The following is a 244,959-nucleotide window of genomic DNA, read 5'->3' as shown; positions in this document are numbered from 1 at the left end:
AAAGACTGAATTTGAGCCACTAAAATAGCACAATTATTTACTAATTCTGCACCATAATTATGCATATGGTGTGATATGGTGTGCGAAGCACACCCAGCATGCGAAGCATGCTAAAACTAGGGGGGTCTGGGGACATGCCCCCCCCCCCCCCCCCCAGGAAATTTTTTAAGGAATACATGCTAAAAGACTGAATTTGGTGACATTTCAGCCACTAAAATAGCACGATTTTTACTGATGTGTCAATTCTGTACCATATGCATTGCAACAAGGGACTATGTAGTTATACACATAATATTATCATGATAAAGAATTTGTACACTATAAAAGTGTTAATTGTTATCGCTATTAAACTGTAAGTGGTTTAAAAAAATGTTACAAGTGCCAAATCATAATAATAATTATGTGAATTTCAGGGCAGTGAATCCAGCTCGAGTCTACGTGGATGTTGTGTGGCAAAAGTATCTACTACACTGTTAAGATCTATTGGAGTGTCATAGTGTATATGCATTAATGCCAAATGGGAGAGCCGATCTTTTCCCATTGATGCCCTTAGAAAATTATTTAAACGCCTCAATCCACTTGCACTCCTCTCACATTTGCAGGATGTTACTGGAATGGTACAAGCAATCTGTAAAAGTACAAATATGTTGGGAAACATATCCTTGTCACACTCCTTTAGTGCTTCTCCAGCTGATGATGGTCTTTCTCTGGTTTTCTTACCAGTATAGCGATTTTTCCAACGCTTAAGTTCCATTTGGAATAGTTCTGGGGATGGAAAATCTGCACTGTATTTGGAAACAGCTGTTTCAAGGTTAATATTCTTTCTGCAAAGAATAGACGGCACAAGCCCTAACAGCATAATAGCAGTAACAGATGAATCACAGAACTGCTGGTCCAAGAAAGAAATTATGTGGTCCAGCAGTGGTATTGCTACATTCCTTTGAAAGTATTCACAAGGATTATCTGCTGCAGCATTGCTACGATGCTTCTGCCTAGAGGCAATGCGTGGCATTTGAATGGTGCAATCTACTTTTTCTGCAACTCTTTTGCTGTGTTCAAATATCTTAGCAAACCCAGAGTCAACATTTTTCCGCTCAAGGCTGTAAGTTTTGGTAATCTCTGTAATTTCTTCATGAGCTTCAATAATATCAAGTGTACGTTTCTGTAGCTTTACTGTGATACCAGCTAAGTGTGAGAGATATTGGTAAGTTGTAAGAAAGACTACAATAAATTCAAAGCTGATGATTCCTGCTAGCAGTTGTTGTGCATCACTATGGCTTGTTGTACCCCAATCTGAATAGGTGGTGCCATACTTTTCCATGTGCCGTTTGTAGCCGATCAGCTCCAAAGCCTCAGTAATGAACACATATGCCTGATAGAAGTGTTGATAAGCACTCTGCCGTTCTGCCCATCTGGTCCTGCAAACATCCAACAAGGGTTTTCTTCTTGTCTCATCAACCACATTTTGCCTTATAATGAGTTCTAAAACACCCATTCGCTTTGGACTGTACAGAAAAAACTTACTGCAGCTTTGCATCCGATCAAGAACATTGTGTACTTGTGGTAATTTACAACTTTTGCTGATAACTAAATTAAGACAATGGCCATTACAATGTACATACGTAGCTAATGGGGCTGCCTGCTTAATACGTGCTTGGACACCTACCGAATCTGAAGCCATGTTGCTAGCACCATCATACCCCTGACCACGCATGTTTGATGCTGGAATTTGGTTCTTACTTAAGAAGCCTAATATGACTGCAGAAATTGCCTCACCTGTTATTCTTACTAAGGGCAGAAATGCCAAAAATTCTTCCCTGATTGTATTCTGCTTATGATCAAAAAATCTGACACATAAAGCTAGGTACTCCACATTGTCAGTTCAGCTGCAAAGAAATCACCTGTAGAGAGTTCAGCTACAAACAAATCTCCCTGTAGAGAGATCAGCTAGAAGAAGTTACCTTGTGGAGAGTTCAGCTACAAAGAAACCATCATGTAGAGAGTTCAGCTACAAACAAATCACCTGTAGAGAGTTCAGCTACAAACAAATCTCCCTGTAGAGAGATCAGCTAGAAGAAATTACCTTGTAGAGAGTTCAGTTACAAAGAAACCATCATGTAGAGAGTTCAGCTACAAACAAATCTCCCTGTAGAAAGATCAGCTAGAAGAAGTCACCTTGTAGAGAGTTCAGCTACAAAGAAAGCATCATGTAGAGAGTTCAGCTGCAAAGAAATCACCTGTAGAGAGTTCAGCTACAAACAAATCTCCCTGTAGAGAGATCAGCTAGAAGAAGTTTCCTTGTAGAGAGTTCAGCTACAAACAAATCACCCTCTTGAAAGATCAGCTAGAAGAAGTCACCTTGTAGAGTGTTCAGTTACAAAGAAACCACCATGGAGAGTTCTATGATAAATATATGTATTATATATATAATTTGTACATTTACTGATAAAATCAGAAATATTTAAAGTACATCTGCTTCACATTTTCTTCTTCCTGTAGTAAAGAAAAAAAGACAGGTTAAAAAAGTCCCAAAGCTGGCCATAGGCCGGCTTTGGGGTATACAAATACAAAAAGAAATGAAATCTAATCCAAAACAACCAAGCTGTAAAAAAAACAGTGCGGCCCTCAAAAAGGCTATGGTGAAAAAAGATGTGAAATCCAAGGTGGCGGCCAAGGAATGGCTGTAATGGTAGGTTAATGGTAAAAATTTTAATAACGGCAATTTAGGTGAATTTTTTTGCCAAGACCAAGTGGCACAAAAATTCACTTGAATTGTCGTTATTAAAATTTTTACCATTAACCTACCATCACAGCCATTTCTTGGCCGCCACCTTGGATTTCACATCTTTTTTCACCATAGCCTTTTTGAGGGCCGCACTGTTTTTTTACAGCTTGGCTGTTTTGGATTAGATATTAACGTACAGTTAGATCTACACACTTTCGCGAAGTAGGTCACAATCAACTATAGACTATTTCCGTATTTGGTCATACCACTTGTGTTAGTAGGGGAGGTACCCTGGAAAGTCCCTTTCACACGTCCACTAGCGCACGTGGACACTTGTAAATGTACGTCGGTACTCTTATGGATTGTGAGTTTCGTGACCGTGTGTCCTTATGTCCGAAGACGCCGGAGTACACAATTAATGTACCATACCCTTGAGGAATCCACTGCACCGTGGTGGTCTGTCTGATGATATTGTCTCCTCCTCTAGTTTTCCATCTTAGGCATAATAATGTGAATTGTTCTTAGTAGCTTTTGTATGAAAGAACGGCTATGCCGAAATATTTGAGTCATCCATGCAGTTAACGAAATCGGTGCTTATTAAAAATCTTATTTAAGGCCACTGCAATGAGATAACTTGTTTCTCATCAACCGCCCGCATCAATTTTTTAGTTATGCACATGCGCACCCATTATCGCACGTGATAAGGTTGGTATTAACAGCATGGCTCTCTTGTGTGTGACGGTAGTGGATTTATCTCGTAGAAAATCGCTGCTTCCTTGGGAAATCGTTCAATCCCATTCGGATACAGCTACCTTTCGTGAATTTTTCAATTCTGTGTTGGTTCCGAAGCTGTCTAGCTCATCAACCACCACTGAAGCACCACAGGTGAGTTCTAGCTAGCTAGCTATATTGTTTTAAAAATATGAGCGTATTTTGGAATTGAAATGATCATATGCATGGTCGCCACTGTTGAAGTTTAATAATTGACTGCATGCAATCATTATAAAGAGCCTATAAAAACTTCAGTAGCCGTATTGTCTATAGGTGGCCCTTTTATACAGTGTCGATCTATGGTTGCTTCTAGCTTCTTCTTACTTCTTATCTACTTTACCAGTTAGGCACTGGAGGGTGGACACAGAAGGCAGAGCCTGTTCGAGGTGTTTACCCATAGCCAAGGAGCCTAAAAGCTATATTGTATGATATTAAAGGACACTGGAGCTAAGATGGAGAATATGGTAGGGAAAGTATACAGTGTATATTGTATTAGGTTACAAATATGGTCTTTGTAGCTATTCTCAAAGCCACAAAATCCAGGTGGGGTTTAGTTTATGGGATATTGAAATCACTTGAATACATGGCATTTTATTGATCCACCCAGCCATGTCTAGCCAACCAGTGGCCTCAAAAGAACCCAAAACATGCCAGGGGCGCTTATACTGAAAAGTGCATACATTATGGCTGCCATGATGCATAAGCAGTCTTGATTATTTGATGCTTTTTATACTATAATGGCCATATAAAAATCTTTTACTGCATGGCATTAATAAAACTTTTTGCTCTGGTTAGGTGGATTTTGTTGAATATGGGCATAAATATATATTGCAAATTAGCTACTTTTTTATTAAGATTTTCAATTCACAGATTGCAGAAGCCTATTTGTTGGCAACAGCAAGGAATCCTTATCTTTAAAGGCTAACCCCGATTTAGCAGTAAATTCAGTAGCAAAAGAGTTTGAAAAGTTTATCAAGTTTTTTGTTGATACTTCAGAAGATGTATGTGTGGTGGAAGTTCAACGTCCAAATGCATTTGACATTTTGAAACAATCTCAGTTAGAAATATCAAGGAAAAAGGTTCCATCATGTATTCAAGAGAGAAACAAAAAGGATAAGTTATATAATGAAATTATATATTACCTAGAATTGAAAAAACTTCATTGGAATTCTAATGAGGTAAATTCATCAGGAACCAATTTTGTAAAATCACTGTGTGAGGTTTTATGGTACATAGACGGGCATCAAAGTACCATTTCTGCTTGTGGATATCAAATTCCTGCTTGTTTTAAAGATTTTCAGGGATTCAATGCTCCTGAATTATCAAAACATCGCAAACGCTCAGCAGGTAATATGTCTGCTGATATCATTCAAAGCTTGAGTACAAAATTATTTAGATTATTGCAAGCTAATTATTTTTCAAGAGAAAATTGGGCGTCTATGAGGCAAAGTTGTGAACTGCTGGCAAACACCTTGCATCTTTATGCATGTGAAATTCAAGATAAAAGCAAAGTCATGAAAACTATTCATTCATCTGGTACATCCTGGAGATCCATTGACAAAAGTATGGATATTTTGTATTTAAAGCCAATTGGGAGTGTTTGCACTGAGCTTCAAGATATCTGTGAACAGCTCTCAAAGGCAGGCCCTTATTCCTAATTGATTTGCATTCTTATCTACCCTCTGATAACCAGAAAAAGTATTACATGGTTAAGAAGCTTAAAGCTGGCTTATCTGTTTCTGCATTATTACTCATCTACTCAAGTGGTAATAATTGTGGAAATGCATATTTTGTTTGGCATGTACCAGACAATTGTCTTGATCAAGCACTCAAAAACAGCCAAGTGGTCATTGAAGAAATTAAAAAGCATATTCCAGTTTATCACACAAGGATGATGATTCAAGAATTTATTCAAAAGTTTGGGCGGGTAACACATACAGTTAAGCCTGCAGTTTTAAGATATTTTTATAAAGATCTTACAGGTGACTGCTCCAGTAGTGACACAACTGATCAGGCCGAAATTGACGAACGAGTGAAGCAAGCAATTGAAATGGAAGATCCATCTATAGTAATGGACCTCCGGCATAATAATTCTGGCATGAAGTCTCAATATGACGTGTTTTGGGATGAATGTAGTAAATTACTTGAAGAATCAGTTGGTACAGCTGTGGATGATCGTCATCATACAAAAAATATTACATACATTGCAAGTGCAATATCAATCCGTGACTTTAGAGATCAAGTAGCAGCAAGATGTCCAGCAGACACTAAAATTCCAAGTGTAGAATGGATTAGATTACAGTTTTGGCCCAAAGCACCCAATTCTCTAAGGGCCCTCCACCACACAGGCCGTTTTAAAGTACGCTTCAAAGTTCAACAGCGTCAGTTCAGAAAAGATCACCCAGATTGTCATTACGCAGCTGGTGTTTTTCGATATTTAAGAGAATATGCAGTTCTTTTTAGGGAACACTGCTTATTTTATTGCCTCGATGACAAACATAGGATAAAAATTGGTGAGCCCAATGTCCCAGTAGCAGCAGCTGAGCGAGGGCGTCATTTATTCACAGCACCTGGCTCAAAGTTTTTGGTGGCTGATCATGACTTTACAAAGCTCAGCTTTATACCATCAGTCTTTTTTAAAGTTGCTATCCCAGATGATATTTCTGGCTCTTGGTATTCAGGTAAAGTCCATATTAGTTTAAAAGAAGGTACTTTTGAGCCATCCAGCCCAATAAGGCATGCTTCTGAACTTATTTCTTTGATCGAAACAGATGTTCAGTCAAAGCCTATTTTGTTTTTATATACTGATGGGGGTCCTGACCACCGGCTTACTTTTATTGCAGTTCAGTTATCTCTGATTTCATTATTTCTACAATTAGATCTAGATTATCTTTGTGCAGCCAGGACAGCCCCTTACCATTCATGGAGAAATCCAGTGGAGCGCATTATGTCAGTCATCAACCTGGGACTGCAATGTGTTGGACTCGCACGGAATGGAATGGATGATGACAGCGAACAGTTATTGGGAAAAGCTGGAAATATGAAGGAAATTAGAGCTGCAGCTGCTAAGCATCCCACACTGAGAGAGGCCATAATTTATTCAGTTGCTGGTCCAAAAATCTGTCTTGCACAAGTCCTATCAAGACTTCAACTAAAACAAGAAAGTTTTAATGTTTTTAATGCTGCTACTGCAGAAGCTATGGACCAGTCTTTGACTGTGCTAAAGCAAATTGTTGACACAATAATAAATACATCTATTAACAAAAAATCCCTGCCTGATCACCCAAACTTGAAAGAGTTCATGCAACATTGCTGCAGGAAGCGGAATTACTTTTTTGAGATCCGTAAATGTGGCTCTTTAGATTGTAATATATGTAAGCCACCTCGATTATCTGAAGAAATATTTAAACAACTTAATTCATTGCCAGATCCTACACCTGGAAGTGACAACCATTATTCAAGTTTCAGCCAGATATTTGGTCAAGTTACCACTGAAGAACATCGACCATCTCTCCATGTCAAGACACCTAAAAAAACACTACCATTTTCTGCAAGTGTGCAACATGTAAAGAATGTTGACATGATGATGTTGTGTGAGGAATGTGATATGTGGCGTCTGTTGTACTGTAAAACAAAGTTAAAGAAAACACAACGCACATCACTGGAGTCATTGCTTGACAACTATTCTTATACATGTGGCTCTTCATTACAGGATATGGAACTTCCAGAGCCCTTTTCAGAAGTATATGTGTGCAATATCAATTGCTATGACCCTATTGAGAAGCTGTACTATTCAGCAGGCTATACTCCAATATGTATTTACTGTGCTGAAGAAGTTGAAGTTGATGTGGACTCAGCGTTTTACCCTCAATGTGCACACTGCCAAAAACCTAAAATAAAAAAATAGATCATACTGCTTTTGTAATAGTGTATTATACAATTTTTCAGCTACTGTATGAAGTTTTTATGTGACTTACAAATAATGAGATAGTGAGATAACCCTCCCGCCCGCATCTGTTATTCTATGAGAAGCTGATGAGAAACAAGTTATCTCATTGCAGTGGCCTAATTTCCGAAAGGGAAAATTAAAACTTAGTATCCCGCGTGCCGCGAGGCATATGCATACCCCAGCAATTCTGAAAAGCACACTAATGTGTACGTCCTCATATCCTCAGGTCCCCGCTATCACAAAACGTCTGGGCTACATGCATCCATTATCCCTTCTAAAAGTTGTTTCTGCTTCTGTAAACACACCAGCGCAGTCCGGCTACCAACATATCAAAAGAGGTAATCATATCGTGGGATAAATCATGCACATTAACATAACAATGGTGATACAGTACATAAGCAACTAATATTGATTTCACATTACAACAATTATTGTGATTGAATATGATGTCAGTGATAATCCTTCACTCTCCAGTACCTCTGTTTCAAGCACTGCAAGAACTTTTTAACACCAAGTAAAAGCACTACCAACTCACCTACGAGAGCATTGTGATAATTATAACTTGTTTACGTCAAGTACAACCAATATGTGGTGTATATGTGTGGACATGGGTAGTATGTATACTGTTTGCACATTTTGTGTGTGTCTTGTGCTTGTATAATGATGCGTGTGTGTGTCTATGTATTGAAATGATAATAGTATAATCTGGTGTTCCACATTTGTAATCTCTGTAATAGACCCTCAGCAAAGCATCTTGTGCTGTGAGTGACAAACCAAGTTTTTGAGTTGTCCTTAGGACACTATGGCCCATAACAGATTTTATTTATGGAAAAGTATCCATATATTCTAATAGAACAGTCGAGCAAAATAAAATACTCTAATAGAACAGTCACAAACAATATAGCATAAAGTGTTAAGTTTTCAGAAAACACTCCCAGATGTGATTTCAAAGTTGCTGTCATTTTTTTTCAGATTTGGTATCTCCCAGACAACCTAGAAAGACATGCTTTGCAAATAAGTGTATTGCACGCACCTTTAGTAGTAATCCTGACTGTAGCCATTACTTGGCCTGACCAATAAATTGCAGTTTTCACCAGCCCTGGTTCTAATAACAATTCACAGCTACTAGGAATGTATGATATATGTTCATCACTTTTTGTTTTGTCTCAACACTGCTACAATGCAGAATTCATCATACACCCCCTTGGATTGAGTCTTTCAAGTATATAACTGATAAAAATTAGTGATATCCCCCCAAAAACACCTTTGCTGTAAAAAAAGGCGCATCCAAGAAACTACAAGTACTTGAAAAACAGCTCAGCTATAGAAAAGACTAACAGGCAACTGAAAGAGCTGATAACTGGTCCAGGAGCAGCCAAGAATAAAATTTATGTTGATACAACCAACTACAATTATTAATGAAGTTGTAACATTGAATGTTAATCATTCAACGGTGTTCTTTTTTTCTCTATACTGACTATTGAAAAAGGCGGCCAAATTACCAGCCAATTAGAGTAACAAAGAATTAATTTATGATGTAGCAGGGATGAATGTATAGAACACAGTTGAATGATTAACATTCAATGTTACAACTTCATTAATAATTGTAATTGGTTGTATCAACATAAATTTTACCCTTGGCCGCTTCAGATAACAGCTGTTTTGGTGCCAGTTGCTTTTATTTTACCTGTTTTGCAGCCAAGCACTTTAGTAACATCGATTCTTGGCCGCTCCAGATATCAGCTCTTCAGTTGCCTGTTAGTCTTTTTCTATAGCTGAGCTGTTTTTTCAAGTACTTGTAGTTTCTTGGACGCGCCTTTTTTACAGCAAAGGTATTTTTAGGGGGTAAAGTTTCTTATAAGTAACCTTATCCAAAATATTACCACTAGTAATTATAGTTAATTGTAAAGAAATGATGTATGCATGTGTGCGATAGAAATTTCATTTAGTGAGTAGCTAGCTACATAATTTTTTGGCTTGCACCTCACATTGTATGTCCGAATAATTTATCATCTACATTGTAGAACACAGTGCAGCTTGATTGCAACATAAAATTATTATGGTTGATAACAGTTTGGAACCACAATATAGTTTTATAAATGTGATGAACACTAAGTTATATCATAAAACATAACCCACTTGCTCTTTAGTACTTTTTGATAACACCTGTGTGTACAGGCAATTAAAGGGCTTTGCAGCACTACTAAGTGTTCTGGCAGCTCATTGCAGTGTAACAAGGGTTGAGGGACTTTTATACTTTTATGAGAATGATGTACTTTAATAAAATCATCTTAACTGTTTTATTAAATGTTTGCGTTAAGCATATTACAACCAGCTGCATGGTCATGGTTCTTGTGTGCATACACTCTCTTGTGTGGATATCATGGAAACAGTACATTAAACAACAGTGATAAAGTTAGTGCTAGACATCAGAGAAATGTCAAGCATATCACAACCGTCTGATTTTAGTTCTTGCGTGTATGCACTCTCTTGTGTGGATATCGTGCAATAAACAACAGTGATAGAACTATATAGTGCTAGATATTGGGTTATATAAAAATTAATCTTGGCCAGTTTAGTCATTGCTGTTAGCGGTTAAGCAGAAGCCATAGATGTACATATGTTGCTATGGTCTAAGCAGCTAATTCATTCTGCTAAGTGCAGAAAAAATTTCCAGGAGATGAATGATCTGCATGCAGACAACTTGCAATCCAGATGGAGATAGACACACAGATTGGGATCAGGAATTCCCTCTGCATGATGCATGTGTCTGGCATGTGATACACACATACAAATCAATTCACCTGATTCATAATTTCATACATGATTATTTTGGGGTCAATAGTTTGATTTTGTTAACAATATAGTGACATGCAAGTAAAAGAGTAAATTGAAATCAAGTAGCACACCCCCAACATCTGTAGGACCAAAACTAGTGGACATACTTTGTATTGTAATGTATTGTATTAGTGCTTTACAGTGACCAGCACTGAAGGTCTGACAGCAACATGTGCTGCAGCCTTAGGATTACCTAACTTAATTTCAATACTATACTATCAGATAGATCATAAACTATGTTATAACACTTCATACGTGGTTCACATGTAGGATAAATGAACTATGTATTCTTGTCCTATCAGCCATCAAACAATCAGTACAGATAGTATTGTTTCGGTGATTTAAAATGTTACGCACATGATCAATATGCAACCGTGCTGTATTCTCCATATGTAGTGCTGTATTTTCCTTTCAGTGCTGTATGGAAATACTCCTATTCTTTGATCTTCACCCACAAAAGTGCTTTAATGACATATACAGCACAATAGAGTTGACGTGCATGCTAAAATTTTAGGTATGGGGTCAAAACCCCCTTGACACCCTAACTGATCATTGTGCATTTATTGTATACTGGCTGAAAAAACATGAAATGGCACTGAAGATCCCTTCACTTGATCCGTGAGGTCAGCGTGAGCCTGTTACATGAACACCACAATACCATATATGGCTATGTTTATAATTCTATGCAAAAAAATATTTCTTATAGGTAACCTTATCAGCTTTATCCTGAAATATTATCACCTTATAGTAATTAGAGCTAATTATAAAGTAAATTATTTCCATAAAGCATAAAAGTCCCTCAACCCTTGTTACACTGCAATGAGCTGCCAGAACACTTAGCAGTGCTGCAAAGCCCTTTAATTGCCTGTACATACAGGTGCTATCAAAAAGTACTCAAGAGCAAGTGAGTTATGTTTTTTGACATAACTTCAGTATTCATCACCACCTTTATCAATCTATATTGTGGTTCCAAATTGTTATCAACCATACTAATTTTATGTTGCAATCAAGCTGCACTGTGTTCTACAATGCACTAAATTATTCAGACATACAATGTGAGGTGCAAGCCAAAAATTATGTAGTTAGCTACTCACTAAATGAAATTTTCTATCGCACACATGCATGCATCATTATTAATAAAATCATATCTTACTTGTTTTATTAAACTTTTACATAGAATGTTTGTGTTAAGCATATCACAGCCAGCTGCTAGTCTGGCGGCGCCCGCCCCTTTGCATAGAGTAAGGGTCTGGTATGCTTAGCATAGTAGAGTTGTACCGGATTACCAAAAACTGGTACAACCAATCAGAACGCTCCACGCTTAATCAACGCATTTTTCTTATGTTACGTCAAAAGAATGAATCAAATGAATGAATCAAATGCCCTAACACTACTGAAAGAAACAAAAGGAGTTAAGCAATAAAGAACAAAGACTGAAGAAAGTGTTATTTCGGGAAGGGCTTTTCGCCTTGTTTGATACGTGAAAAACCCGGGTTACGCTCTGATTTTCTAGGTAGGGAGACATACGTATTCTATAAAAGTAGATCAATCCACTATCGCCTGTGTAAAGGCGAAGAAAGTTCAATATCTCTGCCATAGTTGTGGGCGAGGCACTTCCGTTAAGACCATTTTCGTTACGTCATTACGTTCAAATAGAACAACTCGGTGATACTAAGCGTACCAGACCCTTACTCTATGCGAAGGGGCGGGCGCCGCCAGACTAACCAGCTGCATGGTCATGGTTCTGGTGTGCATACACTCTCTTGTGTGGATATCACATGGGAATTGTGTATTAAACAACAGTGATAGAGCTATACTATAGTGCTAGAAATTGGGTTATAAAAAATAATCTTGGCCAGTTTAGTCATTGCTGTTAGCTGGTAAGCAAAAGCAACTAGTTCACTCTGATAAACGCAGAAAAAATTCCCATGGATCTGCATGCGGACAACTTGCAATCCAGATGGAGACACACAGACTGGGATCAGGAATTCCCTCTACATGATGCATGTGTCTGGCTGGCATGTGATACACGCATATAGATCAATTCACCTGATTCATACATGATTATTTAGGGTCATACTAGGGTTGAGTGATACTGCCTGGCATTCCTGATTCATACATGATTATTTAGGGTCATACTAGGGTTGAGTGATACTGCCTGGCATTTTGGTATCATGATCAATACTAATGCCACCATTCACGATACTGATTAGTTCATGACACTTACAAATAAGTCAATCTTAGCTGGTGCTACATCAGTGGGCACGTGCCTCCCCCCCTCAAAAAATTGCATACAAGATCGAGATACTCTAATAGAACAGTCAATTACTCTAATAAAGTAGTCACAGTATTCATGAGGCAGTGTAGCTTACCTATGAAGCTATAAATAAGGATTTTATTTTACATACATGATGTAATATATATTCAGTAAAGGATAACTATTATTGCTGTGCCTTTTTTTTTTAGCAAGGTGCCCCCGTCTTTCCAAACTCTAGATCTGCCCTGCTACATAGTGTATTGCTCAGCATTCCTACAAGAAGTCTTTAAAGGTAGTACCAAACTAGCCAATATCATCCTTGTTTACAGTAAGTCATTGTAACACATGCTTTGAGGTTGTTATGGCAGGGGCGTAGCCAGCAAATATTTGATGGTTGGGCATAACATCAACTTAACTACACACACAAGAAACACGCTCACTTTCATGCGAGACATTATCAAAGAAAAATTTGAAAAGTGTATGCACACAAGGCCTACAGCTACCTATGCAAATGCTGCTTGCATGCATGCAAACATTTACTAGCTAGCTATATGCTATTCTATTAAACTTGTAGGGCAGGCATCCACCGACGATCATCGTAGCCGAGCATCACGTGACATCAAACTGCTGAATCTACAAGAACCAACAATATAAACATATTTACTACAATCAACTGGCAGTATAGCTTACAGACCAACCACCACAACGATATGTAATACAACCACCACAACGATATGTAATACATTTTAAAGTAAACGCCACATGGCCCCAAATTAAGGCCGGGGGCGCTAATTTATGAATTATAATGAGTCTTATCACAAATATCAGCATGCCAAGAATGCTTCGTCCCAGACTTATAGCAGCCAATGTACATTTTGCATGAATCTGGTGCCAACCACAACTCGGTTAAGCAGTACAAATTGTGCACGTGACACTTTATAATGACTTGACCTTTTCTCCATTTCCAGTCATCTGCCATTATTGTTATCTAGAAGAGTAGGTTTTCCCGTTTTCTTTCATCAGCAGTAAGTTAGGTTATACGGTACTTTCCTTATCAAAAAAAATACGCTTGACAAGCCAGTCCACTGAAACGAAATCTTTTGCTGCCAGCACCATCCACACTGAATCCTACTGACGATTATCACTCACTGTGGCTTAGAGATACGGTACCACGACTATAGTGTACCACACTTCAACTCCATTTTAAATTTCGAATTTAAATCGCGCCAAGGAGCGTAATTATAGGGACTTCCCAAGGGATTTTCCCGCGTAATGGATCACGTGATACACCATCTATCATGATCCCTTCTTCGAAGTCATGGTTCAACAAATGAGGTACACGTTTACGCTTTACAGTATTAAAGTAGGATTGTTTTGTGTGCTGCTGTGAATCCTGGCGTGAATCTTAAGCTACTTGTGATGGTTGGGCAAAAGTTTGTGATGGTTGGGCAAGAAACTGTGATGGTTGGGCAAATGCCCGCCCATGCCCACCCTTGGCTACACCACTGTGTTATGGTGTTCACACCTCTCTGCAAGGGTAACCAGGTTATCACTAACAAGGATTCTTAGTCAAGTTACAAGTGCTGCATAACAAATGGCTTTTTAATGACGGTATAGTACAGGCGTGGATGGTGTCATGATAGTTAATGCAATATCGATACTTTTAAAATATCGCAATATATCGCTAAAACAATAATATCGCTCAGCCCTAGTTGAGTTAGTTTGATTTTGTTAACAATTATAGTGACATGCAAGTAAGAGTAAATTGAGCACACCCCACAACATCGGTACTTAACCAGGAGGACCAAAACTAGTGGACATATATACTATCAGAAAGATCATAAACAAACATGTTTGTGCTGTAACACGTCATGAGTAGTTCACATGTAGGATGAATGAACTATGTATTCTTGTCCTATCAGCCATCAAACAATCAGTACAGATAGTATTGTTTTGGTGATTTAAAATGTTACGCACATGATCAATATGCAACCGTGCTGTATTCTCCATATGTAGTGCTGTATTTTCCTTTCAGTGCTTCATGAAAATACTCTTATTCTTTGATCTTCACCCACGCAAGTGCTTTAATGACATACACAGCACAATTGAGTCAATGTGCATGCTAAAATTTTAAGTATGGGGTCAAAAGCCCCTCGACATCCTAAATTCACCCCTGCATTATTGAATACTGGCTGAAAAAAACATGACATGGCAAATGTGATCCCTTCACTTGATCCGTGAGGCCAGCGTGAGCTTGTTGCATGAACACCACAATACCATATATGGCTATGTTAATACTTCTATGCAAAAAATATTTCTTATAGGTAACCTTATCAGCTTTATCCTGAAATATTATCACATTATAGTAATTATAGTTAATTATTTTTATAAAAGTATAAAAATCCCTCAACCCTTGTTACACTGCAATGAGCTACCAGAACACTTAGCAGTGCTGCAAAGCCCTTTAATTGCATGTACATGCAGGTGTTATCAAAAAGTACTCAAGAACAAGTGGGTTATGTTTTATGATATAACTTTAGTGTTCATCACCATTATAAAACTAGCTATATTGTGGTTCCAAACTGTTATCAACCATAATAATTTTATCCTGCAATCAAGCTGCACTGTGTTCCACAATGTAAAAATAATAATTCAGACATACAATATGAGGTGCAAGCCAAAAAATTGTGTAGTTAGCTACTCACTAAATGAAATTTTCTATCACACACATGCATGCATCATTATTAATAAAATCATATCTTACCTGTTTTATTAAACTTTAAGAATGTTTGTGTTAAGCATATCACAACCAGCTGCATGGTCATGGTTCTTGTGTGCATATCATGGAAATCGTGTATTAAACAATAGTGATAGTACTAAAAATTGGGTTATAGCTATAAATATTAATCTTGGCCAGTTTAGTCACTGTTGTTAGCTGTTAAACAGAAGCCATGGATGTACATATATTGCTAGTTCACTCTGCTAAATGTAGAAAAAATCCCCAGGAGGTGAATGATCTGCATACAGACAACTTGCAATCCAGATGGAGACTAGAGCTGAGCGATACTGCCATTTTAGTATCACGATCGATACTAAAGCCACTATTCACGATACTGAATAGTTCACGATACTTACAAATATGTCAATCATAGCTGGTGCTACATAGTATATTCCTCAGTATTCATGCAGGAAGTCTTTAAAAGTAGCATCAAACTAGCCACTGTCATCCTTGTTTACAGTAACAGTTATTATAACACATGCTTTGAAGTTATGTTATGGTGTTCACACCTCTCTGCAGGGGTAACCAGGTTATGACTTAAAGGATTCTTGAGCCTAATACAGCATAGCAAATGGATTTTAATGACAATAATGCACAGGCATGGTATCACGATAGTTAATAACAAAATATCGCGATATCGATACTTTCAAAATATCGCGATATATCGCTAAAACGGTAGTATCGCTCAGCCCTAATGGAGACACACAGACTGGGATCAGGAATTCCCTCTGCATGCATATATGAAGCATGTGTCTGGCATGTGACTGATACATCTATACAAATCAATTCACCTGATTCATACATTATTTGGGGTCGATAGTTAGTTTGATTTTGCAATATAGTGACATGCAAGTAAAAGTGTAAATCGAAATCAAGTAGCACCATCAGATAGATCATAACCAAACATTTTTTTACTGTAGCACTTCAAGTGTAGTTCACATGTAGGATGAATGAACTATGTATTCTTGTCCTATGAAAGAGTTTAATGTGTCCTATTGGAGCTGGATACTTATTAGATTTAATGTAACTGCACAACATCAACATATTGGTCAACTGCAATGTTTACTTCATTCAAAGCATATGTGATCTCATGCTAGCTGGTACGATGTTGTGTGAGCAGAAGCCATCCACTAAGAGTTCACTGATAATATTGTTTTGTGCAGGAATTCTCCATCATAGCTAATAATTATTGCTTTTGAACTCTTAAGAGCCACACAGCATCCTAACACAGCGTAATGTACATAAGTATAATATAGCATACAGTGAAATGCTATCCCATGTGAAGGCTAAGCCTGTGAATAGAGGGAGTCAGAAACATGTAACTAAAACTCTGTGGAATGCAGAAAAATCTCAGATGCAGTGGTGATTGGTATAGTAACACATAGACTTATTTGGCCTCAGTTATAATTGCATCATATCATGATAGAGATTGCCAGTGTATGATTTTGCACCTGTACAATCCACCAGTGTACAATTTGAAACATTACAGAGACCATGGACAAGGAAATATCAATGCTTAATTATATACCACACATAACACAGTATACCAATTCTACTTCAGCCTAGGCCAACATTCATCCAACCCTGAAATAGCACAAAGCACACAACGATTTCATGCTTGCTAAGCTAAAGCTGCATGGCCAAGGCAATGCAATCATTTCCAGTCACTCCACTACACCTTCCCAAGGCCTCAATCTGGCAGTAGGAATTTTACATATCTGCATGGCTTCAGAAATCACAACCCACAAGTTTAAGGTATAAAGCAACTCTGATGTGAAATTGCTATAGTCAAATAGTAGAGCTATATTTTCCATAAGTGCTACACTTTTTACTCTAAAGTATGGTTTTCCAGAACATTACCAGGATTATTCCAAACATAGTATTAAGTTACAACATTATTACTTGCTAAATCAACACGGTAATAATGTGGTTTACCTGATACATCCATTAAGGCTGAAGCTGCATAAATATATAATTTTAATTTACTCTGAACCTATGTGGATTCTGACAAATTATTGCACCCCTATATGTTGTGGCTATGTTTACAAGCTACATAAAATTTAATGTACAGTAAAAATTACAAAATAATATACTGACAGAAGAATCTATGGAACCCCAAGAATGTGATATCTTAATTAACACCAGCTGTCATCATATGGTTACTTCCTTATGGAGCACGCTCTGGCCAGCCACACGGTCTCTGGCGTTCTCTAAATAACTTCATTTCTGGACTTTCAAGATGCAGCAGGGAGGCACTAGTATTAAAACTGTGATGCTTTTTGCATCCCACAAGTAAAAATAACACTGGTAAACAAGGTTATAAATACATTTTGCATTTTCATAACTGTCAGTCACAGTATTCATAGCTCCAAAGACCCATCACATATTTACACATTAATTTTATTTAATACTGGCTGAAAAACATGACATGGCAAATGTACACCTGAAGATCCATGAGGCCAGCGTGAGCCTGTTATATGAACACTACAATACCATATATGGCAATGTTAATAATTCTACGCAAGAAAAAAATCCTTATAATAACCTTATCAGCTTTATCCTGAAATATTATCATGTTATAGTAATTATAGTTAATTATACAGTACATCATTTTTATAAAAGTCCCTCAACCCTTGTTACACTGCAATGAGCTACCAGAACACTTAGCAGTGCTGCAAAGCCCTTTAATTGCCTGTACACACAGGTGTTATCAAAAAGTACTCCAGAGCAAGTGGGTTATGCTTTATGATATAACTTTAGTGTTCATCACCTTTATAAAACTATATTGTGGTTCCAAACTGTTATCAACCATAATAATTTTATCCTGCAATCAAGCTGCACTGTGTTCTACAATGTAGATAATAAATTATTCATACATACAATATGAGGTGCAAGCCAAAAAATTATGTAGTTAGCTACTCACTAAATGAAATTTTCTACTGCACACATGCAACTTTTTATTAAACTTTTTTTAAATGTTTGTGTTAAGCATATCACAACCAGCTGTATGGTCATGGTTCTTGCGCGCACATACTCTCTTGTGTGGATATCATGGGAATAGTACATTAAACAATAGGGATAGAGTTAGTTGTTTAGTGCTAGAAATCTAATGACATCAGAGAAATGTCAAGCATATCACAACCAGCTGATCTTGGCTCTTGCATGCATACACTCATTTGTTTGGATATCATGGGAACAGTGATAGAGTTATTTAGTGCTAGAAACTTAATAAAGAAAGGTATCATTTTATTAATCTTAGCCAGTTTAGTCATTGCTGTTAACTGCTAAGCAGAAGCCATAGATATACGTATATAGCTATGGCCAAAGCAGCTAGTTATTAGGATGATAGGTTTCACTGGTTAGTACTATACATGACAGTTGATTCACCAACAATGTCTACATATATACATCCAATCATTAATTATAAACAATCATAGAAGCAGGACTTAATAGGCTTTGCCTCATTCATCTTCCTGTAATTGTGATTTGAGCACTGTAGCCTTTCACCACCATACAGCTATGTGTAGCTATACTATCGGTTGCAGATATTTTATATAAGTAACATATATGTATAACGTACATGCATTTATTATGTTTAATCCCACTGAAAGAAAGTGGAAGTTTGTACAGCAGGGAGCTTTACTGAAGCTCACTCTGCTGAATGCAGAAAAAAATCCCAGACCAGACCAGGAGGGCTACATGCACAGGGGCGTAGCCAGGGGGGGTTCAAAGGGTTCGGACGAACCCCCTTTTCAGAGTTAAGTTTTTTAAATCGTGATACTGGTTAACTAGAACTGAATTAACTTACACAAATCCACTGAAATGGGTAGCTACAGGTCTTCAGGCAGAGGAATTCAAGTACCTCTACTCGCTATTGCGAATGAATTTATAAGAATACACATGTTTACACGTGTACACGTGTTTACATGTGCACACCTACGAAATTCTATACTTAGGGCAGAACCCCCCTTTTGGAAATCCTGCCTACGCCCCTGATGCAGACAACTTGCAATGCAGATAATTGCAGAGGAGACACACAGACTGGGATTAGGAATTCCCTCAGCATGATGCATGTTTCTGGAATGTGATACACGCATACAAATCAATTCATCTGATTCATACATGATTATTTGGGGTCGATAGCTAGTTTCACTCTGTTACATGCAAGTAAAAGAGTAAAATTGAAATCAAGTAGTTCACAGCCCTGACATCTGTATTTTTCTAACCAAAAATAGTGTACATACTATCAGTATCAGATACTAGGTCCAGTCATGGATTTTTTCTCCTTTCTCCAACTTTTCAAACACACCTTCTGTAGCTAAAGTCTTTGAGCAGGCTGTAGGACCAGGTGTCCTACAGACCTTCAGCACTTGTGCTGTAAAGCATTAATAAAAAAATAAAATAAAAAAATAGATAGACCATAAACAAACATGTTTATGCTGTAACACTTCATATGTAGTTCACATGTACGTAGGATGAGTAAACTTTGTATTCTTGTCGGTTTAACGTGTCCTATTGAAGCAGGATACTTATTAGATTTAATGTAACTACACAACATCAACATATTGGTCAACTGCAATGTTTACTTCATGTTATCTCATGCTAGCTGGTATGATGTTGTGTGAGCAGAAGCCATCCACTAAGAGTTCACTGATATTATTTTGTGTACAAGGGAACTCTTCATCATAGCTAATAATTATTATTTTTGAACTCTTAAGAGCCACACAGCAACCTAACGTAACGTAATGTACATTCACATACATAATATAGCATACAGTGAAATGCTATCCCATGAGAAGGCTAAGCCTGTGAATAGAGGGAGTCAGAAACATGTAAATAAAACTTTGCATGTGGAATGTAGAAAAATCTCAGATGCAGTGGTGATTGCTATAGTAACACATACACTTATTTGGCCTCAGTTATAATTGCATCATATCATGATAGAGATTGCCAGTGTATGATTTTGCGCCTGTACAATCCACCAGTGTACAATTGAAACATTATCGAGACCACGGACAAGGAAATATCAAAGTTTATTATACCACACATAACACAGTATACCAATTCTACTTCAGCTCAGGCCAACATTCATCCAACCCTGAAATAGCACAAAACACACAACAATTTCATGCTTGCTAAGCTAAAGCTGCATGGCCAAGGCAATGCAATGATTTCCAGTCACTCTACTACCTTCCAAATGCCACAATCTGGCAGTAGGAGCCTTACACATCTGCATGGTTTCAGAAATCACACTAGCACAAGTTTAAGGTATAAAGCAACTCTGATTTGAAATTGCTAAAGTCAAAGAGTACAGCTATATTTTCCATAAGTACTATACCCCTTTTACTCTAAAGTGTGATTTTCCAGAACTAGGTCAAAAATTTAACATGTACGTAATATACATATCAGTAATGAGACACAAGCTTCAATGATGAAAGTAACAAGAGCATTAAGTTTCTCATCATGCAGTATAAGTACATCGTGAACACTCAACACAGTTGTTGTGCCAGTTTGGCAGTTGGACAGTCACCAAAAGTCAAGAAGCCTTACAAGTGCTGCTCAGAAGTCAACATTACTTCTACATGTGATATCCACAAAACCTGTTTATCCTGTTTTAGTTGAAAATGTGCAACTATAAAAGACACTCATCACCTTGTTCTAGTACACTTTAAGACTACAGTAGTTGGAAGATGACGATCAGTATTGTAACATGCACTGTATTGTGCTTGTTTGCAGTATGTGTCACTGCAGCAAAAAAAGGTGTGGAGTACAAGAGAAATGGAGCATGTGATGTGAGTAATAATTGTCATCTCATGAAACTGTGTGTGTGTGCAGCTTAGCTACTAGCTAATCTGAGGTGTACGCATGCCATGAGCAATAGTATAAATTATTCTCTTGCAACTGCATCACTATGAACATTTCTTTCCAATGCAGTTCACTCAAGAGTGTGTATACAAGTACACAGCGACACAATACAACTATGGTGAAGAGGATCGAGAAGTGACTGACTTTTCTGCAGATGTCAACTGGCACTGTGACAGCAGTAAGATTGCTTGCATATGATAAATCCTTGCCCAGTTGTAAATGTGGTATGAAAACTGGTATAGCGCAGTTTACATTACAATTTACTGTCTAAAGTACCAGTAAATAGCATACCATAGCCGTATAGCCTAGAGGGAGAAAATTGTCGCTGATTTCAAGTTTTGGGGAAGGTGCAGCTAGCTAGCTAGAGGTTTGTTATTTGTGCTAGGGTCAAAATCTCACATTGTGCATGGACAATAATAATGCAGGGTTTCACCATATCAGTGCTTACTTTTATTTTATTACCACTTTACAGCTAGCACAAGCACTGAAGGTCAGTAGGACACCTGTTGTTGTGTATGTGTGCTGTATGCATGTACAATTGATTTATGTGGTTCACTTTTAACGTTAAGGTGGCACTTATGGCACACAGTCAGCCAGTGAATTTTGCTTCACCATCTCCAATGCAGTGATAAAAGCTTCAACTGACTTCAAAACTAAGTGAGTCTACATATTATAGTATCTTACATAGCTGTCACCAATTGTATTTCTAACACACTTAGTGACTCAATGAACTACACATCTGATGATCAAGAGCAATTCATCACAGATAAACTTCAAGGAGAGTTCTGTTATGTACAGACATCTGATGGAAAGATTGTGTCTGTACACTATGGGACTACAGAAAACGAGGAGGCCATTAATATCAAGAAGAGCATTGCTAGCACATTTCAGGCTAACTTTGATGGCCACAATGTAGACATTGAGGAGGCAGATGCTGGCTCTCTTCATATTTCACACTACACGTGCGTAAAATGTAAATTGGCGTGTAGCTAAGCTAACCCTATATGTATGTAGCTGTAGTGTATAGTAGGGATGGCTGCATGGTAATGTGCATATGGTCTAATGTTCTGTGCAGTATGCTATGGTGTCAAAAAAAGTACACTTATATCTAGTACATGCCATAGGCAATTCTAAGGGGGGGGGGGGGGGGGGGGTAGGGAAGGCCATGTCCCCCCCCTCCTGAAAAACAACCTTTTAAAAATAATGGGGAGAAATTGCAGGATATGTAGATTGGTATTGTTATTTTAAGCATTTTTCATGTTTTAGCATAAATTTTAAACAGTTTTCAAGCCTTCAAATTGCAAAAATCGTGCAGCTTCTGACCCCCCTGAAATTCTACTTTATATTACAATTACAGCCATACAACAATAGTCATGTTGTTCCCTACTTGACCCCCCTGTAAGTTAGGTCTAGAATCACCACTAGGACAAGCTATTGAGATCAGTTTCTGTTTGCAATGTATGTGTCTATATTTGTCTATCTATAATACAACATACCTATTATAGCTTATTTTATGATTCCATCCTATTATAGTTTTAACAGAACATCCGATGGTATGGTTATATTCACTCGGACAGTTGCAACAGAAGATCTCATCAAAATGGCTAATCCTATACCAGACAATTCCATAATACTCAGCAAGCGTGAAGAATCCGTTTTTGTTAACAAACTCCTTGAGTCTTCTCATGGAGTAATGAGAGTGAAGGTTGACTTTGCAGAAGGCAATACATCAATGCCAAAAGATGACAATGACACATTTTACAACAGGATGATTGACTTTGCCAAACAGTTCCAATCTAATGGAACATATTCCATTGAAAAGGTATACTGCAAACAGAGACACAGAAGGAATGCTATTTTTGCTGATCTGGCAGCACCCAACCTTGAGAAGGGAGATCTTTTGGTCGTCATTGATTTCAGTTAGTTCATTTCTATGTTATTAGTTTTTTGCATTTTATCATTATCAACTTCTAAAAGTTTTTAAAACTTTATCAATAGAAAATGGATGTGCACTCATATACACCAATCTTCTATCTCTTTGTCTCTTCTAATACAAAGATAAAACAATAAAAATTCAAAAAATTATGTTTTCTAATTTTTTTTGTACAGCTAAGTATGATCTTCACAGAATCAAAAAGATCAGGGATGCTATTGAGTCAGTCACTGATGTGCTTAAGACACTCCACGAGGACCAAGCCAACAGCAGTCAAGAATTAGGTACGCACTTAGAATTACTTTGGTTGATGGGATAAAGTTGGTTCTTTTCTAGTTGAGCATCTTAAAGAATTGATCAAACTAGAGGCACAATATGGCCCCCCAGCTGATGACACTCCAGCACTTGATCAGTTGATCGACTATTACAATACAGTAATTTACATACCTGTATAGACTATCAATTGATGTTTTTTACCTTGTATAGGTGAAATCATCCACAAAACCAGAAGATGTAGAAATCAGAAAATTGATCTACATCTTATTATCTATTGATAGTAGTCCTCAAGCACAACAGGTAAAAGTTTAGCCATTTTCAGGCCACATGCTATCAAAGAGTGTTGCTGTAAGCAATTATCTTCGTGCACTAGGATTGAAACAGATAGCAATTTCACTATCTGGATATCCTGAACAAAATCTTTCCAGATATTGTACGGATATATATTTTGTCATCAACATGCTCGTTTTACTCACAGCTTAGCAAACATTACATTACTCATATGAAAATTAGGTTTGTTGTAATGATTAGCATAAAAGCCTTGTAATCAAGAAAATTTAAACATAAAATTGTTATTAGTAACTATCGTAATGGCTTCAAATCACTATCCAGATAGAAAATAAATATCCTGACATTTGGATAATACAGTTATCTGTTTCAGCATCAACACATGCAGTTTTCTTATAAGAGGCATTGGAAAACATTTACATGTGCATGTTTTAATTGTGCCATTACTCAGTGAAGCAAGTTTATATCAATTAAACCTATATACTATCTTGTTTGCCAGTTTATGGATAGCTCAAATGTCTAAAGAGCATGCCATACAAAAATTGTATGAAAATTTCTTACATGAAAATTTTGCACAAGATTGAAATACTCTAATAGAGCAGTCATTCACGCAAATCATACAAAAATATTTTACACAAAAAAAATTTTTTTGCATGAAAATAAAGCAAATTACGGTATATAGTGTTTGTCCTAAATATATATATACTTTAGTCTTTGACGTTCACTATGTAGATTCATAATTCCAATTATGTTTTATGCACAACAACAATAAACTTGAATAACACTTTTTTCTGCCTATTACACATGTATTTTATTTACTAATAAATTATCACTTAATCTGATAGTGCCTTGACAAAGAGCATACCTTCATTTAGTACCATAGTGGGTACAATTTGGAGGCATTTGTCCTTAAGAAATAGCAACGCTACATATACATAGCAACCTAGAAAATTATTTAGTGTTGTTATTCAATCATCTTTATATATAATTTGTTTAAATGGCACATGAAGAAATCCACTAAACAATGGTTGTCAAGTACTAAGCAAAGGGGGTGACAACCTTGCAGATCTGTTATGTATATTACCCATAACCATACCCTTTTGCTATTTATTTAATTCAAATATTAACATACATATCAACTTGCCATTTATGTCCTCACACACAATGCTGCTATTTTCTACTCATAGTTTATTTGGCACAAATTGTTAACTGAGCAGCTCTTTCTATGACCTTGTTTGACCATTATGTATTTAAACATTGCATGCGATAAGCTGTAAGTACATATATTCCAACTTCAAAATAGATTGTCTTCATCTACAGATACTGGGGTCACTGCTGACTGAAAATATGGGAGAAGATGAACGAGACATCTTGTTACATCAGTTGGCTCAGATTAGTAATGCTGGACCTGAACTAGTAGATACTGTGATTAATATCAACCCATCCAATGGTGATGATCTACTGCTGGTATTAGGAGCACTAGCTAGGAATAATGACCATGCTATTCAGAGTGTTGTAGTCCGTGAACTTCTTAGGAGACTTGACACTGTTAAATCATCTACCAATAACACAGAATTGATCATTCTCTTGAACTATGCCCTCGGTAACACTGGCTCTAAATTAGCCATTGATGCTTTACTGTCCAGTCTTGATTATGATGACATTGACACACAGATTTCCGTTATTAGGGGACTTGGTGTACACCTTGATCAACCAGCTGTACAAAAGGCTTTGATGATCTTACTGAATGGAACTGAGGAAGATACAGTTTTAGATGAGGTTCTGATGATACTGAAAGAGGCATATAATGACAAAATACTACTCAGTCCTAGTGAAGACCTACTGAACACCATAGTGAAGACTGCTGTTAAACTAGAGAACCCCAACCTGTATGAATTACTAATCCAATATCTTACACTGGTTGGTACTGATGGAGCACAGCAACACATCAACACACTACAAAGACAGCATAACTATGGACAAGTTGTGCATGACCAAGTGAGCAATGATGGTAGGGTTAAACGTGCCTGGGATGACTACAACACTAATTGGGATATTGTAGAATCATACTCCCAGCGTAGAAGTGATGTCAGAAGTTATCCTAACCACAAGTATTCAATCACATGGGGTAGAGCACATGGCATCAACAACCTGTATCTTCAAACTGCAGGTGGTGCATTTTCTGGGTCGTATTGCAGTTACTACACTAGACGAATGAAGTTGTATGGGAAAACTTCCATCAGAGCTTACGTTTTTGGTGTCACGTACAATGTAGCATTTTTACAATACACTGACTTCACATCTGACAGTAATCTTGATCGTTACGTGTATGTGCGACTGGGGAACACTGTATATATAAACAGGAGATGGCGACTTAGTAGTTCATGCTACAGTGGCACATCAAGTTTATGGAGTATGTCACGAAGTCTTTTCACTCTCAGAGTTAGTGCCTTCATTTATGTCTCGACTATGTATTTCAACGTGGCAGGATCTGTCTACACAACTGGAAGTGTCAAGTCTTGCATTTGTCCATATCAAATGACAGCTTGTACTAGGTTTAAACCCTCTTTGTATTTTTATGTCAGGGGAGGAGGAACTGCTACTTTAGCGGTAAGGAGTCAGAACATTAGAACCACAAATTATAAAAATGTACTGTATTTCACACAGAATACTGTTCGGGGAGGGATTAATGTGGATGCTAGGTTTACATACTACATTGAGCCTCACATGTGTGTCAATTGTGGATCTACTTGTCTTCAATTGTACCATGGAACCTATGCAAATCATGTGAGGATTTCCCCATGGTATCAGACCAGGACGCTTATATACAATGGATGGGTAATTATAAAATTGCAATATTATTTATTGTCAATAAGTTTTTATTTTTTCAGAGCTATCAATATCAATGGGGACGAACGCAATCCTGGAATCCTGTCAATTGGTCATCAAATTCCTTCAGAAGCTTGCTGTGGAGTTACTGCTCTACTAGACCTTGCACTGTCTAAGCTATATCAACATGATCATGTACATTTGAAACTCAGCTCAGTAGCTAGCTTTTAAAATTAGTAGCATTCATGTTTGTTAGAATTTAGAAGACTGACACATTTAAACTGTTTCATAGTAGTAGTAGTGGTAGTGTTGAACCCTCCATACTATTGTAACTAGTGTATGTAAGCATTTGCGTGAAACACAATATGATCATGTCATTTTAATGGAGTTATATACATGCAATGTGTGATGCATATATACTGGTCCAGGATGTCTTTGAGCTTTAAGTTGCAAATACCAGTAGGCAAGATTTGTTGTGTGTAAGATGTTGCAAGTGACTAAATGTTTTGGCGGCTCATAAACACTTTATGATGGCACAGTTTGATCATTTTCAGTATTTGCTTCAAGTGCTCCATGGTACAATATTATTATTTTGTAACTTTCATTATAAGTGATTGCTGGAACTCCACTTTCATGTTTGACTATACTATTGGAAGTGTGTTTATATCAAAGTTGTTGCACCAACCTATGGAGAATGTTTGTCACTTAAGAGTGAGTTCTGAATTTTTTGTGACTAGGCATTGGTAGGAGTGCCCAATTATGTAAAAGATACTTGCCACCTTATTAAAAAAGTGACTGTGTAAGTCACTAGATTATGCTCTAAACAATTTCACATGACTGTGCCTTAAGTAGAACTGATAGCTATAATAATTCAACCACTCATGCTCGACTAGTACTACTCATAAATCTATTAATATAGTTCAGAGATTTGTCATAAGGAATAGCACTATAGTGTGCACTTTGCTAATTTGCTTATAAGGGACATTTAATTAATATAAGTATTAACACTATAATGCACATCGCCTACTGCTACTTCATAAACTACAGTATAAATATATTAAAAGCATGTATGGCTACAAGCAAGAGTGATTAGTAAAAGAGAGAGTATCTAACTTCAGTATGGTCTATCAAAAATGAGGGCTTCAAGTTTTTCTGGTTATTATAGTAAATCCACACTTTGTTGATCGAGCAAGTTAACACTCAGCATGCAGTGAAACTCAAAGTAGCTACTTTGACAGATCAAGCAAAGGATATTAACATTTCACTTCTCCTATAAATTTGAGGAAAGCCTATGGACTTGAAGCCCTCATTTTTGATAGGCCATATATACTGAAGTTAGACACTCTCCTCTTTTATGATTCATCCTTGCTACAAGTATAGCTAATACTCGTGAGACTTAAACATCGACACTATATATATATATAGAGAACTAAAAACTCATGGTCATTTCATTGCTAGTCTCAAGGCCATACCAAAGTAATCATATGTTTTCACAGATTTTTTGCCCTCTAGTAGTGGCTCGGCAGGTTGAAAAATAAATATAAATCATTTCAGCTGCAACTGACTGTTTTGTTACACACTATATTTTTTACAGTCTATGGCTGCTCTATAGACTATCTCAATCTTGACAGGTGCAAAAGCTAAAGTCCTTCCAAAGTAAAATGATGGAGCTCCATTTCCTTCCCCTTTGCTACTACACCTGTTACTGCTTGCACAATAAAGAGTTTACAGCCATATTAGCACTCTTTTTAAGAGATCACATGATTTAAATTTATTTTTGGGTTTGCAAAACGTTGACCCATCGCATCCATGAAACATAAGATTAATAATCATGGCCTAAACATCAAATATAGTACTATTTATATGAATTGCAATATTTAAATGTTACCTGAATTAGCTGAGGCATACAAAAGTTACCTACATAATCCACACTCTTATTCAAGGTCCCAAAATATTCTTTAGCATATATATTTGACCACTCTATTAGAGTATCTTGATCTTCTAAAACTTGACAGGTGAATATAAGGATTATGTTAGCAATTAATTGTCGTACTGTTAGTGACTGTACTGCATACTGTCTGCCTTTTTAGTGTGTTAGCAGAGACTTTAAGAATCTTAATTTCAAATTGGAGTTTCCTGAAACCCTTCCCTATGTCCCTGCCTCCTAGTCCCATGCAGAGATCTGCTTCTTGTATGCACTACACTGCTACTGGTGCTTGGTATGTACAACCCATCTTAATTTGAGAATGAATTTGACAAAACCAGGCTTCCACACACATCCAATTCTTCGACTTTAACTGTTTGTAACTTGACCATGCAGTATGCTATTGGCCTATACAATTTTCACACAATTCTCTCATTGTAATTGTAATTGTAATTTTTTACACAGGAAATCCACTCAGTAAAACTGATTTTCAGTGAAGCCCTACACATATGCATACAAATATTAACTACTGTACTTATACACTGTAGTACAAAATTACACAAAATTCAACTAGCTATAATTATATACAACACAAAGGCAAACAAAGTAAAACTACAACACAACCAAATATTTTCCAATAACGAATCAAAATTTGAAAGTGATAGCTTATTCCTACATTGAGTTACACTGTATGGTTCTTGAAAGTCACAAATCTGAATGTGTGTAGAAGACTGGTTTTGTCAAATCTGGTCACAGATGCACAATAGAGCTGGGCGATATACCGGCATTGTTAGTAATCTGTGATATTTAAGTCATACCGGTTTTGATACCGCCTGTTTTTTTTAATGCCGCCATGCCGTCTGGGCACTATGGCCTCCCTGTGGGCTTGTTTCATCCCATATTTAGAAGGTAACCAGACATGTGACAATGTTTGTAGGCAGGTGCTGATGTAGTCAGCTAACCAAACTATGTAAACAAGTTTGTTTGTGGTAATTTGTACCTGAGGTTTGCTGAACTACCATGGGTATTTGGTACTTTTGTTGAGGTAAATGACAGTTATTGTAATACAGATGGCTTTTACATTAATACCGTGATATTTAGTGATACTTTTTATGGAAGGTATACCGTTTGCTATTTTCCAATACCGCCCAGCACTAATGCACAACCATCACTGCAAAGCTTTTATCATTATGAGCAGGTAAGACACAAAAACTACTATATTTAAAATTGTTAATTTACAAATGAAATGGGATCTAGACAAAATCATCACTTGCTCATTAGATCCCTACTTCTTTTTAAATTAACAATTTTAAAGTTTGTTTTGCTTTTTTATTATAGCATGTGACACATGTATGTGACAGTTCTATAATATAAAACATGACTGCTGTATTAGAGTATCTTGAGTCAAAGAGGTGTGGTATATATTTTTTCACTGTGCTATCATTAGACCTATAAAGGGGATAGGTGATCGTGTCCGAGTAAATAGATTGTTAAAAAGTGCCGGCACTTGATCGCGTTAGCTATAAGTCAACCTACATCATTAATTAATGGGTGTGGTCTTGAACCTATTGTGAAGTTACAGATATCCACTCCTACGTTAGTTGTAAACATGTTTACAGGCTCTGCCTTCTGTGTTCACCTAACTTGACTGGACATCTTACGGCAGCGTAAGTACTTTCTGAAATATTCAAACAGTATGAAAGTCAGCCAAATACTTGGCCTGGGCCAAACCACATCTTATAATTTATCATGGTCTAATCATATCACCACAATTATTGGTAAATTTAACTCAGTGTTAGCATTTCTTCAAAGGAACCTTTATCATTGTTCGCAAGATTTAAAAGTCAAAGCATATCTAACATATGTCCGCCCAATTGTTGAATATACTATTGTCATTTGGTCCCCATGTATACATAGTCACATCCATTAATTTAAAAATCCTTGTTTTAAGTACTTTATCTACATATTCTAGTGTGTCATCACTTTTAAGTCAACTTTACCGGCAATCTCTCCAACTACATAGAAATTGGTCTTATATACCTTACTTATGTTTTTTTAATTGTTCATGACATCCCTCACACTTTTCACACTCTGCTCCATATGTGATCAGAGTAAAATTATTCACTTTAATACAATCAAGAATTGAATCTTTCAAGAATATTCCCTTTTCTCCTGGAAATGGAATCGTCTACCTGATATTGTGATTGAATCAGACAATTTAATAATTATGCAACCAAATACTAAAGATAATCAGAAATGTGGTTAGAATTACATCATAAATAAATAATGGAGTGGCTATTTATACGGCATTCATGTATCAATAGCTTGTAATCTATTTGCACAGCGGTCACGTGATTTTAATAAATGGAGCAGTTCATGTACATCGCTGTCCGGAAACTACACATGGCTTTTGGCATGCAAGTTGGGCTGTATAGTGTAAAACGGTACCCTCTGTGTGAATGTTTTGTATAGAATAGATTCTCGATGCTTCGATGAATTTAAAAGTTACAAGGATCTCCATGACACAGTATTGGCATTTCAGCATGTGTAGCTGTACTACAGGCATTCAAGGAAAAATGAATCAGCATCAAGTCATGCACTAAAGAAGAACTTTCAAAATATACTACGCGTGTCAACATGGTGGAAAAAACTATAAAACGACAAAAGACCGAACCAGAGGTAAGTACAACTTGATTTGAACTGGTAGCATATAGCTAGGTCAACTGTACATATAGTAGCTGATCAGATTAGTTTGGTAATGTTAGTATTCCTACTGAGCTCAGAGGCGGATCCAGAGTTTGGAAAGAGGGGGGGGACCTTGCTGAAAAACAGTTTAAGACCAAAAAAAAAAAAAAAAAAAAAGGTCACAACAATAATAGCTAGTGATCCTTTACCAAATATATCACGTCTGTTATGTAAATTAAAATCCTATTTATAGCTTCATAGGTAAGCTACACTGCCTCATGAACATTGTGACTGCTTTATTAGAGTAACTGACTGCTCTATTAGAGTATCTCGATCTTGTATGCAATTTCTTGAAGGGGGGGGGGGGGGCATTTGCCCCAAATGCCCCATCCTGAATCCGCCATTGGAGCTAACTCATACCAACAGTGACCACCCAGCCGATGTAAATGTAGACTTTGTTGACTTGACATCAATAGTGTTTCCACCTAAGATTAGAAAAAGAGGTCGATCAAAGGGGGCTAATTTAACTGTCATTGGATTGCCTAACAAGAAGAAACATGTTGAATACCCTGTAAGATTTTTGCTAAAATCTGCTGAAGAGAGACATAGACAAATGCTCATTTGGATGATACCAAACCATTTGGTTGAAAAGACTCTGCATGGTGAAAGGATTGAATGTAACAATCTAGACTAAGATTTAGATGAAAATGTCAACTGGGTCTTGGTTCAAGGATTTTTTAGTATTGGTACATGGACTATAGATTCAGCTGCTATGGAGTACTTGGAAAATGACCCAAAATGCCACTGCTACACATGCAGCTGAGACCTATCACTTTTTGCATCTGTTGTTAGTGAGTCTTGTCTGAATTGGTACCATCTGAGTTGCATATGACTGACTGCTGCTCCCAAGAAAGCAATGTGGTTTTGCTGCTTTTGTTTTGGAAGTCAAGCAGAGCCAATGAAGGTTAATGATATAAAAAGGTAATGATAATAACTAAATTAGATATGCAATAGAAAGTTTATTCACAGTTGTAAAGCAGTGAGTGCAAACATATTGCATTCTAGCTATATTGTTAATTAGCTTCGTACAGTTCACCTTACATAACTCTGTCATCTAGAACTTGGGGTAGTTGAAATGACCAATAACTCTAGATGCCATTTTTCATGGTTAATATTACATGTGATCCTGAGCTTGTATAGATATGTACGTAATTAACATTAGATATGTAAATGATCATGAAAGGCTCACTAACAAAACTTCAAGTCAAAATCAAGTATTGGCATGCAGTACTGCATGTGTAATTATAGTATAGCTGTGTAGCCCCAAATTGTGCGAATTTTCATTAAAGCATGAAACTTTCCACATAAATAGTATTCCTCATGATATGTACTTTGTAATATAGTGCCATCACAGATTTGACCCCTTGGTGACCTTTATAAATGAACATCCCGCATCCCTCCCCCAGTTTCCATGGCCAGGTAAACCACTCTGTTTCAGCATGATATTTATATTTTGCTTATTAGCTCAATGTGTGACGTATGTTTTAATATAGATTACAAAGTCACAACTTCAGCCACCTATAGTACGGTCTTCAGTTAAAGATAAGCAGCCATCTATTGTACAGCAAACAACCACCTATTGTACAGTGGTCAGTTAAAGATAAACAGCTACCTATGGAACAGTTGTCAGTTAAAGATAAACAGCCACCTGTGGTCAGTTAAATATAAACAGCCACCTATGGTACAGTCGTCAGTTAAAGGTAAGCAACCACCTATTGTACAGTCATCAGTTAAGGATAAACAGCCACCTATTGTACAGCCATCAGTTAAAGATAAGCAGCCACCTATTGTACAGTGGTCAGTTAAAGATAAACAGCCATCTATTGTACACCCATCAGTTAAAGATAAACAGCCACCTATTGTACACCCATCAGTTAAAGATAAACAGCCATCTATTGTACAATCATCAGTTAAAGATAAACAGCCACCTATTGCACAGTCATCAGTTAAAGATAAACAGCCACCTATTGTACAGTCATCAGTTAAAGATAAACAGCTGACCAGGAACGGCTCTAATGATCGTCGCAAAAGACTAAGGAAAGTAAATAATCACAATCATTATCAACATGATGTTGTGTAAAGATTTTCCAGGCTTACTGACAGCAACAAGCAAGGAAAAAAGCTTGATGATGATCACATGAATACTGCTAGTCAGCTATTATGAGATCAGTTTCCTGATTTACAGGGCCTTTCATCTCCTGCTGTTGGAGAATGTTTTAGTTTGATAAGTTTGACTGGTTATTGGAATTTGCAGGGCTAGCATACTACCAAATGTTGCACACAGCCGGTTGTAATCACTGGGTAGCAATTAAGGTTGTGTCTGATAGTGAAGTATATTATGTGTATGACAGCATCTTCATTGAACCAACATATCATACTTTGAAACAAAATGCTGCCATAACTAATTCATGGTCAGTTCAAATTCAGATTTATCTTGAGAAAGTCCAAATGCAAGCTAACTCCAATGAATGTTGAGTGTATGCCACAGCATTTTTGACTGATTTTGTTTTGACAGTGACCCAGCAACATGTCATTATGACAACAGAGTAATCCACAGCAATCTAATTAAGTGTTTTGAGGCTGGCCAGATGACTCGCTTCCCATCCACTACAACAAGGAAGATAAATGCAGTGCCTTAAAAAATGAATGTTTATTGCCATTGTAGGTTACCAAGAGCACATTTCCAGGAAACTGTTGGCAGACGAACCACTCTATATGGTGAAGTGTTATATTTGTGAGAATCTGTACCATCGCTCATGTGTGAATGTGACAATAAATTCAAAGGAAATGTGTTTTTGTAAGCACAAGGGCTGCAAAAAATCCTTTGGATATTTATTTGACTCTCAGATTTGGATTAATGTGGTTATAATAATTATTCAGTTAATGTTTGTAATGTTGAATGTGTATTAGTTAAATGTGCTTTCTTTGGTCAGTTTTCAGTGGTTTACATGCATTTCATTGTGTATGTTCTACTAACATAATGTAATTGGTTCAGGGAATATAGCTAATATCCATGCCAGAATTTGAAGGAGGATGTGATTACAGTACATGTTTTAGCTTCCATTTGTGCATGCTGATTGATGTATGTTTTATCCATTTCTACGAGCTTACATTATAGCTGTGCCATAGATTGTAGTTTATAATGCGATTAATTACTAGCATAAATATTCCGCTTGGGTGGAGCCATAGGTATATCTAGCTATATTGGCAAGACACTATGTCCACATCAATGAAACTTGAATCGATGTGTTTCTACAGCCACACCCCACAAATCAGTCTACACATACATACGTAGCTACACTGCTGACAGTGACTACTGTACAGATAGACAAAGCGGTTACCATTAGTACGTGACCATTTTTTTTGTACTGCCATACGAATAGAGTTTTATCTATTGATACATTACCGTACGAATAGCACAAGCCTTACTTTTATCTCCCAAGTAACTTAGCTATTTAAGAAGTTATGTTACTAGTGCTTGTTTTTTAACCCACTTTCATGATTATTTTCAGGGGCAGATTTAGGGGGGAGGGGGGGGGGGCTCAGACGGCTGTAGCCCCCCCTTTCCTCTATACTTGGCCAATAAAACCCTAAGTTTTCTATGTGTATCAACTAAAAGCAGACTTATTTCAGGAACTATGCATCACTACCAATACAAATAATGTCTATGTAACTATACCTATTGTTCAACTCTGTTCCAGGAGACTTCCTTTTCCTCAAGAGTTCTTCCAAAAACAGGTTTCGATTGTGGGTTGCATCTCCAGTTGCAAAAGTTTTAATTGTGGGTTTTGTTTTATTCAGATAGCGGTGTTCTTCACTAATTACATAAGAGGTGATTAGTGTGGTTTATATAATTATATGATTCAAAAAGTGTTAGTTGGTTTAGAGTTATCAACTTCAGTATAATATGTAGCTACCAACTCAGCCATTTAGCAAACTGTGGTCTTTTGGTAGTCTCATAAGGCAGCTATAGCTATAGTTAAATCTGTATCAGTTACCTGACAGATCCTGTAAAGGATCTATGCTTCTGATATGACCCATGCTGTGGGTTATGGTGCTGGCAATTGTATCTAGCTATAGATCAGTCTTCATAGCCCGGCAGATCTAGAGGTAAGTTGACACTACTGGAAGAGTTCCCAATTTTGAAAACCCTCTGAAACTTTTGAAAACCCTCTGAAAAGTCAAAATTTTGATGGGTGGCCAAGAATTTTCATTTAATTTTCACATACTAAACCTATGAAAATCCATTGAAACTTTACTAAGGCCACTCCAAATAAATTCTCTGTTTCCCGTCCTGGGCTCAAGCATATTTGCATGCAGGCGAGCGGTCCATTTCATTATAAGATTGGCAGCTTTTCAAGTCATTTGCCTGGCATAACCATTAAAAACTGCATAAAAGTCTCCCAATGACCAGAGAAACCAGGCAATATCGTCAGTACCATTTCATACTCCCTACAACATCTACTACAGCTTACCAAAAATATTATTTTTCCAGAACAGCTCAAGACTGGAACTCGTTGCCACAATTCCTAATTGATTTCAATGACTCTGACTCTTTCTCAGTTAACGTTTCTAATTATTGTAGTAATGTACATGTGTGACTTTTTTTCCCTGAGCGCATCAGCAGTGCTGGCTGCTCAGTAATAATAAATAAATAAATAAAAACCTGTCTAAGTTTGTTCCTTCCTTTTTAAGTTGCAAAAATAGCACAGATGTGAAGTTTGTGCCGACTTGATAGCACTGCTGACACGTGAGCTGACATGGGCCTGTCGGTATGCAACAATAACCAGGAAATAATGGAAGAATACGGAATAATGGAATATTTAGAGCTGGCAGTAACTAGATTTGGGCGGTGGATGGTAAACAGAGGATTTATTTGGAGTAGCCTAACGAATACTCCATGAAATTATTTTTCATAGAATTTTCATTAGATATTCATTGATTTGTCCAATGAAAATACTAAATTTCATTGGAGTCACCAATGAAATTTTGACTTTTCATAGGTTTCTTTGAAAACTTCATTGGATTTTTAAGGCCAAATTGTCCAGTAGTGTGACTATCACAACAGCAATTTCAGAAACTCATAAATGCAAATATAGTTGCACTTTGCTCAGGACCGCTGAGAAGATTTAGGGGGCCTGTCAAGAAGATTTAGGGGGCCCAGGGAAAATTTAGAATGTGGGGCTCCTATAACCCATAATTTTCAATAAAGAAAAATAGGCACAAGGACATTACAAGAACAAGCTTAATCAACTAAGTAGCTACTAGACTACAACTAAAGGAAACTACCTACTATATAACTGCTGATAAGCTTATATTAGCATGCAAGCCAAGCTAGGGGGCCGGGCATACCCCCAAGGAAATTTTTGAAAATTAGACTCTAAGACTGAATAGGAGAGCAATTTACTAGATCAAGCTTAGCTAACTAGCTACTGGACTACAAGCTACTAATTGATACTGAATTTTAATTATTGACAGTTGCTAGGGGGTCTGGGGGCATGCTCCCCCAGGAAAATTGTGAAACTTAGACTCACTGTGATCAAATGTGATAGCAGTTTTACAAGAACAAACTTAACTAACTAGCTACTGGACTACAAACTATTAACTGATCTTATTGACAGTTTTAGAGCAAGCTGACTACAACCGTAAAGGCAAACTGCTAGCTACTAAGTGATAAGTGTATTGACAGATGCAAAGCATGGGGTCTGGGGGAATGCTCCCAGGAAATTTTGAAATTAGACTCTCTAAGATTAAATATGAGAGTGATGTTAATAATTTATCACATGGAATGTTGTATTAGGGGAATTGCTAGCTGTATTTGGGTACCTTAAGTTTGAACTTTACAGCAAACTTTCTGCCAAAAACATAGCTACCACCTAGGAAATTTTTGTACTCTAGCCAGACTGATTTTTTAACAGTTATGACTGAATATTTGCCTGACTGCTGTAACAGGGTGACTGTTCTATTACAGTATCTCGATCTTATCTAGAAGTCACACTGTCTATATAGGCGCCTTATAAGATATATTACGAGTGATGCTTTGCCTCGTGGTTTGCTGCCACTGCTGCACTGCGAGGGGTCCGCAACAAGCTTGAAACCTTGTCGGCCGTCTCTAAAATCTTTCTTATATTTTGGTGAAATCTTGAAATCCGAAATCTCGCCGAGCAAAAATGTCGGATATTTTAGGATATTTCCGGATACTAAATGCAATATAGCAACGCGCTTTCACGTGGTACTGCAAGCGCGAGCCGAGGTGTGACCACGCGGTACGAAGATAAACGTCTACTTGAGGCTCGATTTGAGGGTTTTTCAAGTTAGCTTACTCCGTAAGGCCCCTATTCAGTGATTATTAGTTTCTCATCCAGCCTTTCTAATTATTATGATGCGGGCGGGAGGGTATTACCATTATGCCATTATTTTATAATATTAACACACTGATGTACAGACCTTGTCCATATTGTCTTTCTTTCTTACTACAAACATTTCCATCACCAGCTAATCCTACTGCGACTTTTCGTGATCGCCAACTTTTTTCAACAGTCAACTGAAAGCCTGCTTTGATGAAGTCGATAGAGCACGATTGCAACTGGCACTGTAGCAATTTGCTAATGAAAACAACAGTTCTCCTGGCGATATATAGCGCATTGTAGCATTCATCAACAAAAACTTATAACAATTTGGTATCACGTGTTCTTCTGAGCATGCACAGAGTAAATAATGGCTTACCATGCGGTAGCTTAAGAAGGATGCGGGCGGTGGATGAGAAACTAATAATCACCAAATAGGGGCCTAACGAGCTGTTTTGCTATTAGGCCACTCCAAATAAATTCTCTGTTTCCCGTCCACCGCCCGTATCTGGTTACTGCTAGCTCTAAATATTCCATTATTCCGAATTCTTCCATTATTTTCCGGTTATTCTTGCATACTGATAGGCTCAGTAAAAGCTATCTTGAAACAGTGTCAGCTCACGTGTCAGCAGTGCTATCAAGTCAGCACAAACTTCACGTTTGTGTTATTATTGCAACTTGCAAAGGAAGGAACGAACTTAAGCATGCTTTTATGCAGCCTTTTTGGCTGTGCCAGGAAAATAATGACTTAAAAAGCTAGCCAATCTTATAATGAAATAATGGAAATAGACCGCCCGCCCGCATGCAAATATGCATGAGTCCAGGACGGGAAACAGAGAATTTATTTGGAGTGGCCTTAAATAGCTCTAGTTTCGCCGGATTCGTGCTGTATACGGAGGTGTTACTGCTGGAGCTAGCTGCTGCCAAGTTTCGGTTTCTCGTGCCGTTTTGATTTCTTTTCTAGCCTCATCAACAGCAACATCAAATACTGCATTGAAATCTCTACTGTTTGCAACTCTGTGCATCTCAGCATCAACTGGCATCAACAACATTATACTGTAAGCGGTGCACTGCATGACACTATCTGGTAGATTGGGCTGGGGTTCTAGCTACAGCACATATATTTTCTCGAGATATTGGGATACGTAGCTATATTGAATATTATGTTTTTGTAGAGGTTTTTGTGTATAGTCTTGCATGCTGCCTAATTTGATGGTAACCCACCTTGTAACATACTATGTATGGGTATAACAAGGGGTATAAGATTTTTACATGTTTTACGTACATAGCGGCTTTACTCTGAGCTAAAAAGGCCAAAGGTTGACACTGAGAAATATGGCAGAAGACACCTTGGAAGATACCCAAGTCAGCAATTCTGCTAAAGAAGTGTAAGTTGTATGTGTAATACAGTGCAGAGTTATTTGCTGTATTTACTTACGTACTTGAAGTGCAATTACCCCTGCTTACTTTCTGTACAATTGCTATTGACATTTGAAATGCCTTGCTAGGTGTTACACTCTACACCTAAAGTAAAGTGTTGAAATTTGATGGGATTAAATATCTGAGAGATAATCCAATAGCTTCACATATTGTATTTTATAAACTTCTTGCTGTAATTTACATGATACATACAGTTCACAATTTGTAGCTCTTTAAATTGCTGACAGCGGAGTATTTGCAGCAGAGTATTGCACTGCATTAGTGAACGGCCAATACCCTTCAACTATTGTGTATAACCAAAGTGCCATGAGAAATCATTTAGAGTTATGTTTGAGTAGACGAAAAATGGGCCCATTTCCAAGCATAAGATGCCGCAGAAGCGGAAAGAGCAAGATTGACTCAATTGATGTTTTTTGCATTTGCAGATTACCAGATGATGGCGGCCTAATGGTACGTTGTGATACTTGCAAGGATTGGTTCCATCGGAGTTGTTGTCCAACCGATGTTATAAAAAACAAAATTGGTACTGTACCAAATGTCTTGTTAAGCCATCATAACTGTATTGTTTGCTGTTCTATTGTTATAGTTGCATTTAGCTACATTGTTGTAATGATCTATTATTATCAGTGTATGACATTTTACCAATACAGTACTGGAACATGATTACTTACTAAGCAAATTTTTCAAAGCAAATTACTTACTAAGCAATTTTTGGTTGAAATTTTGAGCTTGAAATCTTTTAGACCTATGTATTAAAATTCTCCATGTGAAAATTTTGGCTAGTCCCAGACCCCTTGTTTATGGCAAGGCAATGCATGTGCATCAAGAAAAGTAGCTGTTGTTTGAAATCCTTTATCTGGAATATGTTTTGTAAATCTTCTTAAACATTTTTTGTAGCAATCAACATTGATATAGTGAAAAAAATAATGACAAGACCTCGAGGTACATGTGATTGCATAAAGTCAAATTAGACATGGCAAGGAGAAATACAATAAATTGAATTTCCTAATTTAGATTATTACAAGCAAAAAAATATTCTCTGAGAAGACTGAACTGCATGATGGTTTTGACTGCTGCCTAATCAAGTGCTCTTTTGCAGTATGAAAACAGTTTGTTCATAATTAATTTCACACCACTGACACATAATACTCTCATCAAGATAGCCAATATCCACCATGTGGTACTCACATGAAAAACCCAAGATGGTCCAGTTCAGCAATTGGCTGTAGGTAGCTACTCTGGCTTTCACGCCTTACAGTTGCAATTGCGTAGTCAGCACTGGAATCGAAAGGACAGATAAGCTCTAGTAAGGAATAGGTTTTTAAATTTCTCATTGCATAACTATCTGGTTGATATGGGCACACTAGTATAGCAGATAGAATAGTGGCAAGCGGAGTCTGATGCACGCTTGCCATGCGAACAATTTAACATCGTGGATCCCAGTTTGCAGCTCAGACATGACGAAACAGCATCATGGCGATTGAGATGGTGACATGTGTGTTTATCTTGCAGTTAAGCTACAGGGCACATCTAGCTATCTTGAAATCTCAATGAAATCTTGAAATCTGTAGCAAAAACGGAAGATTTCGAAATTTTGTCTGCGATCGATTTGCTTGGTTGCGGACCCTCGCTGCACTGGATTGCTATGGATCTCATTGAGCAGAGCTTGGATGGTATCTCTTATACTGAGAGGCTTCTTATGTATCTTCGAGTCTACAGGGAAGATTTACACTGTTGTAAGTTCGTTTTATCATAGCTAGATATACCGAACCCTGGGGTTATGGTTTTGTTGTAGCAATGTGTGGATAAGTAGCTATGGGGCAGCTACTACTGTATGAGGCCCCTTACAAAGTGGGACCCAGGGCAAAATGCCCCAGTTACCCCTGTCGGCGGCCCTGACTTGCTAAGGAATAGCTAGCTACTAGTACCCTGCTTTGTGCTTCACTACCGACGTTCTTCTGCTTTTGAGTACACTTTATTTGGTGTTAAGGCTGACGTAGTGTCACTAGGCTAAGGAGCATGCATACTAATATCTCATTTAGGTTAAACACCACCACTACTTAGTTAGGGTCCGCAATCCGAAAAATCAACTTTCACAAATCAATCCCCCTACCATTGTGGGATGTTCATTGTAGTATCCCATTGCTAGATCCACCATGAAACCGGAGGCACGATTGTTGTCTTCACAGAACTATCAATTTTAGTATTTCGTGAGATGCAAAAATTATTTTTAAAATTTCGTGCTCTACACAAAGAACATGATAGAACTTGCTGCTTAGCTAGGTATTATCTAGAGTTAATGTAGTTAAAAAATACGCACAGTAATAAGCAAATGATTCACTGGGTTCCCAGCACAGGGTTGCTTTCTCTCAAAAAGCAGAAAACTAAACACGAATTTTCAAATTCAAACTGCCCTACTAGCCAAGATAAGAAAAGCCAACTCTTCCTCATAGTGATGTGATAAGGTTGGATGCATAGTCTGTCTATACTGTTAGTCTGGAAAGGATCTGAGACTTCTCACCATCTGGGTGAAGAACGTCAAAATTTTCGTGCGTCATTTCAAGGGATTCTCTCAATGGTACCAAAGTACTTTCCAGTACTTCTGATGCCACACTAGTCTCTTAATTTTGTTTAGAATGATGATAAATGATGGATCGAAACGTTTGGTAGTAGTAGTAGTTGGTGTTTCTGTGATTTCATATGATGCAGTATACCAGCAGCTCCATCCAGCTCGAATCAAAAATGGAAGATTTTGTGCATTTTTCGGTTTGTTTTGGGATGTTTTGAAGCTTAATGGTGATGTAGGGTGATCTAGTGAAGATTTGAAGCTGCTGTGGAGCGTGAGAGGTGAAGTCAAATTTGGACGATTTTGCTGCCTCCCTTGATGCATAGCTTAGAGCGAGGCGTGGAAGCTGTGGATGAAACAATAATTGACAACCGCTATTACCAAACGTTCAGGGACATCTTTTTCCATAGTTTTAGTCTATAATTGATGATTGTTGTGGCTGCAGAAGCGCTGGAAATGATTAGAAAGCGCGACACAATTCTTTGATAGTGCAGAAAATTTTGACACTTGTCACCCAGATGGTGAGAAGTCTCAGATCTTTTCCAAACTAACAGCATAGACAGACTATGCACCCAACCGTATCGAAACACTATGAGGAATAGTTGGCTTCTCTTGCCCTGGGTGGTAGGGCAGTTTGAATTCGAAACTTCATATTTCTTTGTCTGTTTTTTCAAAAAAAGCAACCCTGTGCCGGACACCCAGCAAATCATTTACTTATTTCTGTGCGTAGTTTTCAACTACAACAACTCTGGATACGATTTGGCTAAGTAGCAAGTTTCATCCAGTCCTTTGTGTGGAGCACGAAATTTTAAAAATAAATCTTGCATCTTGTGAGATACTGAAAATGATATTTCTGTGAAGACAACAATCGTACCTCCGGTTTCATGGTGAATCAAGCAATGGGATACTACAATGAACATCCCACAATGGTAGGGGGATTGATTTGTAGAAGTTGATTTTTCGGATTGCGGACCCTAACTTAGTTATACATGTTTCTGCCTCACAGATTCAGCTGATTTGAACATGGCTAAGAGGAGCTGATGCATTATGGTATATAGCTAACTATATGTAAATACTTGGTAGCTACAAATGAAAAGATTATCATGCATGCATGATAGCTAGCTGCTCAATGTATATTGCAATCAGTCGTGATTTAATGGAAAAGTAAAATTTATTTACATAAATTGAAATTCCATTATTTTCCACTGAAAAACTGCTAAAAACACTCTCAAATTCACCTTTAGAGGACCTAATTTTCAAACATTTCCTGGGGGGGGGGGGGCATTCCCCAGACCCCCTAGATTGGCATGCAGCACACTAATGTAGTCATTGTTCCAAATACTGTAGCTAATTTGTTAGTAAAACTCTGTAAACTCTCCACTCCTTTCTAAAGACAGCTGAAGATTGAGGGAACATTTGACTAGAGAAACGATGCAGAGCTACAAAAGATGGTGTGTAGTGCGAAGTCAATGTGATCTAACAAATGGGTGTGATCATACAAGTCGAAACTGGGTAACGCACAACTAGGATTGAAAACATTCGTATATATACATTGTTGTGATTTTGAAACCATGCACATGCTTATATACAGGAAATCAATGTGTATAGCAAGTTCTCTATGAATTTAACATGATTCAGTTAGCAAATTTGGTTACATGTTTATCCAATGTTGGCTGTTCAACATTGGTAGGTTATTTAGTATATTTGAAAAGAAAACATCAGTCATTAAGAATTGGAAATGTTGTTGGAGTGTGTTTATGTTTTTCCCTCTAACTATGGGAGTAGCAGAATTTACACAAATGACTTCACTTGCTACCAGTGATAGTATTGTTCAATGTAATTTAGTACCTTGTCTGATCCAGTTTTTCAGATCTTATAGCTTACAACAAACAGGCTGAGTAGGTGTGCATGCGTGTATGTGTGTGTGTGTGTGTACCTGTGGCGTGCATATAGCTACAGTATCGCCCAAAGGTAACGTTAAACCCACGAGCAGTTGACACTCGTGTAGCCTATTGTCGACCTGCGAGTTTCTTTGGCATGTGTGCGCTAGCTAACTCACTACCTGTAGCCACAACATGTGAGCTCCTTCGAGTGGTTGCTCCAGTAACTGTGTGCCATCGCATGTGATGTCTTCCAGCTATGTGTTCGTGTAAAGTCGTGGCCTGGATTTGAGCACTCGCGAGAAATTGTGATGCTATCTCTGGGCGTTACTGTACCTACATAATTGTGTGTGTGTGCGTACATGTTGTGTTGTGTGTGTGCGTACACACATTGAGTGTGTGTGTGTGCGTGTGCGTGTGCGTACGCACATTGTGTGTGTGTGCGTGCGCGTTGTGTTGTGTGTGTGCGTGCATTTGTGGGTGGGTGGGTGTGAGTGTGTACATGCGTGTTGTGTATGTGTGCATGTGGTGTGCATGTATATAGCTATAATTATTATGTGTAATTGCGTGTGTGACTGAGAGAGAAAGAGGACAGGAGAAAATTTTTTTCAAGTAGTGACGTTCACTACTTTTGTAGTAACCTTCACTACATAGTAGTGAAGCAGTGAATGTCACTATCACTACATAAAAATAGTGAGTATTGTGGCAGAATTAGTAGTGGTGACCTTTATTGCATAGTTTATTTTTACTGAGTGCGGTAATTCTATAGTGAAATCTCAAGCATCTAAAGTAGCTAGGGCCATAACTCAGTGTGCGAAATAACTTTTCAGACATGTCCTGTCGTACTGTCAGGGCATTGCAAAACTTGAGTGGACATTAAGCAATTTGACTGGACATTTTAACTTCTATTGTTTCTCCTTTCCTATGTTTCTACCACTTGTATGTTTGTATCAAACACTGGGGCCACCAATGTACTGTACAGCTGATTACTTGTCAACCACTCACTGATACTGATAGTACAGCATTTTAAAGGTAGCTACTGGCCACATGAAAGGGCTTCTATGCAATAAATTGGGCCTTTGTAGGAAAGGAACCATAAGGACTTCAGTCAGGGCTTGCCTTGGAATGATAAAGCTATGTGGTCAAACTTTGCTTATGCTGGCAGCTGCCATGGCTTAGAATATATAATGGCTCTATCCCTAATATAAATAGATGCACTGATGTCTTGTTCATTCTAGCTTAAAAACTGGTTGTACAGGTGATCATGGATACCACAAGTAAAAGCTACTAACTGTAATCAGGTTAAAAATACATTTTACTACTGCAGTACAGGTGACTGAGACAAGTAGGCTGGCACAACATAGTAAACTGTTAACCTCAGAGTACATCTTGGGCATACCCTTGTGGTCAGTACAAACCAAAAGCAAATAACTTAATTACATGTCAATACCATCATGTCTGGCCTCCCTCCTAGCCCAATGCTAACATTATAAACTTTGAAAGGACATTATTTCCGGACAAATTCAATGATGACCTGACACCTAGTGTAATTGACCGGAAATTGTCCGGTGTCCGGACGTTATTTCGCACACTGTAACTATGTATATTTAAAACAATAATATTATTAATAAACCATTGTACAACAATAAAAATAAGCATAAAACTCTTCATGCAACATATTGCAGGATTACAAAAGATACCGGTGAGTGGAAGGAAAAAGAGTAGATGCGTATTATGTGAGCTACAATATGATATATGATCTATAGCTGTATAGTTTGCAGTTCGTGCATGTACCCCCAGGTTTCTAGCCATAAGTATTTTTTGTGAAGTTCAACCCTCTGGTGGTTCTTTGCAAGGAGTGGCGTAGCGAGGGGGTTTTCCTGGTTTTCTGGAAAACCCCTTTGAAAATGAGTTTGAAAAATTTATTAAAAATTATTTATGTAGCAATATAAGTATTCCCTATGCAAGTTTTATACTAACTGTAGCTAACTACCTTGCCACCTAGAATACTGAGATGCCTTAAATAGCGCTTGCTTGAGCTTTAATATAAATCAAATACCACACTCGAATAGTTTATGGTGTGCTTTATATAGAACACCGTTTTATAGTGCTTGTGATATGAAGCGTCGTGGACAGGAACTTTTAGCGATTTTTTTCCAGAAGAAAAGGTAAGAAACGTTATAGAAATAGATAGCTGGGCTGAGGTATGGTTTTGACAGCGATTTTTGTGACAGTTTTGAGTGGCATGCAGAAGTTAAATTTTTAATTATTTGGCTCTTGTTTTTAGCCACATTGAGGATTCTGATGAGGTGCCATCTAAACAGGGGCCTGCCACAGCTGAATGTACTGAGCCTGATTCTGACTCTGTGCATTCAGACAATGAGAGTTTGGATTTAGACAGGCCGGGCACCCCTAGACCTCTTGATGATGCCTTAGTTGTGTCTCCGAGTGCCTCTACAGTAACCGACATGCACAATGAGCAACTGCCCAGGAATTGTGAAACCCTTTTGAGAAAGGGTCTGTCAGATACCAACAAATTAGATATTTTGCTTAATTTTTCATCATTTAATCCTCCTTCATCATACCAATTTCCTACCAAGGTTGAATTTGGAAAGAATCGTTCTTTTCAGCGCAAATATTTGCGATTATACAGTTGGCTTGGGTACACATCCAAACTTGATGGTTGCCTTTGCCTTCCATGTTGCTTGTTTGGTTCAGATGGTGGTAATGGCAAAATTTTTGTTGAAAAGCCTTATTCAAACTGGACTGCTTTGAATCAGAAGCTAAAATTACACTCTACTTGTCCAACACACGTTAAATGCTCACTAGCTATGAAAAGTTTCAAAGATGCACATGCTGGTGTTCAGCCTACCATCGACACCACCATAAATAAACATAGGCAAGAGCAATATGATCTCAATTGTAACAGGCTTGACGCAATTATAGATTGCATTGTTTTATGTGGGAAACAAAATATTGCACTACGGGGACATAGAGATGCAAACAGTCAATTACAAGCTCAGTCCAGCAATCAAGGAAATTTTAAAGCCATCTTGCAATTTAGAGCTCTTGGTGACAAAACCCTTCAAAAGCATCTCACTGATGCCCCTAAAAATGCACAGTATACATGCCCAGATACACAAAACGAAATAATTTCAATTTGCAAGCATTTGATTTGGGACAGATTGTCAAAGCAAGTGGCAGAAAGTGGGGTGTATTCTGTCATTTGTGATGAATGTACTGACAGCTCCAATAAAGAACAGTTATCTTTGTCAGTTCGATATGTTGCAAACGATCAGGTGTGTGAGTCTTTTGTGGGATTCTTTGAACTTAGTGAGGGAGTAACCGGTAGAGCAATTGCAACTACGATTGAGAAGGCTTTAGCTGATTGTCATTTGGATCCATCCAAACTGAGAAGGCAGGCATATGATGGGGCAAGCAACATGTCAGGGAAATACAAGGGTTGCGCTGCTATAATTCAACAAAAGTATCCACTTGCTATATATTCCCACTGCTGTTTCCACATACTTAATTTGGCTATAGTGCAGGCATGCCGCTTGATTCAGGTCCAGAATATGCTTGGCATTATTGATAAAGTTTATAAATTCTTTGACAATCATCCAAAGCGCCAATATTTGCTGAACACTTTCTGTGCTGCTGCTGCTGATGGTTTGTCAACAAGCAAGTTGAAATCTTTATGTAAAACCAGATGGGTCCAAAGAATTGATGCCCTCCAAATATTTGTTGAAATGTTTGAAAGCATCATTTGGGCATTTGACCAAGTGACCACCAATTCATCGGATTGGTCTGGAGATTCCACCACAGATGCAATGTCACTTTCTAAAGCCATGCTCAATTTCGAGTTTATTATCACATTGCTTACGGTTGAAAGGTATATGTCATTCACCCACAATTTAACCACATCTTTACAAGCCAAAGCAATGGATATTATGAAGGCTACTGAGCATGTTGCTACTCTGCGGAAAGTCTTGACCGATGTTCGCTCAAATATCAATGATCAATTTCATGTCCTCTTCAATAGTGCATCACATCTTGCAGAGAAGTATGAGGTTTCAGTAAACACTCCTCGAAGGTGTTCTAGACAGACAGCTCCTGAGAATCATCCTGCAGAGAATGCAGAAGAATATTATCGTTGGTCGTTGGCTATTGCATTCTTAGATCACCTGGTGACTGAAATTGACCGCAGATTTACATCTCATTCAATCAAGGCAATAAGATGTCTAGGAATCATTCCTTCTTGCTTTTCATTAGAAGAGAAAGCAACTGATGATGAATTATTGGAGTTTTTTAGGTCTGATATTGATAGCACTAGTGTGGCTAAGGCTGAGCCTGACATTTGGCGCTCGTATTTTGAAGGCAAGACGCTTCCCACTACTCCTAAAGCCTGCCTGGAGCATGCCAGTCCACTTCTGTTCCCACACATTAGGAAGTTCTTGATCCGTATGATGGTAATTCCTGTAACATCGTGTGAAGCTGAACGATCTTTCAGTGCACTTCGAAGGATAAAAACCTACTTGCGTTCCACTATGAGTCAAGAAAGATTAACTGGACTGGCATTGCTAACTATTCACCAGCATTCATCACTAATACCGTCAACAGCAGAGATTAGGTCACAGTTCCTGCAGAAAAATCGTAGACTAATGGAACAAAAATTAATATAACCTAGCTGTAACTTTAAGCATACATGTATAGAGTCAATAACTTACTATTTGTACACACTATTTTTGCATGCATTTTGGGTGTAAAACTCAAAAATTTTCCGGGGGGCTATGCCCCCCTAACCCCCCATTTTTTCTGGGGGGCTGTGCCCCCCAGACCCCCTGCTCTGTCATTTGGAAAACCCCTTTCAAAATTCCTGGCTACGCCACTACTATGTATATTTATAACAATAATATTATTAATAAACCATTGTACAACAATAAAAATAAGCATGAAACTCTTCATGCAACATATTACAAGATTACAAGAGATACCGGTGAGTGGAAGGAAAAAGTAGATGCGTATTATGTGAGCTACAATATGATATATGATCTATAGCTGTATAGTTTGCAGTTCGTGCATGTACCCCCAGGTTTCTAGCCATAAGTATTTTTTGTGAAGTTCAACCCTCTGGTGGTTCTTTGCATGCAAGGAGTATAAATCCACTATAGTGAGTATCAAGTAAAAATGGAACAGTAAGTTTATTTTAGACAAACCTAAAATTTGCCATCATTTTGTTTGTGCAGTTTTGTTCAGTAGTTATACCAAAGATTAACTGTATACTATGTACAGTGCAAAATTGTTTTCAATAAAAATAACATAATGGATTTAGCTGAAGTGCTCAAACTAGATGAATTAGAAGTTGGAGATTTCAAAAGGGGAATATATATAGGGGTCGTTGAAAAAACCATGAAACAGGAAGAGATCACTGGGGTGGTAATGTGAACCACCACCATCTTGCTGATAATTGAATGTTCACAACAGATAAATGCTTCCAGTTGCAAGCCAACTTAAACATCCTAAGACAATGGGCTAATAAAGAAGCTTAAGTAGAACATGATATTTACCTTTCCAAATGCAAGTTTCTTAGAGTCACTATACCACATCCACATATCTTACTACATCAAAAAGTACAGTACCTCTTGCTAAATACCAAGGGGTTAGCATAGACCAACGACTAACATGGAATGAACAAATTTCCTTAGGCGAAACCTAATCCACCTGTTACCAAAGTACGGTAAGATCTATCCTTGACTATGCATCAATCATTGTCACCGTACACCCAGAAAAAAATATATTCAAGCCCTATAGAGCCTGTGCAAAGGAGGTCTGCTGGATTTGTATTCAATAAAAAGAACTACTTATTCAACATGCTCACTAATCTTGGTTGGAGTACACAGGTGAACATATATTGTTATTGTGTTATAAATACCCCTCTATTCAAGTTATCTCAATTACTGCTACGAATAACAATTTTACTATTTGAACAGTTGTGAACAAATATTACTGATTACTCTTTAAGCATGAATAGCTAAGCACCGAAATCTTTGTTGGGCAGTAAGGTAAAGTACCAGAGCTATTTCTAGGCACCAGCCTATTATGCTGGCATAATTTTGAGCATAATAGGTGCTTGAAAGCATCAAGCATAATGCTAGCATAATAGGCAGAATAATTATTATACTGTAAGCAAAAATGCATGCCACAGAAAAAGGTTGACTTACAATAACAGAACAGTCGATGCCACTCATATCGCATTAAGTAGTTGTTGACATGACTGTTATTATAGTTTACAATGTAGCCAAATTCTTAATGCACAACGAGTACATTTCAGTTGTTCATAAGCCAAAGTTGATCATTATCTATTAGAAAGTAACAAAAAAAGTAACAAACATGGGAACTGTAGCAAAAAGTTTGAGCATAATAGGCAAAAATTTTGACCACTGCAGCATAGCATAATAGACAAAATTAAAAGCATAATAGGCTGGTGCCTAGCTATTTCTATCTCTTCTGAAATAGACTTTTTTCAGTATGAATATGCCACTCTCAAGCTTCTAGATTGGCTTTATCCATCTGATCACAGCTTACATGTACAGTTCTAATGGATATTCAAATAGTATGCTAATGAATACAATGATGTCATGCCAACTGAATATACTTCTAAGTCTTCTCTTGACTAATTTACTTCCAAATACTATATAGTTGAACTCTTATTTAGATATACATATGCAAAATAAAACAAGCATGCGGAGTAGCATTTGTTCACACTATTTTACTAGCACTATCCTTCAGTACAGCAAGGTCTACACCAGAAGGTAACACTTGTTTACCAACCCACTGCTCAGCCTTCATAATAACCAACTCTAACTCCTCCAACATTGAAGGATACTTCTTCTTCAACAACTCAATCACAACTAGTGTGGCCCAGATGTTTGCTATCATGGTGACATCACAGGAAACTGGACAACAACTCTTCAGCTCCTCAACTGACTTGGACACAACACTAGCTAACTTATCATTCAGTAGCCATGAACCATCAAATTGTTGTAGGCTAACAATAAAGCTGGGATCAGACTGTTTGGGAGGGGGTGGGGCTGATGAAGCTGAAGACTTTGACAGTGGAGGTAAGGAAAGTTCCTCTGCGTCGGAGTCATCATCTTCTTCAAATTCATAATCTTTAGCCTTACCAGCTTTCTTTTTGGGTGCTGCTTTTCTAGACCTAAACAACATGACTCCTCCAGGGTTCGGTGCAGAACATGCTCTTGCATTCTTATTTCTCAGTCCTCCCCGTCCACCTCCACCAAAGCCACGAGCCATACGACTTCTCCCACTAGCAGTCAGTTCATAGCTCTGCATACTTCCTGATATTGGTTTGTTCTGGGCCTCATCCACTGCTATATAAGCAGTATACCTGGACACCACACTTGCATCACAGCTCAATTCTATGATCTCCTTCTTGTGTCTCTCCTCGTATGGCTCCCCATCATCCTGCCACTCCTGGATCATCACCTTTGCTACTAACTGGTGAATTATTGATGCATGTTCCTTTGCCTGTTGTTCTGGCAAATTAAATGGAATTTCAAATTTAAACTTCTTTCCAAGTATATCACCACTCAACATTGCTTTGCACATCAACCCATCTCTTCCTTTGCCACCTGATTTGTCCATCAGAAGACCATAAATAACAGTCTTCTCGCCATTGTAGATACTGGGAATCTTATCTGGTACCACCTTCACCTCATAGCTACCAGGAAGATCAAATGTGACAGTGATGCTATTAGCTGAAGGTTGTAGTGCTTTTTTGAGACTGCGAATTACCTATAAGTGAAGAAAAATACACTCATAAAATTAAACAGATAACCTAGATACTTCAGATCAAGTTTCATATTTGTATGTTTTCTCATTGTTATTATATCAAAACAAGCTACACACCTTTGACTGCATTCTTTCGTTATCAGCAATAAATTCTGCTGATCCATTACCAGCTCGAGCAATACCCCTCACTAGAGCACTTGATGCTCCTGATCCAATACCAAATGTGAAACACCTACAACAACTTATCATCACATTACTACTATAACACATTCACCACACACCTTGTACTGTGACAGTTCTTCCTCACTTCACTGATCACACTACTTGTGTTGCTAACAGAACCATCTGTCAAAATGAACACTTGTCGGGGGAGACCTGATGACTTTGATTGTTGTTTGAATATGTACTGTAGTGGAGTAAGGAGTTCTGTACCACCCATATCGGCCCTCAGCTCCTGAGCAAACTGAGTAGCTTTCTCCATTGTCTCCTGGTTATAGGATGTACTTGATGGAAAGAATGATTCATACCGAGATCCAAAACTGATAATGTTGAAGAAACAACCTTGTGGAATACTCTTTAGAAACAATACTAGTGTTTCTGAAGCACTCTTAATGTAAGAACCTCTCATGCTACCACTGCGATCAACTACAAAGATGAACTCACAAGCTGCCTCCTCTAAGCCAGAAAACTTTGGAAAAAATGTTAGCATCACTGCTTTACTCTTCATCTCTTTTGTCTTGCTCCCCTCTATTGCTGCTTCTACCATTGCCATCGGCTCATGAGGATCTTTGTATCCAATCAATATTGTAACATCTCCTCTTACAGGACCCTCCCCAGCTATGCATACGTTCACAAAGTCCAATGCTTCTTCTGTTTTTAGCTGATGAGTGGGTGAAGACACTTCACCAACTCTCTTGGCTCCGTCTATGCACAATTGAAAATTGAACAGCCCAGCAACAGATGCCTGCTTTACACTAGGGTTCTGTGTAGCAGCTAGTGGATCACTTGATACTTCTGGAGTGTAGCGTGGTTTTAACACTGATGGTAAAGTAAACCTCACTCGTCCATCTGCCTCGATTGGTAGTTCTCCAACCATTCTAAGCTTGATCTCCGCCTCACTTCCCGATGGAAGGTTACCCAGACTTAAGCTAAAGATATCTCCAGTCTTCTCTTCAGCATATGCTGCAGTTAATCCACTAGTGATCGCATCGTCATACATATCCCTCGCCTTCTCTTTCTCTTGCACTGTGGCCTTCACTTTCCTACCATCAATGATCGCTTCCAACCCCACCACAGCAAATGATTCCTCCAGAGGAAATCGGAACGTCACTTCCAGAGGATTACTCGTGTCATTGGAGTAGTTTAGAGTGGACGAGACTCCAACCAGATAACCTTTCACCTTTACCTGTACTGAAATATCCTTGAGTGGAAGAACCGTTTTCTTGTCAGAGACTAAACCCTCCATTTCTAACCTGACCCTCTTCTTGTCAGCAGAGACTAAACCGTCGATTTCTAAACAAAGTAACCAAACCCGAGAATACTTCAACCAATAACAATATCGTGACCTCGGGCTTTGAGTGCATTTCCGGTGACCGCTTTGTGGTAGGCGCGCGCGCCCTCACTTAGAATTATGTGCACCTACTGCAAGTGCACAAGTGGGATTGACAATGATACAGTTCCAGACAACATGTCACTGTTTAGATGTGACTGATATACGCATGAACAGTGAATCTAGTGATCTGAAGGCTGAATCACGCTACTATCCGGTTATCCATGCTGCTGTAGTTATTTATGCATTGCATGTAGCACATTTAATGAAATTTTTTCACTGAATGATTTTGATAACATTACACTGACATATTCAATGAATTAATGGCAATCTAAAGACATTGTTTTTATACTCAAATTTGTGAGTTTTACAACCATCATATAAATATATGTGACCGGGCCGGCATGTGGGCCAATGATTTTTGCCTACTTTTTCACAATTTCATCACTAATAACTTTTTGTATCATTATGCTATGGCATTGCAATTTTCAGCTCTTCGTGAGCATTGGATTGGCATCATGATGCAAGTTACAGAATGGAAATATACTTTTCCAGCACTGAGATATGACCTGTAGAGTGATGGAGTGTAGTTTGTGCCCACATGCCCTGTTTTTGCAGGCCCGGTCACATATGTTTAAGACACACATAGACAGATTTTATTATGATTACCAATTTGTGACTTTATAGCCTTGTCCAGTTGTCCTGTGGCTTCTGTAGCAATGGCATGTACAATGTTAACTGTAATTGAAAGATACTTTTTATCAAGGAAAAAGTTTCAGTACTGTTTGCTTTCTTTTCTGTGCTGTGATTTGTATGTGTGCGTGCGCGCGCGTGTGTGTGTGTGTGTTGTGTGTGTGTGTGTGTGTGTGTGTGTGTGTGTGTGTGTGCGTGTGTGTGTGTGTGTGTGTGTGTGTGTGTGTGTGTGTGTGTGTGCATGCTGCATTTGTGTGTGTGTATTGATGTAGATGTTAATAAGAGGATAGCTAGTGCTTCAAAGGCCTTTGGCACGCTACGTTGAACTGATTTTACTGACCATCAGTTGTCCATCAAAACTAAACGTCATGTGTATCAGGCTTGTGTAATCCACCCTTTTGTATGGCAGTGAATGTTGGACACCACTTCGTCGTCATTTGAAACAATTGGATGGCTTTCACCACAGGTGCATCAAAACAATGTTGGGTATTTCTAACAGACAACAATGGGAGGAGCACATATCATCAGCCACAATAAGAAGACGATGGGGTGATGTAGAGACTATAGCCACCAAGTTGAGAAGACAACGATTGGAGTGGCTAGGACATGTGGCAAAAATGGATGATCATCGTTTGCCACGAGTTTGTTTGTTAGGGTGGCTACCTCAAGTGCAGCCATTTCATGGACCCAAGAGAAGATGAAGAGATGTGTTGAAGTCAGATTTGCAATCTCTTGGAATTAGTGATGGCTGTTGGTATGATAAAGCAAGAGATAGGAAGCAGTGGTGACAACTGTATCTTCAATCTGTAGATGATGATGAGCAGGAATACCTACGTGCAGCTCAGATGTGGACTGTGCAGTGTGCAATATGTCAGAGGTATTTTAGGACTGAGGGTGGTAAGGCTCGTCACAAATGTACTGCAGAACTACAGCTACCTATAGAGGAACAGTCAGATGCAATTCAATGTGGGAGATGTGAATGCTGGTTCAGGAGTAGAAGAGGATTAGCTGTACATAAATGTGAGACAAGTGAACATTCTACACTCAGTTTTCCCCATGAACAATCTATTCTTTGTAATGATTATGGCAGAAGTTTTAGGAGGCCTGGAGATCTGAAAAGACACAAGTGTTTAACAGAAAGAGCTAAGCCCGTCTTTGAACAGTGTGGAGTTGTTCAGTGCCAATATTGTCATCGATGGATGAAGAGTGCTGGGGGCCTGAAAGTCCACCTAAAGAAGTGTGTTCCACCAGTGTGACAACAAGTTCTTGCTTCCTCCGCTGTGGTGGAGGAACACGTGACCGGAACTGGCAGTGTCAAGACAAGACAAGTGTGCATGTGTGTGTGTGTGTGTGTGTGTGTGTGTGTGTGTGTGTGTGTGTGTGTGTGTGTGTGTGTGTGTGTGTGTGTGTGTGTGTGTGTGTGTGTGTGTGTGTGTGTGTGTGTGTGTGTGTGTGTGTGTGTGTGTGTGTGTGTGTGTGTGTGTGTGTGTGTGTGTGTGTGTGAGAGAGAGAGACAGAGACAGAGACAGAGAGGCAAGAGTATCGGCCTGGTAATTAAAGGGTTCTAGGTTGAATGCCCAGTTACACCAAATTAGTGTTGTTACTGGTGTTTTGAAGTTGCTGATATCTGAAGCGACCAAGAATGAATGTTAATAATTATACAACTAATCGAAATTAACAGAAAATTTAACATTGAACCTTTACCTTTCAGCTGTGCTCTACATTCACTCTTGCTGCGATTTCTTTTACCAGCCAATTAGAGTTATGTAATTGTACATTAGTGTTAAAACCCAGTCAGGTGATAGCTAATTAACAAATAAATAAATAAAATACCCCAATCACAATCTGCAGGTACAGCTTACAGGTGTAAAAATCTTTGCAGTTTTCATATCTAAGATACAGTAAGTAGAGGCTATCAGAATGTGACCGTTGATGGTTTAAATTGGGAGCCACTTTAACTGTAACACAGGAAAAGGCACAATGAAATATTACATAGAATTCTACAACAAGTTAATTGCTCTGTAGAATTAATGCTGAATCGAACAGACTATGGTAACAAGAATTATGCCAGATTATTCTTCTTATAATAGTCTGTTCAATTTGGCATTAATTTTATAGAGCACTAAACCTATTGTAGAATCGTGTGTTATTCTACTGTAACTTTTCCTGTGTAAAGTGAAATCATTATTACTTTTTCTAGCAGTGGTAACTAGCTTTCATATAAATGGCACAACATAAATGCTGCAGTATGATTTGAGTTCAAAGTTGAAGGGGTCTAGCTAAGAGTTGGTCTTCTTTCTTTATATTTTAAAAAATTATAATGATGGATTAGAGTAGTTGACTAACTTGACTGTTCTATTAGTTTTTAAGCAGTTTTGCCAATTTTGAGCCCCTCTTGTTGATTTGATTTCTATAGTAGAGACTAGCTCTTCTTTTCTCACTCTTTCCATGTTTTTTCATGCCCATGTATACTTTCTGCACCTGTTCTGTGATTTCCACCATCTTTCTGGATAGCAAATTTTGGAGCACGGTGCTTCAGCTGCCCATGCACCCTCCTAAATCCACCCTTGAACAGGACTTGAAAACTATGATACTATAATACTTAACATCGAAACTGAAAAAACATTCTTCCACTTCTAAGTTTTTCAGTTTCAGCAGATACTGAATCACAGAAATTATGCACGCACAAGTTAAGTTAATAGATATATTTACAAATTTCATGTCATTAACACGGGTTGCAAAATGCTTCAAAACTTTGAAGAACGACTAGTTGACTTGATAACAGCCAAGGCCACCACATTAAGTTCCTTGTTTCCCATTTCCTTAAGAGCAATCAGGCTGTGATGGCAGGTCACAATAGTTAGCTATTTTCTCTCCTACATTAGTAATTAAGGTAACATCCTGATCTAGCCTTACTATACCTTTTTGCTTAAAGCTTCTAGATCTTGAAGTTTTGTAGCTATATCATTCACACTTTTTCATTCTATTATTTGGTTGAAAATTACGGCCTTCAGGGTTTAATTTCCAAAACTGGGGGAGGTCCCTTATAGCTGGTAATGTGTTAAGTCTGTTTCTATTTATTAATTGCTGAAGTGTTGGCTACATTGCATGATATTACTAAACTATCCAAACAGATTGAGATTGAACCACGCATACAGAACTATTTTGATGACATAAAATATTAAATCAACAGTTTCCTTTAAATAATGAGGGCACATCCTAGAACTTGCATGCAGTTGAGGTGATATTTGAATCAACATTTTGTAATATTAAAACTATGATCATCACTGGTCACCAGCATATGATATTACACAGCAATTTATAGATTTATAACTAATCAGGTCACAATACATTAGACTATATATAGGACAAAAATGCAAACCAACTTATAGCAAAAATAGAATCAACAATGTTAAAAATGTTAGCAATGTTAATTAATATCTGGAGCACTCTGAATAATGTCATCTTGCAACTGTTCACCTGCTCTTACCATCTGCAGTTCCATCATGGCCCTATACATATTTTTCCAAGTTGGACTCTTGTTAGGATCACTCTCATCCCTTTGGAGCCACTGACGTAACATTTCTTTGCATCTGGCACCAACTGGATTTGTGCATGCTCTAATAGTGCTTAAATCACTGTCCTTAATTTTCAGATACAGGCCCACATCATCCCAGTCGACAGCTATCCTCCTTGTCACCTTGTTAGTAAGATATGTGTCATCTAAGATGTCTACTTTTCTGGCCACCTCTGTATGATATGATAGATACAAAGTTGGTTACAAACACACTTTGACAAAATCATTGTTATATCATGTAAATGTAGGGATTTTCCCACCTAGCTGTGCTGTAATAACATCATTCACCTCATTTTATTACTTGGATCCCTATATAAATAGATTGGAAGTAATTAGTTGACATAATCATGGGCAAAAAACACCTTTTCTTTTTCAAAATTTTATCGTTTGTCCATTGGGGAAACACCATGATATAAGGCCACTCCAAATAAATTCTCTTTTTCCTGTCTACCGCTCGCATCTGGTTACTGTCAGCTCTTAATATTCCATTATTCCATATTCTTATTTTCCAGTTGTTCTTGCATGCTGCTACCCATCTTGTAACAGTGTCAGCTCATGTGTCAGCAGCGCTACCTAAGTCGGCACAAATTCACGTTTGTAGGAAGGTACAAGCTTAAGTATGCTTTTATGCAGTTTTTTATGGTTGTGCCATTAAGCAAATAATGGCTTTAAAAGTTGCCAAACTTATAATGAAATATTGGAAATGGACCACCCGCCCACATGCAAATATGCCTGAGTCCAGGATGGGAAACAGAGAATATATTTGGAGTGGCCTAATTTTGATATAGCCAGTAAAGTTTATTTAACAGTTTAATATATACCATGGTTGCAACTGATATATACATGAGGGCCATACGCCTGAGGGTTAAGGATGTATATACAGACCTTTTAGCTTCTGTTTGATCACCTGCTTATTATGTGATTACAGTGACTATGCCTTAATTATTATGTTTAACGTGAGTGTTCAAATGGAAGCAAAAGCGTCTGTATCGGCAAAATCCAACATAAGCGTGGTATAGGTGATATATTAAATGTATATATCCATCATGGATCAATTGCCCATCAGTACTCTACAACGTACTGAGCATGTCGTTATGACATTCACAACGTTGTAATAAAATTTCACGATGTCATAATGAAAATTCATCGCGACATCATGAATTTCATGGCATCGTATAACAACATTTTATGATGTCATACAAATGAAAATTTCAACACAATTTTGTAGGTGTGCAAAATCATGATGCCAGAATAGTTGTTGAATATTAAAATTCTCTAATAGAACAACAAGGAAGAAAAGTAAAAATATCATCCAAAAAGGAACAGCTATATGGCTTTTATTATATCATTTCGCTTACAATCTCTAGCCATGCTACTGTTACTGGTATGTCTCGAAGGTTAGCCATGAGACAATTGCTACAAAAAAATTGTCAGGAGCACACTGGGATTCGAAATATATTGCCAGAGTGGCACTAAGTTTCAACTAGTTTGTTTGGGCAATGCATGGATGTGTATTTCTACCCACCATGTGTCAGCCATTGAGCAGACCATGGAACAACAGTAAGAAGACAACTAGATTTAAATAACAGGTGAGTAACTTACAATTCTAACTACTTAACTTTAATATAGTAATTTACTTACTGTCCCAATAGCAAAGTTAGTAGGTTAATGTAGTATAAAGTCCGAAAACTAAAAAAACAGATCCCACCACAATCACAATTTTTCAGGCGTGTGTAAAGCATAATGACATATGAACAACGCTCTAATGGCTATTAGCCCATGCTATTAAAATCACTATCAGTCATGATATACTGATGTATAAAAGAAACAGGGTGAGTGCTCTGTAGTTCTTTTACCTATCAGGTTACTGTGCCTAGAGTGATATAGTTTGTTTGGGACAAAGTCAATACTTTTATTGAACATAATTCTTTCCAGCTAAGACCTTTCCTATGTTGCTGAGGATGGAGATGGGCCAATAGTTCTGGTGTTTTATCTCCTGATCAGTTTGTAGACAGGTACATACCACAACATCAGAGGCTTGCACAGTAAAGCAGTACATGGCTTTAACATTAATGGACCAATACTGTCTATTCTGGTGGCTTTGTGATGTTGCTTCTGTACTGTTATGTCAAAGGTAATTGGATAATAGTTTGTTGATGACTGTGATAGCTGAGGGTTTATGTGAAAAAATCTTCTTGGTTAGAGGTAACCAAGTTTAAGATGTTACCACAATGAGTATATAGGTTAATTGACCAAATGAGATAAGTTATGGTCAAAGAAAAATTTGTGCACTGTTGGACAAGCCTGTGAGTGTAGACCAGTCAATGTCTGATGAGTTACAATCATCTAGAACACTGTGAACACAAAACACATCCAAAGACCATGCTATCTTCTGGAGGTGCATATAGTAAAGCCTAACCTGTAAACCCAAACCCACACTTAAACGCTCTGTGTCGTTCAATATAATGAGTCAAAGTGTATCGTATGGTTGGGCATCAAAGCCATGAGCAAACCACATTCCCATGATATTACGTACCCGGGTTATTTCCCAGACAATTATGCAAGTTAAGCCCTGAGCGGCGCCTTTGCCCACGTTAAAGTACAAGTGGTACATTTTCTAACATAGAAGTTACACAAAACAATGGGTGTAGCTGTGTACCGTGACACATACAGCGAAACCTCAGTTATTGAACCCTTTGAAACCAGAGGTGATCCACAAGTCTGAAAAGTGTATCTCTGAAACTGTGTATAAATTAGCATAAAGAATTTTTTTTATAAATATTGGCATTTTCTACTACCCTAATAGAACAATCATTACTCTAATAAAGCAGTCATTTCCATAGTTTGGTTAACTGAGAATCTGGATAATTGGGGTCCAGATAACTGAGGTTCCACTGTATTCAAATATCAGAAAGAACCACTTAATCATTACACCAGTCAAATAAAACTCTAGCCATGACTGAAGTAGGGATTACCACATAATGTACAAAATTACGATGTACATATTTTTCGTGGATCAACAAATTTTAGCCTTTGCATGGTTTTATGTCAGTGATCACTCATTTTTCACTGAGGTTCTCTATTAGAAAGCAAACCAATCAACCGCAAAATCCGTGAAAAACTACATCCCTTGAAAATTTGTATGTATATGGTAAATGTCCACTAGCATATAGCTTCAGGTGTAGATTGTTTCATTGTCAATGATCCCTACTCAAATGTTTAAACTTCTAATTTTTCCTTATATTTGTTTGTTTACTTTTACTATGGTGAACCAGCGCATGCCACATCAAAGGCAACGGTGGAGGTAATAGTTGATGTGAGGGAGGGCTGACCAAAGTTTAGAATCTTTGGAAGCAGCTGCAGGGGCTATGCTATAGCTATTTTAGCTTTCATTGTGTCTCAAAGTTTACCAGAATTAATTTATAGGTACAATTTGAGGCACTTCAACTAAAACACCAACAAATGGGCCAATAATAACCTCTTTTGGCAGAGTTTTAGCAGTTTGACTACAGGGTTAATAAACTTACAGCATTTATAAGCAATACAAAACAGCCTTTAGACACCCAGAAACACTTAGTACAGTGGTAAGATACCAACTCTCAAAGTAAGAGGTTAGTGGTTTGATTCCCAGGAATGTGTTTTTATGAAGCACTTTGACTGCTCTATTAGAGTATTTGAGCATTCCATTAGAGTATAATATTATTGGTGGTCTTTTTCCTGGTTCTCCAAGAATGATAACTTTGGTACAATACCATTCTGAGGGGGTTTCAGCCCCAAATCTTCCACTGCCTATGATTTAAGGAAAGAATGACTACAGACTTAAATTTGATCTTGCATAGCTAAATATGTGCCCTGTGTGTGAGAGAGAAAACCATCATTGGATATTTAAAACACACACAATTATAAATACCTCGAACATATGTGACTAAAATGTGATAATACACTGTACACACATGGCAAGGAAACCACAACAGGGGCAGAGAATGGGTGTATGAGGGGCATTACCCCTCACATTTAGCTCAGAAGCAAAAGTACAGCAACTGTTGTAATCCTTTTTATTCATTAGCCAACTTGCTTTTCCTTGATTTATTAGGATTAGTTCTGCTGAAGTAAAGGTTACCCAACTAGATATTGGAATCAGTACTGAGAGTCTATGAGATCCATCATCTCTTTTGGATCGCTGAGCCAACTAAGGAATAAACACATCCCTGCAATGAACAAGTTTTTTTTTAAATTTATTAAGGCTTTACAGCATAAGTGCTGCAGGGGCATAGAAAGGGGGTTCAAAGGGGTTCAGGAACCCCCTTGTAAAATTAGACTGCAAGCAAGACCATAACAAACCATTTAGTGTGGCAAGACAAAATGAGTGAGTAATACAGTGTAATGGTACAGCATAGCAATTGACAAAGCTTGCATTCATCTCTCAGGGAAGGATTTACAGAGGTAACATGAACCCTCTTCAAAACTTACAAAACTTATTTATAAAAAGATTGATATACTCTAATAGAGCAGTCGGGTATATACTCTAATAGAGCAGTCAGGTTTACTACATCCATATCCATATGAAGTTTTTCAGACATTCTAACAGCAAATGCAAAATTGAGCATGACCTTATACTGCTGTAGCTTTGGTGTACAGTGCTTAAAGATATAGAACTCCAGTAATTTATCTCTTTTGTTATACAAAATGAATTCATACTATGCATATTTGTAGTTATAATGTTTTGATTGTAAGTCATGACATTTTGTATCAGTAGATTTATGGTCCCTATACCAGTGAGATAGCTATCACTTACAGATTACTATATGTGTCTCTATGTGTTATGCTGTCTGTTTCCACTAGGTAGCTGTATCTAGTACTTACTAGCTTCATCCCAGGGGCACTTATATGCATTATAATTAATGTACTTTTTGCATAAAACATAGCAATTTGCTGAGTTTGATTCATTAAAATATTGAAAGTCTCTTAGCGGAAAGGGGCAGAGCCCTGCTCCTGGTAACTCAATACTGCTGTTAGAACCCCCTTTTAAAAACATCCTGGCTACGCCCCTGTGCTGAAAGTCTGTAGGACACCTGGTCCTACAGCCTGTTTAAAGTTGTTACATAAGTCAATGTGGCGACCTTATTGAAGTCTTTAAAATTCTGAATGGTCTTTATAATGTCAACCCTACTGAATTTTTTACACCAGCTGTTAGTACCAACACTAGAGGCCACCACATGAAGTTGTTTAAACCACACTCTAGATTGAGTGTCCGGTCTAATTTCTTTACTCAACGAGTTGTCAATCATTGGAACAATCTACCTAAGGAAATAGTTTCCACAAACACTGTTGTATCCTTCAAGGCAAAGCTTGACAAGTACTGGGACAGCACAGGCCATGGATATGAACAAAGGCTTACAGTCTAATAACATTTTATTGTACTCTTGTACATGTATCCATTATGCTAATAATAATAAGTGTGTTTGAAAAGGAGAAAAAATCCATGACTGCAGGACCTAGGTAGCCACAAAGCTGCAGCCATCCGATTGATTAACACTCAAATTGTCACATGCTAAGCTGTTTTGAATGGCATTAAGGTTGCCATATCATTTCACTCACCAGCATGAAGAGGCGTAATTATTATATACTTGTGTCTTTAGATCATCATATCCAGCTATATGCCTTGTAGTTTTCTCAAACATTAATTTATTTCATTATTAATTTTTATTACATAATCTTGTCCGCATTTCTTACTATTCTTAGTACAATAAGGCTTTGCAACACAAGTGCTGACACCTGGTCCTACAGCTTGTTATCTGCAAAATCACAGTGAAAATACTTTAAAACATCAACTCTCAGTGCCTGTATAATTATTTCCTGGGGACATCCTTTAGACTCAATAGGATGTAGGATTCAGTCGTTAGCTTAAAATTCCACTGTTTTTATTTATGAAAAGCTGGCCCCTTCACTTAGAGTATTAGTATTAATAATTAGCAGTAAAGGCAATGTCTGTATACCGTTTTGACTTGCTCCATCGCCCCCTGTCATGTATGGATACAGTACATGGTGAAAAGTGTTTGTACAGAATCCTGTCCACATTTAGGCTATTGGCAGTGGCCAAAATGGTTGGCACACATATCATCCAAGCATGTACATATGGACTTAAATAAAAGCTCAGTACAGTATTTGGAGGACCATGCACACTTATTTGAAGTGAGTTGGATGACACACTTTCAATATAGAATAAAAAGATAATGGTACATATCACAACATGCAAACCTTTTTTAAGATCTTCAGCATAGGCAGCATTCCCTGCCTCTTTTATAGCATAAATAAGAATGTCAGCACTAGCTTTGGTTTGGTCCTTCCACAGTAGTAACATTTCTTTGCAGCAGTCTTCTACATTCTGTGGGTGAATACCTCTATCAATAGTTTCTAACTCTTCCCTAGTAAAATGTAGTTGAATGCCAATCTCCTTCCAGCAATGTGAGATCTTAGGGACAGCAATCATTAGCAGTTGCAGTCGACCTTCTGGAACTTTGTTCATGATTTTCTCTGTTGGAAGAATAAACTGCAGTGTACTAATGATGCCCGTACTAATGATGCCCATGACTTAGTCTATAGTAATGTATGAGATAAAATAGAAAGTGAAGGTTCTTGTATCTTATATAAACTTCTGGCATGAATGACAAAGACTTAAAGACTTATTATCATTTACAAGTAGCACATTTACACAAGAATTTTGTTCATTGAAAACTTATACAATAATATCTTGCATGCAGCCACCAGGAGCAAATCCAAGGTTTGGAAAGAGAAGAGGCATCAATACCCCCTCCCCCCCCCCCCCCCCCCCCCTTGGAAACCCCCCTTGGCACACCCCTGCTTGTGGCAGGGTCCTGGACTGGACCAGACAAGCACTAATTTAGGTTGAACAATAATACCATTGCTGTTGATGAGTGAGGTCATTTGTGATAAATTCTGCTAGCTATACTCCCCTGATTAAAGAAAAGAAAAATATAAACACGCAGAAATGTTGTTGTCCAATGATATTACCTTTTCACCTGGCCAAGGGACACTAAGTAACCAATAGGAACTCCAAACTCAGTCAGTCCAAGTACACAACAACTGCCAATGGAGTGGACCCAGAGCAGGGACAGATCTATGATTTTTAGAAGGAGGTTTCCAGTGGTAGGAGGATTCAGATGTGGGAGTCTGGGGACTGAACCCCCAGACGCTAACAAGGTTTTAATTTACAATGCCTGAAATTAATGAAACTTACTGTTTAAAACCTACACTATTTTACAGAGTTTCTGATCTACTGATGCTCACTAGCACTTAATATGTCATGTTTTCACTAATAGCTATGTGATTAGCTATGATAGATTGGTCTACTGGATCTTTATGATTATATAGCTTCAAGTATTTAGCTAACTTTATAGCTAGTCATGATCAACGTTTTGCTTCTTCACAGTTACTTGACATTATTACTATTATCCATTTCTTGCTATGTAGTCTTGGAAGGTTTACTGCTATGTCAATAACAGAGGTGGAGAACAGTACTCTAACATAACAGAACAGTACTCTAGCTAAGTTGGGGGGGGGGGGGGCATATGAGGTGGTTAACATTCAGGAAGTATCTAAGAATCATCAACTGCACCTTAGTGTGCAAATCACAATGTTAGGACATATAGGTATATGTCCCACAGGAAAATTTTGAAGGTTGAAACTGAATTTGAGATGGTGCATGAGTACATGAATACAGTATTCCTCAATGACTGTCATTAAGTACTGTAAAAGTAGATGTCAATAAATGAAAGGCCTTTATTTATTTATTGATTTATTAATATTTATTTATTATCAATTTTGTCAAAAGACTGGGTTGCACAAAAGAGCAAGCCTGCAAACATACTCCCCACAAACACATACATACAGTAACACAAGACATTAAAAAAAACAATGAAATTACTTGGAATACAAGGACAAAACAACAGGATTGTACAAAAACAAAATAAACACCTTAATATGAGTACACAACAATAGAGCAGAAAAGAAAATGATAGAGGGCTGAACAGAATAAGGGAGACTTTTAATCTGCAGAATGACATGAGGTATGGTGTTCCACAAAAATGGGCTGTTGACAAAGAAAGAAAATGGAATGAACTAGATAAAGGATGTGATCTTGTAGGAACTTGAGACAACTGAAAATGTTCACAAAAAGGTAACGAGTTCCTGTGGTGAAGACTATCATGAACATTGAAATACACACCTAAATTTGTAAAGATACATCTCTAATAGCAGATAGGTTTGGATAAATTGCATCCTAAAAACAAATAAAATGCAGAACTAGCATATTGTTTAATGTTTCAACATGAATGTTCTGACTGTTTTATTAGAGTATCTATCTTGTGCTCTCAAAAATACTTGTGATCCTTGAATTGTACTACAAGAGTAATGAAAGCATCAGTTAGCAGATGAGCATTGGTGAGTATGATTCATGTGCTATGTCCTATGGTTTATAGTTGTAGTTAAGGAAGAATCAGTAGTTTCCTAAGGGCTGGACAGCTGTTCTGAAGTAAGCCCAGCCCCAAAGGGGTTTCTGGGGTTTCCAGAAACCCCCCTAAAACTGCCCCTGGCCAGCTGCAACATGAATGGGGTATAAGCACATTTGCAAACTGAGTTAACTGAATCACATCAAATACACGGAGAACTAATACACATTGAATTTCTGAATATTCATGTGGCTAGTCAGTGGCGGATCCAGGATGGGGCATTTGGGGCAAATGCCCCCCCCCCTTCAAGAAATTGCATACAAGATCGAGATACTCTAATAGAGCAGTCAATTACTCTAATAAAGCAGTCACAATGTTCATAAGGCAGTGTAGCTTACCTATGAAGCTACAAATAGGATTTTATTTTACATAACAGACGTGATATAGTTGGTAAGGATAACTAGCTATTATTGTTCTGACCTTTTTTTTTTTTGGTCTTCAACTGGTTTTCAGCAAGTTTTTTTGGTCTTCAACTGTTTTTCAGAAAGGTGCCCCCCCTCTTTCGAAACTCTGGATCCGCCCCTGCTAGTAGCACTATACACCAACAAAAGCATGGAATCACACGTGCATGGTTTAAATGTTTGATAAAGCCATGCTACTGGAATTACAAATACCCATCGAAGTATTTAAGCTATTCTGGAATCTCTAGTAATGACTCATGAGCCTAGAATAAATTGCTTCAAGTATCCTACATTCCACTGTTAACATTCAAACTCTATCGATTTAAATCTACAGGTTATTGTTTCTTAACAGTTGCAGCATAAGGTGACAAAACCAAATGCTGCTTCCTTGCATGGCTCATGAGAGTCAATAACCAAGCTGTTGTATGGCATATAGTTTAAGTCGTGCACTATCCATTTCCTCGGCTTGTATAACCATGCCTACTTCTTTACCTTTGCACTTAAATATATGGGGAGCCCTGGAGAAAAGAGAGATAAACATAATAAGAATTTGACAATTACATGTACGATATAATTACAATGGGTGAGGAGTCTAGTCTCAGGGTTATCAAGTTACTAATAACTGGAGCCCTGCATGGCAAGACAAAAATAAATGTGACCGAATTTGACAAAACCAGGCTTCCACACACATCCAATTCTTTAATTTTACCAACTGTATGTAACATGACCTTCCAGCATGCTATTGACCTGAAATCACACAATGCTTCCAAAGTATAGGTCAAACTTTGAAGCTGATGGCATCCTTCTGCGCTGAGTGATCATCTCTCAAAAGTGTAAAACTGTATGTGTGTGGAAGCCTGGTTTTGTCAAATTCGGTCACAAATAAGCAAAAATAAATCATAGCTACTTATAAAACTAAATAATTATATACAAACAGGAGATAGCAACACGAGTTACCTGCTGCATATTGTATACTCTTCAGTAGATGGCATACATTACTAAGCTTTGTGACGGTCACTGGCATGAAATATCCTAGACAGCCAACTTATCAACAAAAATCCAGCATGTTGAAGGTCAAGCAGCAATAAACCATAGCAATTTTCCCCACGATTCCTTGCAGCCAAAAGTGATGGTGAGTATTAGTAACCACAGAGAGTTCTAATAACATGATGGATGGAATCTAGATGATAGAATCTAGTACCTTGCTTCACTGTGCATGCCAAATAATTCCAACCCAACGAACTAGCTATATAGGTAAATTCTGAGATCAGCAACCAATACTCTATTGAACATTTTCCAAAAATTTAAAAAGGAGCTGCATGCATGGAATGCTTACTTTAAGGGCCACTCTAAATAAATTCTCTGTTTCCTGTCCACCACCAGCATCTGATTACTGTCAGTTCCATTATTCTGTATTCTTCCATAACTTTCCGGCTATTCTTGGCATTTCTTGCATACTGTACAGGCTCAGTAATAAGGCCATACCTATTTGAAAAGTTGTTGCTGGGTCGGTCGGTAGGCAAAAAAAACAACAAAAAAAAAACAGCTAGTTGAGACGATACGCGTACCATAAACTTCCTAATTCTCGCATGACTTCTATGATGCAATAATACTATTTGACAGTGAATGCTATCAATGGCGGAAGCAGGGGCGGATCCAGGGGGGGTTCCAAGGGTTCCATGGAATCCCCCTTTTGAAAGAGCCTCTCTTACTTGAGATACTCTAATAGAGCAATCAAATTGATATAAAATCGATATACTCTAATAGAGCAGTCACAGTAGTCTTTTGAGGAGCAGTGTAGCAAGTTATATATCTAGATATAAATAAGGAAATATAGTTGGTAAGGGTATCTAATCCAAAACAGCCAAGCTGTAAAAAAAGTGTGCGGCCCTCAGAAAGGCTATGGTGAAAAAAGATGTGAAATCCAAGGTGGCGGCCAAGAAATGGCTGTGATGGTAGGTTAATGGTAAAAATTTTAATAACGACAATTCAGGTGAATTTTTGTGCCGCTTCACAAAATTTACCTGAATTGTCATTATTAAAATTTTTACCATTAACCTACCATCACAGCCATTTCTTGGCCGCCACCTTGGATTTCACATCTTTTTTCACCATAGCCTTTCTGAGGGCCGCACACTTTTTTTACAGCTTGGCTGTTTTGGATTAGATTTCATTTCTTTTTGTATTTGTATACCCCAAAGCCGGCCTATGGCCAGCTTTGGGACTTTTTTAACCTATGTTTTTTTTCTTTACTACAGGAAGAAGAAAAGATGAAGTAGATGTACTTTAAATATTTTATCAGTAAATGTACAAATTATATATATAATACATATGGGACCGGATTTGCGAAAAGGGGCCTTCCATACACATCCAATTTGCCAACTTTGACAATTGATAACTTCAGAATGGAAAGAGCTATTGCCTTGAAATTTGGGCAGTGGTGATTTCTTTGCAGCTGAACTCTCCACATGATGATTTCTTTGTAGCTGAACTCTCTACAAGATAATTTCTTCTAGCTGATCTCTCTACAGGGAGATTTGTTTGTAGCTGAACTATCTACAAGGTAACTTCTTCTAGCTGATCTCTCTACAGGGTGATTTGTTCGTAGCTGAATTCTGTACAGGTGATTTGTTTGCAGCTGAGCTCTTTACAAAATGGTTTCTTTGTAGCTGAACTCTCTACAAAGTAATTTCTTCTAACTGATCTTTCTACAGGGTGATTTGTTTGTAGCTGAACTATCTACAATGTAATTTCTTCTAGCTGATCTCTCTACAGGGTGATTTGTTTGTAGCTGAATTCTGTACAGGTGATTTGTTTGCAGCTGAGCTCTTTACAGAATGGTTTCTTTGTAGCTGAACTCTCTACAAAGTAACTTCTTCTAACTGATCTTTCTACAGGGTGATTTGTTTGTAGCTGAACTATCTACAAGGTAATTTCTTCTAGCTGATCTCTCTACAGGGTGATTTGTTTGTAGCTGAATTCTGTACAGGTGATTTGTTTGCAGCTGAGCTCTTTACAGAATGGTTTCTTTGTAGCTGAACTCTCTAAAAGGTAACTTCTTCTAACTGATCTCTCTATACAGGGCAATTTGTTTGTGGCAGAATTTTCTACAGGGTGATTTCTTTGCAGCTGAACTCTCTACATGGTGGTTTCTTTGTAGCTGAACTCTCTACAAGGTAACTTCTTCTAGCTGATCTCTCTACAGGGTGATTTGTTTGTAGCTGAACGATCTACAAGGTAACTTCTTCTAGCTGATCTCTCTACAGGGTGGTTTCTTTGTAGCTGAACTCTCTAAAAGGTAACTTTTCTAGCTGATGTCTCTACAAGGTGGCTAGTTAGTAGCTGAACTCTCTACATGGTGGTTTCTTTGTAACTGAACTTTCTACAAGGTGACTTCTTCTAGCTGATTTTTCAATAGGGTGATTTGTTTGTAGCTTCACTCTCTACAAGGTAACTTCTTCTAGCTGATCTCTCTACAGGGAGATTTGTTTGTAGCTGAACTCTCTACAGGTGATTTGTTTGAAGCTGAACTTTCTAAATGATGGTTTCTTTGTAGCTGAACTCTCTACAAGTTAACTTCTTCTAGCTGATCTCTCTACAGGGTGGTTTGTTTGTAGCTGAATTCTGTACAGGTGATTTGTTTGCAGCTGAGCTCTTTACAGAATGGTTTCTTTGTAGCTGAACTCTCTAAAAGGTAACTTTTCTAGCTGATGTCTCTACAAGGTGGCTAGTTTGTAGCTGAACTCTCTACATGGTGGTTTCTTTGTAACTGAACTTTCTACAAGGTGACTTCTTCTAGCTGATTTTTCAATAGGGTGATTTGTTTGTAGCTTCACTCTCTACAAGGTAACTTCTTCTAGCTGATCTCTCTACAGGGAGATTTGTTTGTAGCTGAACTCTCTACAGGTGATTTGTTTGAAGCTGAACTTTCTAAATGATGGTTTCTTTGTAGCTGAACTCTCTACAAGTTAACTTCTTCTAGCTGATCTCTCATACAGGGTGATTTGTTTGCAGCTGAGCTCTTTACAGAATGGTTTCTTTGTAACTGAACTTTCTACAAGGTGACTTCTACAAGCTGATTTTTCAATAGGGTGATTTGTTTGTAGCTTCACTCTCTACAAGGTAATTTCTTCTAGCTGATCTCTCTACAGGGTGATTTGTTTGTAGCTGAATTCTGTACAGGTGATTTGTTTGCAGCTGAGCTCTTTACAGAATGGTTTCTTTGTAGCTGAACTCTCTAAAAGGTAACTTCTTCTAACTGATCTCTCTATACAGGGCAATTTGTTTGTGGCAGAATTTTCTACAGGGTGATTTCTTTGCAGCTGAACTCTCTACATGGTGGTTTCTTTGTAGCTGAACTCTCTACAAGGTAACTTCTTATAGCTGATCTCTCTACAGGGTGATTTGTTTGTAGCTGAACGATCTACAAGGTAACTTCTTCTAGCTGATCTCTCTACAGGGTGGTTTCTTTGTAGCTGAACTCTCTAAAAGGTAACTTCATCTAACTGATCTTTCTACAGGGCAATTTGTTTGTGGCTGTATTTTCTACAGGGTGATTTGTTTGCAGCTGAACTCTCTACATGGTGGTTTCTTTGTAGCTGAACTCTCTACAAAGTAATTTCTTCTAGTTGATCTCTCTACAGGGTGATTTGTTTGTAGCTGAATTCTGTACAGGTGATTTGTTTGCAGCTGAGCTCTTTACAGAATGGTTTCTTTGTAGCTGAACTCTCTACAAGGTAACTTCTTCTAACTGATCTTTCTACAGGGCAATTTGTTCGTGGCAGAATTTTATACAGGGTGATTTCTTTGCAGCTGAACTCTCTACATGGTGGTTTCTTTGTAGCTGAACTCTCTACAAGGTAACTTCTTCTAGCTGATCTCTATACAGGGTGATTTGTTTGTAGCTGAACTCTCTACAAGTTAACTTCTTCTAGCTGATCTCTCTACATGGTGATTTGTTTGTAGCTGAATTCTATATAGGTGATTTGTTTGCAGCTGAGCTCTTTAAATAATGGTTTCTTTGTAGCTGAACTCTCTCAAGGTAACTTCTTCTAGCTGATGTCTTTACAGGGTCACTAGTTTGTAGCTGAATTCTCTACATGGTGGTTTCTTTGTAACTGAACTCTCTACAAGGTAACTTTTTCTAGCTCATCTTTCTACAGGGTGATTTATTTGTAGCTGAATTCTTTACAGGTGATTTGTTTGCAGCTGAGCTCTTTAAAGAATGGTTTCTTTGTAGCTGAACTATCTACAAGGTAACTTCTTCTAGCTGAAGTCTCTACAAGGTCACTGGTTTGTAGCTGAGCTCTCTACATGGTGGTTTTTTTGTAACTGAACTCTCTACAAGGTGACCTCTTCTAGCTGATCTTTCTACAGGGTGATTTGTTTGAAGCTGAACTCTCTACAAGGTAACTTCTTCTAGCTGATCTCTCTACAGGGAGATTTGTTTGTAGCTGAACTCTCTACATGATGGTTTCTTTGTAGCTGAACTCTCTACAAGATAACTTCTAGCTAATCTCTCTACAGGGAGATTTGTTTGTAGCTGATCTTTCTACAGGGTGATTTGTTTGAAGCTGAACTCTCTACAAGGTAACTTCTTCTAGCTGATCTCTCTACAGGGAGATTTGTTTGTAGCTGAACTCTCTACATGATGGTTTCTTTGTAGCTGAACTATCAACAAGGTAACTTCTTCTAGCTGATCTCTCTACAGGGTGATTTGTTTGTAGCTGAATTCTGTACAGGTGATTTGTTTGCAGCTGAGCTCTTTACAGAATGGTTTCTATGTAGCTGAACTCTTTACAAGGTAACTTCTTCTAGCTGATGTCTCTACAGGGTCACTAGTTTGTAAATGAATTCTCTACATGGTGGTTTCTTTGTAACTGAACTCTCTACGAGGTAACTTCTTCTAGCTGATCTTTCTATAGGGTGACTTGTTTGTAAACGAATTCTCTACATGGTGGTTTCTTTGTATCTGAACTCTCTACATTGTGGTTTCTTTGTAGCTGAACTCTACAAGGTGATTTCTTCTAGCTGAATTATCTCTTTCTATAGTTGCATGAATTCCCTACAAGGTAACTTCTTCTAGCTGATCTCTCTACAGGGTGAATTGTTTGTGGCTGATCTCTCTACAGGGTGGCTTGTTTGTAGCTGATCTCTATACAGGTTACTTGTTTCTAGCTGATCTCTTGAATTCTCTTCGGGTTACTGCTCTATTAGGATGACTGCTCTATTAGGATGACTGCTCTATTAGAGTATCTCGATCTCGCACTTGCTACACTAAGTTGGATTTCGTGTTATAACTCCGTGGTTTTAAGTCTGATTCTTCTACACCATTGAAGAGCCTTTCTAAGATGATAACTCCATCTGTACAGCGATTTTCAAAGCATTACCCCAAGCGGTTTACCTGGTAGGCGTGGCAAGCAGTCGTTTTTTATTAGCTAATCTCGATTGCGTAATTGTTACACACTGTTGGTTTTTTCGTTGTATCTTCCTGGTTTTTAGCTCGATTTCTTTCAAACCACAAAAGGTTTGAGGTTCAATAGTTAACCTATTCACCCACCGATTTTCAGCTTCTTCCCATACGCGGTTTACCCTGTAGGCGTGACAACATATTGGTGTTAATTTTCGTGAATAATCGCTCATAACTCTTTGCCTGTTTATCGTATTCCAGCCAAAGTTGGTACCGAGATGCGCCTTTATATCCCCCTTCTGTGTGCCAAATTTCAAGGCAATCGGATATGGCGTGCGAGTTTTATAGCAGTTTTTGTAAGTGTGCGACAAGAAAAAGAAAAATAAGAAGAAAAAAAAAAACGAAGAAACTGAGCCAATTTTTGAAGTCGCATATCTCGGGAACGCGCGAAGCGATTTCGCTCAAATTTGGAATGTGGAGTGCTGCAGTTGGGGGGCATGTCCACAGCAAAAATCGTTTTGTTTCATTAAGGAAGCACAGAGCTACGGAGGTGCGAAAATTGCGTTTTCTTTCTTCCTGTCAATATACTCACGGGTGTTACGCGCCAGCTTCTTGGGCCGCACGACACACTACCGTGTGTCTTGATACCTTGCTGTAAGAATGCAAACTCCAGATGTGGTGGAGACTGAGGGTTTCCGATGGATATCTAAGGATTAGTGTTGTTTTAGTTAACTATGACTAAACCTGAAGTACTTTTAGTAAGACATATATATGTGTGTTTTAGTTAATCAAAACTAAAAGCAACTTCATAATATATTAATTAAACTAAAACTCTAAATCTATAGCTAAAACGCAACAGAATAATTTACCAGTACTAAATCTAAAACTAAAAAGAATTAAGATAACTAAAACCAAAAGATTTTCTTATGTACAGCTAAAACTATAATTGGGTTTTTATAATTTTACTAAAACTATAATTAAAAGATTTTCACATCTTTTAACTAAAACTAAAATGACACAGAAATATAGCTAACCTTAACTAAATCAATAACTAAAAGGAATTAGGAAAGATTGCTAAAACTATACCTAAAATAAATTGACGAAACTGGCCATGACTATAACTAAAACTAAAATTCCTTACTAAAACAACACTGCTATGGATGATGTTATGTTTTCAGCAAGCCTCACTATGCAGTTTTGATTGTAAGGTGGAGCTGCCAGTGAGCAGCCCATAGATTTATATACTGTTTAGTCCTACGTACTGCATTCACTTAATGATTATAAATGATTTAGTAGTAGAATGTTGAACAGCATCCTGAATATCATATTATTTGAATATCCAATGTTGTATAAATAATAATGCACTTGAAAGCTGAGCCCTACTTATAACTGCATTGCATGTTCTCTATATTAGTGAGTGTAGTTACGTATATTGAAAATAATAAATATTATTGTGCTTAATGTTTGTTGAAGTTTGATAATTGGTATAAAGGTGATATAATCATATAATGAACAATGCTACATTATCGGTACAATGTATAGTTTATGTAGGTGTGTATCAAGTTTTTTGTGTATGTTGTATGTTGTGGAAGCACCCTTGTACAGGCTTAGCCTTTGGTGCAGCCATGATGTATATAGCTTGGCAGCATCCAGTTTGGTAGCTATGCATGGATATCACATCTTTTCTGTGTTTTTTTCTACAAGAACAAATAGAAACACCATCAAATAAATGAATTCCAATATTTATGCATATAGATATCACATCTTTTTCTTTGCTTTTTTTCTACAAGAACAAAGAGAAGCACTATCAAATAAATCAATTCCATTATTATTACACAATGAACTAATAACTTGTAAGTAATATGAACTGTATGCGTGCATGCATGTGTAGCTATACACTGAATGTTCTAATAGGGTGACTGTTCTATTAGAATATCTCGATCTCGCATTTGCAACACGTAGTTGGATTTCGAATCATAACTCAGTGGTTTGTAATCCAATTCTTCTGTACTACTGGAAGGACTTTCCATGATGATTATTCCAGCTACATACTGATTTTCAGCTCATTGCTCTAAGCGGTTTGCCTGGTAGATACGAAAACTAATAGTTTTTTATTCATAAAAATCGATTGCGTAATTTTGACACAGGTCGGGTTTTGTGTCATATCTCCGTGGTCTTTATTCCGATTCCTTTCAAACCACAAAAAGGCACTCCTACGATGGTTGCTCCATCTACATATCAATTTTCAACTGATTCCTCAAAGGAGTTTACCCTGTAGGCGTGACAGACCTTCGACCTTATTTTACGCAAATAATCGGTCATAACTCCGTGAATGTTCATCGAATTCCTACCAAAGTTGGTACACAGATCCGCCTTAATGAGCCCTTTAAGTGTGCCAAATTTCAGCCCGATCCGAGCACGCATTCGTGTTTTATGGCGGATTTTGCGAATGTGAGAAATGAAGAAGAAGTAGAAGAAGAAAAAAACGAAGAAATTAAAACGAAATTTTGTTCGCTCGTATCTCGGAAATGGCTGGAGCGATTTTCTTCAAATTTGGTGTGTAGACTCCCCTTACCGGCCGGCACCTCTCTAGCAAATTTGGTTCCAATCGGATAAGGGATCACAGAGCTACATAGGTGTGAAAATTGCGTTTTCTTTCTTCCTGTTAATATACTCACGGGTGGCACGCCGGCTTCTTGGGCCGCACGACACACTACCGTGTGTCTTGATACCGGCCGGCACCTCTCTAGCAAATTTGGTTCCAATCGGATAAGGGATCACAGAGCTACATAGGTGTGAAAATTGCGTTTTCTTTCTTCCTGTTAATATACTCACGGGTGGCACGCCGGCTTCTTGGGCCGCACGACACACTACCGTGTGTCTTGATCTATGGTGAGGGGCAGCTGTTGTCAGCAGGTGGTGACCTTTTTTTTTTCTTTCTTTGGTCTTCAACTTACAGCTAGGCTGAAGTTGTAATTCCAAAATGGAACCCCCCTTTTTAATAGTCTGGATCCGCCCCTGGGAAGGTGTTGAACTGTATCGTTCATGGACTGTAGATCAACTGAAGGCTTCTCTACGAGAGAAACAGGTTCCTCTATCTGAACAGTTAGTTAAGAAAGTCGCTGATATCATTGTAACAGATGATTTAGAAGGGCAAATCCAGGCTGTGCCATTTCAATGTGCAGAGTAGAGAATTTTCGAACAGGTATTTGTTTATGTCAGTGTGGACATTTGTTTAGCTTAGAAATGGGTGGCCCACCATGCGACAGAATCCTTCTTCTTACTGCCTGTTTATAATTAAGTCAAATGCTACTGGAACACCTATGCTATTGCTGGTAACTGCAAATGTCCTGCTGGAAGGTGCACATTAATACAATACATGCCTGTAGCCATTGTATAAGCCTTTTAAATTTAGCACGCAGAAAAGGTATCTAATGGTTCAGAATGCATGAAATAGAACTTTGCTCAACATTGAAGTGACATGCCAAGTCACTTAGAGCATGATTGTGCCGGAGTCGCATCAACACCAGTAAAAGCTTTTGAGTTGGTGAAAGCACTGAAAGCGGATCTTTACTTACTTGCAATGTTGGGACAGTTACTTTTTAAATGTAACTCGTTACATATTACATATTACTTACAACTGAACTATTTAGTTACAGTTACATATTACCCATATAATAAAGAACTATAATACTATGAAAAGGGCAATGGAACTGATAGGGCACTGGAACTGATTGGTTGGGCCTGTTCCCTACCAGTACCCACCTTAGCCATGCCACTGTGCAGGGGTGGGGACAAGAAGTAATGTCAAATCCCCACTTGGGGGTGTGGGGACGCCCGGGGGTGAAATTGACAAGTGCATAAGTCGAAGACCAAAAAAAAAGGTAACTGCCTGCTGTTGAACGACACAATGATTTCAAATACAAAAGTATGAATTTGGCTAGTAGAAAAAGCCATATTAATGCACGATCACGAATCGTCACCCACATGAATCGTAAACAAATTTGGAGCGCGCGCTATTTTCAAAGAGTTGCGGGCCCCCCCTGTATCCACCACTGAATAGGTACGGCCTAACCAACTTGTAAAACACGTGTCAGCAGTGCTATCAAGTCGGCACAAATTCACGGTACAGTAGGTAAAAACAAACAACCAACAAGTTTGCATTATTTTTGCGGAAAATACAAACTTGCTAGACTCGAACCCACACATTCAGGTTTAGAGTACCAACACTCTACCACTGTAAGGTAGGTAGGTGGGGGTAACTTCGTGAAGGGGGTAACTTCGTGAATTTTAACTTTGATCGGCTGTTACTCCTCAATGGCTTAACCGAATGCTTTGAAATTTACTGTGAAGATACGCTAGTATATAGCGATTAATTTGCATCCAAGCACCAGTGTCTAGCTTTTCTGAGTTTTGCAAAATCATTAGTTTTTCAAGAACATGTAACACGATTTTTACTTAAAAACTTTAATAGGCATACCAAAACCTACTACTAATCACTTCTATAAGGAAAATTCCTCCCCAAATCAACTGTCTGTTAGCTAAGTATTGCCTATTCTAATCAACCGAGATTTGATTATCCGATCCATACAAATTGTTCTCTAACTTGTCTTCAATTCTATCGGCGTATAGAAAAGCACGGGGAACAAGCTAAGCATTGTGTGCAACTTCCTTCTGACAACAATCGCGGACTTTATAGGGAGAAACACGAGGGACTTCGGTCCCTTAGACAGCGGGGAGGGGGATCGATTATTTCAGCTGAATATCTGGACCCCCCTTTGAATGTATGCAAATAGTGGTAGCTAACAAAAATATTTCAGAGGGATCCAAATATTTCAAGAAAAAGTGGACCTATCATTACAGTCCATTCCGTGTTTTAGCCATGTCTGTGTAGCCTACCAGTATAGGTGCATAGCTGACAGGTGTGTCTATTGAATCAAAACACCACTTCGAATTCACGAAGTTACCCCCAAACGCGTTTTTTGACACCACCGGATGTTTAGTGCTATAGCAGTATCTCTTCAGCAATAAGCTCAAATCTCTTGTACGTTGGTATGCTGAGAGTACATATGTACGCGCTAAACATAACGAACTTTGGTTAAAATCGATTCAGTAGATCGAAAGTTATAAACGAAAAAGCAAAGTATTCACGAAGTTACCCCCGCCTACCTTACCACCGGTGTTAACTTATATATATGCATGCTTTTATCGTAGATATTATAATATCTATGCTTTTTTGCTGGTTATGCCAGACAAATAATGGCTTGAAAAGCTGCTAATCTTAATGGAATAATCTCGGGAATAATCGAAATGGATCACCCGCCCACCCGCATGCAAATTTGCCTGATTCCCGGCAGGACGGGAAGGGTAGAATTTATTTGGAGTGGCCTGTCACGCTGCAGGTGGTCCCCCGCCGCAAGTGGTCCGGCCGGACCAACTACCGCACCTCAAGTAGTCCGGCCGGACCATGTAAAGTTGCTGCAGATGGTCCGCCCTGCTGCAGCTGGTCCCCCCAATGAAATCTCCAGTATCAGTTTCCCAGTCAGTACTAGCTCAACATCTTGATCAAAACGCACTGCCCTCCATGAAATACGTAAATATGGCTTGATACGTGGAGAGGGTGATGTTGAGTTTTGGGAAGGGTTACATAGTAACAAAGGTAACAAAGTAACAAAATGTTATAAAGCGCAGTAGCTAGCTACACTGTGCCCCTGGGCTCCAACAGCAAATTGCTGACTAGCCAGTACTCCAAATTGTAATTCTAAACATGAGTCTGGGAACGACAAGCAAAATCATGAATGAAAAACCTAGTGAAGATTGTATTTAGATAACTAACAAAGAAGCTAACATTTGAGCACAATGGATTTAAAAAGTGGAATGACAAATGGAAACCATCAAACTGGATAACTAACAGCCATTTCAGTATATATCTAGTAACCAGCCTAAATCAAGATGTAAGTTGTAAAGTGATGAGAGTAGAATGGATTTGACAAGTAGCATCATATGTGGTAACCATGTAACTGGGTAACCTCCAGCCAAATTTCACCATTTACAGAGTAACAGAAAAGTAACCAGCTGAAATAAAGATACAAGTTGTATACCATGCACATGAGGGTAGAATGGATTTAACAAGTAGCATCATATGTGGTAACAATGTAACTGGGTAACCTCTAGCCAAATTTCACCATTTACAGAGTAACAGAAAAGTAACCAGCTTAAAAGATGCAAGTTGTATACTATGCACGAGATAGTAGAATGGATTTGACAAGTAGCATCATATGTGGTAACCATATAACTGGGTAACCTCCAGCCAAATTTCACCATTTACAGAGTAACAGAAAAGTAACCAGCTGAAAAGATACAAGTTGTATACCATGCACGTGAAGATAGAATGGATTTGACAAGTAGCATCATATGTGGTAACCATGTAACTGGGTAACTTCCAGCCAAATTTCACCATTTACAGAGTAACAGAAAAGTAACCAGCTGAAATAAAGATACATGTTGTATACCATGCACGTGAGGGTAGAATGGATTTGAAAAGTAGCTTCATATGTGGTAACCATGTAACTGGGTAACCTCCAGCCAAATTTCACCATTTACAGAGTAACAGAAAAGTAACCAGCTGAAATAAAGATACAAGTTGTATACCATGCACATGAGGGTAGAATGGATTTAACAAGTAGCATCATATGTGGTAACAATGTAACTGGGTAACCTCTAGCCAAATTTCACCATTTACAGAGTAACAGAAAAGTAACCAGCTTAAAAGATGCAAGTTGTATACTATGCACGAGATAGTAGAATGGATTTGACAAGTAGCATCATATGTGGTAACCATATAACTGGGTAACCTCCAGCCAAATTTCACCATTTACAGAGTAACAGAAAAGTAACCAGCTGAAAAGATACAAGTTGTATACCATGCACGTGAAGATAGAATGGATTTGACAAGTAGCATCATATGTGGTAACCATGTAACTGGGTAACTTCCAGCCAAATTTCACCATTTACAGAGTAACAGAAAAGTAACCAGCTGAAATAAAGATACATGTTGTATACCATGCACGTGAGGGTAGAATGGATTTGAAAAGTAGCTTCATATGTGGTAACCATGTAACTGGGTAACCTCCAGCCAAATTTCACCATTTACAGAGTAACAGAAAAGTAACCAGCTGAAATAAAGATACAAGTTGTATACCATGCACGTGAGGGTAGAATGGATTTGACAAGTAGCATCATATGTGGTAACCATGTAACTGGGTAACTCTCAGCCAAATTTCATTATTTCTAGAGTAACAGAAAAGTAACCAGCTGAAATAAAGATGTAAGTTGTATACCATGCATGTGAGGGTAGAATAGATTTGACAAGTAGCTTCATATGTGGTAACCATGTAACTGGGTAACCTCCAGCCAAATTTCACCATTTACAGAGTAACAGAAAAGTAACCAGCTGAAAAGATACAAGTTGTATACCATGCACGTGAGGGTAGAATGGATTTGACAAGTAGCATCATATGTGGTAACCATGTAACTGGGTAACCTCCAGCCAAATTTCACCATTTACAGAGTAACAGAAAAGTAACCAGCTGAAATAAAGATACAAGTTGTATACCATGCACGTGAGGGTAGAATGGATTTGAAAAGTAGCTTCATATGTGGTAACCATGTAACTGGGTAACCTCCAGCCAAATTTCACCATTTACAGAGTAACAGAAAAGTAACCAGCTGAAAAGATACAAGTTGTATACCATGCACGTGAGGGTAGAATGGATTTGACAAGTAGCATCATATGTGGTAACCATGTAACTGGGTAACCTCCAGCCAAATTTCACCATTTACAGAGTAACAGAAAAGTAACCAGCTGAAATAAAGATACAAGTTGTATACCATGCACGTGAGGGTAGAATGGATTTGAAAAGTAGCTTCATATGTGGTAACCATGTAACTGGGTAACCTCCAGCCAAATTTCGCCATTTACAGAGTAACAGAAAAGTAACCAGCTGAAAAGATACAAGTTGTATACCATGCACGTGAGGGTAGAATGGATTTGACAAGTAGCATCATATGTGGTAACCATGTAACTGGGTAACCTCCAGCCAAATTTCACCATTTACAGAGTAACAGAAAAGTAACCAGCTGAAATAAAGATACATGTTGTATACCATGCATGTGAGTGTACAATGGATTTGACAAGTAGCTTCATATGTGGTAACCATGTAACTGGGTAACTCCCAGCCAAATTTCATCATTTACAGAGTAACAGAAAAGTAGCCAGCTTAAAATATGCAAGTTGTATACAATGCACGTGAGGGTAGAATGGATTTGACAAGTAGCATCATATGTGGTAACCATGTAACTGGGTAATTCCCAGCCAAATTTCACCATTTACAGAGTAACAGAAAAGTAACCAGCTGAAATAAAGATACAAGTTGTATACCATGCACGTGACGGTAGAATGGATTTGACAAGTAGCATCATATGTGGTAACCATGTAACTGGGTAACCCCCAGCCAAATTTCACCATTTACAGAGTAACAGAAAAGTAACCGGCTGAAATGAAGATGTAAGTTGCATAACATGCATGTGAGCGTACAATGGATTTGACAAGTAGCTTCATATGTGGTAACCATGTAACTGGGTAACTCTCAGCCAAATTTCATTATTTCTAGAGTAACAGAAAAGTAACCAGCTGAAATAAAGATGTAAGTTGTATACCATGCATGTGAGGGTAGAATAGATTTGACAAGTAGCTTCATATGTGGTAACCATGTAACTGGGTAACCTCCAGCCAAATTTCACCATTTACAGAGTAACAGAAAAGTAACCAGCTGAAAAGATACAAGTTGTATACCATGCACGTGAGGGTAGAATGGATTTGACAAGTAGCATCATATGTGGTAACCATGTAACTGGGTAACCTCCAGCCAAATTTCACCATTTACAGAGTAACAGAAAAGTAACCAGCTGAAATAAAGATACAAGTTGTATACCATGCACGTGAGGGTAGAATGGATTTGAAAAGTAGCTTCATATGTGGTAACCATGTAACTGGGTAACCTCCAGCCAAATTTCACCATTTACAGAGTAACAGAAAAGTAACCAGCTGAAATAAAGATACAAGTTGTATACCATGCACGTGAGGGTAGAATGGATTTGAAAAGTAGCTTCATATGTGGTAACCATGTAACTGGGTAACCTCCAGCCAAATTTCACCATTTACAGAGTAACAGAAAAGTAACCGGCTGAAATGAAGATGTAAGTTGCATAACATGCATGTGAGTGTACAATGGATTTGACAAGTAGCTTCATATGTGGTAACCATGTAACTGGGTAACTCTCAGCCAAATTTCATTATTTCTAGAGTAACAGAAAAGTAACCAGCTGAAATAAAGATGTAAGTTGTATACCATGCATGTGAGTGTAGAAAGGATTTGACAAGTAGCATCATATGTGGTAACCATGTAACTGGGTAACTCCCAGCCAAATTTCATCATTTACAGAGTAACAGAAAAGTAACCAACTTAAAATATGCAAGTTGTATACAATGCACGTGAGGGTAGAATGGATTTGACAAGTAGCTTCATATGTGGTAACCATGTAACTGGGTAACCTCCAGCCAAATTTCACCATTTACAGAGTAACAGAAAAGTAACCAGCTTAAAAGATGCAAGTTGTATACAATGTACGTGAGGGTAGAATGGATTTGACAAGTAGCATCATATGTGGTAACCATGTAACTGGGTAACCTCCAGCCAAATTTCACCATTTACAGAGTAACAGAAAAGTAACCAGCTTAAAAGATGCAAGTTGTATACCATGCACGTGAGGGTAGAATGGATTTGACAAGTAGCATCATATGTGGTAACCATGTAACTGGGTAACCTCCAGCCAAATTTCACCATTTACAGAGTAACAGAAAAGTAACCAGCTTAAAAGATGTAAGTTGTATACCATGCACATGAGAGTAGAATAGATTTGACAAGTTGTATCATATGTGGTAACCATGCAGGGGCGGATGGGGGGGCTGAAGCCTCCCCCTTCCAGTATTGACTAGTACTTAGTTATATTATAGCCAAAACCCTCTATGTTAGTCAAAAGCAAACTTAATTTAAGAAACAAAAAATACTAACAACATTATTAATGTCTATATACTATACCTATTGGTTAATATCATTGTAGAAGAAGTTTATCCTTTGTTCCCCAGGCCCTCCAGAAAATAATTTCAATTGTGGGTTGCAATTCCGTAGCTACAAAACTTTGTATTGTGGGTTTTGCTTTAATGCCTTTAGATGGTCAATTGGCAGGTATTTTCCGCTATGAATAAGAGGTAAGTCTTAACTAAAATATTTAGCTCTTGTTTATTTATGTGACTTATAATGATGTTTTCAAAGTGTGATTTTGTTAACAGTATTCAGTAACTCAGCCATCTTGCCAAGCTGGCTGTACCACATGTATGGCCAACAATCTGATAAGTAGACTAGCCATGGCCTATTCACCCAACCATTCTATACCCTCTATTCTAGGTGTGATTACATCATGAAGTGGATTATATCTGCACGGAATATCAGTTTAGTTGCACCCAACTTCACAAAGCTTGTAGCTAACTGCTTTAAGCAAAACAAGACGCAGCACAGAAGAATGCAGTGTTGCACATAACGTTAGCAGTCATGATATAGTTCTAGTCTTTTTCCTGGGCAAGGTTGGATTCAGGCCTGTATCAGATTCAGGATTCAGGCATGAGGCATTGGATTCAGGCATGAGGCATTGGATTCAGGCATGCAGGGGTGTTCAAGGGGGTTCCTATTTTATAACAGTACTTATATTTTTTTATTTAAAGGTACATTTGACATATGCTTTCTAGTGCTGATTACAAGTAGCTACTTGGCTACAAAGTACTAACTAATGGAAATTTGCTTGAAATAACCCATAAAGGCCATCATCTTGTAGAATGTGGCTACTTTCATGACAATGAATATTAGACATTTCTCAGTGTCTGACCTGGATTGCCTACCAATTCAATTTATAACCCCCCTTTTGAGAATCCTGTGTACGGGCCTGGGATTAACATTAGAGGGTATTGATGACTGATGATATTACAACAGACCTTGATGAAAAAAACCAACTGACATCAAACCCATAATTGTAATCATTCTACTTTTCAGCTAGCATATAGAGTGAAGTTTTTGTAAGATATTAGTTGGTCAGTGTAGATGTAGGTCCCATCCTCCTAGTAGCTATAAAAACCAATAGGAGAAAACAAGCTCAGAGCCTCCGCTTCCTGAATCTGTTCACATAGCTGTGTACAGTCTATTGGCAATCTACTGTATGGGTAACTTTGATGGATCACTCTTTATCACCAGGTTGCTGTTTACCCTTGCACCTTACACATTTTATTATAATTACCAAGGCAGCTGATCCATTAAATAGTGGTAACTATCAGCGTGTGTTTATTATGTAACTAGCTAGAATATTGTGATGCTAATGGTTGGATCAGCCTTGAAAATCACATGCTAAAAAGTCCTGAAAACACTCCCAGATCCAATATAAATATCCTAAATTTCAAAATTTTCCTAGTTGGGGGCATGCCCCAGACCCCCCTAGTTTGGCATGCTTCGCATGCTAGTGGGCTTCACACACTAATGTTCTTATGACACCAATACTTCTTGAGCTACCTAGCTACCATATGTATATCCTCTTCCAGCTTAGCCCCTCCCTTTGGAAAATTCTGGATCCACCCCTGCCATGTAACTGGGTAACTCCCAGCCAAATTTCACTATTTACCAAGTAACAGAAAAGTAACCAGCCTAAAAAGTTGTAAGTTGTATACCATGCACATGAGAGTAGAATGGATTTGACAAGTTGCATCAAATTTGGTAACCATGTAAATGGGTAACTCCTAGCCAAATTTCAGCATTTACAGAGTAACACAAATGTAACCAGCCGATATAAAATACAAGTTGTATATCATGCACGTTAGATTAGAATAGATTTGAGAAGTGGATAATATGTAACTGGGTAACTCTCAACCAAATTTCACCATTAATTTTATAGAGAAACGGAAAAGTAACAAGCCAAACTATAGATATAAGTTGTATACCATGTACGTCAGAACAGAATAGGTTTAATAAGTAGTATCATATGTGGTAACCATGTAACTGGGTAACTCCCAATCAAATTTCTACTTTTTATATCTTTAAAGTTTAATTTGATCATAAGAACCCCATAATTTGTACCACTTGTGTATACTCAGACTTATTATAGCATATACAGAGCAGGAGATGTAATACATTAAGCCTATGTGAGTATTTTCAGGCTATAAGGCTGACGTTGTTAGGCTGTGTAATATATATATGCAGCAGCAGTTAAGTTAAAACTCACACTAAACTTATCTACATACGTTATAAACAGTTCAACTATTCATTTATTATTATTAATTTCACAAGATTGGATTGTGCAGGGATAAAAGAGCATTAAATCACACAAAATATTGCATCAGTTTAATTCAGATTAATTATTATTCATTGCAGTTATTGCAAAAAAAAACTTTGGGTAAATTCTTGACCGTAAGATTGATACAAAACAAATGTATCCATTTCTTGCACTTTTGGCATTTCACCCAGTCGATTTTTTTGGCTGTTGAATTGGAAATAATACAAGTTGTTGCACCACATGTATCTGGAACCAGGGTAGGCTTTATCAAACTTTTGCTTGATTGTTTGGCTGACACAAGAGGAACACATTCTACAAGGAAAGTGTGCACATTATGCAATCTAGTGATAGTTATTATATTAAATGTACCAACATGATTATTACAAATAAAGCTACTAATATTGGCGATGCAAACTTACCTTTTCTTATAATAGTTCTATTTCTTGGGGAGTTAATGACCCTCTTTCTCAATGTACCTGTTAATATAAATATAGCTATGAATTAGTGATTAGAATAATCAGTGTGTCTGTTACAACCTGGGTGAACTGTATGCTAACTGATATTTGCAAGAATGTACACTTTAATTTCATTGCAGCAATCCCAAATCTGGTGTATCAACCACCTACAAACTATGCATACAAACCTTTGTAGTGAGGCTTCACAAACGTCTTAAGTTTGTAAGACCTCTGACACTTCTTTACGAATTTTTCATATAAAATTTTGTCATAATCATCGTTGTCACTAAAGATGCTTGATTCCGAAGGTGGTGCAGTACCGTGAGTCTCCTGAAAAAGGCTATTGTCATCATTTCTTACTGAATATTTCATATAAACCTTGTCACAATCATCGCTGTCACTGAAGATGCATTTTTCTGAAGGTGATGCAGTACTCTGACCCTCCTGAAAAAGGCTATTGTCATCATTCTAAAAAAATACTTATTTTGTAGGTCCTATTGTATAAAATTAACACATACTGGTTGCTCCTGAGTATCTTCGATGCTAGCAGATAAAGAAACATTATCAAAATTGGTGCTGCTGCTAAACTCTGATTCATCTTCAGTATCTGCATTACTCAAAGTCCTAGTTGGCTGACAATTGCTTTCAGAGCCATTCTCATTTGTAGACCCAAGTGCATCGTTTTCTAATTCAGGTAGCTGTTGATCGTCATCTGTTGTAGTTCCCAAATCTATATATAAAGTGAAAATATTACATAATATAAAGAAGCCCATACTGGGAATATTATGTGATCAAAATGTAAACAACTTAAGTGTTAGCTTTATGCATACAGACTTTTGGTACTTTATGCCTTGGTGCACTACATATGTCAGTGTGCTCTATTAATATGCAAAACAAATGTATAGCTACATCTGGAGGAAGCAGCACTTGACACTACAGCTGTAGATGTTGGGTTCTCAGTGTGGTCCAACTGAAGTGGAACGGTGCATAACAAAATGCTACACATCAATTCCGCCATTGATATAACTTTGTGAAATACTCTGTTGGCAAAACGCATACTGTTGATACAGATAACAATGCATATGTGTAATAGAGATGGGCTCTATGGTATAATCTGTAAGTACAGGTAACTGAATAATGCGGTAGTGACAAAATATTAGTAAGCAATACCAATGGAAGAATACAAGTTAGCAGCCACTTGAACATGTGCAGTGGATTAAATGTGACACAGCACTTGTGGTTGCAGTATAAAATGAACTTCCAGGGGGGTATAGAGGTGCAACCCCCAAAAGCTGTAAAAATCTTGCAATTGAATGGCTTGAAAATGGCTTAAAATGATGCTGATACCATTAAAAGTTAAACCAAACAATGCCAATCTATGCTACAATTTGCCCAACATTTCTACAAGTTGCAAAAATCAACAGGGGGCCTTACCCCCATATGTCCCCATAGAGCCGCCTATGAACCTGACCTTACCACTAACTGAGATTGCCTAATATGCATAACAATATCTTTCACCATCTGTATGAAGATAAGTTTATATTGAGTTCATTCAAAGTTGGCTTGGGTTGGTCCTGTTTCTCCAGGGTGGCCTGCTTTGCAGCCTCCAACCAATGACCTTAAATCACCATAAAACTACCTTCATAAAACTATTGTGCTTGATAATCAATCACAGTAATAAGTAATTTGGGACCACTGAATGGTGCGGGATAAATATACACACATAACATAGGGGGATCAAACTGGATAGTAACTGGATTTCTGACCAGAAACGTGTTCCAACAAAGCTTCATTAATATTGTGGAGTCTGTGGACAGAACACTATTTTACCCCATACACGATTGTGCAGTTTTTCATGCCAGATAATTTAAATCAATTGAACGGGTGTATCTGCAGTGTAAATATGTATCTATGCACATGTGCAGATACTAGCTGTATCAGTGCTTTTCCGTCACTGAGCTGTGTCAGCTGTCACAGTATGGGTTTTTAATACGTTAAATAAATTCTACTTACACAGTTGACTCCAACGACTCAAGATGTCAGTTCTGATACTAGTATGTGGAATCAGGAAGGACTTGCTTGCTTTTCCTAGATATTTCACCTGAAAGTTTATCAACCCTCCAGCTTGTATTATGGCATCATTTATCTGTCTATCTGTAAGGCCAACAATCATCTTCCGTGCTGAAGCCATGTGTACAGCTGCACAATTTCCTGTAACCTTTGTTGTTATCACATCAGTTCTTAAAATCTGCTGAATCTACAGTTGAAAATTTAACCTTCAAGTCAAAGTAACAGCATTAGATATATATTCTATCAAACTGATGTATGAGCCACATAACAGTTATTACTGGTTTAGCATTTTATTGTACTGAATCAGACTACATACGGGAATATCAGAAACATAATAAAATTACAAAAAGAAGGAATTTATATTGAACCATTGATCTAAAAGTATAGGTTAGATATGCCTGTAGCTCTAAATTGAAAGCCAATAGCCATGGCTATACATGAAGTGAGAATTAAATATCCACCACATAATATATATTGCATGAATGGATGGTATTCCTTAGGATTTTTCTATGATTCTTAGCAAGCATAATTTTTCATACGGTTGGTCTGTCTTATACAACCCGATATTATAACTGGCATAGGTACAGTTCATTTTTGGTTAAGTTTGTGTACAAACAAAGAGTATGAGAAATAATATAATCAAAGTTGTATCTGTGAAAATAACATGTTTCTTTTGATAGTTGCTATAAGGAAACTATTACGTACTATCTTGGTCTGACTGTGTGAGAAAACTATGATCAAAAAGGAAAAAGAGTTATGATACTTGGACTGTACAAATAGCATGCAACATGTCAAATGGCAACTGTTATGTTAATGTGTGCATTAAAGTGGAAACTGTAGTAGTTTGTAGATCCGTAAAAAGGTTAGCTTTTGATTTTCAAGGCAACAGAGAAACTAAGGGAATCCAAATTGAGTTGAAAAAAGTGTCATGTGCTGTTTTATTAATTGGAATATAGGATATATTATAATTTGATATCATTCAAAATACTAGCATAAATTTTATACTTAATTGAATGTTTTAACTTGCACTTTTCTTAAAAATTCTGTCAACTATTAGCTATAAACTTAGCTGTAATGCAAGCCGTTGATCATACCTTCTCTGTAGTCATACTCTCCATACCACTGGTTACTTCTGAAAGAATTGAGTAAAAGTTCTCTCCACCAGGCTGATGTAGTTTAACAATGATCGGGGCCCATTTTTCTTTAAAGAAACTCTCCACCTCCTTATATTCCGCTACTTTTCCAGACATCTTGCACAACTATGTGTGTAACATAGACATAATTTTAAATACCCAACAAGCATTTCTTTGTCTTACCAGTTTCATCATCATTACAATCATTGCATAACCCTTGACTACTCGGTAGGATAGACCATGCAATTGACTGCTAACAAAAGGAATGATCTGCTCTTCAAGCTCCTTGGTTGCATTTTCAGACATGAATTTCTGACCCAAAGCAATGAATTCTCCTATGCAAGAAGATGCATTGTTAAGCACATCTCTATGCTTCACTTCCAATTCATGCTTTTCAGATTTAGTCAAATCATTGTCCGGTGGAAAAAATGGGACATGGATAATTCTCTGAGTATTCCTGAAATACAGTAACACGGCACATTGAACATTAGCATAAATAAAATGTTACTCTTCACCTTTCAGAGTTGCAAAATGCTTCATTGGAGGTAACAATAATAGATGTTTTAGGTTTGACTGATCCACTTCCTAAAGTTCTCTTTGAAAACCCGTTAAATAATTTAACAGATATTTCTTCGATTTTCAATTTGCTTTGAACATCATCAAGCCCTGTATAGTAGTTGTAAATAAATCAAAATTACAACTTGGAAGCCTTATGATATTTGAATAACACCATTTAGAGTATTTACAGGTTTTATTTATTTATTCATTACGGGATAACAGCACAAAATGCTGAAGGTTCGTAGAACCCTACAGCCTGTGTGAAGACAATACATTTATTTTTTGAGATCGTAGTTGGAGCATCCAGGTTAATCCGACTCTTAGTTTTCAGTAATTTTTGCTTTATTTCAATATTTGCAGTAAAGTGAAAGTGATAGGTGTCAATGGGACAATGCATCAATGAATTGGATTGTTTCTCTGAGTCATGCCCTTGATGTTGTAAATCAAAGCATTACATTGAATGATCACAACTTGTTGCATTGTCCGTGCAGTAGTACACTTATTTTCTACAAGTACAATATGAACTGGTGATAACCCTGATACTCAAAGATGTGACAAGTGAAGTGATATGCCTTATTGTGACATACCAATTGGCGTTGTTCCTAAGGCAGTCTGAATAAGCAAGGACGATGAAGAAGTTTTATGGCTGTTGATGTTTCTATTCAATCCTCCATAGATACTCAAGGCAATTCGCAATGCCGTTGTTTTACCTAACAGAGAATTTCAAAACATTAGTGGCTTAGCAAATATTAAATCTGTACCAGTTCCACAGGAAGTACTATAGCACAGTATTAGTGGACACGTGTCTTGCTGCTCGCAGATCAATTCATAATGAAATAATGTAACACTACCAGCAATGGTAGCAAAACAACTTAAAAAGTTGTTTTGTAAACACTCCTTTGATGCTCGCAATAAATATTTAAATGGTCTGAGTGACAGAGGAAGTTCTATTTCAGCTGGAATTAGATATTGGTCAATATCAGGTAGTGGTTTGTATCCAGGCACCCTGCAGAATGAAATATAATTAGCATTTATGTCAGTACATAATTAGTGAAAGGGTCTCTCCCTTTAGCATGAGACCATGAAAATTCAAAAACAAAATTCCAGAAAACCCCATATAGTGATGTTAGCATCAATCAATGTGCAACAATTTAAATTGTGTATTGGTCATGACCAATGTCAAAAAATCTGTTCCTGTTTTTTGAAAGGTTTTTGACCACCCAATCTGTTGTTTTTTTTTGCAGAGAAACGATGCCACTATTTTGATATAAACAAATGTCAAATGTCAATACAACAATCATATTCAGTGTTGGTCACTGTAAAGCCAAAGCAATAACAATAACAAATAGTAAAAGTTTATTTAAATTGAAGGAATCAACAGAAAAGGTGACAAGTGCCACTCAATAACTATTCACTGAGGTAATTGTGTAGAAGGCATTAAAATAACTACCCTTAATTTCAAAAACTTGCTGTGTAACTTCATTCTCATGCCTAAAAGAATCGATCTTTTTCATTTTTACAGATGAGGTGCATTTAAATTTCACATGCCTCCTTTTCTGCGAACCTCTTCAATAATTATTGCTTCCTACAAACAGTACTATCCAAGTGAACAGTGAAAATCATATAACAAATATACTACTTTGAAACAGATACATCCACTCCAGTGAGGTAACTACAAATTTAACCATTTCATTGTATGCATTATGATATCCTCTAGCTATATGAAATGGCTGAGTTTCCCATGAGAGTAACATAATAGGAGGAGTTGACGCCATCTACCTCAAGAACTTGTAAATTATACATTAGATTACAGTACTGATTTGTGGTAGCTTTTGATCTAAAAATCTTTTTTTTTGTATGAAACCCTATAAAGAGCAGTATAGGATTGTGATGAAGTGTTGAGAGGTACAGGGTGCACATGCCTTTATCACACAATTTAATCCTATACCTGTTTATCTTAGTAAGTAATTACAATAATATAAATTTCTCAGGAAAGTATATAGTAAGATTTTTATGAAGCTATATAGTAAGCTTTTGTTTAAGTCTATAAACTGGTTAAAGATAGATTATATTATAAGTGCATGTCTATTTTTTACTTCAAAGTGCCAGAGCAAGTAATTGTATATGTCCTTACCAAATATAACATTGCCGATCCTTTTCAATCAGAGTTCCATTTGTGTCAATTTGTGTGTCTGGATTAAAAACCCATGTTGTAGAACCTGGTTGTCGCCCTATACAAGTAACAATTTTTTTCTTTCTGAAACCTTCCTGGAGACTGCAAAATTCCTCAGCCATGTCAAAAATAAATTGAGACCATAGCTGGTCTGAAATTTTTGACCTCCGTATGTCTGGATGGACTGCACTTGCAGCTTTACAAAAACTGCTTAGAGATAAGGCATCCTCATTCGAAATGACACAATTCCTATGAAATATGTAACATTATGACTATACATTAATTGACTCTATTTTTGAAAAAAAATATATACAGCCTCATAAGATGCATAATAATATGTGTATAGATTAAAATAAAATGTACTACAGCTATAGCTGGCCAATAGATGCTTAGACTTTTGGGCCAGGACAAGCCGAGGGCGTAAACAGGCTTTGGTTCCATGATGCCAGGGCCTTACTGTAACTTGGAAGACAAAATGGTAGCTATAACCAGATATCTTATACCGAGTTACCTATACTAAATGCATGGCTTTGTACGCTTATTTCTAACACACTCTCTTCTCTGAGTCCTTTTTGATTGCTCTATTAGAGTATCTTGTTCTGCCTGTCCTATTAAGCATCTGAAATTGTCGATGCCCGTATGTCTAGTGTTTAGGACTAGTTATACTAGCATAAGTCTGCAGGTGTGCTTTAGCCGTATAGCTAATTCAGTAAAACAATTAGTTTCTGAATCATGGCAGTGGCTTCATGTACATTAAACATGAGATGTAGCTAGCTACAGGGCCGGTGTAAAGCTATAGCAGGTACAATCTATCCTGTATACCATTCCATACAGTACAGCTAGCTATAGACCATATCAAATTACGCTAACCTCTTTATTCCATTGTCTGTCCTTATTAAAAACTCGAATCCTCTAAACGGCGCTACGGCGGGATCCTCGTCTGTTTGCACACTCGAAACAATCTTTACAGAAAAATTGGTTCTTTTTTGCCATCGCTGATCTGTTCCGACGACACCTATATATTGGCATGCAAATGAAGTGAATAGTGACTACAGTGTAGCTACATTTACATCTAGACTATTAAATAGTCTATAGATAGCGCTCGATAGTTAGCTAATTATAATGTAGATGACCGGAAGTCACTTTCTCTAGAATCAAGATTTCATTATATCCGGCTCTCACGTGATAACCTACTAGTCTAGACAAGCAGAGCTTTTGAAATGGCGACGCGCGCAAAGAAATCTGGACCTGGGCCCAGTAAGAAGCGAAAGATGTTAGACCGACTAAATAAATTAGTGGAAGAAGATGGTAAGAATCGTAGAAGTGTCGATTCTTGTTTCATGTCACTACTGACCGTTTAGGTGGAGAAAAGCCTGAGCCAACTAAGCATGTTCCTAAGGGAGGCAGCAAATCTAAAGTACAGGGCAGTGGCGTGGATATATACAGCGTGGATAATAATGAGGGTAAACTGTGTGTATTAGCTAGTATAGAAAGTGATGGTTTGCAGTAATAACTGTAGAGAGAAGGGTACTGGCGATTCTAGACCTAATATCATAAGTAGCTAGCTAATAGGTATAGTCTACTAACCCCAGGTAGCTACATTTGGGGTTGGTATATCTATGCTGACATACAGGGGGCACAGCATGAGTATTGATGCATAACTGTTCTATAAAATGTAATTTCAAAATGGTCTGGTTGTGCAACACCCACAAACTTCAGAAGTTTGGCCGGAATTGCTTGAAAATTGGGCTTAAAATTGATACTAAAATCATTTAAAATGAACAATGCCAATCTATGCTGTTTATTATTATAGGTAGTTAGTGATCATTTCATTACTGTATTTACTTTGCACCTTGAATAGCATCATTGCACCTGAGTGCTCTCACAATATAATTATCAGCGTTGTTAGTGGGTCGGGTCATCCGGAGTATCTGGGTCACTTGGGTCGCATTTTGTCCGGGTCAAGTGGGTCACATCCACTTTATTGGATATCTGGGTCTGACCCGGATGAGATAACGTGCGATTAAAAATTTTATATTTACACTGCGTTTTGTTATTCCCGGACGTACGTAAAGCCACGCCCACTTTATGGAATAACATGCTACTCACTGCATGGAACCACACCCACTTGTTGTGTTTCTGCTGTAGGTATTAAAATGGGTAACTGTACCTGCATATTAGCTGACATGGAGCCACACCCACTAATCAGAGCACTTATCCATCTTTTGTCTTCTGGTATCTATATTACATATATACTACGCACTAGTATAATAATATCCAAGCTATCAGCTGCAGATGGTACTACACTGGAGAACTGTACATGGACCTTCAAAATTTGGCTTCTGACACCCGCATCTGCATTAATTAATCTGGGTCACATCCAGATTGCTATTTGGGTCAGTGGGTCATGTGGGTAAGCAGTAGTGACCCACTTACAACACTGATAATTATCATGTTTTCAACTATAGCTAAGGGTTGGAATCATTTTTTGAGTGTCAAGTGGTGGTGGATTTTCAATAGTCGCTGCATCAATTTTGACTACTATAAGATAGTAGTAGCTGCACCAAGTAAATACGGTATGTCTAAAATTTTCTCTGTAATGCCTTGAGTCTGTTCTTTGATTTCTGGTTGCAAATTACAAAAAATGGCAGCTCTGGTACACCATACACTACACCCTTGGTGTCATATATTCACTTATTGTGACATTCATACAACTTGACATAAGGCCACTACAAGTAGAAATCCTGTTTCTAGTCCCCCTCACATCAGTTACTAGTTTAGATTGAATTTGGCCATTATTTGTATTGCACAAGCATAATTTCAGTTATTGCACAACATACAATGTGTAGAGTTCTTTCAGGTTAGTTTAACTTTTGTTGGTAGAGTATAATATGCTTGCAGGGGTAGTTCCAGGAGGATTTCTGGGGAAACTGATGAAGCAAAACTGTAATAGAACAATCATTGCACTAAACAACATTCATGCACTATATTAGTAGTTGATAAGTAAGTATTGAAAGCAATAAGAAATAGAAGCTGAAAGAGGACAGTGCAGCACCCTGAAAATTTTTGAAAACATTTCTTAGGTTTCAACTTCACAAAAGGTTGGAATAAAAACTGGTCACATCATCAAAATTTTAGGGAGCCAAGTATGCTTTGTGTCACTGCATAGCTATGTGCTAAGTTCTTTTTTTATGTGAATAGTTGCAATATTTTAATTTCTGAGCAAAGGAGTCTCAATGTGGTAGGGCATAGCATATGAAGAAGCATTGAGCGTATCCATCTCCCACTAATATTGACAAGTATCGTAAACTCAGCAATGTTGTACGTTCCAAAACCAGGCGTGACACTAAAGAAAAGGCTGTGATGTTGTCACAGTTAAACTCATCACACCGTAAGCAGTTTAGGGCATGGGTGAATTCTGTTAAACATCACCGATCTCCTTTGCCTCCAATCTTGGATAGCTCAGGAGAGGTGATCTCCGACAATTCTATTAGAGCTGAGATATTTAATCATCACTTCTACTCTGTTTTTACTAAGGAAGATTGTTCCAACTTATATAGATGATCTAAAATGTTCTCTAAATGTTTCACCATCTGTTATTGACTGTATTCATTTACCCCTAAAGATGTGCATCAAGTTTTTGTAATCTGGGAAGCGCCCTCGTGCAGATCTTGAGCCTTTTGGTGAAACCCTGTCTTTGACAAATCAGATTAAAAATGAAGCAATTAAAATATCCATTTTTGAAAAAAATAATGACATCAAAGGAAAAAGTGACATTTTTGTGGTTAGACCTTTTCCTTTGAGCAATTATAATAAAGTATATATATATCACCTAAAAGAGAATTTAATGAGCATTCCAAAAAATCAAAACAGAAAGGTGCTGTGACAATAGCTGACAACGTTATGGCCATTTTATTGAATATGTGTAGGCCAAAGTGATATTTTAAGAATAAACTTTAAGCAGTTATATCTTAAAGGGAGATCCATATAATGGGCCAAAGTTTGGTGTGAGAAGGGTCCATATCTGTGTCAAATTTCATGAAAATCCAAGAGGGGCTACCCAGCTGTGTTATGGGGACCTACAGGGGAGTGCTGGGAAGCAAATGTTCAACTGCCTTTGTCTTATTTATCAGTATGGGGCTGTTGTGGAACTTTGGGTTCCGCAGTTTCTCTCCTGATTCCATGAGACCTGGATAGTCCTCCTGAGGGTTACTAGTCCTGCCCTAGAAGGTTTGCCTGTACAGACTCAAGTGCTTGAGTGCTTGGTGCACAGGTATCCCAGCACTGGTTCACAGGACAGCAATAGCTGTATTTTGCACAGCTGCTGTAGGCTTTGCTTTTGTTTAAAGGTATATTTTGTTATCTTATCACCATTATATATCTAAAAACTGTTTGCTTAAATCTGTCTAGTGGCTAACTTGCTTGATAAATAATGGTATATGATCATGACAAAATAATGACATAATGGCTAAGCCCTTCCACCTGAATCCAATTTTTGATTCAGCCAGGACCAGAAACAGGAAAACCACTTGGAATGGCCTAATAGTTGTTCACATGCACTGTATATAACAACAACAGCCACATAACAACAACAACATTATGTTAAATATAACAACAACATTATGTTAAAGCTGGGTTTTGTCAAATTTGGTCACATAATTATCGATAAAATACACCTAGATGAAACAGATACAACTAGCCCATAACATTCATGGACTGTCCAGCGCACTAGTGAAATCATATGGTGCTTATACAATGTTACTTTATTACAGAAACATCACATTGGTGACTTGCTTTCAGATATCGGTATACAGTACATCTAGGGAATGTCTAAGCAATCCTTTCAACCTTGAGAGTGGTTCGCATTGTCAGTAGTGGAACTTCAAGCCTGTTCAAATATTTACATACATTGTCTTGATGATTGCTGTGAACCAACTATCAAAATTAATTTGATTCACTTATTAATGTATGTAATCTTAGTCACTTTGCTTGCACACTGAAGGACTTAGATGGTCCATAATTATGCATTTTGTACTTTTTAGATTCAATGGAAACATATACACTAGAATATTTTATGTCTCGACTTGGGAACCCAAACTATTTGCTTTTCTTTAAACTGCTATCTCATATCCCAAAAAACTTCAAAAATCACCGAATATACATTATAAGGTTAGTGTTATTTAAAATTAAGTGTAATTATTATCATGCTATAATATTAATGAATGTACACATGAAATAATTATAGTTTTAGTGCAATGTGATAAATCTGAATACATGTATACATGTCTGTATATCACAATCAATATACTTTGTCAAGTAATAGTCTCTTATATAGCAAATTGCATAAAGAGCATGGGTTGTTTCTAAACCAATTATTCAATTGTTTGATGCCATTCATATGACGGTACCAGTATAGTGGTGTGTGTATGGATTGTTGGTTTATAGTTTGGTTATTAAGTGTACATTAATTATATTAGAAATATATCGTGTATTTTTAGAAACATTCTGTCATCCAATGCAGACAAGACGGTTGTACCAAGTGTAGAAGAGTTGACAAGTTTATCTGTCATTGCTGAAGAATACATGTGCAGAAATAAAAAATTTGTGGAAGTTCTTGGTCCCATTGAGCAATCGGTTTTATGGAAAACAACATTCTTAGAAGGCTCTGCCCATAATATTTACTTATCACCACCAGTTGATAATTGTCTAACGTGTGGTTCATCATTACAAGCCCATCATTTGCCTACCAGTGTTATTTGTTATACCTGGTCAGGACCACTACCAGCCTCTAAGCTTACATTACGATGTGATCATTGTAGCATAAATTACCGATATGAGCAATACGGAAATTCTACAAATGGGTATAGATACTACAGTGAATCACGTCCTTTTGTCCACTGCTCACAAGTAGCCTATATGGATCGATTCTGTTGTGCACATATGGGTGCTGCTGCGTAAGTTATAGTTGAAGTAGTATTTACAAATGTTGTGAAGTAAACATGCACATACAGTAGTCTATACATTGTGAACATTGACATGTTTGTAGTTTACTGACTACAGTAGGCTTCACTAAAACAGGCACTGAACAATAGTTCAAGCTTTGTGTGCATAGCCATTGTGATGTTAGTTTAAACTTGTCTAATTTTAATTATTGGTAATTAGTACAACACTATAGTCATGCAATTGACTTTAGACCTAACATTTACTTGTAACTGCAGCACTGTTTCTGCATGTATGTGAACCTTTCACGTTTGCTCCTCTAACATTTATATATCCTTGTGCTACTATAGCATTCAAAAGCTGTCATTAAATTCCCCTATGAATTTAAGCTTCCCTAGGGAAAAGCAGTATTTAGTATATGGTAAATTGCAAATTAAATCGTGTATTTGTGGCTATTGCTACTGTATTTGCAATCAAACATACATAATAGAGATAAGATTGATCACTTGTGTCAATAAAGTAATTTAAATTTCTACAGTTGCTGTATATATTTAGATTTGATATATATGTAGCACCATATACCATTTAATGTTATTGTCACACAGCCATCATGGATGGAATAGTTTTGAATCTATTGCGGAGATTTATAATGAATCTATGAGAGACTCTCAGAATCATAATTACATCAACATGGTAGATTTTAGTCGATCTTATCCAATTACTTTGGAGGAAGGTAACTATGTCCTGCATACACTGTATTATGCTTTTTCCACTCTGCATACAGTACGTATGTGCTTAATTATACACTATAGTATATATGTACTGTATACTATATACATACCATGGGCTCGAGTGCTTTGCCTCATATATAAGCACAAGCCTGAGGGCAAGTGCGTATATATCAGGCAAAGCACAAGTGCCCGTATACCGTATATACTTGGTTAAATGCCACGACTACTATTAGCCTTATGTTAAAAATCAGTGCGGCTACTTTTCAATGGCAGCGTTTATTGTACTTACAGCACTTTTACGTGCGGCTACCAATCAGTCTATACAACACGTAAGTAGGTTTGCTTAGCACACTACACTACCTGTAGTTTAAAAGCAACACTGTAACTTCATTTTCTATTAGAAACTGCGATTATACATGGAACCTGAATAAAAGACGCGGTGTTTATTCAAGGGCGGCGTTTATTATCAAACTGGTGACCTATGTTGCGGTGACTATTCAAATGCGGTGACTATTTGAAGTGCGGCGTTTAACCAAGTAAATACGGTAACTAATATGTACCACTTTGGTAACTCACATGCAAGTGTGCGTAGGAACTAATAAAAAGTTTCACGAGTATCAAACAGTACAACAATGTTATCAAACAGTACGATAGTACTGTTTAAGTAGGGATCGCAGTGGATTTGGCACGTGCCCTAGATTTCATCCCCTTAAAAATTATCCTAGAAACATTTCATGCACCAAATAAACATTTCACTAAAGACTCTTCATGTTTCTAACTTTATTTTAAACGTTATATATCAGAAAATACCCATAAAAGTGCTGAAATTCTATTTCTAAAAAAAAGCTAAAATAGAATTTTTGTCTGCCTGCCTGACCACAGTCGCAAGCCTACAGGCCAAATGAAGCAGCGCATGATCAAGATTGTTTGCCACAATATTTAACTCGCTGTCGGGATGTGCCTTTTCAGGTTCCAACAAGTGTCTGCCTTTTGTGCTTTGCCTTTCCTTTTACGAATCGTCTTCTTCTTCTCCACTCACGGAGACAGTATTATTTCATATCGACACTTTCTTTAGAGCAGCCGTATTCGGGTGTCACAATACTAATAGCTGATTCCATACTGTAGGAGCAAGTACGTAGATGCTTGTAGCTACACTTACAAAATGATCAAACAGCCTAATGGCTATAGCTAAACAAAGTAGGCGCAATAATAACACACTGTCATGCCCTTATCAATCAGAGCAAATGTTCGTACTTAACTAGTTGTGGACCACGCCCATGGTATATGCTCACAAGATTGTATAAGGCAAGCAATATGACCATGTATGCTGTAGGGTATGAGTGGTGCTGACATTTGATCTTTTACTTAATAATGTATTATAGGTACATGGTCCTGCACGTAGGGCAGGTACCAATGCTAGTATGTAATAAATGAACTTGAGATCCTGTTCCCTATCACAAAATGCTCTATATTTCATAAGAATGGAACAATATGTGACGTGGTCTGGGGAAAAGGCTCTCATCATCTATTTTTTTAGTTTTGTGTTTGTGGCAAAAAATAAAGTGTCTTGTGATAGGCAATAAGACCCATTTCCCAGACTGGATCACATATTATGAACTTGCATTACATAGACACAAAACTATGCCACAATAATATCCAGACGCTATTTGTCTTTGCATGTTTTGCTGATTTTTTCAAGTTGTCAAATGTAGGGCAGCACATGCATGGGTTTGCTTGGAAAGTATGGTAATTTGTATATCACTTTCTTGTTCTTATTATTTTATTGTTTTGGAGTCTGTTTATTATTTGATTTTTAATAAGTGATATTGAAGTTGCATGTACAGCATACCATATTGTTCCAAGGTACTTTTGTATTTGGTAGGAGATGATGAAAATGATTTTGGTTTCTCTATTGCTGCTGAGATCCATCGTAAAACTGTGGCAAATGGATTTTGGAATTATGAACTTGAGCTGGAATTGCGAGATAGAGACATGGAGAATTTTTTGTTTGCCAGGACAAATGACAGAGAGAAGGCTATGAGTCTAATAGATGAACAGCGAGCAGACAGCATTTATGATCATGACACCTGTTCTGATGAATGCAAACATAGAGGTATGTACAAAGCAACAGCTTTGGACAATGTAATCTTACACCACTCTTGTACATATATTAAAATTTGTCAGAGAACTACTGTTCATCTTAAATGTTTTCATTGTTGACGTATGAAAGAGCAAGTGTTGACATACTCCTCAATAGAACAGAACATCAATTATATAAATTTGTTGAAAGACTTTAGTAACCAATTTCTACCTAATGGTCACATATGAAAAATAGCCTGGTTAAATATTCATAATTTTATTAGCGTGTTTGTGTTGGATTTCATATTAGATGCAATAAGATTCATTTTTGTACTGTATGGTAATACATGTACGTATAGTTCTACTTACATTAAGCTCTACTAATCAATATTATCAGTATCATTTTAACCCAATAATTAGCAGGGATAGCACAAGCTTATATCTTTTGTTCTACGATAAAAGAGTGTAAGTATATCGCTGGAATCACCGGTCTGTATTATACAGTTGTACACACAGTACATTTGGTGATTTGGAGTATATCCCCAAATTAAAATGGCACCAAACCACATGAATTTATAGGGCCTTTATAAAAGTGTAAAGTCTCTCACTTGAGTTTTTGATAAAATTTTGGTCTCAACTTCACAAAAAGCTGGTTTGGAAACTGGTCAACAAAATTTCTGAAGCTGCCTATGCTTGTGACTGCATACAAACCCTAACCAAATTGTTCACTTGGTATGCCTAGACAATATTATTGCTGTTTACCATTCACATTGAATTATTACAGCATTACATATACCAGAATAGGAATTGTATTTTATTATGCTGATGAATGCAGCAGAGTACTAATAATAAAATACTTTATCTATTTATAGGTTGTGGAAAACTATTTGCAGTAGACGGGAACTGGAAACTCTGTTATCCAATATGCATGTATCGTGTTCCCAAGGAAATATCTGGCTTTGATGGAGCATTGCAGTATGTGGACTCCTGTCCAAATGAGCCAGCTACTGGTATGGCCTTTTGCGGGGAACATTGTCAAGATGCAGGGAAAAAAGGCATACCTTGCACTTTACGAGAATTTCTAAAAATTTCACTTGAAGGTTTGTGCACTTTCTTACTTAGTCATGCAAAATAATACTGGTGTAAAAATACATAAACGGAGGGTCGGCGAAAAATAAATTAAAACATGAGAAAAAACCGCTATAAAGTTATTCAGTAACTTTAATTGAAACTATATTCAAAATAAGGTATTGTGAATGACACTAATGTATAAACCAATCAAGGCGCAACCAATAATTTCAAATAGGTGAGGCAGACTGCTCTATTTGGGTGATTGCGGTATGTGGATCTTCAAAAAAGATTTCAGAAATCTAGCTGCAATTACCACTGAAGTCTTCACTTGGTATTTAACAACAGCTGCATAAGCATATGTAGATCATAAAGCAAGCTGCAAGCAAATACAAATTATTGGTTAATTATTAGTTTTTCAGCTCTATAATTGTAGCTATGTCCCATATGTAGGGCTGGTAGAAATAAAGGCCACTAAGGGGAGCATTAACTTCTGGTGCATCCCCAGGATCTGCAAATTAAAGCATGAGAAATAGAGATTGCTATGACAATAGTTAAATGTCAGCACGATGGAGTATGTAAAGCCCTTTAGAGTACTCTATTCAGACTCAATTGATTATTAAAGACTACACAGAAATACACAGTTTTTGGATTAATAAACACTTCAATCACACAGTACAGGTTTATCATCTATATATTGTAAAGCAAGCTGCTACTATAGTTCCTCATCAAGGCTAAACAACTTACTGTGCCGTGGCTTATTATTTATGTATCCGTCTTGATCTCTTTGTATAATCCAACAAACACAATACAGTGAAACCTATCTAATTGGGTCACTGTTCGATAAGGTCACTTGTCTAAGCCAACCAACTTGTATATCTCTAAATGTGCCATTTGTGTATAATGTGACCAACAACCTGCCTATAGTAATAAGTTCAAGAACTTTGATCCAACAATAAGCAGGTTTCACAGTTACCATCACACTGGATATGTATCATACCTATTGAACCTGGATAGAGAACTGTTACACTTTAAAGGGCTTCATACACTCCATTGTAGTTCTTGGATTATTTAATGTCTTGACTTTTTTGATCCTTGATTCTATTAATAAATTGACATACCTTATAATATAATCAGATCATTGTTAATTAATCCAATGAGTATAGTGACACCTAGCACAACTTGGTAAAACTTTTAATGCTGTATTGTGCACAAACCATAGCCTCCCTACCACGAGCTATAGCTACTCAATGGCAAAGGGAACCTAAAGGAAGCAAAACAGCTTCAAAGTGGATGTTATCATACCGAATCACACTTTTAGATAAGTCAAGGACACAAGAATGACAAATTTATGCAGTTTTTATTCCCACATTTATTCCTGTACTCCTGTATATAGAAAAATTATTATATATGAGATGAATATGAAGAAATTGGTGTATTTCAAGAATTAAATTTTTTTCCTCTTCAGTTCCTTTAGACTTCATAGTTACTAATTAGACTTATTTCAATTAACTTTTTGTTACTGGAAAACCAATTAAAGAGGTTGTTTAGGCATATGCTCTATTAGGCGATCTCTGTTATAAACCACTACTGCATGCGGTTCAAGAGTAAATGGCTGTGTGTGAGAGATCATCACCAGTTTCCAATAATTATATGATCTGTGAAAGATCCATATACAAATTTTAAATTTTTAGTACTACATGTGCTTAGTGCTATCTGACATTGTCATTAACAACTTTCAGTTTTTAAAGAATGCATCTATAGTAAGATCTAGCTTCATACAGAAGACTAGTTATGCATATACTATATGCCACAGCTAAAGAGTGTGGACTGGTGTGATCTGAAGTCTAACGTGCTGTATTATGAACATAATTTAAGTAATATGTAGTAGTGCCTGACAAGAATAAAATACAGAAAATAATACTATATTTTTGTTAATGTAGCTTCTAAAGAGCGCCCGACAGCTGATTCCAATGCAGATCTTACTGCTGCAGATTGTCAAGGTAGGTGCATGATTGTACATGCTTACACAATCAGCATCGTGTAGCTATAGTGAAGACTTTATAAATACTAGATATAATACATATATTTAAAAGTAAATATTGAAGAAAATGTTAACACATATATGGCTTTATGTGTAACACTGTATAACTGTAACAATACTGTTATTTACAGGCATTTCATCAGCTCTGGAACAGTATCCAGGTTTATCACAATTAGACAGCTGTGAAGAAGTGGCTGCAACAAAAACACAGTGCAATAAAGACACGGGGCAACCAAAGAAACTCCAAAAATGGACAAGAGGGATTTGGATGTGTGCCAGTGGTGGTGGACATATACAAATGTGGCAGCCCCTGTACCAGTAAGTTCTAAGGCCTTGGTTTAATTTCACAGCATTGTAACATGTTTACAAATTGTTTACAGTAACAAACTAACTAAATATGAAGCCAGGATTTTTTTTTGTTTATCATAAGGCCACTTCTACTTAATCTTTTGTATCTCGGACCAAAACCAGCTAAGTAGAGGGTCGTCAGGTCGACATAATAAAATTAACCATTTATGACTTCAGAAAATCAATCTACATTTCAAATGGTAGCTAAGCTACACTGTGATTGCTGTGCCACTTGTCAGTAGCTCACTATATAGTGAAGATAACTACTCTGCCTTACTTCTGGCAATCCCTTTGTGACATTAACACAAAGTGTACTGTGATCATGTGATTAACAAATATTTTGTATAGAAAAATGTTGGGTCAGTTGGGCACAAGAAACAAATAATTAAATGTAAATTGAAGTGGCCTAAGTACCCACATTTTTTTTTCTGTGAATTCCTTATCATTACAGAGATTGCCTGCATTATGCACTGACTAGTTTTTAAGGTTCAAATGCATTGTGAATATACCCACAGCCAACAAACACTGAATATATCATACAGTAGTATGAAGTGAACTCTCCCAAACTAGGATTGCTTACAATTTGATATAGATGTGTTAAACAGGTGTCTTGAGCACACTATGTTTGTTTGTGGGGATTGTAGCTACCATACATCTATTACATTTATACTGGACATGCATGGACCACATAGAATTATTTTGTGAAAGTGGACGTAGTCCTAACTAGCATATGTAGTGGTAATAAGCTACTTATGAGCACTACATCTATGCTTGTTTACAGTATTCTGGTTTAAAAAATAAAGGGAGATCATTAAATTGAATTGTCATAACAATACTTGTTGACTAAAGCACACTAAAGTAAAACACTATATAACATTATCGCACAACAAAAAGTGCCTATTTGGTTGACATCAAGGTAACATGGTCGAGTAGAACCTTATCACTAAAGATTTTAAATGTAATAACTACAAAAAAAACTTGGAAGTTTTTCCGAACATTTGTTGCAATTTGAACTCTTAAAGTTTCAGTGGCAGATCTACATGGGTTTTGGTAGTTTCAACCAAAATTCTTTTTCAGAAGCCTACTCAGTTGCAATTGACACCACCCATTGCATTAAAATGGATTAAACTACTCTAATAGAGAAGTCAACAAACTATTCATATAGAGAAGTCAACTAGCTGCTCTAATAGAGTAATCAGAAGGGAAACTTAGCTACAAATTTAGCCTTGCAGTTAGCTAGCTAGTTTGTTTATTTCGCAATTTAAGTAAGTAAACGAAAACTGTTCACTTTAAAAGTATATAATTTTCTTAAGCCATGTCCTTGGATGCTTAATTAGTAAGTTTCATACACCCCTTTTAGAAATCCTAGATCCACCAGTAAATTTCACTGATATATAAATATTCATTAATAAGTGTTGTTGCATTCTTTTCTCAATAATACTATTGTTTATGTAGATCTGAAGGGCCAGCCCAGGTGTTTTTATTAATGCTATCATGGCTTATTGCGGCATTTGGTAACAAAACAAGAAGAACTTGGAAAGAAGTAATTCTGGCATATGACAACATGTGTCATGTGAATAACCTGAAAGTTGCTAGGAATGATTTGCCCTTACCAGGTATGTACAGGCATTTTAAATGGATCTAAAGACATGTGGTTGTTTTGTATTCTACACAGGAGATCTCAAGTATATCTGGAAAGATATAAATAAGATAATAGACAGCCTTCACATCAACAACCACTGTGATCCAAGGTGCAAAACCCTATATGATCCACAACCAATCAAAGAAAAGAACCCAAGTTTTAACACCATGGCATGTGAGCAAACTTTTGCATGGATGTCCAGGTTTAAAAAAATTGTTTGCTCTATGCCAAAAACCCACCATCATTTTTACATACATCGCATGGTGAAAAGGCGAAATGCATATATTTCTTATTGTTACTTGCATGGGCGTAGACCAATACATGCAAAGAAACTCAATACTAAAGAATGAAGTATAGCGGAGCATTTTGTAATGTATGAACAAGCTACTTCACACATGAATTACACAGTGTGTTATTTGCTGTAATTTATAATTTAACTACAATACATGTATATATGCTGAATGTATATTGTTGATTTAACATCTTTGATACCTTCAATTTGAATACTTATATATGTGTAATTACTATCTGCTTAAAAGATTGAGACATTTAAGCTCTGAAATAAATGGTCTATCATCTATAAACATGTAATTTACAACAATAATTATAAGTTCCCAGAATCATGATTGGTTCATTGTTACAGTAAACAAAATAGTTTATATACTTTCCAATTGCTAATCACAATATATGTAAACACATTAATTTACTTGCTTTACGGTGCAATACTAATACAGGACAATAGTTCAAATCGAGAGAAGGTGCTTATGGCCTTATTAACTAAATGCTAACTTTATTATTAGCTGCTTAGCTTCTTCATGGTAGTGTTGAACCTGTATCCAACTTGCAACCAGGTTGCTTCAACAAAGACTGTACAATTTATTTTAGTGACTGAAATGTTATCAAATTCACTCTCCTGGCATCTAATTCTCAAAACATTTCCTGGGAGCGTGGGCATACTCCAGACTCCCTACAACAAGCATACTAGAGGTGCTTTAACACACTGACGACATGTTATACTGATTCAGATAAACATCTCCAAATTCTGTAGCAATTGTCAGTACGTGATCAAACAGCAGTACATTCATACTGACGGAAACCCCATTTTAAAGATTCAGGATATGCCCCTGAAATAGAGAGGATCATGGGTTTGAAAAGAAGCCAGTATATTGAAGTATAAGGTAGACCCTATACTTATACAACAATGTTGTATAAGTATAGGGTCTACCTTATACGTACATTTAGGCCCATTGTATTGTACTACTGTATTCTAAGACTACTAAGAAGTCTTTTTCAACCTGGCAGTAATTTTTGTGCACAAAAGTAATAGATAAACAAAGACAGAACTTGTTCATCAGTATTTGCAGCATTATGCAAAGGGTCGGCTCCTAGAATTTTCTCTCATTAGAAACACCAAACCTTTGTTCAGTTTTTCCTTTTTGTCTTATGATGATTGTCCTATTAGAGTATTAGACTGCTCTATTAGAATATCTCGATAATGGAAATCTCAGCCAGACCACAATCTCAATGGAAAGCTTTTGATCTTGCAAATGGAACTGTGGAAACACAGCTCCAGTTTATCATTTCTACTCTTAATAAGGATGTGCTACTTATATATTCAAAATAGATCAGCTCTGTGACTGTAAACAGTGACAGTATTGTGGCAGCATTACTTTATGAAAAATTTCTCATTATGGTCCAAGTATGCTGGCATTATGCTTTACACTTTTAATTACCCAGAAATTATGCTGGCATAATCAATGCCAGTCTATTACATAATATAGCATTCAATTTCGGCCATATGTTTCACTTTTTTTAAAACCATCATTGAAACAATCATGAGAAAAAATTATTATGATTACAACCAAACAGACAAAGAGAATGAAATCCTCGATCACATTCGACCACGCAGTTGTGTTAAAACACACATGTGGGCACGGCAAGATGTTTATGTACAAAAATGTGTATGTGTGTGTGAGTGTGTGTGTGTGCATGAAAACATTTAGCTCATGCAGATTGGTTATGAAACTTTTATAACCAGTTATCGGTACACACACAATTAACACTGTAGTTGCATATTCTGTATTTTAATGTAATAACATAATTATTTGGAATGTAATTTGTCACTGGATTTGACAAAACCCGGTTTCCATGCACAAAACTACATTAGTAGATATGGCGATTAATGTGTAAAGCTTAACAAATGAAATTGACTTTCACCTATGTATAGCTATCAGTGTGTGGGTGTATAAGTTTCTTGTGCCCAAAATATAGTCTGTTTTGAACTGTTTTTTTCGTAAAGGTATTAATATCACAGGTGGTAGTAATAGGGAAAGTGGGCATGGATGCATGGTGGGTGGGCTTAATATAGGAGTACCTATTGAAGTGAAAAGACGATTGTAATCCAGAGGTCCAACTTGGGCCGTGTATGGACTCTTGTTGTACTCAAATCACTCACAAATGATGAAAGACGAGACTGGAGAGCCCTACAAGCCTTGTCCACCACACATCAGACTGTTCAAACAGAGCCATGGCCATTGAATGGCACCTTGCTACCACTCGTGGCTTTTACAGGGTCTTACAAAAACTGCTGGCAAAAGCAGACTCAGCACAACTCAGACAAACACATAGTGAGAATTGATAGTGTAACGTGCTAGCAATCCATTTCTTGTAAAAACGTCAGTTTTATTTTGTGTGTGTGGAAGCATGCTTATCTCAAATCTGGCCACATTTAAATATTTGCCTTGCCAGGGCTCCTGTCCGAGCCCTTAGTGGCGATATACTTAAGATAACTCTGTGTAATATAGGCTATTGTTGTTAGTAATAAGACACAGCATTCATTGTTACTTCACAATTAACTGGAAGTAGGCCAGTTGTGTGGTTACCAAAAATGATAATGGCAAGCCATCTCTGTGGTAGCTACTTTAGCTTTATACAACGTATGATTGTGGTTACTTTTCTGTTAAGTCATACGTAAATGGTGAAATTTTGCTGGGATTTACCCAGTTAAATAGTTAAAACATATCATGTCACTTGTCAGATCCATTCCACTCTCACGGTATCTTATATCTTTGTTTTGGATGGTTACTTTTCTGTTACTCTACATTTGTCTGAGAGTTTCCCAGTTACATGGTTACCAAATAAAGTATCATTCCACTTGTCAGATCCATTCTACTCTCACCATATACAAACAAGAGTACAATATTACAACTTATATCTTTATTTTGAGCAGTTACTTTTCTGTTACTTTATAAATGGTGAAATTTGGCTGGGAGTTACCCAGTTACATGGTTACCACATATGATGCTACTTGTCAAATCCATTCTACCCTCACGTGCATGGTATACAACTTGTATCTTTATTTCAGCTGGTTACTTTTCTGTTACTCTGTAAATGGTGAAATTTGGCTGGAGGTTACCCAGTTACATGGTTACCACATATGATGCTACTTGTCAAATCCATTCTACACTCACATGCATGTTATGCAACTTACATCTTTATTTTAGCTGGTTACTTTTCTGTTACTCTGTAAATGGTGAAATTTGGCTGGAGGTTACCCAGTTACATGGTTACCTCATATGATGCTACTTGTCAAATCCATTCTACCCTCTCGTGCATAGTATACAACTTGCATCTTTTAAGCTGGTTACTTTTCTGTTACTCTGTAAATGGTGAAATTTGGCTTGAGGTTACCCAGTTACATGGTTACCACATATGATGCTACTTGTCAAATCCATTCTACCCTCTCGTGCATAGTATACAACTTGCATCTTTTAAGCTGGTTACTTTTCTGTTACTCTGTAAATGGTGAAATTTGGCTGGAGGTTACCCAGTTACATGGTTACCACATATGATGCTACTTGTCAAATCCATTCTACCCTCTTGTGCATAGTATACAACTTGCATCTTTTAAGCTGGTTACTTTTCTGTTACTCTGTAAATGGTGAAATTTGGCTGGAGGTTACCCAGTTACATGGTTACCACATATGATGCTACTTGTCAAATCCATTCTACCCTCTCGTGCATAGTATACAACTTGCATCTTTTAAGCTGGTTACTTTTCTGTTACTCTGTAAATGGTGAAATTTGGCTGGAGGTTACCCAGTTACATGGTTACCACATATGATGCTACTTGTCAAATCCATTCTACACTCACATCCATGGTATACAACTTGCATCTTTTAAGCTGGTTACTTTTCTGTTACTCTGTAAATGGTGAAATTTGGCTGGAGGTTACCCAGTTACATGGTTACCACATATGATGCTACTTGTCAAATCCATTCTACCCTCTCGTGCATAGTGTACAACTTGCATCTTTTAAGCTGGTTACTTTTCTGTTACTCTGTAAATGGTGAAATTTGGCTGGAGGTTACCCAGTTACATGGTTACCACATATGATGCTACTTGTCAAATCCATTCTACACTCACATGCATGTTATGCAACTTACATCTTTATTTCAGCTGGTTACTTTTCTGTTACTCTGTAAATGGTGAAATTTGGCTGGAGGTTACCCAGTTACATGGTTACCACATATGATGCTACTTGTCAAATCCATTCTACACTCACATGCATGTTATGCAACTTACATCTTTATTTCAGCTGGTTACTTTTCTGTTACTCTGTAAATGGTGAAATTTGGCTGGAGGTTACCCAGTTACATGGTTACCTCATATGATGCTACTTGTCAAATCCATTCTACCCTCTCGTGCATAGTATACAACTTGCATCTTTTAAGCTGGTTACTTTTCTGTTACTCTGTAAATGGTGAAATTTGGCTGGAGGTTACCCAGTTACATGGTTACCACATATGATGCTACTTGTCAAATCCATTCTACCCTCTCGTGCATAGTATACAACTTGCATCTTTTAAGCTGGTTACTTTTCTGTTACTCTGTAAATGGTGAAATTTGGCTGGAGGTTACCCAGTTACATGGTTACCACATATGATGCTACTTGTCAAATCCATTCTACACTCACATGCATGTTATGCAACTTACATCTTTATTTCAGCTGGTTACTTTTCTGTTACTCTGTAAATGGTGAAATTTGGCTGGAGGTTACCCAGTTACATGGTTACCTCATATGATGCTACTTGTCAAATCCATTCTACCCTCTCGTGCATAGTATACAACTTGCATCTTTTAAGCTGGTTACTTTTCTGTTACTCTGTAAATGGTGAAATTTGGCTGGAGGTTACCCAGTTACATGGTTACCACATATGATGCTACTTGTCAAATCCATTCTACCCTCTCGTGCATAGTATACAACTTGCATCTTTTAAGCTGGTTACTTTTCTGTTACTCTGTAAATGGTGAAATTTGGCTGGAGGTTACCCAGTTACATGGTTACCACATATGATGCTACTTGTCAAATCCATTCTACCCTCTTGTGCATAGTATACAACTTGCATCTTTTAAGCTGGTTACTTTTCTGTTACTCTGTAAATGGTGAAATTTGGCTGGAGGTTACCCAGTTACATGGTTACCACATATGATGCTACTTGTCAAATCCATTCTACCCTCTCGTGCATAGTATACAACTTGCATCATTTAAGCTGGTTACTTTTCTGTTACTCTGTAAATGGTGAAATTTGGCTGGAGGTTACCCAGTTACATGGTTACCACATATGATGCTACTTGTCAAATCCATTCTACCCTCTCGTGCATAGTATACAACTTGCATCTTTTAAGCTGGTTACTTTTCTGTTACTCTGTAAATGGTGAAATTTGGCTGGAGGTTACCCAGTTACATGGTTACCACATATGATGCTACTTGTCAAATCCATTCTACCCTCTCGTGCATAGTATACAACTTGCATCTTTTAAGCTGGTTACTTTTCTGTTATTCTGTAAATGGTAAAATTTGGCTGGAGGTTACCCAGTTACATGGTTACCACATATGATGCTACTTGTCAAATCCATTCTGTACTCACATCCATGGTATACAACTTGCATCTTTTAAGCTGGTTACTTTTCTGTTACTCTGTAAATGGTGAAATTTGGCTGGAGGTTACCCAGTTACATGGTTACCACATATGATGCTACTTGTCAAATCCATTCTACACTCACATCCATGGTATACAACTTGCATCTTTTAAGTTGGTTACTTTTCTGTTACTCTGTAAATGGTGAAATTTGGCTGGAGGTTACCCAGTTACATGGTTACCACATATGATGCTACTTGTCAAATCCATTCTACACTCACATGCATGGTATACAACTTGCATCTTTTAAGTTGGTTACTTTTCTGTTACTCTGTAAATGGTGAAATTTGGCTGGAGGTACCCAGTTACATGGTTACCACATATGAAGCTACTTTTCAAATCCATTCTACCCTCACGTGCATGGTATTCAACTTACATCTTTATTTCAGATGGTTACTTTTCTGTTACTCTAGAAATAATGAAATTTGGCTGAGAGTTACCCAGTTACATGGTTACCACATATGATGCTACTTGTCAAATCCATTCTACTCTCACATTCATGGCATACAACTTGTATCTTTATTTTGGCTAGTTAAATTTCTGTTACTCTGTAAATGCTGAAATTTGTTTGGTAGTTATCCAGTTACCACATATCATACTACACGTACTTGTCAAATCCATTTTACTCTCATCACTATACAACTTACATCTTGATTTAGGCTGGTTACTAGTTACATACTGAAATGGCTGTTAGTTACCCAGTTTGATGGTTTCCATTTGTCATTCCACTTTTTAAATCCATTCTGCTCAAATGTTAGCTTCTTTGTTAGTTATCTAAATACAATCTCCACTAGGTTTTTCATTCATGATTTTGCTTGTCATTCCCAGACTCATGTTTAGAATTACAATTTGGAGCACTGGCTAGTCAGCAATTTGCTGTTGGAGCCCAGGGGCACAGTGTAGCTAGCTACTGCGCTTTATAACATTTTGTTACTTTGTTACCTTTGTTACTATGTAACCCTTCCCAAAACTCAACATCACCCTCTCCACATATCAAGCCACTACTGGAAATACGAGTCCTGAATCATTGTAACGCGTTGTGGGCACCGGTGTCCCTTTCTATCCCCCTTTCAAAAATACTAACAAAACATACTAATAGAGCAGTCAGTCAAATCCTTAAATAGAACTGCAGTCACCACTATAACATGGCTTAGTCATGCAGTAGTCAGGCATCCACATACAGTTGCCAGCAGTATGTGACAGTAAGATAAGAGGCTACAAATATTAAAACCTTCTGGGAACCTCTATCACTTAATTTGGTGTATCTTGTAATGCTCAACTTACCATCTCCACTTAGCTACCAGAGGTCATGACACACCGACTGAACAGTTGGCTATAGTTTTCTCAGCTCTATAATAAAACATGATTTAATCTCTATACTCTGATTTAGGCTGGAGTAGCTATGGGTTAGACAGCTGTTCCGCTACCAATAGTGAAAACCATTAATTCACTTGGATATAGGCTTGGTCAGTGATCAGAAACTACTATAGCTGCATGTTTCACGCCTCATACACAGCTTCAATAGTTATAGACAATAATTTTTTGAAATTGCCGGCATGCACTAAAATGTCAGTTTCATCAAAAATGGTATATACAGGCAGGCTATAGTTGAAGGGTTCTATTCTAGTCTTAGCGTGTAAACTTTAAACTCTCCATTAATGATACTAGAAATAATGCAGTATGGTGACCTCTAGTGGTTCTTACAAGCCAATAAGTTAGTAAACTTAAAGTGTGACACTTAATAGTTTATTTTAATCACCACACACAATAGTTTTATTGTTCTATACTAGCCATATCTTATACCTTATTTACTTGCTTAAACACTGCAGCATTTATTACCTCAATTTCAAAAATCTATGTGGTGGCTATTAAAACTTGACCACCTCTCGATGTTCAAAAACAATGTTTAAATTTTGAGCATAACAGGCTGGATTTTGAGCACTGCTCAAATGCATAATAGGCTATTTTCAAAGCATAGTTAGCTCAATCCTAGCAGAGAATAATGAAAGCTAATGCAAATAAAAGGCTGTCTTTCTGGCAATGAGCGTAAGCAGTAAACACAACTTGGCTAGTTGATAATAAGAAATCATCTGTTCAGTTATGTATTTAGATTCTCCGTTTTAAAACCTGTTAATCACTTTAATTTAACTTGATGTGCTTTTCAGTCACTTGGAGCAGCTGATTTAGACAACCCGGCAGCAAGCTAGGATTAACATTTTAGGACATACTTATGTAGGAAATCAGGTGCATTTACAGCAGATACTGTATACTCAGTAATGTTACTTAGCAGTTGTCAACAGACTTGTGTGTGTGTGGAGTCAGTAGAGGTCACTGATACAGACAAGCTGATTCAAAGTTGCATGACTCTAAAAGAGTATACATGCAATATAAGATAATATTATTAAGTGTGAGTAAGTTAGTTATTGATCACATGATCATTGCAAACAATTATCCTTGAAAATGATATCTGGTATCTTTATTGCTTGATATTATGATATTCCCTTCTTGTGCATTATACTCCTTGACTGTGCAGGATATGGTCAATAGCTGTAAAGAGCTCAGCTCAAGTACTTTAACTATAGATAGTGAAATTGCAGTTCCAGTTTACAACTGCATGCTATAACTATTGATTCAGATGGCACTGACCTTCCTGTTGACTTAATGACTACAATATCAGCTCATTGTGGACTGCATTATAGTGTTGTGCATGAGATCATGCAGTAAATGTGATACTGTACTTGTATGAAAATCTGGCTCCTAATTTAGTCATGCTTCATGTCAATGACATAAGACTACCTTTCCAAGAACCTCTTATAATTGCGTTTACGTGATGTGTATTAAACCATTATACTTTCATCATCATTTAGATAGCACTGTAGCTGTAATGTGTGGATGTGGGTACATTACATGCTCAGGCATCACATGCAGCTGATAAACCTCCTGTTCTGCCAGTGGATTGTGCCAGTCAACTTCAATACTGTGAACACTAATACTTAGCTGCTAATAATAGCATCAGCTAAAGTTTTGTTATGTCATTTATATGTAATTTATCTTGTCACAATTAAGCTGCAAGTTTATATGTATATAGCTAGCTACAGTGTTTTTACCCTAATGTTTACAGCAGCTGATCCAGGGTTTATCAAAGGGGGTGTACCAGTATATGGAGTGGGGATCTGTGCCCCCCAGAAGCTAAAGCTTTTTGCAGGACAAAATATTTTGAATGGTTTAGATCATACTGCTTTTTATGTGGACTACAGTACATTGATCAAGAGTTGTACAGAGTGACAATCATGCCAGCAGATTATTATTATTATTATAGACATAAAGAATGACATATGGAAGATCGCATGCATTTCATTTGCAAGATATCCTTAGCAGGCTAAATGTGCCAATACAACTGTAGATGTTAGGTGACTGTTCTATTAGAGTATTTACTGACTGTTCTATTAGAGTATCTCGTACGCATACTAGTACAATTATAGGGCCACCCGCTCGAAGGCCACAGTGGAACGGGGAAGCTAAGTCGGCACAGTGGGGCACTTTGTGCCTAGCCCTATACTCCTTCTCAAAGATCTATGATCGAGTCTATGATAAAGCCAGTGGGGGACCACTTATGGCAGAGGGGGACCAACTGTGGCGGCGTAAGTTGTCCGGGGGGGGGGCAAGTTGCAGTGCTGCAAGTAGTCCGGGGGGACCAAATATGGTTGCTGCAACTGGTCCGGGGGGACCGATTTTGGGGGGACCGGTTGTAGCATGACAGGCCTAACCACCCAGCCGGTATAATCATAGATCTTTAATCCCTACCTAGGGAATATATAATCTGTGATATAATGTACTGTCCCCAAACTGCCCCAGTTAATTTTACTCACCAATATATTTGTCATCATATTTCTTCTGAGTTTGCTTCTTAGAAGCAGCCATCATGCGATCATGTGAATGCGCACGACCTCGATTAGAAAGGACCAGCCCTTATTCTGACCGTTCTAAATTCTGACCTTATGGCTTAAACGTAACAGGGTGTGGTCTCTGGATCACGTGCACTCTGATTAACGGATAATAGTTTTGGTGGGTGGCTAGGTTTAAATAGTAGATACACCTACGTATATTTATCAGTGCGTCCCCTAAATAGAATAGCTATGCCTTCACGTGCACAATATGGGCTCCTCATCGTACTACCCAAAAAATTGGAATGCTTCAGAGAAGAGCTGCTAGGTTTGTGACTTTGTGTCAGGTGCTTTGTGTATATCCGGCAAGTATCAGAACAGCATCATGTTACTAGCTCGCTGAACTCTCTTGGATGATGAACTAGAAGTAAAAACTTAGAAGATTATTATTATTATTATTAGCACTTTACAGTGACCAGCACTGAAGGTCTGACAGATCATACTAACTACCTATAGCTATAGTATAGGTCATAATTTTAAAGAATTTGATTTGTATACCCCCTAGATCTGTTACTCGTATAACACCTGTGGGCACCAATAACACCTACAACACTCACAACGTAATTGTGATTCTTACTGACAATCATTTTCCCCTCAGCAATTAGATTTTGGAACTCCTTACCTTTATCTGTAATTAAGCATTATCCTCTGTTACTGAGGTTTGCTTATTAAATTCAAAAAATTAATATATAGCTAGATGCGCATATGCAATTAAATGTATCACCAAGAGCAGAACATATCAATATAAGTGCCATGCACATGCACTATATATCCTACAGTGGCTTGCACAGATATAAGCTGCAAGTATAGTGCTATAAAATTAAAGATATGGCAGTTATCCCATATCAGCTTTTCTCAGCTGTGTGATCTCACTGCATTACATGCAACCTCAGTGCACAGTATTCATTGATGCATTGTAAAAGCAACCTCACTACTTTTTATGGTAAATTCCTGAACCAGCGAACATCACTGACATGCAGTGGTCACTATTGATCAGTCATTGATGTTCACTGCATGGAATTTGCCCAATGAAAAGTAGTGATATATATATATAGGTCATTCATTTTACATGTATATACAGTGCAGTGGTGTAGGGATACCCAAAAAGGCATTTTAAGAATTACAACTTTGTGACACTAGACCATAGTGAATATTCATTACCATATATATTCTGATCTGGCATACATGTAACAGTGGCTTTGCTTGCCTCATGAACCAATCAATATGTATACATAACATAAATTAATTATATATCAATAAACCAAAACTTGTCTTCAGCAATTTCAGAATACTTATAGTTATAAAAGTGCATAGCAGAGCATGCAGATAGTGGTTTGAATAACAGCAATGACAAAATCTGACTGTTTATATTGCACTGACTAATCGTGACCTTGCTGGCACCGATATCTATTGCACACACCATCATGTCCATTATTAGTTCCTTAACTGGAGACTGTGTGGAAGCCGCTATAATGATAAAAGCATTTAAAGTGCCAGCAGAAGTTGCAAATAGAGCACTAACAAAATCAGCTATGCTATTTGACTTATTCTCTACCACGTAAGTGTTCACAAAACTATGTGATGCTGCTGAACGTAAAAAGCAGTGATTGAAATCTTCAGTTGTAAAAATTCTACCTATCTCAAACTGTGACAAATACTTGTTGACAAGAGCTAATGCATTAGGAGCATCTCCTGGTGTCAGTTTCCTCCAACCAGGTGTTCTGGGAGAGTTGGGGAGCTGATGAATGGTGGAATGGGTGAATTGATACTCCCAAGGTGTAATAGTAACCACAGGTTTGATTATAGAACTGTTCCCAGATAAAATCATTTGGTTAATGTTGCAAATATTGATTCTTCTTGCAAGTTTCTTGAGAAGAATATACTGCAGTCACTTAGTACTGTACTTGTGGTGAAAGCGGAATACTGGATGAACAAACTGCATTGATACTCCTCGAACGTTCAAGCAAACAGGGGCAGCCAACACTATACAGCAATCAGTTTACCATTAATAGTTTTGATACCAAAACGCCAGTCACTTTTTGCAGTGGGATGAGAAAAGGCCACATAAACTTGTCCAGGAGTAAAACTAGAACCTTGTTGAATACCAAATTTTATTACTTTTTCAATGTCATTATTTCTTAATGTAATCCACTGAAATCCTTGTGGTAAAGAGTATGGTTCTTGTCTAACATGTTCTGGTAATGGCTCAATAGGACCAACTTCATCTATTTGCTGTCCAAGCCACAAAATAGGAAGACCTGCACATTCATCTGCTTCTCTACAAACTAGAGATGTGACCGATAACGATGACAACAGATCATGTTTCTTCTTCACTGAATTATATGCTCGGTAAAGCAATTCTTGTGGTACATGCCATGTCAGTTCAACACAACCTGTTTTAATACAACTTAGTATTAATTTCCTTTCGCCTATATCTAACACCTCGTACTCTAGTATATGTTTGTGTTTTATTATATCCAGTAAAGTCAATTCATGTGGCTCTTTATGAAACTTTCAATGAAAATCACAGAACCTTTAAGTGGTACAACACTCACATAAGGAAGGATTTCATTAACTCTACGTGCATAGTGAATCTGTTTAAATTGTTTCAACAGTGCTTCAGCTTCAGATGATCCTGATGCACTTACAAGAGCCTGTAGAAGTCTTGTGTCAAACCAGTTCCAATATGGAGACATTGCTAATGTGTCTAACATGTCATCTACTGATTTAGTACATTTTAGTTCTTGTATTAAACTTACAGGAAGTGTACTGTCCACTGCACGTATTTCTGCATAACAAGCTCTTCGCATTTTCTTGAAGTTCTTAGTCTCTATGATGTCTGTGATTTCTGACACTAACTTGTGATATGCTGAGTGAATGTCACTTGTTGAGTACTTCATTAAAGCAATTGGGTAACCCAATTGCTTTAATGAAGTACTCACCGGTAATTAGTACTCTCTTTTTGATTATCACGTGACTCATGATGTGATGGAGACATCAGTCAAAGCCGTTGTGATCTTGTCAGCTAAATGTTTTACTTTACTATCGTCGCTGTTCTCCATCAATTTAAGTAAGTCTTTAAACTGTTTATCGTATCCAATTTCAAGGCCTGGGCGTATCACGTTGTCTAAGAACGAGTCTAAGAAGTACTCCGCTTTTTCTGGTTGTGTGGTCAATGACTTTATCTTGTTCTTGTGATTACCAGGAAGGAGTCCTTGAGAATTAAACAGAGATAAGTTATCCATTGGTAGCACAAGAATCAACTGAGAAAAGAACGTCTGTATTATGCACCTATCAATGTATTGCCCCACCACCCCCCCCCCCCCCCTCAGGCGTAAGTGGGACTTTACAGGGGGGATTGACACGAAACTGCTGCCCCACTATGGGGCATTTAACGATCGTTCAGTAAGCACCCAAATATTTTTTGTTGTAACTTCCTTCGCTATGTCAAATCCCTAGTAAATCCCGCGTTGCAATTGGGGCCAACGGCGGGGATTTGACACGATAGGTTTGCCCTACTATGGGGAATTTGACATTCGGCTGTGTCAAATCCCCACTATAGCCCCATATATGCCCGAGGGGGGAGGGGTAGTGGGGCAAAACATTGATAGGTGCATTACTTCCATTTCCTTTGTAATGTCGGCTAATTGCTCACGTGCATACTATTTAACCGTATCAACTACACATGCATACGTAGATATACTAACCCCAAGTACCTGGGGTTAGTATATCTAATCCAAAACAGCCAAGCTATAAAAAAAAAGTGTGGCCCCCAAAAAGACTGGTGAAAAAAGATGTGAAACTTCAAGATGGCGGCCAAGAAATGGCTGTGATGCTGGTAGGTTATAATTAATGGTAAAAATTTTAATAACGAAAATTCAGGTGAATTTGGTGCCGCTTGGTCTTGGCACAAAATTCGCCTGAATTGTCGTTATTAAAATTTTTACTGTTAACCTACCATCACAGCCATTTCTTGGCTGCCACCTTGGATTTCACATCTTTTTTCACCATAGCCTTTTTGGGGGCCGCGCTTTTTTTTTACAGCTTGATCATTTTGGATTAAATATCACTGCTTTTTGTAATTGTATATGGCCGGCTTTGGGACTTGTTTAACCTATCTGTTTTTCTTTACCACAGGAAGAAGAAAAAGATTTAACCATAATCATAATCAAGATTTAAAGCAGATTTTTAATACTTTAACTATTTCTGATTTATCAGTAATTATACAAATTATAATATATATATTACATGCCAATTATTTCCTACAGGATAACTTATAATTTGCAGCTGATCTCTCTGCTGGGTAACTTGAAATGTAGCTGAACTCTCTACAGGGTGATTTGCGTGTAGCTGAACTCTCTACAGGATTCTCTCTACAGGGTAACTTGTTTCTAGCTGAACTCTCTACAAGATGATTTGTTTCTAGCTGACCTCTCTATAGGGTAACTTGTTTGTAGCTGAACTCTCTACAGGATGGTTTCTTTGTAGCTGATCTCTCTACAGGGTGACTTGTTTCTCTCTACAGGGTGACTTGTTTCTCTCTACAGGGTGAATCGTTTCTAGCTGAACTCTCCAGGGTGATCTGTTTGTAGCTGAATTCTCTACAATTTCATTTGTTTGCAGCTGAACTCTCTACATGGTGGTTTCTTTGTAGTTGAACTCTCTACAAGGTGACTTCTTCTAGCTGATCTCTCTACAGGGTGAATTGTTTGTAGCTGAACTCTCTACAGGGTGATCTGTTCGTAGCTGAACTCTCTACAGGGTGATATGTTTGCAGCTGAACTATTTATATGATGGTTTCTTTGTAGCTGAACTCTCTATACAAGGTAACTTCTTCTAGCTGATCTCTCTACAGGGTGACTTGTTTGTAGCTGAACTCTCTACAGGGTGATTTGTTTACAGCTGAACTATTTATATGATGGTTTCTTTGTAGCTGAACTCTCTATACAAGGTAACTTCTTCTAGCTGATCTCTCTACAGGGTGACTTGTTTGTAGCTGAACTCTCTACAGGGTGATTTGTTTACAGCTGAACTATTTATATGATGGTTTCTTTGTAGCTGAACTCTCTATACAAGGTAACTTCTTCTAGCTGATCTCTCTACAGGGTGACTTGTTTCTAGCTGAACTCTCTAAGGTGTCTTGTTTCTAGCCGATCTCTCTACAGGGTAACTTGTTTACATAGTAGCTGAACTCTCTACAGCTAGGGTGGTTTCTTTGTAGCTGAACTCTCCACACTGTGATGTGTTTCTATCTGATCTCTCTACAGGGTTACTTTGTCTGGCTGATCTCTCTAAAGGGTGATTTTTGTTATTGTAGTTAAACTCTCTACAGGTCACTGGTTTCTAGCTGATCTCTCTATAGGGTAACTTTTTTGTAGCTGAACTCTCTACAGTGTGATTTGTTTGTAGCTGAATTCTCTACAGGGTGGTTTCTTTGTAGTTGAACTATATACAAAGTGACTTCTTCTAGCTGAACTCTCTACAGGGTGATCGTTTTGTAGCTGAACTCCCTATAAGGTAACTTCTTCTAGCTGATCTTTCTACAGGGCGATTCGTTTGTAGCTGAGTTCTCTACAGGGTGATTTGTTTGCAGCTGAACTCTCTTCATGGTAGTTTCTTTGTAGCTGAACTCTCTACAATGTGACTTCTTCTAGCTGAACTCTCTACAAGGTGACTTGTTTCTAGCTGATCTCTCTACAGGGTGACTTGTTTCTAGCTGAACTCTCTACAGGTGATTTGTTTGCAGCTGAACTCTCTACATGGTGGTTTCTTTGTAACTGAACTCCCTGCAAGGTGACTTATTCTAGCTGATCTCTCTACAGGGAGATTTATTTGTAGGCTAACTCTCTACAGGTGATTTGTTTGCAGCTGAACTCTCTACATGGTGGTTTCTTTGTAGCTGAACTCTCTACAGAGTGACTTACTTGTAGCTGAGCATTGCATAAAGTAACTTGTTTGTAGCTGATCTCTATAGGGTATACATAGCTAACTTGTTTATATAGATGAACTCTCTACTGGGTAGTTACTTTGTAGCTGAACTCTCTACACAGTGACTTGTTTGTAGCTGAATTCTCTACAGAGTGACTTGTTGTAGCTGAACTCTCTACAGGGTGACTTGTTTATAGCTGAACTCTCTTCAGTGTGACTTGTAATGCTCTGAATCTCTACAGCGATATATTTATAGCTGAACTCTCTACAGGATGACTTGCTTGTAGCTGAATTGTCAATAAGATTAACTGTTTGTAGCTGAACTCCCTACAAAGTAACTTGCAATGTAATATAATTCTATAATGGAGTAAGTTATAAACGTAGCTGAATGCTCTATTAGGGTGACTGTTCTATTAGAGTATCTCGATCTCGCATTTGCTACACGTAGTTGGCTTTCGAATCATAACTCAGTGGTTTGTACTCCGATTCTTCTGTACTACTGCAAGGACTTTCTATGATAATCATTGCAGCTACACACCGATTTCAGCTCATTGCTCTAAGCGGTTTGCCTGAAAACTAATAGTTTTTTATTCATAAAAATCGATCGCGTAATTGTGACACTGGTTGGGTTTTGTGTCATATCTCGATGGCCTTTATCTGGATTCGATTCCTTTCAAACCACAAAAAAAAACACTCCTAAGATAGTTTCTCCATCTACATAACAATTTTCAGCTCATTCCTTCAAGGGGTTTACCCTGTGGGCGTGACAGACCTTCGACCTTATTTTACGCAAATAGTCGGGTATAACTTCGTGAATGTTCATCGGATTCCTACCAAACTTGGTACTGAGATTCGCACTAATGAGCCCTGTAAGTATACCAAATTTCAGCTTGATCGGAGTTCGCTTATGCGTAATTTTGCAAACTATGCGAAAAGAAATAGAAGAAAAAAACCAAGAAAATAAACCCTAACTTTGGTCGCTCGTATCTCGGAAATGGCTGGAGCGAGTTTCTTCAAATTATTATTTGGAATATGGACTCCCCTACCTAGCCGGCAGTACTGTAACAAATTTGGTTTCAATCGGATAAGGGATCACGGAAGGTGTGAAAATCGCGTATACTCACGGTGTGGCGCGCCGGCTTCTTGGGCCGCACGACACACTACCCTGTGTCTTGATCTATGAACTACATACCACTTTCTTTAGCCCCACCTCCATTACAAATGTCCCTGTTAGTGCTTCCTTGTGAAATCCTAAATCCCGCCCCTAGGGGTTGCAACCTCTCATAAGATGATAGCTTTCAAGGGCGTAGCCAGGATTTTTTGAAGGGGGGTTCCAGCACCAGCATTGAGTTACTAGAAGCAGGGGTCTGGGGGCGCAGCCCCCAGCCGCTGAGAGCCTTTCAATATTTTAATAAAGCAAAACTCAGCAAATTGCTATATTTTATGCAAAAAGTACATTAATTATGATGCATTAAGTACCCCTGGGATGAAGGTAGTACTAGATAAAGTCACCTAGTGGAAACAGATAGCATAACACATAGAGACACATATAGTAATCTGTAAGTGATGGTTATATCTCACTGTGGTATAGGAGCCATGAATCCACTGATACAAATGACAATCAAAACAAGAGATAATAAACATCTTAATGATTAAGACAAAATATACATTACAAGCATACAGGGGCCTAGACACAGGGGTACCATGTGCTGATGGATCAGTACAGGAGCCCTGGAAAGACTTACATTAACTAAAATTAAATTAAATTACAATACACCAAAAAAAAAAATCTACATATATCTATATGTAATACTTAAAGTTTACCTAAGGTGGTCTAAAGGATCCCAGTCCAGGGAGGCTCTAGAATTAAAAATTCTGTAAGAACAGGACACAGCAATGCGAGCTGCCTGCTCAAACAAGGATCTTACGATTTTCTTTGGCACTTCACAAGCAGTAGCCATTTGAGCAATTGTTTCTGACAAAAAGTGGCCTAAACAACCAATTTCAATGGGAACAAGATTGACAGTTAACCCAGAAAGCTGAAGGTCATATTGCAAGGAGCTATATCGATCTTCCTATCTAGCTCTAGCAGCAAGAAGATGTTGCTGGGTATTAGTTGGTATTGTCAATTCGAACAAATCATTAGAAACCAATACCAAGTCAGGCCTGCTGAGGGTGGAGGAAAGATTGGTTGGGATGGTACTAGGGGGGCTGGAACTAGCTAGATAACCTGGAAGGTCTGTAACTATACAAATATGCATAGCATGAATTCATTTTGCATAACACAAGTGATAAATTACTGGAGCTCTATATCTTTAAACACTGCACACCAAAGCTATAGCAGTATATATAAGGTCATGCTAAGTTTTGCATTTAATGTTGGAATGTCTGAAAAACTTCATATGGACATGGATATTTACATGCATGTTCTATTAGAGTATACCCGACTGCTCTATTAGAGTATATACCTGACTGCTCTATTAGAGTATATCGATCTTTTTAACAAGTTTTGAAGAGGGCTCATGTTACCTCTGTAAATCCTTCCCTGAGAGATGAATGTAAGTTTTATCAATTGTTGTGCTGTGCCATTACACTATATTGCTCACTCATTTTGTCCTGCCACACTAAATGGTGTGTTAGAATCCTGCTTGCAGAAGTCTAAATTTTACAGGGGGGGTTCCTGAACCCCCCCTCCCTACGCCCCTGGGCCGCCGCCTTTTCAGGGGCTAAGAAAGGGGCTAGTTGTGGCCAAAAAGCTAGTTTTAAATGACTTTTGGCTAGTTGTAAATGGTGATTGGGCTAATTGTAAAAGTCAGGCTAAGCAAGCTGCACCACATATAAGTATAACCTCAAAGTTATGTATAATATTATTATATGTGATATTATTATGTGCACATGTGTGTGCAGCTTAAATCTCTATTGCAGGGATTTGGCTAAAAGTACCTCAAGATCCTATTTTGAGATAGCTATTTTGCAAAAAAAAATTCCACTCCACTATCTGATTAGAGATGGTTACTTTTATTACAGTCCACGATTAAAATTGCCCTAGAATCTAGCTAATAAAACAATAGTTTATTCTAAAAAACTACTTTCAAACCCTGTAACTATGCTGCCTCTATACGTAGTTCTTTTCATCCTTTCAATTCACCATTTCCTTAAAACATTCAGATTTCAGTCATTTCTCTCAAATTGCTTCCAGATTCAATCTCGTCACAGCTACATTTCAAAAATTTCCTGGGGCAGTATATATGCCCCAGCCCCCCTTCATCCACTGACACTTCACTACACAAGTTCTCTCTTCACTACTTTAGCTATTTAGACAATCAAAACAATAATTATAGAGTACAATATGTAATTTATGTATATGCATCAAGCATAAATGCAAATTTTGTTTACATGTGTAAGATCCCCCCACTCTCAGGTTTGGCTATAGCTGTAAAAAAATAGTTTTTAGCCACTGATTTAGCTGTTTTGTGCAGCATACAGAATTACAAGGATACATGGTTATAACGGATTGGTAGCTATACAGGTATGCTGAAGGTCCACTGGCAACCTGTGCCAGTGGCCTAAAATAATTGCAATTAATTAGTTATAGTTATATAGTGATTATAGTTGGAAAAAAATGTATATTACAAAAGTGATTGTTATTACAAGGGTTACAATGCTTCAAAATTAGTTGGTTTGGGGGACTTGTTACAATGGCTAGAGGGACATAAAATGAATAATTATTATGTACATGCATTATTTGAATCAAAATTAGTTTCAAAATGATTCCGTAGGTAGTTAGTAAGTTTTTTTCTTGATTGTTGCTATACTAAGATCGCAATTAGTGATGAGTAATGTATTCCAGATCCGTGGCAATCGATTGAAGTAAAAGTTGCATGCTAGTTAATACACTGCATGGGGTTTCTATTATGTTGTAATTTGTTACTTGTATACCTAGTAGTGTATTTCCTGATGCAAAACTAATAAAGTTATCAATATTAAAGGAATTGTTTGGCAATTTTAAACACTTAATCCAGGGGCGGATCCAGGGTCTGGAAAGAGGGGGGGCACCTTGCTGAAAAAAAGTTGAAGAGCAAAAAAAAAAAAAAAAAAAAAAGGTCACAACAATAATAGCTAGTTATCCTTTACCAAATATATTATATCACGTATGTTATGTAAAATAAAATCCTATTTATAGCTTCCTAAGTAAGCTACACTTCCCCATGAACACTGTGACTGCTTTATTAGAGTGATTGGTGATTGACTGCTCTATTAGAGTATCTCGATCTTATATACATTTTTTTAAGGGAGGGGGGGGGGGGCACGTGCCCCCTGTGCCCCCCCCTGGATCCGCCCCTGTAATCAGAAACATAATATCTGAGATGTCTAGAAAATACATAAGTGGCAAAAAATCTTAAGAGTCATTAATCGATGTTTATAATCACTAGTGTAGTCATTAAGAATACAAGTACATGAAAAATTTAGAATTTTCAACTAGAATAGGGACCATAGCATATCAATAAAAAGTACTGAAACAAGTTGGAGTAGTCCATGATATTAAATCACAGTAAAACAATAAGAAGTGTTATATCCCTACTGTGCTCAAGATACCATAACGGAAATGCACAGTAGGGATAGCTATACACTTCTTATTGTTTAATATCATACTCCAACTTGTTTCAGTACTTTTTATCGATGTGCTATGGTCCTTGTACTCTAGTTGAAAATTCTAAATTTTTTCGTGTACTTGTTTGTTAACTTTTTGTAAATAATTACGCATACTGCATCTGAAATGGCGCCGCACGTCCCAGCTATATCAATTATCATCTGAAAAGTGAAGTATCCATCACGCTTGGTTATCAGCTATGTTCAACCCGTTACACAGCATTAACTTTTCCGGAAGCACCTCTACAATCTACGCATACCAAAAGAAATAGTGCCTCACCCCAATTTAAAAGTGAAGTATCCATTACACTTCGCTGTCGGCTATGTTCAACCCGTTACACAGCAATACGAATCAAGAACTGTTTGTAAAGCATCTCTGCAATCAAAATAGCCACTATGAAAAGTACGGACGATTTCCGTTTCGAAGGGAAGCCATCACGTGCTTGTGCCAAATCGATACCTTTCCCTGTCAGCAAAGATGAATGGAACACAAAGGAGGACACTGGCAAGTCCATGAACAATGCATTGTACGTACTGTGGTATGCCAAAAGGCACCTGTCAGGCTGAAGCGACGTTGAACAATGAAAAAATCAAGCCCATAACCTTAGCCCGGCGTTATCGAGTTACGCTTGTCTGAAGGCATCAGTCAGTTACTTACTTACTCAGTCAGTCAGTAGAAAATTCCGTCGAATAAAAATCCCTAGCAACTTGTTGAGAGTGTTTAGGGTTGATCTGAAAGCTTGTTTGGGCTTAGTTTTACCTCACTAATAGTCGTCAGAGAAAATTGAGGCTGTGTTTTGGGTGATATTGTTTCGTGGGCCACGCCTACTCCTTTGTGGTTCCTACTATACAGTTACTGTCATACTGTATGATATTTAGTTGCTCTATGTTGAAGTCACTCCAGTGTTTTAATGTCTTTCAATAAGTTGGGTTTCCACAGTACAGAGCAAAACAAAAACTGAGATCTGACAAGTGACAAGTAAAGCTGCTTCTTGGACTGGAAGGTGATATTTACTGAGAGGAACGTCGTAGTAGTTCTAACATTTTATATGCTTTGGAAAAATGAAGTTATAATGAGGCTCCCAGTTTAGGTCTGATGAAATTACAATTGCCAGGTCTTTGTGAGTACAAACTTTGGAGGTGAGATGTTAGATCCTATAGAATAGGATGTGGTTTAATACTCATAAACAATGTCTTTGAGAGACTAAACAATAAATTAGTGTCTCTACTCCATTCAGCCTAAAGGCTGTTTTATTTAAGATATAAATTGTGTTTTCCTAGTGCTTAAACTGGCTATAAATTCAGGAGTTTACAAGGGGAGGGACTAAGCTACTGGTGGTCAGTGGATGCATGAGTTCTCTAGCTATATAGTGTTAATGTATACCCAACTATCATTTTTCGCATCTGATTGCCAACTTTTAGTGCACTTTTACTTGTGTATTTTCTTCACTGCAGAATAAAGGAGGAAGAGATCAAGACCTGATTTTTTGTTTGTGAATATTTTATTATTATTATTATTTTCATCTAAAACCACAGTATTCAATTACTGGTACATTACAGTTGTTACTGAATCAATAAAGTTCTGTTGCTGGAGATCTACCTGATCTCTGGGAGCGCCAGAACCCTCCTTAACAGGTGAGCTGAACCAAGTATGGCAGATTTAAGAAGTGGTGTGCTTTTAGCTTTGGTGTGCAGTGTTTAAAGATATAGAGCTCCAGTAATTTATCACTTGTGTTATGCAAAATGAATTCATGCTATGCATATTTGTATAGTTATATTGTTTTGATTGTCATTTGTATCAGTGGATTCATGGCTCCTATACCACAGTGAGATATAACCATCACTTACAGATTACTATATGTGTCTCTATGTGTTATGCTGTCTGTTTCCACTAGGTGACTTTATCTAGTACTACCTTCATCCCAGGGGCACTTAATGCATCATAATTAATGTACTTTTTGCATAAAATATAGCAATTTGCTGAGTTTTGATTTATTAAAATATTGAAAGTCTCTCAGCAGCTGGGGGCTGAGCCCCCAGACCCCTGCTTCTAGTAACTCAATGCTAGTGCTGGAACCCCCCTTCAAAAAATCCTGGCTACGCCCCTGATATAGTCCAGAGATTTGTCATAAGGAATAGCACTATAGTGTGCACTTTGCTAATTTGCTTATAAGGGACATTTAAGTATTAACACTATAATGCACATCGCCTACTGCTACTTCATAAACTACAGTATAAATATATTATAAGCATGTATGGCTACAAGCAAGAGTGAATAATAAAAGAGAGAGTATCTAACTTCAGTATGGTCCATCAAAAATGAGGGCTTCAAGTCTTCTGGTTATTATAGTAAATCCACACTTTGTTGATGGAGCAAGTTAACACTCAGCAGTGAAACTCAAAGTAGCTACTTTGACAGATCAAACAAAGGATATTAACATTTCACTTCTCCTATAAATTTGAGGAAAGCCTATGGACTTGAAGCCCTCATTTTTGATAGGCCATGTATACTGAAGTTAGACACTCTCCTCTTTTATTATTCATCCTTGGTACAAGTATAGCTAATACTCGTGAGACTTAAACATCGACACTATATATATATACAGAGAACTAAAAACTCATGGTCATTTCATTTCTAGTCCAAAGCCATACCAAAGTAATCATATGTTATCACAGATTGTTTGCCCTCTAGTAGTGGCTTGGCAGGTTGAAAAATAAATATAAATCATTTCAGCTGCAACTGACTGTTTTGTTACGCACTATATTTTTTACAGTCTATGGCTGCTCTATAGACTATCTCGATCTTGACAGGTGCAAAAGCTAAAGTCCTTCCAAAGTAAAGTGATGGAGCTCCATTTCCTTCCCCTTTGCTACTTCACCTCTGTTACTGCTTGCACAATATTAAAGAGTTTACAGCCATATTAGCACTCTTTTTAGAGATCACATGATTTAAATTTATTTTTGGGTTTGCAAAACGTTGACCCATCACATCTGTGAAACATAAGATTTGTTATGGCCTAAACATCAAATATAGTACTATTTATATGAATTGCAATATTTAAATATTACCTGAATTAGCTAAGGCATACAAATGTTACCTACATAATCCACACTCTTATTCAAGGTCCAAAAATATTCTTTAGCACATATATTTGACCACTCTATTAGAGTATCTTGATCTTCTAAGACCGGACAGGTGAATATAAGGATTATGTTAGCAATTAATTATCGTACTGTTAGTGACTGTACTGCATACTGTCTGCCTTTTTAGTGTGTTAGCAGAAACCTTAAGAATATTAATTTCAAATAGGAGTTTCCTGAAACCCTTCCCTATGCCCCTGCCTCCTAGTCCCATGTAGAGATCTGCTTCTTGTATGCACTACACTGCTACTGGTGCTTGGCATGTACAACCCATCTTAATATGTGAATGGATTTGACAAAACCAGGCTTCCACACACATCCAATTCTTCGACTTTAACTGTTTGTAACTTGACCATGCAGTATGCTATTGGCCTATACAATTTTCACACAATTCTCTCATTGTAATTGTAATTGTAATTTTTTACACAGGAAATCCACTCAGTAAAACTGATTTTCAATGGAGCACTACACATATGCATACAAATATTAACTACTGTACTTATACACTGTAGTACAAAATTCAACTAGCTATAATTATATACAACACAAAGGTAAACAAAGTAAAACTACAACACAACCAAATATTTTCCAATAACGAATCAAAATTTGAAAGTGATAGCTTATTCCTACATTGAGTTATGGTCCTTTAAAGTCACAAATCTGAATGTAGAAGACTGGTTTTGTCAAATCCGGTCACAGATGCACAATAGAGCTGGGTGATATACCGGCATTGTTAGTAATCTGTGATATTTAAGTCATACCGGTTTTGATACCGCCTGTTTTTTTTTAATACCGCCATACCATCTGGGCACTATGGCCTTCCTGTGGGCTTGTTTCATCCCATATTTAGAAGGTAACCAGACATGTGACAATGTTTGTAGGCAGGTGCTGATGTAGTCAGCTAACCAAACTATGTAAACATGTTTGTTTATGGTAATTTGTACCTGAGGTTTGCTGAGCTACCATGGGTATTTGGTGCTTTTGTTGAGGTAAATGACAGTTACTGTAATACCAATGGCTTTTACATTAATACCATGATATTTAGTAATACCGTGATACTTTTTATGGAAGGTATACCGTTTCCTATTTTCCAATACCGCCCAGCACTAATGCACAACCATCACTACAAAGCTTTTATCATTATGAGCAGGTAAGACACAAAAACTACTATATTTAAAATTGTTAATTTACAAATGAAATGGGATCTAGACAAAATCATCACTTGCTCATTAGATCCCTACTTCTTTTTAAATTAACAATTTTAAACTTTTTTATTATAGCATGTGACACATGTATGTGACAGTTCTATAATATAAAACATGACTGCTGTATTAGAGTATCTTGAGTCAAAGAGGTGTGGTATATATTTTTTCACTGTGCTATCATTAGACCAATAAAGGGGATAGGTGATCGTGTCCGAGTAAATAGATTGTTAAGAAGTGCTGGCACTTGATCACGTTAGCTATAAGTCAACCTAGATCATTAATTAATGGGTGTGGTCTTGAACCTATTGTGAAGTTACAGATATCCACTCCTACGTTAGTTGTAAACATGTTTACAGGCTCTGCCTTCTGTGTTCACCTAACTTGACTGGACATCTTATGGCAGCGTAAGTACTTTCTGAAATATTCAAACAGTATGAAAGTCAGCCAAATACTTGGGCCAAACCATATCTTATAATTTATCATGGTCTAATCATATCACCACAATTATTGGTAAAGCTAACTCAGTGTTAGCATTTCTTCAAAGGAACCTTTATCATTGTTCACAAGATTTAAAATTCAAAGCATATCTAACATATGTCCGCCCATTTGTTGAATATACTATTGTCATTCACACATAGTCACATCCATCAATTTAAAAATCCTTGTTTTAAGTAATTTTTCTAGATATTCTAGTGTGTCATCACTTTTAAGTCAACTTGACCGGCAATCTCTCCAACTACATAGAAATTGGTCTTATATACCTTACTTATGTTTTTTTTAATTGTTCATGACATCCCTCACACTTTTCACACTCTGCTCCATATGTGATCAGAATAAAATTATTCACTTTAATACAATCAAGAATTGAATCTTTCAAGAATATTCCCTTTTCTCCTGGAACGACAAGGCTATGGAATCGTCTACCTGATAATGTGATTGAATCAGACAATTTAATAATTATGCAACCAAGTACTAAAGATAATAAGAAATGCGGTTAGAATTACATCATAAATAAATAACGGAGTGGCTATTTGTACGGCATTCATGTATCAATAGCTTGTAATCTATTTGCACATCGGTCACGTGATTTTAATAATGATATAAAAAGGTAATGATAATGACTAAATTAGATATGCAATAGAAAGTTTATTCACAGTTGTAAAGCAGTGAGTGCAAATATATTGCATTTTAGCTATATTGTTAATAAGCTTCGTACAGTTCACCTTACATAGCTCTGTCATCTAGAACTTGGGATTGTTGAAATGACCAATAGCTCTAGATGCCATTTTTCATGGTTAATATTGCATGTGATCCTGAGCTTGTATAAAAATGTACATAATTAACATTAGATATGTAAATGATCATGAGAGGCTCACTAACAAAACTTCAAGTCAAAATCAAGTATTGGCATGCAGTACTGCATGTGTAATTATAGTATAACGGTGTAGCCTCCAAAACTATAGCCAAATCGTGCACATTTTCATAAAAGTATGAAACTTTCCACATAAATAGTATTCCTCATGGCATGTACTTTTTAATATAGTGCCATCACAGATTTGACCTTTGGTGACCTTTATAAATGAGCATCCCTTCCCCAGTTTCCATGGCCAGGTAAACCACTCTGTTTCAGCATGATATTTATATTTTGCCTATTAGCTCAATGTGTGACGTATGTATCTTTTTAATATAGATTACAAAGTCACAACTTCAGCCTACAGTCTTCAGTTAAAGATAAGCAGCCACCTATTGTACAGTAAACAACCACCTATTGTACAGTGGTCAGTTAAAGATAAACAGCCACCTATGGAACAGTTGTCAGTTAAAGATAAACAGCCACCTATTGTATAGTGGTCAGTTAAAGATAAACAGCCACCTATGGTACAGTCGTCAGTTAAAGATAAGCAGCTACAGTCGTCAGTTAAAGATAAACAGCCACCTATTGTACAGCCATCAGTTAAAGATAAGCAGCCACCTATTGTACAGTGGTCAGTTAAAGATAAACAGCCATCTATTGTACGGTCATCAGTTAAAGATAAACAGCCATCTATTGTACAGTCATCAGTTAAAGATAAACAGCTGACCAGGAATGGCTCTAAAGATCGTCACAAAGACTAAGGAAAGTAAATAATCACAATCGTTGTCAACATGATGTGGTGCAAAGATTTTCCAGGCTTACTGACAGCATCAATCAAGGAAAAAAGCTTGATAATGATCACATGAATGCTGCTAGTCAGCTATTATGAGATCAGTTTCCTGATTTACAGGGCCTTTCATCTCCTGCTGTTGGAGAATGTTTTAGTTTGATAAGTTTGACTGGTTATTGGGATTTGCAGGGTTAGCATACTACCAAATGTTGCAAACAGCCAGTTGTAATCACTAGGTAGCAGTTAAGGCTGTGTCTGATAGTGAAGTATATGTGTATGACAGCATCTTCATTGAACCAACATATCATACTTTGAAACAAAATGCTGCCATAACTAATTCATGGTCAGTTCAAATTCAGATTTATCTTGAGAAAGTCCAAATGCAAGCTAACTCCAATGAATGTGGAGTGTATGCCACAGCATTTTTGACTAATTTTGTTTTGACAGAGACCCAGCAACATGTCATTATGACAACAGAGTAATCTGCAGCTATCTTATTAAGTGTTTTGAGGCTGGCCAGATGACTTGCTTCCCGTCCACTACAACAAGGAAGATAAATGCAGTGTCTAAAAAATTGAATGTTTATTGCCATTGCAGGTTACCGAATGCTTCAGAGCACATTTCCAGGAAACTGTTGGCAGAAGAACCACTCTATATGGTGAAGTGTTATATTTGTGAGAACCTGTACCATCGCTCATGTGTGAATGTGACTGTAAAACAATAAATTCATCAAAGGAAATGTGTTTATGCGAGCACAAGGGCTGCGAAAAATCCTTTGGATATTTATTTAACTCACAGATTTGGATTAATGTGGTTATAATAATTATTCAGTTAATGTTTGTAATGTTGAATGTGTATTAGTTAAATGTGCTTTCTTTGGTCAGTTTTCAGTTGTTTACATGCATTTCATTGTGTACGCTCTACTAACATAATGTAATTGGTTCAGGGAATATAGCTAATATCCATGCCAGAATTTGAAGGAGGATATGCAATTACAGTACCTGTTTTAGCTTCCATTTGTGCTTGCTGATTGATGTATGTTTTATCCATTACTACGAGCTTACATTATAACTGTGCTATATAGATTGTAGTTTATAATGCGATTAATTACTAGCATAAATATTCCACTTGGGTGGAGCCATAGGTATAACTAGCTATATAGGCAAGACACTATGTCCACATCAATGAAACTTGGATTGATGTGTTTCTACAGCCACACCCCAAAATCAGTCTACACATACATACGTAGCTGGCAGTGACTACTGTACAGATAGACGAAGCAATTACCATTAGTACTTGATCGTTTTTTGTGTTGCCGTACGATTACGAATAGAGTTTTATCTATTCATACATGACCGTACGAATAGCACAAGCCTTACTTTTATCTCCCAAGTAACTTAGCTATTTAAGAAGTTATGTTACTAATGCTTGTTTTTTAACACACTCTCATGATTATTTTCAAGGGCAGATTTAGGGGGGGGGGGGGGGGGGGGGGCTCAGAGGGCTGTAGCCCCCCTTTTCCTTTATACTTGGCCAATAAAACCCTAAGTCTTCTATGTGTATCAAAAGCAGACTTATTTCGGGAACTATGCATCACTACCAACACAAATAATATCTATGTAACTATACCTGTTGTTCAACAGGAGACTTCCTTTTCCTCAAGAGTTCTTCCAAAAACAGGTTTCGATTGTGGGTTGCATCTCCAGTTGCAAAAGTTTTAATTGTGGGTTTTGTTTTATTCAGATAGTTAGCGGTGTTCTTCACTAATTACATAAGAGGTGATTAGTGTGGTTTATATAATTATATGATTCAAAAAGTGTTAGTTGGTTTAATTGGTTAGAGTTATCAGCTTCAGCATAATATGTAGCTACCAACTCAGCCATTTAGCAAACTGTGGTCTTTTGGTAATCTACAGTCTCATAAGGCAGCTGTAGCTATAGTTAAATCTGTATCAGTTACCTGACATAGATCCTGTAAAGAATCTATGCTTCTGATATGACCCATGCTGTGGGTTATGGTGCTGGCATTTGTATCTAGCTATAGATCAGTGTTCATAGCCCGGCAGATCTAGAGGTAAGTTGACACTACTGAAAGAGTTCCCAATTTTAAAAACCCTCTGAAAAGTCAAAAATTTGATGGGTGGCCAAGAAGTTTCATTTAATTTTCACATACTAAGCCTATGAAAATCCATTGAAACTTTACTAAGGCCACTCCAAATAAATTCTCTGTTTCCCGTCCTGGACTCAAGCATAATTTGCATGCAGGCGAGCGGTCCATTTCCATTTTTTCATTATAAGATTGGCAGCTTTTCAAGTCATTATTTGCCTGGCACAACCATTACAAACTGCATAAAAGCAAGCCTAAGCTTGTTCATTCCTTTTTAAGTTGCAAAAATAGCACAATCGTGAAGTCTGTGCCGACGTGATAGCACTGCTGACACGTGAGCTGACATAAGCCTGTCAGTATGCAACAATAACTGGAAAATAATGGAAGAATACGGAATAATGGAATATTTAGAGCTGGCAGTAACTAGATTTGGGTGGTGGACGGTAAACAGAGAATTTATTTGTAGTGGCCTAATGAATACTTCGTGAAATTATTTTTCATAGAATTTTCATTAGATATTCATTGATTTGTCCAATGAAAATGCTAAATTTCATTGGAGTCACCAATGAAATTTTGACTTTTCATAGGTTTCTTTGAAAATTTCATTGGATTTTCAAGGCCAAATTGTCCAATAGTGTGACTATCACAACAGCAAATTCAGAAAACTCATAAATGCAAATATAGTTGCACTTTGCTCAGGACTGCTGAGAAAATTTATGGGGCCTGTCAAGAAGATTTAGGGGGCCCAGGGCAAATTTAGAATGTGGGGCCCCTATAACCCATAATTTTCAATAAAGAAAAATGGACACAAGGACATTACAAGAACAACTAATTAGTTAAGTAGCTATTAGACTACAATTAAAAAGAAACTACCTACTAACTGATAAGCGTATATTAATAGTTTTAGCATGCAAACCAAGCTAGGGAGGCATGCCCCCCTGGAAATTTTTGAAAATAATATTAGACTCTGAGATTGAATTTACTATAACAAGCTTAGCTAACTAGCTACTGGACTACAAGCTACTAACTGATACATTATTATAAGCTTATTGACAGTTGCTAGGGCATGCCCCCAGGAAAATTTTGAAACTTAGACTCTCTGCGATTGAATGTGAGAGCAATTTTACAAGAACAAACTTAGCAAACTAGCTACTAGACTACAAACTACTACTGATAGCTTATTAACAGTTTTAGAACAAGCTGACTACAACTACAGGCAAACCGCTAGCTACCTCCCAGCATGCGAAGCAAGCTGGAACTAGGGGAGTCTGGGGGCATGCCCCCCCCAGGAAATTTTTGAAATATAGATGCTAAAATACTGCAATTCGGAGACATTTCCACATATTTCTGCCTGTAGATATTTTATATACTGCCTTTAGATTTATATGGCTCTCTGCAGCATTTACTAATAATGGAAAGGTTTGGGTAGGTTTAGACAACCAAGCACATGATACACTCTATCACAATTGCATGCATGCATGATAATGTTGAAACTAGAAAATTTTGAAATTTGAATGATATGAGATTGAATCTGAGAGCATTTCAATGGAAATTGTGTACCTGAATTAAGTACACCGGTACCAGTAATAACTACACGAGTAGATGAACAACCCTTTTAAACTGACCAATGCACTTCATTGTATGTATAGGCGCAGGCAGATTTGGAAAAAATCCATAACAGAATCAACTATTATGCTTACACTGAATGTTCTATTAGAATAGTTAGGTGACTGTTCTATTAGAGTATCTCGATCTTGTACACCTCCGATGCTATTCGGGTCCTTGTTGCATAACCTTTAACATAAATCCACTAATAATGCCTTGGAAAGATGTTTATAAGGTGGGTTTGTGAGTATTTGTATTATTAGCGATCATATAACTATGCTAAGACAAAATTTCATTATATTCCTTAGCATATTGATCAAGTAAAGCCTAAAAGTGAAGAGTGGAGGGGCTTCAGCCCCCAAAGCCCACCCCCTAGATCCGCCCCTGCTTAAGGGGAAGGCCTGGGTGCTTCCCCTAGACCATGTTTGAAAACGATGCATACACAAAATGTGCCCTTAGGCAGTGTCCTTCAACGGAGTGGCTATTGACACCGACCAGGTGGTGGCACTCCGCCGCCAAACAGTCTATTGACATGTAACGCCAAAATCGGTCCGGGGAAAAAATCGGTCCGGCCGGACCAATTTTGGTTGACGTAATTTGGTCCGGCCGGACCAGTTTTGGCATCCAAATTTGGTCCGCCCTGACCAAAACTGGTCCGGGCTGAGTTAAATGCAAATTCGCTGGCCAAATGTAGCTATAACAGTCGGCACACACTTGACTCGATGTCCATAGCTTTGATGCTTGCTTTGATGCTCACTTTGATGCCTTTTGAGGAATGATAGTTAGCTATTTCTCGAGATAAAAAAGTGCACTACGGTGCAGTATGTGCGCACGTGTTCAGCGAAATTCTAGCGAAGTGGCCGGCATTTCCTTTTAGCTGCAACGTATACTCAGCGAAGAGAGCGGACTCTATATAGCTAGCTAATATTCTATCTCGCGAGCTGGCTCTAAGGTGATGACATAATGGCGGATACTGGCGAAGAAGAGCTCTTGGATAAAGTTTACCTCTACGTCACAGAGAAATGTTATGCGGACGGAACTTCTGAGAATTGTAAAAGAATCATCAGGAAGAAAGCCTCAAAATTTACTATCATTGATGGAGAGATGTACTTAAATAAGAAAAGGAAAGGAAAGGTTAGTTAATTCAGGGGCGGACCTATAGGATTTATAAAGGAGGGGGGCTAACTTGAAGCATTTGTCTGATGACATCGACACTCGCATGCTGGAGCTAGGGGGGGCTGGGGGCATGCCCCCCCAGGAAAATTTGAAAAATAGATGCCATAATACTGCAATTTGGTAACATTGCATAAAATCCTTTCTGCATGCATGTTTGTAACTATTTCAGTGTCCTTTTAATTATATCATTATCCTATACCTTTTGTTAAAATTTGGATATTGTAAGAGGGTGCATCATCTGGAGGCATGCCTCCCACAGGAAAATTTTGAAAAATAGATGCCAAAACACTGCAATTTGGTAACACTGATTTCAGCATATAATGCTTACTTATATATCATAAATTTTAGACAATGTAAGAGAGTGCATAAATCTTCCATCCTATATATGCAGGGCAATATCTTTTCCCTTTATCTGCCCTATAGCTTTGTAGAACTGAAATAGACTTGTCTGGTACTTCAAAGGTAGGGGTTGTATTATTATAGCCGATTATAGGTATTTGTAATTTAAAAGATTTTATAATCATTAGCTATAGCACAGACTATCAGAAGGGTCTTGTAGCATGCCCAGTCCGAGATAGAATCTGAGAGCATTTTCCGTGGTACATGTGTCCACTTAAGGTATATTTCTATTTATACGGCAATTATACTATACTAGTTATTGAAGGCTTTTGAAATAGACCAATGAACTTCATTATGTGTAGGTACATCTTATAGATTTGGATAAATTCCATAACAGAACCAACTTTTATGTTTCTGCTGAATGCATGTTCTATTAGAGTAGTTATGTGACTGCTCTATTAGAGTATCTCGATCTCATGCACTGCCAATGGCTGATTCAGGCCCTTGTTGCATAATATTTAACACAAATCCGATGATAATGCCTTGGAAAGATAGTTCTAAGGTGTATTTTTATTATTAGTGACACTATTATGCTAAGACAAAAAAAATTCATTGTGGTCCTGATCAAGTACAATTTAAAAGTGAAGGAGGGATTCAGCCCCCATAGCCCCCCCTCTGGATCCGCTCCTGTAATTAAACAGTTAGCTCACAGTGTAGCGAGATATTATAGATCATAATAGCTATTGTGCATGCATGTGCAGTATATAGCTATACAGTGAATTTATTAATGAAACAGCTATACTATTTTTTCACATGTTTATGTATACTATATAGAGTGTTGTTCAAGTGAGGTACATTAGAAATACAGAAGAGCAGCAAAGAATCATCATCAAAGCTTGTCACAGTGATGTCACATCTGGCCATTTGGGCTATAAGAAAACTATGTCAAGGGTAACAGAAAGGTTCACGTGGTATGGCATGACAAAGGATATAGAAGAGGTGGTGAGTACCCATTTAGCTACTTCTAATACTATAGGGTACAATATTTTGATTGCTGAAACAAGAGTCTAACAAATTAGCATGTTAAACCGCTTCACAATAACTATAATTATCCATTCAAAGCCTATAGTACCTACTTGAAATATCTCACACATAGCATTTGTGCCATATGATGTGCTTAATGATGATAATATACAACAACTCATCCCAAATTTACTTATAAAGCTTCTTTAGTGGTTGCATTATGGTTGATTATTATAAGGTTGTAGCTGTTAAGCTGTGTATTCTATCAGGATTTTAAACATATATAGACAATCTCTATTATGCACATGATATAGTAAAAGTGTATGTATAGTGGACTACATGCAGTGTATATGTATGCAGATAGCTAGCTAGCTATATCTTGAACTTGTATATCTAGAAATCATGGAATAAGTCTTCAGTATCTTACAAAGCCAGTCAAACTTGTATTATTATAGGTGAAACGATGTGATGTTTGCCAAAGAATGAACAGGAAGCTAGATATTGTAACTCCAGAGATGTATCCAGTACCAGTGAAGTCACCATGGCACCATATAGGAATTGACTTTATAGGACCTATTGCTTATAAATCCCCTGCAGGTACAGCCGGCTGCTTATTTATAATAGCTGTGTAGTTACATGGCACATTATTTTATAGGAAATAGATATATCTTGACTACCAGTGACTATTGTACAAAGTGGGTTGAAGCATTTGCAACACCTAATAAAAGTGCTGTTGAAGTTTGCAGCTGCTTGTTTAAGGTATACATACATGCAATATAATAGGTAATATGCTCAATATGTACATGTATTTGTTTTATGTACAGTTTGCATGTATTATTTTGTCTGGTTTTATACATGTAGCTGTTTATGAGAATGGGTATTCCCAGGCTTGTAACAAGTGATCAAGGGTCAGAATTTAATAACAAATTAAATTCTGAGCTGATGAGGAAGTTGAACATTAAACACCTTTTAACGACAGCTTATCATCCACAGGTAACTCCATTCATGTAGTTAGCTATGTTTATTTGTCTATATAATAATAGGCGAATGGTCTGGATGAAAGATTTAATCAAACTCTGCAAAGCATGCTTGTAAAGTTTGTAGAGGAAAAAAAATTCCTGGGAAGCGTACCTTGACACATGCGTTTTCGCATACAATACTGCACGGCATGACTCAACTAATTATACACCATTCGAGTTGATGTTTGGAAGGAAGCCGTTGCTTCCAATTGATATTGATGTAGAAAAGAAGGATACAGAAGTACTTTTAGATGACTACAATAAAGCTGGAGATTACCCTTTCGATGAAGCAAGAGAAGTGCATGAAATGGTGCTTGAAGCAGCTAAGGATAACATAGCAAAAGCACAGCTGAAGCAGAAATTGCAATATGATAAAAGACATTTTAAACCAGGTGGGCTACAATTGTTGCATTCTAGATGATCCATTTTGCTTCACTTGCTTGCATAGGTTGTTACTCAGTTGGAGCTAACATGTTGGTAAAAGATTTTAATCGAAAGAAAAGGAAGGGAGGAAAGTTAGATTACAAGTGGAGAGGTCCCTACACCATTACCAAATGCTTGGGTTGAGGACTGTACTCTTTGAAGGCAGCAGATAGTTCACATGAGATCACTAGGATAAACGGTGCCCACCTTAAGCAGTACTTATCTCCTATACACTATGTAAGTTGCTATAATATAGGGTTGTGTGTACTTTTTGTTTAATGTGCATGTATGTATATAGGGACCAGATTCCAAAACTGGTCCGGCCGGACCAATTTTTCCGTGACAGACACCGGCAGTTGTAAGGCATGAGATTTCTTTGTCTGAGCGCCCTAACAATCATTATTATTATGGTGTACTGTGCAGGAATCATGTTGTATGATTATAATGCATAGGTGTAATTATAAAGTGTCCAAATCATTACAAAACTCAGTGTATGTGGGAGCAATTATTTCAAACAATCAGCTGGCATAGTATAAATACCAGCAGGACTCACCCGTGTAGTTACAAGGTTGACGTCCGGACCTGGCACTTATTTATTAAAGATTTTAATGAAAGCATGCAGTAGGTGCTGTTGCTTATGACTGACTCGACTTAACTAAGCACTCAGGTGATAACTAAGCACTCAGGTGATAGCTAAGCTGGCACGTGCATAACCATAAAATGATATCAAAACAAACTGTTGCACTAAAACGATACAAAACATGTGGTTTAGGCATACAGTGAATCAGTGGTTTAGTGTTAGTACAAAATCAGTTAGCTACAGCTAAGTAATGAATGAAACATAACTGCTGCAATAAAAAGCATATAGTCACATACAGCAAAAAGCATAGCAAACTATTCACATACTGGTTTAGTGTTTGTCACAGTTTCTACAAAACCACATGCCCTTCACTTTATCATTACTAGGCGGTATGCCAACGCAAGTATAGTGATACCATTTACGACAACTAGAACACTGCACCATCTTATCTCCACTGTCTGGCAATTGACAAACACAATAAATCCGGTAACTCTCTGTCAAGGATGAAGCCAGGGATCTTTGACAAAGTGATGATGGAAATGGTTTAATTTTTCCAGAATCAATGCAAGATTTTAGATGTTTATGAAGCTTTGCCTGGTTGTATGTTAAACTGGATGGCTCTTCTCCACTACATACTGTGTAGGCATATGCCAGTGAAAACAATCCACAATCACATGATCCACTTTGTTGAGTGACACTAGGGAATACCAACTGAATAGAGTGATGTGAGGTATGCAAAATAGAGGCAATTGCCTCTCTTACATTATTACAAACAGTACCTGCACACATACTGTCAAAAACCTCGACAATACCTGGTTTACAGCCCATATATATTGGAAACACAAATCCAATGGTTTTTGTTGCAGTGTAAAATCTGAACGAACTCTCCAGTTTCTTTTTCAAAAGATAGGGTGTCTTGTTTCGTTACATCTTGTAAACCTCCAACATTTGGAAAACGTAATTTTAATAGTCTCTGACCAGCAATGATTAAATGGGCATTCAGCCAAGCATTTCTTACTGTGTAGGATACTAGAATTTTTTTGTCAGTTTGTAACAAACCAAGTTCATCATATCTCTTTGAAGAATCTGACTCTATATCATTATAATCAATCTGTATTGGTCTAGTATTGATACAGTTTAACTCTTTTAGATGAGATCCTTGTTTATGGCGTATTTGACTACGAAAAGAAGGAGTTCCTTGAGTCATAGCTGATTTTTTCTTTGATTGAAGCAATTTATCAGGAAGCTTGGGTTTCTTAGCTTGGGTTTCTTAGCTTGGCTCTCTTCTGAAGTCTTGGACACTACATCAATCTGATGTTTGCGAGTCTTCAAAGCCCAAAACTTTCCAGAATTCTTTGGTCTTCCTCTAGGTTTTACATGAGGTTATAACTTCAACTTGTCACGCAGAACAGCCACAGTCAATTTATTGTCCTAAAAGCAGTACCACATTAATTAATGACCGACAGCAAATCACACATCACTCTTAGTATACATGTGTGTTCATATATCTATTTGCAGTATATCTAAACATTTTGAGGAGGGGGTAGGGGTTACAGATTATCAGTACCTATGACAAATTTTCATATGGATGGCTCTATATGTGCTCTCCATCAAGTAAAAACACAAACCTTGAAATTGGTAAATTTCCCTCGAACAATTCAGACATATATATGGTACGTACAGGTTATCTAATAGTACACAATGCAATATCACATATGCTTAATAATACACAATTCAGTAAACTTCTACAATGCATAAATTTTCATGTGAATATAATAATAATAATAATAAATTATAATGTTGGAAACGACACAATTGTTTGTACCACAATATAAAATATGTTATAAACCACACCTGCCTTGCTGGTGGAGGCTTAATAATTGGGATCAAATACATTACATTCTTCAACATTGTGAAGTGGAAATACAATTGCAAATACTTCTATCAGCACAGTATTATATACACAATTAACTATTTTGCACAATCATTTTAATTCTGTAATCTTGAATCTGGCATTGTAATTATACAACCAAGTACTGAGAAATGTGGTAGAGATTACGTCATGAATAATGAATGAATAAATAAATAAATAAATAAATAATGTTTGAGAAAACTATGAGGCCTAGTGACATGAACTAAGCAGAGATAGATTTGCCTGTGAATGAAGGCACAACCGTATAATAAGTATGCCTGTTCGTGCTAATGACTTGACTGGGGTGGAGGGTGGGGTAGGACATGATGTCACAATGCGTGAAGTTTTGCATAATTTAATTGATAATTACATGATGAAAAACTAACATACCAGCTACTTGCATCAGAATTGTAGATGCAAAAGTTGATTGTATTTACTACTAAACAAGTAATACAGCAAACATTAACACAGATGCTTGAAATTAAGATCAGTATTTGTTCTAAATAACGCGCTATTGCAAAATTCACCATAATATCGCTGGGGATTACCGGGGATTAGTAGATAAAACAATTTCTACTGTAGTGAAGTACCACTTCTAAAAATACTGTAAACACAGCACTAAACTTCATGGTTTACTAGAACTTAACCCTATGGCAAAATGTATAGTACGGATACGTCACGCAATTATCGTGACGTCATGTCCTACCCCCCCATATTTGAATTGACATGTTTGATTTGTAATTTTAAGGCAAAATTTCACTAAAATAACCATAACCAGAAATAATACTAAAACCTATTACCAAATTCCATTGACGAATATCTAAAACACTATGATTTGAGAATACAGCAAATATGTTTAAGCACCAACAAGGAATACAACAATTAATATTCAGTAAACTTGCCAGGTACCGAAGGAATTGTGAGGCTGGTTTAGGGGTGATTTTTTAAGCCAGAAAAGCCCAAAACTTCTATTGATATACATTAGTGTAGATAAGTATGACAACATACTGTGGATATTGCATCGCATTGCATGGATTGATGTTGGCATGGATTGATGTTGAAAACTGACACTGAGTAGTGAGCAAAGTGTTGGCAGAGGCAGCCTGTAAGAGAAAATAATAATATAGCTACTTAGACACTTTACGCTTGTCACTTTTCCATAATAAAAAGAAACTGGGATGGTTAACTGAATGGGGCAAGGATAATATAGGTGTCAATTATTTCAACTGAAATATCTGTTAATGCGTGCAAATGGTGTTAATAATAAATTTTGTTGGGGGGATAAAATATTTTAGAGGGGTCCAAATATTTCAAGAAAAAGTGGACCGGGGGGCCCAAATATATGTGAGCTACAGTATAATATATATGATCTATAGCTGTATAGTTTACAGTTCATGCATGTACCCCCAGGTTTCTAGCCAGAAGTATTTTTTGGTGAAGTTCAACCCTCTGGTAGTTCGTTGCAAGGAGTATAAATCCACTATAGTGAGTATCAAGTAAAAATGGAAAGGTAAGTTTATTTAGACAAACCTGAAATTTGTCATCATTTTATTTGTGCAATTTTGTTCAGTAACTATATTAAAGATTAACTGTATAGTCTACTGCTATGTACAGTGCAAAATTGTTCTCAATAAAAGCAACGTAATGGATTAGCTGAAGTGCTCAAACTAGATGAATTAGAAGTTGGAAATTTCAAAAGGGGAATATATATATACCGAATAGCTGGTAATTTTCGAAAGGTTTTTATTTTCGGATATTTCGAAGAGGCCCTTCTCTTCGAAAATAAATTCCCACGTCCGATTGTTTTTCGAAAATAAATTCCCACAAGTGAAAGCAACCGTCTAACTTTTGGTGATTCGTTCGTGTATTCCTCGAGTTTTAGCTCAGTATATTGCTGATGATAATGGGTAAACTGTATCATTACTGTACCAATAACCAGAAAACAGGTGATCCAGAATGGTAATTGATGCCGTCTGCTCTACAATCTATGGTGATTAGGATAGCTACTATGAGCTAGCTATGATCGAGCGTGATCGTGCCAGTGAGTTCACTCCACCCGAGACTCCCTCAATCTTCTCTCCAGTGCACAGGAATGGGGATTATTGCATCAGTAAGTCAGTTTTCGGCAAACATTCACGCATCTTCATAATTTATGACACGATTTTCCGTTTATTTGAAATCCATCCAGACTTCGAAATATGCACTCTTCGAAATTAAAATCTTTCGAAATTCATATTTTGCTTCTTGTACGAAAATTTCTGTTTCGAAAATAACCCGCTATACGGTATATAGGGGTCGTTGAAAAAACCATGAAACAAGAAGAGATCACTATGGTGGTAATGTGAACCACCATCCCTATTTTGTCTCCAAAGGATGAATTCTTGCTGATAGTTGAATGTCCACTACATCAGATAAATGCTGCCAGTTACAAGCCAATTTAAACATCCTAAGACAATGGGCTAATAAGTAGAACATGATATTTACCCTTCCAAATGCAAGTTTCTTAGAGTCACTATACCACATCCACATATCTTACTGCATGCATGCATACAAAATGAAAAGATTAAAAAAGTACAGTACCTCTTGCTAAATACCGAGGGGTTATAGCATAGACCAATGACTAACATGGAATGAACAAGTTTCCTTCAGTGACTAATCCACCTGTTACCAAAGTACAGTAAGATCCATTCTTGACTACGCATCAATCATTTGATCACTGTACACCAAGAAAAAAAAACAAAAACAAAAACATTTAAGCCCTAGAGCCTGTGCAAAGGCGGTCTGCTGGATTTGTATTAAAAGAGCTACCTATACTCATTTGACATGCTCACTAATCTTGGTTGGAGTCCTGTTGCACACAGGTTAAACATATATTGTTATTGTGTTATAAATACCCTTCAATTCAAGTTATCTCAATTAGTGCTATATACAAATAACAATTTTACTATTTGAACAGTTGTGAACACAATATTACCGATTATTCTTTAAGCATGAATAGCTAAGCACCGAAATCTTTGTTGGGGGCAGTAAGGTAAAGCACCAGAGCTATTTCTATCTCTTCTGAAATAGAATTTTTCAGTATGAATATGCCACTTTGTTCACAATCTCCAAGCTTTTAGGCTGGCTTTATCCATCTTATCACAGCTTATTACACGAATGTATTCAAATAGTATGCTAATGAATACAATAATATTATATTATGCCAAAGTATACTTCTAAGTTTTCTCTTGATTAATTTACTTCCAAGTACTATATAGTTGAACTCTTATTTAGATACACATATGCAAAATAAAACAAGTATGCGGAGTAGCATTTGTTCACACTATTTTACTAGCACTATCCTTCAGTACAGCAAGGTCTACACCAGAAGGTAACACTTGTTTACCAACCCACTGCTCAGCCTTCATAATGACCAACTCTAACTCCTCCAACATTAAAGGATACTTCTTCTTCAACAACTCAATCACAACTAGTGTGGCCCAGATGTTGGCTATCATGGTGACATCACAGGAAACTGGACAAGAACTCTTCAGCTCCTCAACTGACTTGGACACAACACCAGCTAACTTATCATTCAGTAGCCATGAACCATCAAATTGTTGTAGGCTAACAATAAAGCTGGGATCAGACTGTTTGGGAGGGGGTGGGGCTGATGAAGCTGAAGATTTTGATGGTGGAGGTAAAGAAAGCTCATCTGTGTCGGAGTCATCATCTTCTTCAAGTTCATAATCTTTAGCCTTACCAGCTTTCTTTTTGGGCGCTGCTTTTTTAGACTTAGACATATTAAGCAACATGGCTCCTCCAGGCTTCGGTGCAGAACATGCTCTTGCATTCTTATTTCTCAGTCCTCCCCGTCCACCTCCACCAAAGCCACGAGCCATACGACTTCTCCCTGGCCCACTAGCAGTCAGTTCATAGCTCTGCATACTTCCTGATATTGGTTTGTTCTGGGCTTCATCCACTGCTATATAAGCAGTATACCTGGACACCACACTCGCATCACAGCTCAATTCTATGATCTCCTTCTTGTGTCTCTCCTCGTATGGCTCCCCATCATCCTGCCACTCCTGGATCATCACCTTTGCTACTAACTGGTGAATTATTGATGCATGTTCCTCTGCCTGTTGTTCTGGCAAATTAAATGGAATTTCAAATTTAAACTTCTTTCCAAGTATATCACCACTCAACATTGCTTTGCACATCAACCCATCTCTTCCTTTGCCACCTGATTTGTCCATCAGAAGACCATAAATAACAGTCTTCTCGCCATTGTAGATACTGGGAATCTTATCTGGTACCACCTTCACCTCATAGCTACCAGGAAGATCAAATGTGACAGTGAGGCTACTAGCTGAAGGTTGTAGTGCTTTTTTGAGACTGCGAATTACCTATAAGTGAAGAAAAATACACTCATAAAATTAAACAGATAACCTAGATACTTCAGATCAAGTTTCATATTTGTATGTTTTCTCATTGTTATTATATCAAAAAAAGCTACACACCTTTGACTGCATTCTTTCATTATCAGCAATAAATTCTGCTGATCCATTACCAGCTCGAGCAATACCCCTCACTAGAGCACTTGATGCTCCTGATCCAATACCAAATGTGAAACACCTACAACAACTTATCATCACATTACTACTATATCACATTCACCACACACCTTGTACTGTGACAGTTCTTCCTCACTTCACTGATCACACTACTTGTGTTGCTAACAGAACCATCTGTCAAAATGAACACTTGTCGGGGGAGACCTGATGACTTTGATTGTTGTTTGAATATGTACTGTAGTGGAGTAAGGAGTTCTGTACCACCCATATCGGCCCTCAGCTCCTGAGCAAACTGAGTAGCTTTCTCCATTGTCTCCTGGTTATAGGATGTACTTGATGGAAAGAATGATTCATACCGAGATCCAAAACTGATAATGTTGAAGAAACAACCTTGTGGAATACTCTTTAGAAACAACACTAGCGTTTCTGAAGCACTCTTAATGTAAGAACCTCCCATGCTACCACTGCGATCAACTACAAAGATGAACTCACAAGCTGCCTCCTCTAAGCCAGAAAACTTTGGAAAAAATGTTAGCATCACTGCTTTACTCTTCATCTCTTTAGTTTTACTCCCCTCTATTGCTGCTTCTACCATTGCCATCGGCTCATGAGGATCTTTGTATCCAATCAATATTGTAACATCTCCTCTTACAGGACCCTCCCCAGCTATGCATACATTCACAAAGTCCATTGCTTCTTCTGTCTTTAGCTGATGAGTAGGTGAAGACACTTCAGCAACTCTCTTGGCTCCGTCTATGCACAATTGAAACTTGAACACTCCAGCAACAGATGCCTGCTTTACACTAGGGTTCTGTGTAGCAGCTAGTGGATCACTTGATCCTTCTGGAGTGTAGCGTGGTTTTAACACTGATGGTAAAGTAAACCTCACTCGTCCATCTGCCTCGATTGGTAGTTCTCCAACCATTCTAAGCTTGATCTCCGCCTCACTTCCTGATGGAAGGTTACCCAGACTTAAGCTAAAGATATCTCCAGTCTTCTCTTCAGCATATGCTGCAGATAATCCACTAGTGATCGCATCGTCATACATATCCCTCGCCTTCTTTTTCTCTTGCACTGTGGCCTTCACTTTCCTACCATCAATGATCGCTTCCAACCCCACCACAGCAAATGATTCCTCCAGAGGAAATCGGAACGTCACTTCCAGAGGATTACTCGTGTCATTGGAGTAGTTTAGAGTGGACGAGACTCCAACCAGATAACCTTTCACCTTTACCTGTACTGAAATATCCTTGAGTGGAAGAACCGTTTTCTTGTCAGCAGAGACTAAACCCTCCATTTCTAACCTGACCCTCTTCTTGTCAGCAGAGACTAAACCGTCGATTTCTAAACAAAGTAACCCAACCCGAGAATACTTCAACCCAAGGCCCTTGCTTCAACCAATAACAATAATCGTGACCTCGGGCTTTGAGTGCATTTCCGGTGACCGCTTTGTGGTAGGCGCGCGCGCCCTCACTTAGAATTATGTGCACCTACTGTAAGTGCACAAGTGGGATTGACAATGATACAGTTCCAGACAACATGCCACTGTTTAGATGTGACTGATATACGCATGAACGTACAGTGACTCTAGTGATCTGAAAGCTGAAGCACGCTACTATTTGGTTATCCATGCTGCTGTAGTTATTTATGCATTGCATGTAGCACATTTAATGAAATTTTTTCACTAAATGATTTTGATAACATTACACTGACATATTCAATGAATTAATGGCAATCTAAAGACATTGTTTTTATACTCAAATTTGTGAGTTTTACAACCATCATATAAATATATGTTTAAGACACACATAGACAGATTTTATTATGATTACCGATTTGTGACTTTATAGCCTTGTCCAGTTGCCCTGTGGCTTCTGTAGCAATGGCATGTACAATGTTAACTGTAGATTAAGGTAATTGAATAATACTTTTTATCAAGGAAAAGTTTCAGTACTGTTTGCTTTCTTTGCTGTGCTGTGATTTGTGTATGTGTGCGTGCATGTGTGTGTGTGTGTGTGTGTGTGTGTGTGTGTGTGTGTGTGTGTGTGTGTGTGTGTGTGTGTGTGTGTGTGTGTGTGTGTGTGTGTGTGTGTGTGAACTGATTTTACTGACCATCAGTTGTCCATCAAAACTAAATGTCATGTGTATCAGGCATGTGTACTATCCACCCTTTTGTATGGCAGTGAATGTTGGACACCACTTCGTCGTCATTTGAAACAATTGGATGGCTTTCACCACATGTGCATCAAAACGATGTTGGGTATTTCTAACAGACAACAATGGGAGGAGCACATATCATCAGCCACAATAAGAAGACGATGGGGTGATGTAGAGACTATAGCCTCCAAGTTGAGAAGACATCGATTGGAGTGGCTAGGACATGTGGCGAAAATGGATGATCATCGTTTGCCATGAGTTTGTTTGTTTGGGTGGCTACCTCAAGTGCAGCCATTTCATGGACCCAAGAGAAGATGAAGAGATGTGTTGAAGTCATATTTGCAATCTCTTGGAATTAGTGATGGCTGTTGGTATGATAAAGCAAGAGATAGGAAGCAGTGGTGACAACTGTATCTTCAATTTGTAGACGATGATGAGCAGGAATACCTACGTGCAGCTCAGATGTGGACTGTGCAGTGTGCAATATGTCAGAGGTATTTTAGGACTGAGGGTGGTAAGGCTCGTCACAAATGTACTGCAGAACTACAGCTACCTATAGAGGAACAGTCTGATGCAATTCAATGTCAGAGATGTGAATACTGATTCAGGAGTAGAGGAGGATTAGCTGTACATAAATGTAAGACAAGTGAACATTCTACACTCAGTTTTCCCCATGAACAATCTATTCTTTGTAATGATTGTGGCAGAAGTTTTAGGAGGCCTGGAGATCTGAAAAGACAAGTGTTTAACAGAAAGAGCTAAGCCCATCTTTGAGCAGTGTGGAGTTGTTCAGTGCCAATATTGTCATCGATGGATGAAGAGTGCTGGGGGCCTGAAAGTCCACCTAAAGAAGTGTGTTCCACCAGTGTGACAACAAGTTCTTGCTTCCTCCGCTGTGGTGGAGGAACGCGTGACCCGAACTGGCAGTGTCAAGACAAGACAAGTGTGTGTGTGTGTGTATATGTGTGTGTGTATGTGTGAGAGACAGAGACAGAGAGGCAAGAGCATCGGCCTGGTAATTGAAAGGTTCTAGGTTGAATGCCCAGTTACACCAAATTGGTGTTGTTGCTAGTGTTTCATTGCTGTTGTTTCCTTAAGCAAGAAACTTTGCTCACATTGCTCTGGTCAACCCAGCTGTTTAAATGGGGACCCGCATGGTGGCCTGGTATAAGGCCACTCCAAATAAATTCTCTGTTTCCGGTCCTGGACACTGGCATATTCGCATGCGGGCGGGCGGTCCATTTCAATTATTTCATTATAAGATTGGCTAGCCTTTCAAGCCATTATTTGCCTGGAACAGCCAAAAAGGCTGCATAAAAGCACGCTTAAGCTTGTTCCTTCCTTAGTAAGTTGAAAATAACACAAACGCGACGTTTGTGCTGACTTGATAGCACTGCTGACACGTGAGCTGACACTGTTTCAAGATAGCTTTTACTGAGTCTATCAGTATGCAAGAATAACCGAAAAACAATGGAAGAATACGGAATAATGGAATATTTAGAGCTGGCAATATTATTATTATTATTATTATTATTATTAGCACTTTACAGTGACCAGCACTGCAGTAACCAGATGAGGGCGGTGTCACAGTGATATATGTTTCCCCGGGTAACGTGTTTCCCGCACACATATCCCTAGGGATCCGTGTTTCCCCGCACACATATCACTAACTCGCTAGCGACCTACAAGTCACAGTGATATGTGTTTCCCCAGGCCCGTAGCCAGGGGGGGTTCGGGGGGTTCGGAAGAACCGCCCTCTTGGGAAAAAGGTCCACAATTTCAGTAAAAAGGTCCACAATTTTAGCAAAAAGGTCCACATTTTTAGTATACAAGTCCAAATTTTCAGTAGCAAAAGTCCATTAGCTCCAGTTTAATAAACACCACTAATAAGAAGCTAAATTAAGTGCTCCGAGTAGCTGGCTCATTCAGTGCTTGTAATGCAATGCAAGATCGAGATACTCTAATAGAGCAGTCAACCACCCTAATAGAACAATCACTCTAATAGAACGGTCACAATTATGTTTTCTTCTAAAATCTGTATGTAATTACTTAATTTATTTACAAAACCATGTTTGTTGCCTTAACTAGAACTTTCATAATATAAAAATTTTGGTGGGCAAGCCCCCCCATGCAGAGCCCATAAATAGCATCCATGCTTCAATGCACGATCCAACAGAGCGCTCAATCTTTCCCATTCTTATTCACTGTGACATTCCAATATATTATAGACACAGATGGTATAATTACAGTAGTATAGTAGAGATATTTCCCAGATGTCATCCAAATAGCTGGTCTTAAGCCTACCTAAAAATTGTTATTTTTATTGACTGAAATGCCACTAAATTCAACCTTTTAGTGTCTATTTTCAAGAAATTTCCTGGGGGGGGCATGCCCCCAGACCCCCCTAGTTTCAGCATGCTTCGCATGCTGGGTGTGCTTCACATGCTGGGTGTGCTTCACATGCTGGGTGTGCTTCACATGCTGGGTGTGCTTCACATGCTGGGTGTGCTTCACATGCTGGGTGTGCTTCACATGCTGGGTGTGCTTCACATGCTGGGTGTGCTTCACATGCTGGGTGTGCTTCACATGCTGGGTGTGCTTCACATGCTGGGTGTGCTTCACATGCTGGGTGTGCTTCGCATGCTGGGTGTGCTTCACATGCTGGGTGTGCTTCACATGCTGGGTGTGCTTCACATGCTGGGTGTGCTTCACATGCTGGGTGTGCTTCACATGCTGGGTGTGCTTCACATGCTGGGTGTGCTTCACATGCTGGGTGTGCTTCACATGCTGGGTGTGCTTCACATGCTGGGTGTGCTTCACATGCTGGGTGTGCTTCACATGCTGGGTGTGCTTCACATGCTGGGTGTGCTTCACATGCTGGGTGTGCTTCACATGCTGGGTGTGCTTCACATGCTGGGTGTGCTTCACATGCTGGGTGTGCTTCACATGCTGGGTGTGCTTCACATGCTGGGTGTGCTTCACATGCTGGGTGTGCTTCACATGCTGGGTGTGCTTCACATGCTGGGTGTGCTTCACATGCTGGGTGTGCTTCACATGCTGGGTGTGCTTCACATGCTGGGTGTGCTTCACATGCTGGGTGTGCTTCACATGCTGGGTGTGCTTCACATGCTGGGTGTGCTTCACATGCTGGGTGTGCTTCACATGCTGGGTGTGCTTCACATGCTGGGTGTGCTTCACATGCTGAGTGTGCTTCACATGCTGGGTGTGCTTCACATGCTGGGTGTGCTTCACATGCTGGGTGTGCTTCACATGCTGGGTGTGCTTCACATGCTGGGTGTGCTTCACATGCTGGGTGTGCTTCACACACCATAATGTAATCCATATAAAAAGGGCCTCAAAAAAGGTCCACTTTTCTTCTAAAAGAACCTACCCAGATAAAAGTCTGGCTACTGCCCTGGTTTCCCCGGGTAATATGTTTCCCCTTTATAAAGTCATGTGCAACGTACGTAGTGTTAGCATAGGCGCGCATGCACTTTTAATAATCATAGCTAGCCATACCTATACAACTAGATAGATATTATAAGTATACATGTTGATGGAGGAAATCAAGCCATTCACTGGTATTCAACTATAACTGCTAAACTGTGCTGTGATTTGGCTATGTAGCTATAGCATCAGTTTAATAAAACAGTAGCTACAAATACATGTATACAATAAAATACTATCTCTAGCTATATAGAGTAAATCATGTGGTTGCAGCTATGTATAACTAATCAATGTAGCTACAGCTTTGGCATGCAGTCAGTCATTATCTACCCCTTTGCCGGTTCTATCTGGGGTTCCCCAAGGGAGTATTTTGGGACCCCTATACACTTCATTATTTACATGAATGATTTACCATCTTGTGTTACCATCAGTAAAACTTTACTATTCATTGACGACACCAAGATTTATAATACTGTTAGATATTTCACTGTTTCAAAATGATTTAGACTCAGCAACTTTGTGGAGTACGAGAAATAATATGTTCTTTAATCCATAAAAGAGTGTCCACCTATATTAATGCAAAAGTCATCACTATAATTACAAAATAGCTGACACACAGGTTTTAACAAATAGTTCACATAAAGATCTCGGTATTATAATGTCATCAGACCTATCTTAGGATCAACACTACAAAAACATAATCCCTAAGACCTACAGAATGCTAGGACTGCTCCATCGCAGCTTTAGCAAGCATCAAACAGTGACAGCCAAGAGAACTTTGTATATTTCCTTAGTGAGATCGCAAGTTATATGGTGTTCAGTGATTTGGAAACCTAACCATATCAAGCAGGGGCGGATCCGGGGGGGGAGGGCTTTGGGGGCTGAAGCTCCCCTTCATATTTAGGCTTTACTTGATCAATATGCTGAAAATCATAATGAAATTTTGTCTTAGCATAATTATATGATCACTATAATAATACAAATACTCATAAAACCACCTTATAAACATCTTTCCAAGGTATTATCAGTGGATTTATGCTAAAGTTTATGCGACAAGAACCTGGATCAGCATTGGAGGTGTACAAGATCGAGATACTCTAATAGAGCAATCAGCTAACTATTCTAATAGAACATTCACTGGAAAGATGTAGTTGGTTCTGTTATGAAATTTTTCTGAATCTGCCTGCACCTATACATACAATGAAGTGCATTGGTCTGTTTAAAGGGCTTCATTCATCCACTTGTGTAGTTAATATGTGAGGCAATACTTAATTCAGGTACACAATTTCCATTGAAAATGCTGCAGATTCAATCTTGTATTGTTCAAATTTCAAAATTTTCCACTTTCAACATTATTCTAACATGCACCTATTCAGTGTTGTGCAATTGTGGGAGGGGTGCATCATGTACTTGGTTGTCTGTACCTACCCAAACTTTTCCATTAGCAAAATACTTCAGAGAGCCATACCTATAATCTAAAGGCAGTATATATAATCTACAGGCAGAAAATATTATGAATTTTATGTGGGAATGTCTCCAAATTGCAGTATTTTAGCATCTATTTTTCAAAATTTCCTGGGGGGCATGCCCCCAGACTCCCTAGTTCCAGCATGCCCCCAGACTCCCTAGTTCCAGCATGCTTTGCATGCTGGGAAGTGTGCTTTGTACACCTCTACCCAAGAGATTAGTACCTTGAGTTAGTCCCCCCTTTTATAAATCCTATATCCGCCCCTGTCAAGGACATCACACTTATTGAGCAGGTCCAGAGAAGAGCAACAAAGTTTATTTTAAATGACTATAGTTCTGATTATTAGTATAGCTAGCTAGTATAATTATTGTATTAGCTTATATAGTAGCTAGTTAGCTAGTTAGCTAACTATAGCTAAATACATGCAATATGCATGGGTGTCTATTAGCTAGATAGCAATATATCTACTGAATGGTTGGATCGCGTACTGTTTGCAACTAGCCATATAGACCTTGGAGTTACTGCACAACGGCTATATCTGAGTTGGAAACACGGATCCCTGGTGATATATGTGCGGGGAAACACGAATCCCTAGGGATATGTGTGTGCGGTGAAATATTTAAAAAATCGCTACGGGAAACACATATCACTGACAGCTTTTGGTGGGAAACACGGATCCCTAGTGATATGTGTGCGGGGAAACACGGATCCCTAGGGATATGTGTGCGGGAAACACATTACCCGGGGAAACATATATCACTGTGACAGCGGTGGACGGGAAACAGAGAATTTATTTGGAGTGGCCTAAACTGGGGAAACAACTGTCATGTCTCGCATAGTGCTCAAGTGGGACTTTGGATACATATACCCACACTTTCACCTGCTAGACATGGCACAGGCTCCTACAAGTTACGTACCTAGTCCTGCCCCAGGAGGATTTGCCTGTGCTATACCCGAGAAATGGACAGATGCCCCAGTATTGGTTCACTGAGTAGGCTAGCATAGCAGCTGAGGATGCGTGTGTATCAGTGTATGCAATATGCATATGTGACTGGATTTTGGAAAAACGATCCAAATCGTACATTAGAAGTTTCGAGATAAACAGTTTTAAAGAATTGAAGCCAGCATAACTCTCCAAGGATAGCAAGCATGCGTATGAAATTTACACAAAAGATGCATCAATCTGTTACCTTTCAGGCCACGTCCAGTACTTGTAGCTGGTTGTAGAGTTTCCCGCCAAATAAGATAGAAAATCTGAGCAGTTGGACGAGCGAAGTAGTATCACGAGTGCTCACAAAGGGGTGGGGGGTGCAGTGGCGGATCCAGGATGGGGCATTTGGGGCAAATGCTCCCCCCCCTTCAAGAAATTGCATACAAGATCGAGATACTCTAATAGAGCAGTCAATTACTCTAATAAAGCAGTCACAATGTTCATGAGGCAGTGTAGCTTACTTATGAAGCTATAAATAGGATTTTATTTTACATAACAGACGTGATATAGTTGGTAAGGATAACTAGCTATTATTGTGACCTTTTTTTTTTTTTTTTTTTTTTTTTTGTTTGGTCTTCGACTGGTTTTCAGCAACTTTTTTTGATCTTCAACTGTTTTTCAGAAAGGTGCCCCCCCTCTTTCCAAACTCTGGATCCGCCCCTGGGGTGGTGGGGAGGGCAAGAGATAGACCTCAAAATGGAGGCAGACCACGATTGGAGTCCAGGCACGAGATTACAGGGCTGTGCTGGCTCCTTAGTGGCTGATGTGTAGCAAAATCAACAGAGAAAACGTCTGGCCAACATTATAAAGCTGTCCACCAGTAAACCACTGATTCTTGCCAAGCCAGGTCCTTCACAAGGCCTGAAACCGCCATTTGAGCACTCCACACCACCCAGAAAAGACGTCTGTTAAAACCAGCCTCGAGTAGTTTGAGTAGTACTGAGGGTCAAAACTAGTAGTACGATAGTGTAGCTATCCACTGGTGGTGTTAGTTTGATTTTGCCTGATGTGCGATTTGGATCGGTTTTGTAAAATCTGGTCACATATGATGTGAAATGTACTGATTTTTGTGTTTGCAATACAGCATGCCGAATATTTTCATAGGACAGGAATGTTGCGCATACCAATGAACTCAAATGGCCTAATTCATTTCAGTTTAACTGATAATGTATGCAATTATTAAATTTAAATTGTGGAGTCATGTGATCTCATGTGATTTTTTTTTTAAATCTCAGTACTGCTACAGTGGTGTAATAATTATAGTGAGGTGTGGAGATCAGAATATCCAATCACTGTTGGTATATGCATATGACAAGATTATGTTGTAATAATGGCATCATTGGCATGCATGTGTGTAACAATAAAATAGTCACGAAAGGCACGGATAGCTAAAAAGTGGTATGGTCATTAGCTATCAGTCCCATTTTAAAAAGGCCAGATTAAAGCTAACCATTCAACAAAATAATGTCCATGCAAGGAGCCTTAAATAGCAGTGCTTATAGTTAGGGATTGACCTTGGTAAACTGATCAGATTTTTACTTGCCTATAATCTTAATAATGTCCACAAAGGCAAAATTCATGCCCTAGCACTGCAATAGCGTGAAACTACATCATCATGGTAAATTTAATATTTAATTATACTGTAGTGTGTGTGTGAGTGCGTGCGTGCATGAGTGAGTGAGGGGGGGAAAAGGGAGGGGAGGGGAGGGGAGGTAGGTTGTAAATGCAGGGAATATCCTTTGATACATTATGTACCAACTGATTAAGAATTTGGAAGAGGTTCGAAAAGCCTCCTGTAGAGGCACTACTTTTCTATCAATTGAAAGCTCCTGTTAAAAAAAAAGCAACAAATAATTAATATTTGCTAGCCTATGTCAGCTCACCAAAACTAAAATTACTTTCTGCTGTTTAGGTAACTGCAGTATGCGTAGATTAGAGGTTATTTGAAGCTGAAAATGTCTTTGCCTGTGAGGATGCATGATTCCACTGGTCTTTGTTAACAAAATTCATAACATTAAAATAGCCAAGCTGTCAACCACTACTTTCTCTCCATGTTTACTGATGGTGCTGCTGACTTACGTACCTATGCTACCTGAATTAATCAGCTTAATATCTGATATATCAATTAATTTGAACGAAGTATTTGAAGTACTAAATGTCCGTGTAGATAATATTGGCCCTTCAGTATTAAAGAATTGTGCAGCTTCTATGGTTCAACCATTACATTTCCTTTTCTCCCTCCTCTAAACATGGACAGGTGTATTCAGATCAGTGGAGCAATAATTAAAAGCAGGTGATAAATAAGTGATGTTTCAAAGGTCGTCGAACAGCTCGTACTAAATATTACAAGCTAATTCAGATCATATACCACACCAACAGTCCGGATTTTGTAGAAACATGTCCACATTACAGCAATATTACTGCTTTATTTTGAATGATCATTGTTCCTCAAAAAGACTGCATTCATTTTGACTTCTCTAAAGCCTTTGACAGTGTGCCACACAATAAATTATTATCAAAGCTATCGGATCATTGGTAATGTATGGTCTTGGTTTCATTCATATTTGACTTCTCACTACCAGTATGTATCTGTTAATGGCTGCTTTTCCAATATCCTACCTGTTAAGTCTGGCATTCCACAAAACAGCATATACAGCCCATTACTCTCTTCAATTTCATAAATGATATATCTGCTGTTGTGGAACATTCAACCATTATTTAAGTTTTCTGATGTCCTTGTTGTAATTGTGCTAAGCTCCCTTACCTTTGTAACTATGGTTTATTGTAATTAATTTTAAGCTGTAGTTAAATAAGTAGTTTTTATAGGTTATTGACATTGATTGCCATTTGTCCTTCAGATCACTTTTCAATTATACTATCCTATCTTCTTTGTACCCCACCATCTTCACAATTCCATGTGTGTATCTGTAAAGCAATGAAAATAAAAAGAAAAAGTGAAAAGGCCCCCAAAAAGACCAGTGTGAGAAATCAAAAGTGGTGGCCAATAAATGGCTGTGATGATAAGTTAATATTAATTACAACAATTTGTGTTGCCCCTTCCAAATTTTACTATAGCTAGGATTCGACACCTGAATTGTAGTCTTGCCATTATACCCTATATACCATCACACCCATCTCTTCGCTGTTACTTTTGATTTCACATCTTTTTCACTCTGGCATCTTTAGGGCCACACCCTTTTCACAGCTTGGCTGTTTTGATTTAGATGCTATAATCACTTCTTTTTGTAATTGCAAGCCACAAAGCTGACCATGAGCTGGCATGGGGCTTCCTTTTAACTTGTTTTGTTTTTTCTTTAATACAGGAATTTTTGAACAAGACAAAGAATTTCTATGCATTTGTATGTATACCTTTGTGTATTGTTAAATATTTGTATATTTATAACTGATTATCTCGTAGCTAGTAGGGTGACTTGCTACAGGGTGTAAACTATAATTTATATCTACAACGACTACAAGGTTCCTTTTTACATGGCTGAATGTTCACCAGGGTGACTGCTTTGTAGCTGAACTATCTATAGTAGCTAATTTGTAATGTACTACTAATCGAACTCCCTACATAAGTGCAGGGTGACTTGTAACATAGACAGAGTGACTTGTGACATAGTCGAACTCTCTACATAAATATGTGAGCTGAAGCCCCATTATTCTATGTTCTATCACTTAGTAAGATCAAACCAACTCCAGCATTCAAATACTCTAATAGAACAGTTTGGCACAACTGAGTTAGACTATATACAAGCATTATAACTGTTTTATTCTTGATGTATAATTTGTGTGAGTAAGTATAACTCCACTTGTATATATGTCAGACAATTTGGTAAGGGATGGTGAATGCTGCTTAAATTAAACCTACTAGACGTTCTCATTCTAGCACTCAAAAAATTTTTGTATAATATAATATGCAAGTAGCGATGATGCTCTATTATAGCAGCTTGTACAATGGTTTTGTGATTAATTGTAAATGGCAGTAGCCAATACTTGGCCATACTGTGCTACATCATTGTTGCATATGGATCATAAAGCTTAGAGGTAAATATTGTTTAACATAGCACTTGTCTCATTGAATGGAAAAATGAACAACTCCATACTATAGACCGAATATTACATTGGCATACAATATTTCACAATTTACATTGGAACCACAAACACCCCATGCATGAAAAAGACTTGAATTTGTAACCATTCAGTTTACTCTATAGCTGGTTGTTACCTCCCAAAGCAAATAAAATGCTCACATCTCTTGTATGTAAGATTCACAGAGAAAGAGGAATGCGCACTACTGAGTCATTAGACCAACAACACGATCAACAAGACAGTACCATCCAAAGATCAGCCTTCTCATACACAAGGACTGTGAATACATATTGTTTCTGGAGTCATTTCCAATAGTAACATGTGCAACATAGACTACAAAAAAAACTTTTGGTGGCAGAATTCATGAGTCCATTAATTAAGTCTTCACCAACTAGACTGCATTGTTTTGTTATTTGATTAAGTTGACATTGACAAACAAAATGTCAAAATATAGATCTGGCCGGTGAGACTAGATGCAGGACAAACCTTATATTGCAACAAAATTTATATTACAGGGGCTGTTCCATTTAGGAATTTTGATGACTGGTTTCCAATTTGGATATTTATATAGCACTGTAAGTTGAAAATTATGTAGAAAGGAAGGCATACCTTAGTGTGATTAGAGCACACTAACATGTGACGCATGCCAATCTAGGGGGTCTGGGGACATGACCCCAGAAAATTTTGAAGTTAGATTTCTGAAGTTAAATAGGAGAGTGGTTTCAACAATTTATCGTATAATTCTATTATATGCTTGACTGTTGCATTAGGGTGACTACTCTATTAGTGTAAATGCACTATTAGGGTATCATGGACAAGTTCCCTGGAGCTTCCCTGCAATAATACTTTAATCTCTTATATGAATTTTTGTAGCTATAAACTTATTCAAATAAAAGTCTATATCTTTATCTTTATCTTTATTATTAATTACTAGGCAGGCAGCACAGCTGGTTTTGCCTAGGATGTAAATCACAGAACACATTACAATCAATGAGTTAAAGTATGTATGCTACATTGTGTATGTTACAGTTACTAATAATAAACAGTGCATGTGTTGATTACAATTACTATAAATAATAAGTTACAGCATACAGTACATACATATAATTGCTAGTTATAATCAATCAGTGAGTTATAGTGCATATATTACAATAGAAAGAAAAAAGAAAAGTTACGATAATATAGTTATACAATTAATAACTCACGTAGTTGATTAGTAAAATTATCTAGAGTAGCAGCTTCGATAGCAGAAATGGGTAGTAAATTCCAATCATGAAAGGATTTTGGAAAGTAACTATTATGATAAAAATTAGTTCTAGCAGTAGGTACATTGAAGTGAAAATAATGTTGAAATCTAGTGAAGGGTGTGGTGGTAGTGGCTGTAATATAGGTAGGTATTTCTAGTGAAACTGAATTGTGTAGTCCTTGGTATAAGATAGAGAGCCTTGAAATTTGTCTTCTAATGTTCAATGCAGGCCATTGCAATTCTGAAAGCATGCTGGTCACAACTGTTTTCCCAGTTGTAGTTAGATTTTACCCATCTGGCAGCAATTCTCTGCACCCTCTCAATGGCTTGGATATCTTTAGATAAGTGAGGATCCCAGACTGAGGATGCATACTCTAGTTTTGGTCGAATTAGTCCCAGGTAGGCAGCGGATTTAACTGATTCATCACAATTATTTAAGTTACGTCTCACAAAGTTTAGTGACTTTATTGCATTACTAGTGATGTTGCTAATGTGTGGAGAGAATGACATTGATGAGTGGAATAGGACTCCAAGATATAGATGCTGATTTGTATGAGTAAGTGCTTCATTGTCTATGTAGTACTGGAACTCAGGTGGTGAGGTAGATCTAGAACAGGTGAGTATAGCACATTTGTTGGTATTTAGGCTCATCTGCCATCGCTTAGTCCATTGGATGATGTAGTTTAAGTCCTGTTGTAAAAGATGGTGATCTTGTTCTGAGTGAATGACACGGTATAGTACACAGTCATCTGCAAATAGTCTGACACTGGATGTGATGTTGGTAGTAATGTCATTGATGTATAATAAAAACATTAGTGGGCCTAAGACTGTACCCTGTGGAACTCCTGAATCAACATGAATAGATGTTGAACTGTGACCCTTGATGACTACCCTTTGCGTTCTCTTTGTTAGCCAGCTGAATATCCAATTATAGATGTTACCTTGAATTCCATAATGGTGTAGTTTCTTCATTAAGCGTTGGTGTGGTACAGTATCAAATGCTTTACGGAAATCGATGAACGCTAGGTCAACTGCATGGTGATGATCCAGTGATAGCTGGATTTCTTCTACAATATTAAGTAATTGGGTCTCGCAAGAGTGATTGGGTCTGAAGCCGTACTGTTTATCACAAAGTATTTGGTAAGCAGTCAAGTGATCCATTATGCTGTGGTAGAGGATGTGTTCTAACAGTTTACTACATATGGAAGTTAAGGAGATAGGTCGATAGTTACTGGGATTGGCTCTATCTCCCTTTTTGAATGTTGGTGTGACATTGGCTGTAAGCCAATCTTCTGGTAGGTTGCCAGAGTTCAAGGACTGAGTGAATATTACTGTCAAGATTGGAGCTATTTCATCACAACAGTGCTTAAGAATGCGAGCTGGTATGTTATCAGGGCCACACGATTTGGAGGAGTCCAGGGTAGAAAGTAACTTTTTAACTCCATCAACTGAGATTGGTATATTAAGCAATGGTGTTATGGGAAGTTCAGGGCTTTCAGGAATATAAAATAGGTCTTCTTTAGTAAAAACAGATTGAAATTGTTTGTTGAGAATCTCAGCCTGGTCTTTAGAATGGTACACAAGTGAACCCTTCACTTTAAGAGGTGCAATTCCATGAGTATCTTTACGAATGGTTTTGACATACCTCCAGAATTTCTTATAATTAACACTACCATTATTAGAGAACATCTTGTTTTGATACTTGCTATGAGCTTCACGGATAAGATTAGTTATGCTGTTCTTTATGCTGCGGTAGTTATGCCATGCTTCTTCTGTTTGTAAACGTCTTGCCTTATTGTATAATTTTTTACGTTGTTTCATTTGTTTCTTGATGTTACTAGTTATCCATGGTAATTCTTTATTAGGTTTAGACATTTATTTATTTATTTATTTATTTATAAGGCTTTTCAGCATGGGTACAACTACATACAGATACAGTGGTTATACATTCATGAAAACAATATTAGTCCATGCTGAGGGTCCACTAGCAACCTGTGCTAGTGGCCTGAGTATGTTACAAAAATTAATTACTTAACTACAGTAAGTTACTTATTTATTTAATTATAAATTAATTAGTATGTAACTACAAGAGATCAAAGTTCATGACAAGATGATTGCTGACACAGTTACCACACGGACAGAGATAATGATATTTGTGTGGGTCAGTAGAATTGAAGTTTGTGATAAAATGATTCCAGAGAAAAGATTTGATGCGTCTTTTGATGGTTTCTATAGGCAAACTTATATCAATGATTGGTAGGGAATTCCAAAGGCGACAGATTCGGTTGAAATAAAAATGACGCTCTTTATTAGTAAAGGATATGTTGTGGTGTAGCTTGACTGAATTGGATCTTGTAGTACTATGGGAGAATGAAATGTAGAGGTTGATATTGAAGCTTGGAGTGGGATGTTTCAGAGAGTTGACAAAAAAGATTATGTCTGATATTTCAAAGATGTACATTAATGGAAGCAAATTGAGTTTTGTCAGCCGTGTTTTGTAGTCTGAGGAGAAGTCTTGTAAAATATATTTAGTTGCCCTACGTTGAAGTTGTTCAATTTTGGAGATGTCTTTTAAGAGATGAGGTCGCCACACTGGTGCACAGTATAGGAGCTGCGATCTTACTAAGGATATATATAGTTTGAGCGTAACCGAAGGCACAATGGTTTTACAAAAGGTTCTACGTACAAGTCCCAGAGTCTTATAGGCTTTCTTTAGAATGTAGTCATGATGTTCGTTCCAATTGAGATTGTCACTAATCAGGACACCTAGGTCTTTATGCAAATGGGAAGTGTTTATAGGATTGCCATTGATGTTATAAGTGGATGTAAAACATTGTTTGAGGTATATTAGTAGTTATTGCATTATTAATAGCCTGCTTGAATTTGTCCCAGTTTTCTTGAACACTATTAGAGTAGGGGTCAGAGGAAAGAAATTCAGCCTGAAAGGTTGAAATATCAGATCTGAGTTGAGTCATGTTACCCCTGTCATAAAGAAATATTGGGTGCACAATATCGTCAGATTCTTGTTTGTTGTTTAGCATTAGTTCACAGTACACAGCTTCATGATCTGAGATACCAGGAATGATCTCCAAATTAGTGACTGATTCAGGGTGTGATGAAAAGATTAGGTCAAGGATGTTTTCTCCACGGGTAGGTTCAGTAACTAGTTGATCTAACCCAAACTCGTTTACGGATTCTAACAGTGACTGGTTTACATCAGTACCATAAGTCGGATTAGGGCTGATTTGGCCTGTACCATCTATCCAAGAGATACTAGGAAGATTGAAATCTCCTGCTAATAGTATTTGCGGTGTTTGAGATGATTCATTATGGGACATGTTTGAAAGAAAGTTATTTAACATGGTAATAGGTGTGACATTGTTATTAGGAGGTCTATAAAATGAACACAGACACAAAGGTTTGCTATTTGGGATTTGGAGTTTCGCCCAGATCATTTCTGCTTCATTGGATGGATTTGAAAGTTCTGAGATAATAATACTGTCTCTAAAACCTATAAATACGCCACCACCACCCAATGAACGGTCTTTTCTGATAATTTTGTAAGAGCTAGGTAAGATTTCGGATGATAAAAATGTTGAATCGATATGAGATTCATTTCCAAGGACGATATCAATGTTGTAGTGTAAAAGTAGTGCAGATAACTCATTTCTTTTATTTTGGCTTCTAATACTTCGACAATTGATGATTAAAAATTTGAGGGTATGATTACTTTGATTTTTACATTGTACTAGTGGGATAGAGTTGTATTAGTTGAGCTTTCATTCTGGATTATGCTCAGAAATCCTGTAAAGTGGTGCCTATATGGCCTGATGTATAAATGTACTAAACAACGCTTTTCAGGAGCACAGAGCTATAGCTTAATTTATTAAAGATTTTCCTCCACAGTGTGTAACAAAAACAATGAATGGTGAATGGAACTACCGGTACCCATGAAGCTATTTCAAAGTGCAATATGTAGCAACAGTGCATTGTCATACAGACAGGTAACTATATAAATTAATCAAACAAGGTTTGTATAATGCCCCTCAAGTTACCTTAATTTACTAGTTCTCAAAATAGTCTATATCAATATTATGTATATATGCAAAGTAAAATAAACAGACTAGCACTATCGTTCAATACAGCAAACCAGTATGGAAGGTAACACTTGTTTACTAACTCACTGGTCAGCCTTCATAACGACCATGCAACTCTAACTCCTCCAACATTGTAGGGCTGCACCGATTCCACTTTTTACCGATACTTCAAATACCAAGTACTCAGCTGGGAAGTATCTGCAAATACAAGTACCAATACCAAGTACCTTAAAGTAGCTACTTCATAGTGCACACATTTATTAGTGCATTTCATGGTATTCTTGTACACGTTTTCAGTATGGTTCATGTTTATAATGAAGTAGCCAATCAAGATTTACAAAGAAGGAAGTCACTGAAATGCAAACCAGTGGATATTCCAGTATTTTTTGTGGAGAAGTGTAGATAATATCATAATGGTGCTTACAAAATCAAAATATTCCAATCACTTCTAGCTACCTGATTGCTCTATTAGAGTTATTGACTGTTCTATTAGAGTATATTGATCTTTTTCTCAGTAAAACGTTTTCACACGTAGGTTTCAGCATAGATCAGTAATTTTGCTGGTAGTTATTAGTGTTACACTTGATGCTTTTAGGCGTCCACTGTGCTAGTAAAATAAGCAAGTACAAACAAACGTTATTTTATTCTCGCACGTGATAAGAATCGGTATCTGCAACAATATAATGGCCGATTCTGATACTTCATGAAAACAGCAGTATCGGCCCAATACCGATACTAGAATCGGTGCTGCCCTACAACATTGAAGGCAACAATTCAATTACAACTGTGTGGCCCAGATGTTGGCCATCGCAGTGGCACACGTAATTAAGAGGTGGATGCATACGGGAATGATTAAGAAAGAGGAAAGCAAGAGTATGTTCTGCGCTGAAGCCTTGAGGAACAATGCTCTTATAAATACCTTAGAGAAGATTATGGACTTGATGAAGATTATGACCTTGAGTTTTATGTACCTCCACCCAGGGGCGGATCTAGGATTTATAAAGGGGGGGGCTAACTCAAGGTACTAATCTCTTGGGCAGAGGTGTGCAAAGCGCACTTCCCAACATGCGAAGCATGCTGGAACTAGGGGGGGTCTGGGGGCATGCCCCCCCAGGAAAGTTTTGAAAAATAGATGCTAAAATACTGCAATTTGAAACATTTCCACATAAAATTCATAATATTTTCTGCCTGTAGATATTTCATATACTGCCTTTAGATTATAGGTATGGCTCTCTAAAGCATTTTGCTAATCGAAATGTTTGGGTAGGTACAGACAACCAAGTACATGATGCACCCCTCTCACAATTGCACAACACTGAATAGGTGCATGTTAGAATAATAATGTTGAACGTGGAAATTTTTGAAATTTTCAAGATTGAATCTGAGAGCATTTTCAAGAAAATTGCATGTGTACCTGAATTAAGTATTGCCATATAGAGTAAGCCACCAATGTTCAACCACCATAGGTTCGGACGCGATTTTTCTTTAAACCCGCAAGGAAAATTTCTGCTCGGCTTGCTATGCCTTTAAGATTTAAGACTTTTTAAGATTAGGTACTGGGCAGTCAGCTCAGCTGGTTTTCCCTTTGGAGAGGTCTAGGCCATAAACTCTTGCATGCAAAATTTCAGAACTACAGCTTTCTTTGTCTGGCTGCAGGAGCTGCAAAAGTGACCTGTCCGAATGTTCTCAATTCTCGGACAAAAATATGTATTATCGGTCGAATGACACTGCTCGTAATGCTTGAAGCTGATCAAGTCTTTCTGTGTTTGATATGAAAGAGCAACTCTTATACTCTCCAAATATATGCAGATATTTGGCTTGGTCCTTATTGGCTGTGAATTACAAAGCTCAAAAGTCACCTCTGTCGAGCAATCTTAAATTCGGCCATATGTGAAGCTCGTACAAATCAAATAGTTACCTATATCGAATTCAAAGCTATTGTTATGAGCATTGAGAACATCAGCTACCGTTCAATAGTAAATAGATACATGCACAATGACTGTACCTTAATTTTTGCCCGATTATCTACATTGCATTTAGGCTTCTCTGACAGTAACAGCCTACCTACTGCACCCAGCACACATATACACAATCCAGACCCACTTAAATGGAATTTTTACTATCCCCAAGTCTTAAAATTGTCAAAAGTTTCTCTTCAAAATGTCCAGGATATTAGCCAGATATAAATACTCTAATAGAGCAGTCACTTACTCTAATAATACAATCAGCCAATGTATTATCACGTGTAATCAGTATTTAAGCATTGTAATCAATAAAATTCACATATTAATAGTCTTATTGAAGTGAACATGCCTCAGTGTGACCCTCAGATTTTCTGACTGCTCCAATTGTATAATAGGTGACTGTTCTATTAGAGTGTTTCGATCTGGCTAATGTCCTTGACATTTTGGAGAGAAACTTTTGACATTTTTAAGACAGGGGTTAGTCAAAATTCCATTTAAGTGGATTTGGATTGTGTATATGTGTGCTGGGTGCAGTAGGTAGGTTGCTACTGTCAGAGAAGCCTAAATGCAATGTAGCTATTCGGGCAAAAATCAAGGTGCGGTCATTGTGCATGTATCTATTTACTATTGAACGGTATAGCTGATGCTCTCAATGTTCATAGAAATAGCTTTGAATTCGATATAGGTAACTGTTTGATTTGTACGAGCTTCACATGTGGCCGAATTTAAGATTGCTCGACAGAGGTGACTTTGGAGCTTTGTAATTCACAGCCAATAAAGACTAAGCCAAATATCTGCATATATTTGGAGAGTATAAGAGTTGCTTTTTCATATCAAACACAGAAAGACTTGATCAGCTTCAAGCATTACGAGCAGTGCCACTCGACCGATAATACATATTTTTGTCCGAGAATTGAGAACATTCGGACAGGTCACTTTTGCAGCTCCTGCAGCCAGACAAAGAAAGCTGCAGTTCTGAAATTTTGCATGCAAGAGTTTATGGCCTAGACTTCTCCAAAGGCATAGCAAGAGCAGAAATTTTCCTTGCGGGTTTAAAGAAAAATCGCGTCCGAACCTATGGTGGTCGAACATTGGTGGCTTACTCTATAATATTAACTACACAAGTGGATGAATGAAGCCCTTTAAACAAACCAATGCACTTCATTGTATGTATAGGTGAAGGCAGATTTGGAAAAATTCCATAACAGAACCAACTACATGTTTCCAGTGAATGTTCTATTAGAGTAGTTAGCTGCATGACTGCTCTATTAGAGTATCTTGATCTTGTACACCTCCAATGCTGATCCGGGTCCTTGTTGCATAAACTTTAGCATAAATCCACTGATAATACCTTGGAAAGATGTTTATAAGGTGGTTTTATGAGTTTTTGTATTATTAGTGATCACATAATTATGCTAAGACAAAATTTCATTATAATACTCAGCATATTGATCAAGTAAAGCCTAAATATGAAGGGGGGTTTCAGCCCCCAAAGCCCCCTCTCCTGGATCCGCCCCTGCCACCACCAAAATCTGCAGTTTCACCTGCTCCACCTCCTCTCAAGCAGTATAATCCGCCAGCCTACAACAATTTGATGGTTCATAGCCACTGAATGATAAGTTTGCTGGTGTTGTGTCCAAGTCAGTTGAACAACTGAAGAGTTGTTGTCAAGTTTCCTGATTGATTTGTGGTATAATACTGACATTTCTGTATACTGTGCCACAAAGGTGGTGTATCATCATGCATGTCCCATTATGGGCACAGTCAGGCCAAGATGCAGGTGGTCAAGAAAAGTCTAGTGTTAAACATCATTATTTCAACAATGGCAAGTGGTTTAAATGGCAAATTAATTTTCATGTTACAACTGTACATGTTGCATATGTGGTGCTACAAAAAACAAGTACACAGAAGATATTTATAATTATTATATATTTTGTGTATATAGCTTTAGCAGATTTATTAGCAGCATGCATTTAACAGAACAACTCAGTAAAACCAGTGTGTAGTGTCACTAGTCTGTGTGTGTTTGCATGTGTGTGTGTGTGTGTGTGTGTTTGCATGTCAGTGGCGTAGCTACCATTGAGGCAACCGAGGAAGCTGCCTCGATAAAAATGCTCAACCACAGGCTGAGCAGGCCTGAGTTTTGGCACCCCGGATTTTCTACTCAAACGTTCCTAAACAGCATTAGACTGTATCACACATAATAGAATCTATGGCTGCAGTACTAAGCAGGGCTGGAGCCCATGGTGGCATGGTGCTGGACCACTTTTCAGCTACTCAGTAAAATTCAAATTCAGTTGTAAAAAAAATTGAGATACTCTAATAGAGCATTTGGTACAGATTATAGCCACTGTTCTCATTATACTGCTTGATCTAAATCATTTATATTGTCTTACATTACTTTTCAAAAGTTCCAATGAGTCAACTGTATGATATTGCATTAGTATTAGTATTAGTAGTATTAGTATTAGTATTACAGGTAAAGAAGGCTCAAGGAGCCTGTAAAGCCTGATCTGTACAAAAAGAATTTAACAAATTTGCAACTACATAGCAAAAACTTATATACAATAATAGTTAACTAATTAATAATCATACAATAAAGTAGACCAGCCACTGTCAAGAAAATTTTTAAAATCATTAAGTGTGGGAGTATTAACTATGTGATTGGGTAAACTGTTCCAGTCATTGATGGCTCGTACAGTGAAAAAAGTAGATCTCACTCTTGATGTTGCTTGAGGTTTAAATAACTTGTAATTGTGACCCCTAGTTGTTGATGAAGTTGCAGTAGTAAACAAATCTGATGTATCTAGACTGAAATGGCTGTGTAATAACTGATAGAACATTATCATATCTCCGCGCAGTCTGTGGTATTTAAGTGATGGCAAGTTTAGAGCAGTGAGGCGATCATTATATGTGCAATTTTGAAGATCCTGGACCAATTTTGTGGCTCTTCTCTGTATCTTCTCTATTTGTTCTTGATCTAGAATGTATTGTGGTCCCCAGATGATGTTACCATACTCTAACACTGGGCAGATATATGATTTATACAAGTTGATGAATGTAGCATGGTCGAAATTCTGAAATGTCTTGTGAATAACTGCTAGTAGTCTGTTAGCTTTCTTGGCAACTGTGGTGGTATGATCGTGAAACTTTAACTGATTGTCAATCATTATTCCCAAGTCCCTTACAACATCACAAGATGTAATAGTAGTGCCATCAATTACATATTCACCAAATCCGTGAGGTTTACCTAAGTGTAACCAATTACACTTACTAATGTTGAACTTCAGTTGCCATTTCTTAGACCATGCATTGTAATTGTAATTGTAATTGTAATTTTTAAGCAGGGAGTCCACTCAGTAAAACTGATTTTCATTGAGCTAATTGATCATGCATATCACATGCATTAGCAGTTACAACCAAAAATATAGCCTCCACATGCCATTTTAAAGTAGGGCTGAGCGATAGTGAAATTTTCACTGTCCGAACGATATCAAGACACTGCTCACGATAGATGATAGTAAAACGATAGTGATAATTCACCTATTTCCTATTAGTTGCCTGCAAAGAGAGTTGCAAGGAGGGATGTACCCATGCATGTATTTTACATAAGATATTAAACAGCCTTTTAGGCTAATTCTTGTTCCAAAAAGTTATTATTTTACAGTATTTTGCATATATTTCTCCATATTTTACTTGTTAATTACTGTCCGATAGTAAATTTTCAAGCGATATAGGCGATACCGATGATGATACTATCCCGATATTCCGATATGCACATACTATCCCCCAGCCCTATTTTAAAGCATATATTTTCAAAACTTTCCTTGAGGGAGCATGCCCCCAGGTTCCCTAGCTTGACATTTTTAGCACATGCAGTTGAGCATCACATGAAAGAGACAATCTCTGACTTAAACATCACATCAATAAAAGTATAGTGTGCATAACTATATGACCCCCGTTACAGTCCATGGATGACCTGACCACTCAAAATATCTTAGGAGTAAGTTGTGCTGAATGCAATTAAACTAGTCTAATAATTGAAGCATGGTAGCTATACTGTAGCATGAACTAAGCTGGAGCATTACTTATGGCATTTAGAAAAACACTCAGAGTCTTTCTTCCATCCAACCAGATAGTCAACCTGCAAATGCTGTACCACCCATGCTTGAAAGTATTTGTGAATCAGTTGAGTCAGAAGCAGACCCTCTCAATTAGGTCAATGCATAAACTTTGCCTCGGTAAAAAATTTTCCTGGCTACGCCACTGCATGTGTGTGTGTGGTGGATACGCATGCGCATGGCTCACGTGGGATATAAATTACTTGCTTAATGATTGTAGTAGTTGCTGTTATTATTGTAATCTGTATGATATTACAGTGTTCTTGATTAAGAATCTTTAATCACGATACTACATTTCTGGCGACGAAGATGGCGGTAGCATTTGGCAAAGTCTCTGCGTTCAACCCGAGTCAAGATGAATGGCCGTTGTATGTCGAGCGACTGGGACATGTTTTCGTGGCAAATGGGATTACCGAAGAACCCAAGAAGCGAGCTATTTTTCTTTCAGTCATCGGTGCCAGCAACTACAAACTGTTGTCTAGCCTCGTGGCTCCAGCTAAGCCCGGAGAAAAAGAGTACACTGAACTGGTCGAGAAACTTTCTGCCAACACTTTACTCCGGCTCCTTCAGAGATTGTCGAACGTTTCAAGTTTCACACAAGGTTTAGAAAACCTGGAGAATCAGTTACTTCTTACGTGTCTGAACTACGTTCCATTGCGAAGCGTTGCAACTTTGCAGCTACCCTGGAGACCATGTTAAGAGACCGCATTGTCTGTGGGATCAATGACGCTGTTATTCAACGCCGTTTGTTGTCTGAGAAAGAATTGACTTTTAAATCCGCGTTGGAAATAGCTCAAGGAATGGAGTCGGCTGCTCAGAATGTTAGAGAACTGACGACTCGTCCTGACTCCGTGCTTCCTGCACCTGTACATCATGTAACAGACTCTACTAGACTGATAAACGTTTGTTATCGTTGTGGACAGCATGGCCACTACGCTCCAACTTGCAAACACAAAGAAACTGTATGTAAGAAATGTGGTAAGGTGGGACACTTGCAGAAAGTCTGCCGCAGTAAGAGGACTAAACCTACAGAGCAATCAGGTTCTTCCAAGAGTACAGAACAGTCCAATGCTAAAAGCAAAGGAGTTAACACTGTTGTCAAAGAAGGAACTGATGAGTATACACTATTGAATGTTACCTCACCTGGAAAAGCCACGCCCTGGAATGTAATTGTTGACATGGAAGGTGTTTCTGTCTCAATGCAATTAGACACAGGAGCTTCATTGTCTCTCATGTCTGAGACCACATTCAGAGAACACTGGCCTCAAAGAGAACTTGCTCCCTCTGAAGTCAGACTGTCTTCCTACTCTGGTGAGTCTATTCCTGTTTTGGGCTCTGTTGATGTTAAAGTTACATACAAATGTCAATCATTTACTGTGCCACTAGTTATTGTCAAAGGGTCTGGCCTCACATTGCTAGGTCGTAATTGGCTGCAAATGCTCAAACTTGATTGGCAGGAAATATTTCTTGTACATGACGACTCGCTTCCTCTAGTTTTGCGGAAACACTCAAAAGTTTTTGAAGAAGGCTTAGGCACTCTTACAGGCTTTCAAGCCAAAATTGTGGTAGACCCTTCAGCTCAACCCAAATTCTGTAAGGCACGTACGGTCCCTTATTTTCTACATGACAGAGTTGAGAAAGAGTTAAATCGTTTAGTGGATGAGGGAACATTAGAAACTGTCGAAGTGTCTGACTGGGCCTCTCCAATCGTTTCAGTTTTAAAGTCTGACAAAGTCAATGTTCGTATTTGTGGAGATTTTAAACAAACTGTCAATCCTGTCTCCACCCTAGACAAATATCCAATACCTAAAGTAGAGGATTTGTTTGCCACACTAGCAGATGGAAAATTTTTTAGTAAGATTGACCTTAGTCAAGCATACCAACAACTTCCATTAGCTGATGAATCTAAGCAGTATGTTGTCATTAATACACACAAAGGCCTCTTTCGTTACACACGTCTGCCGTTTGGTGTTTCGTCAGCACCTGGAATCTTTCAGCGTGTGATGGAGAATGTATTGCAAGGTATACCAAATGTTGTTGTATATTTAGACGATATACTTCTTTCAAGTGCCAATAAATCTGATCATTTAAAGTTAATTGACCAAGTTTTAGATCGCCTTGAAAAGACTGGGCTAAGAGCTAGAAAAGAGAAATGTGAATTCTTTGCAGATTCTGTGGCATACCTAGGCCATAAAATTGACAGTGAAGGCTTGCATCCACTTCCTGATAAAGTTGAAGCTATTCAAAATGCCCGAGCACCAACAAATGTTCAAGAATTGAGAGCTTACTTAGGACTGTTGACTTATTATAGTAGATTCCTGCCAAATCTGTCTACTGTGTTATCACCCTTAAATCAGTTGTTGCAAAAATCTGCCAAATGGAAATGGACTGCTACAGAACACAAAGCATTTGTGGCTTCCAAAGAATTGTTATTGTCATCCCGATTACTAGTTCACTTTGACCCAAGCATAAAGCTTACTCTTGCAGTGGACGCTTCTGCCTATGGGTTGGGGGCTGTTTTAGCACACAAATATCCTAACGGCTCCGAGAGACCAATTGGTTATGCATCTCGCTCACTAAGTAGTGCAGAAAAGAACTACAGTCAAATTGAAAAAGAAGGGCTTGCTTGTGTATTAGGTGTAAACAAATTCCGTTCATACTTACTGGGACACTCATTTGAACTGGTCACAGACCACAAACCTTTGCTATCCTTGTTTCATCAACACAAGGCAACTTCTGCACAAGCTTCTGCTAGAATCAGACGTTGGTCACTAACTTTGTCTGCCTATGAGTACACTATTGTTTTCCGTGGTACCAATCAGCACAGTAATGCTGATGCTTTGAGCCGATTGCCATTGTCTACAACCCCAACTGAAGTGCCTATGGCACCAGAACTCGTTTTACTGTTGGATCATTTGGCTAACTCGCCAGTGACTGTTAATGACATTCGTACTTGGACCAGACGTGATCCTGTATTAGCTCAAGTTCTTCAATTTGTCGAACAAGGTTGGCCCAATCATTGTGATTCAACATTATCTGCTTACTCATCTCGTAAAACAGAACTCTCAGTTTTAGATGGTTGTATTTTGTGGGGGTCTAGAGTGGTGGTACCTGAGAATGGCCGTCATGCAGTTTTACAAGAATTGCACAGTGCTCACCCAGGCATGACAAAAATGAAAGCACTTGCTAGAATGTATGTCTGGTGGCCAGGTTTAGAAACTGATATCGAAGAATCAGTACGTTTGTGTAATGAATGCCAGCTCAACCAATCCAACCCTCCAACAGCTCCACTTAATCCATGGAACTGGCCATCACGACCATGGGCAAGATTGCATATTGATTATGCCGGACCATTTGAAGGCCGCTATTTACTTATTCTTATTGATGCTCACTCAAAGTGGATTGAAGCTTTTCCGGCAGCATCTCCGTCTTCCAGTATTACTATTGACTTACTTCGTTCAGTTTTTGCTCAGTTTGGACTGCCTGAAACAATAGTATCAGATAACGGTAGTTGTTTTGTGAGTGAAGAATTTCAGCAATTTCTGAAATCCAATGGTGTTAAACAAGTAAACTCCGCACCGTATCACCCTTCTAGTAACGGACTAGCTGAAAGGGCTGTACAAATTGTGAAGAAAGGACTAAAAAAGACCACAGATGGCACAATTAAATCTAGAATTGCTAGAGTGTTGTTTGCTTACCGTAATACTCCTCACTGTACAACTGGCAACTCGCCAGCTAAACTTCTTTTAGGAAGACAACTCCGTACAAGGCTAGATTTGCTTAAGCCGAACACTGCTGCACAAGTTGAAAGTAAGCAGCTGAACCAGAAGATCTCTCATGACAATTCAGTGCAACCAAAACAGTTTGCAAATGGTCAGTCAGTGTTAGTTCGTGTTTACAATCAACAATGCAAGTGGACACGTGGCAAAATCCTTAGATCTACTGGTCCAGTGTCTTACATAGTAAAGCTATATAATGGTCTCACTTGGCGTCGACATCAAGATCAACTGAAAAGTTGTTCAGTACCAATAACAGTACAATCTACTGAATTACCTGAAACTGTTCCTCAGGACATGCTTTCTGCTCCTTCAACTTTTGTTTCACCAGAACTTCCAGACTCAGTGTCTTCTAATTCTGACTTTCAACCATCGGCTTCAACTCGCCGTTATCCACAAAGAACACGTCAACTTCCACGAAAGTATTCATCTTACCCATATACTAACACTTAATGTTGCTCATTATTGTATTTTACTTTGTTTTGCTTCTTGTACTTCATTTTTTTTTTTTCCTTTTCAGTTAAGTGTTGTATTTTTTTTTAGGGGGGGGGGGGATGTGTGGTGGATACGCATGCGCATGGCTCACATGGGATATAAATTACTTGCTTAATGATTGTAGTAGTTGCTGTTGCTGTGATTATTGTAATCTGTATGATATTACAGTGTTCATGATTAAGAATCTTTAATCACGATACTATAGTGTGTGTTTGTGTGTGCATGTGTGGAGTGCATGATGCACCATAGTTACAATAGGAAACGCATGTAAGCATGTTGATTAGTTTTTCACACAAGTATATGGTTCAACTTATTCTCTGGGTGGAGTCTTTGTAGGTCCACAGATTTTCTACTTGGAACATCCACACCCTAGTGGAGAGTGCTGGAGTTGATCAAAGTGTCAGACCTAATCCCAAATTTTGGCCATCTTCCATCCACAGGTCCTCATTATGTTGATAAGAATTGGACTTTTGGTTGAGGAGCTGAAGACGTTGAATGTGGTAGTTGCTGGTATACAGGAAACGAGATGGTTTGGACAGGATGTTTGGAATGCGGATGGATTTACTTTGCTACATCCAGGGTGCACTTTGATTGATGATGGTAGACCATGAAAGCAGTGTGCTTGATCAGCGTGCATGGAAGAATGCTGGGGGGCTGTGAGTTCTAGGGGAGTGACAAATTTTGCAGTGTGGGTATAGATGATGTGGAGGTTCTAGGTGGACTAGTAGTGGGTATCTATCACTGATATATCAGCGTATGCTCCCACAGCCAAGGCTCCTCTAAGTGTTAAGGTGGTCTTCAGTGCACTTTGAATGTCCTTCCTTTTGGTGATACTATGTGATTTTAATGGTTGGATTAGGAAAAGGAAACTTGAAGATGATGCCTGCAGAGAGAGGTAAGAAGACGGCATGGCATTGGTACCTGTAATGAAGCTGGTGAACTGCTCTTGGAGTTGTGTGCTGTTAGCAATTTGACCATCATGAAAGGATATTATACACCCTGCTACTAAGCAGACACACATGATTGGCTTTGTGGTGACAAAGAAAGATTGGAAACAGTTGTGTAAGAGTGTACAGTAGGAGTGTTTGCTGTTGGACAGACCATTATTTGGTGAAAGGTAAAGTTTTTCTGAAAAGCAGAGTAGTGTCATTTGGAATTCCACCTCTTAAGAAGTCAGGAGGTGAGGGACTGATACCAGCAGTCCCTTGAACAACATTAAATTAATTTTTATTTAAGTTCTTCAGGCCCTGCATGTAATTAATTTACCATCTTTCTTCTGAAGTCTGATGGAGTAATCAGGCCATCACCCATGAAAGACTGCCTGCAACTTCTTAATGCAATCCCACCTCTGTTCTCATCTTGACTATGTTCAGCAGTATAATTACCTTACTAATCCATGTTCATCCACAGTCCTTTTCACCAACCTCTGCATGGCATAGTCAGAACCCACACTTAGCAGAAGACCTATCTGTTATGGCATGGATATTTTAGTGGAGTATATACTGGATGTAATCAGCCTGTGTGATCAAGAATTGATTGATGAAATGCTGTCCTGGGAAGTGATGCAATGTCTTAATGATCCCCCACACCTCTGATGAACTGGTAGCTGCTGTGGAGAAAATGTCTATATGCAAATGCAAATACCTTTGATAAGTTCTAGCTTTGTCATGCATGCTGCAGGTGAGTTAGCATTTCGGTAGCACCAATAAACCAAACTGGCTGCTTCTGCCTAGCTCGCCAAACAGCTGCATCAGCAGATGCCTTAATACACTCTTTTTTAGTGTACTTCCACTGATACTTCCATGTCATATTAATGGAGAAAATGGAGGAAGGCTGGAGGGAGGACTGGTATCTTACCTGAATTGGTACTTTTGTGGAGGCCCAAAATTACACCAAAGATTGCTGATGTTAATGATGGGGGCATGAAAGGCAGGATTTATGGAATTGTTCCTATACCTAAGAAAAGGGGATCTTTAGAATTGTGATAGCTGGAGGGTAATCAGTTTATTAAATGAAGTTGGGAAGTTGTTTAGATGTATACTGCTGCTGAGAACTGAATCACCACAAGAGAAGGAATTGTGTAGATATGATTTTACAGCTAGGTAACTATTTGACAACAGTAGAGAACATGATGACTCTATATTTGCACTGGATTGTGGCAGATGTTGCAGAAGTATGGTGTTCCTCCACATCACTGATCAGGTCATGATCATGTCATAAAGGCATGACTGCCGTCTGTGTTTATTCTCCTTTGGGGGAATCAGGAATTTGGAATTTGGGGGGAGGGGTAACCAGGTGAAAGTCTCAAAATTCACAACCATATAAAACAATTGAAGTAGTTGCCAAACTAGTTATTCAAGGCTGTCTCACAAGTGTTGATTTTTGTGATTGGTATTGGGACTTTCTGAGATTAAACGGTATTTCTGTGGTTGCATGTTATATTTGAAAGCAAACTGGTTTAGGCACTTTTTGAACTACACTTTTGAGAGATTTAATTTAAGGGCAATTTTATTATTATTATTAACACTTTACAGTGACCAGCACTGAAGGTCTACAGCAACATGTGCTGCAGCCTTAGGATTACCTAACCTAATTTCAAGGACTTAGACTTAATGACTTATAGCTGGAAAGGTGTAACAGAAAAGGGGACAAAGTAAGGAAAGAAATCCTTCCAACCCAAAGATTTGAACTGCAGGTCACCCAATATCTATAGTCGGGAGTGAGTGTACTATTTTAAAAACAAGCTTAATTCTTTAAGACACTGGGTATATACTTGGGCTCTCAGATATTGAATAGCTATGTCTATGTAGGAATTTTGATAGTTGTAAATGTATCCGGAGATTTTTTTTTTAATTTGAGCATAATATATCTTGTATAGTTAAGCATGGGAATAATTATAATAGGTGAGATTACAATGCTATAGCATGATATTGTGTATACATACTACACATTCCTCTGTTGAATGTGATATGTAGGAGATGATAGTTTAGGTTTACTCCATTGAATAACTAAATGTGAACTATCATCTCCTACTATATATAGTGTAGTTACATGCTCCACAGGAAGAAACTAAGGTCAAAGGTCATTAGAGCTAACTTATATTGTTCCACTGTCTGCAAGGTCATTAATTAACATGTACTGCTGCATGATCATGATTTTAACATATGTTAACTGATCTCTGTGATATTATTGGTTGTATTTACAGGAACAGCAATATACAGTGGAACCTCAGTTATCCGAACCCCTTGGCTCTATAGTCTGCAGCTGTATCTTTGAAACTGTGTATAAATAACATTAAAATAGCATAATCAATTTTTTTAATCAGTATTTCAACTACCTTAATAGAACAGTCACTACTCTAATTAATAGAGCAGTCAATTCTGTAATTCGGTTAACTGAGAATCCAGATAAGTGGGGTCCGGATAATTGAGTTTCCACTGGGTTGCTTCGATTAGAACCAAGATTGGGTATAGGATATTATGCATGTATTCTGGTAGCTTGTTTTAATTGTGGAGAAGAAAATGGAAGTGCAGCTATGATTTAAGATCCAATTACAGAAACTAACATTGTTGTGAGTGTCTTGGTGCCATAATCATACCTCTACTGGTATCAACACTGCTTATCTGTCTCCATTGTCGAGTGCATGTCATACTTGTTACATTACAAGTAGCTATACCAAACAGTGCTATATTAAAATAGTATCTAGACTTGTAAGTCCAAAAGTAAATGTTCTCACAGGATGATCTAGATCTAGTATAGGTCATTCCACAGAATACCTTGCTGGAACCACCGGTGATCCAGTAATTCCCAGACCACTCATCACTGTCAGTGTAGATGTCCTCTAAAGGTTTAAACTAATACTGTGACCCACCAGACCTCAGGGAACTGCCCTGGTAATCAGCCATCACCAATTCTGTAGTGAGAATTTCTGTTACAATACAATATAAACTGCCAAAATTTTCACCAGTGATGAAAAGAGTAGCCTACACTCAGTAGGACCACAATTCTGACAGGTCTTTGATACAGAATAACTAGAAGTCACATCATTTATACTGTTCAGTGTTGTGTAACCACATGTTAAGAACCTATAACATTATCTATTGCTTTTACCACACTGCAATTAAGAGAACTTAGAGCACAAGTATACAGTAATCACCAACCAACCACATGTATCATGAAATACAAACTGATTCTGTGTATCTATCTAGTGGTAATCACATGTAATCCTACTGTTTATCCACATGCATCCACCGGTGACCCTGTGTACTGATCCACTTGTAACCTTGTGTATCCACATGTAACCCTGTAATCCACATAGAGCAACTATGTGTATCCACATGCAACCCTACTGGTAACCCTGTGTATCTACTCCACATGTAACCCTGGCCTAGTGTATCCACATGTAACCCTGTATATACCTGTGTAACCCCATATATCCACAAATAATTGTTTTAACCCTTTTTATCTACTGGTAACCTAGTGTATAACCTTGTGTGCCAACAGTAAACAAGTGTAATTATAATACTGTGTATCCCATTTCAGTTGATCATAGTGATGGGTTTATACATGCAAATGAAATTGAATTATAGAACAAAGTAATATTTTACTTAAACATGTGAATTGATTATAGTTTTTGATGTATAAGTGAGTTGCTATAATAAAGAAAGTATGCATGAATTGTTGTAACCTTGTAACTTCTGTAACCAGCTAAAACACAAATTTTCAGAAATTTTGTGTGAGAAAGAATATTGAAGTCAATACATGGTCTGGTAGATCGTTAATGTAGACAAGAAGCAGTAGAGGGCCCAAGATGCTGCCCTGGGGAATCCCTGATAAGACTGGTAGGAATCAGAAAATTGATTATCTATTTTTGAGGAATCCAAATTTTGCAGGTGAAATAAATTTGTTGAGATGGTCAATAATTTTATCATATGTGACCAGATTTAGCAAAATCAATCATATGGGCACAAAAGGCAAAAGTGAGATAAAGTCGGCATGAAGTTGCTGCACTATCAGGCTAACAATTTCCATATCAAACTCACCTTCGACTTGTCGGGTCTGCTTTTGGTGGACCATTCTCTGACGGCCTGTATAACCACCCCAGACATCTGTATGGGTCTGTGAACAACAGGGAAGTGCTTTGGGGGGTTCATGCACTCTGGACAGACAAGTAGGGAGCTGAATGTGTGATGTATGTCTGTTTTGTGAGATTTCAGTCTATTCCCTGCCTCTGATGGGCTGTTTTGTGGTCTGGTGCCTTCATTTACCATTCTCCTCCATTTTGTAGTCTATCTCTTGCCTGCCCCTCCACCCCTTTTTGAGGACTCGTGATACAGCAACATTGGTGATAAAACCTATCTAAAATGGCGGGAAACTCTACAGGGATTACCTTGGCCACTAGCTGCTCTAGCTGCTCGTAAAGGTTGTGAATTGCTCCATCTTTGCTGAAAAATCCAAGCGTGTAGCTGCCAAGGCTGGTGAGTAACAAAGCTTTAAATTATTAAAATACGTTTTTCTCTGAATCAACAATGCATCCATAAGGGTGATTTTCCAAAATCCAGTCACATATATCAATTTTTCAAGTACTTTTGAGGTGTTACAAAACAATGATATAGGACGGTAATGTGTAACTGATCCTCTGTTACCAGACTTAAATATGGGAATTATGGTGTGAGTGCACCATTCTAGTAGAATAACATGTTTGCGAAGTGAAAGGTTGACCAAATAGTGTAGTGGTCTATAGAGAAATGAAGCACAATTTTTCAGAAACACAGAGGTCTGGTCATACATCACAGCCCTAACCGTGTATTAGTTTCAAAACTACAACTGGATGTACTAGCTGTTAGAATGTAGTATTACTAAATACATAGAACGTGAGGTAAATTGATCACAAGAGAAATAAAAATGGTACCAAGAGTTAATAATAGTGGAGTATTAACTCTTGATGTTAATAAAATCTATTGAGGAATGGATAGCTAGCTACACTGAAAGAGAGCAGTCACAACACTGACCAACTTACGTACCAAGGTCACTTTCATCTAGCCAAATTATTGTTGCTTCAGAACGGCCTTCTCATTCTAAAACAGAGTTATCATGGTACGACACTGCAACTGGTACAATCAGTTTGTTCTGACAGCTTTAACAAACCAAGGTATCATTTACAGGAGTCTTGATAACTTTGGTTACTACTTACTAGTCTTAGGAATGTTTATTGGATGACGTTTTACGTGTTACGTAAGTGCACTGTTTACGCCACAACATCCATTCAACCAGATTCAGAGGCTCCGACTCTCACTTCCTAGGCGTGATTCTCACGATTTGGCCTTCAATCAGCCTTATCCGCAATTACGTCACAACGCGAAAATGGCGAAAAGTGTGGGGGCCTTTTGTACAGAGAGCCATTGGGAAGAAACCAAAAGCAGACCGTAGGACTACTCGAGAAGTACGAAAATGCGTGCCCCTACATAGTAAGATAGTTAATAAGCCTCACCAGAGTTTTCTCATGCTTTCTTCACGTGGAACATCTCGAAACGTTATCCCTTCCATACAAAGTATCCCACTTGACCCCCACACTTTTCGCCATTTTTGCATTATTTTCGCGTTGTGACGTAATTGCGGATAAGGCTCATTTCACGCTCTCACACCCAACATTTGCATTCTCACGCCTACAAGTAATTCTGACTCCCCGAATTTTCCAATGCTGGCTGCTTCACTCAAGGTTTCCTGAGGCTAAGAAGGTTGCGGAGTGCACCAGGTACTGGTTATCCTATGCTTCAGCAGTCACATGATCTCTCGTTCAAACTTTCGTTTGGTGGTCGGAGTTCTCAATGACGATTCGGGTTAACTGATTCCTTTTAGACAACAACTGAGTGTACAAGCAGTGTACTGGAACTTTGAAAGTTCACTGGGGATCCAGGTGGGATATAAATTGTGAAGCTCAGTGATTCTGTCTACATTTATTCCCAGGGTTTTGTTGCTGCAAGATAGCTACAACTTGTGTGGACATGATTAGAAGCTAGGTAGCTAGTTGAGCTGGCAAGATACCTTGTAGATACAGAAGATTATTACTGGAGTGTGTACTCCAGCGGATCACGTGATCCGGTCACGGAAATTGTAATGTAATGTACAGTAGCTAGCACACACACAAACCTTGCAGTTATTAATATTTTACACTAGTAGCTGGTAGTCTAATACACAACTTGTCAATGGTGTAATGCATCTATCAATGTCACGCCCCACCTACCCCAGGTCGGGCAGAAGGTGGGGATTTGTCACCCAAGCTCGTCCTCAGGGTATGGGCATTTGCAACACGAATATCCGTACTTTTCCATACTGTTGTGATTCCCGGGATAAATAGTAGTAACTCAAAGTTGTCCCCAGGGGTGGGGAATTTGCATTCTCGCATTTGCAAATCCCCACCTCTGCCCGACCTGGGGTAGGTGGGGCTTGACATTGATAGGTGCATAACTGCACGTGCAAACACTTTCAAATATAACTAGCACAAGAAGGCCGTGCTATTATAATGTCATGACATCCTGAAGTGCTGGTTATAATATAACTTTGTTGAATTGCATGTGTGCAGTTGAAGGACTTCATCTCGAGCTTCATCTCCATTGTTTTTTTGTTTTTTTTTTGCTTTTTAATGCAGGCAAGGTTAATGGTCTGTGGGCAACTGGTGCCCACAGCCAGAAAAAGTATACGTACAACTTACGTTTACAATTGAATGTATAAAATTACAATCAAATTAAGTTAGCTGGCTAAGGTTATTACATACATTTGGTATATAGTTGAACTATCCTATAATTTTAAAACTTACATGTGTATTTAATAATAAACTTACTTATATAGCTAAGTACTTATTTTAAGAGAGTTCACCTTTGTGAAAAGTCTCACTCCCAAGAAACAGTGGCGTAGCCAGACTTTTCGCAATGGGTGGGCAAGCCATTTCCCATGCAACACACGTACCATAGATAGTATACCACAGTGTCTGTGGTATACTATCTATGCACGTACACATGCCCATCTTCATATGGACATCAATATAACATTTTTAAAATGCATTATGTATCATCCTACACTACTGCATGCAAGATGACTAATATCAACCTAATAGAAGCGAACGCCTAGCTAGCTATTGGCCTTCTAACATATTACATACATCTAGCTACATGTGTCTTAATACCAGACTACAAAGATTCTTGAATTAAAGCACGAGGCGCTCTATCACGTGATGACTATGCTCTGCCACTACAGTTGTTAGCCTAGAAAAGTGGAAACAAAAAGAAAAGAATTGCTGACTGAACAAGTACTCCATACCGTTTGAACTGAGCAGTATCCACACGGATAGATGGGTGCTAATTTCACAAATACCTCTAGACTGCTTTGCCTCCCGAGTTTTTACCACACCAATAGCTACCGTGATCACTTAATCCAAATGTAAACCGTCCATTCTTTGTCTTTCACTCCTTGCGACAATGCTGCGCGGTTTTTTTTAATCACGTGATCTTGCTTCTATTTATTGCCTCCTCTATTTGTGCACAATCAAGTTACTCGTAGGGAAAATCCCTTGGATAACCCCATCTCTGTTTAGCCAAAAAGAAGGAAACCATTGGCGAAAATGGCACGGTGAGTGTTGTATAAGTTGTGCTATACTTATTCTTCAGTGTACAGTGACTAGTTAAGTAACTTTAGCAAAATCTCGAGCTATCCAGCCCACGTCTTTATAATTACTCTAAGAGCTGATGGTGGGGCAAAGAAGTCTGATGCCCGGGCAATGCCCTGGCTTGCCCGGGTTTGGCTACGCCACTGCCAAGAAAGATCCAAGGTTGGAGCCTCTCCTGCAGATCTGCTTAACAGCATCACCAAACTAATAGCGCTACTTTATTTATTGAAACGAACCCAACAGAATTGTATGGCTGTTTTCTCAATGAGTTTAAACGGCAGAGTCACCGGATGTAATTAACAGTAAGCCGCGAATCTTTTGAAATGTACGCATTACATAATCAATTTGAAATGGAGCGATCTGATTGGAGCTTCCAGCATTCCGGCAGCGCCAAACTTTTTGTACACAGTTTCACCAGACCCTCTTTTTAGGGTCGGGCACCGCGAGACTAACTTTTGAATGGAAGCAAAAAACAGCAAAGCCGGGATACCACAGAAAGGTAAGTATACTCTGCGAGTAGTCTCGCGTAGACCAGACCAAACTCTTGCGTGTGGGAGAAAAAGTCGGTCTGCTCTACGCGTGACTACTCTGCGAGGCCAGTGTACTGTATATAAACATAAATTATATATATATTCCCTACCAATATATAATCTATGATATAAACTACTGATTGATTAGTCTTGCATAGCCAGACCATTACCTTTTCGTTTGTATTTTCACCCACATACAAAACGAAAAGGGGTGGTGGTCTGGCTACGCGAGGCTACTGACTGATTACCAAACAGTGCAACTTCTTGGCGCAAAGGAAATCAGTGCGCATTATTTAGATCGTTGAATACAGTAGACCCTGTCACTATAGGTACTAGAATTCATAATGGATTGGAAAAACGATGACATTTACGGGGTACGAATAAAAATAAAACTTTAGCGTCCTAACCATTGTGCTACATGGCTCCCAGCTACCCACCTCCCTTAGTTTCTACCTTATATGTCTCCAAGTGGAGTAATTTCTATATAATATTGAAGGTGAAGAAGAAACTAAAGCTGAACCCGACTGTACCCCTAACACTAGAACTACTTTTTGCGTCCCCTAAAGTTGAATGCTCGGGGCAACCTACTAGATGCATTACCTAAAGTTGAATGCTTGGGGCAACCTACTAGACGTGTTCACTAAAGTCGAATACTCGTGGCAACCTACTAGATGTGTGCCCTAAAGTTGAATACTCGGGGCATAGCATACAACTAGTGTGCTTGATAGTGAGAAATCTAGTGGACTGCCGGAACAATAGCAACTTCATTAATTCTATGTGCGCGTCTTAATGCATTCTCGAAGTATGCTTGAATGGACATTAAGTCTGCCATTCACTGGGTAATTGAAAAGATAGGATTCCGATCATTCAGTGACAAACAGGCAAGCTACGGTTTTGTAATGTTTGTATTGATTGTAGTAAGCACGCATAGAATTAATTCCGGCCACAACCGGGATTTTGAGAACAAGTGCAGGTATTCGAGATCCTTTCTTTTCCCAACCAAATGAAAAAGAAAGGAAAAAAAACAGTCTGGCCGCGTGAGACTAGAAAAGAATATATCTTGTCACTTCATTGATATGTCATTTGCACTCTTGAAAGTATGAACTTCTCATTAGTGTAGCATGTAATGCTAGACTCGTTTTCTCAAAGCCAGGAAAACCCCTACTATCATGTAGGGCTGTACCGATACCACATTTTACAGCTGATACCAACATCTGATATTGTCTATTTCCGATACAGGTTTTCTAATAAACTGATTTTAAATATTCAGCCCATACTTAAAAATTGTAACCAATATTTATTATTGTGAGATATAGCATAATAAGATTACGTATACATAGCATAACCACTATGGCTGTGTTGAATTTACTAAAACTCCTAACCAATGGTTTCTCACAAAGCGTTTTCATCCGAACTTGTCTGTTTTTGGTGTCAGAGCAGTATCATAAAAAATAGTACCAAAAAAACTCAAAAATGAAAAAAAGCATAACCAGTAGAGAATTGAACCCAGGGCAACTCACAGTAGTCCAGAATCTTACCACTTGTCTACAAAGTCACTTGTGCAAGTTAAGAGCTTTTAATAGTACTTATAGTACTTTTACTAGTACTTACACTACTCCTGTACTATAAGACCTGCAATAGACTGATACCGATACTCGTAATTTCAGTATCGGTACAGCCCTATCATGTAGTCATTCTTTCGCTCCGCTTATGTAAAGTAACTGCTGTACCGAGCTAAAAATAATTATGTGCACTCATTACAATGTGGTGGAACTGTTCCGCATGTGTAGAAAATATGCCCTATACACTAAAACCCCCACACTAGTTTTTAAACGCAAACTTCACATTTCCTTTACACCTTTGGTTGTATGACACGACTAACCTTCAGTCACAAACCAATAAATACTTTAGCAATAATCTAGCGCTTTATAAAACCTGTAAAAGCAGTCTCAGCATTAAGAACAACTGCAGTTTGTACACCTGGTATTGTCATAAATCACGAGACCGTATTGAGCCTGTAACCGTAAAATGTATTGCATTTCCAATCCATTATGTATTATAGTATCTATGCTGTCACCTTGAAGCCAGGCCTGTATATACAGGTGGCTGTTATAGAGAAAAACCTGCATAGGGTGGTGAGCAGCTATGACCATTATTAAAGGGTAACAGGGGCGTACCGAGGGGGGTTTCCAGGGGTTTCAGGAAACCCCTTTGGATTTTACACAGTACTTCAAACATTAAGAAATTGAAGCTTCAGGTTTGAAATCTGTCATGAAACAGGACACATTTCTTTTACATTAGTTAGATAATAGTTTCTAACATGATAGCAACACTTATAGCATTGTTCTGAATTAGGATTTTAGTGAAAAGATCGAGATACTCTAATAGAGCAGTCAGGTAATTATAAACTACTCTAATATAACAGTCACTTAGCTGAAGTGGAAACCCCTTTTCGAAATTCCTGAGTACGCCCCTGGGGTAATTACTATTAAGAGGCTTGTGTCAACCATAATATTCCATTTTGTTAACAATTGTCAATACAGAAATGGCAAGGTGAGTTTGTTTTGAATGTTGTTAAAGACCACTGAATAGAGGTTTTACAGGGGATGTTTCCAATTCTGACATTCCGACGTTTTGAGTCAGAGTGGATGCGTACTGAGTACTGAAATTGAGTGAAACAAATAGAGATGGTGAAGAATTGTTGTGTTGTGCACTGCTACAATGTTTATAAGAAAAGAAGCAGTATCAGTATTCATAGATTCCCTTGTAATCTGGAAAGACATCAAAATGGATTGCAGCAGTGAAGTGACACAAGAGATTATTACTTATCTTTACTTTTCTTTCCAGTACTAAGGGGCTGGCTAAATTTTCGTTGGCCATCCAATTCTTGCACCAATTACGTATATACCTTCTATTTTCCCTTTCACTGTAAGCCCAGTTAAGAATAAGCTGGAGAGATATGTTACAAGGTTTGAACAATGACAGGCTCCAAGCGGAGGAGATTAGAAGCTGTACAAAGCTATGATGAACCTGAACAATCCATCTCAAGATCCTGATGTTTCAGAATAAACTGATGATTATGGATAGACAGTACAGCAGGCACCGAGGGCAATGAAGATAACAGTAAAGAATGTCACCATTGCACTGAGATACGTAAAGGTGCTATATGACAAATATCAGCAGGAATCTGTTGAACTGCAAAGGCTTTGTTAGCGGGAAATGCAAAGCTACGTTAGAAGGTCTTTGATGATAATTTTTTGTTTGAGGTTGATGATGTTAAACAAATATTACACAGGGCCTTCATATCAGCTTCTTCAGGTTGTGGTTAGTTTAGTTTTCACCAGCATCTTTTAATGGCCCATGCAGTATTTCCCAGCAATTACTCATGGTCCTGATGAAACTGCGTTGAACCTAGGATATCAGGATTTAGGCTACCTCTTTGGTATGCACTATTCAATTGTGTTGAGATACTTCAATAAATGGATACATGTATTGCATGACAGACTATCTGCAGTGTCTGTGCGGTGGCCTGAAAGAGACCAGCTGCTCAAAACCGTGCCAATGGAGTTTTGAAAAAATTTTGAGAAATGTGATGTTATCATAGACTGTTTTGAGGTCTGTCCTGCTTTACTGACTGGAAGAGCACAAACCTGATCGAACTATAAAAAAACTTAACACTGTAAAATGTCTAATTGGTATCACTCCACAGGGGTCAGTGTCATTTTTCTCAAAAGGATGGGGTGGGAGAGTATCTTATGTTTATTTAACAGAACACAGTGGTCTCATGAAAAACCTTATACCTGGTGATGTCATCTTGACTGACTGTGGTTTTACTATACAAGAGAGTGCAGGCATGTATTGGTGCCAAATTGAAGATATTTGCATTCACTAGAGGTGCACCGATAATCAGATCGGATATCGGCCTTGTTTTTGCATATCTTTTTTTGCATATTGGTAACATGTGTAATAGAGTTGTACCAATTCCACTTTTTAGGGAAAACCGATGTTTGATATATTTTTACCCTGTTTTACCGATAGTTAACCAATACCCGATTGTAGGTCTCTACGGGATAATTATACTTGTGCTGGAAACAAGTCACCAATCAGCTATCACCCTGTAGAGATCAGCTAGAAACAAATCACCCTGTAGAGAGATCTGGTAGAAACAAGTCACCTTGTAGAAAGTTTAGCCAGTAAGTAGTCACCCAGTAGGGAGTTCAACTACATTTCAAGTTACCCTGTAGAAAGTTTAGCTAGAAACAAGTCACCCTGTAGAGATCAGCTAGAAACAAGTCATGCTGTAGAAAGATCAGCTAGAAACAGTTCACCCTGTAGAGATCAGCTAGAAACAAATCACCCTGTAGAGAAACGAGTCACCCTGTAGAGAGTTCAGCTGGAAATATGTCACCAGTAGAGAGATCAGCTAGAAACAAGAGAACTCAGCTACATTTCATAGGGTGTTTCAGCTAGAAATACATGTAAGCCACCCTGTGGTGACTAGTGTCTTACAAGTAGTAGGATTGATTAGGGAGTCCACAATAACTGTAGAGAATAAAATAACATGTGTGTAGTCTGTATGTGTGTAGTGTGAGTTCAACTACAAACCATTCACCATGTATTCAAAGAATACAGTTACATTATGAGGCTCCCTGTAGAACTTTCAGCTACATACACGTTTCCCTGTAGAGTATTCAGTTCAACCTGTGTGACTTATTCTTTATGATCAATCAACACAATAGTAAATTATTGCCTAAATGTACATGTAGCTAAACAAATCATTATAATATTCTCCCTCATAATAATCTTCTCCCTGTGGTAAATAAAAAAGACAAGTTAAAGGGAATACCTAAAGCTGGCAATAGGCTGGCTTTAGATATAAAATTACAAAAAGAAGTGATATCTCATCAAAAACAGCCAAGCTGTAAAAAAAAGGAGTGTGGCCCTCAAAAAGACCAGGATGAAAAAAGATGTGAAATCAAAGGTGGTGGCCAAGAAATGGCTGTGATGGTAGGTTAATGGCAAAATTTTTAATAACGACAATTCAGGTGAATCTGGTGCCGAATCCTAGGGAGAAGGCAACGCAAATTCACTTGAATTGTCGTTATTAACATTTTTTGTCATTAACCTATCATCACAGCCATTTCTTGGCCACCACCATTGATTTCACATCTTTTTCACTCTGACTTTTTTTGGAGGCTGCACCCTTTTTGTACAGCTTGGCTGTTTTTGATTAGATATCAGTTACAGGAATGGGCAAATAATCAGTATTCGTAAATGAGAAAATAATTATGCATATTTGTGGAACACTAGCCAACACAATGTCTGTTATTGTCATATACAATCCGGATTCAAACACGAAATTTTGGAACACTAAGCCACCTTGTGCTACTTTGTTTTGCTGTCCTAGCAGCTTAAATCAAATTCTATTACGTACTCGCTACTGTTGGTGAATGATGAGAAGTTTGTATGACTTAGTTTGTATATGCAAGTCTGTTATTCTTGGCATGAAAATGGTATTAGCAGTGTACTGAACTTTATCCGTGTTCTTATGTTGTAGCACACACTGAGCCTTACACACAATGTTCAACCTAGGAAGAAAGAGACAGGCTGCAGTTTTTCAAAAGGCTCTAGTGATTGGCTCTGCCACACTCTTCCCAGTTTGTTTACACACATATAATATACGTCTGTTTATGAGAAAGTTATCACTGATAGGACTTGGAATTTATGTCCTTTGTACTGTTTAAGGTAGTTTTAAGTACTGGCTGTACAAAGACATGTACAGCCGTTAAGAATCATTTATGTGGACAAAGAAGACGGAAAGACTTGCTGTGGTAGTTGGAAGGTTGGAAGTGATGAGCAATGGAAATACTTAGGGGAAATAGCTCAGAAGCAAGGTAAAGGTCTTATGAGGCTATCTAAACACCATCAGAATTGACTACAAAAGCAAGGGTATAAGCCGGAAGACTGTTTGTAATTTAAAATACACTCACTTTCAGGCACCATTGACTACAGTTTTTAGAGCTTGAAGGCTTGTCACATGTTGTCAAGTGTTGAAGATATGTTACACTGTTCAGAGCAAGGTGTCGAATCCCATAAACAGGGGATAAAAGTTGTTGGTTGTTGTGTAGGGACAAAGAGCTTGTACATCATTGGTTACATTGCTGTATGGCAGGAAGCAAGTGGCACCAGGATTACTGTACTCTAGAGATCTGCAATATATCGATACGGCAATATATGGATACAGCAAATAAGTATCACGATACGATAGTGTACTTAGAAAATATCAATATAGTATTTTAAAAATTGTTAATTTAAAAATGAAGTAGAGATCTATGCAATAAAATGTAGTGAAACAAGAGATCAATGATGGTATTACAACATAGCTCTTTGGGAAGTCCTTACTTTGGTATTGAACAAAATAATTAATGTGCCAAAGCTAATGTGCCAAAGTAGGGACTTTCCCACTGAGCTATGCTGTAATATCATCATTCATCTCTTGTTTCACTACTTTTTATTGCTTAGATCCCTACTTCATTTTTTAAATTAACAAGTTTTTAAAATACTGGTTTGTTTAGTTCTTTGTTGTAGCACAGCTAGGCTATATACAATGTAACTTGTGACTGTTCTATTAGAATATCATACATGACTGTTGTATTAAAGTATCTCAAGCCAGCCAAGGGGTGTAGCTGTAGCTAGACCAATAACGGGTAAGGTCATCTTGTTTACTGTTAAGTAAACAGCTAGATTGTTAAGAGGTATGGTCTCCGTACTCAATTACTATTAGTCCACCTAGATCTTTATTTGATGGGTGTGATTGTGAACGGGATCCCAATCGCGAAGTTGCAGATATCTAGCTAGTATGTGTATCTCTAGTAGTGCCATCCCGGGACTGAAGCGCTTCTGAAATCCAGCTCTGAAATAATTCAGTGGCATCTAAATAATAAATATGCTGCTGAAAGAAAGTGTTGATACGGAAAATTAATGCCTCGATATGGTTACATTGGATGAAGAAGACAAACAGCCTGATTGAAGATAAAAGAAAATACAAGGTGCAGAAGGCCTACACTTGTTGGAACCCTGAAAGGCACATCGCACTGGTGAGTTTGTTATTGTCAACTGTTTCACTAATCCTGCTTACATACTTTCACTCTAGATCTGCTTAAAGGATAATACATTACCTTAAAGGTCATACAGGACATTTAAATTAATGATGATGTTTAAACACCAGTTTTTTTTGTATATACAACATTGAACCTTTGCTTGCCATGCAGTCGATCTATAATTGCAAATTGCATGTACAGAGGTGGGTGTAAAATGGTGGCCGTGTATTGCTTCATTTGGCCTCTAGCCTTGTGAACTGTGGTGAGACTAAAATTTGAGTTTTGGCAATTAAAAAAAATTAATATCCAACCACCTGTAAGTGTTTGGTTATATTTAATGCTGTGTACGTAAAGGTGATTTTCATCACGTAAAATGTCTCTAGGATGATTTTTAAAGGTGGAATTTTGGGCGGTGTGCAAAATTTTTAGGGCAATCTCTACTTAAACAGTACGTTTGATATTGAAAAGTGATTGCTTTATTACTGTAACAGTTATCTCTTTCTTAGAAATACAGTGGAACCTGTGTTACGGTCACCTGGATTAAGCAGTCACCTCTGCATAACGGCCATGGACAGGAGGTCCCAAATATTTTCCCATACAAATGTATGCATTGTTGTCTGCATTAAGCGGCACCTGTCTAACGCGTATACCGGCCAACCAAGAATTCGCCTATGAATCACTGTATACATAACTTTCTCCTTCATATAGCGGTCGCTACCTTTTATGTTAAGCCAACTGTCTGGCACCACGGCACCGCTTCAATTAATGCACAATTATCACACTTCCTGCCTTTCAATGAATACTATATAATCTATCAGGCTTCATTGCTTAAACGTATTCAATAGCTATAACCAACATTCATAACAAGCTCACTTTGTCCTTTCTGTACTAAAAATATTACTGCATTGCAGTTGGCGCGAGCCTCTTAATAATAATCACTCATTTATAACGGCCATAGCCACTCAAATGCTGCTGACCACCTTATACAGGTTTTCTCTATAACAGCCACCTGTATATAAAGGCCAGATATATTTGGTCCCAAGGTGACCATTATAGACAGGTTCCACTGTACTACAAACAAATAAAAAAACCTTGAGTATAAAGTGCAACGTTATGCAAAGCCATACAAATATCGATGTGTACCCAGGGCTTCCAAGAACAGTACCTTTTACACTGTTGCTATAAAGAGCTGCACCACTAGGATAAATTCAGGGGGCGGTGAAGCAGGCCAAAGAGTGCGGGGTCCAGCTGTAAGCCAAAGACCAAAAAAAGGGAATTATCGGCTGACAACTGCCCTCCACCAACTATATCTCCTCATTTATAACTACTTGCTATACACTGCTTCTCTGAATACTGTGATTGCTCTGTTAGAGTATCCCAATCTTGACTGTTCTATTAAAGTATTTCAATCTTTTCTTGCAAACATTGTCCCATAAAAGTGAGGGGGGAAGGGGAGGATGGTCCCCCCCCATCTTCACCTAAATTAAATAATCTGCTCTACCAGCCATCTTGACAACTCATCAAACTGATGCAGAGTAATTCGTACAAGTCTATGTGGAAACATTAAAATGTTTGTGGTGGGACTGGTGGCTAATTGTCTGGGTAGTGTAATAGAGGCCACACCACTGTAGGTAACCAGATAGAGATGCGCTTTGTAACAGCACTTCTGTTTTCTCCATACTAAAAAATACCAGAACACTCTAGCTAATTGTCACATTGGTATCTATCTATCTATATATGTGACCTAATTTTAGAAAACCATCGATCTATGCACAACAGTGCTTGTGTTTAAAATGCGTTTAAAAACAATGGGTAAAAAATGCAAGCTCCAGGAAAAAAATTTACGCATGTTTTTATTGCCTTTCTGGTCAGTGAATTGACACTCCAGTGGCACCATTGTGTTTCCCTGTTCATAGGGAGTTCAAAAATCCTTGTTTCATCTCCATATACTGGTAGGTTTGTGAATTACAGAGGTTTGTTTATGTTGCGGTGACGAAGGAATTTCTGATGATTTTTCTTCAATGAATTCGCCTTCCTTCTGGAGCACAGAAGAATACCTTTGGCAAAAACTATACCTTGGTGGATTCACAAAGTCATGGTGAATATAATGAGCAAAGATTCATTTCCATACCCATTATATCAGTAGGTTATGATCTTTTATGTAAGTGCCTGTATATTATTTTCTCGATGTCTTCTGTACATATTGGTTTATTTGCTCGTCCGGCTGTCTACTGCTGTATTTCCCACACTGCTTAACTTATGGAGCTGAAACTTAGCTGGTCCATTCCTCTGACCCTGTAGACAACAAAGAACCAATAAAGCAAATTTTGATAAATGTGCGTATATCAACGGTTTTCTAAAATTAGGTCACATATACATATAAACCTGAAAAGCCATCTGTCTGTCCGTCCTCCCATCATGCCGCTTACTCACCAAACTTGGCACAAATTGACACAATCTGTACTGATAATGAAGTACTCATCATCTAGCTACTCTAAGATTGTTATCATGAGTTGACGCATGCTTCCATTCATTCTCTACAGCATGTAGAAGGCCAAAGTGTAGAGAAAACTTGCTGAATCCAAAAAATTCAATTTCTAATTGAATTTTTTGGGTTCATTGAATGGCAAATTAAATTGAAAATTTAATTTGCCATTCAGAATCCAAAAATTGATCAATTTATGAATCTCAAAAATGGATATAAATATCCATTTTGGGGATTCAATGATTCCAGTCAAGAATTGAATTGAATTTTGGATTCTGAATGGAAAATCTATTCAATAGAATAGAATTTTCCATTCATTGAATCATAAAATAGCTCAAAAGTTAAATTTTTGATCTATTTTATGATTCAACAAATAAACGCAGAATTAAGTTTTTTGTATTAAAAAATTTGTAACCTAAGCCCCCTAATCTTGAAGGCAAATGTCCGAACTTTCTTAGATGTTTGTAATCTCTAATTAAATTTTTGTCTTACTGTTATTTGCAAAATTTAATTTTAAATAAATTGGTTTAGATTTTGCTATTTGTTTTTTTAACCAGAGGACAATTAACTTTCTTTCCTTTCGCACTCCAAATAACCGGAACTCTTTTTATAATTCTTGAGATAAATTCCTTTGATAACTGCAGCACAAACTGTTGAAGTGGTAGAATGCCTGAATAGCGTGTTGGAGGTTGAGGGTTCGAATCCTCATGTTGGCACACTTTTTTTCTTTCCAACCAGTACCTTTTTGTATTATAATTATTTCAGTAATGATCAGACAAATGTCAGACCAGCTTTATGGTTGATCTGACATGACTGCTAGCCAATCAGCCAACAACATATCCTCAAAATACTATGTTGTACTGTCAATAAGAGTAACAATGCAGATGAGAACCACAGCCTACACTTAACCTTCCCTGACCTGACAAATGTCAGACCAAACAAGGAAATGGGTAGCAATCTTGCTAATTGGTTGTAAATGCCTGATGGCTGACTGTTATAATCACCTCTTCATGTACATGTGTTGGCCTTAAATTATGCACAAGTTATTTTCTCTTTATTGACAGTAAAGTAAGTGTCATGTAGAAGCTGAAACTACTATCCTGTCATGTAGGTATATGTACAATTACCTTAGTAGTTTAACTAATCCTATATACGTGTTCATTATTTCACTATACATACTTTAAAGATGGCATAAGGATCATGTACTTTAAAGCACTATCAACATGCATGCTACACAGCAATATAAGACACTAATATTAAATAATGCTTGGTTCCCATTGTATTATTGGGGCGAGCCTGAGCAAGCCCCAGTATTGTCAAGTGGCCATGGTACGTACGTCGCGTGCACGAAAATTCCCTAAAGAAACCGGAAAGCCCCACACTTAGTAGTTGAAATGGTACGTACATCGCATGCACGAAAATTCCCAAAAGAAAACGGAATGCCCCACACTTGCTGGTTGAAATGGTACGTACGTCGCGTGCACAAAAATTTCCTATACAAATCGGAAAGTCCCCACAGTTGGTAGTGGTCCCAGAGCTACCTCTCGTGCACAGTAGCGCCCGAACGCACACGGAAAGAGATGAGAGATTAAGGAGAAGAAGAAAACGTGATAGAGAAAGAGCCCAAGAATCACGAGATGAAAGAAATGCAAGGTTTATCACTAAGGCCATGCCTTATGTTTCACAGATGCGGTGGGTCAGTGCTTTGCCAAACTTGAAAACAAAATAAAAATCACATGATAAAGAGTGATAAAAGACTCTGAACTTATTAATAATGTGTAATCAGTAATTGGCGTAGTAGCTAGTGGTGATGGAGAGCTTAAAGAATAAAAGTGAGGAAAACGGAAGTCTGAGACAGAAGTCCCTCTTTGCAGTTTTAGCACTGTCATTCGTAAGATCGATATACTCTAATAGAGCAGCACATTTACTCTAATAAAACAGTCAGTTACAGCATATTATCTATGGTCGTAGGTACAATTTTTGTTATTTTTCTGACCTGCCAGGTTAATAACAATTAATCCGTGAAACTTATATAATTAATTTGGTATGGCCTATAATGATGTTTGATATAATATCGCCACTATATGTATATAGATTGGCTAGGCGCAGAGAATATGACAGAGCTAGGCGAGCAGCAGTGACTCCAGAACAATGAGAAACCATACTGCAACACTTTGATTATTGACCACTGCATGCTTAATGGTTGTTTTCTTTCATTTGTATTCAATAATTCCAACACTGAATAAAAAGTGCACTTTGAATGTTGTGAATCCTCTACTATCACATGTCGATATAGCTACATAGCTACTTGTCTGGCATTGCTTCAGTGACCTTAACATTCTGCAGTTAACTTAAATCAATAAGCATGCAATTAAGTACCCAATTTCCAAGTTTTCTCTCTCTCCAGTCTTATCTTGCCCTACAGATAAAAAAGCTTCAGGTAACTGAATTAAATTTATTGTTTCTGTTTGTTTCTACAGGGATGACGGCATCAGCCAAGCAGGCTGCTTTCAGCCATGCCCTGATTACATAGGTACATTCATTCAATATGTTCCCAGTTTAACAGCTGGGTGGCTGTGAACAATGGAAGTAAAGTTTCTTGCTCAAGGAAACAACAGTACAGAACCCAGCCTGAGTATCGAAACTGCAACCTTTTGATTAGCACGTTCTTAATTTCATATAGCTACATATTAAGCATGCATGCAAAACACACAGTTTACCTTTGGTTGATAACTGCTATTTTAGGAATATTTGATATTTGATGTATTAGGCCCCTATTTGATGATTATTAGTTTCTCATCCACTGCCCGCATCCTTCTTAGGCTACTGCATGGTAAGCCATTATTTACTCTGTGCATGCTTAGAAGAACATGTGATACCAAACCGTCATGTCATCGATGACGTTTTTTAATTTGCGCTACAGTGCACCAGGAGTACTGTTGTGTTGTTTCCTTGGCAAATTACTGCAGTGGATTCTATTTTCAACTGTTTTTCAAGTCAACTGAAATCCTGCTAGCTAGATAGAGCACGATTGCAACTAAAAACCAATATTAATTTGTGGGAGGAAAGAAGGAGAATTTGGACAAGGTCTGTACATCAGTGTATTAATATTATAATGGCCTAATGGTAATGTCCTCCCGCCCGCATCATAATAAATAGAAAGACTGGATGAGAAGCTAATAATCACCAAATAGGGCAAATAGGGGCCTTAACAAAATCACTAATTTTTGTATACCCATTAGGCCACTCCAAATAAATTCTCTGTTTCCTGTCCTGAACTCAGGCATATTTACATGTGGGCGGGCGGTCCATTTTCATTATAAGATTGGCTAGCTTTCCAAGCCATTATTTGCCTGGCACAGCCAAAAAGGCTGCATAAAAGCATGTTTAAACTTGTTCCTTCCTTTGTAAGTTGCAAAAACAATACAAACGTGAAGTTTGTGCTGACTTGATATCATTGTTGACGCGTGAGCTGACACTGTTTCAAGATGGCTTTTACTGAGCCTATGAGTATGCAAGAATAACCGGAAAATAATGGAAGAATACGGAATAATGGAATATTTAGAGCTGGCAGTAACCAGATGCAGGCGGTGGACAGGAAACAGAGAATTTATTTGGAGTGGCCTTAGCTATTTCACCAATGATCACTAACATATTACTAAATTTACTCAACTTAAGCTATATGCAATCAAACATCAAGTTCAGGCTCGCCCCCACATGCTTTAGCATCTGTCTAGTTATGTCACATTAGTTGTCATGCATGTAAAGCAGATACCAATGCTTTTGTTTGTTCTTTACAGCATGTTGAAGGCACTGGTAGGGAAGACTCGCTGAATATAATTGAGCTACATTCCTGTCAAAATGTCACAGATGAACAACTTTAGTGTTTTGCATCATTACTTTCAGTATACTTGCAGGATGGGATAAGGAAATATCATGCTCTTTATAAAGCATGCTACATAGCTATGTGAGTGGTGCTGGTGTTTAATGCTTGGTCTCTGTTCCTGGCACTAAAATGTTTAATGTAGAGACAGTCCTGCACTTGGGGCAGGTACTAATGCTAGTATATATATAAAGCTGTCTATCCATCCATATGCTTCGTGATGTTGCTAACTCAGCAACCAAAGCACATATCGACATGAGACTTTAACAAAATTATACGCTCATCATCTGGCAACTCCAAGTTTGTTGTTACAAATCGCTACGTGCTTTTGTTCGTTCTCTACAGAACGTTGAAGGCATTGGTGCAGAGAAAACTAGAGCTACATTATTGTCAAAACCATGCATGAACAAACAGCCAAAGTGTTAGTGCATAGAACTGTTAACCTAGTGGTCCAGGGTTCAATTCCTGCCTATGACAACTTTTTTTTCTTCTCAGTGCCACCTTTACGTGACACACCTTTTCATATGCCAGCTATTGGCGACGCTTACTTGGCATATATCAACACTATTCACTCAAAATGAAATGCTCACCATCTGGCTACATTGCAAAGTTTATTGCAAGCTTCTTTCTACATACTTTCCTTCATCAGCTACAGCAAGTTTAAGGCCATAATCTAGAGAAAACTTCAGCTGCACTCCATTGCTAACCACACGATAAACAGCTCAGCTGGTAAAGCACCTCCCTGAAGTTGTCGTGGTTTCTGCTGTGTAGGGTGAGGGTTTGGTCCTGTGTGTTCTAATAGAGTAAGTACCTTCTCTTTGCAACTCCAATTCTCTGTGATGTTAACTATAGTCCTTACGCGTTCACCTGAGCCCCGCCAAATATAGTAATATCAAAGAAGTGAACATGTGTTCACTCCCAATGGTTTTGTACAGGAACAAGCATGTTTTTATGTTTGCGTGCCTGAATTGTCCATACCAAATGTATGGGATATTGTAAAAGCCTCATAACTCATTTGTTCTTGCCAGTATCAAAGCGCTTTTTTTGATTAACAGTTCCGGCATGTAAAGGGCTTCACAGTGCTACTAAATGTTTGGGCAGCTGGCCCAAGTAACAAGAGTTATTAACAAGAAATGAGGGCTTAGGTGAACACGAACAGACTATACTTGCCTATAAATTATAAAAACAATTAGCCAGGAAGTGTGTACCTGTTTGTTAAGTTAATCTTGCTCAAACCTTTGCTTGCAATATAGCTACAACAATTAGTACAGCTTTAAATGTTCTTTGTTCCATGTTATTACAGTGTCTGCACGATAGGACAGTACCACGTAATTTGTGCATGTCTTGATGATTATTGGTTTAGCTTACATGCAATTCTGCTGTTTAGTTAACCCACATGTTCTTAAATATTAGGCTTGCCAAAGAAAAGATACCACCATGTGTGTTACTTTACAACATGATTTTTAATGCTTTATGTTATTGTGGTTAATGTGGAATGTGAAAATTAATGGTCCTGCATGTAGGGCAGGTACCAATGCTAGTAATAAATACACCTGTAGTTTCAAATGCTTTATCTACATTCATTGTGTACACAAATATACAAATTTGTATACACACAATGAATGTAGAATCAGTATCAACTCTTTAAGTACAGGATATCGGCACAACTATTAGTTGAAATGATTGGTTATGCTAGCTAGTATCAGTCATAACTATAGCTATTACCACTTCATTGTAGTATTGTGATAGAATATCGTATCAAATGGTTTATCGATGGTGATACATGATGCACAAAATTCACAGAACCCTCCTACTACTACTGATCCTTGATGAAACATTAGTGGTGTTTAATTTGTTTTAAAATGTGTTTAAAGCATTAAAATACTGAGTTCGAACTTTTGTTTTATTAGAAATTTATTTGAGTATATAATTGCGCATAAGACTTGCTTGAAATTTTGGTGGAATTACAATTAGTACTGGTAGACTATTTTGTACTGTTGGCAAGATTTAGTTTTGAATTGTGTGGGAATGCCAAGCAAATTAAATATCTCAAACCAGACAATGATTGATGTACACAAGTAAACAAGTGGACGATAAGTGATGTGATGGTCAATAATTGATGCTGTACACAACTGTCTTTGGCCAGATGCTACTGAAGAATGCTACCTGGGGAAGCTGGTACGTATGTTGTGGATACCTAGAGAATTAAGTAGGTTGGCATACAACACAGCTGATAATTGATTGCTTATGCTATTTGTAAAAGGCACATAAGAATCATTAAAATTGTCAACAAAAGAAAGCAACACAGGATTAAATTTGAGATGTACAACTTCTCATAGTGAGTTTCAATGACTTCATCTGTAAGCTTAGAATTTATAAGTAGACTTACTACTTATGCATTCTTCATCACTTTCAATAGACAACTTCCATTTTTGTTTAGGTGTAGTGAAATCTATGTGACATCTTGGAGCATGGTCAACACTGCAGAATGATGGTGGCAACCAGGAGCATGGTAGTGTGGTAGTGACGTTGAAGTATGTTCCTCTTTCATTTTTATGTTCTCATATGCTGCAAACAATACTGAAGCCACATGCATACTTCACCTAACCCTGCCATGCATGTACGTATAGTGGGCACACAGAATTGCCCATCACTTGACTGCCACCCATATTTTTAGTGGTGTAGCTGACAAACGTTGTGAATGCTTGACATAGGCAATGATTACTACTGTATTAAATACTATTAATTTTAAAATGAAGTAGGGATCCGAGCAATAAAAAGGAGATAAATGATGGTATTATAGCATAGCTTGGTGGAAAAATCCCTACATTGACATGTCATTTTGTTCAATGCAAAAGTAGGGATTTTCCCACTGAGCTATGCTGTAATACCATCATTCATCTCTTTGTTCACTCATTTTTATTGCTTGGATCCCTACTTCATTTTAAAATTAATAGTTTTTAATACACTAGTTTTTTGTTATAGCATACAGCTATGCACATATGACTGTTCTATTAGGGTAACTTGCTGTTTTAGAGTATATCTTGCACGTACCGAGGTGTGTGTCACTATTTCATATTTTCATTGTACTAGCATTATGAATACAGCTAGGCCAATATAATAATGGGGTGAGTCATTGTGATCAAGCAAATAGGTTGTTAAGAGGTGTGGTCTTGGTGATCAGTTGTTACTAATCAACCCAGATTGCATTAATAGGTGTGGTATTGAACCTGTCGTGAAGTTGCAGGTATCTACTGAGGACAAGAGTTCATAATATATATATATATATGTGTGACTGAATTTGACAAAACCCGGCTTCGACGCACAAAGCTTCGTTAGGAGATATGGCGATTTTAAATAATCATTGTGTAATAACTTCCCAGTGCCTACAGCTGTGCAAACACAATTTGCACCAAGTTTGCATCTATTTACTAGCTATCACTGAGTGGGTGTATACATTTCTGATACCCAAAATTAGCCCTGTTTTGGGCAGCTTTTCTCGGGCGGGTAATAATATCACAGGTGGTAGTAATAGGGTGGGGGGCGGTGGGTGGGCTTAATATAGGGGTATAAAATGAAGCAAGAAGACGATTGGAATCCAGAGGCCAAGTTTGGGCTCTCCATGGCCCTCAAATCACTCCAAATTGACTGAGAACACTATTGGCGAGCTCTCTGTGAAGTCCCAGCTCACTACACACCATTATCACAAAGCCATGGCCATTCAATGGCACCAATCTCCCACTCGTGGCTTTGACAGGGTCGGAAGAAAGCTGCCACAGAAACCAGACTTGCCAGTCCTGAAGGAAGTACAGTGTGGAATTTGATAGTGTATTAGGCCAGCAATCCATTTCTGGTAAAAACGTAAGTTTGATTTTGTGTGTGTGGAAGCCTTGTTATGTGAAATCCGGTCACATATATACCTAAATACATATATTATGAACTCTTGCTGAGGGTAAGTGCTTAAATAAGTTTGTGGCATCTAATTATGCTGCTCGAGGGAAGTGTTGATAGAGAAAATTGATGCTTTAGTATGGTTTCATTGCATGAAGGACGAAGACCAGCCTGATTGAAGGTAAAAGGAAGACAAGGTGCAGAGGGCACACACTCATCGGAACCCCAAAAGGCATGAGTTTGTTATTATGGTGTAAAATGGTGGCTGTGCTTGAATTCTATATCCAGCTGCCTGTAAGTGTTTTCTGTTTCTAATGTTGTATTTGATGTTAGATGGACTAATTATTCCATAAAGGTGATCTTCGTTGCGTAAAATGTTTCTAGGATGATTTTTAAAGGGGTGGTGCACTTCAATTTTTGGGTGATCTCTACTTAAACGGTAGTACATACTTTGTGAGGGTTTCCACTTGATTTCAAAACTGGCATGTAGTTGATCTACCCATTAACAAAATAGTTGTATCCCTGTAGGCTTTTATAAACTTTAAGCTGCTTGTTGGTGTACTCACTTGTGGTCTCAATGAGCTAGTTGTACATGTCTGGATAGGATACATTGGGCCAATGATACCATTCCAGAGTAGTTGGCGGACGAGTCTTACTCTGTAGTAAGCAAAACAGATCTTTAGACCAAACTAAGGACTTGCAGCTTTTTATTGTATCGTTTCTTAGCAGGTTGGTCTTTTAAGTCGCTGTAATGATTTGAGTAAACAATTCTGCTTGTCTTTCCACTCAAAATGTCAGAATGTTGGAATGTTGGATTCAAATGATTCGACGCTTCCTGCAAAACATCTATACTTTTCAGCAATGAAGCCAGACAGATTATGTAGTATTCATCGGAAGGCAGGTAGTGTGATAATTGTGAGTCTATTGAAGTGGTACCAATAGAGGACTTGCACCATAAATAATTAAGTATGGGCTTGTCCATAAAGATTGTCGCTATCTGGTGTCTTTCATGACAACCATTTCAGTATTGCAGTCAATGGGATTTACTCATATGTGATGGAACGAAAATCAGGGTATTTCTAATTTCTGTAACCTTATATCCTTTGTTTCTAAGAAAAGATATGAGGAAAAGGTTGTGGTGGAAGGTCTAGGTATGGACCCATATTCAATTAAATGATGGCAAGAAACTTTGGAGACTCTACCAAACATTCAGTGGATCAATATGATTTTTTATATTTAACTACTACCTTGGAGCAACAACATTCTTTATACAGTAGAGGTAAACAAGCTGACTGATGCTACTAGCTACCTATATCTGTCCCAAGTAGGCTTGGAAGGGAATGCTTAATTGCAGCTGCTTTATGAGAGCTAAATGGGTACATGACCTTAAAACTTACTTTTACACTGCTGAAGAAGAGCAACAGTTTGTGGTTATGGGAAAGGTATGCTTTTCTTGGTATAAAGTCAGGGTACCATAGACACCCTAAAATTTTGGCATCTCTAAATATTCAGCACTTCCCATGTATTGAACACAATGTGCTCTAAATTTCGGAAAGCAAGACAAACTTTCTAATTATAAGCGCGTTAATTTTTATTAATTGATTTCTGCCAAATTTTTAGGTATATGATCTTGTCCAAAGGTAACTCACTCACAGCTAGTAACAGCAGGATTTTTATTACCACGGGTGATTTTCAAGCAAACAGAGAAGATACTGGCAACTCATTGTTCATGTATGGTTGAGTAGGTACAAAGTGACTGACAAATGAGTTGTCGAATATCATAATTTAGGCTAGGTGAGGCTTGCTCTCACATTGCTGCAGTGATATTTTGCATGAGTAAGGTGACTGAGGTATGTAGGCAAAGTGGGCTATGCCTAGATTCCTGCATACCTAACTTGGTGTAGTTAGATTTTGTCTACAATAGAGGTAGCTATATGACACCTTGCTGGTCATCAATAGGTGTCTTTTAAAATGTAAGTAAAACCAGCATTGTTGAAACATTAAGGAGGTAGCCGTATAAGAAATCTAGATAATTCCCACCGACACAAAAGGTAAAAGACAAGTGCCACCAATAGTATGGAATCTCTATGACAAGCACAGTAACAGCCAATACCAGCAGCACAGTGACAACCAGTACCAGTACAGGGACAGCCAGTGGACAGTTAATGCATCAGTAGAAGAGCAAGAAAAATGCTATTCCACCATCAACAAAGCTATCAACAAGCCTGATATATTAAGAGCTATTAAATCTTTTGTAGAAAAACCTTGTTCCTAAATGACTCTACCAGATTATTCCAAGCAACTGAGCTGTATAACCCATCAGCATTGTTACTGCGGTTGCTAAAGGAATGTGAAACTGCTTGTATGTTGTACAAGGTATTATAATTATGTATGTGTTTAATGCTCGCAAGTCACTGAAGAGCAGATTTCATCACTGGAAAAACTTTCAAGAAACCAGTCAACTAATAAGATGTGGATTTTGCATTGCACTGGATGCATTACTGCATCAGTATTCAAGGTAGCATCTGTGACCAATGCTTGTATCCCTTCACAAAGCTTGATCAAGCGGATATGCTACCCTGAAAGCTGAAGCCTGCACACTATTAACCAAGTATTTTGTTGTACCATTAGAGCAACTGATTGACATAAAATTCTACCATGTATAGGTGGGGCTGTGCACGTGACAAAGATGCGTCAGCTACATACAATGATATTATGGTCAATAAATATGACAATTTCACCATCACTGAAGCTGGTCTCTTTGTAGATAGTACCCATCTTTTTTTTGGTGCTACACCTGACGGTATAACTTAGTGCACCTGCTGTAGCAATGGGAACCAAACATCAGTGCTTTCAAGTCTGCCTTGAATGCATAATATAGTTTAACTATATATATATATGTGACTTCTTATAGAGTAGAGTTTACTTCAAGAAAGAAAATCACTGTTTCCTAGTCTGGTTTGCTGTATAATGTGGCTGATTGCCCTCATTCATATATTGGTGTGTATGTTGTATACTACTGCGCACTCTTGAGAGTCATGCAAGTATTTTAGTCATGTCCCTCGTAAGCGTGTTATAACTATATAGTATACCACTTTAGCGTGGGTGTTGAAAGGCGCCACTCAAGTTTTAACTGGCATATTGCCCTGGCAATATCTGGATATTACCTGGGCAATATCATGGAAACGTGGTTTGCTCATGGCTTTGATGCCTAATCAGTTCAAAGATACAATACGCTTTGACTCGTTATATTGAGCGACATGGAGCGTTTAATTATGGATTTGTTTACAAGTCAGGCTAGGCTCAAGTGTAGTTGCTAAGTTTAGATTATTTGACGGTAACTAAACTATATTCTAAGATGAATGATCTATAAAATGAGTGCTTGGGCGATGTGTGGATACGTATTATATTACGGGGGGGACGTCAGCCATTGAGCAGACCACGAAACAAGGAAAATATGACAACTAAGTGAGTAGCTTATAGTCCAAAGTACTTAACTTATTAACTTACTTACTGCCACAATAGCAAAGGTTTAATGTAGTATTAAAAACTTTACACCCCAAAAATCAATCCTACTATTGAAAGTTCTGGCGTGTGTTGAAATATAGCGACGTAGGAATAATTTTCTGAACTATTTCTCCATGCTATTGAAGCCACAATCGATCATCAGATGCTAGTGTGTAAAATAAGGCTCAAACGAATAGCTGAATATTCGGATTAATATTTGTTTGCATTGCATCCAAATAATAAAATCAACTAGTGATTAATTTACAGTGGCACATGATCAGCTGTCAGCAACATTAGGCAGCCACTAATTGGTGCATTAGGCAGCCACTATTGGTGAAGATGTACCAATGCAGTGGTGAATAGCGGTAAGTGCAAGACTTTGTATGGATTTGTGGGTTACTCCAGATAGCTATTTCTACTTTGTTATAAACACTTTCTATGTCGCTGTGATAATCCTTTCAGAAAGGGCACTAAGCTATGTTTTTCTTCTCAGTAATATATTCATGGAAGCCACAAACCTGTTTGTGGTTGTTTATAGGCTTCTTGGCAGTGGCACCTTAATTACTGGATTGCATTCATAGCAATGAAACCTTACACCGAATATCCGAATAATTTTGTAACTGCTAAGCGAATCAAGACTCACGTTAGTGAGGCGCGCGGCCAAGAAACTACAAAGTGCACACCCAATTAAAAGACGTGTGGCCACTACTGTGAGTTATTTACGTGTAGGGACGGTTTCACAATATTAGTCCTGGATTACACAACATCTCTCAATAGATTTGTATTACGTTACGTGATAAAAAAAATCTTTAGGAGTCGTCGTAGTTTTCTTGCAACCTCGCTAAAATAAAAAAGTAGGCCTCGCTAAAATAAAAAATAGGTGTATTTACACATATTTCACTTTATTTCTCTACCTTATGTTACACCTACCATCACATTATACCAGTCAACTTACCTGTTTTTATACTGGCCATCTAGCACTGACATTATCTAATTCTGTTTGGCCCTACACGTATTTTCTCCATTCAAACCTCTAATCCCTACAATAACTTTTAAAGACACGACGTGGACACACTCTAATGTCTGATAAACAAGTTGTGAAAGTGTGCGAACCATAAGTTCCCTAGGGATGGCGTTTTAAGCAGAAATCTTTTAGATTCCATTTAGTGCCACGCCACATGCGAGCGTTTATAATCGCCAGATCTTATAAACAAGGTGTACAGAATAAAGTCACTAGGGAAGGTGTTTTAAGTATAATCTTCAATTTGTCTATAGATTAACCACAAAGGTAAGGCTGTAAGGTGAATACAAAAGGCAACAAGCCTATAGGGGTTACCTCTATGTAGTGTGCACCATGGAGCTTGTGTTGTGCCTTTCATTAATCATTATGCAATGTGGTTTGCCAGTGACTGTTAAGACCTTCTGTTATGGCTTTACCAGTGACTGTGTATATGAGTTGGGGTGTTCCACACAACCTGTACAATATTCAAATGTCGTGGATAAGATGACTGCAAAATCAATGAAAATTTCTTGCCATACAATGATGCTATTACAACACGTAACACAACTTTAACCAACATCAAGACAGTACTAAAAATAGTTTACACCAGTGATGATTTCTTGGCTGCATAATGACACAAGACATACCTGTAACAAGCAGGCACTGAACTTTACTTTAAATTAAACACACATGTAACTAACCTGGAACATCGGTCACACTTGCTTGGATATCTGATGACACAATCAGCCTATAGAAAAATCTACAGGTGGCCATTAAATCTGGATGCTGGAAAATATCCTATCAATGTCAAGCCCCACCCCCCACCCCCTGGGGTCCCATACACCTACTGGGGATTTGACATCTACACTTGCCCCATCCCTGGGGCTTTTGACTGTGGCAGTTTGCTGAACCAAAAATTATTTTAATAAATAAATCAAATCCCTCTATTGAGGTGGGGGTTTTGACAAGCTTCTTAGCCCCAGTACTAGGAAATTTGGCACTAGACTTTTGTCAAATCTCCTGCAACCCTACCCGGGGGTGAAGCATGACATTGATAGGTGCATAAGCACAGCATGTAAACTGGTGGGTATTAGTTTGGTGCCTTCATACCAGTACCCCTGATCCAGAAATAATATACAACAACATTCCTTAGTACATACATAGACCGACCTGGAAATTCACTACACCCTTGATGTCACTACAGTCAATCCATGTACAGTTGACAATTGAGGACTATAAAAAGAACACACAAGATAGTACAATTCCTCTGTATGTAAATGACCTGAAATTCATGACATCCTACCTGGTCCTACTGCCCATCCAACTGCTACTGCATACTATGACCAGATTACTTGTAAAAACTGACAGGCGGGCATTAAATACAACACACCCAAACTCAAGTCACTTTATACACAAATGATACATTTGAGGATTTACAAGTTGGCCTGGCAGTGACCTTACTACACAGTGTCCTGATTAGACAGGTTTCACTGTACATAAATTCTTCCACCTACAGTTCTGGGACTTCTAAATTGGCACTAGAGTGACTGAAAGTTATTTGGTCTGTATGAGTACACCTTGTTGACAATCCACTGATCCATGAGATAATTCCAAGCCAGATAATACTGGTCCATAGATAGTATATAATATCTATGCTGCTACTCAAGTTGGTACCATCAGAAGTTTTCAGCTTGGTCTTAGTGAATTTACACTGGCCAGTGCAGACGTCTAACAGTCTAAAACCCAATCGCAGCCTGACACGCGGTTAATCAGTGTGAGGCGATGTGGCACTTTACATACTAGCCTCATCTTTATTCACTCCTCCTTTCCTTACTGAACCTCCACTTCTCATTTCGTTTCTGAACCTCCACAACTAGCTGAGTACATCAGTATTCTCGACTCTTTAATATCCATTCGACTTCTTCAAGCGGTATCACAGTATGTATTTAGGTCTCTCTACAGGGTGATTCGTTTCTAGTTGATCTCTGTACAGGGTGATTTGTTTCTAGCTGAATCTATCTATAGGGTGATTTCAGGGGCAGATCCAGGGGGGGGGGGCTTTGGGGGCTGAAGCCCCCCCTTCATATTTAGGCTTTACTTGATCAATATGCTGAGTATTATAGTGAAATTTTGTCTTAGTATAATTATATGATCACTAATAATACAAATACTCATAAAACCACCTTATAAACATCTTTCCAAGATATTATCAGTGGATTTATACTAAAGTTTATGCAACAAGGACCCGGATCAGCATTGGAGGTGTACAAGATCGAGATACTCTAATAGAGCAGTCAGCTAACTACTCTAATAGAACATTCACTGGAAACATGTAGTTGGTTCTGTTATGGAATTTTTCCAAATCTGCCTGCACCTATACATACAATGAAGTGCAGTGGTCTGTTTAAAGGGCTTCATTCATCAACTTGTGTAGTTAATATGTATGGCAATACTTAATTCAGGTACACAATTTCCATTGAAAGTGCTCTCAGATTCAATCTTGTATTGTTCAAATTTCAACATTTTCCACTTGTCAACATTATTATTCTAACATGCACCTATTCAGTGTTGTGCAATTGTGAGAGGGGTGCATCATGTATTTGGTTGTCTGTATCTACCCAAACTTTTCCATTAGCAAAATGCTTCAGAGAGCCATACCTATAATCTAAAGGCAGTATATAAAATATCTACGGGCAGAAAATATTATGAATTTTATGTGGAAATGTCTCCAAATTGCAGTATTTTAGCATCTATTTTTCAAAATTTTCCTGGGGGGGCATGCCCCCAGACCCCCCTAGTTCCAGCATGCTTCGCATGCTGGAAAGTGTACTTCACACACCTCTACCCAAGAGATTAGTACCTTGAGTTAGCCCCCCCTTTTATAAATCCTAGACCCGCCCCTGGATTTGTTTCTAGCTGATTTCTCTACTGGGTGACTTTTTTCTAGCTGATTTCTCTACAGGGTTATTTGTTTCTAACTGATATCTCTGCAGGGTAACCTGTGTCTAGCTGAACTCTCTATAGGGTGACTTTTGTAGTTGAACTCCATACAAAGTGGCTTATATTTCTCTACAGGGCATAGTTGAATGCTTTAATAGAGTAATTTACTTCTTAGCTGACTGTTCTATTAGAGTATCTCGATCTCACACTTGCTAATCCGAGTTAGATTTCATGTTATAGCTCTTTAAGCCTGATTCTACTACAAGGCTTTTCTAAGGTCTGTATACTGATTTTCAAAGCATTCTACTGAGCGGTTTGTCTGGTAGGCATGGCAAGTAAGCATTTTTTTTTTAATTATTTTATTAGCTAATATTGATCGTGTAATTATCACTCACTGTTGGTTGTTTCACTTAGCTTCATGGTCTTAGCTCGATGTCTTTCAAACCATGAAAAGTTTGAGGTTCAATAGTTAACCTATCCATGTACCGATTTTCAGCTTCTTTCCATAAGCGATTTACCCTGTAGGCATGCCAACATATTGGTGTTATTTTTCGTGAATATTCACTAATAACTCCTTGACTACTTATCGTATTCCAGCAAAACTTGGTAGCAAGATGCACCTTTATACCGTGCCAAATTTCAAGGAAATCAGATGTTGCGTTTGCATTTTATGGCAGCTTTTGTATGTGTGCAAAACGACAAAAAAAAAAAAAAATGAAGAGACAGGCAAATTTTGAAGTCTCGTATCTCGTAAATGCTTGAAGCTATTTTGCTGAAATTTGGTATGTGGAGTACTGATGGTAGTGGCATGTCCATAACAAAAATGGTCTTGTTCCATAAAGGTAGCACAGAGCTATGGATTCGTAAAAATAAAGTTTCTCTCTTCCTGTCAATGTACTCACGGTGTGGCGTGCCGGCTTACACACTACCATGTGTCTTGATATATATTGGTTTTATCATTTTTATCAGCAATGTTGGGTCTTACAAATATTAGCAGAAATCTCCATAATAGCCACCAATATGATACATATGCAGTGCTTATAAATTACAGACCCCATTATCTATACTAGCTTAACAAAAGTGTCAAAACGACTGTTGGAAAGCAAGTTGATGTTGTGCTACTTCTAAAAACCAGCCGCCCTTGAAGTTAATACCATTCCTTTCTAGGTAAACAGGTAATTAAAAAAAATAATCAACCATGTATATAATTTAGTTTGTATGCTATTGTTGGCTCCACTGAAAATGAGTGGATTCCCTGTGAAAATATTACAATTACAATTTTGTTATTCAATTTGTTTCATAAGTCATGAATTATTTTGTAATTGCATTGCTATGCCGCTAATAAAGAAGTATAATTCAAACAAACTACTTTAACCACAAATTATGCACAGAAGTATCTTCTCAACTGTTTTATAGTCTGTCTATCGTGCTTTCTGACACAAAGTGTTAAGAGAAAACCTCAAGGCTGCCCTTCAGTTACATTCACATAAGTAATGGACACGTTCTCGTCACATTTTCACCTTTTTAAAGCAGCCTATGAGGCTAGATATGCCATTTTCGGTTGTTTTACACTCGTATAACCCATTGTGAAAGGTGTTCATGACGTCTTCAACAATTCACTTCATCTGTATTTCAAAATGACACAAATCAACCTTAAACTAAATCTTACTTACTTGCCTAGAAGCTTAATACAGGAGCTTCAGGAGAAATGAAAGTTCTATATGGCTTTCATTTCTCATGCACAGGCTGCTTTCAGCTTACAAAGGTTTACTCATGTAGATGCGGAAAGACTAACAAATATACAAACATACACACTTGCATGTTTTTCAGAAAACAATTTCAGTAAATCAAGCGCGTGCCCACAGCCAGCTGTGGCAAATGTCAGCTATGAGTGCATGCCTGGTTAATAAAAAAATGCTAAAAGCTGTAATATTAAGTAGTGGGAGTTCGAAAGAGCAACTGACAATGTAGTCTATCTCTAGTTTATGTGCTTTACCAAAAAACTCCATTAATTGCTGGCATAAACTTTTCTGTCAACAGGTTCAGATCATCCTCAACTGAAGTACCTATACAGACATGTGAGGGGTTCTATTGCTACAAAATGGAAAGATATTGGAGTAGAATTGTTAGAACAAAAAGATGTTGAGAAATTAAATGTAATCAAGAGAAACAATGCTGGAGATTGTATTGAATGTTGTGGAGAGATGTTGGAGTTATGGCTTCACAAACAACCTAAGGCTACTTGGAACCAGTTGATAGAAGCTCTAAAGGCTCCTGGTATTGAATTAGATGATGTGGCATCTGAAATTGAGGGAATCTTTGAATCCTCAACTAAAGGTGATAACCTAGCATCAACTTTGTCTTTAAATTGTTAGCTGATGTCAGCATGCTCTTGTGGAAAGTGGTTTAATATAGGTAGTATGCATGCGAAGGAAACTATTTAAAAGCTACTTGAACCATTGTAGTTGTGCTGGAATTTTACCTGAGCCTCAGTAATCACGATATATACAAAATTAGCCAAACAGTGGGCCAATTAAATATACATAATCCAATACAGCCAAGCTGTAAAAAAAAAGAGTGCAGCCTTCAAAAAGGCTATGGTGAAAAAAGATGTGAAATCCAAGGTGGCGGCCAAGAAATGGCTGTGATGGTAGGTTAATGGTGAAAATTTTAATAACGACAATTCAGGTGAGTTTTGTGCCAAGACCAATCCTACCATCACAGCCATTTCTTGGCCGCCACCTTGGATTTCACATCTTTTTTCACCATAGCCTTTTTGAGGGCTGCACTCTTTTTTTACAGCTTGGCTGTTTTGGATTAGATTTCACTTCTTTTTGTAGTTGTATACCCCAAAGCTGGCCTATGGGGCTTTTTAACCTATCTTTTTTCTTTAAAACAGGAAGAAGAAAAAGATGAAGCACATTTTAAATACTTTTACTAATTCTAATTTTATTAGTAAATGTACAAATTATATATGTGACCGGATTTATGAAAAGGTACCTTTTCCACACATTTTACATACCAGCAAACAAATTGCTGTAACACTTAACTCCATATACCGCTTAGCTTGTACTTAGTCTCAAAATGCAGCCAGATACTGTAGCTACAAACATGGAAAATGTCAGGCAATTATATGCCATGGTCAAAAAGTTACAAAATTTCAAAGTTCAAAAAATGGGTCACATTTTGTGTGTGAAAAAGGTACCTTTTCGCAAATCTGGTCACATATGTGACCAGATTTTACAGAACCGATCCAAATCACACATCAGGCAAAATCAAACTAACACCACCAGTGGATAGCTACACTATCGTACTACAAGTTTTGACCCTCAGCACTACTCAAACTACACGAGGCTGGTTTTTACACTCGTCTTTTCTGGGTGGTGTGGAGTGCTCAAATGGCGGTTTCAGGCCTTGTGAAGGACCTGGCTTGGCAAGAGTCAATGGTTTACTGGTGGACAGCCTTATAATGTTGGCCAGACGTGTTCTCTGTTGATTTTGCTACATATCAGCCACTAAGGAGCCAGCATAGCCCTGTAATCTCGTGTCTGGACTCCAATCGTGGTCTGCCTCCATTTTGAGGTCTATCTCTTGCCCTCCCCGCCACCTCCCAGCCTCCACCCCTTTGTGAGCACTCGTGATACTACTTCGCTCGTCCAACTGCTCAGATTTTCTATCTTATTTGGCGGGAAACTGTACAAGCAGCTACAAGTACTGGAAGTGGCTTGAAAGGTAACAGATTGATGCATCTTTTGTGTAATTTCATACGCGTGCTTGCTATCCTTGGAGAGTTATGCTGGCTTCAATTCTTTAAAACCGTTTATCTCGGAACTTCTAATGTGCGATTTGGATCGTTTTTCCAAAATCCAGTCACATATATATAATACGTACATATAATTATTTATTACATGTCAATTATCCCCTACAGTATAACTTGTTTGCAGCTGATCTTTCTACTGGGTGACTTGAAATGTAGCTGAACTCTCTACAGGATGATTTGCTTGTAGATGAACTCTGTGCAGGATTCTGTCTACAGGGTGACTTGATTCAAGCTGAACTCTCTGCAGGGTTATTTGTTTTTAGTTGAACCTTCTACAGGGTAATTTGTTTGTAGATGAAGTCTCTACAGGATGGGTGATTTGTTTGTAACTAAACTCTGTTCAGGGTGATTTTGTTTGTAGCTGAACTCTCTACAAGGTGATTTGTTTCTAGCTGATCTCTCTACAGGGTGACTTGTTTCTAGCTGATCTCTCTACAAGGTGACTTATTTCTAGCCGATTTCTCTACAGGGTAACTTGTTTACATAGTAGCTGAACTCTCTACATGATGGTTTCTTTGTAGCTGAATTCTCTACAAAGTAACTTCTTCTAGCTGATCTTTCCACAGGTTGAATTGTTTGTCTCTACAGGGTGGTTTGTTTATAGTTGAACTCACTACAGGGTGATTTGTTTGCAGCTGAACTCTCTACAGGATGGTTTCTTTGTAGCTGAACTCTCTACAAGGTGACTTGTTTCTAGCTGATCTCTCTACAGGGTTAATTGTTTGTAGTTGAACTCTGTACAGGGTGATCTGTTTGTAGCTGAACTCTCTACATTATGGTTTCTTTGTAGCTGAGCTCTCTACAAGATAACTTCTTCTAGCTGATCTCTCTACAGGGTGACTTGTTTGTAGCTGAACTCTCTGTAAGGTGATCCTTCTAGCTGATCTCTCTACAGGGTGACTTGTTTGTAGCTGAACTCTCTATAAGGTGATCCTTCTAGCTGATCTCTCTACAGGGTGATTTGTTTGCAGCTGAACTCTCTACATGATGGTTTCTTTGTAGCTGAACTCTCTACAAGGTAACTTGTTTCTAGCTGATCTCTTTACTGGGCGATTTGTTTGTAGCTGAATTCTCTACAGGGTGATTTGTTTGCAGCTGAACTCTCTACATGATGGTTTCTTTGTAACTGAACTCTCTCTACAGGGTGATTAGTTTGTAGTTGAACTTTCTACAGAGTGACTTGCTGGTAGTGTAGCTGAACGCTTCAAAGGGTGATTTGTTTGAAGGGGTGATTTGTTTGTGGCTGAACCTTGCAAATAGGAATTTGTTTGCAGCTGAACTCTCTACAGGGTGGCTTGTTGATAGCTAAACTCTCTACAGGATGATTTGTTTGTGGTCTGCTGAACTTTCCACATCCACAGGGTGATTTGTTTGTAGCTGAACTCTGTATCAGATGACTTGTTTTGTAGCTGAATACTCTACCGGATGACGTGTTTGTAGCTGAACTCTCTACAGGGTGACTTGTTTGTGGCTGAACTTTCCACAGGGCGATTTGATTATAGCTGAACACTACTGGTAAGCTGAACCCTACAAGTGACTTGTTTGTAGCTGAGCTCTCTGTAGGGTGATTTATTTGTAGCTGATTCAGAACTATCTACGGGTGACTTGATTGTAGCTGAACTCTTTACAGGGTGACTTACTCATAGTTGAACTCTCTACACGGTGATTGATTGTAGCTGAATGTTCTATTAGGGTGACTGCACTATTAGAGTATCTTGATCGTGCACTTGTTACACCTAGTTGACTTTCATCAATGGTTTTTAATTTGATTCCTTGTAAAGATCATTCTAAAATAATTAATCTACCTCTCTACCTATTTTTAGCTGATTTCATTAGCTAGTTTGCCTGGTAGCAGGCGTGGCAAGTAATACTTTTTAATTAACAAAACTCGATCGTGCGCTTTTTACACATGGTTGGTGTTTTTGTTATAACTCCAGTGCAATTTCTTTCAAACCACAAAAGATTTGTACTATGACAGTTACTCCATGTACAGACCAATTTTTGAAAACCATTCTGTCTAGTGGTTTACCCTGGAGGCATGACAACAAATCTCCTTTCGGTTTTTGGAAAATTATGCATAACTCTTTCATTCTTTGTCTGATCTGTACTACAGTTGGACTGTAAATGTGTAGTGTTATGGTCTTATACTGCCATCCAAATTTCAAGTAAATTGACTAAGACACGTGTGAGTTATTATGATTTTTCTAAAGTACATGTGCGAAAAGAAGACTAAGAAGAGAAATATAAAAGAATTAAGACAAACTTTGAATGCGCGTATCTCAGTGATTAATGGGCAGATTCACCTCAAATTTGGAATGGGAGGTGTCGTACTCCGAGTGTGTTTTCACAGCAAAAATGGTTAATTTCTGTCCAGGCATTATTGAGCTACGGATGCGTGAAAACAGCATTTTATTTAAACATTGCGCATAAACATTCATGTGATCATGTTACAAGTCACGTGTGCAAATTGCTCAATTGCATTTCACAAACAATCTGAAATCAACTGTGCGTCGTACCCTGTGTGCAGATGTAGATACATCAGGTGATCTCAGCTTCATTACTTTCACTGTCGACTGGTGTTACCAAAACAATAATTAATTAACTGTGAGAGCCTCAGAGTGAAAATATTTTCAAAGTGTGTGTTGGTGTTGTGTGTGTGTGTTTACACATTGTAATTACTGCTACTGTTGTCATGTTTTGTTGGTTGTTGTTGGATGGGTCGACTCAATTGTGGAGGTGTCTCTAGCTAATCGGTTATTCCAGCTGCAAGCTAGGGTTCTGCATATGTCATGGGAGTATACTGTTGTGGCCACTACTGCTATGATGTGGGGTGCCCATCTTATGTATTTCCTGACAAAATGCTATACTGAGTCACTTATAAAATCTATTTGTAGAGCTAACAACTACAAGTGTGCGTAGTGTGTGGGTTTGTACGTGGATTATTTGTTTTATTTTTGTTGGCCTCAAAAATCCCCATCAGTATAGCAACTGACAACACCCATTCTGGCAATCACATGGTTGGTATAGCTACATGTAGTTGTGCATAATTTGCTACAATGAAAATACTGGGTATGACCAAAATCTTTTTGTACCACTCACATGTACACACATAATAGCCTTCTGGCTCAAAACCCAGACTCTGTCCTCCTTTCCTGTTGGCTAAGTGGTGCAATAACAAGCCTCACTGACAACCAAGAGTGACATTCTCCCTCCCCTCTGGCTGTTATGATGTTGGGAATATGCCACTTGATGTTTTGTGCCATAGCTATGTACTGGTAGCTACACTTCAGGCCCGTAGCCACGGGGGGGTTCGGAAGAACCACCCTCTTGGAAAAAGGTCCACAATTATACAAGTCCAAATTTTCAGTAGCAAAAGTCCATTAGTTCCAGTTTAATAAACACCACTAATAAGAAGCTAAATTAAGTGCTTGAGTAGTTGGCTCATTCAGTGCTTGTAATGCAATGCAAGATCGAGATACTCTAATAGAGCAGTCAACCACCCTAATAGAACAATCACTCTAATAAAACAATCACTCTAATAGAACAGTCACAATTATATTTTCTTTTAAAATCTGTATGTAACTACTTAATTTATTTACAAAACCATATTTGTTGTCTAAACTCTAAACTAGAACTTTCATAATTTAAAAATTTTGGTGGGCAAGTCCCTCCCATGCAGAGCCCATAAATAGCATCCATGCTTCAATGCATGATCCAACAGAACGCTCAATCTTTCCCATTCTTATTCACTGTGACATTCCAATATATTATAGACACAGATGGTATAATCACAGATGGTATAATTACAGCAGCAGTAGAGATATATCCCAGATGTCATCTAAATAGCTGGTCTTGAGCTTACCTAAAAATTGTTATTTTTATTGACTGAAATACCACTAAATTCAGCTATTAGTGTCTATTTTCAAAAAATTTCCTGGGGGGCATGCCCCCAGACCCCCCTAGTTTCAGCATGCACACCATAATGTAATCCATATAAAAAAGGTCCACTTTTCTTCTAAAAGAACAGTATGGCTATGGCCCTGCACTTGTAGCAATATGCATGTGTAGCTTGGCGGAGTGCAAGGGAATTAAAAGTGGATCAGATACACAAGATTAGAACATGACATTCATAACATGCTTCAGGGGAATGTTTATTACATGGCTGAACACTAAAGTTGGGGCCAGTGTTTATTCTAGGATTTCTCCTTTGGGGGTGATCAGGAATTTGGAGGGTGACCGGATTGACAGTGTTGGGAGTAACGCGTTACATAATATTATTACTTTTGTGGTAACTAAGTCAACGTTGAAACCGGGTCACTACTGCTGACCCGGATGACCCCACTGACCCGGATAGCAATCCGGGTCAGACCCGGATTAATTAAAGCCGAGACGTGTTTCGGCTAGTCTCGGGTGAGCGAACGAGTCTACATTTTGAGCGTTCGATTCGTGTTGAGTAAATATTGCAACTTCAGCCTAGCTGTAGGTTGAAGACCAAAAAAAAAAAAAAAAAAGTCTTCACCTACTGACAATAGCTACCCCTCACCATAGATACCCTCAGTTTCGTGCTACATACTGCACTTACTAACAAATAGGCATGGCTGAGCATATGTTGGTAATGCGATAAGTGGGCGTGGTTCACAAAAGAGCTACGCGATAGTGTTTATAAGTTCCACGTCGTCAAACGAACAATTTCGTTTCTCACGTGATCCAATCCGGGTCAGACCCGGATAAATTGTAAACCGGGTCAGACCCGGATGACCCGGAGAAAATGTGACCCGGATGACCCGACCCGGTTTCAACGCTGAACTAAGTACTATAACGAAATATGATATAAAAACAGGTAATGTAACTCAAGTTACTTTACTTACAAACGTAAGGCGTTACCTAAGTAATATAGTTACTGTAATGAATCTAATATTACGTAATATTATTACTACAAGTAACAAAGTTACTAATCTCGTTAGTAATCCACTGAGTAACGCCTCGCCACAACGAAGTAATGAAACCTGCTGAATGAAGCTTATTCACCAGCTTCTTACTTATAACCAAGATTTGCACATTGTCCAACAACACAATCATGTCACGTGATAATGTGGTAGTTTCACACGTGACAGCTTAAGGCTGTGGACACAAAGTAATATAATATGTAATATTATTATAGTTACTTTATTTTATGGGTAATATGTAACTAACTAAATAGTTCAGTTGCAAGTAATATGTAACTAGTTACTTTAACTAGTTACTTTTATAAAAAGTAACTTGCCCAGTACTGATGATTGATCATCTATGTAAAACAGTTGAATAGCTCCAACTAGCTAGTTATCTGTATCATGAGTGTTATTTTTGTGATACAGATTCTATGGTTGGTAGGGCTTGATCGATGCATGAGTGTAGAAATGATGATGTAATGGTGCAATATCTAAGACAACCATGTGCACCTCATGTGAATTGTTTTACATATTAGTAGTGTACTGTGTATGTTGAATCACATTGTATTAGCCATAATTGTATGATACCACTGTTATAGCAAAACAAGGAAATTTTTGAAATCAGGCTTTCTGAAATTGGGTTTTTTTGCTGGCTGTAAACATGCCATTTTGTAAGTAAACTGACTTAGAAATCAAAATAAGAGTGAATTTAAGGACAATTTTAAGAGCTAAACATGCTGTTGGTTCCTGTAAAATACACACGTGTTTGTCGCACACCCACCTGGCTGTACTTGGCTGCATGATACACTATTGTGTGTCTTGATCTCTCACCAATGTGAGTTACATACTTCACTATTATATGATTGATTGCATATAAAGTGCATTAATAATCATTTATTGAAGCATGCCATATTTCTAGAGTCATCATGTACTAAACATTTGGAGCCTGTATTGTCCCCATCTTCTTCACAAGTTGCACTAACATTTTCTCCTGATCAAGATATTGACTATGCCTTCACCAAACTGTCTGCTGCTATTAAAATGATGATTCAACACTCACAATTTGGCATACTACAAGATGCTTGCATTGAGACAGCAACTTCACCAAAAAGTTTCATATCAAGTGGTGTTGTATCTAAAATAGAAGAAGCCAATACATTTAAAGCTCTATGTACCACACTGACCAAATCTCATTATTGGAACTTCTTGGACACCAGAATGATGGAGGCTATGGTAACTGCTTCTATGGTACCAGCTGCACAACAGTCATTGGAGAATTACAAGAAAACATTTTTTGGCAAGGAACTCAGTGAAGTGGTACCTCATTATGTTCCAGTGATACCCTTAAAGTCAGGTCACACTATCATGATGGAAGTTCTTGATAAAGATCTAAGGAAGCTTACCATCAATGAACTACACAAACACCGTTTCTACCTAGAAACTGAACTACTTGAAACTGGTACAGACACACTAGCATACTACAAAATCACAGTGGGATCAGTGATAATTATGTGGCAAGTTCATGTTGATCATGTTTATCAAGCGTACACATCATTGAACAAGAAACAATGTCAACTGTCATTACAGGCAATAACTCACTTGTCAATTCCTGAAGCAGTAATGTGGGAAAAGATACCTGTCCTATGGCGTGGACAACAGATGGGGCAGATTGGTCCCATTGAAACAGTAGATCATGTGAGACAAGAACCATATCCCTTGCCTGAAGGACTAAAGTGGTCTGCTATAAATTTTAACAGCATTGATGAGGTAGCAAAACTGTATGGTCGTGGTAATATTGGAGATTATGAGCACCAGATACAGTGGTCTATTTCACATCCTTGTTTTAAAGATATGTTTTTTGTGGGCATTCGATTGGCTTCTAGTAATGAATTAACATGGGCAGCTTACTGCTTTCAGAGTAATATTAGGTTTGGTGAAGTTTTGCTGCATGTTGTGACTCTGGAATTTGCAGGGCAGAGTTTTCTTGGGCAACAAGGTGATCTTTATGGTGCAGCACTCATGGAAATCATTAGGAGGGCCAACCTGAGTGGAATACCTCAAGCCATGTTAGGTAATGCATCACCCCTGGTCATTAGACCTGTAGTTGTTCTTACTCAGTGGGGTTATTACTTCTCTGATCCATCATATCCTCCTCTTCCATACAATTCCCCCAGAACACATGGCTTAAGAAAGATGACATTAGGGGATGTTTCTAAAGCATTAACTCTTACCAACCAGTATGCTTCACAATTTGAGATTGGTCAAGTCTTCCAAAGTGAAAAAGAATTCTTACATTATGTCATTTGTCCATCATTACCTGGCCGTGTTATCACTTATGTTGTAGAGGATCCTATCACTGCTAGTATAACAGATTTGTTTACATTCAAACTAGAAAATTTTACTGAAACGCAAGCAAAGGCAGCTGCAGTAATTGCATTAGTATGCACCAGCATTCCAGCCAGACAACTCATTACTGATTTATTGTTGTGTGCCAAGCAAGAACAAGCCTTGGTACTTCTTACTTTTCAGTTTGGACTTGGAAAAGAGAATTTCAAATATCTGTTAAAGCAGATTAATCGTCTGTACTACATCCACATTTGCAACTACAAATATCCTGAGGTTGATGAAGAAAATTTTTGTGTCTTCACGGTTATTTAGTTACTTGTATCAAGAGTTTATGCTTGTTTGAGACAACTGTATAAGCTTAACCTTGGATTTAAATGTATTTTTATTATAGCTTTACAACGTGCATATACAAATCTCACAATTAATTGGTGTATACCACAATTAACACCTACATACCACTAACTAAGGCACTAACCTACACAGCATTGTAGGTGCCTTGAGACTAAATAGACAAGATACGTCTCTAATGGCTATAGATGGCTTGAAGACAAGCTAGACGAGATAATTGCTTGAGACGATCACTTATTAAGTGAGAATCCTTGCAAATGCAATATATTCACTGAAGACTGAAGTGACTAGAGTGATGAAACCCTACAAGGCTACCCACTGCTGCCCATAAATTGTCTGCTATGATCACATGCTACTCATAAAACTTCTATACAAACTAATGTTTAACAGTACATAACAGATTGTTTAACATTAGTTTGTATAGAAGCCTTACAGTGCTTGAAGGTTCTTAGTTTACTAATTTGCTAAGCTGTTTTACTGTAGTTACACTGATAGTGAAATGTCAGTAACTTTAAGTATATGGAACATAATAAGTTTAAACTCTCAGTAAAACATCAGTGAATGCGGGTTTACTGAAAAACTACTAAAATAACAATTAACTCTTCCATATACTGGGGATATACCACTGTAGTAAACTAAGAAACTTCAAGCAGTGTTATTTGAGTAGCATGTGATCATAGCAGACAATTTATGGACAAGAGTCCACTATAAACAGTCTGTTATAATCAGCTTTAACAGTCCGGCAAATTAAAGCTAGTAAGAAATAAGACATTTACAAATAGCTACACATCACACATGCAGTCATGTAGCTAGAATTACAAGAGATCAGAAAACTACAATATACATAATTATGAGAACATCTCTCAAATTCAATGTGGGCATACCATATTAAGGCTATTCAGTGGTGATAAACCGCAAATGTGTTTGGTTGTTGAAAGTAGGCTCGAGTATATTATGCTCCAAAATTTGCCTATTATGCTTTTTAGCATTCCCCAATTTTCTGCCTATTATGATTTTCAGAAATGCATTATGCTTTTATTTTGTGTTTTTCTTTGTGTAGAGAAGTTCTTCATATGATAGAATGTAAATGGAAAAGTGTCACTTCAACTGCTAATAGCAATAGCTTGAAATTGGGATGTGCTCCAGATTTAGTAGACATATTAAAGCAAGGGGTCTAGGGGATATCTACATATTATTGTCTGTGAAATAGTATCTGCAGTTTTGTATATATGCAAATAATTATGTATAAAAATATTATGCATGGTTTCAGTCTTCTGATTGTTGTAGCAATTGGTGTTCAAAGGACAGTAACTGCTATGTATGCAGCACCATGTCAAGAACATACGTATTAGCCTCCTGGGGGGTAAACACTTAAAGATCTCTGGGGTACCGCATACGAGGTAGAATTCTGGGGCCATTATTATAATATATACTGTATATATATATTTATATTATATATATATCATATTCCTACAATCCTAGTCAACATACATCTTATCACATCAATAACTCTACGTTATTACCACCTTCCACTTCCCACAAAGTTCTTGGAGTTTTCTTTTCATCTGATTTGAAGTGGAGTTGCCAGTATGAGTATATTATTGCCAAAGCCCTCAAAACTCTTGGCCTACTCCGCAGAGAGGTAAGTACTAGTAACTGCATTACAACTAAAAATATACTACACATATATCCATGGTGCATTCTTGTTTACAAATTTTCTTCTTAGTCCAGCGTCAAAGCAATAAAACCATTTACTTTTTGATAAAAGCATCAAATTTCTTTTGCATGAGGTTTGTAGCATGTGTACTAAGTGTTTTTAGAAGGATACAGGCGTGTATAAAAAGTCCATTGGACCCCTATTTTTTTGGACCTTGTCAATGAAACCATTTGTTTACTGTGCATGTAAAACAATCAATATCCTATCAGGTTAAACTTAGTATTAGACCTGTACAAAATCTGCAGTTGCAACACGATGACCCATTAAAATACAAATTGTTTTCTCGGCCTGGTAGTTGACAAAATGACTAAAAATGCTATTTTCAAGGGATTTTATTACAGTTTAATGCACGCAATTCTGTAGTATCATGTACAAGGATCATCCTGATGTGTATCGCTTTATCGAAGGTGCGGTCCACAGGTCCATGAGTCTAGTCCACAGAATGGACTACGCCCTTGGTATACGTGCTACAGGCCCCATGAGAAATTTGGTGCTATTATCAAAAAGTGAACAGTTGTCTCGATTAGAGGGTCTTAGGTGCTGCACTATCTACTAGCTCAATCAATAGCTCCTACTTTCAGAAATTACCCAGATTATGGAATTATCTTCCAGTGATTAATACCCCTCTTCCTATCCAGCAAATCAAAAAGCAACTAAAACTAATTTCTTTTGTCAGCAATTTTGATGTAAACAACATTGTACTCTCCATTACCTGTGTCCCTGTTGTAAATGCTCTAAACTCTCCTGCCCTGTAAATTTTAAACCATTTATGCACGTATCTTTGTATGTTGTCTACATGTACAGTAGTAGTATTATAAGTATAGTTTGGGCAATTGGCATGTATCCACCTGGCCCTTAACATCACCATACTATTTTTGTACGTATAGCTATATAGCTATGTAATCTTGCATCGGTGTTGTAAAGCAATAATAAAAATGAATATAAATAAAGTAATCCTGTTTCTGGTCCCCTCCCACAGCATTTTTTGGCTTTCTCTGATTTATGTCATTAATGGGGCTAGCTATAGATGCTGATACTTTAGATTGTAGCTATGCAATTTTGTGAATATAATTATTTGAGTTCATCAGTGGGATTAGTATATAACTAGCTAGCCTATGCCACTGTCAAGAGTCAGTGTATATACATAGCTGCATATTTAAAGGAATTGAAGTACTGTTGCAACTGTTAAGCTAAAGGTTTGTATACTGATTACAACACACTACACACCTTAAACTTTGACTGCATTCGTTCATTGTCAGCAATAAATTCTGTTGAACCATTACCAGTTTGAGCAATACCACTCACTAGAGCACTTGATGCTCCTGATCCAATACCAAATGTGAAACACCTACAACAACTTATCATCACATTACTACTATAACACATTCACCGCACACCTTGTACTGTGACAGTTCTTCCTCACTTCACTGATTACACTATACATGATGTCACTTTTTAAGAACATGAAGCTCATGCAAGTGATAGAAATTCACCCCATAAACACCTTCGCTGTAAAAAAAGGTTCTTCCAAGAAACTACAAGTACCTGTAACCCAATGTAAAAACAGCTTAGTTGTAGAGAAAGTAAAAATAACTGGTAACTTACAGAGCTGTTATCTGGAGCGGCCAAGAATCAATCTTAATCCAACCAACTACATAATTGCTAAAGTTCTTAATCCTTGCAGGAACACCTTGTAATTGGCTGTAAAACAAGTACACCCATGAAGGTAACTGGAAATTGAAATAGCTGATATCTGAAGCGGCCAAGAATGAATGTTAATAATTATACAACTAATCGAAATTAACAGAAAGTTTAACATTGAACCTTTATCTTTCAGCTGTGCTCTACATTCACTCTTGCTGCGATTTCTTTTACCAGCCAATTAGAGTTATGTAATTGTACATTAGTGTTAAAACCCAGTCGGGTGATAGCTAATTAACAAATAAATAAATAAAATACCCCAATCACAATCTGCAGGTACAGCTTACAGGTGTAAAAATCTTTGCAGTTTTCATATCTAAGATACAGTAAGTAGAGGCTATCAGAATGTGACCGTTGATGGTTTAAATTGGGAGCCACTTTACCTGTAACACAGGAAAAGGCACAATGAAATTATGCATAGAATTCTACAACAAGTTAATTGCTCTGTAGAATTAATGCTGAATCGAACAGACTATGGTAACAAGAATTATGCCACATTATTTTTCTTATTATAGTCTGTTCAATTTGGCATTAATTTTATAGAGCACTAAACCTATTGTAGAATCGTGTGTGTTATTCTACTGTAACTTTTCCTGTGTAAAGTGAAATCATTATTAATTTTTCTAGCAGTGGTAACTAGCTTTCATATAAATGGCACAACATAAATGCTGCAGTATGATTTGAGTTCAAAGTTGAAGGGGTCTAGCTAAGAGTTGGTCTTCTTTCTTTATATTTTTAAAAATTATAATGATGGATTAGAGTAGTTGACTAACTTGACTGTTCTATTACTGTAGTTTTTAAGCAGTTTTGCCAATTTTGAGCCCCTCTTGTTGATTTGATTTCTATAGTAGAGACTAGCTCTTCTTTTCTCACTCTTTCCATGTTTTTTCATGTCCATGTATACTTTCTGCACCTGTTCTGTGGTTTCCACCATCTTTCTAGATAGCAAATTTTGGAGCAGGGTGCTTCAGCTGCCCATGCACCCTCCTAAATCCACCCTTGAAGAGGACTTGAAAACTATGATACTATAATACTTAACATCGAAACTGAAAAAACATTCTTCCACTTCTAAGTTTTTCAGTTTCAGCAGATACTGAATCACAGAAATTATGCACGCACAAGTTATGTTAATAGATAGATTTACAAATTTCATGTCATTAACATGGGTTGCAAAATGCTTCAAAACTTTGAAGAACGACTAGTTGACTTGATAACAGCCAAGGCCACCACATTAAGTTCCTTGTTTCCCATTTCCTTAAGAGCAATCAGGCTGTGATGGCGGGTCACAATAGTTAGCTATTTTCTATCCTACATTAGTAATTAAGGTAACATCCTGATCTAGCCTTACTATACCTTTTTGCTTAAAGCTTCTAGATCTTGAAGTTTTGTAGCTATATCATTCACACTTTTTCATTCTATTATTTGGTTGAAAATTATGGCCTTCAGGGTTTAATTTCCAAAACTGGGGGAGGTCCCTTATAGCGGTAATGTATTAAGTCTGTTTCTATTTATTAATTGCTGAAGTGTTGGCTACATTGCATGATATTACTAAACTATCCAAACAGATTGAACCACGCATACAGAACTATTTTGATGATATAAAATATTAAATTAACAGTTTCCTTTAAATAATGAGGGCACATCCTAGAACTTGCATGCAGTTGAGGTGATATCTTAATCAACATTTTGTAATATTAAAACTATGATCATCACTGGTCACCAGCATATGATATTACACAGCAATTTATAGATTTATAACTAATCAGGTCACAATACATTAGACTATATATAGGACAAAAATGCAAACCAACTTATAGCAAAAATAGAATCAACAATGTTAAAATGTTAGCAATGTTAATTAATATCTGAAGCACTCTGGATAATGTCATCTTGCAACTGTTCACCTGCTCTTACCATCTTCAGTTCCATCATGGCCCTATACATATTTTTCCAAGTTGGACTCTTGTTAGGATCACTCTCATCCCTTTGGAGCCACTGACGTAACATTTCTTTGCATCTGGCACCAACTGGATTTGTGCATGCTTTAATAGTGCTTAAATCATTGTCCTTAATTTTCAGATGCAGGCCCACATCATCCCAGTCGACAGCTATCCTCCTTGCCACTTTGTTAGTAAGATATGTGTCATCTAAGATATCTACTTTTCTGGCCACCTCTGTATGATATGATAGATACAAAGTTGGCTACAAACACCCTTTGACAAAATCATTGTTATATCATGTAAATGTAGGGTTTTCCCACCGAGCTGTGCTGTAATAACATCATTCACCTCATTCTATTACTTGGATCCCTATTTAAATAGATTGGAAGTAATTAATTGGCATAATCATGGGCAAAAATACACCATTTCATTTTCAAAATTTTATCGTTAGTCCATTGGGGAAACACCATGATATAAGGCCACTCCAAATAAATTCTCTTTTTCCCGTCTACCACTCGCATCTGGTTACTGTCAGCTCTTAATATTCCATTATTCCATATTCTTATTTTCCAGTTGTTCTTGCATGCTGCTACCCATCTTGTAACAGTGTCAGCTCATGTGTCAGCAGTGCTACCTAAGTCGGCACAAATTCACGTTTGTAGGAAGGTACAAGCTTAAGTATGCTTTTATGCAGCTTTTTTATGGTTGTGCCATTAAGCAAATAATGGCTTTAAAAGTTGCCAATCTTATAATGAAATATTGGAAATGGACCACCCGCCCACATGCAAATATGCCTGAGTCCAGGATGGGAAACAGAGAATTTATTTGGAGTGGCCTAATTTTGATATAGCCAGTAAAGTTTATTTAACAGTTTAATATATACCATGGTTGCAAGGGATTTTGCTGATATATACATGAGGGCCATACGCCTGAGGGTTAAGGATGTATATACAGACCTTTTAGCTTCTGTTTGATCACCTGCTTATTATGTGATTACAGTGACTATGCCTTAATTATTATGTGTAACGTGAGTGTTCAAATGGAAGCAAAAACGTCTGTATCAGCAAAATCCAATGTAAGCGTGGTATAGGTGATATATTAAATGTATATATCCATCATGGATCAATTGCCCATCAGTACTCTACAACGTACTGAGCATGTCGTTATGACATTCACAACGTTGTAATAAAATTTCACGATGTCATAATGAAAATTCATCGCGACATCATGAATTTCATGGCATCGTATAACAACATTTTTATGATGTCATACAAATGAAAATTTCAACACAATTTTGTAGGTGTGCAAAATCATGATGCCAGAATAGTTGTTGAATATTAAAATTCTCTAATAGAACAACAAGGAAGAAAAGTAAAAATATCATCCAAAAAGGAACAGCTATATGGCTTTTATTATATCATTTCGCTTACAATCTCTAGCCATGCTACTGTTACTGGTATATCTCGAAGGTTAGCCATAAGACAATTGCTACAAAAAAAATTGTCAGGAGCACACTGGGATTCGAAATATATTGCCAGAGTGGCACTAAGTTTCAACTAGTTTGTTTGGGCAATGCATGGATGTGTATTTCTACCCACCATGTGTCAGCCATTGAGCAGACCATGGAATAACAGTAAGAAGACAACTAGATTTAAATAACAGGTGAGTAACTTACAATTCTAACTACTTAACTTTAATATAGTAATTTACTTACTGTCCCAATAGCAAAGTTAGTAGGTTAATGTAGTATAAAGTCCAAAAACTAAAAAAACAGATCCCACCACAATGACATATGAACAACGCTCTAATGGCTATTAGCCCATGCTATTAAAATCACTATCAGTCATGATATACTGATGTATAAAAGAAACAGGGTGAGTGCTCTGTAGTTCTTTTACCTATCAGGTTACTGTGCCTAGAGTGATATAGTTTGTTTGTGACAAAGTCAATACTTTTATTGAACATAATTCTTTCCAGCTAAGACCTTTCCTATGTTGCTGAGGATGGAGATGGGTCAATAGTTCTGGTGTTTTATCTCCTGATCAGTTTGTAGACAGGTACATACCACAACATCAGAGGTTTGCACAGTAAAGCAGTACATGGCTTTAACATTAATGGACCAATACTGTCTATTCTGGTGGCTTTGTGATGTTGCTTCTGTACTGTTATGTCAAAGGTAATTGGATAATAGTTTGTTGATGACTGTGATAGCTGAGGGTTTATGTGAAAAAATCTTCTTGGTTAGAGATAACCAAGTTTAAGATGTTACCACAATGAGTATATAGGTTAATTGACCAAATGAGATATATAGTCAAAGAAAAATTTGTGCACTGTTGGACAAGCCTGTGAGTGTAGACCAGTCAATGTCTGATGAGTTACAATCATCTAGAACACGGTGACCACAAAACACATCCAAAGACCATGCTATCTTCTGGAGGTGCATATAGTAAAGCCTAACCTGTAAACCCAAACCCACACTTAAACGCTCTGTGTCGTTCAATATAATGAGTCAAAGTGTATCGTATGGTTGGGCATCAAAGCCATGAGCAAACCACATTCCCATGATATTACGTACCCGGGTTATTTCCCAGACAATTATGCAAGTTAAGCCCTGAGCGGCGCCTTTGAATGCCCACGTTAAAGTACGGTACATTTTCTAACATACAAGTTACACAAAACAATGGGTGTAGCTGTGTACCGTGACACATACAGTGACACCTCAGTTATTGAACCCCTTGAAACCAGAGGTGATCCACAAGTCTGAAAAGTGTATCTCTGAAACTGTGTATAAATTAGCATAAAGAAATTTTTTATAAATATTGGCATTTTCTACTACCCTAATAGAACAATCACTACTCTAATAAAGCAGTCATTTCCATAGTTTGGTTAACTGAGAATCTGGATAATTGGGGTCCAGGTTCCACTGTATTCAAATATCAGAAAGAACCACTTAATCATTACACCAGTCAAATAAAACTCTAGCCATGACTGAAGTAGGGATTACCACATAATGTACAAAATTATGAGGTACATATTTTTCGTGGATCAACAAATTTTAGCCTTTGTATGGTTTTATTTCAGTGATCACTCATTTTTCACTGAGGTTCTCTATTAGAAAGCAAACCAATCAACCGCAAAATCCGTGAAAAACTACATCCCTTGAAAATTTGTATGTATATGGTAAATGTCCACTAGCATATAGCTTCAGGTGTAGATTGTTTCATTGTCAATGATCCCTACTCAAATGTTTAAACTTCTAATTTTTCCTTATATTTGTTTGTTTACTTTTACTATGGTGAACCAGCGCATGCCACATCAAAGGCAACGGCGGAGGTAATAGTTGATGTGAGGGAGGGCTGACCAAAGTATAGAATCTTTGGAAGTAGCTGCAGGGACTATGCTGTAGCTATTTTAGCTTTCATGGTGTCTAAAAGTTTACCAGAATTAATTTATAGGTACAATTTGAGGCACTTCAACTAAAACACCAACAAATGGGCCAATAATAACCTCTTTTGGCAGAGTTTTAGCAGTTTTGACTACAGGGTTAATAAACTTACAGCATTTATAAGCAATACAAAACAGCCTTTAGACACCCGGAAACACTTAGTACAGTGGTAAGATACCAACCCTCAAAGTAAGAGGTTAGTGGTTTGATTCCCAGGAATGTGTTTTTATGAAGCACTTTGACTGCTCTATTAGAGTATTTGAGCATTCCATTAGAGTATAATATTATTGGTGGTCTTTTTCATGGTTCTCTAAGAATGATAACTTTGGTACAATACCATTCTGAGGGGGTTTCAGCCCCAAATCTTCCACTGCCTATGATTTAAGGAAAGAATGACTACAGACTTAAATTTGATCTTGCATAGCTAAATATGTGCCCTGTGTGTGAGAGAGAAAACCATCATTGGATATTTAAAACACACACAATTATAAATACCTCGAACATATGTGACTAAAATGTGATAATACACTGTACACACATGGCAAGGAAACCACAACAGGGGCAGAGAATGGGTGTATGAGGGGCATTACCCCTCACATTTAGCTTAGAAGCAAAAGTACAGCAACTATTGTAATCCTTTTTATTCATTAGCCAACTTGCTTTTCCTTGATTTATTAGGATTAGTTCTGCTGAAGTAAAGGTTACCCAACTAGATATTGGAATCAGTACTGAGAGTCTATGAGATCCATCATCTCTTTTGGATCGCTGACCCAACTAAGGAATAAACACATCCCTGCAATGAACAAATTTTTTTTAAATTTATTAAGGCTTTACAGCATAAGTGCTGCAGGGGCATAGAAAGGGGGTTCAAAGGGGTTCAGGAACCCCCTTGTAAAATTTAGACTGCAAGCAAGACCCTAACAAACCATTTAGTGTGGCAAGACAAAATGAGTGAGTAATACAGTGTAATGGTACAGCATAGCAATTGACAAAGCTTGCATTCATCTCTCAGGGAAGGATTTACAGAGGTAACATGAACCCTCTTCAAAACTTACAAAACTTATTTATAAAAAGATTGATATACTCTAATAGAGCAGTCGGGTATATACTCTAATAGAGCAGTCAGGTTTACTACATCCATATCCATGTGAAGTTTTTCAGACATTCTAACAGCAAATGCAAAATTGAGCATGACCTTATACTGCTGTAGCTTTGGTGTACAGTGCTTAAAGATATAGAACTCCAGTAATTTATCAGTTGTGTTATACAAAATGAATTCATGCTATGCATATTTGTAGTTATAATGTTTTGATTGTAAGTCATGACATTTTGTATCAGTAGATTTATGGTCCCTATACCAGTGAGATAGCTATCACTTACAGATTACTATATGTGTCTCTATGTGTTATGCTGTCTGTTTCCACTAGGTAGCTGTATCTAGTACTTACTAGCTTCATCCCAGGGGCACTTATATGCATTATAATTAATGTACTTTTTGCATAAAACATAGCAATTTGCTGAGTTTGATTCATTAAAATATTGAAAGTCTCTTAGCGGCAAGGGGCAGAGCCCTGCTCCTGGTAACTCAATACTGCTGTTAGAACCCCCTTTTAAAAACATCCTGGCTACGCCCCTGTGCTGAAAGTCTGTAGGACACCTGGTCCTACAGCCTGTTTAAAGTTGTTACATAAGTCAATGTGGCGACCTTATTGAAGTCTTTAAAATTCTGAATGGTCCTTATAACGTCAACCCTACTGAATTTTTTACACCAGCTGTTAGTACCAACACTAGAGGCCATCACATGAAGTTGTTTAAACCACACTCTAGATTGAGTGTCCGGTCTAATTTCTTTACTCAACGAGTTGTCAATCATTGGAACAATCTACCTAAGGAAATAGTTTCCACAAACACTGTTGCATCCTTCAAGGCAAAGCTTGACAAGTACTGGGACAGCACAGGCCATGGATATGAACAAAGGCTTACAGCCTAATAACATTTTATTGTACTCTTGTACATGTATCCATTATGCCAATAATAATAATAATAAGTGTGTTTGAAAAGGAGAAAAAATCCATGACTGCAGGACCTAGTTAGTCACAAACCTGCAGCCATCCGATTGATTAACACTCAAATTGTCACATGCTAAGCTGTTTTGAATGGCATTAGGGTTGCCATATCATTTCACTCACCAGCATGAAGAGGCGTAATTATTATATACTTGTGTCTTTAGATCATCATATCCAGTTATATGCCTTGTAGTTTTCTCAAACATTAATTTATTTCATTACTAATTTTTATTACATAATCTTGTCCGCATTTCTTACTATTCTTAGTACAATAAGGCTTTGCAACACAAGTGCTGACACCTGGTCCTACAGCTTGTTATCTGCAAAATCACAGTGAAAATACTTTAAAACATCAACTCTCAGTGCTTGTATAATTATTTCCTGGGGACATCCTTTAGACTCAATAGGATGTAGGATTTAGTCGTGTGCTTAAAATTCCACTGTTTTTATTTATGAAAAGCTGGCCCCTTCACTTAGAGTATTAGTATTAATATAATTAGCAGTAAAGGCAATGTCTGTATACCGTTTTTACTTGCTCCATCGCCCCCTGTCATGTATGGATACAGTACATGGTGAAAAGTGTTTGTACAGAATCCTGTCCACATTTAGGCTACTGGCAATGGCCAAAATGGTTGGCACACATATCATCCAAGCATGTACATATGGACTTAAATAAAAGCTCAGTACAGTATTTGGAGGACCATGCACACTTATTTGAAGTGAGTTGGATGACACACTTTCAATATAGAATAAAAAGATAGTGCTACATATCACAACATGCAAACCTTTTTTAAGATCTTCAGCATAGGCAGCATTCCCTGCCTCTTTTATAGCATAAATAAGAATGTCAGCACTAGCTTTGGTTTGGTTCTTCCACAGTAGCAACATTTCTTTGCAGCAGTCTTCTACATTCTGTGGGTGAATACCTCTATCAATAGTTTCTAACTCTTCCCTAGTAAAATGTAGTTGAATGCCAATCTCCTTCCAGCAATGTGAGATCTTAGGGACAGCAATCATTAGCAGTTGCAGTCGACCTTCTGGAACTTTGTTCATGATTTTCTCTGTTGGAAGAATAAACTGCAGTGTACTAATGATGCCCATGACTTAGTCTATAGTAATGTATGAGATAAAATAGAAAGTGAAGGTTCTTGTATCTTATATAAACTTCTGGCATGAATGACAAAGACTTATTATCATTTACAAGTAGCACATTTACACAAGAATTTTGTTTATTGAAAACTTATACAATGATATCTTGTATGCAGCCACCAGGAACAAATCCAAGGTTTGGAAAGAGAAGAGGCATCAATACCCCCCCTTGGAAACCCCCCTTGGCACACCCCTGCTTGTGGCAGGGTCCTGGACTGGACCAGACAAGCACTAATTTAGGTTGAACAATAATACCATTGCTGTTGATGAGTGAGGTCATTTGTGATAAATTCTGCTAGCTATACTCCCCTGATTAAAGGAAAGAAAAATATAAACACGCAGAAATGTTGTTGTCCAGTGATATCACCTTTTCACCTGGCCAAGGGACACTAAGTAACCAATAGGAACTCCAAACTCAGTCAGTCCAAGTACACAACAACTGCCAATGGAGTGGACCCAGAGCAGGGACAGATCTAGGATTTTTAGAAGGAGGTTTCCAGTGGTAGGAGGACTCAGATGTGGGGGTCTGGGGACTGCACCCCCAGACACTAACAAGGTTTTAATTTACAATGCATGAAATTAATGAAACTTATTGTTTAAAACCTACACTATTTTACAGAGTTTCTGATCTACTGATGCTCACTAGCACTTAATATGTCATGTTTTCACTAATAGTTATGTGATTAGCTATGATAGATTGGTCTACTGGATCTTTATGATTATATAGCTTCAAGTATTTAGCTAACTTTATAGCTAGTCATGATCAACGTTTTGCTTCTTTACAGCTACTTGACATTATTACTATTATCCATTTCTTGCTATGTAGTCTTGGAAGGTTTACTGCTATGTCAATAACAGAGGTGGAGAACAGTACTCTAACATAACAGAACAGTACTCTAGCTAAGTTGGAGGGTGGGGGGGGGGCATATGAGGTGGTTAACATTCAGGAAGTATCTAAGAATCATCAACTGCACCTTAGTGTGCAAATCACAATATTAGGGCATATAGGTATATGTCCCACAGGAAAATTTTGAAGGTTGAAACTGAATTTGAGATGGTGCAGTGGCGGAGGAAGTAGTTGATATTAGGGGGGGCTCTGCTGGGCTGACTCAGACTTATTTCTGTAGTTTGGTAAAGTGAGACCAAAAAAAAAAAAAAAAGGTCACAACCAACTGGCAAGAGTTTTCCACCTCACCAGCTACCATTTCTAGCTGATAAAATACATAAAAATCCTTACATAGCTCGCTACACACTGACTACTTTATTAGAGTGACTGCTCTATTAGAGTATATCGATCTTTATCACGGTTTTCAGCCCCACTCCAAGAAAGATAATTTCGGTGTGATATCATTCTGAGGGGGGGCTTCAGCCCCCTAGCCCCCCCTTTCCGCCGCCTATGAGATGGTGCATGCGTACATGAATACAGAGTATTCCTCAATGACTGTCATTAAATTCTGTAAAAGTAGATGTCAATAAATGAAAGGCCTTTATTTATTTATTGATTTATTAATATTTATTCATTTATTATCAATTTTGTCAAAAGACTGGGTTGCACAAAAGGACAAGCCTGCAAACATACTCCCCACAAACACATACATACAGTAACACAAGACATTTAAAAAACAATGAAATTACTTGGAATACAAGGACAAAACAACAGGATTGTACAAAAACAAAATAAAAACCTTAATATGAGTACACAACAATAGAGCAGAAAAGAAAATGATAGAGGGCTGAACAGAATAAGGGAGACTTTTAATCTGCAGAATGACATGAGGTATGGTGTTCCACAAAAATGGGTTGTTGACAAAGAAAGAAAATGGAATGAACTAGATAAAGGATGTGATCTTGTAGGAACTTGAGACAACTGAAAATGTTCACAAAAAGGTAACGAGTTCCTGTGGTGAAGACTATCATGAACATTGAAATACACACCTAAAGTTGTAAAGATACATCTCTAATAGCAGATAGGTTTGGATAAATTGCATCCTAAAAACAAATAAAATGCAGAACTAGCATATTGTTTAATGTTTCAACGTGAATGTTCTGACTGTTTTATTAGAGTATCTATCTTGTGCTCTCAAAAATACTTGTGATCCTTGAGCTGTACTACAAGAGTAATGAAAGCATCAGTTAGCAGATGAACATTGGTGAGTATGATTCATGTGCTATGTCCTATGGTTTATAGTTGTAGTTAAGGAAGAATCAGTAGTTTCCTAAGGGCTGGACAGCTGTTCTGAAGTAAGCCCAGCCCCAAAGGGGTTCTGGGGTTTCCAGAAACCCCCCTAAAACTTCCCCTGGCCAGCTGCAACATGAATGGGGTATAAGCACATTTGCAAACTGAGTTAACTGAATCACATCGAATACACGGAGAACTAATACACATTGAATTTCTGAATATTCATGTGGCTAGTAGCACTATACACCAACAAAAGCATGGAATCACACGTGCATGGTTTAAATGTTTGATAAAGCCATGCTACTGGAGGATTTTAGGAATTACAAATACCCATCGAAGTATTTAAGCTATTCTGGAATCTCTAGTAATGACTCATGAGCCTAGAATAAATTGCTTCAAGTATCCTACATTCCACTGTTAACATTCAAACTCTATCGATTTAAATCTACAGGTTATTGTTTCTTAACAGGTGCAGCATAAGGTGACAAAACCAAATGCTGCTTCCTTGCATGGCTCATGAGAGTCAATAACCAAGCTGTTGTATGGCATATAATTTAAGTCGCACACTATCCATTCTCTCGGCTTGTATGACCACGCCTACTTCTTTAACTTTGCACTTAAATATATGGGGAGCCCAGAGAAAAGAGAGATAAACATAATAAGAATTTGACAATTACACGTTCAATATGATTACAAGGGGTGAGGAGTCTAGTCTCAGGGTTATCAAGTTACTAATAACTGGAGCCCTGCATGGCAAGACAAAAATAAATGTGACCGAATTTGACAAAACCAGGCTTCCACACACATCCAATTCTTTGAATTTTACCAACTGTATGTAACATGACCTTCCAGCATGCTATTGACCTGAAATCACACAATGCTTCCAAAGTACTGGTCAAACTTTGAAGCTGATGGCATACTTCTACACTGAGTGATCATCTCTCAAAAGTGTAAAACTGTATGTGCCTGGTTTTGTCAAATTCGGTCACAAATAAACAAAAATAAATCATAGCTACTTATAAAACTAAATAATTATATACAAACAGGAGATGGCAACACGAGCTGCCTGCTGCATATTGTATACTTTTCAGTAGATGACATACATTACTAAGCTTTGTGACGGTCGCTGGCATGAAATATCCTAGACAGCCAACTTATCAACAAAAATCCAGCATGTTGAAGGTCAAGCAGCAATAAACCATAGTAATTTTCCTCACGATTCCTTGCAGCCAAAAAGTGATGGTGAGTATTAGTAACCACAGAGAGTTCTAATAACATGATGGATGGAATCTAGACGATAGAATCTAGTACCTTGCTTCACTGTGCATGCCAAATAATTCCAACCCAACGAACTAGCTATATAGATAGGTAAATTCTGAGATCGGCAACCAATACTCTATTGAGCATTTTCCCAAAATTTAAAAAGGAGCTACATGCATGGAATGCTTACTTTAAGGGCCACTCCAAATAAATTCTCTGTTTCCTGTCCACCACCAGCATCTGGTTACTGTCAGTTCCATTATTCCGTATTCTTCCATAACTTTCCAGCTATTCTTGGCATTTCTTGCATACTGTACAGGTTCAGTAATAAGGCCATACCTATTTGAAAAATTGTTACTGGGTCGGTCGGTAGACAAAAAAAAACAAAAAAAAAACAGCTAGTTGAGACGATACGCGTACCATAAACTTCCCAATTCTCGCATGACTTCTATGATGCAATAATACTATTTGACAGTGAATGCTATCAATGGCGGAAGGTGTTGAACTGTATCGTTCATGGACTGTAGATCAACTGACTATGAGAGAGACAGGTTCCTCTATATCTGAACAGTTAGTTAAGTAAGTCGCTGATATTATTGCAACAGATGATTTAGAAGGGCAAATCCAGGCTGTGCCATTTCAATGTGCAGAGTATCCTTCTCCTGACTTTTCTGAGCTTCTGAATGACAAGCTGTGGACTGGAGATGACTTTCCACACTGGTTGCAGAAAATGATGTCACTGCTTATCTGAAAGATAGAAATGGTTATACTGAGAATTTTCGAACAGGTATTTGTTTATGTCAGTGTGGACATTTGTTTAGCTTAGAAATGGGTGGCCCACCATGCGACAGAATCCTTCTTCTTACTGCCTGTTTATTATTAAGTCAAATGCTACTGGAACACCTATGCTATTGCTGGTAACTGCAAATGTCCTGCTGGAAGGTGCACATTAATACAATACATGCCTGCGGCCATTGTATAAGCCTTTTAAATTTAGCACGCAGAAAAGGTATCTAATGGTTCAGAATGCATGAAATAGAACTTTGCTCAACATTGAAGCGGCATGCCAAGTCACTTAGAGCATGATTGTGCCGGAGTCGCATCAACACACAAGTAAAAGCTTTTGAGTTGGTGAAAGCACTGAAAGCATTGCATTGGATCTTTACTTACTTGCAATGTTGGGACAGTTACTTTTGTGACAGTTACTTTTTAAATGTAACTCGTTACATATTACATATTACTTACAACTGAACTATTTAGTTACAGTTACATATTACCCATATAATAAAGAACTATAATAATATTACATATTATATTACTTTGTGTCCACAGCCTTAAGTTGTCACGTGTGAAGTTACCACTTTATCACGTGACATGATTGCATTGTTAGACAATGTGCAAATCTTGGTTACGAGCATAGATCCTATGTTATGAGTAAGAAGCTGGTGAATAAGTTTCATTCAGTAGGCTTCATTACCTCATAGTGGCTAGGCGTTACTCAGTGGACTTTGTTACTTAAAGTAACTTGAGGTAATACCTGTGCAGGGCGGTTGATGAGAAACAAGTTATCTCATTGTAGTGGCCTAAAGTTTATGCAGGTCGGGTCCAAGCTACGACTTTTCAAATAGCAGTGGCAGATCTAGATATTTTCAGAGGGGGTTTCAGGTTGAAAAAGTTTTGAACTTCAGCCTAGCTTTAATGCACTTGTCAATTTCATGCCCCCCCCATCCCCGCAGAGGATTTGACAAATCGTGGTGTCAAATTCCCCACCGTGTACTGGGGTAAAATCAGCAGTCAAATCCCCATCCCCTAGTAGGGGATTTGACAACACCTCAAGGATGACTAAGCACATATGTATTTCATGCATGCAATGTAATTAACCTGGACACCTGTAGCTAGTAAAAGTATAGCGAATGCAATTTTATTGTTTAGAAATGCAACTACCAAAAATCGGTCAGTGAATTGGACAACTGTCAATTGCCCCATGCAGGGACAGTGGCATAGCTAGCCCAAAAGGATTGGTTGGGCACCATTGTATGCGTACAAGCTGCAGCAATCAGCATGCTGCAGCTAGGGGGTTAGGGGACATGCCCCCCAAGAAAATTTTTGAAAATTACATGCTGAGATTTAATTTGGTGGCATTTTGCAGCTAAAATAAGTCATCTCTAGTAGGACACTAGCTGTACGAACATTTTGTTTGCATAATAATTACTATTAGTTACGTATCTGTAGGAGACTTCATATTGCACAATTTAGCTATAGCTAGCTACGTACGGTGAGTACCTGAGTTGGTAGGGCACTGGAACTGATTGGTTGGGCCTGTCCCCTACCAGTACCCACCTTAGCCACGCCACTGTGCAGGGGTGGGGACAAGAAGTAATGTCAAATCCCCACTTGGGGTGTGGGGACGCCCGGGGGTGAAGGGGGATGAAATTGACAAGTGCATAAGTCGAAGACCAAAAAAAATGTAATTGCCTGCTGTTGAACGACGCAATGATTACAAAGGCAAAAGTATGAATTTGGCTAGTAGAAAAAGGCATATTAATACACGATCGCGAATCGTCACCCACATGAATCGTAAACAAATTTGGAGCGCGCGCTATTTTCAAAGAGTTGCAAGCCCCCCCTGTATCCACCACTGAATAGGTACGGCCTAACCAACTTGTAAAACACGTGTCAGCAGTGCTATCAAGTCGGCACAAATTCACGGTAAAGTAGGTAAAAACAAACAACCAACAAGTTTGCGTTATTTTTGCAACTTTAAGGAAAGTACAAACTTATATATATGCATACTTTTATCGTAGATATTATAATATCTATGCTTTTTTGCAGGTTATGCCAGACAAATAATGGCTTGAAAAGCTGCTAATCTTAATGGAATAATTTCGGGAATAATCGAAATGGATCACCCGCCCACCCGCTTGCAAATTTGCCTGATTCCCGGCAGGACGGGAAGGGTAGAATTTATTTGGAGTGGCCTAATTACCCAGCCGGTATAATCATAGATCTTTAATCCCTACCTAGGGAATATATAATCTGTGATATAATGTACTGTCCCCAAACTGCCTCAGTTAATTTTACTCACCAATATATTTGTCGTCATATTTCTTCTGAGTTTGCTTCTTATAAGCAGCCATCATGCGATCATGTGAATGCGCACGACCTCGATTAGAAAGGACCAGCCCTTATTCTGACCGTTCTGAATTCTGACCTTGCGGCTTAAACGTAACAGGGTGTGGTCTCTGGATCACGTGCACTCTGATTAACGGCTAATAGTTTTGGTGGGTGGCTAGGTTTAAATAGTAGATACACCTACGTATATATATATATCAGTGCGTCCCCTAAATAGAATAGCTATCCCTTCACGTGCACAATATGGGCTCCTCACCGTACTACCCAAAAAATTGGAATGCTTCAGAGAAGAGCTGCTAGGTTTGTGACTTTGTGTCAGGTGCTTTGTGTATATCCGGCAAGTATCAGAATAGCATCATGTTACTAGCTCGCTGAACTCTCTTGGATGATGAACTAAAAGTAAAAACTTAGAAGATTATTATTATTATTATTAGCACTTTACAGTGACCAGCACTGAAGGTCTGACAGATCATACTAACTACCTATAGCTATAGTATAGCTAGGTCATAATTTTAAAGAATTTGATTTGTATACACCCTAAATCTGTTACTCGTATAACACCTGTGGGCACCAATAACACCTACAACAGCGTTGAAACCGGGTCGGGTCATCCGGGTCTGACCCGGTTTACAATCCAGACCCGGATTGGATCACGTGAGAAACGAAAATGTTCGTTTGACGACGTGGAAACTTATAAACGCTATCGCGTAGCTCTTTCGTGAGCCACGCCCACTTATCGCATTACCAACATACGCTCAGCCACGCCCATTTGTTAGTAAGTGTAGTATGTAGCACGAAACTGAGGGTATCTGTCAGTAGGTGAAGACCTTTTTTTTTTTTTGTTTTTGGTCTTCAACCTACAGCTAGGCTGAAGTTGCAATATTTACTCAACACGAATGGAACGCTCAAAATGTAGACTCGTTCGCTCGCTCGAGACTAGCTGAAACACGTCTCGGCTTTAATTAATCCGGGTCAATCCGGGTCACATCCGGGTCAGTGGGTCATCCGGGTCAGCAGTAGTGACCCGGTTTCAACGTTGACCTACAACACTTACAATGTAATTGTGATTCTTACTGACAATCATTTTCCCCTCAGCAATTAGATTTTGGAACTCCTTACCTTTATCTGTAATTAAGCATTATCCTCTGTTACTGAGGTTTGCATATTAAATTCAAAAAATTAATATATAGCTAGATGCGCATATGCAATTAAATGTATCACCAAGAGCAGAACATATCAATATAAGTGCCATGCACATGCACTATATATCCTACAGTGGCTTGCACAGATATAAGCTGCAAGTATAGTGCTATAAAATTAAAGATATGGCAGTTATCCCATATCAGCTTTTCTCAGCTGTGTGATCTCACTGCATTACATGCAACCTCAGTGCACAGTATTCATTGATGCATTGTAAAAGCAACCTCACTACTTTTTATGGTAAATTCCTGAACCAGCGAACATCACTGACATGCAGTGGTCACTATTGATCAGTCATTGATGTTCACTGCATGGAATCTGCCCAATGAAAAGTAGTGATATATATATATATATATATATATATATATATATATAGGTCATTCATTTTACATGTATATACAGTGCAGTGGTGCAGGGATACCCAAAAAGGCATTTTAAGAATTACAACTCTGTGACACTAGACCATAGTGAATATTCATTACCATATATATTCTGATCTGACATACATGTAACAGTGGCTTTGCTTGCCTCATGAACCAATCAATATGTATACATAACATAAATTAATTATATATCAATAAACCAAAACTTGTCTTCAGCAATTTCAGAATACTTATAGTTATAAAAGTGCATAGCAGAGCATGCAGATAGTGGTTTGAATAACAGCGATGACAAAATCTGACTGCTTATATTGCACTGACTAATCGTGACCTTGCTGGCACCGATATCTATTGCACACACCATCATGTCCATTATTAGTTCCTTAACTGGAGACTGTGTGGAAGCCGCTATAATGATAAAAGCATTTAAAGTGCCAGCAGAAGTTGCAAATAGAGCACTAACAAAATCAGTTATGCTATTTGACTTATTCTCTACCACGTAAGTGTTCACAAAACTATGTGATGCTGCTGAACGTAAAAAGCAGTGATTGAAATCTTCAGTTGTACAAATTCTACCTATCTCAAACTGTGACAAATACTTGTTGACAAGAGCTAATGCATTAGGAACATCTCCTGGTGTCAGTTTCCTCCAACCAGGTGTTCTGGGAGAGTTGGGGAGCTGATGAATGGTGGAATGGGTGAATTGATACTCCCAAGGTGTAATAGTAACCACAGGTTTGATTATAGAACTGTTCCCAGATAAAATCATTTGGTTAATGTTGCAAATATTGATTCTTCTTGCAAGTTCCTTGAGAAGAATATACCGCAGTCGCTTAGTACTGTACTTGTGGAGAAAGCGGAATACTGGATGAACAAACTGCATTGATACTCCTCGAACGTTCAAGCAAACAGGGGCAGCCAACACTATACAGCAATCAGTTTACCCTTAATAGTTTTGATACCAAAACGCCAGTCACTTTTTGCAGTGGGATGAGAAAAGGCCACATAAACTTGTCCAGGAGTAAAACTAGAACCTTGTTGAATACCAAATTTTATTACTTTTTCAATGTCATTATTTCTTAATGTAATCCACTGAAATCCTTGTGGTAAAGAGTATGGTTCTTGTCTAACATGTTCTGGTAATGGCTCAATAGGACCAACTTCATCTATTTGCTGTCCACGCCACAAAATAGGAAGACCTGCACATTCATCTGCTTCTCTACAAACTAGAGATGTGACCGATAACGATAACAACAGATCATGTTTCTTCTTCACTGAATTATATGCTCAGTAAAGCAATTCTTGTGGTACATGCCATGTCAGTTCAACACAACCTGTTTTAATACAACTTAGTATTAATTTCCTTTTGCCTACATCTAACACCTCGTACTCTAGTATATGTTTGTGTTTTATTATATCCAGTAAAGTCAATTCATGTAGCTCTTTATGAAACTTTTCAATGAAAATCACAGAACCTTTAAGTGGTACAACACTCACATAAGGAAGGATTTCATTAACTCTACGTGCATAGTGAATCTGTTTAAATTGTTTCAACAGTGCTTCAGCTTCAGATGATCCTGATGCACTTACAAGAGCCTGTAGAAGTCTTGTGTCAAACCAGTTCCAATATGGAGACATCGCTAATGTGTTATTGTCATTGCCAGCAGGTTGTGACCTTTTTTTTTTTTTTTTTGGTCTTCACCTTACAACTTGGGTCAAGGGCCCCACTTTAACTCTTTGCCCTGGGCCCCTTAATTTCTCTGGGCGGCCCTGTATTCAGATATTGGTATTGGTATCAGAATTGGTAATTTTTGTAGCCAATATCAGTTATCGGTATATTGGAAAGTTTCCATATCGGTACACCTCTAGTTGATACTATTAATTTTGTAAACTAAAAAGTACTAGCTTCATGAATACTAGTTTGTTGATCAGTATCTAAAGTGATAAACTGATATTGCATAGCAAAAGATGATCTGGTTATTCCTAAAAGGAAACGGTAGAAGGAAGTGGGGAGGGGGGAGAAGATATTTGCCCATCCTGGATCTGTTAGATCAAACATTTGCAGTTGATAATTGAATGTCACACTGCATACGTATAGTAATATCTGAGTATCCATGCAGCAGTTGGATGGATTTTAACTTATTCATTTTGTGTTCAATTCATAGCAATGAAGCAACCTGACTTTGAGGGCTTTGAATATTTTAAGGTTAACAATATCTGATTAATTATGTAAATTACACTGGTGATTATTTGCAGACTGATGAACCACCAACTGATGATAAATCTCAAGATCATGAGATTACTGCACTAAAGTCTGTCCTACTATAGGAAGCTTGTTAATTGTGTGTACTGCTAATTTTTTCTGCTGTAGCTCTTCTGGAAAAGAAAAGGGCAAAGTGCAACATGACCATTAACCTGTTGGTGAATGAAAGCTTCAATTGCCACATTGCAAACTTTAGTTACACATGCCATACATACAGCTATATTATGTACATGCTTTCGATATGATCTGAAATTAGTATATAATACAGGTATGTTTGCAATCATCAGCAGGACATATACAAAACTCTATAATTTATATACTACAGCCACATAAACTGTATAATGCTGAAAAATCACAAGTGGGGAGTAGTTAAATAACTTATAATTACTGCATTATTCTCAGACTGCATGCTTTAGCTAACTCCCAACTTAACAAACTTACTGGCTATACATATCATACATTCAGTCACTCAACCAGTAGTATAAAAGATGACTGATAGAGTAGTTAGGAAGAACAACAACAGTCACACGGTGGAGTCTAATACTTTAGATAATGTGCATAATAATATAATAATTATAGAAAATTAATTAACTGCCAATAAAACTTAATATTTAAGTGAAAGAAATCTAATATTTCCTTACACATTCAAAATGATGTCATCAATGTGCATAGTGAAATATAGGTAAATTCCATAGTACAAATTCAAGTTTTTGTTCAGAAAATGCAAAAAGAAACTCATTTTCATATTTCTGCAGTGGTGTGTAGATGTGTGATTGCTTTTAAGTATGTTCATGTTCCTCTTGAGACTTAAAGGGAACTCTATATAGCTAACGGAAGTCTTTTTTTACCAGTTAATAAGGTACAACTTGTTGCCCTCCCTTCTAAAATGCTATGTTAATTCTAAAGAATTCCCTAGCTGTATAGTGCAAGACATCTTGACTCGAAGCTATCCTGGTCTGAACACATTAGACAGATAACTAACAAAGCTAACAGTATCAAAGGATTTTTACAACGTAACCTTCATAGCTGCCCAATCTCGGTCAAAGTGAGTTGTTACAAGTCACTTATTAAACCAATCCTAGAGTATGCCTGTGTGGTCTGGGACCCTTATACACAAAAGGATATCTTAGCTATTGAATCAGTTCAAAGACGGTGTGCGAGGTTTGTGTATAATAATTATTCTTCATATGCAAGTGTCACAAACATGTTACAAAATTTGAATTGGCCACCTCTGGCTCACTGCAGAAACCAGCTGAAAGCGATCACAATGTTTAAGATCATGCACCAATTAATAGATATACCGGCTGATACCATACTCATACCAGCTCCATCTAACTACTCCCTACGAGGTCATTCAATGAGGCTGTTACAGCCAAACACAAGAGTAAACTCATACCTTAACTCATTCTTCCCTTCAAGTATAAAGATTTGGAATAACTTACCCAACGACCTCATCACCTGTTCAAGTTTAGACCAATTTAAAGCAAGGCTAGCTGAACATCAATTAACCACATAATTAATTTTGCTGATTTATTATCTGTGCTTGTATATACTCTTTGTAAGAGGTTTTGCACAGTAAACAATAATTATATAACCAAGTACTAAGAATAATACGAAACGCGGTTAAAATTACGTCATAAATAAATAAATAATTAAATAATTAATAATTAATGTTTGAGAAAACTACGAGGCCTAGAGACATGAACTAACCGGGGATAGATTCGCCTATGAATGAAGGCACAAACGTATAATCGTCGCTCCTGTTTGTGCTGATGACTTGACCATACGTGTAATTCTATATAACGCCCAGTACCACACCCTTGCTTAATTACTTACATATTGCGCGAAGAAGATTAGTGATGCCCGTGCAGGAGAGCCAGAAGCCACTTGTGTAAACAAGAAGATTACAAGTAAGTTTTTATGTTTGTAACATCTCAAGTCTCCATGCCAGCTGCCAGTGGATTCATTCACGTAAATAAACAATACAAGAAACATTAAACTGACATATCATGCATATGCCACGCTCTTTACAATAAGCTTACAGTTACATATAAAATACAATTAAGTAAACAATTTTGTCTTGTGCAGCTGGCATGGCGAACTTTCTTTGTGTTGGTGTCAGGCAATTCAATACGTGCTTAATCTTTTTTGCCTTCACCTGGCGTAGCTACTAGGCTCTAGTGGCTTGGCTGTCTTCCTTTATCTGGTTCATCTGGCTTGCATACGCCTACAGCATTGTGTAGCTATCTCCTGCAAGTTGTGTATGCATAACTATAGTGTGTCACCCATCACTGTGCCATTGCTACATCACTGATGAACCTTACTTAGCTCTAGTTGATGTTGATATGCATTGCTGTATATTGGCTAATAATTTTTATCTGCATGGTGATGTTGCCTATAATGTATTGCTGCATACAATACTGCAATAATGTGTAGTTCTCTCC

The 244,959-nt window shown here is 37.8% G+C and overlaps 10 protein-coding genes and 1 long non-coding RNA gene across 15 annotated transcripts; 5 read left to right on the top strand and 6 right to left on the bottom strand.

Moving 5' to 3' along the window:
- Window positions 1-211: 211 nt before the first annotated feature.
- On the bottom strand, window positions 212-1,495 carry LOC136239186 (52 kDa repressor of the inhibitor of the protein kinase-like). The gene has a single exon (XM_066029918.1). It carries the CDS (start codon window positions 1,493-1,495, stop codon window positions 410-412), a length of 1,086 nt encoding a protein of 361 aa, XP_065885990.1. The 3' UTR covers window positions 212-409.
- Window positions 1,496-5,201: 3,706 nt separating this feature from the next.
- On the top strand, window positions 5,202-7,403 carry LOC136237773 (uncharacterized). Its single transcript, XM_066027987.1, has one exon. The coding sequence runs from the start codon at window positions 5,202-5,204 to the stop codon at window positions 7,401-7,403; it is 2,202 nt and encodes a 733-aa protein (XP_065884059.1).
- A 13,550-nt stretch (window positions 7,404-20,953) lies between these two features.
- LOC136239351 (uncharacterized) lies at window positions 20,954-26,897 on the top strand. Its single transcript, XM_066030084.1, has 11 exons — window positions 20,954-21,111; window positions 21,254-21,362; window positions 21,754-21,841; window positions 21,904-22,146; window positions 22,718-23,103; window positions 23,294-23,401; window positions 23,454-23,551; window positions 23,604-23,693; window positions 25,002-26,291; window positions 26,349-26,519; window positions 26,573-26,897. The coding sequence occupies exons 1-11, from the start codon at window positions 21,010-21,012 to the stop codon at window positions 26,684-26,686; spliced, it is 2,799 nt and encodes a 932-aa protein (XP_065886156.1). The 5' UTR covers window positions 20,954-21,009; the 3' UTR covers window positions 26,687-26,897.
- A 23,204-nt stretch (window positions 26,898-50,101) lies between these two features.
- On the bottom strand, window positions 50,102-52,807 carry LOC136238511 (von Willebrand factor A domain-containing protein 5A-like). The gene is made up of 3 exons (XM_066029045.1): window positions 51,506-52,807; window positions 51,342-51,456; window positions 50,102-51,227 (listed from the first exon to the last, which is right to left on the bottom strand). Exons 1-3 carry the CDS (start codon window positions 52,687-52,689, stop codon window positions 50,172-50,174), a joined length of 2,355 nt encoding a protein of 784 aa, XP_065885117.1. The 5' UTR covers window positions 52,690-52,807; the 3' UTR covers window positions 50,102-50,171.
- A 3,961-nt stretch (window positions 52,808-56,768) lies between these two features.
- On the bottom strand, window positions 56,769-115,031 carry LOC136238727 (uncharacterized). Its single transcript, XM_066029299.1, has 3 exons — window positions 114,905-115,031; window positions 63,302-63,577; window positions 56,769-57,216 (listed from the first exon to the last, which is right to left on the bottom strand). The coding sequence occupies exons 1-3, from the start codon at window positions 114,957-114,959 to the stop codon at window positions 56,897-56,899; spliced, it is 651 nt and encodes a 216-aa protein (XP_065885371.1). The 5' UTR covers window positions 114,960-115,031; the 3' UTR covers window positions 56,769-56,896.
- On the bottom strand, window positions 84,837-92,195 carry LOC136239185 (uncharacterized). Its single transcript, XM_066029917.1, has 14 exons — window positions 92,171-92,195; window positions 92,073-92,124; window positions 91,164-91,451; window positions 89,791-90,035; window positions 89,617-89,739; window positions 88,987-89,137; window positions 88,655-88,928; window positions 88,433-88,597; window positions 87,282-87,525; window positions 85,787-85,998; window positions 85,647-85,736; window positions 85,457-85,598; window positions 85,233-85,289; window positions 84,837-85,125 (listed from the first exon to the last, which is right to left on the bottom strand). The coding sequence occupies exons 1-14, from the start codon at window positions 92,193-92,195 to the stop codon at window positions 84,899-84,901; spliced, it is 2,295 nt and encodes a 764-aa protein (XP_065885989.1). The 3' UTR covers window positions 84,837-84,898.
- LOC136239184 (uncharacterized) lies at window positions 103,363-105,404 on the top strand. Its single transcript, XM_066029916.1, has 3 exons — window positions 103,363-103,382; window positions 104,868-105,028; window positions 105,088-105,404. The coding sequence occupies exons 1-3, from the start codon at window positions 103,363-103,365 to the stop codon at window positions 105,402-105,404; spliced, it is 498 nt and encodes a 165-aa protein (XP_065885988.1).
- Window positions 115,032-117,956: 2,925 nt separating the features above from the next.
- Window positions 117,957-242,733, top strand: LOC136238728 (uncharacterized). Its single transcript, XR_010693181.1, has 4 exons — window positions 117,957-118,049; window positions 242,418-242,458; window positions 242,509-242,564; window positions 242,624-242,733. It is a non-coding gene; the product is annotated as an uncharacterized lncRNA (long non-coding RNA).
- Window positions 145,421-148,221, bottom strand: LOC136238873 (von Willebrand factor A domain-containing protein 5A-like). The gene is made up of 3 exons (XM_066029501.1): window positions 146,897-148,221; window positions 146,733-146,847; window positions 145,421-146,618 (listed from the first exon to the last, which is right to left on the bottom strand). The coding sequence occupies exons 1-3, from the start codon at window positions 148,081-148,083 to the stop codon at window positions 145,548-145,550; spliced, it is 2,373 nt and encodes a 790-aa protein (XP_065885573.1). The 5' UTR covers window positions 148,084-148,221; the 3' UTR covers window positions 145,421-145,547.
- Window positions 183,651-220,178, top strand: LOC136238725 (glycylpeptide N-tetradecanoyltransferase-like). 5 transcript variants are annotated; one of them, XM_066029295.1, is made up of 4 exons: window positions 199,431-199,481; window positions 199,744-199,837; window positions 210,682-210,978; window positions 218,309-220,178. In XM_066029295.1, the coding sequence occupies exons 3-4, from the start codon at window positions 210,846-210,848 to the stop codon at window positions 220,045-220,047; spliced, it is 1,872 nt and encodes a 623-aa protein (XP_065885367.1). In that variant the 5' UTR covers window positions 199,431-199,481; window positions 199,744-199,837; window positions 210,682-210,845; the 3' UTR covers window positions 220,048-220,178. The 5 variants fall into 5 exon arrangements, with proteins under 5 accessions (XP_065885364.1, XP_065885368.1, XP_065885367.1 ...); XM_066029293.1 differs by lacking the exon at window positions 199,744-199,837 and adding an exon at window positions 209,712-209,808 and having other exon boundaries at window positions 199,457-199,481; XM_066029294.1 differs by lacking the exon at window positions 199,431-199,481 and adding an exon at window positions 199,613-199,641.
- LOC136238726 (uncharacterized) lies at window positions 225,174-238,770 on the bottom strand. The gene is made up of 3 exons (XM_066029297.1): window positions 238,626-238,770; window positions 231,738-232,013; window positions 225,174-225,675 (listed from the first exon to the last, which is right to left on the bottom strand). Exons 1-3 carry the CDS (start codon window positions 238,678-238,680, stop codon window positions 225,356-225,358), a joined length of 651 nt encoding a protein of 216 aa, XP_065885369.1. The 5' UTR covers window positions 238,681-238,770; the 3' UTR covers window positions 225,174-225,355.
- Window positions 242,734-244,959: the final 2,226 nt, after the last annotated feature.

Source organism: Dysidea avara, chromosome 11, assembly GCF_963678975.1.
Source record: "Dysidea avara chromosome 11, odDysAvar1.4, whole genome shotgun sequence".
NCBI classification, from domain to species: domain Eukaryota; kingdom Metazoa; phylum Porifera; class Demospongiae; order Dictyoceratida; family Dysideidae; genus Dysidea; species Dysidea avara.
The sequence above is the reverse complement of the archived record's forward strand: the minus strand, read 5'-3'. Positions and strand labels throughout refer to the sequence as shown.

What these genes read in the sequence shown, in the direction of transcription:
- LOC136239186 (XM_066029918.1), bottom strand. Translation starts at nt 1,495, where the DNA reads ATGGGTGTTTTAGAACTCATTATAAGGCAAAATGTGGTTGATGAGACA.
- LOC136237773 (XM_066027987.1), top strand. Translation starts at nt 5,202, where the DNA reads ATGGTTAAGAAGCTTAAAGCTGGCTTATCTGTTTCTGCATTATTACTC.
- LOC136239351 (XM_066030084.1), top strand. Translation starts at nt 21,010, where the DNA reads ATGACGATCAGTATTGTAACATGCACTGTATTGTGCTTGTTTGCAGTA. An exon ending in CAACTGGCACTGTGACAGCA is followed by an intron (nt 21,363 to 21,753) that starts GTAAGATTGCTT and finishes TTTAACGTTAAG; the next exon opens with GTGGCACTTATGGCACACAG. An exon ending in GAGGAACTGCTACTTTAGCG is followed by an intron (nt 26,292 to 26,348) that starts GTAAGGAGTCAG and finishes TATTTCACACAG; the next exon opens with AATACTGTTCGGGGAGGGAT.
- LOC136238511 (XM_066029045.1), bottom strand. Translation starts at nt 52,689, where the DNA reads ATGGAGGGTTTAGTCTCTGACAAGAAAACGGTTCTTCCACTCAAGGAT. An exon ending in AAGAACTGTCACAGTACAAG is followed by an intron (nt 51,457 to 51,505) that starts GTGTGTGGTGAA and finishes AAGTTGTTGTAG; the next exon opens with GTGTTTCACATTTGGTATTG. An exon ending in ACGAAAGAATGCAGTCAAAG is followed by an intron (nt 51,228 to 51,341) that starts GTGTGTAGCTTG and finishes CTTCACTTATAG; the next exon opens with GTAATTCGCAGTCTCAAAAA.
- LOC136239185 (XM_066029917.1), bottom strand. Translation starts at nt 92,195, where the DNA reads ATGGCAAAAAAGAACCAATTTTTCT. An exon ending in GATCGGCAATGTTATATTTG is followed by an intron (nt 90,036 to 91,163) that starts GTAAGGACATAT and finishes TTCATTCTGCAG; the next exon opens with GGTGCCTGGATACAAACCAC. An exon ending in AAGATACTCAGGAGCAACCA is followed by an intron (nt 85,737 to 85,786) that starts GTATGTGTTAAT and finishes GTATTTTTTTAG; the next exon opens with AATGATGACAATAGCCTTTT.
- LOC136239184 (XM_066029916.1), top strand. Translation starts at nt 103,363, where the DNA reads ATGTGGCAGCCCCTGTACCA. An exon ending in ATGTGGCAGCCCCTGTACCA is followed by an intron (nt 103,383 to 104,867) that starts GTAAGTTCTAAG and finishes TTGTTTATGTAG; the next exon opens with ATCTGAAGGGCCAGCCCAGG. An exon ending in GAATGATTTGCCCTTACCAG is followed by an intron (nt 105,029 to 105,087) that starts GTATGTACAGGC and finishes TATTCTACACAG; the next exon opens with GAGATCTCAAGTATATCTGG.
- LOC136238727 (XM_066029299.1), bottom strand. Translation starts at nt 114,959, where the DNA reads ATGATGGCTGCTTCTAAGAAGCAAACTCAGAAGAAATATGATGACAAA. An exon ending in ATATGATGACAAATATATTG is followed by an intron (nt 63,578 to 114,904) that starts GTGAGTAAAATT and finishes TTCTTCCAACAG; the next exon opens with AGAAAATCATGAACAAAGTT. An exon ending in TGCTGAAGATCTTAAAAAAG is followed by an intron (nt 57,217 to 63,301) that starts GTTTGCATGTTG and finishes CATATCATACAG; the next exon opens with AGGTGGCCAGAAAAGTAGAC.
- LOC136238873 (XM_066029501.1), bottom strand. Translation starts at nt 148,083, where the DNA reads ATGGAGGGTTTAGTCTCTGCTGACAAGAAAACGGTTCTTCCACTCAAG. An exon ending in AAGAACTGTCACAGTACAAG is followed by an intron (nt 146,848 to 146,896) that starts GTGTGTGGTGAA and finishes AAGTTGTTGTAG; the next exon opens with GTGTTTCACATTTGGTATTG. An exon ending in ATGAAAGAATGCAGTCAAAG is followed by an intron (nt 146,619 to 146,732) that starts GTGTGTAGCTTT and finishes CTTCACTTATAG; the next exon opens with GTAATTCGCAGTCTCAAAAA.
- LOC136238725 (XM_066029292.1), top strand. Translation starts at nt 183,765, where the DNA reads ATGGAAGCAAAAAACAGCAAAGCCGGGATACCACAGAAAG. An exon ending in AGCCGGGATACCACAGAAAG is followed by an intron (nt 183,805 to 210,681) that starts GTAAGTATACTC and finishes TTCTGTCAACAG; the next exon opens with GTTCAGATCATCCTCAACTG. An exon ending in CTTTGAATCCTCAACTAAAG is followed by an intron (nt 210,979 to 218,308) that starts GTGATAACCTAG and finishes CCATATTTCTAG; the next exon opens with AGTCATCATGTACTAAACAT.
- LOC136238726 (XM_066029297.1), bottom strand. Translation starts at nt 238,680, where the DNA reads ATGATGGCTGCTTATAAGAAGCAAACTCAGAAGAAATATGACGACAAA. An exon ending in ATATGACGACAAATATATTG is followed by an intron (nt 232,014 to 238,625) that starts GTGAGTAAAATT and finishes TTCTTCCAACAG; the next exon opens with AGAAAATCATGAACAAAGTT. An exon ending in TGCTGAAGATCTTAAAAAAG is followed by an intron (nt 225,676 to 231,737) that starts GTTTGCATGTTG and finishes CATATCATACAG; the next exon opens with AGGTGGCCAGAAAAGTAGAT.